The 240,881-nt window shown below is 38.7% G+C and overlaps 1 protein-coding gene and 1 long non-coding RNA gene across 10 annotated transcripts; both read right to left on the bottom strand.

The window, feature by feature from the left end:
• Positions 1 to 17,845: 17,845 nt before the first annotated feature.
• Positions 17,846 to 174,042, bottom strand: NIPBL (NIPBL cohesin loading factor). Of its 9 annotated transcripts, none has more exons than XM_057414297.1 (47): positions 173,376 to 174,041; positions 116,041 to 116,184; positions 112,937 to 113,102; positions 111,576 to 111,706; positions 106,075 to 106,174; positions 104,736 to 104,887; positions 103,584 to 103,744; positions 100,465 to 100,558; positions 90,410 to 91,042; positions 76,338 to 77,870; positions 63,716 to 63,898; positions 59,923 to 60,120; positions 59,671 to 59,742; positions 59,489 to 59,578; positions 58,261 to 58,364; positions 56,294 to 56,380; positions 53,859 to 54,090; positions 53,018 to 53,169; positions 51,802 to 51,882; positions 50,614 to 50,714; positions 48,758 to 48,896; positions 48,474 to 48,556; positions 44,722 to 44,854; positions 43,711 to 43,854; positions 42,856 to 42,945; positions 42,407 to 42,621; positions 42,205 to 42,307; positions 41,247 to 41,345; positions 41,006 to 41,152; positions 39,707 to 39,841; positions 35,649 to 35,747; positions 34,455 to 34,508; positions 33,071 to 33,179; positions 32,369 to 32,505; positions 30,594 to 30,734; positions 30,200 to 30,293; positions 29,935 to 30,089; positions 29,583 to 29,673; positions 26,013 to 26,186; positions 25,279 to 25,469; positions 24,377 to 24,484; positions 22,919 to 23,119; positions 22,388 to 22,534; positions 20,690 to 20,985; positions 20,191 to 20,365; positions 19,394 to 19,579; positions 17,846 to 18,834 (listed from the first exon to the last, which is right to left on the bottom strand). In XM_057414297.1, the coding sequence occupies exons 2-47, from the start codon at positions 116,102 to 116,104 to the stop codon at positions 18,469 to 18,471; spliced, it is 8,346 nt and encodes a 2,781-aa protein (XP_057270280.1). In that variant the 5' UTR covers positions 116,105 to 116,184; positions 173,376 to 174,041; the 3' UTR covers positions 17,846 to 18,468. The 9 variants fall into 9 exon arrangements, with proteins under 9 accessions (XP_057270280.1, XP_057270281.1, XP_057270282.1 ...); XM_057414298.1 differs by lacking the exon at positions 173,376 to 174,041 and adding an exon at positions 145,490 to 145,591; XM_057414300.1 differs by having other exon boundaries at positions 18,693 to 18,834; positions 19,353 to 19,579; positions 173,376 to 174,042.
• A 7,792-nt stretch (positions 174,043 to 181,834) lies between these two features.
• LOC130601899 (uncharacterized) lies at positions 181,835 to 185,982 on the bottom strand. Its single transcript, XR_008972761.1, has 3 exons — positions 185,411 to 185,982; positions 184,054 to 184,206; positions 181,835 to 181,959 (listed from the first exon to the last, which is right to left on the bottom strand). It is a non-coding gene; the product is annotated as an uncharacterized LOC130601899 (long non-coding RNA).
• Positions 185,983 to 240,881: the final 54,899 nt, after the last annotated feature.

Genomic DNA, 240,881 nt, shown 5'->3' with positions numbered 1-240,881 from the left:
ACCTAGTTTAAAGCCCTGTCAATGAGCCCTGCTAACTCCTGCCCCAGAAACCTTCTCCCCCTCTGGGACTGATGTATCCCACCTGCCACCAGCAAACCAGGTGTCTCATATAGCAGCCTATGATTGAAAAACCCAAACCCCTGCCTTTGGCACCAGTCCTGTAGCCATATATTGCTCTGCAGTCTCTTCCTATTTATCTCTTCACCTTTGCTTGTAACAGGTATGGAGGCAAACACCACTTGTGCTCCAGACCCTCTAACCAGCTGTCCCAGGGCCCTGAAGTCTCTCTTCACTGCCTTTGCCCTGCTTGTAATAATTTCATCACTGCCAACCTGAAAAACTAGCAGCGGATAGTAGTCAGAGGGCTGCACCAGATCAGAGAGTTTCCTTTTAACATCTCCAATCCGAGCCCCAGGTAGGCAGCAGACTTCCCTGTGGGATGGATCAGGTCGACAAATGGACCCTTCTGTTCCCCTCAGAAGGGAGTCACCCACCACAATTACTCTTCTTTGCTTCTTCGTTGAGGAAGTTCTAAGGCATGGGGGTGAGTGACAAGCCCTAGGTGACTTACTAGATGGATCAAATCCTCCATCACCATTTACCTGGCCCTGTAGTTCCAAGACCTCATACCTGTTACTCAAGGGCAACTGGGAGGAAGGAAGGGATTGCGAGGGTTTTCGCTTACCTCTCCGAGGAGGGACCTCCCTCCATACTTCCTTGTCCCTTAAGTTTACTCCTTCTGTCTGATGGTAGGAGGGAAGGGGACCTATCACTTGTTCAACCACTTCCCTCTGCCCTTACCTTAGGCTGTGGCTCCACCAATCAATTTCACTTTCACACTCTCTGATAGCTCTCAACCTTTCAACATCCTCCCTCAGTTCAACCACCTGCTTTAGCAGGTCATCTGTTTGCTGACACCTCACACAAGCGGTGTCCTTGGCTCTCTCTGATACAAGTGCCAGGCTCAGGCATTCACTGCAGCCAGAGACCTGCATGACCGCATGTCTGCAGGAAGGCTCAGTCTGGGTCCCCACGTTATTCCTAACTACAGGTTTTGATGGAGTGGTGACCATGATCTATCTGGTTGATCAGTCTGTCTATGTCTCTTTGCACAAGCAAGCAGTCCTTCCTCCTCCTGCGCTCCAGTCAAGTCCTCTTCATCAGGCGGTCACCCCACTCGCCTGCCCGAGCAAACTGCCTTGACCTGCTCTGTTCGCTGCACTCCTGGTCGCTTGCGCTCCCTGTGCAGGTTTTTAACTGCTCACAGCTGCCGCCGAGCCTCCTGGCTCCCCCCCTGGTGAGTCAGCTGCTCACGAGAGCTGAGCTGCTGGCTCCTGGGAGAGTCCTCTTGAGGACTTGAGGCTCCCTTCTCAATGGCTTTTGTCGCTCTGAGTTGAGGGTCTTGGACGCTGATCTCTCCCCGCTCCACTCCGGTGTTACAGGCGTCCTCTCTCAATCTACTCACCTCAGCAATTGACCTGTGGTCAAGGTCAAGGAAAGTGTACCATAAGCCCAGTAAACACAACTGGCAAAATGCAAACAATAAATGAGGAGAAGGCTGAGAAACTCTACAATGCTTTTTCCTCAGTCTTCACTGACAACCTCTCCTCCCACACATCTTGGGTGGATGAACTTCAAGACAGGGACAAGGGGCGCAAAGCCCCTCACACTGTAAAAGAAAATAAAGTTTGACACTCCCTGAGGAACATGAACATACATAGGTCATAGAATCATAGAATGATTAGGGTTGGAAAGGACCTTAAAATCATCTAGTTGCAACCCCCTGCCATGGGCAGGGATACCTCACACTAAACCATGTCACCCAAGGCTCTGTCCAGCGCCAATAATAAATGGTTGGAATGATGCAGAGGTATTTCAGCTGCTCTAGCCAATGAGTTGGCTTAATTTGGAGTTTGGCTCAGATGCCCATCGTTATTTTTCTTATTTTTAATTACTTATTATTCAGTAAATAAAGAACATCATAAAAACTGCAGAAGAAGTGCCAGCGGTACTGGCAATGCCGGTGGCGTCGCTATCCCCACCCGTGCTGCTTTCTCCCGCGCTTCCCGGTGCTAAGCACTTTGTTTCCTGACGTGCCCGCTGGGTCTTTCACCTCCTCCACCCAGAACCCTCTCAAAGTCGCACAGAGGCTGCAGTGCAGGATGAGCCTCGGCGGCGCCATGCTCCTGAGCTACGGGACTCAAGGGATGGGGTGCACCCACGGTGGGTCTTGTTACGTCGTGTTGCTCAGGAACATTGGCACGAGATGTGGCGAGGCTCAGTCCCATGGAGGAGCCGAATCACAAGCCTCTCGCCTTTGGTTCCCTGGCAAGGGTGGGAATGTCTTGCACCAGCATTTTCCTCAGGGTTGCTGTGCTCGAAGCAGAGCTGCTGTTCCCTGGAAACACCACACCCTGGCGTGATCCAGGGGCTTACAGCTGCCCCGGGAGCTCCGTGTGGTGCTAAGGTGTGGATTCTGTTCGCAACGCACAGGGAGCCAGCACTCTGGGTAAGGGACACAGCAGGGCAAGAAATGTGGAGTCTGCTCTTGTCCTTGGTTTCCAAAACCAACGTCTGTGGGGATAAACAAAATGCTGGGGGGCTTCTTGTGTCTGGCCATGGAAAAGCTGCCCAGTTTAGAGCTAGCAAGGAGACCCATCGGCAATCAGGAGGCGTCTAGGTCTAATGATGAGACAGTACGAGAAGGTAAGGATGGAAGACCACAGGAAAAAACGTCCTCAGCTTTATTAACACTATTAAGGGGGCTGATGGATGTTGATGCTCCCATTAGGATCTCCTTCCCATCACTGCTACGATTTGCCACCATGCACTCGGCTCTTGCTCCTTCTTTTGTTTGGGGAGACGCTGTGGGACTTTGTCCTGATGCCTCCAAGGGAGGCACGAGGCGTTATGTAATGGACCCTCTTGCCGCATGCGCCCGGGGAAGTCAGCCACAGACAGAGCAACCTCACGCTGACGCAGGATGAGGTGGCTGAGGCCTCGGTGACGGGCGTGAAGCACTGATAGCGGGCACAAACAAGAGATGGGAGGTCAGCGCACAGTGGCATTGCAGTGATGCCAGGCCCATGTGCGAATGCCCGACCAAGCGATGGACGGTGGTGTTACCGAGCCACGCCTTCTGATGTCACTGAGGGATGAAGCGTGGCATTCCAAGTGATGGGAAACGACTTTCCCGAGCAATGGATTGTGACGTCCTGTGCCTGGTGGCTTATAGGCGGGTGCCGCGTCTCACCTTTTGGCTGTGCCCGCACTCCAGCTGAGCGAGTCCGTGAGGTTGGAGTGTTGAGCTAGGCTGTTGCTGGAGCTGAGGTCGTGCTCAGGGAGTTCTTCACTGCAACTCTCAGTGCCTGACCCCAGAGCCACTGGAGGATTTTACCCGCCCTGTCTGGTTCGGGCAGCTGGGACAGCGCTCAGGAGCACTCACAGCAGCAGAGGTGAGCTGCGCTCAGAAACCTCAACCTGGGCAGCCAAGAGGGTTTCCCTCTTGAGGAGCCTGGACGTTTGTTCCAGCCCTCCCTGGAACGGCGGATGACTGACTGTGGCCTCTCTTCCAGCGTGACACCCGCTGCTGCAGCGCTAGGGAGAGGGAGCGCCTCGACACTGCCTGCTCCCCCCAGCTCACCGCAGCCCATGAAGAGCATGGCCACGGAGCTGGAGCACCGCTGTCCAATATGCCTGGACAGCTGGGAGGAGGCCAGCTACGTACTGCCATGCCTCCACCAGTTCTGCTACCCCTGCATCACGCGGTGGGCTGACACCAAGCCTGAGTGCCCCCTCTGCAAGAGGAGGGTGACGTCCATCGTGCACTCGGTGAGGGCAGACAACGACTTTGAGGAACGAGTCCTGCCACCACCTGCAGCGGCATCGCCCGGCGTCCGCCTGACAGCAGGGGCGCCGGCACACTCAGCTGCCCAAGGCCTCCATGGCCCTGCAGCACGCCAGCCACCAGCTGCGAGACGCCTACGCATGGTTGCTTTGGGCGGCTTCCACGTGTACGTTTGGGCTTTCATCTTTCGCGTCCACCCCGCTGTCCTCAATCCCCTGCTGCCCTGGCTGCAGCAGCAGCTGGGCCAGCTGGTGGGGGATGCCCAGGCAGTGCTGGCAGCGCAGAGCCTTGTCGTCTCCAGCCTGTGCTTCTTTGGGCTGGATGAGGAGTCTCTGATCCAGGTGCTGCAGCCCTCGCTGGGCAGGCGCACGAGGAGCTTCGTCCACCAGCTCATCGACACCGTCGTGCGCCGGTGCGGCGTGGAGGCCCGACACCGCGTGGGCCTTGGGAACGCCCGTGCTGCTGGGGCTCCTCCCGGCTCCTCTGCCTCCCGAGGGCGTTCTGCCCCCAGAGCAGAACTTCGTGGGGGTCCCGGCAGCTCCCCCAGTGCCCCCGTTGGCACCCACAGGGAGCAAGCAGAGCCCCAGGAGGACCCGCAGGAGCCTGTGGCCGGCTCCTCCACTCCCAGCCGCAGCAGCCAGAGCTGCCCTGGGAGGCCCCGGAGAGCCCTGAGGAGGAGGGCTGGCAGCCCCGAGCACCCCTCCCAGCCCCCCAAGAAGCCATCCTACCGTCGGTGACACTGGGAGGCTGCCTCAGTGCCCGGCCAACGCACAGCCAGGCTGCCAGCAGGGGCTCGAGCCCATCTTCAAAAGATCCGGCATCCGGCCCCGTTATTATTATCATCGTTATTTTTCTTATTTTTAATTACTTATTATTCAGTAAATAAAGAACATCATAAAAACTGCAGAAGAAGTGCCAGCGGTACTGGCAATGCCGGTGGCGTCGCTATCCCCACCCGTGCTGCTTTCTCCCGCGCTTCCCGGTGCTAAGCACTTTGTTTCCTGACGTGCCCGCTGGGTCTTTCACCTCCTCCACCCAGAACCCTCTCAAAGTCGCACAGAGGCTGCAGTGCAGGATGAGCCTCGGCGGCGCCATGCTCCTGAGCTACGGGACTCAAGGGATGGGGTGCACCCACGGTGGGTCTTGTTACGTCGTGTTGCTCAGGAACATTGGCACGAGATGTGGCGAGGCTCAGTCCCATGGAGGAGCCGAATCACAAGCCTCTCGCCTTTGGTTCCCTGGCAAGGGTGGGAATGTCTTGCACCAGCATTTTCCTCAGGGTTGCTGTGCTCGAAGCAGAGCTGCTGTTCCCTGGAAACACCACACCCTGGCGTGATCCAGGGGCTTACAGCTGCCCCGGGGAGCTCCGTGTGGTGCTAAGGTGTGGATTCTGTTCGCAACGCACAGGGAGCCAGCACTCTGGGTAAGGGACACAGCAGGGCAAGAAATGTGGAGTCTGCTCTTGTCCTTGGTTTCCAAAACCAACGTCTGTGGGGATAAACAAAATGCTGGGGGGCTTCTTGTGTCTGGCCATGGAAAAGCTGCCCAGTTTAGAGCTAGCAAGGAGACCCATCGGCAATCAGGAGGCGTCTAGGTCTAATGATGAGACAGTACGAGAAGGTAAGGATGGAAGACCACAGGAAAAAACGGTCCTCAGCTTTATTAACACTATTAAGGGGGCTGATGGATGTTGATGCTCCCATTAGGATCTCCTTCCCATCACTGCTACGATTTGCCACCATGCACTCGGCTCTTGCTCCTTCTTTTGTTTGGGGAGACGCTGTGGGACTTTGTCCTGATGCCTCCAAGGGAGGCACGAGGCGTTATGTAATGGACCCTCTTGCCGCATGCGCCCGGGGAAGTCAGCCACAGACAGAGCAACCTCACGCTGACGCAGGATGAGGTGGCTGAGGCCTCGGTGACGGGCGTGAAGCACTGATAGCGGGCACAAACAAGAGATGGGAGGTCAGCGCACAGTGGCATTGCAGTGATGCCAGGCCCATGTGCGAATGCCCGACCAAGCGATGGACGGTGGTGTTACCGAGCCACGCCTTCTGATGTCACTGAGGGATGAAGCGTGGCATTCCAAGTGATGGGAAACGACTTTCCCGAGCAATGGATTGTGACGTCCTGTGCCTGGTGGCTTATAGGCGGGTGCCGCGTCTCACCTTTTGGCTGTGCCCGCACTCCAGCTGAGCGAGTCCGTGAGGTTGGAGTGTTGAGCTAGGCTGTTGCTGGAGCTGAGGTCGTGCTCAGGGAGTTCTTCACTGCAACTCTCAGTGCCTGACCCCAGAGCCACTGGAGGATTTTACCCGCCCTGTCTGGTTCGGGCAGCTGGGACAGCGCTCAGGAGCACTCACAGCAGCAGAGGTGAGCTGCGCTCAGAAACCTCAACCTGGGCAGCCAAGAGGGTTTCCCTCTTGAGGAGCCTGGACGTTTGTTCCAGCCCTCCCTGGAACGGCGGATGACTGACTGTGGCCTCTCTTCCAGCGTGACACCCGCTGCTGCAGCGCTAGGGAGAGGGAGCGCCTCGACACTGCCTGCTCCCCCCAGCTCACCGCAGCCCATGAAGAGCATGGCCACGGAGCTGGAGCACCGCTGTCCAATATGCCTGGACAGCTGGGAGGAGGCCAGCTACGTACTGCCATGCCTCCACCAGTTCTGCTACCCCTGCATCACGCGGTGGGCTGACACCAAGCCTGAGTGCCCCCTCTGCAAGAGGAGGGTGACGTCCATCGTGCACTCGGTGAGGGCAGACAACGACTTTGAGGAACGAGTCCTGCCACCACCTGCAGCGGCATCGCCCGGCGTCCGCCTGACAGCAGGGGCGCCGGCACACTCAGCTGCCCAAGGCCTCCATGGCCCTGCAGCACGCCAGCCACCAGCTGCGAGACGCCTACGCATGGTTGCTTTGGGCGGCTTCCACGTGTACGTTTGGGCTTTCATCTTTCGCGTCCACCCCGCTGTCCTCAATCCCCTGCTGCCCTGGCTGCAGCAGCAGCTGGGCCAGCTGGTGGGGGATGCCCAGGCAGTGCTGGCAGCGCAGAGCCTTGTCGTCTCCAGCCTGTGCTTCTTTGGGCTGGATGAGGAGTCTCTGATCCAGGTGCTGCAGCCCTCGCTGGGCAGGCGCACGAGGAGCTTCGTCCACCAGCTCATCGACACCGTCGTGCGCCGGTGCGGCGTGGAGGCCCGACACCGCGTGGGCCTTGGGAACGCCCGTGCTGCTGGGGCTCCTCCCGGCTCCTCTGCCTCCCGAGGGCGTTCTGCCCCCAGAGCAGAACTTCGTGGGGGTCCCGGCAGCTCCCCCAGTGCCCCCGTTGGCACCCACAGGGAGCAAGCAGAGCCCCAGGAGGACCCGCAGGAGCCTGCGGCCGGCTCCTCCACTCCCAGCCGCAGCAGCCAGAGCTGCCCTGGGAGGCCCCGGAGAGCCCTGAGGAGGAGGGCTGGCAGCCCCGAGCACCCCTCCCAGCCCCCCAAGAAGCCATCCTACCGTCGGTGACACTGGGAGGCTGCCTCAGTGCCCGGCCAACGCACAGCCAGGCTGCCAGCAGGGGCTCGAGCCCATCTTCAAAAGATCCGGCATCCGGCCCCGTTATTATTATCATCGTTATTTTTCTTATTTTTAATTACTTATTATTCAGTAAATAAAGAACATCATAAAAACTGCAGAAGAAGTGCCAGCGGTACTGGCAATGCCGGTGGCGTCGCTATCCCCACCCGTGCTGCTTTCTCCCGCGCTTCCCGGTGCTAAGCACTTTGTTTCCTGACGTGCCCGCTGGGTCTTTCACCTCCTCCACCCAGAACCCTCTCAAAGTCGCACAGAGGCTGCAGTGCAGGATGAGCCTCGGCGGCGCCATGCTCCTGAGCTACGGGACTCAAGGGATGGGGTGCACCCACGGTGGGTCTTGTTACGTCGTGTTGCTCAGGAACATTGGCACGAGATGTGGCGAGGCTCAGTCCCATGGAGGAGCCGAATCACAAGCCTCTCGCCTTTGGTTCCCTGGCAAGGGTGGGAATGTCTTGCACCAGCATTTTCCTCAGGGTTGCTGTGCTCGAAGCAGAGCTGCTGTTCCCTGGAAACACCACACCCTGGCGTGATCCAGGGGCTTACAGCTGCCCCGGGGCGCTCCGTGTGGTGCTAAGGTGTGGATTCTGTTCGCAACGCACAGGGAGCCAGCACTCTGGGTAAGGGACACAGCAGGGCAAGAAATGTGGAGTCTGCTCTTGTCCTTGGTTTCCAAAACCAACGTCTGTGGGGATAAACAAAATGCTGGGGGGCTTCTTGTGTCTGGCCATGGAAAAGCTGCCCAGTTTAGAGCTAGCAAGGAGACCCATCGGCAATCAGGAGGCGTCTAGGTCTAATGATGAGACAGTACGAGACCACAGGAAAAAACGGTCCTCAGCTTTATTAACACTATTAAGGGGGCTGATGGATGTTGATGCTCCCATTAGGATCTCCTTCCCATTCCTTCCCATAAATTACTTTGCAGATAAACCCCAAAATTTTAATACTGTGAGACAGCAATCTCTCACAGCAGTTCTCCAGATAACCGTGTATTGGTTCATAGCACATACTTGAAAAAAAGCCACAGATGAAAGATTGTGACAGTTTTTCAGCCTCCCAAAGATGTGTTTTTAACAGTAAACTGCCAGCAAAGGAGCTGAGCCCCCCTTCAAGTGGGGGGAGAAAACTGTCCTGTATTTCACCTTTTGCAGCAAAAAGCCCTTTCATGACCAGGGTTTGATAAAAAAAAAAGTATGAATTTATCTCTTCTGCTATGAGACACATATCTCTTACAAAATATCTCAAGAGTGTAGCCTTGTTTTCGCTGTTTTGTTTTCATAGTAGTGACTTGTCATTTCCATGTTGACTGAACAACCCAGTGTTGTGCTGCTGTGAACAGAACCTCTTCTCAGCAAAATCCTGCTCACCCAATCTTCCCCAGCTATGACTTTCTACGAGTCACTGCTGAACTTTGAAAGAAGAAGGTGTCCCAGTGATAAATGGACAGAAAGGGATATGAGTCTGTTATTCCCTAACTTGACTAATAGCAGGTTTCTGCACAGTCAGAATGTTGGAAAGTGTGGAAAGCTTCTTGCCACTCACCAGGCTTTTGACAGAAGAGGATTCTTGTTTTAAAGCTACTTAGGTACTGGCTGACTTTAGCTCCTGGTATAAGAAAACTGGTATTTATTCTAACAACATTGCATTCTCAATTTCGACATTCAGTGTTTCAAGAACTGTATCAGCAGCAAATAATGGGGTGATGAAGATCATGTTTTTTAATGAGAAAAGCAAGATGTACCCACCTCAGCCATGCTCTGCTAATAGAAACATTTAGAACTGCCTTAAAATCCTTAGCTTAGGGTAGGTGGCTACATTGGTCTTCCCAATGATGTAGATAAACTCTGTCTATCATGAGGACAGATTTCAAGTCAATGTGGATACAAGTCCAAGACATCCTTCTGAGTCCATAAGGAGCAGTTTTAACAGGTACAAATAGGATGGATACTGTATTAGTTGAAGTATTCTGATGTTCTGTTGAGCATTCTCTCCTGAGAACATAACAGTTGGAAGCACTTCAGTAGATGATGCTTTCACAGGAGGCAGGTAAAAAAAAATTATCTTCAAAAAAAGATTGTAGTGTCTTAAGAGCAATCAATGTTCCTCTGCATTTAAAAAATACTTATTTGTGGAAATATTATCTTCTGAACCAGTTAAAATAATTCCTTTTTTCCCTTTTTTTTCATCTAAGTTTTCCTGATTTTTTTTTTTCTTTTGAGCAACGCTGATGTAATTGGATTTTTCTTTGGTATCCCATGAGTGAAGGGAGGTCCAGAATTACCAGAAACATAGCAGCATGCTGAGATGAATGGAACACCTCTTCCTCTTCTGACTTACAGCAGGAAAACTAGAAAGTTTTGGAACATCTCTGACTAGAGGATGAAAGCAAAATAGGAATACTTACTTCTGGCAAAGCCAGCACTAGCAACAGTCCAATCCTCAGTGAGAGCAAGTATCCCATGGCTCCTATCAGAAATATTAAAAGAGAAATTGTCCATCTGTGAAAAAAAGAGCTGAGTGAGCTGTGTTGCATGTAGCTTGCAGTTGGCTGAGACTTGGGCTGAAAGGCTAAGTCCAAATTCAGTTTTACTGCACTCCGTGAAGGTGGCATCCATCTGCTTTCTACGTGTCCACTGGAGATGCAGAGTGACGAAAAAATTAATACTAGAAGTCAGTCCTGTTTTCGTGAGAGAACTTCTGATTCCTGTCTACTTGTTAAACAAAAGGCTTGCACAGAAGCCAGGCAGAGTACGCTGTGAAACAAGTCAGCTGCAGAAAGATGGATGTAACAGTTAAAAAAAATACATAGAATCACAGAATAGTTAGGGTTGGAAAGGACCTTAAGATCATCTAGTTCCAACCCCTCTACCATGGGCAGGGACACCTCACACTAAACCATCTCACCCAAGGCCTCGTCCAACCCGGTCTTGAACACTGCCAGGGATGGAGCATTCACAGCCTCCCTGGGCAACCCATTCCAGTACCTCACCACCCCAACAGGAAAGAATTTCCTTCTTATATCCAATCTAAACTTCCTCTGTTTAAGTTTTAACCCGTTACACCTTGTCCTATCACTACAGTCCCTAGTGAAGAGTCCCTCCCCAGCATCCCTATAGGCCCCCTTCAGATACTGGAAGGCTGCTATGAGGTCTCCACGCAGCCTTCTCTTCTCCAGGCTGAACAGCCCCAACTTTCTCAGCCTGTCTTCATACAGGAGGTGCTCCAGTCCCCTGATCATCCTTGTGGCCCTTCTCTGGACTTCCTCCAACAGTTCCATGTCCTTTTTATGCTGAGGACACCAGAACTGCACACAGTACTCCAGGTGAGGTCTCACAAGAGCAGAGTAGAGGGGCAGGATCACCTCCTTCAACCTGCTGGTCACGCTCCTTTTGATGCAGCCCACGATACAGTTGGCTTTCTGGGCTGTGAGCGCACACTGAAGCGGGCTCGTGTTCATTTTCTCATCCACCAACACCCCCAAGTCCTTCTCCACAGGGCTGCTCTGAATCTCTTCTCTGCCCAACCTGTAGCTGTGTTTGGGATTGCTCCGACCCAGGTGTAGGACCTTGCACTTGTCATGGTTAAACTTCATGAGGTTGGCATCAGCCCACCTCACAAGCGTGTCGAGGTCCCTCTGGATGGCATTCCTTCCCTCCAGTGTATAAACTGAACCACACAGCTTGGTGTCATCGGCAAACTTGCTGAGGGCGCACTCAATCCCACTGTCCGTGTCAGCGACAAAGATGTTGAACAAGACCGGTCCCAACACCGATCCCTGAGGGACACCACTCGTTACTGGTCTCCAGCCTGACATTGAGCCATTGACCACAACTCTTTGCGTGCGGCCATCCAGCCAGTTCTTTATCAACCGAGTGGTCCATCCATCAAATTGATGTCTCTCCAATTTAGAGACAAGGATGTTGTGTGGGACAATGTTGAACGCTTTGCACAAGTCCAGGTAGATGACATCAACTGCTCTACCCCTGAAACACAGAGAAGGAAAATGAGATAGAATATATATATCTGATCTGACAAATACTTAATTAGAAAAATGAGAAATGGAGTATTTTAAAAAGTTGTGGGTTTGTTTTTTTTTAAGTATTTGAAGTATTTATAAGCATTTAAAAATATTGAAGTATTTTAAAATTACTTTAAAAAGAATGCCTGGATTTTTAGAACAGCTGAAGTGGGACAAGATACAGCAGTTCTAATTTTCCTAAAGCACAGTTAGCACTTCTTTGGAGTCTCACCTGAAGAAACATAAATTCCTTTATCAGTCTAGTAGTGAGACATATCCATCTGACTGAAAGATACTGAAGTTTCAAACCTTTGAGCATAATATTATTTTATTGAGTTAAATCATATATACTGTCTTAGAAACTTGAATTTAAATATCCTTTATAAATAAGGGCTGTTTGAAATGATTTTGCTCTTTTGTACTTCATTTTGACACATTTTACATCTTAATACACGGTTTTGACCTCGGTTTCTTCAGTAGACTCAATTAGAAAGCTTAAAATAACCCCAAACTTCTTCCAGAAGAAACCCAAAAACCTTCTTCCAGGAAGTTTAAAAAAAGAAAACCATGCCAGAACCAAAACCAAACCACACCCATTCCAAACAAAACCCCCAAAAAGCTACTGAAAACACCCTGCACCAACCAAGAAAACACCAAAGAAATAATTAAAATAGGAAGATGAAAAAGACCACGCTACAAAATTAAGAACATGAAATCTTGATTATTAAGGGAGTCAGAGAGTAATGAAGAAAATGGCTCTTCCCATTGGCTGCCACTAAATAGACATCTTCAGCAGAAGTCTCTGTTAGAACTCTGGCTGAGATATTTGAAGTAAGGAACAGTAAAGAGATGTCAAGTTACGTGAAAATACAGCTTAAGATACACTGGACTGGGATCTATGTTTTATGTCCAAATATACTGCCTCAGTAAAGAAAGAGAGATGGGTATATTTCATGGGCAACATATAGGGAAGTTGTATTTTGAGGTTGCCTAGCTCCTCAAAATCGCACTTACACCTGAAGTTGGAAAAGAGTGTGTCCAAGCTGTAGAACAGATACTGCAGAGATTCTACACAGGTGTTGAGAAATCGTGTGTGGCGCTGGAAAATGTATATAAGCTACATCTGCACCACAATTTGTAAAATTTTTATCAGAAACAAGGAACAAATCTTCATTAATATCTACTACCCACACAGTAAGTACAACCCTGAAACTTGCTTTTGAAATCATATTGAACAGCTTTACACAAGGCAGAACAGGTAAGACATCAAGAGACCACCATGGTCCTCAACTAGGATATTTTCAAACAAGCTAAAAATAAAGGAAGGTGTTACCTTTTTCTGATGTATAAAGACACAACAAATAGAAGGTTAATTATTTTAATGAAAAATATTGGCATGTCATGTAAGGAAGTGACCTCTTTCAGTGGGTTTCTCAGACACCATTTAAAATTAAAGGTGGGAAAAAACCCAGCAACCCTGTAGCATCCAGTACCAACCAGGGTTGCCCAGAGAGAAGTAAATGTGTAGAATGCAGTACACGGTTGGTCTGGATGACTTGAAGGCTGAACACAGACTTAGTGACAACTTCTGCCATGTGGATTTAAATAAGAAGGGAAGGAATCCTCCCTCCCTCCCTCTCAACTAGAGCAGTATCAGTACTTCTGGACAGTAATGAGGAGTGATCCAAATACGAGGGAACTTGGTATTACATGAAACTGAGCTGTGGGTTTATAATGGAGATGGAACAGGACCATTTGGAATTGCAGGATGCATCAGACAGGAGGTGTTCAAGGCTGATCTCGAATTTGAAAATCCATCTGCACACAGGACTGTTCAGAATCAAAAAAAGCCCTCTTGCACCCAAAATAAATAGATTTTCTCAAGGAATCATTATACTTTGTTTGCCAGCACTCACAGAGTGCATTTAGTCTAAGAAGGATGCACAAACCTATTGAATTTCTCCTCTATGCATGTTTTCCTGGCTTATAGGAATTTAGGCACATTGTTCTTTATTATTTTTGTACAAGCATAAACGCTAACAAGAACTAAACATGTAAAATACTAAATAAAAGGCTGCTCCCCAATGAAAGCCTAAGTCTTCAGTCTGTGCCTGTGAAGGCAAAGTGAGAGATAAGATGATGTTGTGTGGTTTCTCAAAAAGAAATAGACTGTAGTGACAGACATAGTACATTTCTGACAGTTTTGTAGCCCTCTGTTGTTGGGGTGAGAACTGCAATTAGGGGTATTTAAAACAAAATCAGAAGCTATTTTGGGAGAAGGGAAAGGAAGAAGTGCATTGAAAATGAGCTGACAAAAATGGTGTTGGGGGACTGAGGTTTACAGCCAAAGCCAACAGCTGAAGCATGCAACATGGCTTAGTGTTCGTAACTACAGCTTGGGAAAGACAGAGGCTACATGACAAACACAAGAAGAACAAGAAGAAAAACATCCTGTTGAATTATCAGTCTCCTAGAGAGGTGTGGATGGGAAGCTTCTACATAGCAGGGTTCTTGTTTTCAAAACAGAAATACACACCTTCCAACACAGCTGCACAAAGAACACTGATGAAGAAAAGCTCTTTTGAAGTCAAAACAAACTGCTTTAAATAGCTACTGGAATAATAAGAAATACTGTGCCACAACCTGTAGCTGGAATAGTCAGGTTTTTGATGACAAAGGTTTGCAGCTCCAGTGTGGCAGACGCTGTGCCTGGAGGGACAGTTGCTAAAATGCATGCCACACACTCCAACCACCACCACACCACTACCTGGAGCTGGTGCTGTTACACAGGATAAACTCTCCTCTCCCACTTCCTTGGCTACCCCAAAACCATCCCTTCAGGATAAGGTTTTGTTTTGGAGAAGACACATAACACCCTGGGAGCCTGCAAGTAGTGCATGCAATTTCATGTATGCCGGTGAAAACTATCCCTTCCTAATACAGGAAACTCTAATATTAGGTGGCAAACCACATCTGAATCATTAGAAACAATGCAGTTACATCTGAGGGGTTGAACAGAGACTGGCAAGAGTTCTCTCAGAATAATAAAAAAATGGATTCCTTAGATGCCTTACAGGATCTGAAGGCATAATTTGAGCATTGTGAGCATGACGAGAAAGGGATTAATGAACTGTACATGCATTCTAGGATAAAAACTTGCAAGTTTAACTTTGGAAAGGTTCAAACTGAACTCTCAAAACATTTATGAAATATGAAAATACTATGGATTTATTTGTATACATCAGTAACACTTTAACATTTAGTCAAAGAACCATAAAATCTAAAAACTTACAGTAAAAACTCACCCATTACAACTCAGTACTTTAATAAGAGGACAGATTATCTGAGGGACATGGAAACACTTGTATGGTTATGACATGGCTCTTCAGTGAGTGAAAGCAAACAAGGATATAGGGCTTGTGTGGTCTCTGGCTGTTTCTAGGGTGTGATACTTTAGGGGTGTTGGGCCCACAACAAAAGCAGCAGGTGTTTGTTTGAATTCAACCTCATTAGTATCTGTCTAGGGCTTGGAGTTAAAACATGTCAGCTTTACAGCAGGAATCAGCTGAACTGATCCGTTAATCACCCTGCAGCATTAGTAACACCTGCATTCCTGCAGAATGCCTGCTCTTCAATTGGCATTAGATGAGTCAGACTTGGTTACAAACTTCTTTGTCATGAGTCACAAACACATTTAAGTACTGCTATAAGTGTTGTAAAGCATTTCATATTAGAGCTAATGTTTAGCACAACCTCAATATTCTCACTAGCAACACCACGACAACAGAATAAAGGCTAAAGTAAAATGGCTACAACTCACTAAAAGACTTATGCTGAATATTACCCATGCCTGCCTTTGTATGTGTTAAACTTATTTATATAATAAAGAACCTCAAAAAAAAAAAAAAAATACAAAAGGGCATTACTGAATCATTTTAAAAAATACTTATTTCTAATTAAAATTTTGCAAAAAACTATTGTGATCTTTTATAGCTGCAAATAATGAAAATATTCAAGAATTATTCTGCAATTTGACAGTACTGAAATGGAAGATTAAAAATAATCATTTTTATTTAGATTGTGGAAGTGTCTTTGTTTTCTTAAGAAGTACAGTATGGCTAGCGTTAATTCTAAAAGCTTGACAATATCCTTTCATTAGGTAAGATACCACAAGAAGTTTCCATGTACAGAGCTTGTACTCAAAGGAAGAACTAAAATCAGTTATTATTATAATTATGTATGTAAAAATGTATAGCCATACAGTGAAAAAAATACTTCAAGGCTCTGTCAACATAAAGGAGTAAAATGTCACGGCATCGATTTCTGCACTGCAGCACTTAAAACTCAACCAAAGCAAGAAACATACAACTTTTTTTTTCTTTTTTTTGAGTACAGAAAACTCCGTATCTTGGCATGTGCTGTTGTCAGTAACATGTTCATGCTGGTAAAACTGACTGACTCAGAGGCTGCGCACTGCTCTGATTACAGCTGCAGCCTTAGGCTCTCTGCTTCAAATCATCATGCTACGCTATATATGGCCAACAGGAAGCCGTTTCCCCAAAATGAACACTACTACCTTTTTCTTTCACAGCAAGTAATTCGAATGTTTGTGACAGGCAAACTGGATATTACTCTGGGTAGCACAGAAGGGGAAAATCCAACTCTAAACTAGTTAGAATCTTTTTCAATAATCCAATAATCTGTAACTTTGGAAGTGTGTATTATCTTTATTACATCCAACAGATTCCATCAAGGAGTATGTATGCCCTTCGGCATATCACACAACATATTAACGGTCAAAACCCTCTCAACTAAGACAACTTTAGACTTCAGGTTTCTATTATTTCTTTCTGATAATTTTATTCCAGTAAATACCAAGAAAATTGAAATAAAAAAAAAAAAATTCTTTGCTATTGGGAAAGCCACATGACCAGGAAACAATTTGTTTATGAACAAGGAAATATTTGTGTTACCTATTAAAAATAAGATGCTTTAATATAAATAGCATTAGAAATGGCTAACGGACAACTTCCTTTGAGAGACTGCATCTGTGTGAAATTCTTTTTTTCATCTGGAAAGTATTGTAAAGTATTTTCAACTCTTTCTAGTAGTAACATATGACACGTCATACAACCCCTCTATTCTCCCAGATCGAATTTCCCACTATAAAAGCTGCTCCTAGCCCTGAGAAAAACAGAATATTTCATTGTTTGCTACAAAAATGCCCTGCTTCCAGAACTGCAGAGGAGTTACTATGCTTTTCCTACTTCTCCCTATTTTAACAATACCTATCCTAGCCCAAGAGATGTCTTTTTGTACAGTGAAGAAAACACCATTAACACTGAAAACAAGAAGGTGATAAAATATTTCTATTCAGAAAAACTCCAGTGGTGAAACAGCAAAAAGGCATTTCCCATAGGAACAATTACTAACTGGATTCTGAGGAGTTATTAATAATTTTTCTTTTGTACATGAGAATGCTTTGGAATACTGTTACTATTCCTTACAAATCAAATAACATCTTAGAATTCTGCAAAGAAACCCTAAAAACAGCCTCCTACCATAAATCAAATTTTTAAAAGTAACATAACATAATGAAAGATTTACTTATTGAGGAACATCTGCTTTAGATAAATACATTTGAAAACACAGCAGGATTTAATAGTCCCTTAAAAAGTTTAGCTATTTTAGATTTTTTCTGTTTCTAAATATGCTGTTTTTCCTACTTTCCAAGAAGGTAAATTGCTAATGAAAGGCTGTGTCAATGCATTTGAAGCAAATGCTTCTGGAATAGCATTTTTTCAATTTACAAAATGTGAAAATGTCTTTCGATTAGTAAAAAAAATAGTCTAATATACAAACATTTTTTCAAAAATCAATTTGTGAAGGAATGTAGCGGAATTACCCAGACTCATACCCATTCACTCCTCAGATACTAGCAACTATCTCCTCTTGACACAAACCTTTCTATATTAACCCAGAGAAATGCATACATGGCCAGTCAGTCCAAGCAGAATAGTCATTCAGCTTTCCCCATATTTAAACTATCATAAATTACCATATGGACAGCATTAGAAAGAAATTGAAGCATACAAGGAATAAACTATAGTTTCTTTTTATATCAAAATGTACTCTTGAAAATGTGTTTGGCACAGTGCTAAATCATATAGTTAATACTAAATATTGCAGGATACAATAAAACCCTGGAGTTAACTTGTGTTTACACCCTTTAAGGGATAAAAATAAAAGGATACCAATTATTCAGAAGTCAGCCTATACAAACTGTATAAACAATATTTTATGTCTTGTTTTGAAAACCAAAGCTATAGTAAATTTTACATAAAAAGACTGCAAAATAATATAAATGGATTTAAACAGATTTTTACAATAAGAAATTCAAATGGAAACAGACAAGTAACAAAGAGAAGTAAAAAAATTTATTGCAGTATTCGTTCCACCAGATTTGCTGGGGACCCCTTTTCTTGTATTATTTCAGGGTGACCTAATACATCAAAATCTACATTTACAAAAACTCCTCCTGCAGATAGGTCATAGATACTGCATGCTTTTTTTTTTTTTTTTTTTCTTCAACAGAATAAATTATATATCCAGGAGATTCTTCCATTTTACAGCCTGGAAAAACAACGCTTCCCTGGAAACTGGGCTAAGCTAAAGAAAGCCATCCGCTGCTAGGTTAAACTCCAAGAACACTTTATTAAGAACATTAACAGACTAATTTCCAACATTCACTTGTTTATTTTTTTAAACAGAAAGGTTTTTTTCAAGATATAAACAATTCTTTTTGTTAAACTATAATACAGTGGGAGTAAAAATGAACTGAGAAGTTTCTGCTGCACAACAGCGAAGAAAGCTCCCACAAAAATGTTTACCAAACATTTCCTTCTCTTTTCCCGCGTCCCAGGTTCCATTCTTACTCTTCATTCAACTGATTTTTTTTTTTTTTTTTGCCAGAAAGTTGATATTTCAAGTTTGTCTGTTATTTCAATTCCTGTAAATTTGGCTGCATGTACAAATTCATTAGCTGGAAGTTCCATCCTTGGCGGCATACAGCGATCGTAAAGTCTGCACAACTTTATTAGTCAGCTTATTAGCACTCGTTAGAGCAATTTTTTTGTAAATAATGTCTGACTCTTTAATAGTGTCTACCCAAGGCACCAGTTTGCGGCCATCACGGCGCTTAGCCTCAGTCCAGGAGCCACTGTAGGAGCCTGCCATCCACTGAACACTGAAGCCATTGCTGGTTTTCTGTACTACTCTTGCAATTTGTGGTCGGTCTTTGTACTTTGGACAGCAAATAGCGATGACATCCATGACATCAACACTTTCATTCATCTGTGCTGCCAACTCCGTAGAGTCTGAATTTCGTTTTGACCTTCTCAATGACTAAAACATTGGGGGGAAAAAAGACCAAGTGTTACACAAAAGAACTTTAGTGAAATTATTGCTTTTATTGCTTTTAATCCCTTGACGCCGGGAGTTGGGATTTCCCGGCACACATTCCATTGCCGGCAATGAGACGCACCGCGACCGCCAGCGCCAAGGGGTTAACATATCCTTGTAAAACCACATACTCTTAATTTGTACCCGTGTCTTTATCTCTTATTGATATATAAAATTATATATACACATGAATCATAAAGCTACATAAAAACTTGGCAACAATAAAAAGGATAACACACAGTACATTCCAAAGGAAAATTAATAACTTTTTATACGGGATAAATCTCATTTTCTAGTTTTTTTTTTTATTGTCTTTTCTGTTAAACTTTCTACAAAAGTCGTATAAACGGTTAAGTAGAGAATCTCTATCTACAAAATGCTTTCTTTCATGTGGATTACATTACTTGGTGTACATTTAATATAATAGACTGACATTTATAAGCACATAAAAATCATTTTACGTAATACGCTGCGAAATACGTTGACTCCTCCTCCGCCTCACCCCTGAAGTGCCTCCTCCTCTATCCTCCCCATCACTTTCATCGTCCTCTGTCTCAGCTGCATTGTTTTTAGGGCTGCCTCCTCCAAGCAGCGAGGTAATTGCTTTGTTCCGAGCATTTGTGCTAGCTGACACCTCTCCATCTTCTTCCTCTTCATCAGGATCCAGATGTTCCATAAGGAGCTTGAACTATTAAAAACCCATATTATTCCACATTGAAACATTAAAAATACATATGCATATCACATTAGATTAAACAAAGAAACAAATGGCAAGGTAAAGAAACGGGGTGAAACAAATGGCAGACGACTTTAAACAGCCTATGTTTTGTTCTACGAACTTTTTATGTAAAAATCTCTTTTTTTATGTAAAAGCTTTCCTTCTGTGTTTGCAAAATAGCAAGTTTTCTCTAACTTATATTTAAAGATAGGAGGATGGAAAGTAAGTAAATACAACAGATCTAGTTTCTATTCCTGTGATGGCAACAGTCTGGGATATAGTGAACAAGTTGTATGGGTTATACAAGATGAATACTAGAAATTAGAAAATACTCCATAAAGATGAATAACCTTTAGCTGAAATTGATTTTCACCATGTTTAAAATGACTATGTGTCTTTGAAAGATAGTCCTGCTAAACATCCTGAAAGGAAGTGGTGACTTAAATGTATCATGTGAGATTACCAGGACCTTAACATTTTGAAATGTTCATCAAATACACCATCGCCTACATTCAAATTTATACTGTGTGCTACATAATACAGTATAAATTTCAGGTTTTCTGCAAAGAAGCTTTACTTACATCTAAGTACTGTTTTACTATACTCCTCTTCACTTCTTCAGTTATCTTGGAATTAGCCATATCACTCCGCAGAAAATCCAGAGTTTGTTTTGGATGAAAATGCACTCCTGTCTTCCTGTTTATCGCTTTATCATAAACTTTTGCAGATTCAGATGGAGAGTATTTCTGAATTTTACTGTTTAAAGAAAATAAAAGCAAAGAACTTTTAAGAAAAGACCAAAGTAATTTCAAGGAAATCTTTTAAAATGTTCACTGTAAGTAGTTATGTTTTAATCATTCCATACGCAACAGACAACCTGGTAAGAAATGAAGTAATTGCTTTTTCTAGGCCAGCCTTTCACTACATTCAACTTATCACATTTATGTTTCTTCTCTTACACAAATCTATGGCTTAAACAATTAGTTACAATCAACTTCTTCTAAAAAAAAGTATTCCAAACTTGATCCTTACAAAGAACTTACTAAATAACAAGATGGCCTATGATCTAAATATTCTTACCTATCAGAGAATCCACAGAGGTTCTTTAAATGCTGTTTCAGCATCAGAAGTAATAATATGCCTTGGGAGACATTTGCAAATTCAATTAAAGGAGCTGAATTTTCTGGTAAACATTTCATCACAGCATTTATATCATTTTCTTCATCAGAATCTGAATCAGAGTCTGCTCGTTTCCGTAGCCTCCGAGGCTTAGAAGCTTCCTCTTCACTTTCGCTCTCACTACCACTGTTACTGTCACTCTCAGTCTCCTCATCTGATGAAGGTTTTCTTTCCTTTTTTTTGTCTTTCACCATAGACTGCAAATAGAGATGTTAGCACATATTCCAAAATTAGAGTTAAGTAGCATCATGTATGTTTCTAAAAAATGTTTCCTAAGTTACTACTGCCTTAAATTTGCAAGAATTCCCTGAACAATGTTATTAATTTATAACTTGATATTAAACATTAAAATTCTTTATGGCAAAGAGATGACGAATAAATGATCCAACGTTCACACGTTTTGTAAGGTGGGTACAGAGGAACTGAAGCAACAAGTACCCCACTGGCATGTTATGCTTAGAAGACTGCTCGAGTTCATAAGCAGTTACGATAAAATGCAGTAGAAAGCCAAATACAATAAATCAGGAATAAAACTCCATTTTTCTTTCACCGAGACATCATTTGTGTGTCACATAGATTTTCATATGTACTTTGGTACAATTAGTCCAAGATGCTTTTAATCCTTGTTTCTTAAAATTCTATGACAGTAATTACTCTGCTGATCAGAGAAACCTCAAGTGATCATACACATTACTAATAATCATCAGTTCTACTATTTTTCAAAGCTACAGAAATTCACACATACATTATTACTGCACCTAGTACGATTTTTCATAACACAGATCTTAACATGTCCTAAGCAGGATCTCATCCTTTCTGTGCTGAGTGCTACCCACTGGTCCCCAGTACTTCCTCTTTCTAGCAGATTAGAAATTGACTTTGGTATGGTGACAAATCAAAGCAGTGTAATTTTCAGGCATGAGCTCCGACTTGTACTTTCTAGTCAGGCTGGACATTCTAGAAATGGGTTTACTTCCTGACAGTTTGCACCTTCTGCTGTTAAAGTTTTCCAGGAAATGAAGACACTGAAGTCTTCAAGTTGCAAAGGCAATTTTTTACAGGGCTGTGTACTCCTATAGCAACTGATACTATACCATAATTCAGGTTCTTACGTGCTACTTTAAAAAAAGACAGACTGTAAGTTCTTTTCCTGTAATAAACAATTTATTTAAAGTCTCTGAGATGACACACATGCAAGTGCCATCAGCTACTTGACAACAAAATAAACAGCAAGCTGGATTTTATTATTAAAATTATACAAACAACCATAATAAACTAGTATTTCCTAATGATTCTGGGCTCATGTGCTTCCAGATGCATGCAATTAATTACTATTGAGCCATACTAGGGAATGACAGAAAAATTCATCATTATTTTTTAATAATGTAAGCAGCAATGCATGGAAAGTTTTCAACTAGTGTCTACCAGATGGAGTACAGAACAGAAAGGGTTGCTTGTTCTTTAGTTCTGGTTACAAAGTAATGCTACTGGTCAATATAATAATAATGGTACTGTATGCACTGAAAGATTAACCAAATTACAGAGCAGCTTATGTTGCCACCATAATAAATATACTAAAATATAAATAAATGCGCATACCTCTTTAAATGACTGTAGTAAGTTGCTACCAGAAACTGACAGTGTAATGTCTATATGATGCATTATAAACAGTGGCTCTTCCTGTGTTTGATAAGGGAAACAGGCTAGATTGTCTGCTATGTACAAGAGCATATTCACCTCTGTTTTCTGCAAGTTAAAAAAAAAGGTACATAAAATCAAACATACAATATTTCACATTTATACATTTATCCTTTGTTCCTAACAATCTAGAAACATGATCACAAATTTTATTCTATGTACTGTCCCAAACCCACCTCTAACCAGCATGTATATATGCAGAATTTAGTCATATCTGAAGATGTAACTGGATATGGAAAGGTACAGAATAATGCTAAAGCAACAAATGCATTCTAGATAGGCAACATCAGATAGGTAAATGCCTTAAGTTATAAAGCAAAATAAAATATATTAGGGAGATAAAGTTATGTATAACTACACCATAAAAATACATTGCAAAAGGAGAATTTAAGCTTGTATTTCTCTTTTAAGTGAAGGAAATGCAATGCTTACTGCTGTATCATCAAAGAGGTTGAGTAAAGAAATCAGAAACGCTCGTCTGTGTTGACGGTTCCCTCGGATCATGGAGTATAGGTGTGAACACAATGCACTGGATGATTCATCATGTCTAAAACCTCTTACAGGATCTTTTGGGCAGGTATTAATTGCCTGTTGTACCTGGTAAGACATCTTCATACCAGCTACTGCTTTCATCTGAAATGGCAATGTATTTATTTTTATTTAAATTGTTGCTTTCAAAGTAGTAAAACTTACTCTTTTAAAGTAGATGCCCACCTGAAATTTAATTTTCAAACATGCACTGAAGCAATACTGCCTTTTGAGTTGGCAAATAGACTAAAACTGAACTTGTGGCAGCAATCAGAATATCCTGTGAACTGCTTTTTCTGTGAATTCTGTTAGAAACATGCAGCTAATCTGTTTACCCGCTACAGCCAGGTATCCCAATTTTCAAGAACATGGAAATGTTTTCATACATGAACAGAATATTTTACCGTATGTGTATGCCTGATGTCACTTACAGTGAAACCAACAACTGATTTCATCTTAGTACAATAGGACTAAAAAACAGAAAATGAAGGACTTTTTGCTGTAATTTTCAGCAGATCCTACTTACTTCACAATTCTTGCTCTAGTTTCAGAACAAACTGAATCTCTAGTTAGGCTGCATATCCAACTCTCCTCATACCATCTATGCTGCTGTTCAGCAAATTTCTCCATCAAACATGGTCATTGCCAATATAGCAAATTTCATCTGCTAGCCTTTTGCCTAGTAGATTAGGAATCTGAATGCCATAAACAGTGAAATGCTCTAATTGCTCCGATATAAGATGTGAGAAGTCCCACAATGCAGTACACACACTGAACCTTGTCTGGGGCCTTCTGAAATAAGGACAGGGTGCTGATGCGGCTCTATTTCAGATCTTAAGAAGAATTATTTGCACTATGCCACAGCTCCACAAGCCCTCACTGTAGCTGTCAGATTTTCCTTTCAGTAAGATCCTTCAGATCTTAAAAGCTTCCTATGCTCCTGCTTAGATTACAGTTTATAAAGCCTTGATACCTTCTATCAAGGTAGGGCTTCTACTTTTACAAGGCATTCTTGTATCTAATCCATTGATACAGCAAAATCATTGCTAAACATTATGAAACAGCTGTCCTCAAATCTTATCAAATAAACACTCTTAAATACTATTCAGTGAGGAAAATATTACTGTGAATTATAAATCAAAGGAAATTTTGTACTGGAAGATACATTTCAAATTATTATATGCTTTCTATTTCTAAGAAGAAAAATCTCCAAACTGAGAAAAGAGTTGAGCTCATCTTTACAACTGCTTATGTTACTGTTTATTGTTTATACTCTTTATTCTGCACCTGAGGCATATTCAGGTGCTAAACTACTAGAGAACGTACCAGTATTTTGCAAGATGTTGAATTAGAATTACTTACATGAATAAACCCAGCATATTTTTTGTCTATTTCCACCAGCTGCTGGTCAGCTTTATTTCGCATAGAGGGCTCTGGATCTGTGCCCATAGCAATTAAGTATGGCACACACTTGGAAAAAACAAACAAAACAATTATTCAGAGTCACTGTACCTCCTCTTTCTCAGTCTTTGTTCTTCTACTACACTACTGTTCTTGTTATATTCTGACTACTGCAGAAACTAGAATAGGAAGCTCTATGCAACTTATCACCTGACTACTTTTTGCAAGCAAATAATACAAAATACAAGAGAGACCAGTGTTAAAAATTACAGAAGTTGTGAGAAGTTTCAGGTAATATTTCCCTTGCTCACAAAATCTAAAGTAAATTTTGAGTACAAAAATTGCCATTTAAAAAACCCAAACCACCACTTCTGACTGAACATACACTGAACATGGATGCAGTATAAAAAATAGTTACAAAACCACTACGTAAGTAAAGAATAATGGAGATGATGACTGAATTTCTGACATTGACTGTGGAATTTCATAGTGTCTGAACAAGAGGACTGAGGTGGAGGCACGGCGACACATATTCCAGGATAAAGAATCAAATTAAGAAAACAACCTGGCATGTATCAGAAACTCGTAACAGAAACATGCTCCAACATACATTTGTAAGTGCTCTTTAGGCACTGGCTGGGCTTTTACATCTTGATTCAAAACCAGAAAATACAGCATTTGGAATCTCACTTGTTGGCTCAACAATACAAAACACAAAAATCTGCTATCTGTAAAGCCCTCTTGCTACAATAAGAAATTACTGTAACATAGGTGGAAAAGAAAAACTGGAACTTCATGTAGCAAACGTGAAACCCTCGGAAAACTTGGATAACCAAACCTTCCATCATAAAAGCCTGCCATACCTGAACAGGATGGATGAGACCCTGGTTTAACGTCAGTGCAATGACATTTAGGGCGAAGTGACGTACGCTAGACTGAGTATGAAAGAAAGCCTCAAGGACCTGTTTGAGATATAGCTGCATGATGGAACTACTCATCCCTGAGGAAATATCACCCATTTCTTTCAGGTCTTCCTGTTTTGCTACTTTTTTCCCTGTAAAAAGGACAAAAGCATACTCACTACAGTATAATTATTTACTTTTCCATTACTTGATTCATGCTGATATTTAAGCTTTGTAATACATAGACATTTCAGCAGTCTTAAATGGCTTTCTTATCTCATGAAACACAGAACAGTCTGATGCTAAATATACATAAAAAACTAGAGAGATATGACTTTAACTAAATCTTGTTCCTTAATAAAGGTTTCTAATTTAAAAAAATTCTTTTATTTATTATTTTTTATCTGCAAATTAACCTTACAGGAAACTGATTAGAAGTATTACTATGATCATTACAGCAATTATGCACTCTGGATTGCTTTCAGGATTTATACAACTTGAAAGTAAATAATATACCTATAATATGTGCATACCTATGCACATAATGAATTTTTGAAAAGAATTTTATAAAACTTTGGGTACAAAATTACTCATCTGATAGCAATCTTAAAGTGACTCAGTTCACATATATAGTAACTGTATGAAGAAAGACAGGTTTTGTATGTCTCATAAGCACAGAAGAACTCAACACTTACAGTCTCTGTCTGCCTGTTGCATACGTGTATCCTCCTCTTGCAAGTAGGTCTGGAGGTTTTTTAACACCTGGATTTTTAAGTTTACTGAACAGTTCTTATCTGAAAGAATACTGTTGTACAGAGTCTTCACTTCCTGTTCAAACATTAAACTTGGGTGTTGTATAAATGCAAATCCTAAGGATGGGAAAAAAGAGGAAATACTCCATATTATTATCTTCTAAAAATATTATTTCTGCTTTTTCAGTCTTTCTTCAAAACAGAGGTATGGAATTCATGTCCTCCCAACAGCATAGCTTCTTCTAGATCAAACAGTACTGCTTTTCTATATGGACAACATTCATAGATTTTAAGAGTTCTGTTAGCCATGACAGTTCTATTATCCATGACTGTTTGATACAGCAGCTGCACTAAGTTATGGTCTGAAAGCATGTCCAGTGTAGTTGCTCGCATCTGAATGACCATGAGCTCTCACAAGCACATGGAAGGGACACTGCGAAAAATTACCTGTTGTTTTTCTAATACATTTGGAGAAAAACATTCTGTGGAAACTGTGAAGATTTATTCATATAGAGGCAGAACAAATGTGGAAAAATTGATAAATATCACAAGTACTTAAAGTATTGAAAGAAAAAAACACAATAGTGAACACATTAAAATTTTTTATATCTTGCTGTCAATATTCACATAACTACTATAATGGTCTTTTCTTGAAAATTATCTGAAGTGTTCGCAAGACTACATCTATTGGAAGAACTGTAGAACTATTTTTAGCTGGAGCCTTACCCTTGTCAAGGAACTGGTTTCTCTGACTCTGTATTTGATAAAACTTTTCTAAATTAATGTCAGTATATAGCATTTTAGATTCCAAAGTGCTGCTGACAAACTCTTTAAGAGTATCATGAAACAGTAATGGCAACATACCACCCCAATTTGAATTATATTTAACTACTTTCCTTTATTATTATTAAGATTGTTAAAGAAAAGCAAACACTACATGTATTTTTTATGACACAGGAAACTAAGATTCTGAATGGACACTAAGAAAACATATGAACATAAAAAAACAATGGGAGGAAAAATGAAAGCAAATCAATTATGCAAAAGCAATGGATAAAAATAGCTGAAACAAAGGGAAGACTGAGCTAAGTTTTTAAAACTGGTTCCATACACACGGAAAAGAGTGCAGGTGAAGGCCAGGGTAAGATCTCAATGTGTTTAAGATCTCAGTCTCAAAACAAGAAGCAGAAAGAAGCAGGTGAGGTGGACAGGAAAGAGGAGAAAAAGGAATGATGACTGTCTTTGAAGTATGTGGCATAACTGTGAGCTCTACACAGATGTATGTTGTTGTTTATGACTTGACCACCTCTGAGTAAGTCCAACCCATTTCTTAAGGTATATTTTAAAAATGAAAAGCATGTTTGTTAGATATTTACAGGTATAGCTAAATTTACTAAAAAATGTTATATTCTCAACCTGCTTTGCAAGTACACAGCTGCAGGAGAAGCTTAACCATAACCCTTAATTTATGTCTAAGCTTAATCCAGCAACGGCCAATGACACATCCCAAAGCAAAGGCTGAAACCATTGAATGTCCTTACTGAAATGACACACTAATAATTGCTAATAGGAAAGCACACACCCTTCACATGATGCCTTTCCTATGTATAAATGTTGAATTAGTTAGTCCTTTCCACCTTATTGCTGCACACATTGAATGGCTTTGACAACTTTGCTCAATTATCAGCCTGAAAGGTGGAACTTTGCTCTGTCTACCACATCTCCATACATGCCATAGCTGCCCTCCAGATGAAAACAGTATGTAGATGAGATCAATATATCACTGGAAACAGTTTTCCAAGGTTTAATTAAAATAAAGACTGATTATGCTTACAGGCAGAGAAAAAAAAGATCTTATGATAACTACTGACATCCACCCTCATTTTCCCCCTTTGCCCAAACTGATCGAAGTTCAGTATATAATTTGGAAACATTTTTAGTGAGTGCAACATTCTCACACCCATGAGCAAAGCAATCCTGTCATATGGTCCATCCCATGTGCAGTATTCTGCAGTGGATAATTAAATTGGACTGGACTACAGTAAGTTGTTGTGCACCTTGATGTAATGCCTAGAAAAAACTCCAACTAGTCCAGAAAATCGTAGCATTACTCCTGCAACAGAGACAACTCTAAAGACATTAATCCCACTCAACTGTCTAAAATGGTTTACCACAGAATATGAAATCAATATTCAGCCTTGGTCCTTATCCTTTGAACCCTCCTGTCTGAACTGAAGTGGCCTCCTAAACAGCAACACAAAGCAGCAAATTCTTGTCCAGTTAAACCAGAAAATCCAAACTCACATGCCTAGAGCACAACTTTCTTTGGACTAAGCCATAACCACGAACTAAACTCTTCCAGAATCCAAGGCCTATATGCCCAAACAAGATTCTCTCACATGTACAGTTTTTGTCCTTATGAGAAAATGAATATGATACAAAACACTCAATGGTCAAAGAAGGCGATTCTCCTCTACTCCACTCTTGTGAGGTCCTACCTGCAGTACTGCATCCAGCTCTTGGGCCCCCAACCCAAGAGGGATATGGACCTGTTGGAGCGAGTCTGGAGGAGGCCATGAAGATGCTCAAATGGCTGGAGCACCTCTCCTATAAAGACAGTCTGAGAGAGCTGGGGTTGTTCAGCCTGGAGAAAAGAAGACTCTGGGGAGACCTTAGAGGAGCCTTCCAGTACCTAACAGGGGCCTACAAGAAATCTGGAGAAAGACTTTTTACAAGGGCTTGTATGGACAGGACAAGGGTGGAAAAAACTGACAGAAGGTAGATTTACACTAGATATTAGGAAGAAGTTCTTCACTGTGAGGGTGGTAAGGCACTGGCACAGGCTACCCAGAGAACTTGTGGATGCCCCATCCCTGGTAGTGTTCAAGGCCAAGTCGTATGGAGCTTTGAGCAACCTGGTCTAGTGGAAGGTGTGCCCGCCTGTGGTACTGGCACTGGAACTGGATGATCTTTAAGGTCCTTTCCACCTCAAATTATTGTATGAATGGCAGTTAATGTACTACAGCGAGTCACTGAAATACTATACTAATGCCTTCAGATAAAGAATCTATTTAAAAAGTTAAATGGAGTTAAAATGCTGAAACAAACTGTAATACCTACACTATGACAACCTGTCAATGCCTCATCGAGTCTCACAGAGCACAGCCAGTTGGTATAAACTACCAGAGTTCCCTTGACTCCTGCAGGATATCTGCTCCTGCACTTAAAATATTCAGTTTTTCCAGCAAATTTTCTAAGTCTTCTCTAACCATACCTTATGGACTGAAAAAGAAGATTAAGTTACAATGTATTTGCATACGGAGAAAAAATAACTTGCAGAAGTATGCAACTGGCAACTCTTTGACAACTTTTCTATAGGTGGTTCTCAAATAAAATATGCAGCGAACTTAGACTTTAAACAAACTCCCTTGCCACTACACAAATTCATGAGTTCCTACTGATACACATGGATTTTTATTAAACCAGAATAATCAAAACTGTAATATTTCTTACCAAGGCCAATAATAGCTTTTGTCTGTACTTCTTCATCTGAATGCTTTGTAAAATACATCAGCAGTTCCAGTACTTTATCCTTAATGTTAACCTGCAGAAAATAAAACAAAAATAAGAGCTATTTGAAGATAAAACAGATTTTTTAAATCTCTTATAAAAACACGAGTATCAAAAAAAAAAGCAGAAAACACCATCTTAGTGCATGGCCTTTGCAAAACCATGTAGTTAAAAATCAAAAAGCTGTATTGTATCCATTATGAAAAATTAAAATCATTAGATATAATGTGCTTTCACATTGAAGTGGAACACTCAATATATCTAAGACATGGAAAGTAAATACAAGTTATTTTACCTTACTGTTGCCCTTAAAATCTTCATGATCAAAATCAAAATGCCGACACAGAGCACCAACGGTGAAAAGTGATCTAAGGAGTGCTGGTTTATTAGCAGTAAGTATTGTACTGTTTGGGTCTTCTTGGTGTTGACTTTTTAATTTCGAAAGTGCACCTACAGTAAGATAGAAGTTTTGATCACAGTGCTTAGTCACAGTGTATCACTATAGTAAGACTTTCAGCCAAAACTGAAAAGTGAGAATTACGTGCTGTGATTTTACTTACCATAGTATCTATTAAAACAGGCCCATACAAATTTATAGTTTTGGGTGACCTTGTTCACAACAGCCCCAAGACAGCTCACACAATGTTGAACAACCTAGAAGCAAGAAAGAATACATGAAAAGATTTTTGTGAAGTTATGTAGGAAAAAGCTATGCTGAACTAAACCCAATGATCCAATAGATGTAATGTCCATCTCCTAGACCTAGACTGCTTCAAAAACCTGCTCAAACTCATCAAAATATAGCAATGCATACAAACTCCAGTAAATCAAGTACACTAATATTTCACGGCTCAAACCTAATCTTCACAATGAAGACAGGCTTTTTAAGAATGAAAAGCACATAATTTACAACATGAAATGGAATCTATGGAATAGTAGCAATTAAAAGCTTACTGTCATGCCGTATTTGATGATGAGTTTCATAAGGTCTTCCTCAATAGTGGCAAGAAAGGTCTCACTTGGGTGCTCCATTAGCGGCACTACAAGCTCTAAGATCTTTGCAACATTGCAGATCACCATGAAATCATTCTGGGTCTGAAACAACAGTATTCATAGTGTTCAACATTTCTGGTAATTTTACCTTAAGCTAAGTATTGCTATTATGCACTGATACTTAAAAACTCCCAACTCACGTAAGATATTTAATAAAGAACTAAAACAATACTTATATAGTTTACATCTGCTATTAATTAATGCTATTGGGTGATATGGTTTAGTGTGAGGTGTCCCTGCACATGGCAGGGGGGTTGGAACTAGATGATCTTAAGGTCCTTTCCAACCCTAACTATTCTATGATTCTATGAAATTCCATATTATTATGAAAGCTAGTTCTGTTTTCTGCAGAACTTTTGGGAAAAAAAAAGTACGAACAGAACTTCATCTCTCATTAATGCTGTGACAGAACTGAAAACTTTTGGTCCTGATTCTTTTTAAGTCCTAAAATGAATCCTTTTCCTTACACATGCACATTACATAACATACAACACATGGAAGCGTGTGTCAGCAATAAAATGAAGCTGTGTTATGACTCAGTGTGCCTTAAGCAAAATAGATAATAACGCGCACAGATGTAGGAAATACAATTAAAATTACCAGTTTGCATTATCATGACTCTGTATGTATTGTAAGTGAGGAATCTATGGAAAAATATTTGCTTCTTAAAGGCACATCCTGCCAGAAACTGACATTTCTTAAAAATCTAGCCCACTGATCAGGATAGGGTGATTCCCAAATTCTACTATCAAGCTATTCAACATATTCAAGGGGACAGTGGCAATTCTACAATTGATCTCAACCTGTACAAGTACAAAACCACTGTAAACCCCTAAATGGGTGGCAGCAAGAAAATCATCAGACACCCTTTCCTACACTATTTGATCAAAATTAGCTCTAGAAGTCTGTAGTAAATATGCCTAGAGAAAGCTCCAGGGATGAATGTGGAAAATGGCAGGCAGTACCTACAATCTAAGCAGATAACAATTATTCTCGAGCCTGCCCTGGGCTGCATGATTCTGCCCTGCTCCTTCTGCTAGATGAGAGGTTCATCAGAACTTTCACTGAGCCAACTATGCTAATCAGTAAGGCAGAAACTGCTGCAGTGTTTCAGAGGCCATTTTACTGCAGGGGACAGGGTTCAACATTTTATCTCTCTATCATTTTTGTGAACTAAACTGTTTTACAGGCGAATACAAAACCATTAGAGCTAGAGAAGTGAGATAGGAAGTATGGAAGAGGACAGAGCAGGACATTTTCCTTCCGATATATTTGCTCTATGTTAGATCACTCTATCTTATGGAACTGTACCTTTAGTCTTAAGTCTTAACATTTGTATGTTAAATATTAATTATTTCTAAGACTGTGACTAGAAACCAAAACAATTTAAAGAAATTATTTCATAACAGGTGAAAATCTGGGTCTTAAGTCCTCAAGGGAAAGAGTCAGCACAGGTTTCAGTTTCACTTGGCTGTAAAATCTGGAGGTAGAGGGTGAGAAACAGCTTAGAAGCTACAGAGATAATCAAAATTACCTAGTATCTTCTGAAGCTAAGGTGCCCATAAGATAAAAACACAATTTTAATTTTTCTTTTCCTACCTTCAATTGCATGAAGTATACAAGACAGCCATGCTTAATTATCTGGGGAAAAAAAAAGACTGATTTTCTCTACTTACGCTACATTTAGTGGTCAGGTACGGCTGCATGGTCATGGCATGTTTGACCATTAGCTGGGGCCTGATTTTGCTAAATAAGAACAAAGTGGTTATGCAAGCAACCAAGCGACCAGAATTCACACCTTTGTTGTCAGAATCTGCAGAAGATTAGAAAATATAAAAAAGATATTATATTTTACCAATGGAAAATATATACCCTAAACATAATTTGAATTATCTCTTTCATTACATTTCTTTCAAGATCAATACAGAATATTTCTATTAGATTAGAGAACAAAATGTTTTAACACTTATATGAGATTGCAAAATATGTTAGGAAAAAAGCAAAAGTTCTTCAAAGACTTCACTAGTTTTTAAACCATTTACTGTGCACAGAACACTGGTCTACACAATTGTTCCTATTACAACTGTGAAATATACTAATGGAAATAAAAGTGAACATATTTTGCTTTGGTTTTAGTGATCTAATAGGTTGAAGAAGTTATTCTGTTTTTGTAGTTAGCTAGTGAAAATTAGAGAAGCTTTACTACTACATAGTGCTCAAAAGTTCATGATGAACTTTAAAGTAAAAAATCATTACCATCAGTTTTGTAACAGGAATTCTGTAACAGTAATTTTTTGTGATAGTAATTTGAGCAACCACTCTTACACTATCATATAAAATTCAAAGGATTTGAACTATTGGGTGGTAAATAATATTACCTGATAAAGATTCCTCATATTTGAGAATGTGCTCAACCAAATTGTCAACAAGTTGAGTACACGCTTTCTTCACAGGTTTGTATGAGGCATCTTCTTCTGACTTCAACAGCTGTAGAAGATGAAACAAAGTGATTTAGTTTTAAAGGTAGCATTTATTTACATTGGATACATGCTGGTTTTATATAACAATTACCACAGATACATAAGGATTTTACACTACAAAAGTATTTATTTAACTTCTCCATGAAAGTTACATGGTGATGAAAAACCTAAGGGAATTAAAAAATCAAATTAAAATGCAAGAGAACTAAAGAAAATTAATTGCAATAAAAAGCCAGAAAACTTCTATTGATTCTTGCACTGGGATGAAAGTTAACTTTTTGTTTAATGAAATAATACAGAAAACAATAATGTAGTCATACTTGCCAGCAGTAAGAAAGGCTTTTAAAAAGCTTAGATAAAAAAAAGAACAAATTAAAAAATAATGTTGTTTTTGACACCAAGCAAAAACATAAAACAAAGATAAAACAGAGTTTTATGAACATTTTAATCAGTTAGCCTTCTTCTATATGACTCTGGGTACTGAAATTGTGTCCACGGAGATCCTTTAATATCTACATAGAGATACCATACTACAGCTTTTTTTTTCAGTGTAGGCATTAGGAGGCTCTGATTTACTTGTCTACCTATTTTATGGTACTCCAGGCTAAAGTAAGATCAAAAAAGGTTTTTTAGTTTGAAAATTAACCAGTGCATACTTAAACAGGGCCTACAAGAAATCTGGAGTGGGACTTTTTACTAGGGCCTGTACAGACACGACAAGCAGCAATGGCTTTAAAGTGAAAGAGGGGAGATATAGACAAGATAATCAGTTCTTAACTGTGAAGGTGGTGACTGGCAACAGGCAGCCCAGAGAAGCTGCCCAGAGAAGTTGTGGATGGATTCCCATTCATGGAAGTGTCCCAGGCCAGGTTGGACGGGGCTTTAGTACCCCGTGGTACGGGGCCGTTGGACGGGGCTTTAGTACCCTGTGGTAGATGCCCCCGGGCAGGGCAGTGGGGTTGGAACTATATGATCTCTAAGCTTCCAACCCAACCATTCTATGATGATTCAAGTGACTTTGAAATAAAAAACAAACAAAATCCTCCCCAAACCAAGTAGTGAGTCATTTTTGATATTGAAAGACAGAAACTCATGTCAGAGAGACAAAGAGAACTGCACCAAATGAAGACTGAAAAAAAAGTCAGATGTTTAAAAGGCATGGTTTAAATTTGACTACTGTAAAGGACTGCTCTTGTAGTCTGCCTTCTAAGTATTTTAGTACCAAAATAAACATTAAAATTCTAACAATGATAATACCGTATATTCAAAATTCATTACTTACATTTTGAAGAAGCTGTTCAAACCAATCATACCCTGTATCTCTACAAGCTGCCACCTAGAAGTATTTTAGAGAATAAACTGGTTAATAAAAAAGGTATTGGAGGAAAAATTCCTTTAATACAGATGTCATCTGAGAAGACCATTAAACATGCATAGATAATATTTTCCTATGCATTCAGTATAATGATTTTCTATCTCTGGAGATCAGAAACTTCTATATTTGAAAAAGAGTCCTCACCATTTAAGTGACTCCAGAATTTATACTCCATACAACATAAAGCCTACACATTCTACTGGAGACTGCTGACTGTAATGTAAGCCAAATTTTGGTTCTGTAGAACATTTTGCACAGATTAAAGCACAAATACAATCTTGATTTATCAGAAATGAACACTTGTGTATATACATGTACATGTGTATTTTTATTTAAACAAACCAAGCCTTCATTGGTATCGTATCTCAAGAACAGCTCATAGGTACTCTAGAGTGTCTGGAAAAATGCACGCTAGACTACCATTTCTGAAAAGCACAATGAATTTTAAACCTGTAACTGCAAGTAATTAAGTGAATAATTTCATTTAGTATTTACATCTCGGTGTAATGGATATTAAAACATCTCAGCATAGTGGTTTTTACACAACACATTTTCGGTGCGAATTAAAGCATTTCATTTGAAACAGATTTTGTTATTTTGGAGATATTTAATTTGCTGCTCCTAAAAAGTAGATACAATTATGCAGATACTAGTCTATTCTGACTGAGAACATAACCCTGCTTTTATTAGAATAGCATATTAATCTTTAAAAAAAAAAAAGTTATTAGCTTCTGGAGAAAATTCTCTTTTAAGAGACAATGTCTTACTTAGGCTTAACTATATACTGCTACTAGCAATTCCTGGAAAATGTTAAATAAAGTAGAAATTTGCTGTGCTTTAACTGAACAAGTATATTATACAATCTGAATATAGTATTGTTCCAGTTATTCTTGCCAGCAGCTCAGTGAGCATTTAATGCTTCCTACAGCCTGTTCCATCAGATAAATAATTTTGGCATATATTCAATACCAGGAGATATAAAAAGAAAACCACCTGACAATCAAATTACTGTATTCTAAAAAAACTACAGACCATATATCAAATATACTAAAAGGATAACCAAATTTTGCATAGAACTTAACTAGAATTTGTTTAACATACCACATCCGTGATGTTTAGTATTTTCCTTGTCATTGCTTCTTTGTCATGGTGTGGAGTTGGAGTAAACCAGAGCTTCTGGAATGTCTCATTTACTAATTTCTGAAAGGGAAAAAAAAAAAGGGGATAAATAAATGTATCTTGGCAGACAGGTATTATTTCTACTACATTCATATAACAGACTTGATGTGTGCCATTCAGAAGGAATTATTCAACTTAAGTGAGACTGTTGTAGGAAATGTTATCTGAAACGGACACACATCTACTGTTAGAGGAGTGTCGTGGTTTAAACCCAGTCAGGTAATTCGTTCGCTCACTTCCCCCCCTTTCTTGCCTTCCCCCTGCTCTTGGAGGGACAGAGAGGAGAATCAAAAGAATGCAACTCCCACGGGTTGAGATAAGAACAGTTTAGTAACTAAGGTATAACACAAATCACTACTGCTACCACCAATGATAATAATGATAAAGGAAATAACAAGGGAATACAACACCTCACCACCAGCCGACCGATAACTTGCCCCCCCAGCCCCGACCAAGCACCGACCGATACCTCCTCCAACCCTGCAGTCTCCCAGCCCCTCCGGCTAACTCCCAGTTACATCCTGGGCATGACGTGCTGTGGTATGGAATACCTCCCCGGCTAGCCCGGGTCAGGCGCCCTGTCTCTGCCTCCTCACAGCTTCCCCTCCTCCCTGGCAGAGCATGAGCCTCACAGAGTCCTTGGTCAAGGTAAACATCACTTAGCAACAACCGAAAACATCGGCTTCACCAACGCTGCTCTCAAACTAGAAGTCAAAACACAGCACTGCACCAGTTAACACAAAGGAAAAACATGACTGCTACTGCTGAACCCAGGACATTATCCACCCCTTATTCCATACCATTCACGTCATGCTCAGATCCCACATTTTCAATATACCATCACTCTTATCTCGGTGCACTCTTATCTTAGTGCATGGACCAGTCCCTATAAAGCTGCTGCGTCCATCTGGTCCATGTCAGGCTCCATCTCTTGTAACAGTCTTCCAGAGCAGGAGAGACTGTGTGCAGTGTTCACACTCGTGAATAACCTGGGCAATAGTGTCCATTGTTAAGTCCACCCCTCGATCATGAGTCCATCTCTTTTGCATCTCTGCTCTGATGGCCTGAAGTGCCATGGGCCCACCAGGCTTAAAATAATTCACTGTCCCCTTAAGCAGTTTCTACAGCTTGTTGCTGGGGACTCCATACAGCTGCCTTCCATCTCCGACACTTCCAAAGCACTGGAGGGGCCCAGTGGACTAGATACTTGCCCATACTGTCCCACACACCCTGCCACTCATGACTCTCCAGCCTTGGGGAAAACCTCTTGGTCCCCCTATATTGTTGTCTAACCCCAGACAAGACCCAAACCTGACTCTGCTTAACTTTTGAGATCAGACAAAATGGTTGTGGGTAGAACACAGTCTGTGTGTGTGCCAACATGCTGATCCCCATCACAATCAGCAGGCAGGTCCCAAGGATACCCAAAGGCCATTCAGAGCCTTCAGAACTCTCAAACGACGCTGCTGTGCTTGTCACTGGGGCTGGTGTAGCTGCTGTGCTTGCCGGCTCTCCCACCACCGGCTTCTCTTTTCCTGAGTCCAGCTCTTCCTCCTCTGCCTTGCTGGGAAATGCTGCGTGGTCTCCTGCATCCTCCTGAGGCTCGGCGGGTGGCTGCCGGGGAATGCTCTCGGCCGTCGCGGGGCTCGGCTCGGCCGCGGGGCTCGGCTCCTCCGCGGGGCTCGGCTCCTCCGCCGCCTTCTCCCGCTGCTCGGCAGCCGCTTCCTTCCGCTCCTCGACCGCCCCGACCTCCTCCACCGGCAGCCGTCCCCTGGCGGCCTCCGGCCCCGCTCCCGCCGCCGCTTGGTCCCCGGGGCCGCTCTCCCGGGCCGCTTCAGCAGCCGCCGGCTCCCGAGGCCGCTCCCCCTCGGCTCCCCGCAGCCTCACGAAGATGGAGAGTAGGGTGAGGGCCAGGACGGTGAAGAGCAGCCGGACGGCCAGGTACAAGTCCACGGCCACGTCCGTCCCGCCCTGCTGCTGGAGCCCGCCCGTATTACAAGCCATTGCCATAAAGCACAGTGAGACAAGAACCTTAGCCCAGGCCCCACACTTGATAAACACTATCACAGCAAATACCGGCTCTACGTAAGTTACAACATTCTGAAGCTGTGAGATCAAGAAGAACAACTCTGATACCCAATAAATCAGCATTGTGCGGAATGGCTATTAATCCAGTCAAATCTGTCGTTATCTCAACCCTTCGTGCCCCACGTTGGGCGCCAAAAAAGAACTGTCGTGGTTTAAACCCAGTCAGGTAATTCGTTCGCTCACTTCCCCCCCTTTCTTGCCTTCCCCCTGCTCTTGGAGGGACAGAGAGGAGAATCAAAAGAATGCAACTCCCACGGGTTGAGATAAGAACAGTTTAGTAACTAAGGTATAACACAAATCACTACTGCTACCACCAATGATAATAATGATAAAGGAAATAACAAGGGAATACAACACCTCACCACCAGCCGACCGATAACTTGCCCCCCCAGCCCCGACCAAGCACCGACCGATACCTCCTCCAACCCTGCAGTCTCCCAGCCCCTCCGGCTAACTCCCAGTTACATCCTGGGCATGACGTGCTGTGGTATGGAATACCTCCCCGGCTAGCCCGGGTCAGGCGCCCCGTCTCTGCCTCCTCACAGCTTCCCCTCCTCCCTGGCAGAGCATGAGCCTCACAGAGTCCTTGGTCAAGGTAAACATCACTTAGCAACAACCGAAAACATCGGCTTCACCAACGCTGCTCTCAAACTAGAAGTCAAAACACAGCACTGCACCAGTTAACACAAAGGAAAAACATGACTGCTACTGCTGAACCTAGGACAAGGAGTTATACTGACCTCTAAACAAATTTCCATAAAATGATCACTGGGACTTGATGCTACAGAAAAGAGAGTTACCACCTTCCTGCATTAATCTGCATTCTGCAGGACAACACAATACCCTGAGAAGCTGATTATAATAAGAAGATTATGATTTGTACTGCATTACTAGCAGCAACAGTGGGTTACTTGGGAATTTTCGAAACAGCTGCGAAAACAGGGCAAGAGAAGTTAAGTCTTAGCCTAGCATAGGAAGTATGTTCCCTTCCAACGTTTCTGTATGGAGGAAAAAATGGAACAGAATGGGAGTGAACAAATTATTCCCTAATTACTTATGAGGCATATGGGTCTAAGAAGCTCTCCTCATTCATGAAAACATAAAAAAAATACATCAAAGACAATGCTTCATTTTTTCTAACGTTGTTAGAAAGGAAAGGGGAATGAGAAGAGAAAATAAGGTCATCTTCCTTTCCCAGAAGCAGCTTGGATCCAGCTGTTCAACAGTCTTCTTAGAAAGCCACTTGATGTTAGCATATCTCAAGTGGCAAAAAGATATGCTGTAGCTGTAAAGTTTCAGATTTAAAATCCTACTGAGAATGCGATATTGAAATTGTTTTAACTGTGTTCTTAATTACCCAATAATTTTAAACTTATTTTTCCAGATCAAACAAAATTGTCACTGTAAGGTTTACGATTTAACACAACTTAGTTTTTTGGCCTTCTGCATATACATTGCACAGAGCTACATATGATTACGTAAGTAAAATTTTAGAGGGGTAATAACTGGTCCACTTGAACATTCAGAACCAAAGCAAAATTAACAAATAAAAACCAAATCTGGCATATGTTAACATAAAGTCCTAATATAGACTTTAAGTTTATTTTGTCTGCAGAAAGAAGTTTTATATGCCAATTTTATGAAACCCTCCAGAAAATGACTTCTTAAAATCTTCTGTCAACAAGAATTGAAAAAAAAATAGAAGATAGAAAAGAAAGAAAAACAAGTCAGAGAGCACTGCAGAAAGCTAACACATCTGCTCTAAAAAATCAGAACTGAATAAAAATCAGAAATACTACAAAGGAGCAATGCAATACTTCTTTCTTTTGGTCAAAATATGGAAATGCTAAAATAATGATAATTAAAATCCTGAAGGATATGTTTTATTCTACCTTAATGCCTTCTTCGTCATTGACTCTCCGAATCATTTTCACACACATCTCTGTAATTTTGGGAAATGTCGGTTGTTCAATGCAGATATCTCTAAGTATCTTTATGACTCTTTTTCTGACACTGATACCAGTATCCTGTGAACATAAAAGCATAACACTATTGAAAACAAATCAGAAATATAAATTAACTTCTGTATTATATGAATTAATATTTGAAGATTATCCAATTTGACTTGCAAAATTTATTTAGAAAAGGAAGCTAAAAAATTCAGGGGTGCACTTATATAAAATAAATAACTTGTACCATTTTATTTGCAACAATGCAAACAAAATTGCAGTTCCCAGAGTGCTGAAATGCTACTGTTCTCCACTTATATCCTCCCATCTAAGAGCGCATGATGTTGTAAATATACAGTTACACTTCCTAATTCAAGAGTTTAAAAGCTAGATGTGATGATGTTTTACCTACTTTGTTGGAACACACAAGATTTTTTGTAGATCTGGACTGTAAGACTTCAAGTCTTTGGATAAAAGAAACAGACAAGGAGACTGACCGTATTACCTGTTGAATCTGAATGTTAGATGAATTGCTTTATGCAAGCTCATAGGCACATGAAGCTGCTTATCCCCAAAATCCTTCACTAACATGTTCTATTATGTAACTATAGACAATGAGTAGTATTTGACAAAAACCTGACATGGATGCTAAGAGTTAGTGTTATGTTACAGTTAAATTAACACTATTTCATCTCTGACACTGTATTTAATCTGAATGCCCAGACAAAAAAAAAAAACAAAAAACAACAATGAAAACCAACCAAACTTTTCATACAAAAACTCTAATAAGCAGCCTTTTAAAACACTAAAAATAGCATAGAGGGCCCAAGCATTTTTAGTTTTTTTTTTTTTTTTTTCTTTTTTGGATTACAAATGGCATCTTTAGATTACTGTGCTGTAGATCTTTCTTCATCACACTACTGAACTGCCCTCAATAACCCGTATCTCAGACTTCAGAGAAGTAGCAAAATTCCTCATTTCACCTAATTTATGTCTTAATAATGGAATCAAAAGGAATGTACTTCTGGTTCTGATGGGGTACAACTTTTTATGTATGTGTGCCTTTTGATATAACAAACCTTCAAGGGAAAAAAGTGGTACATTTTACAAGGCTGATCTTAAAAGCATGATGCGCCCCATTAAAACAGTAAGATATAATTCACTCTTGTGATCATCATTTCATCAATCAGTTAAAATCTAATTTTTCATGCCACTTATCATTAATATCACAAGTCACCATACCAATATTCTTTCGATCAGCATGTCATAATACTGCTCAGCAAGCTGAGGACGACAGAGCACAAATCTGCCAAGCAGCTCCACAGCTGCTTCTCGTACACTAGTGGAGTTATCCATTAACCGTCCATGAACACCTCGTTGCATATCCAGCTGAAAAGATCAAATGAAACACGGATTCAAAATAAGACTGATTTGAAGTATGACAGAAGAATGTATGTGTATAATGGATATTTCCTTTTTTTACCCTGGCTAGAATACTGGGGTCTACAGCAACAACCTCAGACAAACACTTCATGGCTTTTGTTCGAACAGCTATTGCATTTTCACCAAGTACACGCAGAATCTAAGAAGAGAAAAAAAAAACAAAAATTCAGCTGTGTTGCGAAGGTAGTACACAATTCAACAAGCAAAAATGCAGGCAAACAGCATGCAAACAATTTAAGTAAAATACAAGTATCTGTCTATTAAAAATCAAAAATATCTTCTCAGATAGTAAAAAGATGCATGCAAATGAAGTTACATGGCACTAATAACTGAGTGTGGATATTTATTACATTTCCTACATCTATAAGACTGGTCCAAATGGGATTTACACAGGCTCCATATGTTCACTTTACATGCTATCATTTTAAAATCTACTTCTGTCATTCACTTCTGGCTTTCACCACAGTTCTTTCAACAGAAGAGTTGGATTTAGGCAATGTAATTTTAAGAATGGCTCTTAGCGTATGTAGATCAATATAAGTAACACAACCTAAACCAGTACTGCATGTCACCATGCCAATATATTAGCGTTCTCCTTCCAGAGAAAGAAATTATACTGCTCAAACAACACCTTCCAAAGTGACAGTAACATGCATTGTAACTAACTGATAAAGCTGGCTTATATTTTCTGATCAAATTAAGCTCGGTTTCATGAGTTAGTATTACCAAACGAGCATGCCATGAAACTGTGAAAGTGCATACATTATAATTACAATTTTGCCATACACAGATGGGCAAATACAATAAAGCATGTACAATTTGACATACAAAATGCACGCAAGATAAGGAAACAAAATTACGTATGTCAGAAATACTGAACACGAAAGAATATAAATAACTGTGCTCAACAATGAACAGATATGGCACACTATCACAAAAGTGTTTTGAATCAGAAACCAACTGTGTTTCACTGTACTAAGACTTCTGGCACAGTTTACCTGTGTTAAATAAATATCGAAGCTCTGGGCAAACGGCCTCATAGAGGCCAAGTAGCGAACAATCAAACATGCATCTTCATAGTCCACAGTATCAGAATTCATCCTGCAACAAATTCCATTTGTTAATTAGGATATGTATATAAAAAATATTTACAACATCAAATGCATGGTTAATAAAGAAATAAATGGTACTGAAGCATACTTTAATGTACTGAACTGAGACGGAGCAGTTTTAATGATGCTGCGAAGAAACTTTTTGCGACTTTCTGCTCGATGCATGATCTGTCCTGTGGTCTCAACATCTTTTGCATGATGAGTTCCTTCAGATGAATCCTCATCCTTCTGAGATTTAATTGCTTTCTCTGTCTCCATAGTTGTATCACGGAACCACTGAGCTACGTAAAACTTACGAGAAAACTAGAGAGATATAGCGGGATGCATAGAAAACAGAGAAGGAAAATTAACAGATTTATAATGACATTAAGTGAATCTAATGCATCAACAATGTTTTGGAAAACATAATCAACAGTATATGTGTTAGGGTGACAATTTCATTAAAGCACTAATATGCATACTAGAAAAACACTTCATTCAGTACATGTTACTAAAAGTGTTTTCATATACATTTGACACCAGAAAGCTGAAATTTACCACTAAGGATGCATCAGTTTCTGTGTTCTCATCCAGATAATCTAGTAAAGCCTTTTGCAGCTGTTGAATTTCATCTTCTCCCCCTGAAACCTTTTGGAAGGAGAGAGAGAGATATAAAACAAAATACTGCACAGTGATAATTATAAACTGAAAATCTGCATATCCACATATAACATACACTGAAGTCAGTTGCTTTGATAATTGCAGAATGTTAACAATTTTTCAATTACTTATAAACTGCATGGAGACTGAAACAAATTAGACAGTGGCTCTAAAGTCTGGAAAAGATTAAGAGCAGAGTAAGACTGTTTTTAAAACAGACTGACTGATTTGATTTTCATTCCATGATCTTGTGTGAAGACCCTGTCACAGAGGGGAAAAGAAGGGCTGAAATCACACAGAGCAAACTAACACACGGTTTAAAATAGAGAAGTCACCTTTAGCTGACTTACCAATATTAAGTACCAAAACAGTGAACAGTTAGCAGTTCAGAAAAAAATGCATAGCGTCCATATGAAATACACAAGCCCACATTTTTAAAAGGACACACACAATCTGAGATTTTCTCATCATATTATGTACTCCACAGCACCCAAATGGATAAACTGCTTTGATAATTGTTGCCACCCTTGCAAAGTTGGAGAGCATTAGCAAAAATGCAAATATGAATACGCACTCTCTAATGAAAAAAAATACCCAAGTCCCATTAAAAAAAAAAAATAGAGTGTATTTCATTCAGAATTATGAACAATGAAGACTAATTTTCTATAATGCCTCTTTTTCAAACATCTTTAAAATTTTCAAGATTTTGAATGGATACATCTCAAGCCAGCTGCCATGGGATCTTTCACACACCTGCTTAAGGATTCTTGCTATAGATCCTTGATCCATTTTGCTAGTGACTGCATCTTTCCTCAGTCTTGCAGCTACAGTTCCAAGGTAGTCAAGTGATGCAACTCTTAATGCCATTTCTGTAGATTTGTTACTGAACTGGTGAACCTAAGAAAAACAGAATAAACTGTTAAAAACAAAGTTATGCAGCTGAGATTCTTCTCAGAAGAGATTGCTTGACCTTATTAAAATTCCACTTATCTGCTATGCTGCATACAATTATGTAATCTACTATTACATCACAAATACACCATTCATTTTACATTACTCTTTTCCTTCAAATACATCTGTTAGTACTGTATCTCTTCAAATATGCTTGTTAGTTTTGTGGGTTTTTTAATATGTATTTTCATAAATAAACTGGACAACATGCAATAGCATTGATCTTAAGCACCATAATCCAATTTCCTCATTATTCACAAAAGTATAAAGAAAGCTACATTTAATCAAGAATAGGACCATAAAATAATTTCCAAGAAACACCTCATACTGAAGAACAACTCTCAGGGAACATGCCGACAAAAACATTCACATTCTGTAATAATAAGTAAATGCTATTACTGGTAAAAACCCTAACTACTTACTTGTTTTAAGGTTCTGTGCTTAAAGGTGTAGTCCAGAGAAGACATTTAACATGAATAATTACAGCCATTAGTCTGACTTTACTCCAAACAAATATCTACACTTATTAGACTCTACAAGGAGGCAATCTGCATGTTGAAAATGTCACAGAATAGTGGAAGTGGATTTCCATGAGGAACTGTATACATATGATTTTTAACAAATTTCATATCAACGATCCCGTAACCCAAATTTTATTATTTACGTATTACATAGTAGTGATACACATAAGAAAATCCTTAAATGCTGTATGTGTGCCAACAATCAGAAAGCATTCTTGAAGTTCAGCTGAAATGAGTCTTCATTGTAGTAAGAAATAAATTCATATAACAGTATAAAACAAGAATCCCTTACCAACAGCCTTCCTAATAAGCTAAGTAGTAACTCTGCAGCTGGCCATTCTGGTTTATTGACTGTGGAAAGAAGATCTTGAATGAAGTTCTCAAACAGTGGTCTGTAATCTTCTTCCCCTTGTTTGCTGCCACACCTGTTTAAAACCGAATGCATTCTGTAAGTGAATTTAAGAGCCATTTAAGCCTTTTTTTCTGATGTAAACAAAAGTAATCCTAAGTTTAATTAGAAAAACAGCTTTCTGCAATTCTAAGAAATGTGTCTGAAATGTGTTCTATTCATTTACAGAGAAATAATTAAGTTACCACTGCAAGTTGCACTGCAAGTAATTCACGATAGTAGAATTTTGTTCCTAAGATTTTTTTATTTATTGCTTTGAGTTACATTTGAGGGACAATGTACATAAAATAGTGAAGCTCAAGCTGGCATGAGCTGTTTATATTCCTTAAGCTTGGTCTAATATATCTGACAGTGATAAGACGTCTCAGTATTTTGTTTCACTAAGGTTAAAATCAGAATGCAAAAAAAATCAAAAGATAACACACGTGATAGAGTCTCACTTACATGTGGCATTCCCAACTTTAAGGATACCAGAACTATGTAGAGAGACTACTAGATGGCTATTAAATAGCCTTTCAGCTCAAAAGTAGAAACTAACACAATAAAAACCTGAAAACTTATTCTCAGAAATCCATCAGTTACTCAGGCATATTATGTTTTCTTTTAATCACTGCTGAGCTACTACTGACATTCCCAACTTAATGAAAGTATTTTTTAGGGGTTTTTCTATCTTTGCCATTCTGACGACTGAATGAATATGGTTTCACCACTTCAATATTTACTTGGCCTTCTCTTCCAGGCATCAGATGAGTAGCAGACCCCTAATAAAGGGATCCTACATGAACTATCAAACAATATTCTTAAAAGTATGAAGAACTCTCTGAAGAATTTTCTGTCCCATAAACATTTTTGTCCAGACAGGTATCTCTCAAAGGTCAGGCCTCTGAGGGTTCTACACAGTATACTGATATATATGTAACTTTATAAGTAGGTATTTTTAACCAGAGGAATTAGAGATGTGCGCAAATCTATGGAGATATAGGTACCACAGAAACATGGTGGGATGGCTCCTGTGACTGCAGTGTTGGAATGGAAGGTTAAAGGCTCTCCAGAAAAGACAGGCCTGGCAGGCAGGGAGGGGGAGTTGCTATTTGTGTCAGTGAGAGGCTGGAGAGTATGGAACTCTGTCTGGGGACAGGCGATCAGCCAACAGAGAGCTTGTGGGTCAGGGTTAAAGGGAGAACAGCAATGAGACATTACTGTGGGGATCTGTTACAGACCGCCTGATCAAGAGGACTCTGTGGATGAAGCTCTCTGTAGACAGATAGGAGCAGCCTCATGCTTGCAGGCCCTTGTCCTCATGGGGGATTTCAACCACCCTGGTATCTGTTGGAGGGACAGTACAGCCCGGTACAAGCAATCCAGGAGGTTCCTCGATTGTGTGGAAGACAACTTCCTTCTGCAAGTAATAGAGGAGCCGACAAGGAGAGGTGCCATGCTTGACCTTGTGCTCACCAACAGGGAAGGGCTGGTTGGAAATGTGACGCTCCAGGGCAGCCTTGGATGTAGCAATTATGAGATGGTCGAGTTTGAGATCCTTAGGACAGTGAGAAGAGGGTACACCTGGACTTCAAGACAGTAGAATTTGGCCTCTTCAGAAACCTGCTTAGTAAGGTTCCATGGGATACAGACCTAGAGGGCAAGGGGACCCAAGACTGTTGGTTGATATTCAAGGATCACCTGCTACAAGCTCAGGAGTGTTGTGGCCCAACTAGAAGGAAGTGCAGCAGCAGGGCCAGGAGACCTCCTTGGATGGATAAGAAGCTGCTGAGGAAACTCAGAGGGAAAAAAGAGGCTTATAAAAGGTGGAAGCAAGGACAGGTGGCCTGGGAAGAATAGAGGGATGTTGTTCAGGAAGCCAGGGACAAGGTTAGGAAAGCTAAGGCCCACTTAGAATTAAACTTGGCTAGGGATGTGAAAGATAACAGGAGGGGGTTCTGTAAGCATGTTGCGAATAAAAGAAAGACTAGGGACAACATGGACGCTCTCTGGAAGATATCGGGATAACTGGCTACCCTGGAGTTGGAGAAGGCTGAGGTTCTTAAGGACTTCTTTGCCTCACTCTTCACTGGCAAATGCTCTGAGCACACCAAACAAGTCTTGGAAGGCAGATGAAGAGACTGTGACAGTTAAGACCTTAGGCCCACTGTAGGATGGATGACCCAGGGAACTACAGACCAGTCAGTCTCAACCTCTGTGCCTGGCGAAATCTTGGAGCAGATTCTCCTGGAAGGCATGATAAGGCACATGAAAAACAACAAGGTGCTTGGTGACAGCCAGCATGGCTTCACTGAGAGGAAATCCTGCCTGACCAATTTGGTGGCCTTATATGATGGGGCTATGGAGCTGATGGACAGAGGTAGAGCAGTTGACGTCACCTAGCTGGACTTGTGCAAAGTGTTCGACACTGTCCCACATGACATCCTTGTCTCTAAATTGAAGAGACATCAGTTTGATAGGTGGACCGCACAGTGGATAAAGAACTTGCTGGATGGCAGCACACAAAGAGTTCTGGTCAATGGCTCATTGTGCAGCTGGAGACCAGTAGCGAGTGGTATCCCTCGGGGATTACTGTTGGGACCGGTCTTGTTCAACATCTTTGTCGCTGACATGGACAGTGGGATTGAGCGCACCCTCAGCAAGTTTGCCAATGACACCAAGCTGTGTGGTTCAGTTGATAGGCTGGAGGGAAGGAATGCCATCCAGAGGGACCTTGACATGCTTGTGAGGTGGGCTGATGCCAACCTTATGAAGTTTAACCATGCCAAGTGCAAGGTCCTACACCTGGGACAGAGCAATCCCAGGCACAACTACAGGCTGTGCAGAGAAGAGATTAAGAGCAGCACTGTGGAGAAAGACTTGGGGGTATTGGTCAATGAGAAAATTAGCATGAGCCAGCATTGCGTGCTTGCAGCCCAGAAAGCCAACCGTATCCTGGGCTGCATCAAAAGGAGCGTGACCAGCAGGTTGAAGGAGGTGATCCTGCCCCTCTACTCTGCCCTCATGAGACCTCACCTGGAGTATTGTGTGCAGTTCTGGTGTCCTCAACATGAAAAAGGACATAGAACTGTTGGAGCAAGTACAGAGAAGGGCCACGAGGATGATCAGGGGACTGGAGCACCTCCCGTATGAAGACAGGCTGAGAAAATTGGCACTGCTCCTGGAGAAGAGAAGGCTGCATGGAGACCTCACAGCAGCCTTCCAAGTATCTGAAGGAGGCCTATAAGGATGCTGGGGAGTGACTCTTCATTAGGAGCTGTAGTGATAGGACAAGGGGTGACAGGTTAAAACTTAAAACAGGGGAAGTTTAGACTGGATATAAGGAAAAAATTCTTCACTGTGAGGGTAGTGAGGCACTGGAATGGGTTGCCCAGGGAAGTTGCGAATGCTCCATCCATGGCAGTGTTCAAGGCCATGTTGGACAGAGCCTTGGGTGATATGGTTTAGTGTGAGTTGTCCCTGCCCATGGCAGGGGGATTGGAACTTGATGATCTTAAGGTCCTCTCCAACCCTAACTATTCTATGATCCTATGATTCTATTTATCACTGCAAAGTAGTTAGGTTTGTGTTAACGTATGACAGATTTTACTCAGAGTTGGTTTCATCAGTACACTAGAAAATGCAACATTACTTACTTTTTAAGGAAAATAGAAAGGAAGTTTTGCGCAGTTCTCATGGCTGTTTCATATGAATTAGTAATAAGCACATCTTGATCCACCTAAGAATAGCAAGACATATTTGTCTTATTATTTTGGCATACATAGAAATATGATTCCAGATTCGCATTTCTAATACACAAAAAATTACAGTAGATATGAATTTGTAAAATTTATTACCAGAGCACCATAGTAAAGTAGTATACCTACAAGCACACTGCCATTCCTGCACAAAAAAAAAAAAAAAAATTAAAATATCTTACTTTCTTGTTTGATTCCTCCTCTGAGTTAGAATCTTTTTCTGCTGATGGTAAGTGCACCACACACTGAATAAGCTGCAGAACTAGTGCTGTTACCATCTGAATGTACATAGGTTCTCCATCAGTGTCACTGCTGTTTAACCTGTTAATAGGAAAAGCCAGCATTAACATTAAAACTAAAAAAAAAAAAACAAAAACAAACAAACAAAAAAAAAATCCCAAAACCAACCCAAAAAAACTAAAACTTTTTGCTCCTAAATACTATCTTTCTAAAATTATCACCACAGCTAGAAATCTGTGTTCTAGACATTTATCTAGTAATTTGTTTCTCTCTTATGGTTAAAACAAATCAGAAAGTTTCTTTTCAGGCAGAAGAGATGAACTGACATAGCCTCAGGATGGGCTATCAGAGTGCCCGTGAAGTTTAGCAGCAGAAAATTCTACAGGAATATTTAATAAACCAAACACCTACATGCTAAGGCACTAATAGGATTATAATGCATAAGGCCATACCGGTTTCCAACACAACACCAAAAAACCTCCCCAACTGCTCCCTTAACAAAGTATTTTTACTTTTATTTCATTAATATAAATTACATATATTATTATATATTTATTATATATTATTTAATGCATATGAAATGTGCAACAACAGAAAATAGTGACCATGAGGTGGACTGACTTCTGGGAGAGTCCACGTTTCTCCCGTGAGAAACAGTATGACATTTACTACCGTTATACACATGAACACTACCTACTGCTACCCTTAACAACATGGAAAGTTGATAATCCCTGACATATTTCTCCTCAGATTATCGAATTACCTATGGGGCACAACACAGATTGTTATTATCTTTATGAAGTTATCTTTGACTACTTTTAGATAGAAAAACTTTTCGAGCAGCTTTTGTGTAAGTTGTATCCTTCACGTCTATAGCCAGTTAGAGAATGCCCTTTAACAGACCAGAGTTAGGACTCTGCAGACGAAGAGTGCAGTCACTGTGGACCTGAAATAACGATTTCCTTCTGGTACAAATCCTAATTCAAAGAATGTATACCTACCATTTATGCTCCTATTCTTACCACCCTCTCATTTGCTAGTCTCTCTGATATCTATAACCAAAGCAATAGGAAATACTAGGAACAAGCACTTAAGTTAATGGCAGGGTCACTGAATTCAACTTCAGTGTATTTTTTTTCCCAGATATTTCTTTTTCATCCACCTGGCATTGGACAAAACATTTAATTGACTATTTGTGTCTTTGAGGGCAAATGTATGCAAGCAAGGAGCAAAATCAACACCAAATCCAAAAGTTTTAGAATAAAGTGTCTCAACCTAAATTTCAACGGAAATCTAGTTCAGGTCAGCCCATCTCTCAGACTGAACCTGAACCTATACTATTATTCTGAAGATACACTGAAATCCAGTGGAAGTGCTTAAAAGACAGTTACAGTGAGTGCAGTAGTTCCTAAATGAAATCTATTAGAAGAGATACAAGACTGATTTTCATCCTTGAAAGAGTGCTCTATAACTTCATACAAACAGAACCAAAGCACTTTTTAACAAAAGAACTCTGAATGCACACTAACATTACAGTCATTTACATCCTTAGACAAACAATAAGACATTATTTTTGTAAGCAGGCACAAACATGATGGCATAAGGAACAGTGATTATTGCAACACATCTATCAGGCAATTTCGCACTCGTTTTTTTTTTTTTAAATACCAACTTGTAATAAAATACAGCTTGTGGAATCACAGATTTTTAAAGCTGTTAATCTTGAATCTGAAAATCCTGTATCTACAAAATTGTAAATGCTGCTGCCTACAAGTTATTAACCTATGTCAGAAATTACCTGAAGTTTCTCAAACTCCTCTTGCTAGTTGGTAGTCTTGCAAGGGAAGTGAAAATTTCTTCTAGTATTAGCTGCCTATGTTTTTCATATCTGGAGAACACCTATTTAATAGTTACAGGATTGTTAGCAAATTATTACACAAAATACGTTTGTGTAATACATTAAATATAAATACATTTAAATACATTTAAAAATGTATTCTTAAATATTTCTTAAATACATTTAAAAAATATACATTTTACATGATGCTTACATGAACTGTAATTAATGCATACCTTGTTTTTAAGGCATTATTTTGGTTTTTCAAAACAAGCATTTCATTAAGTATTTTTCAAATCTAGATTGTTACAAATATTCAAATAACATTAATGTGTGACAGCTCTCTAAAATATTGTATATTTTAAGAATTTTTGTCAATGGTAAAATCCATTGTACAAGAAAGTCAAACAGTGTAATACTAAGCTTTCAGACTCTTGTCCAGAGCAAAACCCTGTGGTAACATAAATTACGTGAACACATGTAGTGCTGGAGAGCACATCTGAGAAACAAGTTTTACTTCGTATCCTAAGGTTTAATGTTTGCCTGAAGTGACATATTCTTTCAATTTACAAGGACAGGATAGTAGACTTTTCCTCTCCTTTTGTTTAGGCAGAATAATGGAGTATATCATCCATACAAATATGGAAAACTCTCATTTTAAGAAGCACATCTGTGTTGTGCTGAATTCTTCCAGAAACAGTATTTCATCTGCCCTATGAATTTTTCACATAGATGGCTATTTCCACATATGAGGAAATAAACTGATTCTATTACACAGGGGTACCCTACCAGTTCTATACTTTATTCCATTGAATAATTTAAAATCTCAACATAGGAAATAAGGAAAACCACATTGCTAAGATTCCTTAAGACAAAAACGGACAGGTAAGAGGAAAGGGCTTGTGTTTAGACTTTAAATGACACAATCAAAACTAAGAAGTTCTTTCCTATAGGGTACTCTGCAAACAGGGGCAGCTCAGGCAGACTTAATACTGTCCTAGATTGTGATATTAAACTGAAAAAAACATTCAAGAATAACATTAGTTCTAATGTCAAATTCTCTACCAGACAGAAAATACAGACCATGTAAATGGCCTAATAACTCTCAGTAGTGCAGGAACGTGAAACCGCAAATTAAAAAGTACTTACTGCTGTCACTAACTTGATGGCACATAGCTGTAGTTCACTGACATTTTCTACAAAGAAAGGTGTTATTCCCATAGATGATACCTATCAATGGAAATAAATTGCTGTAAACATATTTGACTAACAAACTTGTATTTATGCAGTTTCACAAGCAGGTTATTCATTCAGAATGTAAAGTAGTCAGCAAGATGCATTACTTTCAAGTAAAGTTATAAAAGGATATTAGAGCACAAGTCTAATGAGAAGTAGTTGATGGAACTGGGGTTGTTTAGCCTGGAGACAAGGAGGCTCAGGGATACCTCATAACTCTCTACAACTACCTGGAAGGAGGTGGTAGCAAGGGGGGGGTCAGTCTCTTCTCCCAAGAAACAAGTGACAGGACAAGAGGAAATGGTCTCAATTCATGCCAGGTGAGGTTTAGATTTGACATTAGGAAAAACAAAAAAGTATTGCCAAACGTAGGAACAGGCTGCCCAGGGAAGTGGTGGAATCACCATCCCTGGAGATATGTGAAAGACCTGTAGATGTGGCACTTAGGGACATGGTTTAGTAGTAACTCTACAGTGTTAGGTTAATGGCTGGACCTGATGATCTTAAGGGTCTTTTCCAACCTAAATGATTCTACGATTCCATCCTATGTATGACATAACTCAATTGCACACATCAAACTATTAACTAATTTAAATACCAAAAACATTACCAGTAATCAGAAGAAATGCAAAACATTAACACCATACAACCCCCTCACCAAAAATATCTAGAAAACCTGAGTTATTTTATCTTGCAGTTAACAGTGCTGAAACTATGAATCACCAAGTTAAAGCATAATGGTGATTTATATGCTTTAACTTGGTGATTTGTTATATAGATAATATAGATGCGGTGGTTTGGGATACAGTTTAGCAGGGGACTTGGCAGTGTTGGGTTAACATTGATCTTAAAGGTCTTTTCCAACCTAAATGATTCTATGATTTTACATTTTAATACAATCAGGTTAAACTTTACCTAAGTGTACAAGAAAAGGCATTAAAGATCTGACCATTAAATACTCTCTCTTGCGGATTATCTATTACAGAACAAACTAGTCACTCTGATGTCAGTAATTTGAAAGTTTATACTGAGTTCATACTTCGTGTCACTGAGACAATCATTCTTCATATTCTCTCTGGGAAAATAAAACCCAGACATTCTCAGACAGAATTTTTCTGATAAAGCTTACCTGAAGAATAGTCGTATCAGTAAGAAGCTGTATCTCTAGCAACTCTGACAAGCTGCTGACAATATCGCAAACTTTGTTATACAACATCACTATAACTCTTTGCTTGTGGGTGGAACACTTGGCACGTTTTGCTTTTGAGCTTAAAACACCACCTAGAAAACAAAAAATATCTTTATAAATTTTTTTCAACGTTTCACATGAAATACAAGAAATATGATCTTTCTAAAAAGTGCACTCAAAAAACTGGGTAACTACAGCCTTTGCAAGAGCAATCGCTCACAAAAGAAAAACTATTTAGTAGCATCAGCTGGAAAGCAAGAAGTTCACGATACTAATTTTTCGTAATTGCTCTAAATTCTGGATCCAAGGTTTTTGAAAAGGGTCTTGCAGTTGGATATCTGAATCTAAAGGTATGTATGTGACCACAAAATGTTGAATGCTAAATATGTTTCACTGAAATAAATAGTTATATACACAATGTCTACAAAATGAATCATTCCTACATATACACAGAAGTTGAACTTCACACAAACTTCTAAATACTTTAGTCTAAATACTTCGGTTACACTGACATTATTACAGTAAAACAAGATTATGTAGGAGTTAAGTTATTCACAGGACATATTTCATTCATTGTTTTTTTACTGCATACTTCATCATCCTCACACTAACACAAAGCATTAATTCACAATGCTGTATGTGATACGGAAGAACTATCAGTATAAGAGTTGCATATAAAAATCTTATTCCAGAAAGTCATATCACTCCATCATCATACAGTAGATGTGTTTTGGTATCTTTTAAAGTGGAAAGATTTAAAAAAATTTCTTAGTATACTAACCACCATGAGGATCCACTCTATAAACAGGATCATACTGAGGATAGAGTGTGTTCTGCAAATGAAATTTTGTGTATTGAATAACTCTTTCTATTACGTCCTCAATATATACAGCTTTAGGCATATTTGGTGATGTCATAATATTGATAGCAGTAAGACAAGCATCAGCAGATTTTGTCACTCTTTCCATAATAAGATCTCTCCATAATCTCTCCTCATCTTCAGTGTCATTGTTCTGCAACAAGCAAGAAAAATGGGATAATGTGAAGAAGTAAAATTTTTATACTTACCAAGTAAAAGATAATAATGTTAAATTAATATACTTACATACATGCATGTATAAAATACTTCATTTTCTTTTGGATACAAAACCAGTTTGTTTTAGAAATCAAGTAATGTTTGTATTATCAGCAGTATGTTTGTAGTATGTTTCCCTAAGCTACAAGTCTTTAAAAGCCTCACTGTATTTTTCTGCTGGAACACAAAGAAGCTTTCTGTGTATCATTTGGAACTTCCTACTATGAAGGAAGACTGCTGTACCTTAAGCAAAATCTAAACTCATGCATCCAGAGTTTTCTTCAGTGTCCTGTGCACAACTGGTGCTGCTTTGATCAGTCTAATTTTTGCCACTAGAGGGAATTCTTACACAATAAGATTGTTACAAGTTACATAAAACTCCTAAGTACACAACCTTCTCTGATTCACTGGCCAACCTATCAATGGTTTTAAAACATCTCTTACCAACTATGTCTACTTAGATATAGCACAGGGCAGAGAATCTCTGCATTACTGTTTGTCCAAGTTACAAAAACAAATATGCGTGACGCTAATTACGACCACCCAGCAGTACTTAAATATTGTAAAAAAATTATTTATAGCAAAAGTAGGTAGAATTTTTCCTAGCTTCTCTGGTGCAGATATAACCCACAGAGAAAAACAGCCTTTCTTGCCTGTCTGACACCATAGTTCAAAACCATTGGCTTTCCTTGTAAAAATAAGAGCTTGGTGAAAGCATACCAACTTTTTCCCCTTTGGGGGTAAGAGAATCTAAAACAGTATCACAGTGCATTATAAATATAATATTTGTAAAATAAACAGAAATCTGAAAACCAGGAGATCCCTGTAAATTTCTTGCATAGATTGGTTTTAAGTCATTTGTCCTTACCCAAATGTAGCTTAAAAAAAAAACCCAAAACACCAAGTAGTTTTAAATATTTTCTTTTTTTTTTTTTTTATTTCTTTCCGTCATTAATTTTGGAAACTAGAAGAATACACAAGTGCACGCCTGCCTCTGGAAAATATCTTCATATGGAGGCAGGATATCTTCACTGAAGTAAGCTTAACCCTTAGTAGAGGTTTTCTTTGCCATAATGATTTGAATCATCTTCAATACATTTTAAGAAAAATCTAAAACTTGGCTAAAAATTGTTTTTTTTTCTAATCAAAGCTTTCTCTCTGAATTGCAATAGTTGGACAATTTAATTCACTGCTTAATAATCTTGAGTATAAAAAGCTAAAAAAATTATCACTCTAAAGCCATTTGCATAAAGACTTAATGACAGTGAAACAGAGCAGGCAAGCCAGCTTTTTTTTTCTTTTCACTTATTTTTCATATTGCTAAAGACATTCAGAACCATCTAATAAAACTTTGAAAACCCTACAAACTATCTAGATGAGAGTATTTAGGTACAAGTAATGTGTCTCTGGTTTTAATTTGCAAGTTCAAATTCTTCCTTTTGAACATAAATAATTACTCTCTATTTATGCAGATAAAACACTTTTTTTTTAGAAAACTCAAAAACTCTGTTCTTGCTAGAATATTATTTTGACTAGAAAGTGTAGAAATAAATATATGACACGTGCAATATCTCATATCAATCTCATTAAAACTCTAAATCCCCATTTATCTTAGGTGAATCATGAAAAAAAATGGAAAAATCTTAGACTGCCTGATAGTTTTGTTTACATTGACAATTTTAGCTTTGCGGCATAATAACAGACCTAAATAAAGTTTCATTTCTTAATGCTCAGGAGAATACTCTCTGTGTGAAACCTCTACTACTTCTTTCATTGTGTAAGGGATGTTTTATGCACATGTAGTGAAGTAGCAAAGAAATGACCAGTGGTGCAAATTGCACCAGTTACCATGAATATTTCAGGATCAAACTATAATATTTAAAACTGAAACACCCGCCCCCCCCCCCAGTTCTCCCAATACACCTGTGAGTTATTACTACTATGATAAAACAAGTTTAGCACTGAAAAAAAATATGATCAATGAATTTTACTTCAAATCTTAAAATCTGACAATCTTAATCACATACGCATTATATCAGAAAATCCTTCACATATACATAGCATTTGAAGCTCTCACTATTTAGGCCTCAAGAAAACTCTATTCTACACAATGTTGAGAAATCATGTAACTTGAAACTCACATGGTTAAGTAACGTAGAAAGCTTTGATCCATCTTGAATATTCTTCTCCAAAATATTCAGGACTTTTACTGTTTTATCTGTTGAGAGCTATAAACAAGAAAAGAAACACATCAGAAAACTGCAGGAACATAAAGGCTTCTAAATTGCTGAAGAGCATATCCATAGATGATATAGAACTTGTTATATAATCTGAAGCAGTGATACTGTAAGCAATCTGAAATAAGGTGAATGATGATAATGGGATTAAACTAGGTGAAATATATTCTAAGATTGCAAACTGCAAATGCAAACTGCAAATGCAAACTGCAAATGCAAACTGAAAACTGCATTTTCAAACAGCAAAACCTATAAAAAAAGATTTTAAATTGCATAACTGTCATTAATGTTGTATAGGAGCGTGACCAGCTGGTTGAAGGAGGTGATCCTGCCCCTCTACTCCACTCTCGTGAGACCTCACCTGGAGTATTGTGTGCAGTTCTGGTTTCCTCAACATAAAAAAGACATGGAACTGTTGGAGCAAGTATAGAGAAGGGCCATGAGGATGATCAGGGGACTGGAAGCATCTCCCATATGAAGATGGGCTGAGAAAATTGGCACTGTTCCTGGAGAAGAGAAGGCTGCATGGAGACCTCATAGCAGCCTTCCAGTATCTGAAGGGGGCCTATAAGGATGCTGGGGAGGGACTCTTCATTAGGAACTGTAGTGATAGGACAAGGGGTAATAAGGTTAAAACTTAGAACAGGGGAAGTTTAGATTGGATATAAGGAGGAAGTTCTTTACTGTGAGGGTGGTGAGGCACTGGAATGGGCTGCCCACGGAAGTTGCGAATGCTCCATCCCTGGTGGTGTTCCAGGCCAGGCTGGACAGAGCCTTGGGTGATATGGTTTAGTGTGAGGTGTCCCTGCTCATGGCAGGGGGGTTGGAACTAGATGATCTTAAGGTCCTTTCCAACCCTAACTATTGTATGACCTGAGGAAATGTATTCTAATATGCTAAACTCAAGAGAGCCTGTTTCACTCATGCAGATGCTACTGGCACTCATCTTCAGAAGCAATAGAATTCTGATTTTATATATACAGGGATGTATTTATGTACGTATGCATGCGTGAAAAATAGAAGACAGGCTAACGGTTAGGACTATGAGGAAAAAGAAACACTCAGGTTGAAAATATGCTACAAAGCAAGGTGAGGAGACTGGAGACAAACCCAGGAAGAATTTCTAAATTTTGGATTAAGGAAAACCTATCTTCACAGACACTTCATAAATGTAAATGGTCACAAGCAGGCAGAGTTAAGAGTTGAATAAAAAACAGCTTAAAGCAAGGAGTTCCAGGAAAGTGAAAGGAAAGCAAGAACATTGTTTCTAGAGACGTAATACCAACGGTCTGCATCAAGAAAAAGTCCCTCTGAAGTTGAGAAGAATATGCAAAGAAACCACGATATGCAATCTACAGAAAATGAATCTTTTTACCACCTGCCATGTTAAATTTTCTAAGTTTGAAAGTCTTATTTGGAGAGAGGGAGGAAGCATGCAATTTACTGTAATGCTGTCTGGACAATGCACCAATGTCGTATATCAGAAAGGGTTAATTTTTTCACCTTGCCATCAGATTCTGATTTACTGTGGTTGGTCAACATCAGCCATAAGAAGCAAAGCCCATAGGCTGATGTGCGTTTGTGAAAGCAGACTAACTATTTTAGATTTTACTACTCAGGCATGGGTATTATGTATCGGTATACAGCCAGCATTGACACAGAGGAGGACCATTCAACAATGGCTCAGCTTCAGACAAAGTAACAGTTAGAAGCGGTAACATTTGAGCACTTCAGCTAATTCAGCAAAAGCACAACTGTTCACACGGTCACACACACAGCTGAAAAGGGCGGAATGTTGTAACAGGGGACGTAAGTTTTTGTGTATTTATCAATATTACATGATCAGAAAGAGTTGAAGACTGAAAATTTACCTTGTCCATAATCCCCATTGCCTTGATTTTTGCAGATTCACTACCCAACTCACTAAGCTGATGTTTTCCAAGTAGCAATTCCTGTGGAATCTCATCATCATCACCTTTAAAAAACAAAGAAACCAACCCTAGTCATATCTCTAATGAAACTTCAAGGAAAGCAGCCAATATGAGAAAAAAAACAACCAAAGAAAAAGAACTGATTTCCAAATAGCTACCATCTAATAGTTCCAAATAGTTAGCATCTAATAGTTCCATCTAGTGAAAACTGATAATGACAACTTTTGGTTGTGTTAAATGACTGCTTGTTAAACATGACTGCCTTGTTAAACATGAGGCACCTATTTTTAATACAGCAAAATCCATTTATTGCAGTTCTTGTGCCATCACCCTCATTTCAGTAAAATAAATCTTAAATTATTATTGTCCCAATTCTAAAGGTCAAATCTGCGGAAGAGCAGTAGATGAAAACCACATATGAAATTAAGTATCTTGGGATACACTGTGCCTTAATTGTATTTACCATTAGAAAAAAACCATGATGCTAAAGACAGGGAAAGTACCAACTACTTCACTTTCAAATCCAAGGTTCTATACATTACTGCTTTAAGAACTGTAGCGATTTGTTTACCATGCTCCTCCCCTTGTTCTAATACTGTGACAAAAATGACACGTAACAACCACCCCAAATGCTCTATTACCCATTTCAATAAATGAACTAGTTCTGCAGACACTTACGCTAAGCTTTCCACTGAAACGGTTAAGGAGCATATAGTGATTCAGCAGCTAAGCAATAAACACATCAAGACTCAGCTACTTGAGCTGAATAATCAAACACTGCTTGGTTAAAATCCACAACAGATGAAAAATTATGTGCCTTGGACATTATTAGCAGGAGAACTATCTTATGTCAGTCTTGTTTGAAAAGGTATGTTTGACAGAACAGTAACATTCTCATGACATCTCAAAGAGATATCCTTTCCACTCCAAGGGACTATTAGTTGTCTCACTATGATTTTTGCAGGAAGGAGGATCTTCTTGCAGCAGCAAGTGCAATTGAAAGGCCAATCCCTCAAGGCAGAAGCCACAAAAAAGCAGTATGCCCAATCATGTGTCACAAGCAATTAAATCACCAAGTAGGAAGTTTGAAAATACTGTTATACACATTTTTTAATGTTTCTTGTGTTTCTAACAGGAAAAATCATTTTGAAAATTTCTGGCATATTACCAAAAGCTGTAAAATCCATGTCTTCCAAATTTTCCAAAATATTCTCTATTGAAGCAGTAAACCTTTTGAAAGTTGAGGAATCCATCATTTCTAGTGAAAAGAAAAAAAAAAAAAGTATAAATAATTAGTTTACATACAAAACACAAAACACAAACTGTAGAATATGTATTTTCTAAAATTACCTTCAGGTGTTAGTTTAGGTTCATAAGCTTTCCTCTTCTTTTGTTTTTCTTTTTTCTTCATTTTTCTAGCCACTAATTATGAAGATAAAGAAACAAATACTTTCTCAAAAATTAAATAAAGGATTATTTACATTTCTTACACTTGTATTCATTACTGCATGTAAAGATGGGTTATTTTTAAATGTTTAGCATGGCTATTAAAAACACACTGGTATTTTGGAACAAAATTGATTTTTTAAAATGATCTGTTACCCTCACTGAGGCTAGGGGGAGAAGAATAATCATCCATATCAGAGTCATCGGGACTGCGGTTACGGTAACGGCCACTACCAGAAGTCCTCCTTCCTTCATGATAATGACCACTTCTCCTATGATCACCAGAAGATCTTCTGTCATGTTCTTCATACTCCCAAGCTTCATCTCTATCCTTTTTATGTCTTTTACGAGAAGCTAGAAATGAAATCCATTTTCATTACAAATACAAAAAAAATCAATTTTTAGCAGCTCAAAATTAAACATCTTTAAATATTTAAAGGATGTGTAGATGTGGCACTTTGGGACATGGTTTATTGGTGGGATCGGCAGTGTTGGGTTAATGGTTAGATTCAACAGTCTTAAAGGTTTTTTTCAACCTATGTGATTCTGTGATTTGCAAGTTAAACACTACTTTACAGCTGTTCTGTAAAACAAGTGAATACTTTAAAACTATTACATCAAATTCTGTTACTGCATTATTCTAACGTTTTTTTTTTAGCTACATGAAAGCTGTGCCTGACACTGTCAAAGACACTAGGAAACATTTAAAAACATAAATTTAAAGGGCATTAAGCAAAGTAAGGAAAGTGGAACAAATCAAAATAAGTTTCATCTTTTCGTAAGAGAACACTGAGCCTATTTCTTCGGTTATTCAAGTTGCAACAATTACTGGGCGTTCATATTCCAATTCAGTGATTGCTTTGCCTATTTAACATGGCAAGTTCCAATGAAACTTGGCAATCTTGTGGCTTAAAGATACTCTGCTTTGGCAAAACAGCTAAAATTTTGTCTTGATACATACTGCAGGAAATTCAGAATAAAGGAGAAAGCTGGAGTCACAATTCTGGGCCAGACACCAAGTCAGTACTGCAGAGTTATTATAACTTGTTTTCAGGCAGGACCAAAAAGGCCAGAAGAACTGAATGTTTAAGAAACTGAGATAAATGTGCCGTGCACATCAAAACAGTTACAAACATCAGATTCTAGACTAAGTAGAGTTTGTGAACCTGCAAAGATTGCCCGGACATCTGGTGTACTCCTACCAAAATCTTCTCAAGTTTAGAGAGGTATGACTGTATACGGGGTTGTTTCTGAGCTCCACGTGTTTATTCAGAACTGGAACAAAACTGACAAGTTTTTCCTACAAAGCTAATTTATTGGGAAGCACAGGAAATACCAGGATATAGTCACACCTGATAAACACACCAGGATACAGTCAATAGTCAGCTCTGGTTCAGAATTAATTAAAGAAAATCCCAAAACAAAACCAACACTGAGGTGGTACTAATGCTCTGTACTGGACCCTAGAGAGCTTTCACTTCTAAAAATGTAGTGAAAGAAGTTCTGCACAGAGTTCACGCAAGTCTTTAAAGTAATAACTCAGTTCAGGCTTTGAGTTGTACTACACTGCTTCTCAATCAGACTTGCTTGTGAATGCACTACAGTCATGTTCATGATGCCCGACGTATTATCATTGTCTAAAACGGCTGAGACTTAACTGCAATTAAAGCAATGGAGGGCCATTCTAGATACCTGGAGTGAGTGCACTGAAGAAGAAAGTTAAGTGTTTTAGAAGAAAAGTCTTCATAAATCTAAACTGATTCATTTTCCCCCATGAGACAGTAGTTTGTGCAGGCAGATGACATCTGTCTCCACAATTTACTGATCATTAGTATCAATTTAAGCTCTGCAGGATGAATTCTGACTCCAGCTACACCTCCATGAGAAAATAATTTCCAGTATTACTTTCCAGCAGAATTTTACATTGACCATTTTTTTACTGTTGTATGACAAAACAGGCTCTGCTACAGTTGTGCTAGCTCTGCAAGGCAAGTAAGACAAACATAGGAACACCTATTCACAATCAGTGCTCTACAGAATTTATCCCGAGGTATACAAAATCCACTAAAAATGTAAGTATTAGTAACATTGCAAGAGTTCCTATTGATTTTATACATAAATAAAAAGTATTCAGAATATAAATACCCAATTTCCTTCTGAATTCTGCCAAACATTTATGCAGTAACACATTCAGCACTTATTGTATGAGACTGTTTCTATCAATTTTTGATTTCTAATAATTTAATTTAATGGAATGTCCTTTCTTCATGAAATGAAATGTATTTATTGTCTTCTATAAAATTACTATTTCTTTTTTTTAAGCTCAAGTTTAGACAACCAAAAGAATTTTGAAATATGCATTTGTAACAATATAAATCTATTTGGTGTGGTTGTCACAAATATTTTATTCCCTTAATCATTTTGTCTCATTTTAATTCAATTCAATTCTATTCAGTATCCTTTGAGAAATATTGCAGTTTATTTTCAAACCATATGTCCTTACTCAGTTGTTCAGAATGACAGCCATCTCGAGTGGATATAATGAACGTAGAATCTCTCAAAGCATATAATTAATGTGAAAGTTTTCCTTAATTTGCTTTAATTCATATTTAAGAATTTCAACGGCCACTATGGCTAATTCATGCATTAAGGTGTATGAAATTCTTGACAATTCTCTCCATTCCCAACCAACTTAAATAATTCTGTATTATTTTTAAATTCACTGTTCCAGATTATTAGCGCCATAAACAGGTGATATGGTAAACATAAGCAAAATATCATTAAGCCTTTGCTATAATCAAGACTGATTACAAATTACCTCAAGATCTCATACTCACACTCAAAGCAGCGTTATTCAGTTATAATTAAATGAAAAACCAAACAAAGTAATTCTTTCCTGCTTCTTTGATAAAGATCAGAGGTATCACTATTACAATTTTTATGCGTATGCATGCATAAGCACTGCGTAACTGTTGGACAAGAACTTGAAACATATTAAAAAGCAGAATAAACAAATATTTTTCTTTTAGACATTAAGAAAGACTAAAAAGCAAAACATTAAGTTTTACAAATGTTCAGCGAAATGTTTATATAAGCAAAGGTGGAAAGAGTTTAACTGTGGAAAAAAAGCATGATAAGCAAGATTCCTGCTCAGGTCAATAGCAATAAGCACTTCTCCTCCAGCCCTGCATGGGTAACACATATAAGATGTTAACTCAGACTGAACTGATTCGTCTGTTTTAATAGTTACTTTTCAGTGTTGGCTAACCGGACAATCATAGAGACAAACTACTGATCTATTATTAGCAAGTAGGAAATCCATTTCTAACCTAGAGGCACATAATTTCTTGACACTTAGGAATGTGATCTGATTGTGCAGCAAAATTCCAACTACAATCTTCCTCTCTTCCTTTGAAAATAGTTAATTCAAGAAGAGTATCATCAGTAAATGGCATTTTGAAAACCCATCAAAAACAACTCCAGTTTTTCGAACATTATGGCAGCGAAATAATAGAAAAAGTTCTTCTAGGCAGTAAAATTCTCAATTTATCATGTCAAAAATCCTTCACTAATTAATAAAAATAAGAATAATTTGAAATCTATTTACTGGAATTTTTCTCTGCATACCTTTGTATACTAGTTTTGAGTGCTGTTTTAAAGGATATTTTCCTTAATCTGATTGGCTAAAAATGTTTCATACTACAACTGAAAAAAAAACAAAAATCTAGGCAGCAACTTCCTATAAGGTAATCAGGAAAAGAAATTGAAGATACAGCTGCTTTCATGTTGAGTGACAAAATGAAATCAAGTAATTTTTCTTTTAAAAGAAAAAAAAGATTCTTGTCTAAGTAGTTGTCAGGAAACTTGTTTTTCATAAGTTTTTGGAATAGCCAACTTAAAAAAAGAAGTATCTTTTTAGAAAGGTTAAATATTAATATGTACTACTTACATTCAAAAGCTTCTTCACTGTCATTGTCTTCATCAGAACTGATTTCAGCATATTTTGGTTTTTCATTAACTGTGCTACGTTTGCGCTTGTTCATTTTCACACGTTCACAAAGTGGCATGGTGGATTCAATTTCTGCCAGGAGCTCAGGAGGCAACTCCTTTAACACTGACTGATCTATGCTACCTATTAATGGAGAGTAAGAAGAGCAAATGTGAACCTGAAGATAAAAATAAGGGCCTAACACTACAGTCCTTATTCAGGAAGCACTTAAAGTATATCCACTAATAATATCACAGTTAGATATACCTGGATGTATTAGACAGCTCTTTTTAAAGTTGTATTTATTGTTCAAACTATAATTAGAAAGTAGCATAATAAACTGCATACACATCTGCTTCCATAAACTATTCTGTCAGGCATATAAACAAATTCAAATGGTGAAAATACTTTGTAAAAAGATACCCCTCCTCTACTTACGCAAAATTTAGCCCAATTTCAGCTCATCCTCTGAATTTAACAGGTTTTCTATCACTGTAGGTAAATTAAAAGATTCTTTGTGCCTCATTAATAGTTGTGCTTATTCTTATTCATACTATTTAGTGTACACAAGACAGTTATTTTTCCTTTTCCAGTAAGGAGGGACAATCTGTGGCAGAACCTCTGAGGTCTTATCCCTAAATACAGGCGAAATCACTGGTAACCCAACCTCTGGTTCAGGTTTTTTTGTGAAGTCCTACTTGCAGTTTTATAATGTGAACCAGATTTGTGCTTGATTTTGTCACACAGCAAAGCTGAAAGATTTTTATTTAATATAGACCAACAGCTAGCTGGACAACATCATGTTTCTTTTCCACAGAGGTAAACAGGTGGGCAATACCACACCATTCTCATCTCATTTTGAACTACGATTAGACCCATATACAGTCATAATGGAGATTTACAGTCAAAATTCTTACAACTGAACAAGGAAACCAAATTAATTCAAAATTATTTCTTGGGGTTTTGTTTATTCTACATCTTACCATTATCTATCAAAGAACCTATTGCACATATTTGAAGATTATCAGACTAAACTGTTAACCTTTTTCAACAACAGAACCAACATCTTTGCCATAAGCACCTCTCTCCTTCCCAAGACATACTATGTTATTTAGAGAGGAAATCACCTGCAAATTGCTGTACACACACACACACACACACACACACAATCCTCCAAAAATCATCTTCTGGGTGATAATTCACTTTTTAATTGCATTCATTTTATCACTAACGTAACTTTCTAAAATTTATTTGCATTCATATCCTATCTTCCAACCCAAGATTAATGTTTTTCTTTCTTTTCCCCTTTAAACATATTCAACTGGAATTAGAAAAGCCTTAATATGAGAAATCATTTCCAGCAACAAAATTTTTTTAAAGTCTCATATATTACTTGTTTCACATATGTCTACATTCATAAAAAATGCCTACAAGCAATGCAAGTGATGATCAAAGAATTATTTTTCTACGATTCTTATTATGTTCAGCAAGTCATCTCATTTAAGTGCATCTAAAAAGAAGATTTTACTTAAAATATTGGGCTTTTCTAACTGAGACAGGGAAACACCTGTAAGTTGAAACCAACAGCAAAAGTTGTACCTGCTTCCCTCATGCTGTGGTCACTCTTTAACATTTGTGTCAAGTTGCCATCCCTAGACAATCTCTACTTGCCAAGGTTACCTATATTCTCAATATGGCTTTCGAAAACGCTAGAAAACATTTCATAATGTGGGTGACCACGCTGCTGTTGCACAGTTATTCTTCGCTGCCTGGGCGCTTGATTGAAGACAGGCAGAAGTATGTCAGCATGGACAGATCACTCCTCTGTATGTACCAGCAGCTGACTGGATGACAGCCAGATCTAATCTGGATGCCACACAGCTGTGCACCTGAGCAGTGGTGTTCCCATAATAATTCTCCAATTCTTTCTGTACACCTGTACAGTGCCTGAGGAGGTCCCTTACATTCAGGCCCAGACTACAGGAAAATTCACATACATATACGTTAAGGCAATTTCCACAGGTGAATTCACTAGATGGCCTCCTATCATGGTTCTCTAATGCATATTCTCAATTTTTTGCACTGCTTGTAATTTCATTGAAATCAGCAGGACTACACAAATAACATAAAGCCTACAGCAAATCTGGCCAAAGACATTGCAAAAGTCAGTTGTACATAAAGGAACAAAAGTTGCATTAATCTCCAAAGAACAAACAAAAATCACAGGCACCCTCCTGCCTCCAAGGAGTATCTATTCTTGCTTTCCTTACTGATCTTGTTCCCAGGGTAGAACACTAATCAATCTTTAAAAACAAATCAATTGCCATAATATTAATTAGACAGCAACAAAAACAAACAGCAAATATTTGAATATTTGTAAAAATAACTTCATTTCCTTCTGAAAAAGTTATGCTTTCCAGTGCTAAATTCACCTAATGCTTTGTGCTCTTCTGTTTCAGACATTCCAGATAATAAAAGAAAAAAGGGTAAGCTTATAATGTTAAGAAATATGTAAATATTTGTTTATTCAATTGGAACAGCAGAAAAGAGAACAAATGGAATTACTGTAAAGTTCTCTACAACCATTCTTTAAAGTTTTTGTTTCTGTCACAATGTTCCCTGAAGCAAGCATGCTGCAGGGCCAGCAGTTTCCTCAGCTGCTGAAGACTGTAAATAACAACTTCTAAAATGTGTTTTACTCATGCAATACAAAGGAGTTAGGCATGACTGCGCATGTAGAAGGATGCCCCATCCTTCCTGAAGAAATACAGGAGTATTACGTACTATGGGACTCTAATCAAGAGCTTGTTAATGTTCATTTTCCTCCATCACTTATGTGGCATCAGGGCCACCCAATATTCACTAGAAACATCTTACTAAATTCCTTCTTTTATACCTTATATTTTGTAACAAAGGAACCATTTATTTGCTCAGGGTAGTAAGGAAATAGTTAAGAGAATCCAGTCACATGTCAACAACCATTAGATATAAAACCCATGCTAATGTGTTTTCAGTTTATGGAATACTTTTTAAAAACAATTAAAATAATAGCACAAACCCCTTTGAAAGTATCTACAAAAACATGTACAATCACCTTCAGTTTTTCAATTTCTTCGCTAAATTTGCTAAGACAGTTACATTCGCCTCTAGTTTGCGTGGCTTTTAAATAGCTAAATACTAAAAAGTTACTGCACAAGTTAGTAAGAATGCCCCAAAATAGCAGCTTTCTGAAGAACTGCCTTCACCAATGGAATAACCCAATTTTTTACAGTGTGTGATCAGTGTACACAACATGCCTGAAGCGGGCTGTAGGCAACAGTGTTCTGCAGACATCACACATATTTTCAAAGCTGCTTCAACAATTAAAAGAAACAAACCAGAAGTATTATTACAAAATCTTTGTCTCACTGTAAAGAACAGCATGCTAACAAATTCCACATTAATGAAACTGAAGGGCAAGTCAGAATAGCTGTAGAACAATTCATCTCAATGAACTGCATCCATGAACAGCCACTTCTTTAGTGCTTCTCTGAACACACAGGCAATGCTGTCAATGAGTTACATACTAGTTGCTTGCTGGAGGAAGAACAAGTTCTTGGGTTTGATGGCTATTATCAAAAGGTTTCTTAGAGAAGGTATTCAAGAACCTTGAGCTGCCACTTGAATATCCACTGACCATCAAGATACTTGTTTCCTCACTAAGCAATTCTTGACAAAAATTTAATACAGTTAGAGATCAGCCAGGGAAAATTAGCTAAAAATGCATCAGTCTGCAAGCTTCCTTCCACATCCTGTTTTAATGTGGGAAGCTTTTCAAAGAGTTTTGCCATGTACATAGAAAGATTTCTAGAAACATGCAGTGGCTGTAGTATTTTCCTTTGCCACATATGGCTTAGAAAAAGAATAGGCAGGCACAGATTGGATTCAAACTTCAGCATTGCTTTTTGTTCATAACTTTACGGGTACTTTCAAGCTTGTAGAACTGCCTCCAGCTAATATTTAAGCATCTCTAATCTTCAGAAGGATTCAAAATCACTTTGCCTTTAATTTGCAAGTCAAACAGATATCCCTGATCCAGGCACATGGATGCCTTCAAGAGAGGTTAAACATCAGAAAAAAAAAAAAAAAGGTAACATCATTATTAACTTTTACTGAATCCATTCAATAGGGACAGCACAATTCTTTTATTTTTTTTTTTACATAACAATCAGTGTATTCATGTTAGTTTCACCTGGCCTGATGTCTTAACTTCAAGCAAGCACCTATGGAAAAGGGAATGATGCTTGGTGATACTTAGGTCAGCACTCACACAGATAAGGTTCTATTTTAGATAAAGAACTAAAAGAAAAAGAAGGGGGGGTAAAAGAGTACTTCCCTACTTCATAAAGATGTTTGGAAAATAGTCAGGTACTGTTACATTTTAGCACTCAAGCACCACAATGCAAAGGGCCACGTGCAGTGTGTGCTTGCAGCCCAGAAAGCCAACTGCATTCTGGTCTGCATCAAAAGGAGCATGACTAGCTCGAAGGAGGTGATCCTGCCCCTCTGCTCTTGTGAGAACTCACTTGGAGTACTGTGTGCAGTTCTGCAGTTCTATGACTATCTGCTGAAAATGAACAGTTTATTGGTTAAAACTGAAAATGTTTGGTTATCCCTCAGGGTGCAAATTGTATTATATCCTTTCTACCAGGATCTCCCTTAAAATGCTCCAGCATTGGTGATAGAGTCTCTTGCCCACCAGCTGCACACTCCTCCAAATAATTCTGTTCCCTGGAGTTTCAAGAACAGAAAGGGAAAAAGGAAAATCACAATCCTTTTCTCAAATTGGAATTTAAGGCATGAGGACTGTATATCTGCTCATTAAGACTGAAGTTCCACTTTTACCTCAATTACCTCTGTTATCAGCTGAAAAACACACCATCAAATGAATACTGGTGAAAATAATCTGAGAAGTAGTGACATTTACTCTAGCAGCCCTCCTCTTTCTTGCCGCATTGAAGTTTATGGAAGGATATACAGCTACATCCTATAAACAGGATATAACTCTCTACTGAGCCCCTTATCCTCATTTTCAACTACATCCATGAATGGTAAGCTCAGCTCACACACATGCACACACCATTAAGAGGGTGAGGAGACTCGACATGCTCTCACTACCATCCAAGGGACTGCATCCACATGATTCTCTGCTGCAATGAATTTGGCAAGAGGGAGAAAAACACTGTCAGGAAGAAATGTGTCATTCCATAGTGTCTTCTTGAACACATATTTCAAAATATTTTCTCCTCATTTGCCCCAATACTGGCACAAAGGAAAAGCTCCCAGCCTTGGACTAAAGAAAAGAAGAGGTTCAGAGTCTCTGCTTATACTCTGGTGTCTGTAGCTCTGGGCTTGAAAAATGGGACCCAGCCAGGTAGGTAGGTCAGAGAAGTTTGGACACAGCAACAGAGTAATTCCATGATACAACAAAGGTCATCACTGCACAAGGCTAAATAGCACAGATTCAAAAAGAATTTTACAACAGTACAAAATACTCTTAGAAGTAAGAAACATTTTTGTGACGGAGGGAAGAGATTTCCAAAGAGCATCCTGAAAGATCCAGGAAGACAGCAGGGAATATATAAAATTGTGCTCTCCAAAGATGCCAAGAGAACTCACATTTACATTGTCATCAATTATTTTCTCAAGCTATCTGACTGCTGTGGCACTACAACCACATGTTGTTTTATTCTTCATTGCTATTCACTGGCTTTTTGTCTTTATAAAAATTGATGAAAGGAGGCTAGAGCAGTCTAGGTTTGCAAGACACTTCACAAAAAAATATAGCAGTAATCAGAGCAAAATGGAGCAAGACTGGCAATTAAATGCAGTGCTGCACAAAACCCCTGACTTTCATGAATCAGTGTCAAGGGATAATTTTTGGATTTTGCCGTCACTGCTTTTGAATATATGCACTGAAATTTAAGCCAACTCAATTTATTATATTAAAAAGTTATGGTGTTTCATACAGTTACAAAACACAGAATGTAATTTTCTGTTACTATTAATGTTCGAATCAGAAATTTATGATTGGTATGTTTTCCCAGCCATGTATTCTGATTAACTGGGGTCTCACCTAAGAAAAAAGATCTTAAATAAATTCAAATTACACCTCATAATTTTTCTTCCCATAAACTCCCACACAAGTAATACAATACAACCAAGATCTTTGCAGAGAATAAGAAAACAAAACAAATAAAACAAATACCATGTCTTACATCTGATCTGTGACTATAGGACGTCAAGAACATCTGCTTTGTCCTCACACTACCATGGAAACATTCTCAGGCTTTACCACTGAGGATAACACATGAAGCTCCTCTTTGTTTGCTTCTTCAAAATAATTACATAAGCAACAACAACAACAAAAGATTGCTGATGTCTCAGCTTTTAATATAAAATACTATGGGAAAGTTGCTCAGAAGATAATGAAATAGTACATCTGTTTAAGAAACATTTACTTGATAAAACCAACAATAATCTGAAAAACAAAAAAGTTCTCATCCTTTTCTTTTTATTGATAATGTTTCCACGAGACAAAACTAAATTCCAAATTTCAAACAGTTTAAATTTTCTTACACATAACCAGCCAAAAAGGTCAAGCAACAGAAAAGTTAATTTACCATATGCAAATGTGAGGCTTTTCCCTATTTGTATTTTGCCAAATTAACCCTTTGTTTAGAAGAAAATTCAGACCAAAAATTTTGAACATGTATCCCTGCACATAAGCTAAGAATAACATCCATATTTAGATACTTAGACACATGAATAACTTACATACTTAGACAACACCGCATATTATAACTGACATCAGACAAACTGCTGGCCCACATTTTTACATATTACAACATATTGTTGCAAAAATTACTTATGCAAAATAGCCGTAGCTATTTCCAGAAGTAAGAGGAATCCTGATCAAGCACCCACATCCATGAATCAAGGACAGGTTCAGACTTTCAGCAAATTGCTCTGACAAATTAGGTAATAAATTTCTATCACTTTCACAGGACAAAGTAATTTTTCAAAAATGAACTAGTTAAACAATGAACTCCTAAATCTGCAAACAGACAAAGCACCATACTTCAAATGAACTAAAACACAACGAAATCAGTAGTTTTGGGCAAGTTTATTGTTGTGACTAAGAACTAGATGTGCAACATCTGAAGTTCACTGTTAACTACCCAGAGTAAACTTAAGAGAAAGAATCAGAATGTTTACCTTAGTGGCAAAGACCGAAGTAGGAAATAATTAAAGCAGCCGCACTGTGCTAAAAATGTCTCATACTGTACTGATAACAGATGAACACAAGAAAGGACTCCAGTGTGCAGTGGCTGAATTCTTGCTGCCTACCAGTTTTATCCAAGATCTGCTTCTGCACAACAAGTACTAAATATAAAGGTCCCACAGAGTATGTAAAATGCCCATAAAAATCTCAGCACGCTTTCTGGGATAGGATGGACACATTATACCTTAAAAGTCCCTGCCAAGTAGGAGTGATACTTTCTAGTGCAGAGCATGCTAGAGAAATGAGATCTTCCTACACTTTAATGGGTTATATATAGTCTGGTTTTGGCTTTTGACTAAACAATGCCTGGAACATTTTTCAAACTGTTCAATCAAGAAAGGAGAACAAAATTAATCAGGGTCAAATAGACAAAGTATACATATTAAGATGGATCCTCTGCAAACCCAACACATCTTTAAATGCCAAAAAAGGACAGCCAGTTCACCTGAAAAGAAGTAGTCATTAATATCTCAGAAAGGGGGAAAACCAGGAAGACAGCAGAATTTTTATGAAAGTGATTAAAAAAAAAAACCAACAAAATTCTAGTCAAACTTAGATCTTAAGAGAAGCTTCTAACACTTCAGCTGAGAAAATCATAATATACTTCTTGCTGTAAAGCACGAAATATATCCTTTTTTCTCTCAAATGTGGCATAATTTTCTGTAGAACTTAAGAGAAATTAATGACATGCTTGATACCTGGTGGTGCATGTACATGTGAGATGCTTAGTGGGTCTGGTCTTCCCACCCCATGACAGAGATTTCAAATTTCAGATTTGTGGCATTATAGGCTTTCACAATGGTAATCTTTACAAAATCACCATCTGCTGTAAGCAAGCTGACTTGCAGCCTTTTCCTTTCTAGTTATTTCCCTGCAGCACAGCTGCTTGCCCCAATGATTTCTGTGAGTATAATAGTGTTTGCTTCAGTGTCAAGGGATTGTTATTTTGGAATTGGGTTTGGAAACAAATTTGAACTCTAAAATTTGCTTGATGTGTTAACATCCATAAGCAATTTTTTTAAAGGTTTGCCAATTTTGTCCTTTCAGAAGCCCCATACATTAAAGATTTAAAAAAATGTTTAAAACTGATACTCCGTTTCTGTCCAATTTCCAGCCTTACCAGAAAGTATTTGTGAGTAGCTCTGCTGTGCTAACCAGAAGTCTCTGAGAGACATCACAAGTTACCTCACTGGGACAACGCAACTTTTCATCCTGGAATACTCCCTTTCTTGTCACTCCTAGCTAGAAGATGAGCACCTAATTGATTACTCTGCTTCACAAGTGAGACTATTTCCAGCAGTGCTAGATCTCAAAGATGGACTGTCCTGTTACACAAAAGCCAAATTATCGTTACTATAGGCTCTGAAAAAGTCACCTGGAATCAAAAACCAGAAAAAAACACCACCGACAACAACACCTCTCCCCCCCACCCCCCGCAAAAAAACAAACAAAAAACACACAAGCAAAGGACACAGGAAAATCTAGAAACATTGTTATACCTCTATGACATGAAGATGATTAAGCAGTAAATTTTTTAGCTGATTCTGTAAGAATATATGAATACGAAAAGCACCTCTGACAAAATGGTAAATCTCCACCCACATTTCGGATCATATCATCAGAGAATGCAATATATTTAGGAAGACTTGCAGGGAGCCACAAAAACTTATATATAGAGTTCTGTGTTGTACCAATAATAAAACCATACAACAATTCACACAATTAAGGAGTAGCATTCAGATCAGACTTGTTTCTTTTCTTTAACAACAAACTCTTTTTAGGTGATACCAGAAAACTCAGTGTTTCTGCATAAACACACTCATCTGTCCTAGAACTAAAATTTACATTACATGTATGGTGCTTAATTTTGAAAGGCAATCCTTCAAACATATTATAAACCAACTCAGAAATGTCCTTACACAGACAGTTACAGTTTCTCTCATTATTCGTTTAACAAAGTAAAATGTTCTTATTCAGAATGCAGCAACTGTGAAACTGTCAACAGCTCCCATCCCAACACAGCTGATTAGTATAGCTCTAAGAAGCAGCAGAAAAGGTATTCACTGAAGCTCTGAAAAGAAAGGATAGCAAACATGACCTCCTCATTGCAGGCATGAACTTGAAAAGTTTCATAGATCCCCCAACAACATACATTTCCAATAAAACCAGGATAAAGGCATCCACAGATGTTAAACCAGAAGAAAAATGTGCTACAATTCATTCTGACCCAGACAAAACAGGCCACAAAATTTCACCCTAAGACTCCTTAACAAATACACTACTAAAAAAAACTTTCGTAACTTTTCTTGGAGCCAGAGTGAATCTTTCTAAAACCAGGAGAGAGAGAAAAAAAAGTTGATTCTTCATCATAAATACCAGAAGGGACTGTTGGGAAGATTCAATATTAACAGTTGTGTACGATGGCCATCCCTCCCATTTGTATAACACAAAATTTCAAACCTGTCTATAATTTGATTAAAATCTTACTTTGCCTTTCTGCAGTATAATGCAAGGCTTATCCACATGCATGATAAAGTACGGGCTTCAGATTTAAAATTCATATAAGCAATGTAAAAAGTTGTACAGGCTTTCACTTTGCAATGCATTCATTTTAGCTTAAAATTAGTATTAGTGCCTTAAGACAGAACGACTATTGAAACAGTGTTTTGAAGCAGCTGAACTAATCATATTCCAGACTGGATTTTAGATAAATCACAGCAACGATGTATGTGATGAAGCAGGGAGAAGACATTTTCTTGTGGGAGGGATGGATGAAAAGGCAAAAACAAAGGATAAGAAATACAAGCAAGTAAAATAAGGAAAGATAAAGTAAAATATACTAAGCTACATGGAATAAGAGGGATGTGAGAAGTAGAATAATGATGCTACAAGGTAACACTAGAAAAGATCTGCTACAATCTATTAAGAAATATAGGATGAACTAAATAAAGAATGTTTATGAAAATTACTTTTCCTAGTGTATTAAAATGTTTAGAACTAAAAATGGCACAGAGTAAGATAGAGAACAGTGTTTCTCTCTTTTGGAGTGAGGACGTTGTGGCTATGGCATGAATATTTTCTGTATCAGTCAGTTGTTGACAAATAGACTTTAACTTACAAAGAGATACTTCCATAAATTATGAACTTTTTCAAACACTGGAGTTCACCTACTTAGTGCGTACCACATATCCTACGAAGTAAGTTACCAGGATGTTGGGGGAAAATATACATAAAACTAAAAATACACATGAAAATTTGAAGTTCAAAGACACTTTTTCCAAAATCTGCCTGGCTGAACAGTCAAAACCATTTGTAAGAGAGAAACATAATTACAATGTTCTTCTTTTCACAAAACCTATTTCTAATATCATTTTAAGGACCTTGTTCTGAATATAATAGCAAAAAGACTGATATTAGACTCAAACATTTTTTTTTTTCCCCTGGAAAATATGTCCCAAGTTATTTAGAGTATATAAGAAATACATGACTTTATAAAACAAAAAATACATAAAAACACTGCAAAAATTTATAAACCTGACTTCAAAATCAATGTGTTGCTCATGTATGGCACATCTACTAGTCATGCTAATCAGACAAGAGTCATTAAAACCTTTACATGTTACTAAAACGTTCTATATGAATAACCACATACAATACAGACTATAAAAAAGTACTTCAGAAACATTTTAGAAGGCATAAACACGCTGCATATGGCTGTGAGGGCTCTAAAAATTAGTGATTTTCCACACACAGAATTGTGTGGAATTCAAACTCTATCCTTCTAAGACTAGAGCTGAGCTCCATCAGAAAGTTTTTAGCATTTCCTATCAAGAACATAAAGGTTTAATTCAAAATCTTTAGACTAAACTGACAACAAAGATGTCATAATTTTATTAGTAACTCTACATGCCTATTATTAGAAATGGAAATTTTGTCTGTTCTGAACATCAAAAAGGGATATGGAAAATGTTCATATTTCCAGGATAAAGAGCAAATATTTAACAAGGAGGCTAAAGTCTTATAAATAACTAATACATGTCCTGAATTGTTAAGTTTTTAAGAGTGAATACAAACAGGTTAGTAGATAATTGATGTAGCATGATAAATTTATTATACAGGTATCACCTCTGTTGTATACATGTACATAAACACAGTTATACATTCCCCAAGATAATTTCTACATTATTTCTTATCAGATCAACTACATAAGAAAACATTTTAATCTCAAATTCATGATCTACCTGGAACTGCATTCCACTGAAATCCTCTCCCCTGCTACCTGATTTGTCTATTTTGAGACATGACAACATATAAGCATAACTGTGTGGGAAATTTAAATGCTTTAAATGTTGAAGATTGAAAAATAAAGGAACCCTGACCAGTCAGTATCACTGATTTCACAATGTGAATTTATCTGCTTCAGTATGAAACCAAATTAGTCAAAATCAGAGCACCAGGAAGAAAAACAATCCTATATATAAAGTGTTATAACTGCAGAAGAGACTATCAACCAAAAATCAAACCTACAAACTATACTGAATTATTTCCTGTTCATATTACTAATTTGAAAATTCCAGCCAATTGTTTACCAGTTCATTTCCTCTTTCTGCACACAGTGAACCCTAAAGACAATGTCTGAACTCTCCTAAAGACAGAACTTTTTTGTAAGCTTATTGTCACACAGCCTCAAGTGTGGAGGCTCTCCAACAGAGTTGTATTTACAGCGTAAAAGAGGCAAATGGGACTTTGTAACTGTGTTCTTACTGCACCATGCTAAAACATGCCCTGGAAAAGCATAACTAATTTCCAGTTAAGCTTATAGAAGAATCTTAGGGCTTGTATACATAGTATTTCTCACTGCTCCAACTACACTGATTTAGTTACAATAGTAGCAGTCCCTTATACAAAACACACTTCAATCTGAAGTTTAAATCATGCATATAGGATTTACAGTTCACTGGATAAATTACCAGGGTAAACTAATGTAGCTCAAGTACAGCTTAAGACCATTTAAGTGTTCCCACATCAGGTACCTGCACTGGAGTAAATAAATCTTTCAGGTTCATTGTAGTAAGGCTTCTAATAATGACAGGCCCACAGATGAGCTTCACTTTGTTCCCCAAAATCACCATATAAAAAAGTTTGAAAGTAGCTATCGAACGTTCATGTTTGATTTCTAACTACAAAAGTAGCAAATTTAAAAGAACAAGAGTGTAAAAAAGATATAATCCAATTAATATTGAAAAAAAAAAGTCTTACCTTTATTAGATTTCGATGACTTGTTCTTGTTGGTTTTAAAACAAGAGCCCCTCGATTTATCTTCTCTATCCTTAATAAATTTCTGCACATCATCCAAAGAAAGCTTTTGAAGGACAACTACAGGCTTAGCTCCTTTATTCAGATCTTCAACTAGCCCAATCTTCTCTACTTTGTCTTTCTGTTCAACTCTAAATTCAGTTTTCCTTGACTCCTGAGTAACACTGCCATCTTTATCACGCTTGATTTTTGGAATGACAAAATGTTTCAATGCACCAGATCTTGCCCCCAACAAGTAACTGGGAAACTCTGCTTTACTGTCAGCATGTGCTTTATTAGCATCTACTTTACTCTTATTACCATCTGTCCTTCGTTCATCCTTGCTATTGGGTGATTTAAAACCAGGTTTATTTGATTTACTTGAATCTCCTCTACCTTCCTGTTTAATACGAGGGCTGTCAGGTCTTGATTTCTGATCCCCAGCTGAAAACCTTTCCCTCGAATCACCAGACTCATGCCTATGTTTCCTTTCAAATTTCTCAGGTTTTGAACCATCAGATTTAATACCATGCTTAGAATCATGTTCATTTTTGTTTGCGGATCTCAAATATTCAGGCCTTCTAATCTTGGATGGATCTCCTCTGTATCTCTCTGAATCCCCCCTATCCTCAGATCTTTGTTTAAGGCTATCATGATCACGCCTCAGTGCATCAGAAACTGAACGACCATCAGGCCTTTGTTTTGTTGGATCAGATCTACTTTCAGGTTTTACCCTTGAAAGGTCAGATTTTACATCTAGTTTATGTCTAGATACTTCAACTTTCTTATCTAACAATGGTTTACTGGAGTCTCTCCTATTATCATGTCTATGTTTTGGTGTTTCAGGCCTGCCTTCAGTCTTCTGTTTTGGTGTTTCAGGCCTGCCTTCACTCTTCTGTTTTGGTGTTTCAGGCCTCTGCCTTATTTCCTGTTTGCCATTATTTTGTTTTCCCTCATTCTGTTTCATCTCCATTTGCCTGCTCTCATTTTGTTTTGATTCTGTCTGTCTGTTCTCATTTTGTTTCACTTCCATTTGTCTGCTTTCATGCTTGCTTTCATGTTTAGCTTCTAACTGTTTGTTCTCATTGTGTTTACTTTCCAACCGTCTGCTCTCACTTTGCTGAAATTCCATTTGCCTGTTTTCATTTTGCTGGATATCTGTCTTTTGACCTTCAAAGTCTGTCTTTTTCCTAAAAATTTCTGGATGGTTTTCAGGTTTAAATTTAAGAACTCCAGCAGTGTCTTCTTGGGGAACACACACAAATGCGTCATTATAGTGCTTAATTTCTTCAGGTTTTTTGATGGTGTCCAAATCCTGAGTTACTGTTGCCTGAGAGTCCGCTCTTCCTGCTTGCTGCAGATCGATACTAACCATTAACGCTGGCCTTGCCCCATTTCCTGCAGAACCTGTCTCCTGAGAAGCTGCTCTATTTCCTCCAGTAGCACCTCCAGCCTCCTGTGGTTTATTTTCTTGTTTTCGCTTCTTCAAAGGCTTATCTGCAAGTTAAAGAGAAACAACACAAATTACATATATAGACTGGTAAATGGTCCATTTCCCTCCACTCCCACCAATTAATCCTCCTCAAAAAGTATGTGCACACACAACAAAATCAATTGAATTTAGAAGAATAATAAAATTTCTCTAGCTAATACTTTTTAATGTATTCAGACTACCATTCATTGTAAGTCTACAACAGCTGCCAACTACTCATCAAAAAACCCCACCCTTAAAACATGACACCAAAGTCCCTGTGTGATTATTTCCTTAGAGACACCTAATAAAACAGCTGCAACACATAAAGACAAAAAAAAAAAACAAACAACAAAAAAACAACATCCCAATCAAACCCAAAACTTTTAGAAAACCCCAAACTAATTATGCTTGAAGCAGAAGTCTGCAGCAACAAAGTTAACATGCACCTCCACAACTACTTTCTGAGGAATACTACTATAAAAGATTCTCTTCTGACACATTCAGCCTGCTTCATTATACATTAACTAAGCAAAAATCTACAGTGATTAAGACAGAGGTCCTCCCTATATGGTTCAGCTTATCAGTTGGACTTCACACATATTTTATAGCCAGGGAACACATGAACAATGAACAAAAATTATTAAACTAACTCCAACACTCCATGCTTGTCTTTGAACCAAAGCAGTATACCGAGAGCTGGAGTTTATACCATAACACATATGTGCTTGTTGGGGGGTGACTACACACTTAAAAACTTCAATATTTTCTCTTTGCAACCATAATTCTTTTCATGGGTGAAATAAAAAGTTCAGTGGCAACTTTACGTAGTTAGGCTTGACTCTGCAATAAGCCTTTCAGTTTGTACTAAAAAATCATTAACAGTAGAATACAGAAAATAAAGTGAGCCAATCACACGCCCTGTAATTTGGCAGAATTCGTAGAAATGAGCAGCACACGGAAGTATCCAAAAGATATGTTATTTTCATTTAAACTACAACCTATTTCTATAACCAACATGGTATTCTAAAGTAAAGTTCATTTCTGCCATGAAAACCAAAAGCTCTACTTGCACTAAGCCTTACATTCTCATTTCTGAACTATCATTGTGTAACTTGTCAAAAAAAAACCCAATGACTTTCTCTGTAATCAGGGAATATGACTTCAAGTCTAAGAAATCATGAAACTTGGGTTGGAAATACTGTTGTGCAGATGTATCGTCAAAATGCCTAGACCACAAATATACAAAAAATAACTTATTTCACGCCTAGATTTGTGGTGCTTTATCACCAGATGCAATGAGCCAGCTCTTATTTTGGAGAAGGAGAATGAGGTAAGGAGGATGCAATCAAGGAATAGGAAATAAACGCCAAGGGAAAAAACACCACTCTCTCAAATTCTAAACCAAAATTGTAAAGTATGTTTTTCAACTTATTCTACATTTGTAGAAGATTTTCATTTAGAAGAATCAAAACTTTGAAAGATCATCTCCAATATTAACATTAAAGAACAATATCAAATACTTATATGGTCAATGCCAGTGATAGGCACATGCCTTTTCCCCCATCATTTTAATTCCCAAGTCTATTTGTACATCTTTAATTTCCTAAAACTCCAGAATTATATATAGTGTTTGAGGGTGGAAGACAGTAAAGACAGATACAATGAACTCCATGCTGACACAGGTCAACTGCAAATAAGGAAATTTGCAAAATTCAACAAAAACCTGTAAGAACACCTGCCAACTTTATGGTAGAGATGTGAAGCAAAATAAATTTGCCAAATCAAAGGTGCAGCTTTACAGCATGGAGATTTTTTCCTTTTCTATACTACAAAACTATTGGATTGATATGAGAACTTACACAGATTAATTTCCTTACACTACTGATTAAAATGAATATTTTTTTTTTAAACCTTCATGCAGTGATGAAAAACCTTTTTCTCCTTGTGACGAAGAGGGCTTTGGCCTCATTGAGCTTCATGACAAATCTTAGGAATGGTAATGAAGTGGAAGTTTTCAGATTCATTGGTTTCAAATTGGATTTTTTTTTCGGTTAAAGAAAACATATACATTGATAGACACACATCCACACACATCACTACCTTATTTCTGAATTACAACTCTTTAAATTTTGAAAAACAAATTGAGAAAGTTGTGTTCTTAGCAAAAATCATTCAGCTTTTTCATTTTAACCTAGAAATGTCAGCCACACTTAAAAAGTCCTGTAAAGCTCTGATGATGGATCTAACAGTAGCCTTTAAGACATTACTGTTATCAGTTATCTGCCCCATTCCTTTAAATGAGGTTATCACCTGTAGCAGAAGGGAACACACATTCGTATTTCCACAAGTGTATGTCATTGTCCAATGTATCACCTTAAGGCATTAGTGAAGATCGTTTACATAAACATACCACGCTGAACGAGTCAAATAAGAGCCAAGTGAATTTTTCCCTCTGCTACCGCTGCTACAGGAACAAGGCAGATGGCCAGAAGCTGTGATGTCTTAAACAACTGTAGCTGGATCAAGCAAAACTCACCTTTCAGAACCCTCATGCTGAAGGCTCCAAGATTAAACAACCAAAACAATTCAAGTAGGATCAATTTTCTCGCTTGAACTTCTGTAACTGACCAGGCTCAAAATGCTGATGCTCTTCATCATCCAAAACATTAAATTGTTAGTTGAACACATGTAAGTAGATGATCAAATCAGAACTTGGCAAAAGTATTCCCTCTAAACACAGAGCTCTTCTGATGCGCCTTCCTCATTTCTCTTGACAAATGAATACTGATGTTTTAGTATATTATGATAACAATGTGTTAACATCTTATCTAAGAACACCTTCAAAGTTTTCTCTTCCTAAATGGCAAGATGATTGCAAACAGTTACAGATTACTCCAGATTTCTTCATATTTCCAGTGTATCTTCACGTCGATCCTCAGAACTAGATTTCATCATTAGCGTTTTGCTTCTATGAGATTTCAGGATCTAGGACAAAAAAGCTGGCCCAAGTATATGAAAATATCAGGTTGAACTGGGGCATAAAAGATATGACAAGTACATAGTACAGCCATCTTCACAGAGCATAATAAAAAAAAAAATCCACAAAAAACTTTTAAGTTGCCATGGTAGCTGCAGAAATCTGAAAGCTGACATACACCATTGGATTTCAAGGGCTTTATGAAATCGTGAACCCACTTTGAACTATATGAGAATAATCAAAGAGTCAGAGGTGTATACAGAGTAATTACCATCAGAAAACGGAGGTCTTCATATCTTTTCTTTTACAGTCATATATATGCAAGTTTGCATGCATCTACTTTGTTGTCTTTAGTCCCAAGACCGTTTAGGTTTTTGATGAACATATGAACATAGGAACTCTAACAATATCCATTCAAATATACTCTGTATCCCTCAGTATCCAAGCTTCATCCACTTCATTCCATATACAGTAGGATTTCTTTTTATTATCAGGATTTAGGACTTTGCCAAAATACCAGGCTAACGTTTTTCTTTCAAATCCTGAAGATGTAGATTCAAAGCTTGCCACAGTTCTGGACACACAGGCTTGCAAACTCTTGAGACTAATAGAATGTGATCAGCATCTTTTTTCTTCACTCTTTGTAATAGTCTTCATAATAAAAGGAATATGTTTTAAACTTTCTATGTTAGAGATGAAGTATCCAAGTTTGCTGTTTTCAGCTTCTTTTATCTTAGTAATATTATCCACTCCTCCCCCTCTTCCAACAGAATGTAGATACATCCAAAATATATCCACATTTTGTTCAATTCTCAAAAAAAAAAATTACGATGGTTTAGAGCAAGTCTGACCCTAGTTATTCTCTTTATGTATATATACATCCTTTTGGCTTGGCAAAGCTGCACAGATGTTCTCTTTCTATTGCAACATGCTCAATACGAGACAATAGCTTGGTAATCAAAGCAAGATCAGAAGCTACCTTATTCTAAAAAATAGTAGAGATGTTCTGTAAGTTAAATGGGTCACTGTGGTGCAAGAAAAAATACATTACAGGAACCACAAGTCTGAAACGGAAAAAAAAGATTAGCTGGATTTCCAAGCAGTTACCCTCACATGTTCTCTTCTGAACAGTATTCCTGGAGACCTGGATGGCCTTCATCTTTGGAATTATCTGTGTATCAAAATGATGAGTACTTTCATATTTAGAAATTAATCAACTACTGTGGAACTTTTGTGAAAAAAAAAACACTGCACTGGAATAACCACAAATACTTTCAAATATACTTCTGCTGAAGCCACGAGTCAATAATGGTTTGAAGAATATTCATCCTGAAAATGGGTATGCTTGGAAGCAGACAAAGTGTTACAGGGCTAGCAGCTGGATGAGGGGAGCTGTACTAAAAAAGTATCTCTGCTCTTCCATTTAATCTGAAATCTTTCCAGAGCAGCAGCCAGAACACCATTAGTGCCAAAGTCTTCGATGTTACTGCTTTCTTGAAAGCCTGACTGCCTAAATCCCAGACAAATGAGTATAATAGGATGGTAGCTTAAAAACTTCTAGAACTGCTTGTCCTAGTACACTGAAATGGGCCTTTTGTAACTATATGTGAAAATGCAACAAATCTAAATAATAACCACATGCATGGTTGCTAAGCTTCATTGTAGCAGAATGGTAACACTTTGCTCTACTGCTTGGCAGGCTCTAAATACAGAGATTTCTGAATAATCTTGAAGACACAACAGATCACTTATCACTTTCCCGTTTACACCTTGTAAGGGATTCAATTTATATCCAGGATGGTTAAATGTGAATGTACTCCTCTTCAGAGCTACAAAGATGATGAATTCTGGCTGAACCATTTTTGATCACTCCAGCACAAAAATAAAAAGTTTTATATTTTAAAGCTCTAACAGTCTTCAGAGATTACTGCAATGCCTCCACTATTCAAATTACCACTTAAAGTATTTAAATCAGCAGTTAATAAATTTAAACCAAATATACCAGTCCTAAGCAGTTAATTACCATTTTCAAACCTACCATTTTTTTAACATCAATGACAAGTCAGCCAGAAGCCAATGACTAGCTTATTTAAGCTAACAGCCAAGATTAGGAATTTTCAACAGGTAAACATACAACTAGGCATCTATACATCAACTTTGTATTTACTGACTGTTTTCTTTTCTTAGATATTTTTCACAGATCTCTTCGAAGCTGTCCCAGTGCCCTGCCCCCACAACCAACAGTGTTCTGTAGACCACAGAAACTGAAACATTCTGCGTACAAGGAAGGTTTAAAATTACTCCAATGGTACTGATGGGTGACCTATGAATGGAGTGAGGGCAAATATCCATTCTTACCTAATCCTTCATGACAACTGAACATTACTGACCATGAGAGTTTGCTCTCACATGACCTCCCTGCAAAGCCATATACCAACGAGGAACTGAAGAACCAATGAGAACTCTTCACATCAGCAGAAGAGACTCCTAGAGTACACCCTGCTCCCCTTGAAGGAGAGACTCAGCAAATACACGTCAAAAATCTTATTCTCACTGGTTGCTCCCATACAGAAGAAACCAAGAATGTGAACGTGTGAATCTAGTATAGGAAGCTTTATAGACAGAACATAATTCCAAAGTCTCTGAAGAAGAGACAGTAGCTTCCAGCTGCTTCAGTTCAGAGGAAGGATTTCTGAGAATGTGAACACAAAGAGCTGCTGATTTTACCAATCTGTTCAAAAGACCTTATCAAATTTTTGTACACTGCAAAAAGGAAAGCCCACCAGGAGGAATGTCCAAAACCAGTCAGGACAAAATGGAAAAAGACTACAGAAGTCCCTGACATGCCTTAGAGTGTAGCAGACTTCAGAATCTTCATTCTGGTAAAGTTCTGCTTGTTTTCTTAAATATAACAATCATGTAATCAGCATAACTGGAGAATGAAATAAGATGTTACGATTTTTTCTACTTAAGGATGCCTAGTAATACATTTCCTGTTAACTATACTAATACAAAAGATATTTAAAAGGAAATAACAAGAATTGAACTGAAGACATGTATAACCAAGTATCTACACTTGTTTAGAGACAGGAAACTGTACCTTAACCTTCTTGAACTTAATACTGCTTTTATAAATAATAGGATTTTAATTTATTTATGAGATAAATTTTTCTGACACAAATGGTTTTATCCATGTGGCTGCTTTGTGAAGAATTATAGTTTTGTAAACTCAATTGTTAAAATATCTTAGCAAAACCTGAAGCGCAATTACTTTGAAATACCTAATGCAGCACCTAATTTCACAAGAAAAAAGGAACACACTAACAGCAAACTTAATGAAAAATACCTATTTTATGTATCACAAATTAACATATCCAATTAGTTTTTAATTCATTTGTACAGATAGCAAACTTCAGAAATTAGCAATGACTTTGAAATATTTCTTCCAGGTGTGGATTTTACTCCGACATCATACTCTGCACTCAAAAATATCTTCAATTAACTAGATCCAGTAACATTTATACTGCATGAAATAAAAAAAAATTTCTACATCTTCTTAGGTTGATGTTAGAGTGAACTTGGTGCCTATATAGAAATGCTGGTCCTAAACTCTTGATAAGGTTTATTAATTATACATGCCATTTCTATTACCAAGATTTAAATCCATTATAGAGAAGTGACTGTCCCAGAACAAAATTCATTACTGGGTAACAGAAATACTCCCATCTATCTAACAAGTACAAATGAAGGCATATGCTACAGGCAAGTTATATCAAATTTTCTAATCTTAGATTACACTAAAATAAAAAAAAGACTTCTTACCAAAATGCTAACATTTAGTTATTTTTTACACCTGCTTACAAGAACAGGTTTCTGCACTACCCTATGTAAATCCCAACCTGAGATAAATGAGGGAATTTGCATGTTACACAAGAGCACTAAACTGAAGTAAATGCCATTAAAAAAAAATATAACTCTACTTTTGTTTTTTAAATGTGCTTTTCACTCAATTAGTATTTCATTCTTTATAAAAAATAAAAGAATGTAATTTTTCCTAGATAGATGGAAACACTGCAATACTGCATTGCAATTTCTCTAGAGGAATTTCTTCCCCTTACTTTTCTTGAAACATGTCTGAACACATACACAATAATCTCTCACATACAGGGACTGGCAGTTGCAAAACTGCTTTTTCTTGGGAAAGCTATATGAGGTGTCAGCTTCACCCATCATGTCACACTACAAAATGCAGACCTAATGAAATACACAAAATATATGAAACCTAATTCTCACACTGCCCTACAACAGTCACACAATCATTTGTATTTTACACTGTCTCATTTCATCTTCTGGTATTAGTCACCTTAATCTTCTGCAAGATTACTATATAAATGACAACACTTATAGCTCTATTTTTAAGGAAATAAAACCCCTATAAACTATTTTTGGAAACGAATGCTAATACACTGGTTATAATTAAACATTCTGTCATTTCATTAATTGGCTTCATAAAATAATATGTAAACAAACTGTTCACTCTTAATAGTGTTCTATTAGTTTCCTCTTTGGGAAACTTTCGGGGGTGATGGGTAATGGGAAGAAAGGGGCTGGATAAGAACTTAAAATGTAAGAGAAAAAGGTTACTTACCTATAACTGTAGTTTTGAAAGTTTTTCTCCGGCAGATTCACACTCTTGGGTTGTGTGTCTCTGCTGCTATGGGCTTGGAACGAACTAAAAATGAAGGGCCCACAGCAGGCATCCAAATGCCCCCTAACTGATCCAATTATTGGAAATAAAGTTATTACATATCCACTTCTTCTTAATTCAAAGAATCCACAGTAAGATTCCAAAGAAATGGGTAAAATGGATGCTTAGAGGTAAAATATATAGGGAAAATAACACAGATATGAGTAGGTCTGTCTCATTACAAATGCTTCTAATGCTTTTAAGTTAAAAAAAAATATTTTAGCCTCCCAATGAAACTGTTAGTGAACAATGATTTCACTACTTTTCTCACAAACTTCAGAGAATTGTGCCTTTTACAAGTAGAAGTAAAACTCCATAATCCGTTCAGACAGCTGCATTATATAAAAGTGTCTTTGAAGTAGCCTTAATCTAACGGTGAACACACAGTGCTATGTATGGAAGAGTTCAAATTAAAATTTAGCAAATCTGAATAAAATAAAATCCTACAGAAATTTAAAAAAGAGTCTTTGAAAAAAGATGGGTTTCTGTTTTTTGGTTTTGGGTTTGTTTTTTTTTTTAAGGTTACCTTCCTGTTTCCCTTCCTCAGAGTTCACTTTAATACCTGCAATATTTTTGATTCACAGTATTTGGAGTTTTTAATAAAGCATGAAAGGTCTTGAGGTACAGAACCTGAAACTTAGTTCAGTAGCAGTTCTAAATTTTGAAGAAAAAGAACTTGATGTAATTTTCTAGGAAAGGTTTATACCCAAAGTGACTGATTAGCTTTAAACTACTTGGCTATAGACAGAAATAACCCACTGGGGTTATTCGAACAGTGAACAGTGGAAAAGCACAAGTTAATGAGAAAAAATGAGGTTACTCATAAAATTTCTCACTCAATATCCTACCCAAACCCAGCCAAGAAAAAGACGATTTCCGAGAAGAACAGAAATTCCTACGACATGATTTTCTAAAACACAACAGGATTTCCTAAACTTCCTTGGAGTAGTCAACTTCAGAATGCGAACACAGCACAGCTCCAGCTAAGTGAACAAACCAGGTTCAGAATACGGACCTCCACTTTTTTCAAAAGTATTCAACAGCACCAAGTAGTACAGGAAATAGGACTACTGATGATGATTAGAAGAGAAGAAAGTGTGTAAGAAACTTCACTGCGTTTCTAAAGATATGACATCAGAAAAGCATCACAATGCACCTGAGCCAAGGATGGTTCATTTGTTATGATTGTTGTGGAAAAAGCTAATCCCTTTCTGTATCAGCCCTTCCAAATCACGTTTTTTTCCAACTAAAATAATCTGAGTCTTGATCTGAGCTGGATCTATTTGTAATTATACACATCCTTTCCAAAGAGAAGATATCTAGTATTGATTAACAACTTGTATCAGATGAGGATATAAATGCCACTGTGAGGGAAGCAATAGGAACTGAAGACCTGAGTATGTCATCTTCCATGGATTTATTTACTTGTTCTGCGGGTATTAGACAGATGCATTAGAATGTAACTTCTGGTGCCAAGTGCCTTAATCTTCATAATTTCCAACTATTCCTTTCATTAACAAATACAGACAAATTACTTGCAAAGTTAATCAATATAGAGAGACTTCCTTAATGGAAAAAGTAGGAAGAACAGATGGACTCTTATCCTTTCACACAGAGCACAAGGGTGAAACTAACTTTTTTGAACTTTGCACGTCTCTATCATGATGAAAAGACCATGTAATCCACTTAATCCAAGACCCAAATGGATCAAAACGATAGAATTATAAAAACAGAGCTCTGAAAAGTACTCAGATACTAGACAAAAGTCTGTATTATAAAATCACTCCTTATGCATATCTGATACACATTAGATCAAATCTGCCAGATTTTGCATTAGTGATTTTTGCATTAAGAATCCCTCTTTCAAAAAGCAAAAGCATGATGATCAGGTTCCAGGAAGAGATGCTGCTTTTCAAAGAAGAAGGCACTTGTGAAAAACTCTGTTTTAGTTCCGCCTCTGAAACAGAGACTGCTTCCCACTTTGAGAGACTTTGTTTGGTGGAATCGAAATATTTTAATAGCTTTGTTAGAATTAATGACTTATTACAGAAAGTACTTTAATTACCAAAGGGCTCCAATCTCCACTTCCCACGTGTACCAAACATTGTAAAAGGACCTCAGCATTAATAAAAAAGACCTTGGCACTGCCTTAGGCAAGTGTACCTCCCCCAAGAAATCTCTGCCTCTCCCCTGGAAGAAACAGTTCCACCACACTACACGTTCCAAGCCTCTGAAAGAACATGGAATATTCAACCAAAGCCTTACAGTTAGAAAGAAGGTAGCTGAAAACCTCTGAGGAAGCATAGCACTACAAATATTTCATGTGTAAAAAAAAAAATAAAAATGACAGAAGAGACCAGTAACCTATCAAAACTTGTGAGTACAATTCTACTCAAAATAAGTTATGCAAGACAAAAAAGTGTGCTTACACAGAAAGTGTAGTGTTACTGTAATATGCATTCCCATGCCTAGACTACAAAAGCAGCAAATAATTCTTTCATGCAGATTTCAGCATGCGCTAGAGTAAGTTCTCTAGAGGGAAGCTGGCTATTGTAAAACATCAGCTAGCATTATACATTCCCGTTCTAATTAGACTGAGTACTTGATACAGTCACACTATTTTCTTCACATAATGTGACCTGAAGTTAGAGTGTATGTACTAAAATGCACAAATGCCAGGCTTTTGCATAAACACCATAAGCAGCTTCACAAAAATGAATGACACATTTAGGAGTTATTAGATAGATTTCTAACAGACATATTCCCACAGGAACAATAGAGGAAGCTTCCTCCTGCAGTCACACCGAACTGAACAACTATAACTAGAACAACCCCAGCGTGTGTCAACTTGTAAACATAGTACAAACTTACAAACAACGCAAAAGCATTATTAAAAAATAAACCCCCTATTTTTCCAAGGTAACAGCTTTTCAGGAGATCTGTCACAAGACTGCTAAAAATCATTCTACTCAACACTATTCATTCATGGCTGAAATCTCAGCAGCCAAAGTGAAAGGAGCTGCTGTCTAGCAACCTACCACCAGTGAATAAATTGTGAACATTGGTCTTAATATAAGGTAGCAAATCCTGCACCTGATCAATACCAATTGCAGGAACTCAGAAACAGAGACCTGCCAGAAGATGCAGTTAGAAGGGAAGCATACGGTTGAAATCATTTTGGGAAGGTGGTTACTGAGAAGTGGTGACGGGGAGAGATCACTTTCTATAAAAATCAATCCTTTCCCCCAAAGAAACAAATCAGAGTCAGCCCATGGCTACGTAATTATGGTAAACAAACTTTACAACTAATGCTCAGCATTTCCTGAAAGCCAGGACAAAAGAGAAAGTGTGTTTTAGTCTTGCTTTAAGTGCATTTTTCCAGATGCTTCTCAGCTAAAATGTGATGAGATTCTACCTAAAGTGTGCAGATAAAAAGTAGCTTTTATAGTACGAGGAGACAAACCACAAGCTCTCGATCAATAAATCAGTAGACGAGATTTAAGCAAAGAGGCAAATTCCCCATTTCACTAAATTAAAATTAAAGGTGAACACGCTTAAGGTGAGCACACATTTTCTTCTGTATATTCACATACAATATTTCCTAAAAAGACTTAGTCACTAAACAAGAAGTATCTGAGAACTTAAACCTTTTAGTAACTGCAAAAAACACATTTTCAAACAGACACACAATTCTCTCTCTCCTCCTCTCCCACTGCCTCAGCATCTTTAAAACAGAAAAAAAAAACCAAACCCAATTGGACTAGGGAGAAAATTTGTGCGCTCTGTGCCAGTTATACAAGCTGTATCTAAATTCAGTTGCATCCACACAGGAATGTCCAAAATTGATGATCTTCACCTTACAAAACTTACAAAATCAGAATCTGCATCACTTTCCACTCTGCAAGATTTTTCTTGGGAGTGTCTAATAAATTAGAATTTTACTATACAAGATTTTTTTCTCAGAAGTTAAACACAGTGCAGAGGAAGTTTGTGAAAAAGACTTACGTTAACCTATTACTATGTAATTAAAAAAATACATGTTGTCTTTAAGATTTTCATGTGGACTTCGCATCTGATTTTGGGATTTCTGAACTCTGAGACCTTCAAACCAATTAACAACAGAGAAAACAAAACAAAACAATCCAAAGAGGATACATTCAATGAAATCAGTTAAGACAACCAGTACAGCTACTGAAGTTAAGAGAAAACATTTCAGAGGCGTATCTGGTTCTGTGCTACAGACTACATAGATACATGGTAGTTCTCTAAAGCTTGTAATGCCTACATAATAATGAATATCCAGCTGAAAAAACATTGGAGACAAGACAGTAGTGTATCTTACCAAATCATTACACTTCTTTTAAAATAATAGATGTAATTTTAATCTAATACTACCTTCACATTAGGCTCAAGTGTGTATTTTCATAAATAAGGCAACATGGGTAGTTAATTAAAAATTCAGCTACCAAAATTTACTACAAATTTTGACTTATGATACTGCTGGGATTTTATAAACTATAAACAACATCAACTGTACATCATTCAGTCTCATGATTCAAAATAAGAGTAACTTAAAAAGAAGATCTTCTTTTTTCCATACATTAGGACCCCAAATAAAAAACACTAGATATTAAAAATATGCATATATGAGAGGTTACAGATCATTGTTGGAGGGGAATGGAGATGAACGTCACAGAAGAACCTACGCTGAGTAAACAGAATTGAACTATGTGACAATGACAAGAAGTTTTTTTAAATATATATATATATATGGAGTTTATATGCATATATATATATTTATATAATATATAGTGTATACACACATACAATCCTTTTACCTTTATCTTGCACTTCTTTTGAAAATCGCTCCCTTTCAATAGCTGATTCGCGTTCTATCCGCTCAATTTCAGCCAATGCATCCAACTCTACTTCATCATATGACGTTATAGTTCCTTGTTGCGAAACCTGTTGCTGTGTCTGTACCACAGGTGTTTGAGGTTGTTTTGCAGCAACTGAAGTGTTCTGTTGTAAAACAGGCACTTGATGTGCCTGTAGGAAAGCTGTCTGTTCATGCTGCGGCAAACACTGAGCAGCGTTTAGTGGGCGGTTAACATCCTGTGGAGTAACGGGTGTTTTAGAAGTCTGTCCTGGGTACTGCACATTAAAAGGAATATCACCCTCTGACACACTGCTGTTTTCCAAACCAGAAAGCATATCATCCTGCTGGTCCATATCCGAAGATCTTACACGAGAGAGTCTTAATGTAAGCTTAGTGGAGTCCTTGGAAGGAGAACTAATGATATCATACATTGCAGCTTTTTCAGTCTGGTCTTTTTCATCCTTGCCTAACTTCATTTTCTTTTGTTTCTTTTGCTTTCTTTCTGGAGAATCTAACAATATGTCTGGGGGAACATCTCTAGGTGATGAATAAGGTGGAGGCTGAGACTGTTGGATTAAAGGTTGTCTTGATCCTAGAATAATAATTCAGAAAAACTGAACAGTTATGTTGTTTCATGTTTATATAAAAACACACTAAATATAACCTACATAATTTTAATGTGTATATCTACATATATCTGTGTTCACAAAGGTCTAAATAGGATTGGTAGGAAGCACATCATTCCTTGATCAAGACGTAACCTAGATAGTTGCAGTGTATTTCCTAGGAACTTTAGCAGTCCACTGCAGGTAGGCAAGGGATCATTTCAGAGAAGATGGAATGAAAACACCCACCACCAAAAAAGAACAAATAAAAATAGTACCTGCAGGTTCAGAATATTAAGTATTAGAAAATGGTCAATGAAAGCAAGTTGACTACAGAAAAAGGAAAGATCAAAAAGATTCATAATAAGGTCCAGTGATGAAGACTTAATGATCAGTGCATAGGCATTAGCTATTTCAGCCACACATTTTAATTCTTTTTTTTTTTCAAGAAGAACAAAACAAAACAAAAACAAACCAAAACATACACAACCTCCTTAACTTTGATTCTGACAGTTCATTTTCAACTTTTTAATTTTTATTTTAGGTAAAGTCATTCCAACCTCCCCCCCTTGTAACTATTTAGATAACACTAATTGTCTTAAGATATTTTCTCTGTCTTATCTCTCCTCCCCACTCTTTTCTTTTAATGTATGAAGTTTTCCTTCTACATGCACTTATTCCAGACTTTAAGTGTATCTAGAGAAGTTTTTAAAAGAGGACATTTTTAATTAAAAGCATTGTTCAATTAATCATATGTAAATATCTTGTTCCTCAAATTAAACTAGCTCCACATAAGTGTTAGCCCAGAAAAAAACTCTGAAAAACAGAGCAGCTTTTCAACCTGTCCTAATCATAATTTTTACCTGTAATTTTTGGCTTAAAAAGGAATACTGAATGGAGGGGAAGCCTTTTGGCTGGACCAATAGGGCCAGCCTCCTCTTGTTAAAGCAAACATTTATCAGATTTATTAATCCATTGGGAATGCTGGTCTTCAGAAAGCAGTGACTGAGATTATTATTAATCATTCAGTATTATACAAATCATTATAGGTCAGTATTTCTAACAATAATAAAAAACTAACTGTAATACAGGTCACCATGTGCTTCATTCAAGAAACACTACTAAACAAGAAAGCAGCTTTATTCTGCAGCTTAAATTTCTACTAGATATTTTAAGAAATATCAGGAATCATTAAGTAATGTACTGACCTGTACAAGAAAATAAGATGGATACCTCTAGCAAAATTTAAATTCAAATGAAAGGTGTGCCTTTACTGATGACTTCTTTGCACACACTGCTACACTTATTTCCTCTCCCTAGTACATTCTGTGAGAATACTTATGTATATAGAGAACAGGTTATGAAATGGGTTTATCTTACCCCTTCTTGACCATTGGCAACACCTTTATATTCTGGCAATAACATGCACAATGTTGGGAAGTCCTATTTTGACTAATCCCAATTCTCAAGAACTTTCCACTATTCTGCTTCCCCTCCTCAAATTAGATATGACACTCAACCACCAGTACTGAATTCCCAACTATACCCTGAAAATCTCTCACTTGTTTTTCAAGAAAAATTTCTATTTTTTTTGATGCTCCCCCTAGTACTGTCTTTTTTGGTAATTTAAAAGATTGTCTTAGCGTAATATGTAGCAGAAATCATTAGCTACTGATTTATTTATTTATTTTATGGTAATGACTACCACTCAGGACAAGCTGCATTTTCACTTCTACAAATACTACAGGCAGCTCAAAACTTTTCAAAGAGATCTTACTGACATCTTACTCTTGAATTATCTCTTACATGAATATTTCTGAAGTTGCAACAATTGAACATTTACTGGTTTTCACAGTAACACTTCAAATAGAGGACAGAGATTTGATTCTCCCTTGTCCAAAATTTTTAAGTAAACACGACAAGATTGTTCTGATTTGGCTTTAATTTGGCATTTGACACGCTGAAAAACATTACTTGCAGACACAGTATTATCTTTGGGTAGACTTGAGGAGGTCAGAAGGATTTCAGTGCATTCCATTGAACAGACATAGAATCCAGTAAATGAAGAAACAAAAGCAAAAAGTTTTCCCTCTCTAAGGCAGCACTACGAATAGACATCTGTCGTGGTTTAAACACCAGCCACCAAGAAGGAGAAAAATGACTGCTACTGCTGAACCCAGGACAACATCTCAAAGTAATCTTTCTCCTGAAGGAAATTCCTGAAAAGTTGACAGTAAGGCCTGTAAGCTGCACTGTAAGTGCACATGTTCTGGTAGTAACTTCACATATTTATGAGATGTCTAATGATGGTTAAGCCTCTGGCAACTAGGAGCAACTTAGAAGCTACAATACTTACATACTGAAGTGAAAAGGAATTGAAAAAGATGAAGTGCTCTGGAACAGTTTCACACCACTTCAGATATTAGCAGTTTTAAACAGGTATCACACATTGAATATCTACCACATTCTGTTAAGATGCTTAGACATCACACAAAACATCACCCATTCTACAGACAGAATTTTGTCTATTACAGTTGAAGTCAGTCTGCAATATGGGAGTCAGTCTTCCTATGGGAGGAGGCTTGAGCCATTGTATGTCTGAAAACAAAGCTCTTACAAGACTTCTTAATAACACAAGAAATGTTTGTGTAGAAAGAATACACAGACACACAGTTATGATCTGTTTGCTGAACCAGTTGAGATTCCAAGGTTGGTAAGTTTTGTTCTACCACATGCTGTCAGTGTAGAAGTTAATATGATGATCTTCAGAAACGATCTTTGGGAATGAATGGAATTTCAGCAGCTTTTAAGTCTAAATCTAGGGCTGTCCGGTAATTCAGGAGGGAAAAATCTGACCTTCTGTAGTTCATCTTCCATAGCATCAGTAAAGAACTTCATGCAATCACTCTTTATATGGCAGGAATACGTAAAACATGTGAGATAAAAAAAATTCTCCGCTGATTTGGGAAAGTCAGTGTATTATTACCAAATAGCAAATATTGACGGTCAACCAGATAATACCAAATGTAGCTGAGAAGCAGGTAAGATCAGTAGCAACTTAGACCTCTACAGAGAACAAATACACCCATCAACAGTACCTCCACAGTCTTTCAGTCATCCTGACCACCCATAATAATCCTGGAACTGGATCAATGTATTAATTAGTTTTCCTACTGATTTCTAGTGGTAGATGGTACTAAGTATAGAAGTAGTTTTATCAACTGTAGCAACTTTTAAAACAATTTTTTTCTGTGTCTCTGATTTCTTATCAAATCCTTTATAATGCAAGCAACTACGAAACGCATTGCGTTGGCAGTGACTTAGCCTTCTTAAAAACATAAAAGTTTCAAAACCAGTTCCTGTTTGCTTACAGAGCTTCACTCACTCATTGCACATCAGTAACTTCAGTAGCAAACAAATAAGCTGCTTTGCAGGAGACTGAAGACATCACTGACATCTCCATCTTACGTTTTCTGTCTACACACTTCCAAATCACACCACAGTAGTTGCATCTCACTTAAGCATTCATGATACTTTCTCTGACGATCTATAAGCCTATTCAGAGTAAAGGCTGCTTGCTTTTCAAAGCATCAAAGTCACAACACTGACCACTTTCTTTGTTGTGATCCACATGGTTAAAAACCAACTATTAAGGTTACCAAGAACTTAGGATTCACATATTTTACAGAATTTTAATGAATTACTAGATTTCCACTTGCACAATAACTTCCAAAATTACTCAAACTTCCAAAGGGTTGCTCAAAACCATATCTTCATATTTCTTTGATTCCCCTGCAGATAAAGGTTTCCAGATGTTGACAGAAAGTCTTTCACCCATCCTACATCCTCTTTATCCGGAAGCATCATTATCTATGCATGAAAGCTGGCAAAAACCTGCTAGTGAACAAATGAAGACTAATGTCTAATACTTAGTTCATAGCACACTGGAGAGAAACTTCAGGAACATTCAAGTGCTACACCTTTTTAAATCCATAGCAAAGTGATCCTCAAGACTCTAGGAGCATTGTTTAAGTGGGTACCAAATTGTTGTACAAACCTGGACACAGCATTTCAGACTTTTTACTGGAAAAGTCTCCGGAAAGAGAGGCTTTAAGAATTCGTATGTGCTACTTGTGGATTATTAGACTTCACATCTGAGTAATTACATTGTAAATAAGCTCCTGAAGGCAGAAGCTGGAGAAAGAAAAGAATCAGAGCATCCATTCTGCATTCATACTGATGTTTATCTGTCAGAAAGCTAAGAACCTGATGATGACAACAGAATCTGAGGAACACACTACTGCCAAAAGATTTTAAGAGAATGGAGTTACAATGTGTAAATGGAAGTGTCTCAGATTATTTTTTTTTTTTTCAATTTAATGTGATCCTATTTACCACTTTCACATAAATAAAATGCTTTCATAAAAATGGGATCAGACAAATTCATCCTGGAACTCTGGCTAAACCAATCTCAGAATTGGTAATAATCATCTGGAGAATATGTGTCTTCAGCAGACTGAAGAAGAGAAAAACTATCCCTTCAAAAGGATGTTTAACAACTGCCCAGTGTTCTACATAGTCTGTATGATTTAAGTACAAACTGGAAGAATACATTCTAGGACTAGGTACTAGGATTGAGGTAATAATAAAGAGGTAGTATTCCAACGTGAATTTGTTAAGAGTAAGTATCATCAAGTCAAAATAATATTATTCCATAAAACAATCTTGTGGATTAAAGAGAACTGAGGGCCGTATTTAGCCTTTAGCATGTCTTTCTATGTAGTTTCTCGTAACAATTTCAGTAACAGCTGAGGAAGTATGATCTAGACATAAATACGGTAAGATTGCAGTACACCCAATAGAAAACGTGTTCATCAACTATCAGTTGTTCTTGGTAAAAATGGATGGAATGTAAGTGAACAAATGCAGATTTCCAGAGTACTATCTTAAGAACTGCAGTTTAAATTATTTGTTATTTATAACTTATCATGTAACAGACTTTTTTATTAATCTAAAGATCATAACAGCTTTTGGTGTTGAGTCTACCAGGGCTTTCAAAAACAGAATCAAAAATTACAATTTTCTTGACTAATTAGAATAACTTTTTGAAACAAAAGACATTCAGTGAGAAGCACAGAAAAATTTTTATTCACCTGAAAAAGAACAATTGTAACATCGTGAGAGGAAGATAGATAAGCTCTACAGAAAGATACCAATATGTTTAAAACAACCTGCAAAATGAATATGAAGTCCTCGTATACAACGGAAGTATCATACAAACTTGTCTACAGTAGTTTCCTGACTACTCATCCTTCTAAGTCTTCAAATAGTTATAGTTACAACTTACGACAGTACAACTCAAGATAAACGCACACCACTTAAAATTCAGGCAAAAAAATCAAAAGACAAGTAGAAGCTCAGAAATGGTGGCTTATGTAAAGATGATAGAAAGAGACCATGCTGCTCTGCCTGGAGAAGATTAGATTAGTGCAAGATATGATAATGTTCTTTGATATGTAAATAACTGCTACAAAAGAAAAAAAAAAGGACATGAATGGTTCTTCCTTGCCCACTGCAAAGAAGTCAAGAAGTGTCACAGCTAACTGCAACAAAAATTATTCAGGCTAAGCATTAGGAGAAAAGCTTTCTAGCACTAAGAATTCAAATGGGTTGCATGGCAAGAATAAGGAAATTCCATTGTAACAACTGACATTTTAACAACAACATTTTTGTAATTGACATTTTAATAACAACAAAAAAAAGATGGAGGTTATTGGGAGTGATACTGGTACAGCTCATTCAACATCAGACAGGGTAAGATGATGGGAAGCACCCCAGTCCTTTCCTGTTCTATTTTCTAAAATCACTGAATCTTCCTCTAGAAATCTTACCCAAGTTTTGTACCAGATATAAAGAAATCATTGCTTATTTTGATAAATAATGCTGACATCCATTTTCAGAGAGGATAGCTTAATTTAAAATTCAAACTTAAAGGGACAGCATATGAGATAAAGAAAGAACATACACTGGAAGGTTTTTAGGCACAGACTGCATTCATTTTCCACTTACTCTGTCAATAGTTTTCAGGAAGGAGTCCCACCACTTTCTCCAGAGCTTCAAATGCCTCATGAAAAAACTCAGCTTTGGCTGTTCTAGCTTAGGACTGATGTATTCAGAAGGATGCTTGCAAGAAAATTAAGACTTGAAAAAAGAAACAAGAATGAATGTTTATTCTCGCCCTGTCAGAAAGAATCTTTTGAGTAAATTTCTTCCACCTTTCTTTTGAAGGAGAGAGGATGAGATGACACTTTCGCTTAACAAGTACTTTTGAGAGCACTGAAGTCTGTACACTGATCTGAGAAGATTCCTAATTCTTCTTGCCACCCACAATGCACTGAGATGCAAAGTGTGAAGAAAACTCTCTGAAGAAGTCCTATAAATCCCTATGAAAATAAAAGCAATCATTCCAAAATTTTCGGAAAATAATCAAATACACATTAAGAATTTCTGGAGGGAGTACAACTTATTTCTAGAGAAGACTGCAAAACCATATACTTTCGGAAGGGTTATTGCCAGTCCTAACTTAAGATATTTTCTGAGGAGTTTAGGAAACTGTATGGAAACAGGACTGTAAATTATATGAACACTTCTCTTTGGAATGCGATGGACTAAAATCATTGTGGAAAGCTTTCCTTTATACAGATCTTTAGATGCTGTCTTAAACAAATCTTTTCTGAGGTACCAAAGCTGCAGGAAACTAGAAAAAACGGCTAAAGGATTTTGATGTGTGACTGATCTTGGGTAACAGAATCCACAGAACATTTCATGAGATCAACAAAAGGAAAACAGTCCATGTTAATTCTTCATAGGTGAATAAAAATGATTTTTTTTAAGAAGGTAGATGTGGTAACATACGATAGTATGAAAGCAGAGCCAAAGGACAAATACCAGCCTAGAACTTCAAGATAAAACTTCAGCTGCTCTGGTACCTTTACTAAAATAGAAGTATAGCAAAGATTCCTGTAACAGAGAAATTTTATTCCACTCAGTAAGTGAATAAACAAAATCATACAACTTCTTCCATCTCTCAAATATCTGCCTGAGTTGCAAACTTCTTCCTCGTTCAGATTCTGCCAAACAGCCAGCCACGGTCAGTCTTAAAGTAATTCAAGACTCTGCAATCACATTCTCCAAGTCTCAAGAAGTCCTTGCTACTTTCCCATCAAAAGTACAGTCTGTACCTATACCTTTGGTAATCACCTCAAGTTTCTACGTTATATAAGGAAGCTTAGATGTAACATCCTCCCTGAGATCTCTCTTTGTACTGATGATGTTTAGTGCCATTCTTTTTGTCCTCCCAAACAAATAATGAATTATTTTGCTAATTTTCTTTATCAAAGTGTGCAACCTTTCAACCAAACTTCCAAGGCTAATGAAAATACCAATTAAAAAAAAAAAAACAAACCACCAAACACAACTTTTTTACATCACTGGAAAATGTATCAGCACAACTTTCACTCCAAATAATAGGCCAAAAACGGTCAGGGATCCCACATTTCAAATATTACTTTAATTATCTACACCTCTCCCATACATTTCTAGAATGCAAGATTAGAGAAAGTAAATGTCTGGCAAGATCCTTGCAGCATCAAGTTCTCTCAATCAAGGTTCATTAATCTCCTTAAGAAGGCAAAATGTGTGCTTTATTAATAGGAAAACTAAAGCTAACACACAGGTCAATAAATCAAAAAGCTCCTCTTGTACTTTTTCAGCCCCACTAATGCTGAAACATTATAATCTAGACTGTAAAATCAGATTGTTTTCAGAAATAATCTGAAAACTTACCCTTCAAAACTGGGTTCTGACACAGCCAAGTGAAACAGCAGCAACTTTAACCAAAAAATAACTCAAATATTCTTCTGTCTGAGCAGTAATCACGTATCTGAGTGTAAGTAGCTTAGATTCACAACGCTGTTGAACTGATCAGCGTGACAAAGACAGAAAAACAACCACATTTAGTCTTCACCATTTACACAAGTCTTGCAAGTCCTTTAGCACACAACTTCATGAAATACTGATGATTCTGGCATGCTTATACAAGTACTTCCACTTGCCACTTGAGCCACATTTCTTCTATCACTGTTTAACACAGTATACGCCTACAGAAGATGAACTACAGAGATCACTCAGCAGTCATAGGATCATAGGATAATTCAGTTAAGAAGGAATCTCAGGAGGTCTTTATTCCATCCTCATGCTCAAAGCAGGGTGAGCAAGGCCACATTATGCAGAGCTTTACTCAGCCTGAACTTGAAAACCTCTAAGGATAGGAAATGCAGATTCTCTGGACAACGTCTTCCAACACTTGACTGTCCTCATAGTGAAAAGGCTTTTCCTTAGACCTAGTTAGAACCTCCCTTTTCAATTTAAGTCCGCAGTATTTTATCCTTCCTTTACAACACTGAAAAGCCTGACCCACGTCTTCCTGATAATCTCATCATAACCACAGAAAGGCTGCTCTAAGGTCCACCCTTGCCAAAGGCATCTCTTACCCAGGCTGCACAAGGCCAGTAACTTCACCTCCTCTGGAATCTCCCGTCTCCTGTTCTTATCCCCACCTAACCTGACCATCTGGAAAGACTTAATTTTGTTTACGGCTAAAGAGGAAGAAAGCACTGTTGCATCTTTGTTATATAAATATATACATAACAATTTATATTTTATAATATATACATCTTTATTATACATAAACACTGAAAAGGAAAATTAGAAAGAATACACCCAAATCCCTACCTTACCAAGTCTCATGAACCTCAGTCATTGCTTCCTATGGATAATACTAAAAACTGCAGTATGCATTCCAGATTTTAGCATAAAAAATTATTTTGAACAGATTTTTCCTCTGTTCCCTCACCAGACTGACAGTTCACCCTATTCCTTCCCCACAGCTGATTTTTTCAGCCTTCATTTATGATATATGTATTGAGTTCACTGCACTACATTCAATTTCATGTCCTTAAGATTTCATGATTGCAAATAAGAGTTGCATGTTAAAACACTTTTGAGCTGGTTAAGCGTTCAATACTCGTAATGCTGCCTTTAAACCATTTCCTATGCACAGCAACTGAAACCATTCTTCTAAAGAACTTAATCCTCATACTGGAAAGGATTTAAAATCCTTCTGTCCTCCATGAATTTGAGCCTTGATTTGAAAGATGATTAATCAATATTTTGACTTTTAGAAATTTCTTCTGGATCAGGGCTCAAAATAATTTTGTATCGAAACATAACATACCCTCTAGTACTACCTGAATACAAAAGTCAGGATGAACAACTAAATACCTTTCTAAACATTCTGTTCTTTAAAATTGGGAAAAAAATACACTGATATATATGACTGCTAGACTACCTTTAAGGGTTCCATCACTTCCAGCTGGAGAGCACACTGACTGTGGTGATCTCAAGGAAAAAGATGCAGCATTCCTTATTGAAGGATCGCCATCCTAAAGAGAAAATGATAAAAACTAACATTAGAAATATGAACACTTGGTAAGAAAAAAGACTGAAATTAGCACATACACTGATAAAACAGATTTGACTAGAAAGCATATAAGAAATATTAGAAAAATACTTACTTACATAAACATATTTGTAATTTAGACTGCTATTAGATTATATAAGCAACATTCCAAAGAACAATCAGCCCTAAGAATAATCTATAACCAGAACATGAACATAACAATAAATCTATGTACATGTCTTCTAGCTAGATAAGCACTTTTGGTACACATTAAGATTCCATTTAGAAATTTTCTGTTGCAAGCACTCATAGTGAAGAGCTGAAAAGTGGCAGATGCATGACCTCTATACAATGTCAACTGAAAGAAATTGAGCATAAAATGAAGATTATCAAAACAAACTCATAATTTTTTTTTCACTTAAGCTACCCTTAAAGCTTAATTTCGAATGTGATCTTTAACAATTAAGCAAATTAAGACTTTGTATCATCAGGACTGAACAGAATCTCTAGCATTCTCATTGCAGCAGCTGAGATAGTCTCACGTAAAACATAACTGGAGTGACTTTAGCTTATTATTTCCTGTCTCAACAGTTAGATACAAAAAACCTCAATGGCAGTATAAAGCACCTCCCCAACATAGCAAACAAGTTCTGCTGTCTTCTTAGTTCTACACAGAACTGCTTGAATGCAATTCATAATTTCTGACATACTTCTTTATAATATAATAGTAATGACAATGTCATGATGTCTGTACTCTATCTTTAATAACATAAATGTGTCCTTCTTACCCAAACATTACCTTAAAATTAAACACGAAACCCACTACTCAGACTACCACTTAATGTTCTACCTGGGGTTTTTACTGCTTTCACGGAGCCCTCTGCTGGTCAGGAATATACTTGTTCACACAATGCCTTTACTAGATTTAAAATTTCTTCAGAACAGTATTTCCCATTTTTAGCAGTTTGTTGTTTTTTTTTTTTAATACAACAGCTATAGGAATTTTTGAAGGAAATAACAAACTAACAAACATGCATCTATGAAGATACAAGTTCTATAACTGTAAATAAACTGCAAAAAGTCAGTTCCTTTAAAGAGTAAAGTCATTCTTTACTTCCATTGACAAAGGAAGTCGTCAGAGAAATTCTAAGGTTATTTAACCTTTATCCTAATTAAATTGGTTATTTCAGTAGCTAATATTCTAACATGGTTCCTGTTGAGGTAGCTCAATACATGCAGTTCTTGCATTTATTTTTTTTTTTCTCCTGAATTATCTAATAAATACTTTTTATCCTTTCCACCAGTCTCAACCCAACTGATAGAATGTTAGAAGCCTCAATTGTAATTACGTTGACACATGTTTGCATGGGAAAAAATCAGCAGCCAGTAGTAAATTAGAAAGCTAAATTGGCATTTCAGGGGGAGAGCACCCCTCACACTCCCTGTGACAAGGGCCAAACAGCCAATTTCCACACATGCACAGCTGTAGACTAGACAGTATTAACGTTACACCTTGTGAAGGTGTAGATGACACTGCTTACAGAAAAGGAAAGAGCTTGATATTCATGGACTGAAAGTGCTTACAAGTCAAAGAACACAAATCCTTAAGAAACCAGATTTCGACAGTTGCGTCATCCACGGACACTTAGAACACAATTCTATTAGACATTTTCCACTTAGTGTTTTTTGAATTAAAGCGACCAGTGAGGGTATGCTCTATGTTTTCATAGTCTGCCCATTTTGAATGAGTTACCTTTGTAAGCTTTCATGAACTAGGATGTGGTTGCATTGCTTGCACCATAAAATTAATGATGAATATTTTTAAATACTCCATCTTTAGAATTATGAAGTTATTCTGAAGTAATTCTTAATTAATATGAAATTTTTCAAAAATCCTGTCTTACCAAACCCAAGATTATCTTGATAGTTTAATACAGTTGGATGATACATGTATATTTAATGCAAAGAACAATGAAGACATATAAAAACATAAGACTGATAAGACTAGTAACTCTCTTGGAGTTCTACTGTATTAAACCTTGCAATGGATTTGGAGAGTCTGGAGCTACTAGTACACTTGTTGAATACAACACTTTTTTGCTTCCACAAGATAGTTCAGGAAGACAACAGTCGCCCACATTTTTTTGTAAGCTCAATAAAACACAGACACAATCACACTCACCCAAAAAAAAAAAAAAAAAAAAAAAAAGGCCTGCTTGTCACCAGGTTTTGATGAGAAAACAAAACTGAAGCTCAAGTGCCATTAACAAGATTTTGCGTCAAACTTGAAGAATCCCAACAAGCTTCACCCACATGGTGAGATGCTCATTAGGGAGAAAATTAATCAGTAGTTCGAAAAAATGTGGGAGAAAGTTGTGGGATTTTTCCCATCAGATTCAAGACTTCAGAAAGAATTTTTCCCTTGTGAAATAAAAGTCACTAAAGGAACACATCTTACAAAGAAACCAGGCCATAAAAGCATGTAAAAGATCAGTAAGAAGAGATGTCCATAGAATTCTTGCCTCAGACAACACTACTCTATTACCCAATAGGTTATTCAAATACATCAAGTCTAATGGACAGTTGCAGGGATCTTCGGAGAGACAAGTTAACTATGCAACTATTTACAAGCTAGTATTGTTTTCACCAACACATTGCTACAGTAACTGTAGAGACACTCTACCATTTCTTTAAAATAAGCTCACATGAGTTTATGTGAAGATTTCTTACTTTTCTTTATTTCTTCAGAATGAATGCTACAAACAGTTCCAAAGGAAAGAGAGATCTAGCAAAAATTAAATCTCACACAGTCAAGTCACACGGTTGAGTGTCATCAGAAATCAAAATATATTTTCAGTGGCTTTACTTTGTGTGATTTTTACTTTGTGTGATTTTTTTACTTTACTGATTAACAACATAATAAAGGATCTGACTTCTGAGGCAGCTAAACACATACTTCCTTTATCATAATAAATATTTATCATAATAAACTGATTTAGTTAACATACATCACTACTTAATCTGTGCACCATCTGTAGGTAGTCTTCATTTGAGCCATGTCTAGAATTATCAGCATGATGATTAGCTGAATTTCCAGACAATTGACTTGAAACTTTATTTTCATGGAGATTCCTCATCCCAGCTGTCACAATGGGACTGGATACTGAAGCTGAAATACAGAAAGTATAAGTAACTATATTAATATATTCACACACTCATCAACTCTTAAAAAGTTTTTGAGAAAACACCATAATAGTGGATATTTATGTGTTGTACATGTAAGCTCTTGAATCTGAACAAGAATCTTTTGCCACAAAAAACTTAAATAAAATTCGGTATCTAAGATTTTAATTTTCAAGAGAATTTAAAACCTAAATTCCATGTACAGATTATCCATGTTACTATCCACATTTATTTTAATTACAGTCAGTATCATAGTCTTACTGGTTATAGAAAACTTTGCTTTCCTCCATATAACTGATTTTCACTGCCTTTAGTCATTATCAAGGTATTCATGAGGCATACAACATTATACAAAGAACCATCTGTATCTATCCTAAGCACAATGCTAAACTTCAAGAACAAATCATTTAAAAGAATCCAGTGAGAATTCTACTTACCAACAGAAAAATGCCCTAGATACTTTAAGTGTTTGTGTTTTGCAAGATTGTTTTAGAAAAGGGAAGTACAAAGACATCCATTCATCCCGAAGGTTATCTTTACCAGTTACTGCATACTTTGAGCATATTTCTAGCCAACTTAATTTGGTCAACACTACAAAGATTTGGTAAGGCTAAATAAGCTGGCAGCGAAACTTACGATATCTTGGCAAATCCAAGGTTTTAGCTAGTACAGAAAAATGGCCATAGCTAACAAGCAGAAGTTTTTGGTTTGTTTTGATTTGTTGATTGCTATGTATACATGCCAACTATGCAAAATGGGCAGTTTGCATGTGGGTATACCTACAATATACTTTTTTTTTAATAAAGTGTATACTGGCACTCTGTAGAATCAGGTAAGCAAAGCTTAAACATACCTGCCAACTCAAAGATTTCCATTAAGCATGTGACTCTTTCAAAGAAATCAAAAAGCTGTAAAACGTGCACATGAAGGTAAAGCTGACATGAGCTAGAAGAATAAAACAAACATCACAGACTTACCTTGTTGCATCTGCGGATGTGGTGTATAACTTGGAGGGTGTGAATACGGCATGTATCCTGCAGGGCTTTGAGGAGCATATGGACTAGGCACTGGGCTGTTCTGTTGTGCCAAAAATCTGTTACCAGAGCTTGTCTGTGGTGGCACAAACCGACTAAAAATAAAAGGAAATTTTTAGAAGTTGGAAAAGCAAATTTAGACAAAATTATTGATATAAATTTCAACATAATCAATAATCTCCCCCCAAAAGCAGTATTTAGGCTATCAATACCTTCCTAAGTACAGTTATTAATTAGGCATCACAGCCTAGGTACTACATTAATAACAGTGAAGACCAGAGCAAAAAGCATTCATAAGGCCTCCACTTAAAGAAAGGATCTGCAGTTTCCATAAGTTGGTCCTAGAAGTTCTAATGAAAGTGACAGCTAAGTTTTAATTAACCACTAGGTCAAGTAGGATTAACAAGGAACCATCTGCTCTAAATATGATTTCTCTTGGAAGATTTCAAAGATACAGGAATGTGGCAGGCAGTTAGGTAGGACCTGACACAAAGTCCACTGAATACAATTTACTCTTTCCTTGGCTTTATCTTACACTGATCCTACAGACAGAAAGCCATAAAAATAACATAGGCTTGTGGCAATAATAAATGCACATTATAACCCAGTAACTGGGTCAAAACTACATGCAGAATTCTTTCCTCTAGTCCAGTGTACTTTATTATATGAATAAAGGCCTGGATTATAGTACATACTACTTGCAAACACTCAGAAGTTTAAAAAAAAGAACCAGAATAGCTGACAAGGATGTTGCCGGAAGACTTGCCAATCTACTATGCCTACCCTCTTCTGAGTGGCCTTTAGTATAAGTGTTAACATGTTAACAAGTACTCCATGCTTTTACAAGCTTTCTTTTCCACCCTCCTGCCACACTGGTACTGGAACGCATTAGCCTCTTCTCTATTAACGCATACATACTGGAACGCATTAGCCTCTTCTCTATTAACCTCTTGCCACCAGCCTCAGCCTCTGCCACAGGTAAAAAAGATGGGGAGGGATGGCAGGAGATGCGAAGGGACTTGTTAAGCAGGAAAAAAAGTTTGTCAGAATTATGGAAGGGAGTGAGAGAGGAGAATCATGACTAATCCTCAGAATACAAGGATTAAATCAGCGACAAAAAGGTTTCTTTGATAGCTGAAGGAACCCACCCTGCTGTCAAATGCAAAATTTGTCTTGACACTTAGCACCTTCCACTCACATACTTGCAACAATAACTGACTTTCAGTGTAGGAAGAATTTCCAGTTGGCTGCCCTTCCCACCCCATTTAAAAGAAAGCATTACCTGGAAGGACTATGTGATATAGTGGTTTGTTGATAATTGGAAGATGCAGGACTACCACGCATGGAATTCTGAGACATATTAAACTGTGACATCATCATCCCTATTAAAAAGAAATAGCAGCATTACTTTACACACATTTCCTTTTTAATCAACAAAATCTCTCTTCAGAAAGTATTATATACAAAGAGATTATAAACTTTATAGCCATTAACATCATCTACCCATTTCTAGTGTTAGAAAACACTAGAAATGATCACTAGAAGTGATCAATTCTGTTTAAGATATTCATTTTACATCATGACATATAGAAGTGTTCTTAAGGCAGCGTTAATTCAGTTTTATATATTAACTGTGGTTCTTTCCTCTGTTCTTTACTGCTTCCCAATCCAAAACCTACCAGTAAATAGAAACATTTTGTAACAGGACATATATTCCAAACCCCAGGCTGGTGTGTACAGTTATTCGTTGTGCCAGTAAGTAAAAGATTTTGAAACTTTGCAAGTCAGAAGAACACAGAAAATTTATCTCCCATTTTTCAAGCAAGCACAGCAAACAATCATCTTGGGCTGTGCTTCAAGTCCTCACCACTACCATAATCCTTAGTGGTTCCTTCCTACCCAGGGCCAAAAGCTTTCTACTCCAACTCCACTACCATTTGTAAGTAATGTTATCAAAGAAGGTGCTGAAATACTTCAGTTGCATAGCAGAACCAATATTGCAACTGTAAGCTCCCACAGCCTGTAGATTCTCACAGTCATGCTTTGGAAATTCTGGAGTTGTACTAGCTGGCAAGCCACAAGTACCAAAGTGCTTGAAACTAACTGAAGGAGCATTTGGACAAGGCCCTTAATAATTTGCTGTAACGTTTTTTTCATGCCTGAAGCAGCTGGGCAGTTGGACTAGATAATCATTGCAGGTCCCTTCCAACCAAAATAGTCCAGTCCAGTCCAGTCCATTCCATTCCGTTCTAGTCTATTCTGACTTGCCTATTAAGGAGAATTTAAAGGAATCATTTACTTTTCCTCTCTTTGATACAGGAATAAAGAACTCCCTAATAACAGCATTACACTGGAAATTGAAGTGATGCAGAAACAAAAAAAACTTAAATTACTTTTAAGTTATTTTAATGACAGAACTTAAAAGTACAGCAGCTAAATGCAGTGTCAGAATCCATGTGCACACTGAAGTTCTGGAAGCCACAGCAAGTAGTACAAATATTTTAAAACAAAAGTTAGACAAAAGGCTGACAGGAGTCCCCAGTGCGGAGTGTTTGAGAGTTGTCAACCCTTCAATTGCTATCACAGATTTCAATTACTGCAGTATTCACATATGCAAAACTAGTTTCAGAAATCCTCTCTGAGGTCTGTCACCCTCTTTTCCCCCTCTCCTCAGCAGAGAAGAGACGTGATAATCCTGCAGGAATGCAGCCCTTACTACCTCCAGGTAGGTGTGAAGTGCTACACTCCAAGTACATTAGCACACGAAAACTGGCCCAAGAGCAGAAGTCCCCTGTTCTGCTGAAAAATACCTGGAGACCTCCCTATGGAGGACACTTCACTGTCCCATATGGACACTGGTTGCCTCAAATAGAGGCAAGTGAGGAGGAGACTCCAGGGATGGTTTGCTGCAGCATGCCCATTTCTCACTCACCTCTCACTGCCACTCTCAACACCAGCTAGGTAGGGTATTTTAGTCAAACTACCAACCCTTACCATTCACGTACAGGAAACTGACAGAATGTGCCTGAATGAGCACAAAATATACACAGAAAGTTTCATTTTATGTTTAAAGCAAAAAATGTGCTTTCAATATACTTTAAAAATTTTCTCTGTGTTCTCTCCTCCCTAACTTCAAGACACACTTTAAACCACAGACGCAGTAGGCTTTGGTTTAAAAGAATCACAGGAAATATAGAAATGAATCAAATTTTAATACCATTAAAAACCCAACCAACCAACCAACCAAACCAACCAACAAAACACCTAAAAATTATTCTGTGACAGACAGCTCTCACCTCTCTCTCTCTGTTGAGGCAGGGAGTGGGTATACAGGAGGCAAAACCTCCATAATGTAAAGAAAAAAAAAGAAAAACTAGAAAACAAAATTAAAAAAAAAACCCCAACAACACAAGAAATAAACAACTAACACCAGCCAAACAACAACAAAAAAGTCCCACTGTCTTCAAAGTTCTGAGACAGATAACAACCATACCTGATAACAATTAAATAAGAAATAAGTAAATGCCTCAAATATTTAGTCTAAAAAGGAGTTGAACTTAAGTTTGCTGCCATTAGCACCAAAATATCTTCTTGTATATTTTTTACATTGTTGCCATATCACTAAGCAGCAGATCTATGGCTTCACTGTGCATTTCCGTACCTTAATATTTAAGAATTTCTTCTAAATGTGACCTTAAATATTAACTTATTTTATATATATATAAAACTTAACCTAATAGACATAACTTATTTTATATATATATATATATATATATATAAAAAAAAACTTAACCTAAATTATGAACTTGAATATCAGAAATGCTCAGGTTTGAGAAAACATCATCCTAGTAGTAACGCTACTACAATGAGTTTCCTTATAATATACTTCCAGTCTTGCCTACGTTTTGCTTTCTCTTTTTTTTTCTTGGAAAAAAGGTGACATTCATAAATACATTTTAGCATTCCTACTAAATTGCTAAATGCCAAAGAATGCACTACATAAAACTGCAGCTCAAGGTGACAGAAGTCTTGTACGATTGAACTGTATTACAACATCAGCATGTTTAAGCTAGGACTGCTCACCAACAGGTGACGTTTCAGTTAAATATACACTCTTATTTCAAAGTTTTTCCCTTTTACAGGCACACACACTTGAATTTTTGTACAAGCAAAAAAATTTATCCAGGTAATTTATGTTTACAGAAATATGCATATGATTATAAACCCCAAAATTCACAAGTTCTGATAAAAAGCTTGAATGGAATGTTAAGCCCCTCTTGAACCCTAAGTAACGCTGTGAATACTAACCTACTGAAATATCCTATTTTAGCTTATCTTCCAACACGTATCTGCTGAAAAACAAAGCCAAAGTGTTGATAAAGAAAAGAGAAAAAAATATTATGAAAACTGAAAGCAATCTAAATAAATCCTAAAAAATTATTCTAAAGAAATCCACTCCACTCATACACCATAAGATGCAGGAAAGGTGTAGTTGCAAGATGACATTCAAAACTGCGTCATCTGATGAAAAGTTCTAACATAAAATTATCATTGTGCACTTGTACACAGTTAGGCCTGACACCACATGGTGGTGTGAATCAGTCTGTTCAGACAACCTGGTAATAGAAAACAGTCTGAAAAAAACTAACTAAAAATCTAATCTAGAAAACCTAGCATGATTGAAGACTGTCTTGACAGCAGGACTATTATCTAAAGACAGGGTATAACAGTTTGAGCACTGGTGCTATGTTACCTCAAATTAAATATACCAGCAGTGGAGGGTGAGGGGAAGTAGAGGGTGCCCAAACAGGATACAAGTAAAGTGTCCAGATCATATACCCTTCTTGCACTATTTGTTCATTATAACTAAAAATGATTCTTGCTCTAAAAATCAGTTTTGAACTAAATACAGATCAGTATGAACTTGGGAAAAAAACACCAGCATAGAATTCTGCTTGTGCTTTACCTTATATTCACAAGAATTCCTAACACAGTATTTAGCTTTCTGAAGACGCCTTTATTTCCTGAGAAACTGTATTGAACCAAGAACTTTATTCCATGTTTAATGTAATTCTTTAGCTAGGTGATCTTCCTTTTCTTGCATCAGAAATGAAAGCTAGGAGAAATTAATTTGAATTCACTTTGTCCATACTAGTGCTGAAACTGACACACTGAAGGGATGGTGGCGCACAGATCCATCCCAGGCTGAGTCCTCAGGGAGTCCCACTGCCTTTGTTGCTTCTCAATTGTGGATATTACAAATACTGGGTTACAGTACACACTTCTGACTTCAATGCATGCTGGACTCAACAGAAAGTGGAAAGACAATATTCAGAAGACAGGGAAGCAAAAAAGGTGAATCTAAAATATTAGTAAAGAGTCTAAATTTTAGTCTAGCTGGCAAAATGCAAGATCTCTACTAAACCCACAATTGTTCTACAACTCACAACCCTACAATGATTAAAATACCTGTTCAGAAAGCAGGAGAAAATCAAAACTTTGCTTTTCAACACATCAGTACGTCCACCTTTGGCCTTAGAGATCTGAATGGGAAATGGCATAGCTAATAAGGCTATCACAATCTGCCAGCATCTAACTTAAAGATCCGCGTATTTCCTGGTAAGACTGTAGCCTTTTTCCATTGAAAATAAAGTCACATTTCACCTAGCTTTTCCAGGCATTCATTCCAGGGCCTTCTTCCTCTCAAAACACTTTGCCTATAGCTGTGATTTTCCTCTCTTCCCCCTTTCTTTCCAGTTTTCAGATTGCACACTTATATTTCAATTCTTGCACTCATACAAGTAACCAGAATTATATAAAATAAAATAAAATTAAATATTCAAGGGAGTTTAAAAGTCTGATCTCTTCTGGTTCTCTGAGAAACTTTCTTACTAAAATAACACCAACCTTTTTGAATTTCACGCTTAATTATTTTTATTCTGTACCAGTATCTTCTTTCAAGGAGGGCCAAAACACATCTACCAAAGATATAAGGGCTTTTACTTCATTGGGATTATCCTTAACCTACTTAATCAAGCTGCAAAACTGTTTCCCCCTGTGAAGCACATGTAAATGCATCAAAGAACTTAACAGTATCTAGCCCTGCATTTCACATTTTCATTCCTGGTAGTTTCGGCTTTCTTTCAATTAACATCATGTGTTCTGCCCTTACCAAGTTATTTTCAAATATTTATTGGCTTTTTACTCACTGGCACAGATAAACAAAACTAATAATCTCTTTTTGCTATTTCTCCTGTCCAAAACCACCTTACACTTCCTATGCTCTGTGGACTCCAGTAACACTTCTATCTGTATCTCTGCAGTACAAGCAAACCTTTACCCTCACACTAAGTAAACTCTGGAAATTCTCCTACCTATTTCATAGTTCACTACTGCTGCAATAATACACTATAATCATACAGATTTTCAGTAAGATTAAGGCATATTTTTCCAACCTCAGTTATTTACTAAGACAAATATACACATGTAGCCATAAAAAATGAAAATGAACTATTTTAAAACAAAATCTAATCACCCTACAGATTAAAGTTTGTAGTGAAATTAAATTTATTTTTACAAAAATACGGTAGTATATTTCCATGCTTATTCTACTATAATCAATCACTTGCAGAAGATGTCATGGTACACAGGTTTATATCACTATCAAACACAAGGTAAGGCATAAATACCACAGTTGGACTCCATATAAATTTGTGGTTAGCATCAGGCCCCTAAACTTCAGAACAACATAAAATGCAATAATAAATAATAAAAAATCCTTACCGCTTTGTACCCCGTATCTGTTTTGCATGCTTTTCTCCCTGAAAACATTAGGATTCCTTGCCAGGATAGCCTGCAGCAAGACTGGTATATCTCCCTCTGGGTCATCACTGCCAAGGTTATCTTTCAACTCTCTGGAATTGTGGAAGTAAGCAAATAAAGAGGCAAATGCATTTTCAAATTATAAGAAACTATGAGTCAAGTAACAAAACAAAACAAAAAAACAAAAACAAAACCAAAAAGAACAAAAAAACAAAACCAAAATGAAAGAAAACAATTTACTGTTAAAATAGACAAAACCAAGCCTGCAAAGCACCACTCCCTGCCTGTATGGATTTTTTTTTTCTCTTTTGTTTAAGAAGTGGAAGAAGTGGTATTCTTACTAGTCTTTAGAATTATTTTCTGCTACAAAGCACTTCTGTTTACATGCCTGTCAGTTTTAGACTATTATAAAAAGTTTCTTATGCCCTCTTTTATGTTGTGACCTTCCTCACAAAAACACGCTTTGGCATAACTTGAATAAAGTATTATTGTAGGAGTAAAATTAATACAAGCATGAACGTATAACATTCAGGTTACAACCCATTGCTTTGAGAATCACCTGTTTTAAAAAGGGAAATTGGCATATCTTTGACACCACAGGATTCCCTCTTAAATATATATAAAAAAAAGTAATGTATTTTCTATAACTGTATCCATGCTTTCAGCTATGGTTTGCTTTAAGAACTTTTAAAAGCTACTTTCACTTGATCTATACAACTGATTGGAACACGCAGGAAAAAGTGTTGCCAATGTAAGACAATTCAAAGGACAACAAGGGGAAAAAAAACAACAAATAACAAAAGAAAGAAAAAAAGGGAAAGAAAAGAAAAAGGGAAAAATTAACAAAAAGAGAACACATTACCATACTTGCTGGTCGAATTCTTAAAATACGTAAGTTCAATACCTAACCAGAATGGACACGGGTCTTACATGGGTGTCTCAAAAAACTTTCTTTCTGTATAATACTGGGTATACAGTATGTGTATTATACAATATGTGCATTAACAACCAAAGTGGAACACTAATGAGTATTGCAACATCAAAACCACAAAGTCTGCACTCCTAACTACCAAGAATAGGATAAGCAGTAGATCTATAAAATATCTCCCACAGTTATGCATAAAGGCTGCAGGACAATTATTAACGTTCAGACTGATTAAAATATTTGACTCTTGTATAGCAGCCATCTGCTAAGCAAGCCTAGTAAAAACTCTGCATGTTCTAATTTTCAGATTCTCACAAACATCCTTCTCCATCCTCATCCAGTTAATTTTGATTTCAAAGAACACAGATATGATGCAGCGGAAGTTCAAAATACATACATGTGATCTGTTGACACCTGATTGAGACTGTGGATGAGCTGTGAAACCAGATTTTCATCCCTGCAAGCCAGAAGGCAGTTCACCTCTTCAGCTATACGTCCATTGAAAAGCAGGCTTTTTGTTGTTGTAGCAGGTAATGGTGATGGAAGAGGCAGCTGGTTCAAAACTGTTATCAGATAACAGAAAAGAGATCAGAGTCATTTCATGGAACACAGTAATAGAAATATGCACACTTTCTTACTCCCTCACGTGATTAAGAAAACTTGATTTAAAATAGGCATTTAAATATAGGGAAGATTACTCGATTTTTTTTTTTTTTTTTTTGATTAAACACACACAAAAATGCTGGACACTATTTCAAATAAAGTAATGCAGTCAAGTCTAAAAGTTATATTACTACATTACTGTAAATATTTAACTGTGCTAAGGCAAGTATTATGAATAAAAGCATACTTTTAAACATTCCAGAATATTAAGCCACTTATATATATCAGCTTTCTCTTTGAGCCAAAAGCATTAATAAAAAAATGAAATGCAAAATCCCTGCAGTTGCATGCAGTACTGTAAGTGCACTAAGAATATACTTTAAGTTTTCTACTCTGTTCTTAATTTTTAATTAATGTTCCTACTTTGTATGGTCAGGGTAGATGAAAACCAAACAAACAGAAACATAAATCCACCCCCAAAACAATCCACAAAAAAAAAAACAAACAACAACCAATTTAAGCCACTAATTAATTTCTCTGGTTTTTCTTGTCTTGTATTTGTTCATATGTAAGTCATCTTCTCAAGAAGAGGCTAATATCATTGGTTGGTATGACTACTAAAATGTCACCTCAGTCAATATACCTATTCATAAATCTTGGTAAAAAAGATTTAATTAAAACACCCATCACAATATTTCTGTGCGCTTATAAACCAGCACACGGTAATTTCTGAGGTCATTCTCAGGCCTGCAGACATAACAAGAAGTGTACCTTATAAGCCCTGACTGGATGATTTGCAGAGCTACACAGACAAGAGGAGAGTAAGCCAGAAGAGTCCAAAAAGCCAGCTACAGAGAAAAATCAATTTCTTGGGTCCACAAAAAAAAGCTGGCACTAACTTCAAGTTCCCAGGCTGGTTAAAGCTCTCAGATAAAAAAAACAAACAAACAACAAACAAAACCAAAAAGCCTCAAGCAAAATACACTCTTTTATGTTTTGAAATGCTTTAATAAAAAAAAAAAAAAAAGGGGTGTGTGTGGAATTCCCATATTTTTCCCCCTACATAATGTATACCATTACTGTATTTAGAAATACACTGCAATTCAAACAGAAGTGTATAATATATTAAAACAGCTAGCTTTCAGATTACATTGAATGTGTCAGAAACCTGGAAAAAATTAGCAAGATCAGTAAACCATATTTATTAAAACAGTATAAATTTATCTGGTCAACTAGCTACTCTACTACCTCTGGTCATCATGTCCCCTGTGTTTTTAGGGCAACAGGTCTTGCCTGTTGCACTTCCTTATTTTCAGACAGAGAAAAATAAACCAAAGCAGTTACAAAACTATCTCTTTCAGCTGCTCTGCTGTTTCTAAAAAACAGATAAACATGACAGATAAAGAAGCAAATGAACCTAACACAAGGGCTAATCCTACCAAACACAGTGGAAGTGTTCCAAGAAACTCTTGTACCAGGGGCCTGGCCAGTGACTTCTACCAGTTAAGTATTTTGATTTTCTTCAGAACCTTACCTGCAAATATTTAATGCTGGAAAACTTCCATATCCTGGAAACTTACTCTTTGCATACTGATGATTCATTATTAGATATACATGAAGATATATAAAAACACCCATAAACACATAAGCAGCATCTTCCAATTTGGTATTTCAGAATATCAGAATGACATGAAGATGTTTTTTTCTTCCAATACATCCTCTTTTTTTACCGTAGGCAGTTAAATTCAATTGCTGGGTACGTACGTACATATTCCAAGTGTCCCTTGGAAAGTTTCCACATTTCAGTAGTAGTATAATAAAAACAAGAGCTTAGATGTACCCATGTCAGAGTCCAATTATCCTCAGACAACTGAGCTATGAATCCTTTCCTACACTTTATAAACAACAAGCATCTTTGTTCAAACTACTCTTATTACAATGGTTATTCTAGGACCTCATTACAGTATAATAGATTTCCTCTTAGTTTTCTCTAAAAATATATATTTGGTCACATTATAAACCATTTGGGTTTGTGCCAGTATCAGGTTTTGATGTAAATAGTCCTTGCATCTTGTCTTCCTGATACATTTAAAGACAGTACACGCACCTTATCTACCCGTTTTGTTAGGCTGAACAGCTATGAAAGAAGACTCACAGTTTCAGCTGCTGATTTCCATTGTAGCAGCCAATCTTCGCACCTATTAATTAGGGCAACTTTTTTGTACCTTGTCCAAAATTAAGGAACTAGGTTTCAAGTATATTCAGCATATTCCACAACTCTAGCTGGTTAGTTGAGCATCAGTCTAATCCTCCCTCTCCCTCTCCCTCCCTCTCTCTTTCTGTTTCTCCCTCTCCATCACTCTGTCGTGTTGATCATGATGATATGTGTTTTAGACAAGCATTTTATAATTTATCTGGTTCTCTTCATTTGGGGGGGTACCCAGATATACTAATGAATGATATTCCGAACAAACACACCCTATCCCTAGCACTGTTCACGGCCAGGCTGGATGGGGCTTGGAGCAGCCCAGCCTAGCAGAAGGTGTCCCCGCCCATGTCAGGGGCTTGGAACTGGAAGGTATTTAAGGCCCTTTCCAACACAAACCATTCTGCGATTCCATGAAACAATGAGTTCCTGTATTTTGTTTCAAGTTTCCTTAAGGATTTTTTCTTTAACATGCATTTCACTTCATGTTTAAATTAGTATGTTTCATTTGAATAGATTTTCAAAATTAAAGCAGTGAGAAAATTAACATTTTTAATGTCAAATCTGATTTTGAATAATTCTACCTCTATGAAATTTTAAAATAAAACTATTTTTAGTATTTTGAAAATGCAGATATTTACCAAAGAGGTACAAAACAGCATAGCAAAGTCAAGAAAAAGAAGAATACTTACGGTCTGTAAGACTAGCAATCCCTGCAAGAGTAGTGATAGGAACATGAGGCATATCCCCATTCATCCTGAAGTTCTGGGATAGTAGTGCCTACACAGATATTTTAATTCAGGTGCCAGCTATCATTACTTCCCATCTCCCAAGCACTAAAAAAAAAAAAAAAAAAAAAAAAAAAAAGGGGGGGGAGGGGAGAAAAAGAAAAAAAAGACATGAAAAGAAGCAAATGAAAATTCTCAGTTTACTTTTTCAGAATTTTAAATTCAGTAACATAAATGAAACACAGACCATACCCTCAGTTGTATACTATGTAAATTTTGTCGAGACTGAGTAGAGCAATGTAGATTTTAAATATTCAATGATATTAAGCAATCAGAAGGCAAGCTTCTGGTCTCAGAAGGAGAGTCCTTCACCAAAAAAGATGCAAGATAAGGCAATTAGAAGACAATCTGCTCAGGTAACACAGAACCAACTCGAAACTGTTATCAAAACTTCTATTAGCTCATACACATACCCAGTGTGATTAATTACAGCTGCCATATTCACTTTCCAGTTTTGTAGGAGGAGATATTTTTCATATAAGAGTAACACAACCAAAAGGAGTAAATTACAGATGCAAAAAGCAAGGAGTAAACTATGTGACAAATACAAAACCTCGGTATAATTTAAAAGTAGTTGCTATTTCAAAATTCATCTGAAAATATCTAATATTAACTACCGTCTGGTCAAACTACTACCAGAAACCGTATCACCCCCCTTCACAACGGGAGTTTAGCCCTTGTGAAGGGGGTTTAGCCACCTTCAGAAAAGGTAGCTGAAGAAAAGGTTTAGCTGCCACAGAACTAGCTCATTTATTTCCTGTAAAACAGCATAGTTTATATTCAACTACTGAAAAGCGAATCTGTTCACTCAGTTTACACTAACCATAAAGATCCCAACTTAAAAAAAAAATAAAAAAAATCATCACAATAATTTCGACTGCAGTTCCAAAACAACAAAACTTTGCGAAGATCACACATTACAATCCACTATTATACTAGAAAAATGGAAAAATAAAAAATTGCATATAGTGTTTTTGAAGGCAAAAAAATTAAAAGAATTCAACATGAATACGGCTACTTACTATAGACAGGCACCTGCGTTAACAGTTTTGGTAATAGCAAAGAGACTCCGGTAAGCATTTACATTATATACTAAGGAGACAGAAGTCATGATTTGCTGACTTTACAAGACAATATTTTTAAGAATTAAATTATACAGTTATTTAATGGGAAAAATTCCTCCAAAACCAGATACTTAGAAATTAGACAATTAGAAACCTTCTCCACAGATATATAAGAAACCTGAAATGGCAAGACCTTAGAGTGAAGCAAGTGCAGTAAGCTGGTATGGTCAGGAAAGAGCAAACTTTCTTTTGTAGAGGAGAGTAAAAGGGGTTGGTTTGTTTAGCTAAGAAAACAAAGGTCAAGAGGGGATGTGACTGCTCTCTCTAAAGCAGTCAAAGAAGGTTACAAAGGAAGAATGCTACAGCACAACGCTAGCACAACAATAAATGGGGCATGAGTGCAAGCAAGAAGAAAATGAGAAGAGAGCTTTTCACCATCTGAGCTGCCAACATTTGGAAGAGCTTCCATTAAGAATAGTATAGATAAGCATGGATCATAGAGTTGTTACAGAAGGGACAGGATGTAGTTACCTGCATCAGCTGGGAACTACACATAGCAATTCAAGAATTCTGCCTCTTACTTAAGTTTTTGTAAGTATGAGAATGTGAGTAAACAGGTGAGAGAAAACAAAAGACCAAGAGAGATGGGATTAAATAATGAGATTAGGTTATACAACAGGCACAATACAAAGAAACCACAAAGGAGTATCTGGGTCCAAATACTGAGCCTGTTGTGTTGAGAGCAAAACTGTTATACAACTGGCAAACAAAGTGGGATACAACTCCAGAACTAGAGACTAAAATCCAGTCATATTTGATGTCACCAAGAACATCAGTAAACTCACTCAGTTAAGGAATTTAAAATATCGAGCAGCTGGGGGGGGGGGGGGGGGGGAATTGACGCTTCCACATCAGATAGGTTCTTTCACGCAAAAATATCAGGAGAGGAAGCAACAACAGCCTGATTGACAGACAAGTTTTGTTGTAGGGTTTCTTTATTTTCCATTCCCCAAGTGTAGTAAGAGTTAGAAGTACTACATTGTAGCCGCTCACAATTAGTTGAGAAGAATCAACATTTTACAATATCCAGAAAAGAAACAAAACCCAATGGTACTTTTCCAGCTGCTGCAGCATCTGACTGTCAATGAAACGACAAGAGGCCTCTGACCACTTGTTACTATATGAAGGTTCAAGCCCTGCATTTATGAAACGTTCCTCCTCAAAAAAAAAAAAAAAAAAAATCAGTTCTTCCCAGCTCAGCTATGTGCACGCATGATAACAGTGGAAAACAGAATAAAGGGAAAAATCTGTTTTTGTGCAGTAATAAACACGTTGAACAGTAATGCAAAGATAAGGAACCAACTTCTTTCAGAAATTTCCTATATACACTTAAATGTTTCATTTGCCATTCCCAGGGTATTCTTTCATTTATTATGACTATTTTAAAAATAACTTGTATATAACTGACTTAATATATTTCTGAGAAGAATATGAGAGACAAAATTAGATGGATTAAAACTGCATTTTAAAGAATGACTATGTTATTAGATCTCTATGTTTCTATTTTTCAAAGCATTTTGTTAAATAGAATACTTTAAATACACTTACATTTTATTTAGTTTACCTTATTAAATCTCAATTTAGAATTAAATACTTTTAAATGTGGTTTTCATTTCTTACATGCTGAGTAGCATCATATTGATGCAACTGCAGCACCATGATCAAAGTTGACTTCTGTAGCTGCACACTGAAAGTAAACCAGTACAACTCAGGTATTGGCTGTTTGATAATTTTGGTGAGCAGTGGACTTTTTCCTTTCTTTTAGATAAGGAAACATGCTACTAGAAATTTAAGAATCCTCGCCTCATAGCTAGTTTTAAACTTTCACACTTGGCAATAAACTACCTTTCTTTCTAGTCACTAAATGAAGCTCTGCTATTTATCAATCCTTAATAAAAAAAATTAAAAAAAAATAAAGTCACTTAAAGAATGAGGGAGAGGCAGAAAGAGACTGAACGCTCTCTAATTCTCACTGAAACAAGATACTGAGTGAGGTACATCACAAGATTTACCCACAAGAGGACGCATTTCTGGTTTCCATGCCAGAGTTACAGTACACTAATTTTCCAGAACTAAATGCTATCAAAACGACTTCAAAAAATACTAAGGAAGGAGATACAGCTGTCAAAACACAGCCTAATATGTAAGTACCTGAGGGGCATGGGGGAGAGGAGAAACACACATTCATGATATAAAGCATTTCAACACTTCGACAACACTAAGTCAATCTTACAAAAAGTCAGAACTGCAACTGCACATTAATTAATCACTGATCAAGCTGTCTAAAGTTAAAATAATACTGCAAGAAACTAAGAAGCTACCTGATATTAACCTAACTTCAACACCCAATGAGGAGCAGTGCTTGTAGCATATGGAAGGAAGTAAAGAGAAAGGGAGCGATAGGAGGGTGGTGGTGTCAGAAATGAAGACTCATTATTAACAATAAAAGCCCAAGAAAACTCACTAGCACTTATGAAATCAGGAAGTTCACAGCACACACAGAACAGTTTCACCTTCTACAATACTAGGTACAAAAAATTGTTTGAAAATACAAATACAGAAATCTCAGAAGCACAAAACCAGATGAAAATCAGTGTACTAGTGAAATCTTGTGTTGGATTAAGTGATCAGCCAGCACAACCAGTGATGCTGCCAAAGCAAACGAAAAATTAAATAGTTTGAGATAAAAATTACCTAGACCAATTTTTAAACCAGTATTAGCATGTGTTTACTACAACTATTCCCATAACAGGTGCTTGAATAACTAAAACCACTGTAAGAAAAGAAACCTTAGTGAAAATGACTGTAGTGTGCCAATTGTAAGCTGCTTCTGAATATAAAGAAAGCTTAGAAAAAAAATTTTGAGAAACCAGCTTCTTTGTCTGTGGCTACTACCACATTCCTTTGTGCTCCACTGTTCTAGTCCATAACAATGACATTAATGTCTCTGCTGCCCATGGAATACTAGTGGCAGTGGCACCATAGTAAATGGCAAGAGAAACCCCCAGTAAAGGTGGTGGAAGCATACACAGTATGAGAGGTCTGTGGATTCAAGAAAAGATGCCCCTAAAGCAGATGCACACAAATTTCCACCAGGGTAAAATAATAAAGGATTGAATCTGTAATAACTCTTCCTCTGGAACGAGAGGAGGTGAAATGACACAACTGAACCATCACAAATTTCAAAAGTTAAAAAAAAAGGGGGGGAAGAAAAAAAATAATCAGACTAAGCCATGTGCAGAGAGCAGAGACCAATGGGTAGTACACAGCTTCCCTGATACACATGATGCAGAAGTGGTCAGGCTAGTTTGACAAAGACCAAGCTGCATGTTGCGGTCGACATGCTGGAGTAAAGGTATACCAACCGGCAGAACACTGACACATTTGAGAAGTGTGCCAATGCCAACCTCATTGAGTTCAATAAGGCCAAGTGCAAGGTCTTGCACCTCTATCAGGGCAATCCCAAGCATCAAAATAAGCATGAGCAGGAGGTCATGGGAGATGATTCTTCCCTACTAAACTGCTCTTGTGAAACCCCAAATGCAGTCCTGCATTCAACTCCTGGGCCCTGAACACAAGAAACACATGGACCTGTTAGAGCAAGTCCAGAGGAGGCACACAGATGATCAGAGGGCTGGAGCACTTCTCCTCTGAAAACAGGCTGAGTTAGTTGGGCTTGTTCATCCTGAAGAAGGCTCAGGGAGACCTTCAAGCAGCCTTCCAGTACCCAAAGGAGGGGTACAAGAAAGGTGGATAAGGACTTTTACAAGAGCAAGTAGTGACAGGACAAGGAAGAATGGAGGATTATGTATTAGGAAAAAAAATTCACTGTTAGGGTGGTGAGGCATTGGCTCAGGTTGCCCAGAGAAGCTGTGGCTGCCCCATCTCTGGCAGTGTTCAAGGCTAGGCTGGATGGGGCTTGGAGCAACCTGGTGTAGCGGAAGGTGTCCCTGCCTGTGGCAGGGGGGTTGGAACTGGATGAGCTTTAAGGCCCCTTCCAACACAAACCCTTCTATGAGTCTATGATTCTTTGTGAATGTCTAGGAGCAAATACTGACTTTTACTGAAATTTCAATTACAAAGGGTGAAAATACATTAAAACACAGTTTCCTGAAAAGAAGGAGCAGGTCTCTTGCAGCATTAGAACCTTTTCTTGCTAAAGCTGTATCCTTCTTCAAAGCACAGGAAACTTTAATTTTTATTCATTATATGTGATACAAAAATTAAAAAGTACTTACAAGCAGTGTTCCTCACTAAAAATAACATCTCATATATTTAATTTGGATGCCTTAGCATGAAGAACTCTTTAAAATGAGTCTATATCAAGTCCTTCATATACAAATAAAACATTTAACCAACAAGTAAAAGCCTATTCTTTCACAAAACATAATCTGACCCAAAAATTTTCAGAAAAATCAGATTATATTTAAAAAGTGTTGTGATGATCAACAAGTGTAGCTTATTTTGGCAAAAGAGAAAAAAAGTAAATCTCAGAATTACTGAATTTTATGGAAAACACCCTATATGTCAATGAGGCTATGTAAATAAGCATACAGCTTTACAGGAAAATGTATTTCTTGCTATTTTATTACAGAACTAATGCAAAACAGAATCTGCTTAAAAGCCTTACTGTAAGGCAGCTCAGCTGTCTCCTTAAAACACGGCGATTAAATTTAAGTGAATGGAACATAAATCTTGTACCTGGTTCCAAAGTAAGATACTAATGGCTCCTTCTCATTAGAAAAGTGATACAAGATTGAATCATACTGATAAGATAGCAAAAACTAAGTCAAAGAACTCATATGTTTTAAAAATTTAGCTTGCATAAAATTCACATTATTTTTGCAGGCACAAGTGCATTGATAGCTATGACTCATGCAATACCTTACAAGTGTAATTATATTTTCCAGGTCTGCAAAATAAAGTAGGTAAAACTTCTGTCAGGGGGAATCCAGCAATTCAGGGAGTTTATTTCCACTCCTTTTCCATCTTTTTAAGCAATAAATACCCTCTTTATGATATTCATTCATGTCAAAGTTCCTAACACTACTGAGAGCTACTGAATTCTTTTGTCCTGCAGAAGCAAATGTATGATTAAACTGTAAAAACCTAACTTTGCTAGGCAGCAGTCATGATATTAGGTGTAGTGAGAAATTCAAACATAAAAGGAAAACCCCAAGCAGTAGTTCATGCATGTATTTCCTATCTGCACTACATAATCCACACACAACTTTTATTCCAACAAAGTAGTACATCTGTAATTGCACTTTTTTGGTGAGCATAACCCTTTTGCTTGCTCAGGCACACACAGAGCAGCAGACAATAGATACAGTTCACTTTATTGAAAGAAAATGACTAGAAGATGAAGAAGAGCACAAAAAATTAAAAGGGTTCTGTAGGTCAGATATGTCAAATGGAGAACACTTTAGGTTGCAACACACATCTTTGTTAACAAAGTAGCTCTGACAGGCATGAGAGGAAGTAGCAGCTTGGTTTTTTTTTTTATGTTAGCTGGTAGTAGTGCTGACCTTTTCTAAAAACAGTTGTATATTGACATTTACTTCTATTTTAAAGACTTTTTTTCTTTAATCAGGTTGGATCTTAACCAGGCTAAAAACCTACTGACTAAACACTGAACCAAAACCTATTTAAGTCAGCAGTCTTCCAATTTTTAATCTTGCATTTCTGTCTTTGAACTCTCTCAGATGATTCATAACCTTTATGATACAAAACTGAGAAGAAATAAACCTGTTGAGGCAGCAGCTGATTTTGCACAAGTTACGTATTTTTTGCCTCATTTTTGACGCTGAAAAACAATTAAAATCTTTCCAAGCTTCTTTAATACACTCTAAGAACAGTTACATATTTTTTGCCTCATTTTTGACTCTGAAAAACAATTAAAATCTTTCCAAGCTTCTTTAGTACACTCCAAGAAAACAGACACAGAAGTTTTTCTTTAGATATCCACAAAAAATGGCAACATAAAATTTTACATAAACAGATTTAGTGTGTTGCATTTCAAAAGCGCCTCACTTCTTTTTTGTATTGGAATTAATATTGACCTATAATACCTTATTCCCTTTGCCCTAATACTCATCTCTTTGCCTGTTTATCAACTTCAGCTCTGTGCATGTTTAAGACTGATGCTGTATAGAGCTGCAGGTGGCTGTTTTTTTTCCGGAGTGCTGTATTATTTCTCCTCAACCCCTTACCACAGCAATGCGATTCCTCTTTCCAAAGGATCTATGATAGCTCTCCCAACACAGACAGTTTCCTCCCCTCACATCAAATCCACTCCCACACCTCAGCTGCTAGATGGAAGACAGAGTATGTGCTGTGGCCTCTTCCTTAATGGGGACATGAGTATCTCTCCTCTATTCTCAACCAACTTTCACAAATCAAACTGTCTTGAGACTTTCACCCTCTGTAAAATATAACTGAAATTAGCTTATGCTTTCCAAAATTATCAGACTGAGGACTTACAGATAAACAGTGCCATGATCATTAAGGAGAAAATTATTAAATAAATCAGTGTTTCTACTGACTATATACAGAAACACATAAAGATCATGGCTTCTACTGTCCTACTGTACACATCTGCACAATTACTAGTAAGGGAATTATTTTTGTAATTTTACAGTATTCGCTACCCAATTTTTTTCCCATTTGGCTCATTTTACAAAAGGTAGCTTATATTGCTCATGCAACATACAGATAAGATACGTTCTCTCTAGAGTATGCTAACTTCAAAAAGACAAAACCTCCAAAATAATACAATTTAACATTTAAAGTAACATTACTAACATCTTGCTAAACCACTCTGATTGGAAAGACTGAACATGAGAGAAAAAGTAACTTTTTAAAAAAATAAATGCAGTGTTAGTGTCTAATAAATACAATAATTGTGCAAGAGACTTCAAACATATAAAAATTTTCATCACTTGGTTACCGATTTTATATAGTGTTTAAATTCTAAAATTGAGGATTACATATATATTTTTGCATACAACATCCAACCTAGCAATCCTAAAAAAAAGTAAAGCTCCATGATTTTTTTAACTACAAAAGTATTTTTTTTAACTACAAAAGAGTCAGGAGTCTCTGGTTCTTTCCTTTATGTTTTTGGTGTTTTTTTTTTAAATTATCTTCCTATCCTATTCAATTATCATTTCTATTAACATTACAAACAAAAATATTATAAACGAGCATGTAAAACAGTATCACTAGTCAGCCAAGATATTCCTTTTCCCAACTGCACACACTAAAAGCTTTTTCTCATATGAGCACTGCAGTCAGCTAAACTTCTGGAGTACAATGAACTCAAAGACATAGCATAGGAAACAAACAAACTACACCTGGAAAAAACCATACATGTTCACAAAGTTATCAATAAGCCCTTAAGTATATAACACAACATCTAGAGTTACAGTGTTGGAATTACTGTTAACCAACTAAACTCAAACAATGACCAGCTCGCTATGAGCAACCAGGGCTAAATGGTAACAAACAGGTATGTCTCAATATCTAGGAAAAATACTATATTAGGGTAAGATCTCTGTACGTTTGGGGATGGATTCATACAGCTAACCAGGAAAGACTCCTGTGACATCCTGAACTTCTGCTGCTGATTCTCCTATGGCTGCAGCACAGACACAACAGAAGTTTCTTTTGCTCCCAAACTGTGCTAAAAGGAGGGATGCAGTTCCAAGAAAAGCATTTATTTAAAGCGGTGTTTCTTTCATCTTACTGATCATCTTCTATATCCTACCCTTGACAGTCTGCATATTACAAATCTAAACCAAAGCTACCTATTTTGCAACAGGTTAAAGCAATTGGTTTGCAAAGCTGCTTACAGGCTTCAATCAAGCTTAACTTCCCAACTTTCAAATTTTTCAAAATTACCAATATCACAGCATAAACAAACATTCCATCAATAACAATAAGGTAGAATCTCAAAATTATGATGGTCACGCACAAAAAACTTCTCTTTTCACCTGTCCATGTTGAGCATTCCCAGCCCACCTCCACAGGGTACTACAGCAACACAAAGAAACACAGAAGAGCTGACAACATCTGAAAGCATACTTGTCAAAGTAATAGTCTGGAGCAAACTAAAAGGTAGAGTAGTTCTACAGATAGGATTACCACAACAAGTTAGTATAAAACAAGTACAATGAAGAACACTACCTTAAGGAAAACCTCCTTATGCATAGAAACTCCCTAAAACATGCATCTGTGTTTTGGTTAGGTTTTTTTCTTTAACAGACTTAACTATCTCAAACCGGTATGAAATCTTCTTCATACGTAAGTAGAGTTCACTCAATGAAAATTTTACAGTAAATAAAACCAACTGAATTCAAGCTACTAATTCTGAAAGACAATATAAACTTAAATGTTCAGTGTAGCTCAACTAAATCACCTGAAAGCATTTCTTCCTGTTAATTTACATTAAAAGCCTTAAGTGTTGTTACGTAGACATAGTTTGAGTAGTCCTTTTAATTTCTATTTATTTGGACAAAGTCAGTCACACATCTTGAAAACAGTTCAGGTGAACACAAATAATACACCTGTGATTTAGCTGTGAACTAGCTCCAGTTTTGTTTCTCCAAGAAACAGGTTAAATTCCAGGTTTCACATTGTACATTTCTATGGTACACTTCTGGTACAAACTTATCAATCAGAACAAAAGTGGATAGAACAAATAAAAGAAAACAGAAAGTCTACTATGACATTTCAAGACTGAATCATTGCTAATCTAGAGGGAGAACAATGCCAAAACCAAGGTAGATACACTGGAGACCACGTAAAAACACTGCAGGTCATGTAAAGAAATTAGACTGTGGGAGATCAATAGGAGATTTTATTTTCACTTTCAAGAGCAAAGCAGGATCATAATCCATGACACAAAAAGCTGAGAAACTTTCCCACTGAGAAACTATGCTAAAAACCTCACTTCATTTGAAGACTATTTTGGAAAACACAAAATACAGCCCTTCCATAACGGCTATATCCTCCTTCCATGGCAATTCCAGAAGGCACAAGGCTAGAGGAGCTGAAGACCAAAGAGCTCATGGAACAGTCTATGAAACCAATGTGATTTCCAGCCAAACAAGTTAGCCTTTGCTGCCATTTTTCCCACATCATGATGTCAGTCACAGATCTTGACATCATGATTCATTTATTAATCCCTTTCCTCCATAAAACACGGTCTGCCCATGCAGGTATTTCTGCAGAGCTCTCCTTTTCATTATGCAGAAAACAAGTCACTTCAAATGTGAAAGGACTAAAGATTACCATCAAGCTAACACTGGAACTGAAGAACGCTTTTTAGTAAAAATGAGGTAGATAGTCCATGATAACAAATACCAAGGGCAGTGCATATATTCAATTTCCTTTCCCTCTTCCTGTCCTACACTTCCAGGGTGAAGGAAGTAATAGAGGACTACTACTCTGCTCATGCATCCATGATTTTGCATACCCCACTATTTTTCTCCCAATTAAAAAAAAAATAAATAAAAATTTATGTATTCAAAGAGACTATCTCATTTTTTTTTTTAGCAGTACTATTTATTATACCTGGCACATAGCTGCCAGACTTACTCTACAATAAAATAAAGACAATTCAACCCTTTAGACAACATATTTTATTACACTGAGGAAGAAAACATTTCCTGAAACCTGAGGCTCCCTGTTCCAAAAAGAATAATTTAAACAACCCACTGAACAACTCCATATTAACAAAATTAGTATTTGCAGAACTCCTTCTCTAAAAGCATGCATTTAGGCATTTTCTCCATTTTCATTTAAAAAAAGAGTAGTAATACTTTCAGATTACACAGTTGCATATAACATATCTAATCTTGACATTGACATTAATAGCAAAAACTTATCCTGAAGTTCTCATTAACCTCTTTAGACTAACTTACAAAGAACACACAAGCACACAAGAGCATATGCAGCTAAAAAAAGTCACCACAAGGTAAAAGAGCAACAGGAGTCCAGAAATTGTGCTAAAATCTGCAAAGAATTAAGCCTACACTTAAGTAGGCTTGTCTTCCAAAACCATCCATGCTAAAGTTTTCAGTTTTAGCTTTTAATCCTACATGTGTACTACTTTTATAAGAGGCAGAGATTAAGCAAATTGCTTGAAAAGTTAACATTTTTAAAATTTTAAAACTAGATGGTTACCATGTACACTGAATAGTCAAATTTAAAAAAAAAAAAAAACATTTTTAATGGGTTTTAATTTAATCCTATGTGTGTACTACTTTTATAAGAGGCAGAGACTAAGTTACTTGCTTGAAAACAGTTGACATGCACACTGAATAGTCATATTTAAAAAAGAATGTCAATAAGGAAAATAACAAATAGAAAACCAAACCCAACACAAACCACCAGAAGCTTTTTAAAATACAAATAGAATCGGGTATCTTAACATCTCCAACTGGAATCGTCTTTTTAAACAAAATTAGAAATATCCAAAACAACAGAGGCACTTTTTCCCGCATGATCGCTGGATGCAACAAATTCCTCATCAGTTGAATCATAGATTCATGGAACTGCAAAGGATTTAGCTTCCAGCTTTAGAGTGCCAGTACTAGATATAAGCCATAGGCTTTCTATTCTTGCTTTGACAAATACAAACATCTTGGGTTAAATAAACTCTCTACAGCCATATGAAATGGATGAACTGGAAACACTTGATACAAGGATCTAACTTTTCTACTTCTCCAATCAGACTTCCAACTATAGTTCTGTACTATCACTACAGTTATTCAATTAGGATGACCAATAAATGTGTAAGATGTATGAAAAATACATCTCCATTCAGTAAAGCCATGCCCTTTCTAACTGGAGGGGGAAAAAGTAGTAAAATAATTGTGTATTACTCTAAGTTGCCAGTCTGCATTACAACAATTTAGGTATAAACTTTCTATTCTGTTTTATTGAACTTTCATTTAATACACCTGTAGAGCAGATGATAAACTACCCTGAAGAGTACACAATGCACTATAAAGCTGAGCTTTAACCATAACATTATACTACCATTACAAGATGTTATTGTTGTGGTTTAAGCTCAGCCGGTAACTCAGAACCACACAGCCGCTCATTCACTCCCCCCTTTCTTCCTCCCCCCTTTCCCAGAGGGATGGGGTGGAGAATCAAAAGAATGTAACGTCCATAGGTTGAGATAAGAACAGTCCAGTAACTAAGGTATAACAAAAAAAAAAACCCTACTGCTACCACCAATAATAATAATGATAAGTGAAATAACAAGGGAAGAGAATACAACTGCTCACCACCCGCCAATGGATGCCCAGCCCGACCTGAGCAAAGATCTGGGTCTTCCAGGTGACTCCCCATAGTTTATATAGTGGGCATGACATGCCTCTTTGGCTAGTTTGGGTCAGGTGTCTTGTCTCTGCTTCCTCCCAGCTTCCCCTCCTCCCTGGCAGAGCACGAGACTCAGAAAGTGTTTGGTCAGAGCAAACATTACTTAGCAACAACTAAAAACATCGGTGTTATCAGAGTTGTTTCCAGGCTGAAATTCAAAAACACAGCACTGCACCAGCTACTAAGGAGAAAAATGACTGCTACTGCTGAACCTAGAATAGCTATCAATCAGTATCTAAGCAAACCTAACTACTTCATCCCCTACCGTCATAGTACTTGCCTCTCCTTTCTCTTTTTCTGGAGTATATGTGGTACAGTTTGCAAATAAAAAATTATAATTAAAAGGGTAAAATCGTAACAACAATGCCCACAACTTTGCTATGATCAGTAACAAATTAAGAGCTCAAATACGATTAAATAATTTCCATTAAGGTGCTCTGTTGGATAAAGAAAACATCTACCTGTTTCTAAGATTTCTTCTTTTTTCAGTAACACTTCTCCTAGATCACTAACACAATGCCTTTAATCTGCTGAAGTAAGCATCATTAACACTCAGCATACAGATTCCCAAACTAAAAGTTTGTTTCCCAAGCCTGGAAGGAACAAAACATTCTGCCCAACTGCCCAATTCTTTCAAAGTAACTTTTACTCATGTGATACACCTGAAACGTTTTAATTGGTTTCAAAGTAACCATCACTGCCTTTGCAACTGTTGGCAGAAACATAGGGCTGGTGGTAATTACTGTCAGACTTCCCTCAGTTCAATTCAGTCTTCCGGCAGGACTTTGCAAGTGAGTACCTTTTCCCAAGGCAAATTATTGTTATCTGTCACAGTTGACAGCACATTATCCAAAGCTTGAATGACGTCTCAGTTCCTTCTGGAAAAGCCCTTCAGCATCACTCCTCAGCACAAATTTTAAAACTAGATAGAAAAGGGACTGGAACTGCCATGGCTCTTGAGCTGATTCCAAGTTCTCAGTTCAGAAGGCAATTCTGGTATCTAGCCTCCACAAACCATGCAAACCCCCTAATAAAAATGCTGCTTCAATGACCAGGATATTATGTGAGACAAGCAATCTTGGAAAGCTGTAAGCAGTCAATCACTCCCATAAAATTTCCATTATGTCTACCTCTTTTGGAGTACATTTAGTAAAATAAAATCTCACAGCCTATTAACACATAATGAAGAAAAAGGGCTTCTAATATTAAAGGAAAGTTGAATTCCACTGCATATAACAGAAGAATAAATACTAGCTGAAACTGAATTTGAGATAATAATTTGAGGAAACTGGAAATGTTCACACTACCAGTCTCTAAAATGACAATTCCCTCTGTAGTCATTTAGGGCACAGCTCTACTTTGGAAAGCATTTAGGAGACCTAGCTTATCTTTTTCTTTCCCCAAATCAAGAATGACTATGATTACCATTTAATTAAGAACAAAAATTAGAGAGTTTAGCCAGTTATAAAACAGAAATTTTTACCAAATGTTAAGCTCCAATGAAATATAACAAAACCCAAGATAAGTTTCAACAGTTCAACAGCAATGTTTTTTCAGCACTGCTCATGACAAACTCTTTGCAACTTCCCTTGGTTTTAATGAGTTACCAGTACTGTCTTTTACAACTATGTGGTTTTCTTTCAGAATTAATAAATCTGGTACAGTGAAAAGAAGCATAAATCTAAATGCAGTTATCACATTTATCCCTTAGAATGAGGTATCAGCGCAGAGTGCATAGGTAAGAACTGCAGGATGAGGCCTTTAATCTCAAACCACTGGTTTTCTCTGTAGCAGAAAGCTGTCATCTCAATTTCCACCAACACACTGAAGTACTCTGAGGCTGCCTCCAGTAACTTATTGAATACTTACTGGCCTTCCAAGCAAATATAAGAGGACCGAAAAAGATACTTTTAATTAGTAAAATTAGCATACAGGAGAGGACATCTTTTTTAAAAATCACCACATCCCATAAAGCTTCCTATTATGCTAACACAAGAGGCTTAACAGTAAAAAGGTGATAAAGTATCTAGGCAATAAATGGCCATTTATGAAACATACATGCAACAAGAAGCAAATTCTTCATATATATGTAAAATATATTATGAAAGGTAAGTTACTGAAGTCAGGGAGCAATGCTATAAAATAATTTTGTAATAGATAGCTGGCATTTAACAGCTGTGATGGTCTGCACAATGCAAGTACATTTTTCTGCCTCAAGAGAATTTGTATGAAAAAAATAAAAATAGACTCCTATAATGTTTAAAGTTGGAAGAGACCTCTGGAGGCCATCTAGCCAAGTGCCCCTGCCCAGTGCAGGCTCAGCTACAGCAGGTTAGCTCAGGGCTGTCCTGTCAGGTTTTGGGTAACTGAATGATAGAGAATCCACAACCTTCCATATTCAATGAGGGTTGATGGCCCTCAGGCTACACCATTACATGGGGTTATTCACTCCCAAGTGCAGGACATAACACCTCTTTTTGTTGAGCTGATTGATGGTTTTGCTGGCCCAGTTCTCCAGCATGTTCAGTTCCCTCTGAACAGCAGGATGCGGATTTGATGCCTCAAACACTCCTCCCCAGTCTGTCTGCAAACTGGCTGAGCGTACTGTCCCCCACCATCCAAGTCACTAATGAAGATGTTAAACAGTACTAGCCAGAGTGTCAGCTCCTGGAGTACATCACTGGTGACTGGCTTCCAGCTGCACTTCATGTCATTGTTTACAATGCTCTGCCTAGCAGTTCAGTCAGTTTTTGATTCACCTCACTGTCTGCTCATTTACTCTGTACTTCATTGATCAGCCTGACAAGGATGATATGGGACAGTGTTGAAAGCCTTACTAAAGTAAAAAATTAAGACTTTCATCCACACTGCTAGTTTATCAAGCAAGATAAGTTTACCAAGCAAGATCTCCACTCCATAAACCCATGCTGCTTACTCCTGATAGGAAGTAATTTACAGGATTAGTTGCTGCATCACCCTCCCAGTGATCAGGGTAAGGTTGACTGGCCTTTTATTTTTTTGGATTTCTCTCTCTTGCTTTCCATGAAGATACAGGTGACATTCACTTTCCTTCGGCCCTCTGGTGCTTTCCCTGATCACTATGAACGTTAAAAACTATTGAGTGGTCTCACAATGACACTGGCTAGCTCCTGCAGCACTTAATGGATGCATCTCACCAGGTCCCATGGACTTCTGCATATCCAGTTTGTTTAAATGTTCCCTAGCATGACACTCCTCTACCAAGGGTAAGTCCTCATTGTTTCAACCTTTCTGCTGGCCTCAGTGCCTGGGCAGGTCAGTCTTAACCAGTTAAGAATAAGGTGAAGAAAGCATTAAGTACTTCACCCTTTTTCACATCCCTTGTCACTAGGTCCCTATTCCCATTCAGCAGTGGGCCCTCTTTTCCCTAGTCTTCCTTTTGCTCCTGATGTACCTGTAGAAACGCCTTTTGTGGTCTGTCACATTTTCACAGCACACAGCTCCAGACGAGGTGTGGCTCCTCTAACTCCATCCCTGCATGCTTAGACAGCCCTACATGATCCTGGGTCACCTGATCCTGTTAACACTTCCACATTTCCTTTTTATATTTGAGTTTTATTAGGAGCGTCTTGGTCCTCCATACAGACCTCCTGCTACCTTGGCTTGACTTCTTGCATGTCAGGATGAACCATTTTTGAGCTGGGAGAAGCTGATCTTTGAAAAATTAACCAGCTTTCCACAATCCCTATTCTTTCCAGACCTGTAAACTAACTCTTCAAAGCATATCCCTGAACAGGCAAAAGCCTGCTCTTCTGCAGCCCACTGATATAATACTGCTATTTACCTTGCTCCCTCCTCTCAGGATCCTGAACTCCACCATCACATATTGCTGCAGCCAAGGCTGTCTTAGCCTGTATCCCCAGTCAGTTCTTCCTCATTTGTAAGGATGAGGTCTAGGACCACATCTCCCCTGTCAGCCAGTAAGTCACCTGGTGTCATGGAATCATTGACAATAAACTCTAGAAACCTTCTGAATTACTTCTTTCCTACTATGGTGTCCCTCCATTCTATAGATAATATGAAATACACTTAGCCTTTAGATAACAGCACTGCTAAGTCCTATGCAGAAATCTTAGGAAACCAAAAACACGTTCAGATACAGAAGAACCAACTATCAGATGAGAAAAAAATGTGAATTTCACACCATCATTAGAGTCTTGACAAGAACTGTTAAGTCAGTTTCCCACTTCTTACCACCTTTTATTGTCATTTACAGGAGTCCATCTAAAATACAGCAGATCAATGACACTCAATGATTAACGACAAGGATTTGGTAGCATTCACCAGACAGTTTTGAAAGAACTGAAGATCAAAGAACAAACTGAAAAATGCAAATCATCAAGAACTGTCTCAAGGGATGCACAGTGGTCAAAACTGCACAGCTCTTTCAACAGGCACTGAATGACCTTGTGAGTTTTATACCATCAAGTACTACTTTCAGCGTCTGAAAAAGTAATTTAAATGCCCATTAAAACATAAAATAATGAATATGCAACTATGGTACTCAGAGACCAAATTCTACAACAACTCATGGAGATTTCAAGTTATGATATTTTAATCTGCAAGGTATTTTAAACTGCAAGAATAATGTAGGTGTGAGAAGTACAACTATGTATGTTTTTTGTGAATATCTAAATTACATACAACTGATTTCAAATGGTTTCTAAAACAATTTTTGAGATACTCTGTAACAAAACTCTTGACCAAGAACAGGGAGGCAAATAAACTGAAAGCTGATTAAGGCACAAAACCCCTGAAGAAACAGGAGTATATGATCAGCGGTTAGCATGGATACTTACCAGCAGCTCAGCAATACTTTTAAAGGCATTATTAATATCTGCCACAGATCATTTCCTCATCTTGTATCAACCACACCATTCAATATTACACATCTTTCCAAAACTAGGAAACTAGCAAAATGAGCACTGGAAATCAACACAAAATAATAATAAAAATATAAATATAAATAAAAATGAAAATATAAAAATATAAATAAAAATGAGAAGGATTCCAAGTTATTTTTATGAACTAATGATTAGGCGATTAAAGTAAGAGATAAATGGCCTATCCTTCATTCATAAAATCTGGTGAAGTTTCCCATTTTCACAGTCCACTGCTGAAAAGTACAGAACTTCATAGAATTATAGACTGGCTAGGGTTGGAAGGGACCTTAAGATCATCTAGTTCCAACCCCCCTGCCATGGGCAGGGACACCTCACACTAAATTATATCACCCAAGGCCTCGTCCAACCTGGTCTTGAACACTGCCAAGGATGGAGCATTCACAACCTCCCTGGGCAACCCATTCCAGTGCCTCACCACCCTAACAGGAAAGAATTTCCTCCTTATATCCAACCTAAACTTCCCCTGTTTAAGTTTTAACCCGTTACACCTTGTCCTATCACTACAGTCTCTAATGAAGAGTCCCTCCCCAGCATCCCTATAGGCCCCCTTCAGATACTGGAAGGCTGCTATGAGGTTTCCATGCAGCCTTCTCTTCTCCAGGCTGAACAGCCCCAACTTCCTCAGCCTATCTTCACAGTCTATCTTTAACTAGTACAAATAAATACAAACTAGAGAGGAGAGATACATTATAAAGTGTTCAGAAAAGAAGAGCTGGCAGTCAGAAAGAAATCAGTTTTCTTCTGATTATTTCTCCAGTCTGCATTTAAACTTTTAGCTATTAAAAAGCACAATTCCCCAGTTCAACATCTTCTGTTGAGAGCCTATTTTTATGTATTCTGTATTAATTCACTGACAGAAATTACCCATCAGCAAAAGCTGCACCTTTACTGGACCACCAAAGAAACATCACAAACATATACATCCATACCAATATGTCTGCTAAAGTTCCTAGTGTGCAGTTCATCCTAGTAAACTATATGACAAATTAGTATTGTCTCCTTATCTGAAATACTGATTTCCATCAGAAAATTTAATCTTACAAAAAAAAAAAAAAAAAGAAAAAGGCCAAAATAATGAAGTTATAACCACAAGGAGAAATTTAGCATATACAAAAAGGGTGTCTGCAGATAAGCCTTTGCAATATGCTTATTCCTTAACAAGTGTGATAAATTAAAAAGCTTAAAAGCTAATAGTGCTGCTTAAATTCATTATTGACATAGAAAAGCAAAAATTACACATTACTGTAGGAGCTAAGAATGAAAAGGTCATAGAGTTGCATTGAAATCTGCAATTTTGTAGTGTTCCATTACATACTTTAAGAATTATCAGCTCATAAATTGATGATTAAATGACCGTTAGGGTACAAAAATGTACTAGAATAGATTTTTAAAACACGAAGCACAAATACATATTGAAATGTTCTGCCCCAAAACAGAAAGTTACTCGCATGCACTGAACAATCGCAGCTCTTGAACAATCAGCTTCATTAGGAACTTCCTATTTTTTTGCTTTCAGCTGACCAATGGCACATGCATAAATCACAAAATGTCAGTATAAGCTTACTGGACCAACTTCAGTTTCAGTATATAACAGGTTCAGTATAGCTACCAGAACTAACTACCAAACACAGGACCTTTCACAGCTAACACAATTCAGCACCAAAGATGCGGCAAGTACAATGCTCCTTCAGAGAAGAGCTGTAAAACAAGTTAAAGACCTAGTGATCCATGTGGGTGGTAGTGATATAGATAGCAGTAGCCTGGAGAACGTAACGAAGGACCTCAGAGCCCTCGGAGAGGTGGTTAGGGGCTGTGGATCTCAAGACAGTCTTTTCATCAATTCTCCAGGATAAAGGGGAGGACCTTAAAAAAGCTAGGACTGGCCAGGTTAATAAATGGTTAGAATGGTAATGTCACAGTCAGGGGTTTGGGTGCCTTGAAGACGGGACCCAATTTTGTAGAAGGCTTGCCAGACTGGTCAAGGACGCTTTAAACTAGATGTGTTGGGGGAGGGGGGCATCACTCCATCCCAACACAGTCAGTTGCCAGCACCAGTAATAAACGCTCGGAGCAATATAGAGATGGTCCAGCCACTCCAGCCAATGAGCCGGCTTCATTTGGACCTCGGCTCAGATGCCTCTATACAAATGCTCGTAGCATGGGGAACAAACAAGAGGAATTAGAGATATGTGCATGGCTACGGGGGTACGATATAACAGGCATTGCAGAAACATGGTGGGATGGCTCCTATGACTGGAGTGTTGGGAAGGAAGGTGTTGTGGTTTAAACCCAGTCAGGTAACTCGTTCACTCAACCCCCCCCCCCCTTCTTTCCCTCCCCCTACTCCCGGAGGGACGGAGAGGAGAATCGAAAAGAATGCAACTCCCACGGGTTGAGATAAGAACAGCCCAGTAACTAAGGTATAACACAGATCACTACTGCTACCACCAATGATAATAATGATAAAGGAAATAACAAGGGAAGAGACTACAACACCTCAGCACCAGCTGACCGATAACTCGCCCCCCAAGCCCGACCAAGCTCCGACCGATACCTCCTCCAACCCTGCAGTCTCCCAGCCCTTCCGGCTAACTCCCAGTTACATCCTGGGCATGACGTGCTGTGGTATGGAATACATCTTTGGTCAGTTTGGGTCAGGTGTCCTGTCTGCTTCCTCCCGGCTTCCCCTCCTCCCTGGCAGACCATGAGGCTCACAAAGTCCTTGGCCAAACCAAAACATTGCTATCAGTTCTGTTCCCAGGCCGAAAGTCAAAACACTGCACTCCACCAGCTACCAAGAAGGAGAAACATGACTGCTACTGCTGAACCCAGGACAGAAGGTCACAGGCTCTTTAGAAAAGACAGGCCTGGCAGGCGGGGAGGGGGAGTTGCTATTTATGTTAGGGATACGCTGAAGAGTATGGAACTCTGTCTGGGGACAGGTGAGCAGTCCACAGACAGTTTGTGGGTCAGGGTTAAAGGAAGAACAACTACGGGAGACATTACTGTGCAGATCTGTTACAGACCGCCTGATCAACAGGACTCTGTGGATGAAACTCTCTACAGACAGATAGGAGCAGCCTCACACTTGCAGGCCCTTGTTCTCTTGGGGGACTTCAACCACCCTGACATCTGTTGGAGGGACAGTACAGCCCGGTACAAGCAATCCAGCAGGTTCCTCGATTGTGTGGAAGACAACTTCCTTCTGCAAGTGAGGAGCTGATAAGGAGAGGTGCCATGCTTGACCTCGTGCTCACCAACAGGGAAGGGCTCACTGGAAATGTGACACTCCAGGGCAGCCTTGGTTGTAGCAATCATGAGATGGTCGAGTTCGAGATCCTCAGGACAGTGAGAAGAGCGTGCAGCAAGCTCACTGCCCTGCTTCAAGAGAGCAGACTTTGGCCTCTTCAGGAACCTGCTGAGTAAGATTCCATGGGATATAGCCCTAGAGGGTAGGGGGAGCCAAGACTCTTGCTTGATAATTCAAGGACCACCTGCTACAAGTTCAGGAGTGTTGCATCCCAACTAGAAGGAAGTGCAGCAGCAGGGGCCAGGAGACCTCCATGGATGGATAAGGAGATGCTGAGGAAACTTCAAAGGAAAAAAAAAGAGGTTTATGGAGGGTGGAACCAGGACAGGTGGCATGGGAAGAACACAGGGATGTTGTCCGGGCAGCCAGGGAGCAGGTCAGGAAAGCTAAGGCCCAGTTAGAATTAAACATGGCTAGGAATGTTAAGGATAACAGGAAAGGATTCTATAGGTATGTAGCAAATAAAAGACAGACTAGGGACAAAGCAAGCCCCCTCCGGAAGCTATCAGGAGAACTGGCTACCCTGGATTTGGAAAAGGCTGAGGTTCTTAATGACTTTTTTGCCTCGGTCTTCACCGGCAAAGGCACTGACCACATCACCCAAGTCTTGGAAGGCAGAACAGGGACTGTGACAATGATGACGCCTAGGCCCACTGGAGGAGAGCATCTGGTTCGAGATCCTCTTAAGAACCTGAACATGCACAAGTCATTGGGACCTGATGAAATCCATCCGTGGGTCCTGAAGGAGCTGGCAAATGAAGTTGCTAAGCCATTGGTCATCATATTTGAAAAATCATTCCAGTTAGGTAAAGTTCCCAACAACTGGAAAAAGGGAAATATAACCTCATTTTCAAGAAGGGGAAAATGGATGACCTGGGGAACTACAGACCAGTCAGTCTCACCTCTGTGCCTGGCAAAATCTTGGAGAAGATTCTCCCAGAAGGCATGTTAAAGCACATGAAATACAACAAAGTGGTTGCTGACAGCCAGCATGGCTTCACTAAAGGGAAATCCTGCCTGACCAATTTGGTGGTCTTCTATGAGGGGGCTACAGAACTCGTAAGACAGGGGTAGAGCAGTTGATGTCATCTAGCGGGACTTGTGCAAAGTGTTCGACACTGTCCCACATGACATCCTTGTCGCTAAATTGGAGAGACATCAGTTTGATGGATGGACCACTGGGTGGATAAAGAACTTGCTGGATGGCCGCATGCAAAAAGTTGTGGTCAATGGCTCAATGTCAGGCTGGAAACCAGTAACAAGTGGTGTCCCTCAGGGATCGGTGTTGGGACCGCTGTTGTTCAACATCTTTGTTGCTGACATGGACAGTGGGAATGAGCGCGCCCTCAGCAAGTTTGCCGATGACACCAAGCTGTGTGGTTCGGTTGATACGCTGGAGGGAAGGAATGCCATCCAGAGGGACCTAGACACGCTTGTTGAGGTGGGCTGATGCCAACCTCATGAAGTTTAACCATGACAAGTACAAGGTCCTACACCTGGGTCGGAGCAATCCCAGGCACAGCTACAGGTTGGGCAGAGAAGAGATTCAGAGCAGCCCTGCGGAGAAGGACTTAGGGATGTTGGTCGATGAGAAAATGAACATGAGTCGGCAGTGTGCACTCGCAGCCCAGAAAGAACACTGTATTCTGGGCTGCAACAAAAGGAGCGTGACCAGCAGGTCGAAGGAAGTAATCCTGCCCCTCTACTCTGCTCTTGTGAGACCTCACCTGGAGTATTGTGTGCAGTTCTGGTGTCCTCAACATAAAAAGGACATGGAACTGTTGGAACAAGTCCAGAGGATGATCAGGGGACTGGAGCACCTCCCATATGAAGGCAGGCTGAGAAAGTTGGGGCTGTTCAGCCTGGAGAAGAGAAGGCTGCGTGGAGACCTCATAGCAGCCTTCCAGTATCTGAAGGGGGGCTATAGGGATGCTGGGGATGGACTATTCATAAAAGACTGTAGTAACAGGACAAGGGTTAATGGGTTAAAACTTAAAACAGGTGATTAGATTGGATACAAGGAAGAAATTCTTTCCTGTTAGGGTGGTGAGGCACTGGAATGGGTTGCCCAGGGAGGCTGTGAATGCTCCATCCCTGGCAGTGTTCAAGGCCAGGCTGGACAAAGCCTTGGGTGGCATGGTTTAGTGTGATGTGTCCCTGCCCATGGCAGGGGGGTTGGAACTAGATGGTCTTAAGGTCCTTTCCAACCCTAACTATTCTATGATTCTATGACCTGCAACTTCCCCGACGAACAACCTTCCATCCATCACCTCTTTTTCCACTGTTTCATACTTACATCCCAATTGTTTAAACATGACATTCTACTAATCATTCTCTGGTTTGAAACTGAAATGTCTAAGTTTGACAGAAAGTGAGAAATTTTTCCTTTAGAAGTTAACGTACTAAGCAAGTTCTGGTTTTGGTTGTCATAGAGTTAATTTTCCCAGTAGCTAGCATAGGGCTACGTTTTGGATTTGTGCTGAAAAATGTTGATAACACAGGGGTGTTCTCGCTACTGCTGAGCACTGCTTACACAGAGTCAAGTTCTCTTCTGCTCCTCACACTAGCTGGGGAGAGCTGACCCCAACTGACTCAAGGGATATCCCACACCACATGGCAGCATGGTTGTCATAAAAAACTGGGAGAAGAAGAAAGGGGAAGATGCTCTGAGTGACAGCATTTGTCTTCCCAAGTAATTGTTAGGTGTGATGCAGCCTGTCTGTCCTGAACACCTGCCGAACACCTGCCTGGCCATGGGAATTACAGAATCAACTAGGTTGGAAAAGACCTTTAAGATCATCAAGTCCAACAATTACCCCAGGACTGCCAAGATCACCACTAAATCATGTCACTAAGGGCCTCATCTACACGGCTTTTAAACACTTCCAGGGAATCCTGTTCCAATGCCTGGTTACCTTCTCTGTGAAGAAATTTTTCCCGATATGCAATCTAAACCTCCCCTGGCACAGCTTGAGGCCACTTCCTCCTGTCCTATCACTTGTCATCTGGGAGAACAGATCGACCCCCACATTACTGCAACCTCCTTTCAGGTAGTTATAGAGAGTGGTAAGATCACCCCTGAGCCTTTTCTTCTCCAGGCTAAACACCTCAGCTCCCTCAGCCGTTCCTCATCAGACTTGTGCTCCAGACCCTTCACCAGCTTTGTTGGCCTTTTTTGGACCCACTCTGGCACCTCAGTTTCTTGTAGTGAGGGGCCAGAACTGAACAGAGGATTTGAGGTGCAGCCTCACCAGCGCCAAGTACAAGGGGATAAATACAAGTGGTGAATTAATTCCTTGTTTTGCTTTACCTTTAGATATAAGGAAGAAATTCTTTACTGCAAGGGTGGTGAGGCACTGGAATGGCTTGCCCAAGGAAGTTGTGAATGCTCCATCCCTGGCAATGCTTAAGAGCTTGTTGGATGGAGTCCTGGGTGACATGGTTTAGTGTCTGGTGTCCCTACCCATGGCAGCAGGGTTGGAACTAGATGACCTTAAGGTCCTTTCCAACCCTAAATATTCTATGATTCTATCAACTGTCTTTATCTCAACCCAGAGTTTTCTCACTTTTACACTTCCGATGCAATCCCCCATCCCACTGGGGGAGAGTGAGTGAGCAGCCAGGTGGTGTTTAGCTGCCAGCTGGGATTAAATCACGACAGTCCTTTTTGCTGCCCAGCATGGGGCTCAAAAGGTTTGAGATAACAATAGCTTTGATAAGAATGTGCTAGATCAAATTTTTAGCTGTTACTGCTGTTTAGCTATTAATCAGCAGGCTCCTGTACTTGCCATGAGGCTTGCTTGCCTTACTGTATCTTAGAGTCTAGTGCTCCTTAGTAGCTGCTTTTTGCTTTCATCACGGGCTGTACTGCTTATCATCTTACTCTGCTGTGCTGGAACATTCTGATAACAGCCATGAGCTAGCAGATAGCCAGGGCACTGCTTTCGTTTCTGTGCTGCTCTACTGGACAAGCTGGAACTCCAGTGTGAACTCTAGTTGAAGGGACTGTGACCTGTGGATAAGTCCATGTGGAAGCAGGACACCCTGAAGCATATGTGGCTGTGGAAAAGTCCACATCAGAGCAAAGTGCCCATGGCTGTGGTTATTTCTGTGTACAACAGGTATTATCTCTGAAGGGATTGTGGCCCAAGGCCAAGTCCATGGTGGAGAAAGCATCTGTGGCTGTGGGTAAGTCCATGCTGCAGCACAGAAGCACAGACCTTGAAGCATCTATGGCTGCGCATGAGGTCATGCTGGAGCACCTCAAAGCATGCGGCCATGGATAAGCCCACAATAGAGCATATATAACCCTGAAGGGATTGTGAGGGCAAGGCCATGTTGGAGCAGGCTTATTTCTGAAGGGAACAGGGATGTGGATAAGTCTATACCACAGCAGGTATAGCCCTGAAGTGACTGTGGCTCATAGATAAGGCTGCACTGGGAGCACGTACAACCCTTAGGGACTGCAGTCTGTGGATAAGGTTAAGCCAGAGCACAGGCAAAAGGAGGAGCTCACTGCAATGCTAATACTGGGTTTCTCATTGTCCCTCTTACTCCCCGCAGTGGCTGCAGCAACTTCTGAAATTCTGTCCTTCACCCTAATCTGTGTGGACTATGACTTCCATTTCCGTATAGAATCTCCCTCAAGATATAAATCAGTTGATCACTGAACTGATCATTCTCAGTTGAGAATGTCTGGATTAGTTTTCACACAGTTCTCTAATTTTAAAACCTTAGTTAACTTCAAACGATTTTTAAGTAAACCAAAATATAATATTTAAACATAGCAGTAACATAACATTTGAAACCAGCACTCATGTAGCATTTAAAAACAATACTTCAAGTAAAGTAGATGTAATCTTCTTAACATGGAATGACTGAACAATTTGGGTTTGACAGGACCTTAAGATCATCTATTCCAAACCACCTGCCATGGGCAGGGACACCTCACCCTAGGATCATGTCACCCAAGGTTCTGTCCAGCCTGGCCTTGAACACTGCCAGGGATGGAGCATTTATGACTTCTCTGGGTAACCAAAGAACCTGTTCTAGAACAAAACAACCTACCGCAGTGCCTCACCACCCTCACAGTAAAGAGCTTCTTCCTTATACCTAACCTTATCTTCCCCTGTTCTAGTTTTAACCCATTCTTGTCCTGTCACTACAGTCCCTGATGAAAGTCACTCTCCAAGATCCTTGTAGGTCCCCCTTTAGATACTGGAAGGCTGCTCTGAGGTCTTCACGCAGCCTTCTCTTCTCCAGGCTGAACAACATCAACTTTCTCAGCCTCTCTTCATATGAGAGGTGCTTCAGCCACCTTATCATTCCCGTGGCCCTCCTCCGGACTTTCTCCAGCAGCTCCATGCCCTTCTTATGTTTAGGACACTAGAACTGCACACAGTACTCGAAGTGGGGAACCACAAGAGCAGAGTAGAGGGGCAGGATCACATCTTTCAACCTGCTCATCATGCTTCTTGATGCAGCCCAGGGCACAGTTGGTTTCTGGGCTGCGAACACACAGTGAACTTAACTCATATTAACTTTCTCATCAACCAACACCCCCAGGTTCTTCTCCACAGCACTGCTCTGGATCACTTCTCCACCCAACCTGTAGCTGTGCCTGGGATTGCTCCGACTCAGGTGAAGGTCCTTGCACTTTGTTTTGTTGAACAGGAAGTTGGCACTGGCCCACCTTTCAAGTGTGTCAAGATCCCTCTGGATGGCATTCCTTCCCTCCAGCATATCAACCGAGAACCACGCAGCTTGGTGTCATCAGCAAACTTGCTGAGGGCACACTCAATCCCACTGTCCATGTCGCCGACAAAGATGTTGTACAGGATTGGTCCCAACACTGACGCCTGAGGCACAGCACTCATTACTGGTCTGCAACTGGACACTGACCCATTGACTGCAACTCTTGGCTGTGTGGCTATCCAGCCAGTTCTCTATCCACCGGGTGGTCCGTTCATTAAATTAATGTCTCTCAAGTTTAGAGACAAGGATGCCATGCAGGGACAGTGTAAAACACCCTGCACAAGTCCAGGTAGATGACATCAACTGCTTTGCCCCTGTCCATCAGTTCTGTAGCCTCATCACAGAAGGACACCAAATTGGTCAAGCACGATTTGTCCGTAGTGAAGCCATGCTGGCGATGCTGGCAGTTTACACTTACACATCCTACACACAACAGGTAATCAATCATGGATGAGGACAGCCTGTATTTTTCATTTTGATCATTTTAGAAATAAAAGTTCAGGTTTGCTTGCTTACTATTTTATAGGCATAACGCATAAGCTACATATTCTACACATCATGAAGTTTATACTAATGCTAACTCACACAATACTACCTACCTGATGACAGGTCAAAGCTCTGGATTTTAGAAGCTGGGTGAAATTTATCGTGGAAAAAATAAAGACTAATCTTGCATATTTTGACCATAAAACTGAAATTCATTAGCAATAAAAATCCACAGTATTTGGAGAAAGCTGAGGTTCTGAATGACTTCTTTGCCTCGGTCTTCACCGGCAAAGGCACTGACCACATCACCCAAGTCTTGGAAGGCAGACGCAGGGACTGTGAGGATGAAGACCTTGGGACCACCGTAGGAGAAGATCTGGATTCAGACCATCTTAAAAACCTGAACGTGCACAAGTCATTGGGACCTGATGAAATCCATCCGTGGGTCCTGAAGGAGCTGGCAAATGAAGTTGCTAAGCCATTGGTCATCGTATTTGAAAAATCATGGCAGTCAGGTGAAGTTCCCAACAACTGGAAAAAGGGAAATATAACCCCATTTTCAAGAAGGGGAAAATGGATGACCCAGGGAATTACAGACCAGTCGCACCTCTGTGCCTGGCAAAAGCTTGGAGCAGATTCTCCTGGAAGGCATGCTAAGGCACATGAAAAACAACAAAGTGGTTGCTGACAGCCAGCATGGCTTCACTAAGGGGAAATCCTGCCTGACCAATTTGGTGGTCTTCTATGAGGGGGCTACAGAACTCGTAAGACAGGGGTAGAGCAATTGATGTCATCTAGCGGGACTTGTGCAAAGCATTCGACACTGTCACACATGACATCCTTGTCTCTAAATTGAAGAGACATCAATTTGATGGATGGACCACTGGGTGGATAAAGAACTTGCTGGATGGTCGCACGCAAAGAGTTGTGGTCAATGGCTCAATGTCAGGCTGGAGACCAGTAACGAGTGGTGTCCCTCAGGGATCGGTGTTGGGACCGCTGTTGTTCAACATCTTTGTTGCTGACATGGACAGTGGGATTGAGTGCGCCCTCAGTAAGTTTGCCGATGACACCAAGCTGTGTGGTTCGGTTGATACACTGGAGGGAAGGAATGCCATCCAGAGGGACCTTGACACGCTTATGAGGTGGGCTGATGCCAACCTCATGAAGTTTAACCATGACAAGTACAAGGTCCTACACCTGGGTCGGAGCAATCCCAGGCACAGCTACAGGTTGGGCAGAGAAGAGATTCAGAGCAGCCCTGCAGAGAAGGACTTGGGGGTGTTGGTGGATGAGAAAATGAACATGAGCCGGTAGTGTGCACTCGCAGTCAAGAAAGACAACCGTATTCTGGGCTGCATCAAAAGAAGCGTGACCAGCAGGTCGAAGGAGGTGATCCTGCCCCTCTACTCTGCTCTTGTGAGACCTCACCTGGAGTATCGTGTACAGTTCCGGTGTCCTCAACATAAAAAGGACATGGAACTGTTGGAACAAGTCCAGAGGAGGGCCACGAGGACGATCAGGGGACTGGAGCACCTCCCATATGAAGACAGGCTGAGAAAGTTGGGGCTGTTCAGCCTGGAGAAGAGAAGGCTGCGTGGAGACCTCATAGCAGCCTTCCAGTATCTGAAGGGGGGCTATAGGGATGCTGGGGATGGACTATTCATAAAAGACTGTAGTAACAGGACAAGGGTTAATGGGTTAAAACTTAAAACAGGTGATTAGATTGGATACAAGGAAGAAATTCTTTCCTGTTAGGGTGGTGAGGCACTGGAATGGGTTTCCCAGGGAGGTTGTGAATGCTCCAACCCTGGCGGTGTCCAAGGCCAGGTTAGACAAAGCCTTGGGTGGCATGGTTTAGTGTGAGGTGTCCCTGCCCATGGCAGGGGGGTTGGAACTAGATGATCTTAAGGTCCTTTCCAACCCTAACTATTCTATGATTCTATTCCCGATGTGAAGCTTGCAGTAACAAACTGTCTTAAGGCTTCAGACTTGCAGCCCTTTTCCAGATAAAGCTGATACTGGCAAAAAAGTCTCACAGCCTGGCCTTATGTATGTTTTTGTGAATCTCATGGCACAACGTCATTCTTGTATCTTGAACAAATAGCTCCTATAGCACTATGATTACAAATCAACACCACCACTTACTGTATTCATTTCAAAGAAAAAGCAACAAAGCAAATAGTTTGCTTTCTCAAGTGTCTACCTACAACCACAGCATCAAACCAGGTTCTTCCTCACAAACACACCACTTTTTTAGGTTCTGCATTATACTTGTACAAATCCTTAAATGAAAACAGTTCAACACTACAAATGTTTGTTTCATTTCCACCTTAAGATACCTGGAAATCTTAATCCTATTAGCCCAACTGGATATGCATACAAATAGTAAGTTCCAGCTGAGCAAAGCGAGAGGGACAAATTCATCTGCCTTCTAGCAGTAGCAATCACTTTATATTGGCAACAGAAAGGAAAAAAAGGAAAAAAAAATAAAACCCACATAAAATTAAGTAGCAATGTAAAAATATCACTTTCAGAGTACAATTCATAGAGCTAAGTTAGAAATTAATTTCCATTTTAAAAATAGGTACAGTCTAAAACTACCAGGAGCTGAAGGTGTCACAGTAATTCCGTAACACTGAATATGGCACATTATAGTAATGTAATTTTGGGGTTCTTGTAATTTCCGTTTTTTACAGATTTTTCACATTAAATACATCAGAAGTTATTAAACAACTTCTAATGCTGCTTGCCTAAGAAGTAACAATTACCCTGATCTTGAGGTCCAGACCCTTATTATTTACACCACATAATGTATTTCAAGCATTCAGTAATTTAATCAACTTTTCTTCCTTAACTCGTTAAAACATTTCAGCTTCATCATTATTTAGGAACATAATTCCAGTATCGCATTGTTTGGCGTTTTAGAGCTTTATATCCATTTCCAGACTGGAATTATTCAGACTCAGTCCCTGTTTCTTGCATCAGTCCCTGTTTCTTGCATCATCTTTGCCAGCAGCTCCTCTCCTTTCCAGTTGTGAATGCCTTCAGTATATTGAGAGAGCTCATTTATACCATCCCTCAGCAATCCCCCTAAAGATGGAGCTACAGAACACAACCAGTTTACAGACTTTACAAATCTAACAGCTGGACCATCACTTCCAAAAAAAATTTAAAAAATCAAAAAAATCCAAAAAATTCCAAAAAAAAGAGCATGGTCGCAACGTTCTGGAATGGAACAAGACAGAATAAAACCTCGGAAACTGTTGCATGAACAGGTGAACACCACTCAGTGAACACTCTGAGCTACTCAGACAGAAAGCCAGCTGTAGCCCAGAAGCCATGTAAACAGATTAATTCAAACTGCTGTATTATAAATTATGCTGAGAATCTTCTCTTTACAAAGTAAGTTTTAACATATATAAATTTCCCAGTCTTATTAACTTTTACATTTGATAGTATCTGATTAGTTTTTTCCTGAGCACAAAGGAACCATGCACCAATGCATATACTCTGATTCTTCAATATCTCTGCACAGACATACCTCTCCAAATAGATTCTACATGCATCAACATTTGGCACTTAAATTTCATCCTTCTATTTCTGCAGCCCTCAAGGTCATCAATTTTTTTCATAACAGGTATTCCCAAAGTTCTTTCTAATGACAATAGCTAGCAACTCTACATTTGTTTTTTTATTAACAGCTTTTTAATGAATCCATTGTTTCAAACAGCTTGTACATCCATCCACCTTCAGAACCTGTATTTACTATTAACAATGTTTTAAACAAGCTTTACAATAAAAGTGCATTCCTTCTTGCACTTACCTGCAAAATGAGATTCTGTACCACTATTTTAACTTTTCAGTAACTAAAAGAATAAATACGTTCTGTAGAAAAGACCGAATTCACTACTGTGAAAGAAACCGAGTTAAAGCTATAAAACAGCCTCTATCTGCAAAAAGTCCATCCATAGCAACAGTAGACAAAGAATGAAATTATGAGGAAGAAACCAAACAAGTAATTATGATTGATGAGTTACATCATGTAGAAAAAACCTCTATGGAAGATACTTTAGTACAACTAATTATTCCCACTCCTCCTTTCATCATTTAAACATAGAATTTCAAAAAATGGATATGAAATGCAGTCAACTGGATATAGAAATTTGAAGATATGTTTTAAAAGCTACCTTTTAGATAAGCATCTTAATCTAACTGAAATATTTAATTTCCTCAAGTCCATGAGAGGTAAAACATAAGTCATCTTAGCCAGGAGTATAACTTCCAAGTATTGCGCTTAAACAAAACTTTTCATTAACTCTTGGATTATACTAAATACATAATCCAAGTAAGATTTAACTGGTCCAGTATTTTAACAATGCTTTCCTCCAGCAGCTCCTCTTGGTACAAGTATAGATAATGATTTTAAACAGAAGTTGCCATAAAATCATAGATCTATTTAGGCTTAGACGGACTGCTGGACTCTGCTCAAAGTAGGACCAGGTTCAAAGTTATGTCATGGTACTAAGAGCCTTGCCAGTCAAATTCTGAATACTTCCAAGGATAAAGATTCACTGTGAATTTTCCCCTGCTGAATCCAACCAGTATTTCCCTTTTCGCAATAGTAGCTGTTGCTTCTTCTGCTGTCCATCTCAGATGAGCTTGTCTTCTACACAAATGTTGATTAGCCAGTTAAAGACAGTATTTAAATCTCTCTTAGCTTTCTCTTCACCAGGGTAAAGAAACCCAGCTGCCTTAGATTCTCTTACATTTCATGTTTCACCCTCTGTCTTAGCAGCCCTCTGTCACAGTCACTCCATTTTGTCAGCATCTTTTTTTTCTTTTTAACTGACCGTGTTGTTTACATTGTGCTTTCAGACTGATTTTGTCTTCATGACCCACAGCATAATTCATTGTTACAACTGTCATAAGGGTATTTTGAGTCCATCTTTTCACCTTGTATCCTCAACCAGCTTTCATCTCTACCCCACAATGTTACAGCTGCAAAACTTTGCATAATTTTTTTCCACTTGATGTTACATATCACAGACTTGGTCTCACATCACACTTCCTTCCACCTCCTCCACAGTCAGTAAGGACAGCTCCTACTACCATTTGCCCCTTTCATACTGATATAAATGCTTTGTTTTGTCTTCCATACACAAAGTGCATTCATTTCCTAGATTCACCACAGGTCTTTTACATTCTCTATCCCAAAATCTTTTTTAACAATTCATAGAACACTTGCTGATTGTCATACACAAGGTACAACTTGTATTCCATATTTAAATAAACTTGTAAACATAACTGTATTTACTTACTTAATGTACCCATAAATTATTCTTTCTTTTATAAGACTGAAAGGTTACTGCAGCTTTTGGTTTAGAAGACAGTTGCACTGCTGAGGTAATGAACTAACTAGTCCTTCAGTACCTTTGAAAACTGCTATTTAGAATCACAGAATAGCTGGAAAGGATCTTAAGATGGCCTAGTTCCAACCCCCCTGCCATGGGCAGGGAGACTACATTTCAGGAATGGATTTTATTATCTTCCTGACGAATCTCTGAATGAGTTTTAATATATTTCAGTACAAGAACTGTAATCATCAATACTTCATCTATCCATGTATTGTCAATATTCTGGCTTAGAGCTCTCCAAGCTATATATCTCAGTATATATACTGCTGTATATCAGCTGAGCTATGGCAACTGACTGTAACTTCCTGAAGCTTTGCACCTGATACACAGTGAAAGTGTAAATACGCCTCTGTCAATATACAAAAACATTATGCTATCATACTTTGGCAATGAAAGTTTAGCCTTAGAAACATATGCTTCTTAGACCAGGAAGTTTTCAGTTTCATTTACTTTTGTGTTAGCATGGTAATTTTAACAAAGTATGAGTTTCATATTGCAAGTCTGGATTAAAGACAGAAGCAGGAGTCTGAATCACTCCATTGTTATCATCTATTTTTAATTTAGATCATTCACAATATACATGAATTTAAATGGCTTACTGTATTGTGTGCATAAACAGGAAAACTGGAGCAAGAAGTAGCATGATCAATTAAGAAAAGTTAGTCCCATGACTTTCTCTAACACATCTATTTACAGGAACAGTAAATAGAACTTAGCATACAAGACAATAAATGCAGGACAACCTGAGAATCAGAGATGCTGAGTGAGAGTAATAGCAGTAAAGGTGCTGACATACAGTGCAGGATAAAGTTCCATGTAACAGCTGACCTGTTTCAGCTGCTTACTGTCACTTGCTGTCTCCAATTCATTATTCATTTCAACGAGAAAGGACAATATAGTAAACAAACAGGAGGGCAAGAATAAGATGACCTAATCTGATACTGAAAGGGAGTACTCAATAAGAAATTTGTATTTTAAATTTCTGATGCAACTAAAAGCTGGATTGAGAAACAGGAGAAAGGCACTTATCATTTCTTTATCTCCCTTTGCCTCTGCCTGTATATTTTCAGCCACTAAAGCAAAACCAAGTATGCCTCCTTTCCTACTACTGTTGCTACCAGCAACTCTTCAAAAATACTATTTTGCAGAAATCTTTCTTCAAATTCAATTATTATAGGTCTTATTGCTTTCTTTTTCTCTCAGTCCTATTCATTAGGCAGGTTTCCTTCCATGCTGTCCTTACTGCTTCTAGTGAAGATCAAGAGAAACTACTCCTACAGAAATGCAAAATAAAACTAGGATTAATCCTGCCCCATTTGCTTCCTCAGGAGAGGAGACCAACACTGTAGTGTATCAATATAAGCAGTAGTAGAAACAATGGTGAGAAAGTGACATAATCTTTGAAAGCACAAATTTTCTGGACTTTTTTAGCCCAGTATACCAATATTTCTAAATTCTTAAATTCTATACAGATATTTCTGGCTAAAAAGCTATAAAGAAAAAAAAAACAACAAAGAAACCCAAAACAAAACAAACAAACAAAAAACCCCCAAAAAACCACAACAAACTAACCAACACAAACAAAGAAAACAAACCAGAGAAAGGCTAAGGGAACTTGACTATCAATGATGCAAATGACTCTCCAATGAAAGGCTTCTCATCTCCAAGTATCACAAAAACTATCTGGTGCTCTAAACCAGGTAATTTTTTGTTTCACCTGTCTCTACCTTCTTATCAAGAGCTGGTCTGTATGAGGAAACTGGACACTTCAATCACCCATAATCCAGTGTTCAGTTCACTGTCAAACAGCCTACTTGGTCCCACACACCTGACAAAATCCTTCAGCTATTCTAGTAAAATCCTTGCATTATCTGTACCTCTGGCAGGATAATTCTATAATAAGCATCACTATGTCAAAATTCATGTGCAAGAACCATGTAAAATAAGATGGATTTAAAATACCACCATATACTCAACTGTACTGGTTTTGGCTGGGACAGTTATTTTAATTCCTAGTAGTTGATGCCACGCTGTGTTTCGGCTGTAAGTCTGGAAATGATGTTGGTAACACACCGATGTTTTAGTTGTTGCTAAGTAGCACTTACCCTGGTCAAGAACTTTCCAGTCTCTCATGCCCTGCCAGTGAGGAGGAGTGCAAGAAGCTGGGAGGGAGCACAGCCAGCTGTCCTGAACTATCCAAAGAGATGGTCCATACCACAGAATGTCGTGCTCAGTATATAAACTCCAGGTGTTGGCCAGAAGGGGCCGATTGCTCCTTGGGGATGGGCCAGACATCAGTCAGCAGGTGGGGAGCAACTGTACTTGCTTATTCCTCCCTATTCACTTGCTTATTCCTCCCTCTATTTCCTATTATTATTATATTATATGAATTATTGTAAATTATTATAAATATAAATTATTATATTACATAAATTATAAATATATTTAATATATAAACTGTTCTTATCTCAACCCATGGGTTTTTACACTTTCCTGCTCCCCATCTCATGGGGGTAGTGGGTAATGAGCGAACAGCTACATGGTATTTAGTTAAACCACAAAATCTATCCACATCAAAATAAAGACAATCACTGTAGCACTCACTATTCAGACAGATGTAGGTCACTGAAGAATTTCTATCAGGTTTTTCTACAGAATCCATGAACATTTACCTTACAGTTCTGAAGCACAGCAACACTGGCAAGCTCTGGCCATTTCCACTGGTACTTCTATAGCAAAAAAACAGTAGGACCAAGATACTACTACTGCAGACTGGGAAGTCAGCAAAATTATCACAATTTCTATTTTTACACTTTACAAGAATTATCCTTGATGGTCTCTGGAGAACCAAATTCAAACTCCACCTGATGTTACACTGCCAACAACCCCCTACCAGTTCATTAGAAGAAGTTTTGGTCTACCGAATAGACCCACTGAGAACAATTCAGTGCTGAGGTCTGAAACTTCTATTTACATGTAGATAGTTAGCCCCTTATGTGACATTGTGAGGATGGCACTTGTGAATATATAGTGTACTTCAAATTTGTCTGCATTCAGTGGACTTACTCTCCACCAAAACCGATTCATTTTGTACATGCTCCTATTTCAGATATCAAGGACAAGCCCTTCTCTGACTTGAGTTCTATTTAGTGGACAGCCTGACTCCAAGCTGTATACATGCCTTCAAAGCAGTAACAGCTTCTGTGTGAAACTACATGAATATTTGGCAATGCCTTCAACACTGTCAGGTAGCCCTCTTCAAAAAGCTTAATCATAGAATAGTTTGAGTCAGAAGGAATCTTAAAGATCTAGTTCCAACCCCAATGCCATGGGCAGACACACTTTCCACTAGACCAGTTTGCTCAGATCCCCACCAGTGCCTGTGAATACTTCCAAGGATAGGACATTCACATCTCTGCGCAAACAGTTCTAGTGCCTCACCACACTCCCATGGTAAAAACCAACTGCTTTAGGTCTAACCTAAACCTCTCTCAGTTTAAACCCACCTACGCCCCAACCCTGTCCTACCACTACATGCTCTGCAAAGTCTCTCCAGCTTTTTTGCAGGACCCCTTTACATACTGGAAGGCTGCTTGAAGGTCTCCCCTTCTCTTCCCCAGGCTGAACAACCCCCAACTCTCTCAGCCTGTCTCCATAGCAGAGGTGCTCCAGCCCTCTGATCATCTTCGTGGCATCCTCTGGACTCACTCCAATAGGTCCACATCCTTCTTCTGCTGAGGAGCCAAGATAATTTACAATTCATAAATAACACCACCAGTTATTTTTCTAGTATTTATAATACTAGAAAACAATCAGCACTTTTATGAAGAGGCAAGTAAAGCCTGCACTCAAGTAGCAATATTTCTTAGGAAAATCTATGGGTCCTACAGACTTGTTCACTAGCCTGTCAAGGAGAAAAAAGCTGCCTGAGTTTTAGAAGTTGGTACGCAAAGATGCATGATTAATGTAAGACATGGTGGGAGAGACACTTGCCCATTAAACTGCAAGTAGTTACTTCTAGCCTTTAGCAAAAAAGTCTTATGCCTGAATTCTGTGAACAAGGAATAAGGCTTGTACAACGACATTTTTGGAAATTAACGTCACAAAATTAAACACACGATCAAACGGAGAACAAGCACTTTCAAAGTCTGTAACTTCTGATATAGTTTGGGGTTTTTTGCTTTTCTTCCCCTTGATTACAAAGCGATAATTTTGATACAACGTGCAATCTGAAAGGACAAAAAAAATCTGGAGTTGGAGGTGAAGCTGAATAGAGTGGAGAGGAAAGCTAAAGGAAACAGTTGGCCCCACTTTGATGCAGGTACTAATCTTTTTGCTAATACAGGCATTCATGGCATTTCTGTTGTACTGTTAAGAAGACACAACACAGGGAAAAGAGAAGTCATATAAAAAAAAAAAAGTGACCACCTGTGTACCACTGGTATTTCATCACTTTCAGCCTTCTGTATGGGATGGAAGCTGCTGAGGCATTACTGATCTGTAGAAACTTGCTTAGGTCACTGGAAGTTTTTCAATACCCGTGCAAAAGAATGGTTTCTGCAATTCCTTGGTCACATGAAGATCTTTGCAGGAGTAAACTTGATACGGATTTAAGAAAAAAAGACTGTAGAAATCGGAGAAGCAGGAAATATGGCTTGGGAGAACACTGTTTTAAAAACTGCTTCTAGTACTTTGCAGTTACTGAATACACTTCGAAGTTTTAACACTATGACATTTTCAGCTGCAGTATTAGTCTCTGAGTTTTCTTTCCTGAACAGTAAGAATCATAGGCCATGTCAGTTTTTATACTATTCACAATCAGATATAGCTCCACTAGAAACAGAGTTCAGTTAAGAATAGATCCCATGTTAGGTAATGCCCAAAGGAAACACCCTCCTTACTCAAAAGCTTTTCACTGATTATCTTCTCCCCAGTTTAAATTTACAAAACTTGTCTGTGGTTTTAAGCCCTCTGATAAGCAATTTCATTCCTGAAGTCAGCTAAGAAAGATTTCTCTCACTTTTACCAGTTTTGGACTGCAGGTTCTCGCACCTGGTGCGTCTGAGAAATTACAAGCAAGTGTTGCAAATTAGTCAAAATGAGAGAATCTTTGAGACTTCCTCAGTCAAGCATCACAAACTGTTTTGGAAATCAAGGTATAATTTGTCTAAAGTATAACCTTACACAGGATTTTGTTAAGATCTACTAAGTGAATAGCAAGTCCAAAGTCAAATTCAATATATGGTTAAGGCAAAGATTAACCAAAAGACTGCAAGAATGCATTGTTTAAAAATGTACATTCGTATGTTATTTCTCCAGAACAATGTATTGCAATTCAAATGGTTAACTTTAAAAAAAAACCTTGCTACCTAATTGTCACGATTTCTGCCACAATGCAACCAAGACCTCTCAAGCAGTGGGTGGAAAAAGCATTTCTGAACAATTTAATACCAATCATCCAATTTCAAGAGCCATAAGTCACAACCTGTCTATGATACCTGACTAGACAAAGGGTGCAGAAATTATCTCTGCTGATAAGGTGCTAGAAACTTTAAAAGTTGCAAAGCTTTGGATTTTTTCCTTTTATAATAATACCACCTACACAATCTTACCACATTTTACCCACTTGCTCTTAAAGCTAAGTAAAGAAATTATACTACACAGGTACGCTGAAGTACAGAGAAGAGTAATGTGGTTACTGTTAATATTAAGGTCTGATCTTGTGCTACCTATCTCAGTAGTTTAGTGTTTTCAAGTGGACAAACCAGTTCTTATGAGGCGGACGGGTAGGAGGAGGGAGGATGCACAGCGAAGGTCATTTCCAACACAGGGAGATAGATCTTCCATAGTTTCAGAAAAGAGACCGAAAGGCAACTGACATCACACTGAAATAATCAAATATTCTGAAAGGCTATTTTTTAGGAACCAGAAGGACTCCTTTCATTAGGAGTCACAGTTTACTGCTTGTATTCTTGGCTGGGTTTGTTGTGTTTTTGTTTTTTTCTACCTGTCACTCAAATTGTCTTTCAAATTATACGTCAGTTTTCTTTGTATTATATATAGACACACATTCAGACAATATAACACAAGCAGAATAAATGCTATCAATAAAAATTTCTGGCCACTAACACCTGCCCAGTAACAGTACGTAAATTACCAACTATTTTAGTTTAGGACAATTAAAGCTGTAGTTACAGGTGTGGCTGGACTTTAATAAACTAGTTTAATCTTATTAAGTTTCAAAACTCTTGCTCTATCTATTGTGGGGAAAGTATTATTTTTCAGGTAAGCAAACTGACTAAACAGAGTAACAATTCAATAATTTAGCATAGGGTGTGCTAAGCATGGTCATTCCTAATAAACTCCCATACTCAGAAAAGATTAATTTTACATTATCCGCAAAAGCTAGTATTAATAGACTTTATGCAGCCTAAGTACTACACTATCAAACTTTTATAACTAAACTTACAGTTTTATAGTACAAGAAATTAGAAAATTTGGCTATAAACTTATACTTCACTGACTACCATAATTTCCCCAGCTGGCCTACTGCGTATACAGTACTTTTTTAAGCTTAAGGAAACTTAGATGTAGTAATCTTGAACATGAGAAGCTGTACAACCATGTAACAACTGTCCTGTAACATGAACCTTACAAAAAAAACCACAGTAGACAGGGCTATGGACAACAGGTGACAACCTATAGACACCTTAACCCTCTGTGTCTTACTATTTTCTAAATTCACATCTGGTAAACAGAAATTGTTTGCTAAAGGAACATTAAAGAAAAAAAAATCTTTATTAGCACCAAACAACTGAACCACCTTTAAAAGCCCTAGCCATCTTCAGTATTCAGTAGCCTCTTGGTAAATCTGCCTGTTTAGAGAAATTTAAAATAATCCATGAGATAAAAACTGTCCAAAGCTCTCTGAAGTGGCTTGTGATCTAGAAATAACAAGAAAAGCAAGAAGCACATGCAAGAACTGGAAAAGATCTTACAGCTACTATCTTATGCATGTACAGAAAGAGAAGTTATTTGATAGCCAGAAGAACATTATTCAGATTTCATGGAAGTACATAATAGCCCCATAAAGAACAGGGGAGAGACACTGGTGAAAATCCCACTCCCATCACGACTGATGGCTAGGGAGAAAGCATTTATGCAGATCCTCTCTCCCAGTCAGCTGTCCACTAAACTGAGAATGTTTCAGTTTAAACTGTTGCACTCAACACCATCATTTGTCAAAGTGGGCATACTTTAGAAAATGCTTCCATTTAAATACCTTAGTTCTGTTATTTTTAAATAAAGTGTATTTCAGCTTCACACCATCACAATATTTCTAAAATAAAACACTTCAGTTACATTCTAATTGCAGGTCTAGTACACTTTGATTTTATTTTTTTTTCCCCCGCTACAAATACCACTATGTTGTTTCCAACATATTTACTGACATTTTTCCAGAATTTGATCAGAGATGCCATACATTGTATTCATTTCACTTTGGAGTACAGTGTCATCGAAAACTGTACAACATGACACAGAAGAAGTTCACTCGACTTCCCATTATCGCTAAAACTAAATACAAATAAGCAAATAAGGCAACTTCATATATGCTAACCTGTATCTCCCCAAAAGCCAAGGAAGTAAGTGTACTGAGAGGGGAAAAAAAATAAAATCTATGCAGAGTTATCTGTTCTATTATACTGAAATCTGTAAGTTGTTAGCATCTTCCAACCAACCAAAACATTTTTCAGGATCTATTTTAGCAACATACTTTGAAAACCAGAATTCCTAAATAATTTATAAAATTACAGCTAATCAAGCACTGCAATACTGTAAAACAAATGATGAAATTATTGCAAATCAACAAACATGCCCTCTCAGAACACACTCAGAAATCAAGTTTTCTCCCACAGACCTACTCAACTCACCCAAGCCAAGATCATTCTGTTCATATTTTGCAAGGTGAGAAAGGGACAAAAGCCTTTCCCTCCGGTTCATATCACACGCTTGCCAAGCTCTCATTTGCTAATCTGTCATAACACACAAACTGGAGAAAGACTTACAGCTTCATTCATGCTCTACCCGACCAATCCCTTCTGTTAATGCTCTGAAATAAAACAGGATGAGAAATACTTTTATTTCCCCCCCAACCTCCAGAGAAGTCTTTCATTATATGGCTTCTTCAATGACTTATGAGAGTAAACAGCAAATTTCAAAACTGGGGGACAGGTGGGAAGAGGGAAGAGATGAGCTAGCCTTTAGTAACAAAAAAGGATTACACTTTTAAAGGAACATCAAAGAAATGCAAAAATCTAAGTCTCAGTGTACAAGTACCTTGGTTTGTTTTAGTTAAGCTGTTTCCAACTTCACTTTCTGAAGCAGTTACATGGTCTTTCCAGAAAGTATACTCTGTCAGATATACAAGCTCTCATTTACAAAAGCAAGAAGATAATGAGGTTGACAAAAAAACGTGGCCAAAAAAACCTACATAGTAAAATAAAAAAGTGCTCTTAAAATTACTTCTTCAAACAAGTGACTGGTATAGTCTCAGAGAGGATAAATGCACTCCTATTGCTTCTCTATTTATTAATGTAAGACAAGCCTTTTTTCATTATTTATATATATAAGCCACAGCTTCCAATATGAGAAAGCTGGTCATCACCTAATGACTAAACCAGCAAATACTGTATTTTCCCATTTGTGAACTGCATTTCTGTAAGTTGCAGATAGCACTTTAGAGATTAAAGAAAAATCCACATGCGTCTTATAAATACATCTCTAAACTCTAAATTGATACATTAAAATATGAGAGAAGCATGTCTTAGGCCTGGGACTCAGTTCTATTACTGACTGAACTGCCATATTGACTGTGTTATGAGCATATGGAGAAAGCCCAAGAATCACCTCACGAAGGTAAAATTAGTCCCCATAGGAGCATGCCAACAGAATCCACACTGAATCCTTCCATCCCTGCCTGTATCCAATCCACAGATGTTCTGCTTATCTTCTGTGTACTTTATTCTCCAGGCACTTCACTTCAAATGATGACCATCTTTTTCTTAAGGATCTAAAACTCACTACTGTGGCCAATTATACCCCTAAATTTCTCTGAGGCTTTAATAAAAAGCTTTCTATTACTGAATTCAGATAGCACCCAGGTGTAGCTCAGCAAAGGAGAACCGTGGCCCGTATACTACAGGAACATGAACACAATTGACCATGCAGATAAATGAAATTAATAACTGAACTGAAAGCTAGATTACTCAGTCATGCTCAATTTTTTTATAGAATTCATACAGTTGCACGATGACCACTTTATTTTCATAAGCTGTTGAACTGCAACAATTTGCAACAAAACATTCCTTTTTCCTAGCAAGGGAATGATTTTAAAATGCAGGCAAGTTACACTTGAGGTTATCACAAACAGTTCTATCAATGTTCAAAAAAAAACATAAAACCCCCAATGAAACTGAATTATCATCACTGCATCTTTAAATTACTTAAAAACTAAACAACAAATAAACCAAACTAAGTGTACTATTTATTTCAGGTTACTCTGTTCGAAGAAAAATACAGTTACAGCTGTTTGTCTACCGTAATTCATGATGAATGAAAATGAGTATGTACAAAGTAAGATGTAAACCACAGCATTGCTATAAATATATATTTGTATGGCAGTACCTTTGAGGAAAAACTGCAACTGGTCTTTGCAGTCTTCCCTGAGATGCAACTCACTTTTTAGAGAGGTAGCTCAATCCTTCTATTGTGAAACATTATTTCACAAGGCACACACTCATTCTGGAGAATATCCCGATTTCTCTGCAGCTCTGCTTTCGCAGAATAAATAATTTGTTTTTTCCCCAAAACTGGAAATTACTTTAGCAAAAGAGACATCTTTATGGGAATACTCTGTCAATACAAAATCATTAAAATGATTAGCACTCTAGTTCCATTCACAAGACATTTGAACAGAAACAGAAGCAGCTGAAATGGATCAGACCTTAACTACCTTAAAGGTGCATCAATATATGCTACAGTAGCAATAAGGAGTAGCTAGGTCTCAGTCTTTCCTTTTTACATTGGATACTCAGGTACTTACACAGGTAGGGACAGCGCCCTTTGCTAGCTATTCATCCAGGCTGTCAAGCTACTGAGTTTGTCCTGTTTTCCAGTAGTGTAATTTCTAACTTACCACCATCCACCAACCTCCGTGATAAAACACAGAACTAAAAGGACAGCAGCTAAGCAGCAATAAAAACTGTTCCTGTGTCAACTGGCTGTTTACCTCAAAAGAAACCCCAAACAAACTCTTCACATTCAATTTACGGGATATGATCCAGGAACACATCTCAATTCATAATCCTTTTTTCTCTATAAGAGTTGCCATGGGAGACTATAAATTAGAGCTAGCAGAACCACAAGTGCCCTTCCAAGACCACGTTTGACATTATTATCTGCATGCTTTTGTACATGATAATATTTACATTGGAGACAAAAATGTACACTGACAATAGTATTCTGTACTAAAATGCTGTCTCCCATAATCCAATATTCAGTCACATTTGTGTCTTCTAGATTCCTGTTACAAGGAACTCCCCCCACTGCTAATTATCCCTAATGTTTACTCACGCCAAACATCCTTTCCTAGGTCTTCTAGGACACTGCCTGTCAAGTAAATATTTCTTATTGCCAAAAAATGTTAAGGAAAATTTTCACACATGACTCTGTGCTTTTCAGTGGACACGAATCTGATTTACTACCCGATTATATATAAGCCTTTTACACAGGTAATTATAAAAAAATCTTTCAAGTTCTGAACCTAATTAACATGTACATTAACACACCACTGATGAATATGTTAGTAAACTACACGAATGTTGAATTTATTGCATTATGTTCAGAGTTCAGAAAGTTATGGCAAAGAAATCACAGCAAGTGGGAGCTTACCACCACATCTTAGCAAGTAGCACTCCAGGCCACAGGCTACCCATCTGCCTTCCATCCCCCCAGATACAAACATATTTAATTTACGAAGACTTATAAAGTGCTTAACAATGATTCTCAAAATAAGAAGGACATGGAGCTCTTGGAGAAACTCCAGAGGAGGGCCACAAGGATGATAAGGGGACTGGAGCGCCTCCCGTTTGAAGACAGGCTGAGAAAGTTGGGGCTGTTCAGCCTAGAGAAGAGAAGCTGCTTGGAAACCTCATAGCAGCCTTCCAGTGTCTGAAGGGGGCCTAAAAGAATGAGGGAGAGGGTCTTTCGTTAGGGACTGTAGCGCTAGGACAAGGAGGAACAGATTTAAACTAAAAACAGGTAAAGTTCAGGTTAGATATAAGGAAGAAATTCTTTAATGTGAAGGTGCTGAGGCACTGGAACAGGCTGCCCAAGGAAGTTGTGAATGCTCCGTACTTGGCAGGGGTCAAGGCCAGGCTGGACAGGGCCTTGGACAACATGGTCTAGAGGAATCCCTGCTCATGGCAGGGGAGTTGGAACTAGATGATCTTGAGGTCCTTTTCAACCCTAACCACTCTATGATTACGACAAAACCCAAATTAACCACAGAACTATACAAAGTAACTACAACAGAACCATTAAAGCTACTGTTAATCTCAAAGGGGTAAATCTAATATACAAAATTATTCTATATTAAAGAAAAAAACAAAAATACTTGTTTAAAATAGTCTTGTGTGCACCAAGGCTGTTTACTACTATAATAACTGAGTTCACTGAATATATATTTTACTGTATTTGCATACCCTAATATTTAGGGACTAAGATATTTAAAGTCCACTTGAAATTCTAACTTATTTCAGGAAGCAAGTATGTTGATATCTAACAATTTCAAGCAATTATACCTGTGCAAACCCACTGAAGTCTATCCATTCATAGAAGTATAACTTTAATTATTTGACACACAACCCAATTAACGAACTTGTACGTAACTTGATTTACAGAATATTTGTTCATCATAATCATGCACAAGAAACTAAATTATTTCTGTCAAAGAAAATGTTATTTTACTAATAAAAACTCTAAGTTCTGTACAGCAAATTTAATGTGTTTGGTAACTACTGCTGTTTCTATAGGGTCACCTTTGAATCTAAGGTACATTTATCTTCTAATTTTGCTTGGTTTTCATTACAAAACTGCATAAGCATGTAAGTTTTTCTGTTCTTTTTGAAACTTTTTTATCTGCTGTCCCGGGTTCAGCAGTAGCAGTCATGTTTTTTCCTTTGTGTTAACTGGTGCAGTGCTGTGTTTTGACTTCTAGTTTGAGAACAGTGTTGGTGAAGCCGATGTTTTTGGTTGTTGCTAAGTGATGTTTACCCTGACCAAGGACTCTGTGAGGCTCATGCTCTGCCAGGGAGGAGGGGAGGCTGTGAGGAAGCAGAGACGGGGCGCCTGACCCGGGCTAGCCGGGGAGGTATTCCATACCACAGCACGTCATGCCCGGGGTGGGGGGTAACTGGGAGTTACCCGGAAGGACAGGGGCTTCCGGGTGGAACTCGCTTTCTTGGCCGGTGGTATCGTATTCTCTTCTCTTGTTATTTTCCCTTATCATTGTTTTAGCTGATAGTAGCGGTGGTGATTTGTTGCTGGACTGTTCTTGTCTCAACCCGTAGGAGTTGCACTCTCTCGATCCTCCTCCCCGTTCCCCCGGGAGCGGGGAAGGGGAGAGCCCCGGTGCAGGGGGGGGGGGGGAGACGGACACGGACCTTGATTGTTGTCAGCTCGGCACCACTCACTGGGAGTGAGTGAACAAGTTACCTGACTGGGTTTAAACCACGACAGTTCTTTTTGGCGCCCAACGTGTTATCTCTATAACAACCTTTCTGGAATCTTCTGACAGGATTCCAAAGTAAGTCTATTTTACAATGAGATATTTCACCCATTTTTACAATCCTTCACAAAACACTTGTGCAAATTCACACCTATAGGTGCAGCTGGGAGTCCTTCAACAGCTTTGTTTCAGACAAACGCTGTCCTCCCCAAAGTTCACACAGGGTTACATGGAGTGTCAGCCACATTAAGGCAAGTTCATTAGCCCAGTCTCTCAAGTTACTGTACATCAGCTGACTTTCAATAATTATGCGTACACACTTAGCCCATGAAAAATGCAAACTAATTCAACCTTCCTTAGCCAGCAATGAAACAGGGTTAAATTAAATCAAGTTACATGTAATTGCCACAGGCTACATATACACAACTGAACATTCACTGTAGCTGAGCATTCGATAACATCAAATTATCACGACCTAACAAGTTACGTTGAATCCTCACAAGTCCATCTACAGAGCTGAACTCCACTGGCTAATTATCAACATGTGATTAAGAACTTGTTCAATCCCATGACATTATGTCTTCTTTCAGACTAGAAAAAGATTTGTTAGGAATAAACAAAAACATCTGCAGAAAAAAAGAGAGAATTCCTATTCTGAAGTCTACTAATTGAATATAATCATTTAACATGGCACTAAGTAAACAGCTTTCATTATTCTTTTTCCAGGTTGCAGGCTAAGATTACAGTGTGATGTGAAAACTGAGTATGTTTACCTTCCGGTATTATGATGGCTTATTCATGTAATGATATTTAGAGAACTGCAGACAAAACAGGTTTTAAAGCATACCATTTTTATTGCAATTCCTCAAACATTTTAATATTTTCCACAGTAAAAATAAATGATCTATTTCTGTAAATAACATGATTAAACTTTACATTGTACTAGAACAGAACCAGAGGGAATTACTCCAGTGAGTAAATATGCAAAGTCGTAACTGTAATCTTTTATAATAGTGACCCTAGAGTGCACACTACATTCCTACATCTCTCTAAGCCATTGGTCACCTAAATTATCACCAGGCAAGTTCACCTACAGCTTTTCTTCAGTGTATACCAGAACTGCCACTATTTTTGCAGAACCAACCAGCTCAACATCCTTTTCACATCTAAGCCTGGGAAAGACATCAAGAGTAGGAAAGTCCAACCATACACGTTTTGAACATGCATAACACGCAAACGGATTACTTCACACTGCGTAACAGCCACTGCTTCCAACCCTTGACTCAAAATCTCTGAAGGACAGAGGAAGAGTGCTTTGGTCAGGGCATCAGAAACACATATTCTAAACTCTTCTTCAGTAGCAGGAGATTCACACATACGTTTGTCACTACCTATCAGCATCTTCAATTGGCTCTAAGATTTTATGGGGCAGCAAGAATTCACTTCACCTCTTGTAGAAATAATACATCACAGTGCAAAGAAATTTAACTAGAGCAGGAGAAAGCCTGGAAGAGAGAATGTGACTATAAACCAAACTTATTTAAACTCTTTTTCAGGAGGTAAAAATCTGTCCAATGTTTCCTACTGACTAGCACTATGGATCCCTTTTGCATGTGTGTAGCTCCGTTTTGCATGCTCATACATCTCATAGAATCATAGAATAGTTAGGGTTGGAAAGGCCCTTAAGATCATCTAGTTCCAACCGCCCTGCCATGGGCAGGGACACCTCACACTAAACCATGTCACCCAAGGCTCTGTCCAACCCAGTCTTGAACACCGCCAGGGAAGGAGCATTCAACAACTTCCAAATTCACACTTACCTGGGCAATGAATGGCAAATCTCAAACTTTTGATTGACAATCAAGAGCTGAAGTGTTAACAGAAGTATGACACAACAAAGTCCCTTTTTCATCCCACTCCAATTCCTTTTTATAATATAGAAATCAAGATGAAAATTTTAATTACTGCACTGTGACACCTGGTTTACAAGGAAATGTATAAGCATGTTAAATAATATTAAGCATATTAAATAGTAAAGATATTATACTAAATGCATTTGCATATGGTAAAATTTGTACCACCAAAAATGTTGAAGATCTGACTTGAAAAAACCCTTCAAGTACACTCAACACAGAAAAGCTGACATCAAATATGCAAAGGTTACTTTTTCTGTATACCAAGTCAAAGCTTTCTAGACTTCCACCAGGAAATCCCACACCCCCAGACTGAAAGATCACATTTGCAAAGTCAATCCAAAGTTAATAAATGCCCCATGCCCTCAGGAATTGTCACACAGTCCTTGGATTACATAATTCCCTTCCCACCTCCCCAGCCCAATCTTCATTCAGCTCACAGGAGGAATCTGCTCTGGAAATGAATCAGAGGCTAATCATAAGGCTGTGAGGTCTGTTGCATACGTGACTCTTCAAATAAAAAAGGAAAAGAAGTATGAAGAGGAGGAGGCTGCAGATCAGTTAGCAGGAAACTCAAAAACGTCGCTCTTCGGAATCTCATTGTATTTCTATTACTGACAGTAATATTTGTGTTCCTTTTTTCCTGAATGCTCTGAATCCCTTATTAGTTATATCTGCAACCAAAATTAGCAAATCTGTAGCAGCCTTTCAGTAACTGAAGGGGTTTTAATAAGGATGCTGGGGAGGGACTCTTCATTAGGAACTGTAGTGATAGGACAAGGGGTAATGGGTTAAAACTTAAAACAGAGGAAGTTTGGATTGGATATAAGGAAGAAATTCTTTAGTGTAAGGGTGGTGAGGCACTGGAATGGGCTGCCCAGGGAAGCTGTGAATGCTCCATCCCTGGCACTGCTCAAGGCCAGGTTGGACAGAGCCTTCGGTGACATGGTTTAGTGGGAGGTGTTCCTGCCCATGGCAGGGGGTTGGAACTAGATGATCTTAAGGTCCTTTCCAACCCAAACTATCCTATGATTCTATGATTCTAATATTATCACACATACTATGATGCAAAAAAATCACTTAAAACTCAGGTCCTACAGTTGCTTCAGCCAGATTTCCAGCATTATAAAGACCAACTTCTGCATCTCAGTTCCCAACTTCCACTACATACTCTCCTCAAAAACATTTAAAAAGTAAGTATTTTTTAAGCATTCCAATATTATAATATATGTCACAGAAAAGCCCGTGACAAAATGAAGAATTCTGTCTCTGGAGTAGGGCTTAATGATGTGAAGCGATTAAGGCAAAGGAGTATACAGTGAACGTCAAAGAGAAATCAAAATACTTAATCATAAAAGACAGGACTGGAAGCAATCTCAAAGAGTCTACCCCTTTCCCAAAGGTAGAACCAACAGAATCTAAGGCCAATCCTAGGAGACTTTAATGTAACCAGTTGTGTTTTTTCAAAACAAAGCAAATCAAAAACCAGCTCCATTCATTCCACGAAGTCAAAGAAATAGGCATCCTGCTTTAAGAAAAAAAAAAGCCATGACAGACTTAAAGACCACCACTACACATTCATGAAGATGCCAAACACAGATCACACAGGTAACCTGAATTACAGAATTCTCCATCATTTGCTCTTGCAAGAAGTACTCCACATTTCTGAGCCTTTTTTTTGTTTTACTATGTGATTTCCTCAGTTAAAATAATTAAGTAAATAAATGAAACAATTAATTCCTGTGTTCAAAATAATGTTTCTTCACCCAGGTTATCCTTGGTTTGTACTTCTGGCTTTTCAGCCAGTTTGTTCTTCTTCCCTTCTCTAGTCTCTCTCAGTACATATTTCTCACCCATTCCCATCCACGAACTGCTCCCCTTGACACCCAATTCCAAACTGCCTTTCTGCCTCTGCTTCTCGCTAAGGCTGTTTCACAGCTGTTCTGCTATCTTGACTAAGGACAGTTTTATCTGCCCCACTAGCTCTTTCATTCAGTCCTCACAGTTCAGTCATTATTCCCCTAGAAACTCCAAGCTCCTATCCTCCTCCCAATACCTGTCCTTCAAACTTTCATTCCTTCCCCATCCTGTATAAGTCTGGCACCAGCCCTGGCACTACCTCCTCCATGTGTACACCCTTCCAGACACCTGAAACCTCAGTTCTTGTCTTCTCCACACTCAAACAAATCAGCACTGTGGATAATCAGGGAATGAACACCAGGAAACTAGGAGTCTGTATCACATCTCACTGCTTACAAGTGTGCTTATTAGGAAAGTCCTCTTGCGCATGCCAAATTTTTCAAAATTAATGCCTACAACCAGAGAAGTCACCTAATGTTTCAGACATCAAAAACTTGTCCAATTTTTTAACAGGTTTTCGAATGACAACAAAATGCACATCCCTAATGCAAAAATTCACCTCACTCTAAATTTAAATTATTTTCCCAAAGAATGGGGGTGCTCCAATCACTTGAGAAAAGGGTCAGAAATCATTTTTAAACATTTTTCTTTTTCTCTAGCATGAGCCTGAGGAACCAGTGAATTATTTTGGCTTCAAACTTTATTAAAAAAATCAGTGATGCAGCATGAATGATTTTGGCCTAAATGACTGAAGTTTAGCAAAGTCAGAAGTAATTATCACTGCCTTTAAATAGTTATGTTGTCAGGAAACTGAGAGGAGCCACTATTGGTCCCATCTACAAAAAGCAAGCAACATGCCTTCTCGAAGTTGACTACTAACTGTTAAGAAGTTTCAAATACTTGCAACTGCCAATTTTTTTTAGGATACACTGAAGTTTTTCTATGTTACAGGTTATGCCTCAGCATGAGTTTTTAGAGACACTTTCAGGAAGATTGAATGATCACTGAGCATACTGGTAGAAGAAAATACATTTCCCATTACTTAAACAAACAAAACAAAAAAAGTGAAAAAGGAAAACCTAGCAACCATGTAGTAAAATGCAATCCTATTTCCTTAGTTTTAACTAAATATTTAATAAACACATTATCAGGCAGATTTTTATTTTTCCCTTCAGGGGAAAAAAAAATATAGTCAGACTGATTTTAGATCTCCACACAGCATTCCCCATGAGTTCTCACTACAGCCTTACCAGAATCTTATCAAAATTTCCCAGGTTTTTGACTACAGAAAGCAGGTTCCAGACTATTTTTTCTACAGACACTAAGGTAGCTATTGTCTGTAGCATCTGATGAGGGCCCTCTAAATTTTGCCCCCATCCTCAATATCCAGCAAGCATACAGATTTCATGCTTAGGTCACTGGGAGCCACTTTGCTCCTCCTTCATGGAGTATCATGGGTGAACACAGCCACTCACCCCACTCCATTGCCAATTCCACACCTTTTGGCACTCTGGGCACACGTAATTCTGACAAAAAAAAAAAAAAAGGGCAAAACATCTGAATGGAAAATAACAGGCAAGAAAGGGGGGCAGCCTCTACTAAAACCTAAAATTGAAAACAAGATTTCAGAGACAAGTTATTCTCCTGAGTACCTGGTCAACCCAGAGGAGAGATTGCTAGCTCAAACATCAGAGACAGTGGTTGCACTACCACAGGCACATGGTCACATTAAAGAAGTTTGCTTAATTACATTTTATTTAAAAAAACAAGTTTTAGTACTATTAAACCAAGCACTAAAGTGTTAAGAAATATCAGAATTCTGGTTGCTTACGCCTATCATTTAGTGCCTTGTGCAATATGAAAGTAATTAATAAAATGATCATATACTGTTTCCTGTTATTCACAGGATCTCTGCCTCATATATGGCACACGACATACATGTCACAAAACAAATCATTGTTACCACAAAAGGAGGTACCTTCCATCAGACATTACAATTTCTTACTAAGGAATTTTAATAAAACAGAGTTAATAAATTTGCTTGATTAAAACCAGTTTCCTATCTAAGATCTTTTGCTGGGAACTGCCATTTATAAAAATCAACTCTTAAAAAAATAAAATAAAAAAAATCCTTATTTTCACACAAAACTTTCACAAGTAAAGATAAAAAGAAGAAAAAAGGGGAAAAAAAAAACAGGAAAAAGAAAAAAAAAGACTGAGCACTACTTAACTGGGAGGGTGGTGAGGCACTGGAACAGGTTGCTCAAGTAAGTGATAAATGCTCCATCCCTGACAGTGTTCAAAATCCAGGTTGGACACAGCCTTGGACGACATGGTCTCATGTGAGGCATCCCTGCCCATGGCATGGGCAGTTGAAACTAGATCATGTTAACAACCTTTCCAACCCTAACCATTCTATGATTTTATGATAGCATACTCACAGCCTCTGGGCCATGCCTAGATCATATGACATAAAAAGCCACATGGGAAGAACAAAAAACACTTTTCTGCCCAACACAGATTAGACGTTTGGACCTAGACTTTTCTATACCACAAAAGCAATGGTCTAGCTAGGAACACCTCAGAACAGTCTTGCCTTGCTAACACAGGCCTACAGCAGCTGGACAACAGGCTACCATCACAATGAAACGGTCTGACCACTAGGTGCAAAAGTTCTCCCTCAACTAGTTTACATAACTGCTGCAACTATCAGTGTAAGAGGAGGAGTTTTATCCGTAACAGCCAATAAACAATGTCCCAGAAAGAACTAGCAACCCTGGAGGTTTACAGAGTAACATTTTGAATCTCTGTCTCCAATACTGTAGGCAAGCCATTTAATTACTTGCGGGATTTGGGTTATTAACAGCTGTCTCTGTTCTTTGCAATAAACTTTAAAGAGATTTTGGCTTCTTCACAATATGGAGGGTGATTTTAAGTTTTCCGGATAGGAAACCCATTCTTTTCCAACTGCTGGTATGAAGAAGACAGTTGAAACTTAACAGATGTTTAAGGCCATCAATAAAACCATTCTATACCTTTTAGGGATCCAGCATGAGAAACAACGAGCCCGATATGTTGAAATGAAGTGCATTCACAACCACAAATAAAGTCAAAGAAAACAACGTTATGAACTGAGTGCTGTAAAGTAACTTTAAAAATCAGATGAAAAAGGCATGTCAAATTACTTAAGATTTTAAGCTCTTTTAAAACTATTTTGATTTAGTTTCTGTCTTCCATCTGTAAAAATGGAAATAATAATTTACAGATGTGCAAAAAAACTTCTCTGATGTCTGTAAAGCACAGATAGTTACTTTAAGATCATTCCTACATATTAAGAGAAGAAAAAACTTCACCTTTCATGAAAGACTTGCATGTAATAAGGCAGCAGGCTACACACTGAATGACAAAGGAAAACAAAGACATGAACTAGGTTATGTATTTGTTTGGTATGCTGTATAACAGTGTACCAGCCAGCTGGCATTTCCCATGCACTGTATGAGACATTAAACTGAGGCTCTGAAGGTAAGGTGGAATACAATAATGTAGTTAAAAGGCGCAGCATATGGAGAAGGAAACTGGATTATGTTTGGTTCTGTAATCTTAGTCTGCTGTTTCCTTATTTTATTCTCTTACTTTGCAGCCTAGTGGTTTTTGACACTGTTCCTGTAAAGTGCATTGCGTACCTACACATACACACTGCTACAAAAAGCAAAATGCTTCAACTCAAACCACAGCAATAATTTCAAATCAAACCACAGCAATAATCTGAAAAGTTAGAATATCTACCCATATGAAGTATTTTGAGATTTCTGATTGGAAAACCACTTAAAACTGATACAAATACTAAAGGCAATAAAATTAACCTTTCTAGAATTTTTTCTGACCTTAACATAAAATATACTCTTCGATGTCTGTATTTTTTTTAAGTTACTTGTGCAAACCACATAATCACCTTCAAGTACAGTATCGACAACCACATCCAATTTAACTGGAATTCCTTTTAGTTTCTGCATACAGATGGGCCAAAATCCTTTCTCCCCTCCCTTTTGCTAGCAAGATTTTTCATAGTGAACAGGAGGGAAAAGGAAGTGAGACACAAACCATGGATCCTACACCATCCCCTCAAACACAATTTCCTCACTCCTGAGGTGCAGCAGATGTCAATATAAAGCACTTCTCTTGCATATACTTTGGGGGTCGAGATCAATTACTAAGAAGTATGTTTGTAATACTAAGAAAATAAAAACAAATATAGATTAATCTAATAAAGTTTTTTTAGAATACATGCCCTTAACAACTGTCATTTCAAGAGGACTTCCTTTTTTGATTATTAAAAAGGATCATTATTGTACAGGGTTATTAGCATAATACACAACTATTTGAAGCACTTCTTTGTAGATATCTCTATGCAACTGAGTGTTCATTACTGACAACTCAAAATCAGATGCTAACTTAAACTGTGCTACTTCTAATAAAGACATATAAAAAGCAAGATTGAAAATAACCTGGATCACATTGAAATGGCCATTTTTTTCTCAGATATTAGCCATTCCTAGTAATATATTCTGTGACAATAAATAGCTACCCCAACACTGTGGATGAGCCACATCATACCTACCAAACACCAAATTCTAAAGCTGTCACTACTCGTTTTTCCAATGAAGTATACGTCCATCATGAATTTACATACATTCATTCATGACTATTACACACTTTTCTAGAATGTATTTTCTGAATTTGAAGACTTTATTTCTTTCCTAGATCTTGATATTCAGAATAGGCATTTTTTTCTATTTCTAATTGTACAGCAATTACCCACTAACTTTACATTTCCTGTGCAGTATTTATAAAATGTTAATATAAATTCAATATGACTAACACTTTGCAATATAGTACACACATAAAAGTAGCACACTTGCCACTGAACACATTTTGCGGTAAGAAGTTTGTTATACGAATCTCTGGATGAAATCCATTCACACTTTGACTATTTTTCATCTAGTAGCCTCCAAAATATAGTTTATTTACATTACAGAGGAACAAATACATGAGACATTTAGGATTAAAGCTGCATTACCTTAATCATTACACAAACAGCAAAAAAACCCATGGTTCTATCCTAATGAAATTACTATTTATTGCCTTGATTCCGCAAGAACAGTCATGTGAAAATTAACGTACATTGAGTCTCAAACATACAATAAGGTTGCACAGGGCTACCTGTACTAATACAGAATAGGGATCTGCAAAGGGGTTTAGTGACATGATTTTGCTTCTCTATTCCTATTTCACCTAAATCAAAATACAAACACTTCAAATGTAAAAAATAAATTATTTTACCAGTATGCCTGTTCCTACGTCTTTATTTTTTAAAAAAGGATAAAAACAGCTTTAAAAGACAGTGAAAGGCTTCAGGAGAAAAAAAATAAAAATTATTGGAATAACTTCAGGTAAAAGTTTAAGAAGTTAAAAGCAAAAAAAAAAGATATATAACCTATACTCAGGAAATTCAGAATGTGCAAAGTGTTCAAAATACAAAATAAAAGATACAAAGAAGAAAGTATTTTCTTCTTTCAGTTAAAATAATTGCTACAACTAATAGTTATTATCTTGTGTAATAATGAATTTTGTGTTTCTGTAACATGAATAAAAACTGCAGCAGCTAACTGATGTGGTAAAGAGTGGACCAGTATAAACTCCTAAAGTTAGAGAAAAAGTAGTATATAAGTGACACAGTCCTGCTTCACGAACACTCACTCACACATTCTCAAGCATGCTAAAAAATACAATCTAAATAAAAAATAAATTCCTTTATAAACATTTCCACATTAAATATTTTTGAATGCTAAATATATTTTTCTGAGATAAAGAAATTTACAACTACATAAACCATGACAAAGCAACTAATTTAGGATTAATCACATATGGCTTAGCAGAGCATAAAAAAAAAACTCATTACAAATCACAAATAGGCAGATTCTTAAATTTCGCTCTATAAATAAGCCTACTTTTCATACCAGAAAAGTACATGTTTTCTGGTTAAAAAAAAAAAAAAAAAAAAAAAAAAAGCTGTAAACACAACCCTGGCAAGATAAACTTGACAGGAACTACATAACTACAGTAGCTCATTTCCTGCTCGTATCTGCTGTATTTAAAGCAAACCTCTAGAAATGAAAAATAAGCCACTACTGTTAGCTTAACAAACCCATTTTTGTTACAACGAGAGCTGTTACACGCCGAAAGAAACGCTGGAGCTAATGTCGCTTCCTGATGATGAAAACTACCCAACAACTACAACTATTTCTGCACAGTCCTTTCTTTCCTATAAAGCAGTTACACTCGGTCTGTACGCATGCACGGACAGAAAGAAAATAGCAATTCTGCTGCTACACACTGAGAGAAGGACAGTTAGAGACGACTAGTGGCTCCCTGTGCAATTCACGAAGTTTAAAAATAAAAGGCTGCCTTTTCAAAGTGTTAATGGTTCCTCTCCACGCACGTAGGCCCGAGGCCCTGTTGCAAACAGTGTCTAACAGGACCAGGCAGCACAAAGACAGGAATGGGAGATTAGTGGGAGGGAGGGAGGCCGGGATTGGGGCTCAGCAGGATCTTCAAGCTTTTTAAAATTCAAACTGCTCCCTGACCAATACAAATCACGGACACGCTACTGACTACTACACGGATTTACAGCATTAAAAACACGCCTTCTACGTGACAGCTATATTAACTTCACCCTTTAAACATGTATCAGGGCACTCGGGGACATGATAGCACAGCTTTATTATGCGATTCGACACACAAGACACCAGAAAGTTACTCTATTATATACCTTAACCACTTATTGTAACAGATCAACCTGAACCACTAAAAAAAACTGCTGAAAAAAAAAACAGAAATTATGTAATGTTGATACTTGTTTGCCATTTACAGATTTCTTTGCTACATGAAAGATGAAAAAATGTATCTTGAAATTTCCCTCTATTATGTAATTCCTGTAGGAGTATTTTTATTAGTGCACAGGGTGTCTGTTTTAAATCCACCTCAATTTTTAGTAACACTCTCAAACTCTACCACACATAAGTACAAGATTTACTTTACTGTAGATTAGCTGCCATTTACTTATAAAGACCTGACACTCAATCAACAGTCACTTACAAAACATATTTGACCTGTTAAAATGACAACTAATTACATATTCAAACATCGTGGACACAAACAGCCAATAACAACCTCAGCATCTCAAAGTGATATGGCCTGACAAGAAAGGATGACACTTTTTAAGCATTCCTCACTTTTTACTAAATTAAATTAAACGTTTGATTCTCAAATACTTTCGGCAAGATTTCATCTTCACCTTGGTCCCTCAAACGTCATAAAACTAGCACTTTACATACCATCCCTCTCCCATTTTCTGTTTGCCAGAAGCATAAAATGGTATTTCCTCTGAATCTAGCACATATTCCTGTAACATATACAGCACATAGACACTGAGATTGTGTGGAGTGCCTGATACATTATGCTTGCCTATCTCTATTTCCTGGGTTTGCAAGCGTCCGTGTTGTGTCAATCACCCCACGAGCACTAGTTTTATGCTATAAATACACTAAGCGATTAACACACTAATCAATCTCTGTATTATTTAGAAATTAAACCTCTGCACATTATAAATCCATATGCATTCGAACTTCTGAATGTTCAGAACGCAGGTCTGATAGGAAGAGAAGGTATTAGAGAAGAGAGATGGTATTTTTGTTCCTGGGTATTTACATTGTCTCTCTTCCCCTATTTCTCCACTTACTCCTTCCCCACTTCAGAGGGCGGTCTGCGCTGGGACCTTCCTTCCTGGCGCTAGGTGAAGTTGTAAATATGGCAAAGGATAAGTGCACATTTGCGGCTAATTGTATTGTTTCCTCCTCCTCCTGCCCCTCTCCGGGTTGAGGCCTGTCACTGAGAAGCCGCTTCGCCTTTCTAATCCCCGAGCTGGAGTAAAGGCGCTGGCCGGCGGGCCTGCGCTCTCCACCGGGCCTGGTCCTCCCGTCAGCCCTGGAAGAACCAATCTCCTCCGCCAAACCCGAACAAGCAGGAAAGAGGGCTGAGAAAAAAACACCTCCGGTTGCCACTTACTCCCCTCTACCCCGGATAACAGCTAATCCCCTCTGCTCCCGGCAGTGCTGGGCCGCCTGGGCTAGGAGGCCCGGCCCGCTGTTGAAGAGGGCAGGGAGGGGAAGGGGAAACAAGGAGGGGGGGTTACCTGAGCAAATCGGCGTCTGAATCCAACGAGAATCTAAGAGAGGGGGAAAGAAATCCACCCCCCTCCCTCCTCAGAGGAGCCGCCGCCGCCGCTGGGCCACCGCCGCCGCCGCGGAGCAGGAGGAGGAGGGGAGATAATATAACAACAATAATCCGGGCCGGGAGGGGGGCTGGCTCCTCTTCCGTCTCCTCCTCAGTGCAGCGAACATGTAGAGCCGAGGGGTGAGCGGCCAAGACAAATCCCTTCCCCCTGCGCCTGCTTCACAACATCAACAACGCCCGGGCCAGGCCGGGCCGCGTCGAACCGGTTCCGAGACACTCTCCGAGCCGCGGGGGAGCAGGGGGGGTGGCCGGAGGGCGCAGCGCTGCCAAGGGGCCGCCGCCGCCGCCACTCCCTCTGTGTGAGCGGGTGCAGGACGGCGGGGGACGGGTCAGCCTGGGCACGGTGAGCCGGTACCGGGCGGGGGGGGTAGGGGGAAGAGGAGGAGGGGGAAGGATCCTGTGTGTGTCTCTCTCGCTCCCTCTCAGAACAAAATGCCGACCGGAAGTGCAGCTGCAGGAATGACTCCCTCCACCGGCGCCAAACACCAACAGCCTCCCCCTTCCCTCCGCTGCCTCCTCCTCGCCCGCTCGCTCCCTTGCTAGCTCAACCAACGCCGCTTCCGCTGCCGCCGCCACGGCGCTACTCGGCGCCTCTGCAGTTGGAGTTGCTCCCTCCGCCTCGCCTGACGGCGGGCACAGCAAGCCTCCACGGTGGAGAAGCCGCTGCGCTTCCTCACCCCTGAGCCTCCCTCACCAGTTTCTGTTTCTCTTTTTTTTTACCCTCCTGGTGCGCGGAACGAGACCAGAGTTGACGCTCGGGCCTGCGCGGCGACGGAGGCAGCCAGCGATTTGTGAAGAAGTGGCCGTTAAAAAAAAACAACATACTTTTGGGGTTTTATCTTCCGCAAGGATGGGGGGGGGGGGGGGGGGGGCTGCAAAATGCCGCCTCGCGTCAAGGCTTAAAATGAACGCACAGAGGCGGTAGTGCCCCTCTCCCGGAGGGTGAGGTGTGTCAGACCTGCGAGGCTTGCTGAAGTTACCGCTCACGTCCGGCGCTGCGGGTGTGAAGGGGCCGTGCCGCAGAGACTGGAACACGCCACGCTGACAGCCTTGCCGGGGCGAGGGATTTCCATCTGGACATGCGGAACTGGAGTGACTTTGAAAAACAACTTTTTTTGGACGAGCACAGGGGACAGTGCTGATGTTCTGGTGAAGGGTCCTTCACTGGAGGCTGATGGTCCCCACTGCCACCAGATTTACTGGAAATATTTTAATTGTGGGTTGTGAGTGTTTGGAAAATGTCCTAGTCTGAAAGTTTTTCTAATATTCCTCTGTAGAGGTAAAACTGTGATAAATCACAGCACAAGATAATAGTGAAGAAGCATTTATATCTGATGAATTAACTATACTTTGTACTCACTTATGTTGTTTTGCTCCTTGGCACTTGGACAAAAATCCCTTCATTTCTAGAAGAAGCCTTGTTTGTCTGCCTGCTTCAGGATTCAGCCATACAGTTGGTACATACCCTGTGACATACAAAAACACCCTCTCAGCTCTGGATGGATATCATTTGCACAAAGAGATAGCATCTTACACCAATGCACCTGAATTCCTCCAAGGTTTAGGATTTCCCAAATAATGCTCTGTCTTTAACACAGATTTAAAATGCTTCTCCCAAGCTTAAACAACTAGTAAATTCGTGATGTTGGATAAAGCAAAGTTTGTTTTATAAGTGTATGTGTTTTTGAAAGCAAAGAAACAAAGATGGCACTGGAGAATATGGTAATTCAGTACTGGAAATACTCATATCTGATGGGTATGTGCTCATGTAAACTTAATGGAGACAGAGAAAACCAGGCTCTGAAAAAAAAAAAGGAAAATGTATTGCATACATTTGTTCCAAGCTAATACAAAAGGTTCCAATCCTGTAATCGTTTATGCATTTACAACTTCAAGTTATCCATCTGAAATAAAGGGAAATAACTGTTGTAGCAAATGAAGTGTATTCCTAAATCTTTGTGCTTAATCTAATACAGTGTAACGCTGTAACTCAAGGTGGGAAATATTTATCTTCTTTTGCTAATAAACTAAAGTTTAATGAACTACCTGTCTGGAGTTCACATATCCGTATGTATGTGGACATACACACCCATGAATTCACAGGAAAATGTGATTCTAAACTGACAAAAGTTGACCTGAAAACACTACTTCAATCTGCTTGTAACAGAATGTTACCAATTCATGTTGATGGAGACTTTCTGTGATTTTAGTAATTTATTTATATAATGACTACATTTTCTTAAGTAGTGACATAGTATGTAAATACAGTGTAAATAATTACATTTTCAAATGCCAAAGGGTTTAGGCAGCACAAACATCATGGTAAGACACAACACCTATTTGACTACTGTTTCAGTCAGAATTTTCCAGTGAGAATGTCATGGAGCCATTTCACACTTTTAAAATCCCATTCAACTAAAAGAATTTATAGAAATTACTATTTTGCCTGAGTACTATGATGTTATTATCTGCCCAAGAAAACAACTAATTTATTAGTTCTTTTAGGTGGTGTAACAGATAAGCAAATCAGGATTTTTTTCTAAAAGTAAATTAAGTAATTTTTATTCCATTAGGTATTACTGTAACCCACTTTTTTAAAAGGAAAGATCAAATTCTTCAATTGCATTTAGACAAGTGGTTCTTTACAGTCCTTTTGTCTTCAAAGGTCTACCCATAGCAATTTATTTCAGAATGGAGGCTCATTATGTTCCTAAGAGATATTTTAGTATGCATGAGGTTCATATCATTATGTCTGAAATGGCCAGGAAAAGGGATAAATCAAGTATTTCAGACATTAACTGTACACATATCAAGATACTTTCAACCTTATTTCTGTTCCAGGCCTTAGTCATGGGGTGGAGCTAGTCCTCATCTGTGTGGGCGGAGCTTTGCAGCCACACAAACAGGACTGTGGCACGCTACCGACCATACACGGCACTGAACACAGCTGGTGGCAGTGCGGAGAGGCGCAAAGACCTCTGAATTCCACTGACAAATCCACACCTCTGCAGTCCTGAAAATGAACTGCAAGTTTCAGAGTAAAGCTTTAGAACCTAATCCTGTCCCCTTGGATGTCAAGGGAGAATGTGTCTTTTGCTCCATAAATCTAAGCTAGTTGCACAGCCAGTTACTCTGAGGCTCGTTCCTTGTTCTTCTTCAAAGAGTATTTTAATGTGGCTTTATAAGGCAGGAATTAAAGATCTTCATGCAGACAGTTTTAAAAATGTATTTATCAAGCAATTTTCACAAAATATATGGTAAATTGTAGGCACCTCTTATGCTGCTGTTTACAACTGTGCACTAAGGTAAGTTTTCTAAATGCAAAGACAGGTGTGTTTATGTACCCTGTTGAAAATAGTGAAGAGACCTCTTTACCCTCTTCATTCAGATGTTAACTTCCCTGACAGCTACATGTTGGTATTCAGCTTTATAAATTATGGACAGCACGTAATATTACAGTAAGAATACACCTGGCACCAATGTTTTCTTAGAGGTTGCTTGCTGTCATCTGATTATATTTTTCCTATAGAATCAATGAAAACATGCATTGTGCTTTTCCATTTCTGTCTCTTCGGAGGGCTGGTACAGTATACAGGTAGGTACCTCTTATTTTAAATTGTTAATGGGATGCACAAACATTCCATTAAAATACGTTTACCTTTTATTAATTTATCTGTAGTATGAATGGGCAGATTCTTTTAAATAAATGACAGTGAAATAATAACAAAAAACGTATTTTTTCCATCATTGAAAATAACTTTCTTATAGAATTTTGAGAGCTCATTCTCTGAATGTGATACAGTAATGCAATCATTACCTATCATCCTAAATTTAAGTATTCAAATTATTTAGAATCTGGTGTTAAGACTGGACTACAACAGTGAGTAGGAAGAATGTAATAATGAATGACGTATGACATAAACTTATGTTCTTTGCATTGACTTAGTTCACAGCAGCAAAAATAGCACCACATAATCAATTCACTGAGGAATTTTTGTTGTGAGAAGCAACGTAAATATCCGATGAGGTTTTCAATAGTAGAGGTAAAACAGAAAGCCAATGTAGTCTGCAGACTGAGGAGTACAACGTTTGTATAGTTACTTGCTCTAAGCTTACAACTTGATGGTGACTACTGATATTTTTTTTCTGGTAAGCCACAAGGAGGTAATATTTCTTCCTTCTTGTAATTATTTAGCAAAATTTACCAACAAGAACCTAATATGAAATGAAATAATACTTTTAAATTTCTTCTATGTGGCAAACTTGCACTATTTCTATCATGTTAAGAATGTGCTTCTGTTTGTATGAAGACATGACACGGGTACTATGGCAGACACATTTTTTTAACTGGATAATTGTAAAAAACAGTTCCATGAAGGAAAAATGAATGAAGACAAAGCTTTGGTACTGTCATTTGAATGCTATGAAATGCATTCATATGAAAGACATTAGGGATCCTGAATAATGTTAAATTACAGAATTCAGACTATAAAACATATATAATAAAACATGTAAGAGAAAAAGAGGTCAGTGAGCGATCACTGGAGAAGTAGACTGTCCCAGTATTGTTACATTAGGACCGTAAGAACAGACATAACAACACTGGATTTTGTATGGAAGATAAATGATCACAAAAGTTGCACATTGTCATTGAAACACATCTGAAATTTAGCTCTTTTCTGTGGATTCAGCATCATAGAATCATAGAATAGTTAGGGTTGGAAAGGACCTTAAGATCATCACGTTCCAACCCCCCTGCCATGGGCAAGGATGCCTCACACTAAACCATGTCACCCTAGGCTTTGTACTACCTAGACTTGAACAATGCCAGGGATGCATATTCATCAGGAGCATTCCCAACTTCCTTGGACAACCCATTCCAGTGCCTCACCAACCTTATAGTAAAGAACTTCCTTCTTATATTCGATCTAAACTTCCCCTGTTCAAGTTTTAACCCATTACCCCTTGTCCTATCACTACAGTCCCTAATGAAGTGTCCCTCCCCAGAATCCTTTGACCTGCTGATCATGCTCCTTTTCATGCAGCCCAGGATACAGTTGGCTTTCTGGGCTACGAGCACACACTGCCGGCTCATGTTTTCTCATTGACCAGTCTTTCTCCACAGGGCTGCTCTGAATCTCTTCTCTGCCCAACCTGTAGCTGTTGCCCTGGGATTGCTCCGATCCAGGTGTAGGACCTTGCACTTGGCATGATTAAACCTCATGAGGTTGGCATCAGCTCACCTCAAAAGCATGTCAAGGTCCCTCTGGATGGCATTCCTTCCCTCCAGCGTATCAACTGAACCACACGGCTTGGTGTCATCGGCAAACTTACTGAGGGCGCACTCAATCCCACTGTTCATGTCAGCGACAAAGATGTTGAATAAGAGCGGTCCCAACACCAATCCTTGAGGGACACCACTCATTACTGGTCTCCAGCTGGACATTAACCCATTGACCACAGCTCTTCGCATGCGGCCATACAGCCAGCTCTTATCTACCTCCTGAGCGGTCCACCTATCAAATTGATGTCTCGCCATTTTAGAGACAAGGATGTCATGTGGGACAGTGCTGCACGCTTTGCACAAGTCCCGCTAGATGACATCAACTGCTCTACCCCTGTCCATCAGTTCCATAGCCCCATCACAGAAGGCCACCACATTGGTTAGGCAGGACTTCCACTTAGTGAAGCCATGCTGGCTGTCACCAACCACTTTGTTGTTTTCATGTGCCTTAGCATGCCTTCCAGGAGAATCTGCTCCAAGATTTCACCAGGCACAGAGGTGAGACTGACTGGTCTGTAGTTCCCTGGGTCATCCATTTTCCCCTTCTTGAAAACAGGGGTTATATTTCCCTTTTTTCAGCTGTTGGGAATTTTACCTGACTGCCGTGATTTTTCAAATATGATGGACCGCAGCTTAGCAACTTCATTTGCCAGCTCCTTCTGGACCCAATGATGGATTTCATCAGGTCCCATGGACTTGTGTACGTTCAGGTTTTTAAGAGGGTCTCAAACCAGATGCTCTCCTCCAGTGGGCCTAGGCGTCATCATTCTCACAGTCCCTGCGTCTGCCTTCCAAGATTTGGGTGGTGTGGTCAGAGCATTTGCCAGTGAAGAATAAGGCAAGGAAGTCCTCAAGAACCTCAGCCTTCTCCAACTCCAGGATAGCCAGTTCTACTGCTAGCTCCCAGAGAGGGCCCACGTTGTCCCTAGTCTGTCTTTTATTCACAATGTACCTATAGAATCCCTTCCTGTTATCCTTAACATCCCTAGCCAAGTTTAATTCTAACTGGGCCTTAGCTTTCCTAACCTTGTTCCTAGCTTTCTGGACAACATCCCTGTATTCTTCCCAGGCCACCTGTTCTTGCTTTCATCTTTTATATGCCTCTTTTATCCCTCTAAGTTTCCTCAGCAGCTCCTTATCCATCCAAGAAGGTCTCCTGGCCCTCCTGCTGCACTTCCTTCTAGTCGGGATGCAGCACTCCTGAGCTTGTAGCTGGTGATCCTTGAATATCAACCAACAGTTTTGGGTCCCCCCTGCCCTCTAGGGCTATATCCCATGGAACCTCACTAAGCAGGTTCCTGAAGAGGCCAAAGTCTGCTCTCTTGAAGTCCAGGGCAGTGAGCTTGCTGCACATTCTTCTCACTGTCCTGAGGATCCTGAACTCAATCATCTCGTGATCGCTGCAACCAAGGCTGCCTGGGAGCACCGCATTTCCAAAAAGCCCTCCCCTTTTGGTGAGCACAAGGTCAAGCATGGCATCTCTCCTTGTCAGCTCCTCTGTTACTTGCAGAAGAAAGTTGTCTTCCGCACAATCGGGGAACCTCCTGGATTGCTTGAGCCCGAACTTAAGAAAGGAAGCAGGTACCATTCCTGCTGTAATTTCCTTAACTTCCCACAAATTCTTTTTCTTTTTTTTTTCCTTTGTTTTTAATTTGAGCCTTACATAACTCTATTCTCTCAATGTCTTGTTTTGGGTAGGCACTGGGAAAACAACTTACTGTCATTTTTTTATAAGCCAGATACATATATATGTCAGTTATATAAAAAATCCTGTGCAAGTTCATACAGTAACTGTTGAGGGCCATTACAGATTATTTTGAGAGACAAAGATAAAAACATTTGGGCAAATTTATTTTATTTTTACTTTTTAGGGTGTAAGGGTGAATCAATACAGCTTCATGGGCCAGCAAGTAAATACAGGCATTCATCTTCTGGCAAAGGACAGAAGTTAAAAATTGCCCTTTAGAAATATAAAGTCCATTCTATTGAGTTCATCTACAAGCCCTACACATATGGATTAAAGAACGTAAGAACATCATATCATGCTTAAAATGCCTTACTACTCCGTTTTAATGAACTTGCCAGTGAAAAGAAGGTTTAAGAGAGAGAGATGTTAATCTAAATCATTTATGTTAAAAAATCTTCTTGGGCTTAGGCCTTTAAAAACTGCTTCTTTGAAAGAAAGCAGAACTTTTCCATTCCTCAGATACTGAAGTGGCAACCATCTCAGCCAGAATATTCAATGGCTACATGTAAACTAACAGGTTAAACATGCCTGGGACTGTTCGGTGGCATTGAGGGTGGTAGCCGCATAAAGTTTCATGCCTGTATTACTAAACTCTTTTATTCTTCAAAACAGAATAGTCACATGCATCTATTGCCCATTGGGAATGGTTCCTGACTCACACTAACTCCCAGACTGTGCCCAGAATTGTTTGGGAAAGTGCTACCTGGCATGCTTTTAGCCTGTGCCAAGGCCTGTTTGAACACCTGTATACACGATTTTTAGACAACTGATTTCCAGTGTCCATGAATGTTTTGTGGTGTTTCATTGACACTGCACTTTAGGGACACACAGTGACTAACCAAAAGGAAGGTAAGAGGGAACTGTGGTTGCTCACCTAGATATAAATCATGTTCGTATTTCCAGTTAATTCTTTACTGAAGCAATTCATTACCTATTTTTTTCTTAACCAGAAAGCTGACAAAAGTTGATTGACATATGGCTATCAAGTTAGTTAATTGTTCATGTGGAGATATTTTAAAAAGTCTTATTTCACGGCTAAAATAGCCTTTTACTTTGCAGCAGATGTCTCTCTTTCATTTAGACATCCTGTGGCCCTTTATGTAAGGATGTTACAGTGAGAACAGGAACAGAAAACACACATTGTGCAATAAAATGAAACAAGCACAAGTAACTTTTGCACTTCTTTAAACTACGGTTGTCAACATCCATTGGTAGTGAAAATAACTTCTAAAGTGTAATCTATTGATTTTAAGATAAGAATGGAAAGAGTCAGGATAAATAAACATCACTGGGTATTTTATGAATGCTATGTATTCCACTTCTACCAAAAAAAAAAAAAAATATTATTCCATTTTGTAACTGGACACTTGCTGGCAATTTGCTTCTCGGTGTGGCCATAGGGACAAACAGCAGTCCACCTGCTTTGTCAGCATTTTGGAAGATGTGTGAATGCTGCATTAGTGAGCAGAAAGCAGTATTAACTTGTCACAGATTTAATTTCTTACAGACTTGCAATGCCATGCATACTGAAACGCAAAGCCTTTTTTATTTTTTTTCTTAACATTTGAAGGGGTCAATAAGTAGTCCAGAAAATTGAACTGTTGACCTGGATAAGCTGTTTAGACTTTTACAGTGCAACTAAATACAAACTAATGTCTCTGTTTAGGTGGTGCAACAGGAAAAAGAAAAAAGACTAAAAGAGTAATATACCTTTTAGGAATGGTTAGTATGGAATTCTCAACTAGTCATTACTAAAAAAAATCAAGTAAAAATGATCTATTTATGAAAAATGTTCTTTTCTGAATCATGATGTATTTAAATTCCGGGTTTTGATATTTAAATTTCTGTATTTGTCCACGCACTATTTCAAAATACCTACAAGACTTCCCTCAGGTTACTTAAACTCAATCTTTGATGAGAAGAACAGCGTAGAAAATCTTGGCCTAAGAGGTATATAGTTGGAGAAATAATAGGGTAAGCATAAGCAGTTTTCTTGAAGTTTGTAGTTACAAATGTTGATTACAATGAAAGAAAACTAGTGTGCATAGCATTGTTAATTTGTGTTCATTTACAGTTTTGAGTTACTATTGATCATTTTGTAGGTTTGCCAACTTTTTCTACTGTATTCCCAGTGAAGATTGCATTCCAGTGCAAGTACTCATATGAAGGATAATGCAGTGACTCTCCCGAAGACCCTACAATCTGCATACTTCTGCTTTTGCTAGTATGATTTCTGTGCATGGTTCAGTTCATTAAGGTGGCCTGTCATGCATGATATTTCTGTTATATAAAACATATTACAGTTGTCATAGACAATGCTTTTTTAAATTACTGTAAGAAGTAGTTAAACTTTCTGGAAAAAGAACAGCCTCCACGAAAACATGGGTACACGTCACCACCCAAAACAAAGACAGATGCAGATGGCACATGTTTTCTTGGATACCTTAGGATAGGCATGTGTGAGTAAAAGCATGTAAAATGCTACAGAAACAGATGCAGAGAAGACACAGAAGCCCATACACAGACTCAAGCAATCATTGGGAATGTAGCTCAAAGAGAAAATGGAGCAAAAGAGATTTAAGGTAACTACCAACTGAAAAGGACTCGAGACTGAGTAGAAGTTACCTGTGGTTTCAGAGGAAAAGAACATACACCCAATCTTTATACACAGACTGCATCAAAACATCCAATGCCATTATACATTTTTTCTGTCAGAGACAATGCACTAGTTATTCAACTCAAAGAAGGTAAGAATACGTTTTCAAGTTTAAAGACAGTTGCCTTCTAATAGATCCATTAAACTAAAATAACCTGGCAGTATTCAAAATATGAACTTTCCTGTCAGGAAAACATACATACATGCATCATAAAGTATTTTTTATAGCGCAGTCAAATAGACTAGTCAAATGCTTATAGAGGCAAAAGAGAATGTACTGTGTCTTTGAGTAGATGGTAGAAATGTATAAGCTATGTATTTTGACGTTACCCTCATCTGAGCTTTCCTTTTGGTCACCTAATTTGATCATCTAATCAAGTACTAAGAGAAGTCTGAGGTGTTTGTTTTATTTTTTAAAAACTAGATTCATAAAAGTAAATGCAGCTTTTTCTAGTTCATTTTAATTTTGAATGGGAAGCATCAGCTTTTCTTTTACAATTAGTCATGATATTCTTAAGGTCCCCTTTTTGCTACATCATCTCATTAACACCAGCTAGAACTTCAAAAGTGAGAAAAATGCTCAGCATTCCTATACTGTTGATGATTAACTCAAAAATATAATGTGGCCTATGGGGAAAGAAGCATCACATACATATTTTATAGCCTGTCTGCAGGGCTTTGTTTCATCATTATGAATATTGTGTTACACAGCATTCTGATGGCCTTCCTAGTGTTATGAAGTTGGTATAAAACTTGGTAACTGTTGAACATTCATGATCAAACTGATTATTCTTAGTAGTCACTTACACCTTTTTTCTCCTTCTCATTCCTTTAACAATCTTCCCTACCAACCATAAAAATGTGCATATTTTAATGAAGATTTTTCTTACCAGGCCTCTACCAGCTTTGCCCTCTTCTAAAAGCAGTTCAGAGATGCCTATATGAGACTTCTTTATTGCAGGTGTTCTTCACATGTAAATAGACATAATTTGTCCAGTTCCCCAAAATTTCATTCAAAATGCTATCAACTGATGCCCAAATGCCTGAAATAGAAAATTTCGTATGTAATTTTGGGGAAGTTATAAAGCTGCAATATTCTTAACTATAAGAATACAACCACATATTTAGGTACCTATAGAAGAATAGCTATTTAATGCACTTAGGAATATGTTTTCTTCTACAGAAATGTAAAGAACAAGTTCTTAGAACTGTGTATGTGTCAAACAAAAAAGTTACAGTACTGTTAATCTGATAGGTTTCCTCCAGCATACATGCTTTTGTTTGATTGCAAAAACATGCTGCAACTTTTTCTAATTAAATGCTATTTTTGGTCATGTGTTAATGCAGAGCTCAAGAAAGGTTCTGGATTGCTAGCTTAGCACACTGAAGTCCTTTTTTAGTCACAAAACCAAACGTCACAGGAACAATGATTAAAGCAGACTTCCTGGTGCTACTTCAGTGGTGCACCGCAGAGGGACCCAGAAGGCTGTAATGTAGTTCAACCACTCACATCTTTCTCCTTAGTAGGTGGACTCTTCCTATATACCATGTTACTGCAGTTCTACTGTTTATACTGTTCAGCTGGTACTTAGGACTAATTAGGCAGATTTAAGAGTAACTGGACAGGCAAGAAACGTTCTTATTAATCATAAAGAAAATACCAGGTTAAAAATGTCAATTTGGCTTCCCAAAGATGATAACTCTCCCATTCACCTAATTTTATGCTCCTAATTTGTTTATTCTGTGTGTTTTTTGGCTTGCTTTTAAGTTTCTCAGTTAGTGAGCTTGGCATTTTAGTTGCCTAGGAAGTACTGCACATGCTTATGATCCTACAGAAATACTCTTAGTGTGATGGAAGGCTCTGTTAAGCTGCTCTTACACCAATAGCTGCTCTAATACCAGCTACTTCAGGAACCTTTTAAGTGCCCCTGGTTTCCTTCTGTCTAGGTGCAGATCAAGGAACCCAGTTCCTCACTTTCTCGATAAATTCTCCTATGGGCCTGTAAATCAAAGATGTGGAGTGTAATTTCCCAGTAGCACAAATTTGCGGCTTTTTTACTATACGGAAGTTTTAAGCCGATCCTAAAAAACCACAATCGAAGACAACCCAAAGTGTAATAAGACGTCTGAAGAAGCCCCCAGTGCCCCAGACCTGCCTGTTGGGGGGTCTCAGCCACTCAGCCCCGGCTATCCAACACTGTATGAAATCTGGTCGGATTACTTGCGTTTCTGCTCAGAACTCCGAACCCGTCTGTTACACCTCTTCTACAGAGCAGCTTTTGGTTCAGAACTTCAGATTATATTATTATTCGCACTAAAGAAAGCCACTGGCCTCCGGACCGAGCGGCACCGCCGGCTACCCGCGCTTCCCGCGCCTTTGTCACTCCAAACCGCTTGCTTCCACCACCACCGCTCCCATTCCCTCCCTTTTTTCTCTCCTCACAGCCCTGTTCAGGTAAACGAGGCCTGCTATGAGCAGCCACTGCCCAGTGAGGAGGAAAGCTCCGGTGAAGAAGGAGAAACCGAAGCGGATCTAAACCCTCCTAGCACGCCCTGCTAGCCCAAAACACACTACCGGGATGCCGCATCTCCTCCTCCCTCAGACCAGCGTGAGTGGAACTTGCCCACGCCGAGAAAGGAGAAAGGTGCCCTCAGGATTTTACCTCAGATTTACCTTTCTTAATTCATAGGTATGTTCCTTCTACTTTTTAATGACAGCTTATAGCTCTCCTTTTGAAATTCTGTCATTATTTTTACAGTGAGTAATTAACAATTTGTAAGTAGATTCCCCCCTCACAGGAAATGGAACAGTCACCACCAAAGCTCAACTTTTAACCCGTTTCTGCCAAGGCCCAACCTCCCTCTGAACAAGGATAGTTCCTGCTGTGGAATTTGGATACTGCTAAACAGCTCTGCCACGCTTAAAACACCATGGGCTGGTCCGGGTTGTGAGAACCGTTCAAAATAGACATGGGGGAAACGACTGTCAAGTCTCAAGATGGACTTAGTCATCCAATGTTTTCTTCTTACGCTGTGGAACTATGTGACAGTGCTTAAATACTGATTGGGTAAAGTGATTTTTTTTTCTTCCTTTCTTTTTGAAGTTTTCCAGTGGAGAACATAGTAGATCCTGCTGCCCCAGTAACAGTCTCCTTATCGCGAGGTTGTGTTGCCCTTGGTCTGTGGAGGGCAGTAGCTCCTCCACTGAACTAAGTCAGCTGTCAGAAACAACAACTTTTTTTTCTCTTGAGCAATAACGAGACATGGAGGTGACCTGATCTGAGACCTGAGTTCCTAACCTGCTTTTCTCAATTTAAGCATTTGAGTGTCTATGGTAAGACAGTATGGGTTTTCATATACACTCTTTCCCAATTGCAATTGCTGGGGAACTGAAGAAAATTGTTATAAATGTACTTACTTTTTTAAAACAGTGTAATATGAAGCATCACTTAGATCACATTTCTGTGTCTTCAGCTATTCCTGCATTTCTCTATTTCTGCTTCTCAATTTCAAGTGGTGATTCAATCCCTCAAAGAATTTCAGTTTTCCTAAATAAAAACATGTAAAAAACCTATTGACTTATTATTTCTTAGTCTCTTCAGTCTATTGGCTGTAGTAAATACCAGAAAACCTGTTTCCCCTCCTCAGATTGCCTCCCATGTTAGCAGCAGCATATCTCTTTGGAGTTTTCCCTGACCTCCAATGTTTTTCTTTCTTAAATGTTTTTCAGTCAATATTTTCCATCTTTGCAACTTGTCCTAATCAGGATTCATTCTTTAGACTACTCTTTTTCTTTCCATTCTCTTTTATCTCTAATTCCAACAGGATAATATTCTGGACCATACTGAACTTCACAGTAAGAGCCATTTACTTTTTTTAAGGAAGGGAGGCATATGGCTTAAAGTAAATGTGAAATAGAATTGTTACTTTTATTCCAAGTCATTAGGGTTATTAAGCATGTGTTTGTAGCAAGAACTGCATGGAAGAGTACTGGCAGAAGAACTCCTGTGAGTTGTGCTAGTGCAGGAGAGCTTTTTCCAGTCGCCTCCTAAGTTATATGATGTTAAGAACTGCACTCCTAGAAGGCTTAAGGCCAAGCAAGGTAACTTGTGCTGGTGTCTGACCATGAATATTGGTACCCTATTTTCTTTAACAAACTAGACATTAGAATACTTAAATTTACTACAACTGTATATCTTCTTGTCTGAAACATGTTTTGCACATTTGGCTTATATTTCAGTGTTAGGCCTAGTTTTCCAATCTAGAAAGCATATGTGCAACCACAACACTTTAAGTAGAGAAGAAAACCATTTTGCAAAATAATAATACATTGCAAGTTTTTGTTTAATACAGTGCATATAAGAAAAGTCTGCTGTTGCTTACAGAAGTTGGGCATGTTTTTAAAATAAACTCACTCAGTGAATTTTATTGTTTGCTTCTCTTCAGTCTAATGTAGAGCTTTCCTTTTCATGTCAGGAAGTGTTGGGAGCACTGGAAACTTTTGGAGTGGTGGCTGATTCTGTTGGCTCCCTGATTCTCCCTGCAGTTTGGCTCCAGAAAGCACTTTTACTGTCACACTACACTCACAAACTGCGGCTATGATTCTTTGGGGTTTGGTTGGTTGGTTTGTTGGTTTGCTTGGGTTTTTCTTTCGTGTTTGTTTTGGGGTTTGGTTTGTTTGGTTTTTTTTTGTTCGGGGGGTTTTTGTTAAAAACCACAGCCTGTTTTTCTTCCTTCAGAAATAAATAAGGAGATAATATGAAACCTTTCTTTCTGCTCTGGGTTCACCTTGCAGAACAGCCATAATCCTTTCCTTGTAGAAGGCAACTTCACTGCCTTTAGTTGCTATTCAAAGTTGTCCATATCACTGATTTTCTGCTGTACTTTAAACTGAATGCCCCTTGTGGCATCTGTCAGCCTCTGTCTACTTCTCATGTCAAGAAATTTATTAGGATTATATTTACAAGAAATGGAGTTCCACTAGGTATGTAATTCCATACCTAGGTTAAAAAAAGTACTCTAAGCTCTGTATTGATATGTGATAAATGGCACCCTTTAACAGTTGAAATCTAGTTTGGAAGTAGGTACACTAAAATACTCCATGGCCAGTAAACTTTTCTGAATAATTACCTGCCCTTCTAACGTCCCTGAAAATATCAACATAGATTTTAGCCTTATTAGATGTAAAATTTGTCCTGGAACCCAGTTTTTCCTCTACCCTTTTGTTAAGAGTTATAGCTTTAACGCTGCAAAAAGGAAAAGAAGTATTACAAGTCTTCCTCTATTCTTTGATTTTTTACCTTAAAGACATATTTTTCCATTAGTGTTGTCTTCTTGTCCTTGTTTCAGTGATTGAGCAAATTATATCCAGTTATATCCCTAAAATAATCACACCAGTTTTGTGGCTTGTTAATTTACAATGAACTATTTGTACTGAATGTTTACTCTGAATAACAGTTAGGGAACAGTTTATCATTTTTAACTTCCAACCATGGAATTTATGGCATTCAAAACTACACTAATTATCTTGGTCTAAAATGGTAAAAGGTTAGAAAAGGCTGAGCTGTTGGTCTGTTTTTCTGAACATCTCTGGTGTAATGCTGTCTCCTGCCCTGCAGTTAATTGTTCTCAGGACATTAAGTATTCAAATAAAGGAGATAATGTAAAATACATCAGAGCATTCAGCCTAGAACCTGCTTTCCTACCCGTGAAGGTCAGCGACGTCGCGTGCCTGCCTGTGGAAGATGAAAGCAAGTGAGGCAGTTGACGGCAGTAGCAGGGTCACTAGGGAGCACCTCTGGAACCTCCGCTATTCGCTTCTTTCCCACTAGATGGTGCTAAAGGAACAGATCCGGTTCCCCTTCGGATTCATAGCAGGTTGACCGCCCGTGGGATAAAAAAACCTAATACAATCTGACTCATGCATAGCCTATGAGATATAAGCTGACAATTAAAAGTACTTTCAAGCAAGCTTCTTTCCGGGTTGTAGAAAGTGCAGTCCATTATATGCTTATAGAATCATAGAATCACAGAATAATTACGGTTGGAAAGGACCTTAAGATCATCTAGTTCCAACCCCCTGCCGTGGGCAGGGACACCTTACGCTAAATCATATCACCCAAGGCCTCGTCCAACCTGGCCTTGAACACTGCCAGGGATGGAGCATTCACAGCCTCCCTGGGCAACCCATTCCAGTGCCTCACCACCCTAACAGGAAAGGATTTCCTTCTTATATCCAATCTAAACTTCCCCTGTTTAAGTTTTAACCCATTACCCCTTGTCCTATAAGCAGGATGAACTTTATCAAGAGAGAGGAGGTATTTGAGTCTAAGTAATTGATGTGTAGATATGTGTGGTGATAATACTAATGCACAAAACTGATTTTAGGACACTTTGGAGGAAGATGCATTTTAGAAATTTGGCATTCTAAATGGCGTCAATGGTAATCTTTCATCTAATTAAAACAGAATGGCTTAATTCAGCACATAGCAGTCTATCAATCCATACGGCCCTATGGAAGGCCCTAATTATAACAAAGACAGCAGCGTGTCAAACTGCTTTTCATACAGGGATGTAGGTAAGTACAGGCAGCAGCCAAAGTTAGAGTTATATTTAGAAAGACTTGTGTGAAAAAACCCGTGATACATATAGACAAGGCAATTGGATGTTCCAGAGCTGTGGGAAAGTAGTGGCACATATGGAAAGTAACTGCTAACAATTCAAAGATTCATTCTTTTTTTCTCACATGTAGAAATAAACAGGCAAAAATTCTGTTTGCTTGAGCAGTTTTGTAAGTGTGGGCTGCTCACAAAAGATTTACTGCACAGCTTTCACTTCTCAGTCATTTTTCTGCTTCTTCCTCTGATCTTCCACATGTTCTATAAAGTGCTTATTTTGAAGGGCTGGTACTTCTAAAAGGGTGCGGGTTATCTAAGATGCAGTCTACACCCACAAAAATACAACATAGAAGCATTGAAATATAACATAGGAGCAGTGAATAATTAAACTTAATTTGGAAAGCTTGGGTTTGAGGCCAGAAAAACAATCTTGCATCTAAGTAAATCAACTAAGTAGAGGAGAAATCTCTAAATACAGGCTGAAATTGAGAACTTATTGCAAAGTGCACTGCCACCATTGCTGTCGCTGAGGCAAGGATTTCATTCAGAATATTTTCTTAAAAAATTAATCTAAGAAATTTCACAAACCACTGGAAAGGGCATTTGAAATTCTATGCTGCTGTGGTTCAGTGTCCCTAAAATAGGAACTTGGGTTTTATTCCTCCTTTGACTTTCTCTGACTGAAAAAGAAGTCAGAATCCTGTCAGCCAAATGATGGGGACAATAGTTTCCCTTCTTATCTCATAAGGCCTCATGAATAGCTAATATTTATGCTTCTACATCTGTTTTTATGTAATATTTATATTTATAACACTGTTTGTGACAAGTATATACTACATTTGTAAGCTAGTTTAAGCCTAAACTGAATATTTTAATAATTAAACAATAGCTAACTCTGAATTCATGCTGTAAAAAAAAAAAGGAGAGAAATAGAATTTAATATATGCTTAAAGTTGGGGGTTTTTGTTTGTTTGGTTTTTTTTCTATTATAATCACCTAAGGTAAGGTTTTCTGGAAGACTTTTTCTTAGTTAAAAGAATAGACTTTGTAATATCTTAGATTTCATTATCTTAGATTTATTTATCTTGCCTACAAAAAGGTTAAAAACATCTGAAAAGGTTTCACAGAAAATTTTACACTTTGTACTGCTATCTGAAAATCAATGAATTTATCATTCCAGACTTATGTACCCACAGAAAATTACTGCTATTTTAATTAATGTTTTCTATAATTTTATCTGTCACTCTAAGCCAGATTTTAAATGGCTCATTAACCATTATTAAGAAGTATAGATTGTTTTGTTATCAGTATGATTATTAACATCAGATGCCCACGCATCTTGTTAGAACCTTACCAGTTAGACCTTTATTTTGAATTTCTTGAGACGAATCTTGATGTTATCCTTCATTCCATCCTACTGTATCTCTTGTGATTGTTCAAAAGTTTTCTTCACAACATTGTAAGTTATTATCTCATCTTTACAGGCAGCAAAATATCTTGTAGAGAAATCCATAGGCATTTTTCTCTACTAGTATTGCCCTGAGTATAACCAGATGACATGGTGATAACATCTCCATTTTGCCTATGCTGTAGCTGCCACTGTTAGAAACATCATTAGAGTTGCATTTGGGGATGGAAAACAAGCAAACATTCTACAGTCTCATCACTGAAGTAAATGATTTTTGTAATCACAGTTTTAGGCATCAAATTTCCAAATTTGAAGCAGACAGGTTTAATCTAGAAAAAGAATACTGGAAAACTAAAGCATGCCAGAGGTAAGTTAACAAAATGTTAAAACAACAACATTAAAAAAGTAGTCAGTGCTGAGCAAAGAAGTGATTTTTCCATGTTTTAATTACGTGTGTTACCTGCTGCCAAATTTGGGTATATGCAAATGAGTTAGCTGACATTTGAAAGTTTATTTAGTATGATGTAAGAAAGGTTATACGAGCATTCTGTGTACTAAGAGTAAGGGATAGTTGGATCCAGGAAGTTCATGTGTAATAGAAAAATTAAGAGCTGAAGTATATGTACAATGGTCCAGAAGATTTGTGAAACATGATTTACCTCTAAAAAGCCAACTTCACACTTTCTTCACCACCAGTATTTATCCATGTGTCCATAGTTTATAAATTTTAGTATTGTTTCTACCATTTTCCCTGCAGCAGAACATCAGACTTTCTAGGCTTTAGTTCCAGGTATAATGTTCAAATTGTTAATAATTTTATTTGATGATGATTATGTTGTGATGTGGGAAGTATGGGAGTTTTACAAGGTGAAAAAAAAAAGAAAAACATAATTTTATCTTTATATAACAGGTAAAATAATTTCAATTAAAGTGATGAAAAAAAATGGCTTTACACAAGATTTTACAGAAATGCAGAGAACCAAGTCTTAGTCAATGGCATTTAGTGGCAAGCTTACTAATGACATGATATTCAAAATTGTTGTTGTCGTAACAGATGGGGACGCTGGCTGGAGACTAAAAATTAGCTTATGCTTTTCTGCATTTTGATTTAAGTCCTGATTTTTAAGACTGGCAAATGTGAATTTTACTTTCTTAATGTTTTCTTACACATTCCATAAATACAACTATGAATTAATTATTCTCATATTGTGTCCATTCTGTTTTACATCCATCTATTCACATTAATTAATACCCTCCCTGTCATTTTTCTCTCAAATAGACTCAGTACATTCCACATAATAATTTTTAAAGCAATTAAAACAATCTGATAATCTATTGATTATACAGTGTCTCCATGGTTGGATACAAACACATATTCTTTATTTCTATTTTGAAAGAAAGGACTAATTTACTTTTGAGTAACCTTCCCATACTAAAATTTTCCATCAAAACCCAAGAAATGGATTACTCTTCAGATAAAGGTGTCCATAAAATAAGTGTGTAGCCTCTGTGATATTCCTGAACTGGCCATCAGAGAAAGGACATCCCTTGTTTCAGACCCAGTCACTGTTGTCTGTTATACAGTGTTACTGTAAAACTTGAATTTTCTTCCCAGCAGCATTTTGACTTGGACAATTTCAATTATCTGTGAGCTATATAGTATTGAATTTCTAGTTAGAAACATTCAGCTTTGTGGATGAGAGCCATATTTATGCTGCAGTGATTCACTTGTGTCTCACTTTCAACTCTTCATGTGCCTTCCAGTCCTTCAACATGAGCTTCCCCTCTGTCTTTTCAATGCTTCTTGCTGCTGTTGGCACTGTCAACTTCTCTTAACTCTTGAGATCTATCTCATTTGTACATTTAATCTCAGATAATTTCCACTTTTCTAGGCTGAAGTATAGAATCTGTTTTCTAATCCTCATTCTTGATTGTTAAAAATCTAGTGAGTTTGTATGAAAGACAATATACATGTTGTTTTTTATAATAGTTGCTTGTTAGTACAGAATGCAGGCAATCTTTAGTGACAAATATGAGTCAGAAGACAACCCCCTCACCCAAAATAGTTTTCAGTTTAGATAAACAGCCATGCAAAGAAGGACTGAATGGGAAAGTAGAACAACTGAGCAGGGTTGTTGTTGTTTTGTTTTGTTTGTTTTTTGCTGTCCCCCCTCTTTTTCTCTTAGAAGTTTAAAAATGCAGAATATTTAGATTTCTCTTACTAGTTTGTGAGTATATCTGACACTTGTAGTCCTTTAAGGCCCATAAAAGGATATTAAAAAGGACAAAAAAGTCTCTTTTATTATTAGAGAATTTTAAAAGGTTTTTGTAGCAAAATAAAAGCAAATGTATTTAGCAAGTTATTATCTTACCCCAGACAAAACTTATTTCTGCAGATTATTACAGTATTCAAACTTGAGAAACTTGAGAGTGCAGCAACGGTTACTTTAGCATTCACAATGAGATTTCTTTTTTTTTTTTTTTTTTTTTTTCAGATATATTCTCTTTCAAAGAAATGTTTTCTGCATTCGTGTATACTCCTAAACTGCGTCTGTTTCTGGTAATACAATTTAGAGTAGATATATTCTGATAATAAAAAGTGTTACAGGAAAGGGTAAAACAATTTACAGTTGTCTTAAAACATCATTTAGAGTCATGTTATGCCCCAAATGGCTAAGACTGTAGGAACTAGGTCCACAGCCAGGATGTGTCCAAAAGTGTTTCTATTTAGGATGGTTTCCATATCAAGAGTCTCACATAATCACATCAAAATGATGAAGAAAGCTTCCCCCCAATAAAATCTTAGGCAAGGTTAAAGAAGAAAATGCTGCCTGCTCTGCTTTAAAAATGAATCATGCAGAGGGCATGATAGACCCTCAGCTGAAGCAGAAGAGTTTAATTTGCATACTGCATGTCTGCAGTGATGAACAGCCCTAAGAACTTGTAAGAACAACGTGGTGTGTTTTTCACCTAGGAAAAAGAGTATTGGAAAATTGTGTTGCTATATTTCAGTAGCTACTATGGAGAGTGTCTTTTCTCTCTAGTTTGATCAACAGGAGGCTTGTTAAATGATAACATACTGCTTCTGCTTCATACATAAAAGATACACTGTGCTATTATTAACAAATCCTATTATTTACCCCCTAGAATGTTAATAAATGATTCATTGATAAAGACATAAAAGTAAACATATTAAAATGAACAATACATTAACGTGACATTCAAATTAAAGTGTACTTTCCAGAAAAGATACATTCTAAGTCGTATTGGTTAAATATCTTACTAAAACAGTAATTAAAGGAATCCTCAGAAAGAAACAATAGGCTTTAAAGGTTTTTTGTTGGGCTGTAAATGATCTTGAGGGAAATTAAATTTAAGTAGACTTTCAAAACTGTATCAGACAGTCCATTCACTATTGATGATATATTTCAGAATTACACATCTATAAAACAATTTATTTTTCCCCCTAAATTAACAGCATCATAATAATATAAGTGCATTTTGACTCTGGGATACGTATTTGGTGATAGGCTAATAACGACATTACCATAGCTTGACATCTTTCCGGCACTGAGCTGTTGAAAAGATTTGCATCTAAAATTTACATCAGTTTATCATTTTCAAAAAGTGCTCTAATGCTTGGGTTTTTTTCTTTTTTTCATTTGTTCAGTGAGAACAAATAGATGAAGCAGATAAAAACTAACTGTCCAAGATTAATTAAATTAAATTTAATATAAATAAGACTGAGTTTATATTTTATTTAAAAACCACCACATTTTTATTTCTTCTAGTATCAAATACTACCCAAAAGTGTCAGAACAAAGATCTGGAAATCTTCTTACCTTATGAAGATTATGCTCTGTTTTGCCTAGCAGTAACTTCATAGGATAAACCTCATAATTAAAATACGAATATAGATTGTTAAACTGTATTAGGAAAGACAGACAGAAAAAGAGGTATTAGATTCTACTTGGTATATTGAGGTATACATGCTTGCTCTGAGAGGCGTAATCTGCCAGGACATAAACCTGTTTAAAGTCCGTAGTGGCGATAAGAGAAAAATAACAAAGGTGCTTTCATGGTTAGTCCAATATAAAGCATCAATCCAAGAGGCAGATTAAATCATTTCAGACTATACCAAACTTTGGTAGAAGTACAGCATGCAGCAGGATGCAAAGTATGAACAAGTTCTTCGAACATGTTGGCCAGATTTTTCATTCTGATAAGAAGAAGGAAAGTAGTGAAGTGCATCTGACATTCAAATCATTGGTATAGAATTGTGTGAGAATTCGAAGGTGAAAAGCAATATTGATGACTGTAGTAAGAAAATAGTAGAATTCATGGTTCCTAGGAAGAGTAAAAAAAAACATCATTAGTGAAAAAAAATCCATTAGGAAAGGATTCTAATGGAAAAAAAAGTTCTCAGGAATGCTGGCAGATACTTTGGAAAAAAAACCAACAAAGGTTATAAATGAGAAAAATTTCAAAGTGAAGAAGGCTGGAATAATAACATGCAAAATGCAGGACAGAGAACGACAGATTTGTAAAGAAAGTTCAGGAAGTGCAATAGCTATCCTGAATATCTATTAAAACTTGTGGTACTGTTTAATAATCAAGCTCAATATTTAGATGCTTAAATAAGAATATTCTCAGTAAGACAGATGGAGTAATATGTCAACTATATTTGAAACTGATAAAGCCTAAACTGGAGTATTTTATTCAGCTTTGATCACTGTATTTCAAGAAGTCCTTGGACAACTGGAGAATAACCTGCTGAAAAACTTAACCCGTTTCGCAACTTTGAATGAATTCAAGCTGTTCAGCCAAACGAAAGATGGCTTGAGGAAGCTCTCAGAACTCTGTTCAAATATGCAAGGTGTATCTAAAAATGGCAAGGGGATCATCAATGTTTGTTCAGGACGGGAAAAGAAATAACAGCTCAGTTTGCTGGAAGGAGGATTTCCATTAAGCATTAGAGAAAAAGACCTGCAATATTTTCATATTGTGGTAGTTAAATACTGAAGTAGATGGCCTGGACTTATTCTACAATCTTTGTTGCTGAAGGTTTAAGGGCAGGTGCTGTAAATAGTTCAGATCTTGGCTCTGTACAAGAGAATGGATTATGTTAATTTCCTTCTGATTCTTTATGATTCTTAGATTTTATATCTAATTCACAGAATGAAGTCAGCTATGAGAATAAATTCAAGAGTTTTGGCAAGCTAAATAAATACAGTTTTTATCTGAATGCCTGTCCTCTATTAATGTATGTAGAAATTTCCATTGTGATTTTAAAAGCAGAAGGCCTGCATTTTTAGGTTCCAGTTGGAATGTAAGTTTGCAACAAAGCAAACTTATATTCACAACTTCCTGGGTTGCCCAAGAAAGTTGTGAATGCTCCATCCCTGGCGGTTTTCAAGACTGAGTTGGACAGAGCCTTAGGTGACATGGTTTAGTGTGAGGTATCCCTGCCCATGGCAGGGGGTTTGGAACTTGATGATGTTAAGGTCTTTTCCAACCCTAAGTATTCTATGATACTATGAAAGCATATACTCATGTCATCTACCTGGACTTGTACAGGACACTTTTCTACATGACATCCTTGTCTCTAAATTATGGAGGCATAGATTTGATGCATGGACCACTCACTATATAACAAATCATCTGGATGATTGCAGTCAGAAAGCTATAGTTAACAGCTCAGTGTCCAAGTGGACATCAGTGATGAGTGACGTTCTTCAGGGGTCAATACTGGGACCAGTGCTGTTTAACATCTTTGTTGGTGACATGGACAGTGGGATTGATGCACCCTCAACAAGTTTGCTGATGACACCAAACTGTGTGGTGTCTTCAACATGCTGGAGGGAAGGGATGACATCCAGAGGGACTTGGACAGGCTTGAGAGGTGGGCCAGTGCAAACTTTATGAAGCTCAACAAGGCCAGTGCAAGGTCCTGGGCCAATTCTACCAATACGTATTAAACCAAAGGACAACCATTTTAAATATTTTATTTTAATGCAAGAATCAGATTCCTCATTTAGATGATTCTATTTTTTTTACAGTGCTTTGAAGTGATTTTGGCGTGAAAGGTAATATGGAAATGAAGATGGCATGTTTTGCTTCTGTTCCTGTGGCATTATCTGGGTACATCTGCACTGACATCACTGGAATTGTGCCATGGGAAACAAAATCCCTTGAAGATAAATGCTGGAATGAATCTGGTTATGAAAAGTAATTATTCTGTGTGCTCAATAATAGTTTTTCAAATGTATAAATACTATGACTTTTTTTTACATAGTGAAATGGCTCCATCTATTAGCTGCTTGAAAATGTTACTTCTTAGATACAAGTTCAAAGCAGAAGATTATTTTTAACTCGGTAGGAAGAAGTAGAAAACCATACACTGCTTATAGAAAACAAAAAAAAAAAGAAATACTCCCTCTTTAGCAATAGCATATTATTCACAAAGCCCCAGGCTATTTTAGAATGTTGGAATATGACATAGTGGGCTTTAAAATAGAAAGTCAACCCAGCCTTAAGTGCAGAAGCATTCTATGCAACATAACAGTAATTTGGTCTGTGACTCTCTTTCCTTTAAATCTGTCAGTCTGTGGCACTCAAGAGGTGCATTTACAATAATATATAACTTTTATTTAGCACCTCTAAATCAAAAAGTTGTTTTCTTGTATGAATATACAAGAATAAATTCAGTGGTCACCTTTGAGGCAAAATGTTAAAATGCAATCAAGTGAAGTATCCTTAGGTATCTTTAAGGATACCTAATCCTTAGGTATCTTTAGGATAAGAATAAAGATGATTGTAGAATGCATCAAAACCTGCAGGATTTTGGTAGAAGTGATTTTGCTTCTCAGGACTCAACTTGAAGAAATCACAAAGAGAAGGTGTCACTCTGTTCTTAATGATAGGGTTTGCTTAAAGTGCAAATGAAGCAGGGATGTCAAAGAAAATATAGTATTATCTGCAGGAGATAAACTCCTGACTCTTCTCAATTCAGAGCCTGACCTAATGTAGCTTCTCATGTAATCTTGTGATAAAGGTAAGAGAGTGAAAATGTATCTTTTTCATTCCAACTGATTTATAAAAAATATGTACATTTTTGCTTGCAGTGATGTGTAATTCACTTGATACCTCCATATTTCATCAGAGAGATCTAAATATGTTCATTTTGTACGTATCATTCTAGTTAAGTACAGCCTATCATTGCTTAATCCCTATTGCTTTTCCTGGTTGCTATATTATGACACATTTTGCTAATAAATACTTAAGAAATTAAGGTTCTGATCTCTCGTATCCCTACTCTTGCTCATCTGTGACTATATATTAATAATACTTTTGAAACATCAAGTCCTCAGAAATTAATTGCCTTCCTTCCTTCCTTCCTTCCTTCCTGCCTTCCTGCCTTCCTGCCTGCCTTCCTTCCTGCCTTCCTTCCTGCCTGCCTTCCTGCCTGCATTCCTGCCTTCCTTCCTGCCTTCCTGCCTTCCTCCCTCCCTTTCAGCATGCCCATTGTGTCCATTTTAATTTATCCTCCAGACTACAAATTAAATCTGTGGATTCATATTGACCCCACTTCTACTGCAGTCATTCTGTGACTCTTCCTTACTGTCAATCTTGCAGTTCTTCCTTTAAACTAATCCTTTACAAAAATTCTAAATTTTTCTAAATTTTAGGAAACAAACCACTTAGCTATGTAGGGACACTGACCATATTAGTTTTTTTAAGCCTCTTGTGTTTTTGTAGTATGCTTTTTTTTTTTTTTTAACCTGTGTAACAATCCCCCCAGTCCCAGTATGGATATTTGTATCCATCTCTTATTTTCACTCATTCAGCTGCGGTCATCTTGTCCTCTTTGCACTTCTAAGAAAGGAGATGTCACCTAGTGACAGTGTTTTTGTTACCCAGGAAACTAAATCTTTGCATCTCACTTTAAAGACTTCTGTTTGTCTTCGGCCATTCCGTATTGCTTCATAATATTATACATAGTATGAATATTACAAAACAGCTGGGAGTAGATGAAGATTGTATTGTATTACAAAGAGAAACTCAGTGATTGGACACATAGAAAGATTACATTATTTATTAAAAAAATCAGATATTTTGTTTATTGGATATCTGCTACTAGCATTGATATAATATCTGATGCAAATGTCTTGTCTAATGGAGCTCTAATATTTCCTTTGTCTCTTTGTTGTTTTTTTTTAATAAGGAGTGTAATTTTACTGTAGTCATTTTATTATGTTTTTAAGAAGATTACGATAAAGAAATTTTGAAGTTTTTCTCTTTGAAAGGATTAATTTTTTTCCACCATCTCTTTCTGAGAAATGGATTTATTCAGGTCCACCTTCTGAAGACAGAGATGGCATTTTTATTTTTAAAGACAACAAAATTTTATTCAAGGAAGTGTAATTTTTCAAAAATAAGGTAAGATCAGGGTCCCTTACTTCTGTTAATCACTTATCTGGGGAAACACCCAGAAGTAAGGGAGAAGTAACGCCACTTGCAACACATCACCCCTATGTAACAATTTCTTGTAGAGTCCTTGCTTGCTGGTTTTGTTGCAGATCAGTCCCCTTCCTTCGTACCCTCCCATACTGGCAGGTGATGTACACAATCGGAACAAAACAATAGTCTTCATTCTTACAGCAGTTAACTAGGGAGGTAGTTAAGAATAATGCATGTGAGAAGCACCTTTAGTTAGGGGCTGGGAAAAGCAAAAAATTGTTCCTGAATAAGAAATATAATAATCGTGTTTATATTCATAGAAATTTAGGTTTGCCTGTCTGAACTTAGTAAATCAGTTTTCAATCTGGAAGTTTAGGTGTATTCCCTGGTTACCCAACTTTCCCACTGGTAATATATTTGTGTCAAAAATATCAAAGGATCTAATGAACTTCAGGTAAGTATGCATACTTTTTGCTGCAGGGGCAGAGACACCAGTTGATTTAATCTGAGCAGCTGTACAAGTTAGTAGGCAATCTGTATGAGAAAACTCAAACATATGCTTTATGACTGGTTGCTGAAGAATTACATGTTTACCTTACTAGCATTTGTACTTAACAAGTAGCTTGATTTACCCTATAGCACCAGATACAACATAAAATCTGGGAAATGACGTGTTTTGAAATGAAGCAGTGAAAAGATAGGGGACTTCTGGGTTTGTTTACAACACAAATCTTATAGTTAAGATATGCAGTCAAATGAAAGGAGACCCCAAATTAATCAGATACACATTTCTGTTACCAATATCCAACATGCTTTTTTTATTCAAGCATATTAGCAAAATTAGTATAATTTACGATTAAATTTCTTTTGATTTATTCTGGCCTATACTATCAGTACTGATAATTTGATAATACCCTATCAGTATTCTTCCCTTCATTATAATGGCATGATTACTGTGCCAAACTAAATCCTACTAGTATGAACAATGGCAGACTGTTTTTCTAACCAGTCTTCTGTGCATGCAGAACACCTATTTTCCATTCCATTCCTCCTCAGATACTGTCTCAGTAATTTCTATTTCATCTTCATTCATAAAAAAGCAAATATTGGATATTTCATAAACAGCAGAAAACCTACACCAGCAGTGAGGAATAGATTGCAAAAGTTGCAAAAAAAAGATGCACATTATGCTAATCTCTTTCTTCCAGGTTCTAAAAAAAAGTCCATCTGGATCTTAACAGCATAATTTTGGTGGTCTACAGTTGGATTGATTACCAGCTTCCGTGATAACAAACTTCTGTGCTTTACTTGCTTAGATTAATTTGCATATTTTTTCCATAGGATCTGCTGTGGTATGTGAAAGGTTATACTTAGGGTGAGACCATCTGACACATTTCAGAGAGGCAGACTGTTAAAGCTTGAGAGCCTTTGGGAGGTTTAACTTGATTATTTTATTCATGTTAGGCTAACTAAATTGTGATTTTTATATGGATTAAGGTTAGTTATTTGCACCACATAAAGGAATGTCAGTTTACATTTGTGTTTGAGGTCTATATATGATAAGGAGACGTTAATTACTAGGATTATAGCAATAAACTGTGAGAATAAGATTGCCTTTGTCCACCTCAGAGTTACCTCGAATACCTGACTTGCACATGTTGAGATGACTTATAGCTGTCATAGTGAATCATCTTTTAATGCAGGAGAAAGAAAATGAAAATGGAAAGTAAGTAACAGTCACTTCCTTTTTTTTAAAACATTTATGTTTTTATTTTCTGTTTGCCACATACAGCACTTTGGAGCAGCAGTTGTCACACAGAATCAATACATGCCTTTTATTTCATAGCTACCGAGAAGTTCCAAGCTAACTTTTTTCCTCTAAACATCAAAACAAAATGTTTCAGTGGACCACAAACTAACCTCTCTGCATGTGGAATATTTTGAAACGATCATTTTGGTTTTCTGTCTGCAATTCTTCTTATCCCCAGTTCTTACATGGTGTTATATGACCTTTTTCTTTCCTCTGCCCTGTTTTTCCGCTCCCCTGCAATTACTACTGTAGACAGTGTTTGCATGCATCATTCATTGGTGTATGACATGTTATTATGTCCCAGCTGAGCAGGGTTGAGAACGTGAGCATACTGTCCCAGAGAGGAATCAGAAACCGGTTTATATACACTGGCTTATATGCAAGCTAGTGTATATAATTGTGTTTTCAGAACAGCTTATCAGAGCCTGAAAATGCGATAGATCTATACCGGTATGATGAAATAGGGTTACATATGAGAACAGTGCCCGTAAAGCTTCTAGACCCTGGACCTTCACCATTTACTTTGAAGATTCAAGATACATTTCTCTCATAAATTGTTATCCATTGCTATTCAATTATATGTATGCATAGAGCATTCAATGCATGGATTCACATAGATTCAGTCTCATGAGAGCTAATGCTGAGGTTTTGCCAGATCTCTTCTTACATCCGCAAAATGTCTTGGGTGACATATTTAAGCCAGTTTATAAAAAAATGGCTGACCTGCACGAGGAGGAATGAATCTTCTGTAGGAGCCTCTTACAGTCTTTTTTGTTGTGATTGAAAAAAGAGAGATAAAAAAAATTCTATATTCAAATTTTCAAGATATGGTTGTAAATATTAACCTCCAAAAATTGTATTTAACAATATCTGTAGAACATGCTTAATTCCAAAGATCAAAGAAAATTGCATCTAAATGCACTTGGTGATATTTAGGATGATGTGGGACATCCTTGACTGACTTGAAAAGCAGAGGGCCTGTGCAATTAAGTCTCTGTAGGCTTTTAAGTAGAGAATCTAAATTGAAAGTGTTTATAGATTCTTCAGCTACTAATTTCTAAATCAGTTCTCTCTCAGATTTCTCACAGAACTTAATTAATTCTTCTAAAGATGTGTTCAGGAAAAAATACCTGATATGTAACATAAAAGCAAGAAACCTGTAATAAGCTCTAACTATTATAATGTTGATGTTTAGGTGACAGAATTTTGAGGAAGATCCATCTGCCTGTGTTGCCTTCGCAAGGCGTGGCGACCTGGGTCAGGAACGGCACGGCGACCAACCCCAGGCCACTCGGGCCATCAGCTCACAGACACCAGTGTGGTGGACAGCAAATGGCGTTTATTAGTTCACAACACAGCGTTATATACTCTGGGTTTACAGCGTCACTTCCGTCTGCTTACATCACAAGCTACATACTATTGGCTATTAAACAGGGGGCCTATCTATCTTTCCGTACAGCACGATATCTTCCGGCCGCCAGGCCCTAACTACCTACATTTCCCCCCTCCCTATGCTTAATAAAACTAGCTGGGTATAACAACAGTATATGGTTTATGCTTTCACACAACATTGAAAACAGTTTCTGCAAACGCAATATATGCTTGAAATAGGGATGCAGAGCGCATCGGGCAAGGCACGTGAAACAAGTGATAGCAGAGAATGACAGGGTATAACTGGGGATAGACCAAAAATTCTGAGCAAGAGCATTCCTAAAGCAACTGTTGGCGTTCTATTAACATGATGCTAACCTTTCCCAAACAGCTTTTGACAAATGACATCAGCTTATTCAATATACAGGGTCCAAAAATCAATGCTATCAGGATTGTTATAACCGGCCCTATCAGGGTAGATATTAAGGGGGTAAGCCACGGTGAATTGGTGAACCAGGATGTGAACCAATTCTGTTCCGCCTCCCGTTCCCTTTTTCGTTTTTCTAGTCTCTCCCGTAGTTTGGCCATAGTATCTCTCACTATGCCAGTGTGATCGGCATACAGACAACATTCTTCCTTCAGAGCTGCGCATACTCCCCCTTTATGTTTTATATATGGTTTGGGTGACCCTACTTGAGCAGGGGATCTGGGCTAGATTATATCCCCAACATATGCCAACTAGAGGCTGCCTGGGCCTGCCCCTTTTTTTCTGCTGTATGGCTCTCTGATAACAGGCTGTATAGCTCTCTGATCCTTCACATCAAGGTCTGGCATGGCATGTGTCCCCACGCTCCACACCTGCTGGGTTGCAGCCAACAGCGGAGCTAAAGGTTCTTCTTGGTGGCAAACACAGAAGCCAACCCAGTCTTGCCCTTGATTGTGGTAGCAGGCATTTGGTCAGCCTCAGTCCTTGCACCTTGTTGTCAATGCACAGTTTCACCTGCTTCATCCAGTAACAAGTCGCTACTACAGCAAGGCACACACAAATTTACATTAGCAGAGTAACTATTACAGGGTGCAGCAGCATGTTGAAGATGCTGATGGCAGTGAAGGACTAGCCAAAGAAATTTCTTACCAGTGGAATTCTCCCCCCCTCTTAAATTTGTTCCATCACCTGCTTTATAACACTACCATTGTATTAAAATCTTTCTAGCTTTTGCTTTAGCATTTTCTAGCAGCTACTGCAAATTTCCATACTCTAACATCTCTTTTACAAGTGACAAATCTATACAATACAAGGTGCAGTTTCTTATTAACAACTAGCTAGTAAATACAGGTGGTTTTATACACAAAATCACAACCTCTAATAATAGCTACTTTACAAGCACACATATTCAGGATGTTACTTTTCAGTTGCCCCCAAGTGATGTTTTGCAGTTATTTGTTCTTTCTCTTCCTCTATCTCATTCTGCTTGGGGTAATCACGGTCAGCTCCTGTAGCTGAGGCATCAGGTTTATCCATTCGTCTGTCCAGCTCATGGCAAGGCTTGACAAACTTTGCAGGCAGTCACCATGGACCTGTAGGCAGGAGGACACAAATATACCCCCTCCCCCAGGTTATCAGTTCTTGAGAAGCAGACAGGTTAAACTGCACATTGTTAACCGGCGAGGAGTTTGCTGCGTCATTGCTCTTCCCCCCCCTTTTGTGTTTTTTTTTTTTGTTGTTTTTGTTTTTTGTTTTTTGTTTTTTTATCCCTGCAAAAGCCGGCCTGCTCGGCAGCAGCTACAGCTGCCTGCCCGCTTCAGCAGCAACCATAAATACCTGCCGGCAGCCACACTTTTACATTAACTCTTTCATGCCCAAAATGTTAAACAGCTACCCCTTAAAAACTTTTACAATAAACCCAACAATACACAAAACACCGATTGCCCTCAACACGCACACACACACGTGTGGGATCCCACAAGCACACTCCACACAAGTTCAATATTTGAAACACAAAAAGACAATTATTACTCCCACTACACAGTCCCACGTACAGAATGTGGCACAAGGACCCTGTGGAGACTAACAGCAAACCAGCTCCGAGAAGCATCATTGCAGTGCGAGGTGGCAGGCTCAACCTTAGCGGGCATCCCCGCAGAGGCTCTGCCTCCCCCACATCGTATGAGGCTTGGGCTTTTATACTGACCAAAATGCACACTCATTCCGACACAGGTGGCCAGCCTGTGCTGGAAGAAGTGGCCAGCAGTATCTACAGAGGTCTCCAAGGGTTGATAGAAACCTGGACATACTTATATTTACCAACTTCTAGTACATGAGTATCACAGAGAAACTGTATGGGCTCCCCCTGTCAATTGCAAGAAAAAATCATAACATATACAACTTGAGTATAAGAGGATTTTAACACATACGTGGTCACCGTCTGTCAGGCCTCCTTAACTATTTTGAGATCAAGAGCTTCCCACTCTTTAGCCCCCTGCTGTGTAGTAAACACAGGATATGCAAAGATGCCCATTGCAGAAAATTCCCCAATAATGATCACATATTTGGTTACCCATTGTTACAACTGAGCGTCTCCAGGGCCAGTAAGTCTGAGCAGACCGACCCGGGAGATGACGAGTCAGAGTCTGGAAGCAGAGGATATACATTTGGATCGGATTCAGGGGATTCGGGGGCTGATCCTGCGCCGAACTCGGGGTCTCCGTTGCTCGCAGCTGTGTCTTTCTTATCAGATGTCTCTCGTTCGGTATGTAGCCATCTGCAGACCTGGCTCCTCCGTGACTGAGTTAAAAATCTTTTCACTCTAGGGCAGAGTGGGTTGGAGAGGCTCGCGGTTCCTTTAAATCTCCCGCTCACGCATGATCCCTATTTTCTACTGCGTGCTTCAAAATGGCGCCGCAATCGATCCGGCGCCGAGGCACTGCCCTCTTTCTTTCGGATTCCTCGACATTTATCATGCGTATACCTTCTAATATACTTTCTCTGTCCTTTTCAAAGTCCCTACTTTCGGAACTGGGGTGGTGGGGGAGCAGGGGGTTACACCTCCTCCATGGCACCTTCTGATGAAGGAGGGGGAGAAAAGGAAGGGGGGGGGGGGTAGGAAACCCTGTGCTCCCGCGAGTTGGGGGAAATGAGTTGTAATCTTCCCCCGGTTTCAACCGACCGGGGACGTCTGTTCCTAGTTTCTCCATTGCTACCGCGGCAGTTTTCTTTTCTGCCTTGTATCTTTTTATACAGTTCATTACTTCCCTCTGTGGTTTACCGAGTTTCTTTGCCGTTTTATCATCATCAAGCATCGAGTCAAATAACTCATCACCAAACTTTCGCCACTCACTCTCCTCAAATATTGTATTAGGATCTGCAAAAAATCCCTTAGCCTCCCCTAGAGCCACTAGACCCACTAGCTGCTTTAGAGTTTCAGGCTCAATTCCCCGCTTTTATAAAAAGCACTGTAATAAGTTCAGGGCTCAGCAGAATCATCGACGTCTGGGAAGTGCAAAGTCTGTGTGGCTGCCCCGACTCCCAATCTGGGGGTGGCCAATAAACAGTTATTTGCCACCTTCCAGGTCTCCTGCGCTTGTATTGCCTTCTGCAGGGCCCGTTCGACTTTTCCCCATGACTTAAGGTTTTTCCCACAACCTGAGGACTTCGTCTCCTCAGCTAGCGCTTTAGTACATTTATCCCACACTTCAGGGTGGAGTATATCCACTGGCTGGTCAATGACCCCAATTTGCAAGAGTCTCGCAACAGCGAGAGAAAAATCTTTAGACTTGCAATCAATACCCCACTGTTTATGTAATTGTGATACGACCTTCACAAGGGCTTCCATCCTCCTTGTTGGTCCGGGAGCGTCCTCCCCTCCGGGCTGGTCCTGCCGCTGCGGCCGCCGTTCACCCGTCCAGGTGAGTTTCCCGGGTTTCGGCATCACTTGTTCCCTTCGCAAGGCGTGGCGACCTGGGTCAGGAACGGCACGGCGACCAACCCCAGGCCGCTCGGGCCATCAGCTCACAGACACCAGTGTGGTGGACAGCAAATGGCGTTTATTAGTTCACAACACAGCGTTATATACTCTGGGTTTCCAGCGTCACTTCCGTCTGCTTACATCACAAGCTACATACTATTGGCTATTAAACAGAGGGCTCTATCTTGGGGGCTCTATCTTTCCGTACAGTGCGATATCTTCCGGCCGCCAGGCCCTAACTACCTACATGCCTGTATCCTGGAAAGAGCTTTGCAATCATTAGGAGTACTTTATCTTTCACCATTCTAAAAAGGTGACTAATATTTCTTCCTTATGTTTCTGATTGTGGCATTTTTAAATGCAGTCAGTCTGATGTAATTCTGTAGTGCTGATGCACTTTCCTGTTTATTGCTCTGTAGTACTCCCATATTTCAGACTTATGGAACTTGTTCAACATCACTTCTGTTCTTATAAATGCTGTTGATGATCTTTGTAGGTTTCTTGTCACTGGACAAGAAGACAGATCATCAGAGGCAGCAAATACTTGAAGCTCCATAGATAATGTACATGTTCTTAAGATATTTAAAAAGTTATAAGAAATATTTCCAGAATTAATTGCCTAGGCAAAGGCACTTCTTTTTCCAAGGAAGATGGATGAATAAAATGGGATAACTTTAGTAACTGTAGATGCCTTGCTGAAGTAAGGAGAAGTGAAGAACTTTTCATTTCTTTTGTACATTACTTATTTTTCTTTTTCAAAATCCCAGATCAATTAACTTGAGGCTTTCTGAAAAGCTCATCTTCAGCATATCTTGCTGCTCAGGAATGAGAATACATCATCAGTGACTTTGGAATGCAATATAAAGCTAACACTAAAATAATTACATTACCGTCATGGCATTTGGGGACTAAAAAATATTGCTTTGGGGAAAATAAATAATTAAAGGGTAACATTCTTAAATCATCAGTGTTCTTGATTTTTTTTGTTTTCTTTGATTGTTCTTGTTTAGCTTTTCCATTTGTGACAGTGTTACAAAGAGTGCTGACAGAAGAACTTGCTTACAAAGTTTGACAACAAAAATGACTGGCAAACAATTTAAGATTCACTGCTTTGGAATAATAAAAGAGAGGGATTTAAAAGTTGTTTATAAGGTGACTATATATTACATCCATGAAAAAGACAATAGTTAGCCTGCCACGCATGATATAAAGTATTGTCTGCAGCAATAGCAAATAATTCTTATACAAATAAACAGCATTTATGAGCTGTAACCTAGGCCACTCTAAGCAAAACTGGCCTTCCATATTCAAGTAAAATGAACTAAATAGGAGCAAATTCAGAGGTTACTAACCCTTAAGGAAATAAAGTTTCATGCCAGCTTTCTAATACCAGAAATGGTAGTGAGCAAACTGTCTCTTTTGAAAGGGAGCTCAGTAAATGTATTAATAAAATCATAAAATCACATGAGAAAATATATACTAAAATTGAATTTTAAATAATACTTTTAAAAGGGCTTTTGTCTCTGTGAAGTTGTCATTTCTCTATAGATGTGCCCAAGCTGTACTCAGCCATTTTCAGTGCTGAAGCTTTATTCTTCTTAAGCAGTTATTGGTGTAAATTGGTAGAACTGAACAGGAGCCCATGCACTGATAGATCTCTGAGATTTGTACAAGTACAAAAGAAATCTCTTCCGAAGAGCACATCTGAACTAGGGACAGCAGCAGTTTCAAAGTTGTTGTATGACAAATTTAAATAACTAACCAAATTATCTTTGACTATCCCTCTAACAACTTTGAAAGACTCTTTGTCATGCATTCCAATAGGTGAAACATTCCACAAGTCCTATGTAATCCATTAGTCTGTCAAAGTGGCACTATCCTATTTTGTTGCTAATTACTCTTTTTTGTTACACAGTAATGGGCTGCATCAAAAGGAGCATGACCAGCAGGTCGAAGGAGGTGATCTTGCTTCTCTGCTCTTGTGAGAACCCACTTGGAGTGTTGTGTGCAGTTCTGGTGTCCTCAACATAAAAAGGACATGGAACTGTTGGAACAAGTCTGGAGAAGGGCCACGAGGATGATCAGGGGACTGGAGCACCTCCCGTATGAAGATAGGCTGAGGAAGTTGGGGCTCTTCAGCCTGGAGAAGAGAAGGCTGCATGGAGACCTCATAGCAGCCTTCCAGTATCTGAAGGGGACCTATAGGAATGCTGGAGAGGGACTCTTCGTTATGGACTGTAGTGATAGGACAAGGGGTAATGGGTTAAAACTTAAACAGGGGAAGTTTAGATTGGGTATAAGGAGGAAATTCTTTCCTGTTAGGATGGTGAGGCACTGGAATAGGTTGCCCAGGTAGGTTGTGAATGCTCCATCCCTGGTGGTGTTCAAGGCCGGGTTGGACGAGGCCTTGGGTGAGATGGTTTAGTGTGAGGTGTCCCTGCCCATGGTAGAGGGGTTGGAACTTGATGATCTTAAGGTCCTTTCCAACCCTAACCATTCTATGAAGACATTTTGCATGTGGTTTTAAAATTATTTACTCTTCCTTGTAATTTGATGGTGTGATTAAAATATACTTTATATTACATTGTTTCTTTTAAAGAATGTCATTTATGTTGGGGGAGAAGAAGCTCGTAAAATAATGACAGCCTGTTCTGATAGAATCATCTCTTTAGTGAATTTTTACAGTCTCAGAAGGCCAATAATCTTTCTTTGTTCAGAAGTCACACTGTAAAAAAGCAATCTACAGTCATATAGTATACTGTAAGTTTTTTGAGAGCTTATAAAAATGCTTACAAAATACCGACTTAGTATCAATCTTTTAGAAAATAGCTTACTAAGGGAACAGAGGACACTTCTTTGCATTCTCTGCTGGTTTACATGAATAGCTGTTTTCCCATGAATGACTCATTTTTTCTGTATTTGGAACTAGTTCACCAGTATTACAGATGAATGAAGGTATCTGTCAGGTAATCACACTCTTTCTCATTTATTGTCACATTTATACATTTTTCATCATTCTCTGTGTGCTATATACAACATTTCATTTCTCCCTCACTTTCCCCTCCTGTAGTAAGGCACTATGCTTAATTTCAGACAAGATATTACTAAAAAAAATTATTTTATCATGCTCCTACAGAAATCCTATTAAAGTTACATGGAGTTAGGTTTTAGACTAAGATTTTCAGACATTGATAATCTTTTATTCAGTAACACTCTAGTGCCGACAATTGTGGTTTAATCCCAGCCAGTAACTCAGAGCCACGCACCCATTCACTCACCCACCACCCTCTTATCCCCTCCTTCAAGGCTGGATGCAGAGGAGAATCAGAGAAATGTAAACCCCACAGACTGGGATAAAAACAATCCAATAATTGAAGTATAATATAAAACTCCTACTACTACTACTAAAAATGATAATAATGATAAGGGAAATAATATGAAAATACATAAAACTAAAAAAAGAAGGGCTGGAAAACAGTAAACCCAAGTGATGCGCAATACAATTGCTCACCACCCACCGACTGATACCTAGCCTGACCTGAGCAGCGATCTGGACCTTTCAGGTGACTCCCCCAGTTTATACACTGGGCACGACATGGTGTGGTATGGAATACCCTTTTGGCTAGTTTGGGTCATGTGTCCTGTCTCTCCTTCCTCCCAGCTTTCCGTGCCCCTCTTCACTGGTAGAGCCTGAGAGACTGAAAAGTCCTTGATCATGGTAAGCATTACTTAGCAACAACTAAAACGTTTGCATGTTATCAGCGTTGTTGTCATACTAAAGCCAAAACAGAGCACTGCACCAGCTACTAGGAAGGAGCAAAATAACTGTTACAACTGAACCCAAGACAACAGTCTACAGAGTTTTAGTTGATATGGCATTTGTTGACACTTGTGGTGTCACAGTAGGAGCTGGCAGTTCAGTGGAAGGAGGTAAGTAATTTTGCTACTTAAGCTGGCCACAAAGAAAGCGTGAGTGAGTATCTAAGGAAAGAACTAATCCTAGTTTGGAATACTGTTCTCAAGAAGAAACTCGAGTTTCTTATTATGGTCCTAAGTACACTCTACTGAGGGGAATTAGATGGGCTGGAGAAAGCTAGATGAGGAGAAGAGGCCAGTACATACTTGTTTTCTGTAGCTTTGCTCATGATACATAAGACTGCTTGTTTGGCAGCATTTCTGACTTACTTGTCTCAAAACATACAGAAAGTTACAACTAGCATTTCTAGACAGGCACCCAACCACAAAAAATAAGCAGAGATGAGAAGATTACAGTCGCCCAGGTTGAAAAGTATTGTTTTATACACTAACACAAAGACACCTGCACCTCAGAGGGGTTTGACATGACTTCAAAGGAGAAATCTTATGCTTTTGAAAGGAAGAGCTGGGACAGTAAGTTGAAGCATACAATATTATCCCATTGCTATCCAACAGACCTAGAGCTTGCCTAGGATTTTACCAAATCCTTGTATAGGAAGCAAAAAATAAGCTTTAAGAACTGTATGACTTTAATAAACTAGGAAACATTACAGATGGTATCTTCTGTTGACAAGGATTCCAGCAGGATATAAAAAGAATTATGCATTACATGACTTTTACATAGCATCAAGAAATTAATTACATGATTTTCATGTGGCAGCAAGAAATGAAAACACCTTTGTGTTTGCCAGGATTGTGAGATTGCTATGAAAGAAATATGCTGCTGGAAGTTACTGGACAGCCATTATGATAAAACCAGATAAGCTAAGAATTATTATAGGCCAGAGCAAGGTCCTTAAATATGAGCATTACATCATGAATATTGCTCAGGGTGAGATTTTCAGCTATGCATGCAAGCAAAATGTTTTGGCAGTGTCAGTTCTACAAAAAAAACACAGAAAGACTGCACTTCTCTTTGCTGTTTCTATTTATCTGACTTTCATTCAGTATTGCCTGAGTAGCAAGGCACACTGACCTGGGTCTTTCAGGGTGAAAATAAATATCAATGAGTTCTTGATATATGATGAACTTGATCACAGTGGTGGGCTGTGTAATGCTCTGCTAAGTATGAAATAAAAAACTTGTCAGTGAAGAAGAGTAAATGCTAGACAGGACCGAATTAGATTTATTTCAGACATGCTCTGTAACAAAGGCACAGGAGAAAGGTGAGGTGTATTGTACACATGCAAAATGAGAGATTATAAAATCTTCACAGTGCCTATTAACTTACTCCAGTTAGGTTAACCTTTATTTGCTGAAAGTAAATGTTTCTCTCAAAAACCCTTGGATTGTCTTTACAGAGTGAGGTGAATTAGGTGAAGAAGAGAAACACTGCTTTAAAAATTGACAACAGCAGTGTATATTAAATCTATTTCAAAATAAATCCTCTAATCTTAATCAGTGTAAGCTTATGCAAAATGGAAGTTCTTGTTGTAACATTGTCTAATTGTGTTTACAGAGCACTGAGCAAAACGTAAAAAGGATGGCCGAAACAGGAAAACTGACAGTTGTTAGGTTTTCAAGTGGTTTCTTGGATCTGTGCTCATTAGGAGTCCCATCACTTTTCTGTAAGGCGCCATCTGCATTTCAGAAAATGATAATGCCATTACGTAATTGATTGTTAAGTGTGAAAAGCAAGCAAAGATAGGAATTTCTGAGGCATATTTTCAGCTAACTACAAACAGTGAAAGTAAGAAACTGCTTGAACAGGGTTCTGAAGGGAATATAACTGAAGATGTCCAAGTATGTAGAGGAAAATTTGAAAATCTTGAAGGCAAAACATAATGATCCAGTCTGAAGATCTTAAGGAAAAAGGAATTATTTCCAAACGTATGAAAGCAGAGAAATGTACTGGGTTATTGAGATAGAATTGCTCCCCACAGAAGCATTCTGTACAAAGCAGTATTCATATTTCATAGTTCCAGAAAACTGTTATAAGGCTATGTTACACCCACAGAAAACTTTATTTCTGACAGATTTTGATAGATATGAATGTCCTGGAATGGCGAATGCTGTGGATTTATTGATCTAGTTTCTCTAATGGATTCTTATCCCTTTTCACAGTAAGACTTGGAAAACCACTGTATCACTGGAAAAGAAGATCCTCTGTTTTCAAGGTGTGTTGCTAATTATTGGTTATAATTTATGTTTGCAGTCTTCTGAACAGACAGACCCAATCTCTTGTGAAAGATTCAGGTAATCATGCTGACTTATGAGTTTCTGTGTTAGAATTACCACTAGAATACATTTACAGCAGTGAGCCTTTCCTCACAGGAAGGTTACTTTCATGATCAGAATCTTTGTCAGAGGATTTTATGAACACCAAAGTCAACCTTTTAGTGTCCAATTTTGCCTTTGTTTTGAGTGTTTTATCTACAGATATATCTGACCCTACTGAGATACGTGGTAGCCAGAAAGATCTGTTGTTGTTAGTAACGCCTCTTGTTTGTCTTTTTCCTTTTTAAAGATCCAGAAACTGTTTTATTTAAATGGAATCTACACTTTAATAAAGAAAATTCACTGAAAGAACACAGAGGTTTTATTCTGTGCTAATAGGTACTCACTGCAAATATACTCGCTTTTTCTTGCAACAGTAGTTTGAATATGGCATCCTTCCCTTTTGTCCTGTTTGTACTTCAGAACAACTTCAGTTGGCTTCAGTTGACTTCAGTCAACCTAAGTTTCCTCCTTTTTTTTAAACTGTTTATTAGAAAATGCTAATATTCTTGAAGAAGGTTATTCTTTGCCTAATGCCATGACACTGTGACAGAAGGATGGGGAAGCATGTCTGTATTTCAGATGTATCAAGTGCATTCTGCAGATTTTCATGGTTAAGATGTTAAGCAAAACAGCACAGTTCACAAGAAGCAGACACAGAAATAGCTCCTGGTTTCTACAGATGGGGCATCAACTGCTGCTTTTTATTTTACACCGCCATGATGTGTCACAGTACCCATTTATGCATACCACACACTGTCTGTAATTTTGGAAATTAAATGTTAATATATTTAAAACCTTTAAGTATGTTAACATTCATTTAAATAAGTGGCCTATCACATCTACATCAGCCCTTCACACAGGCAACATTTTAATATGCTATTCTCTGGAGAGTTTGCAATGAAATTTCTGCTTCCAGACACTGCTGCCACATGCACACAATGAAATGACTTACTGTTGATCACCACTGACCAGCCCTTATGTTTACAGGTCATTTGTGATAGGAGAGGAAGGCAGTTTCATCACCAGAGTGAATAATAAAAGAGATAAAATGTAATCTTGATAGATAATCCTGTTAAGAGGGAAACTGAACATCCTACTTGATACTCATAGGCTATTCTATAGGATTAGATTTAAGATTAATGCTCAGTATTCATAGACAAAGCTTCCTCTGTACAAGTGCAAGCTTCTCTGGAGTCTTAGGCGACTTGGATTTTTGCAGTTGATATCTGTTTGGTTATTTTTGTTTGGGTTGTTTTTGTTTTTTTTTTCCCTGATTATCAAAGAAAAATCACATATGCATTTAGTAAAATAATAGGATTTTTTTAAAGAAATGTCACCTTCTTCTATTTGTTATTTTATTTCAAATACAAATTTGATTTTCTTTTAAAATTTTACCTATTTAATAATTTTCTTTAGAGTCAAGACACTGGAAGTTGTTTCTTTCTACCAGTCGTAATGAAGGCAAAGTGCCTTTCTTAGTGAACCAAAGCTAGGTTCTGTTTTACACATGAGCAGAGGGAAAAATGGCTCAGGAGTCCTCCCTGCCTTGGGTGCCTCATGAGAATGCCAAGTAGAATTGCAGCCTTTATGTAGATCAGGCTGGAAAGGGCTACTTTTCATTCCTGCTTTTTCCAGAGGAATGATACAGATCTTCACCACACTGAAAACTATGTTTAACAGATTAACTCTCAGTCTTATTTTTAGACTATCTCAATATTTGATCTATGCTAACAAAGAACTGACATTGGATTTAAGTACAATTCTTCATTCCTTACTGGCATAATAAAGATTTCATGATTCATGATGTCTGAACTGGAGAATATGGACTTCAGGTGGTTGAATGCGCGTGTCAGAAATGTAATTAGACTATATAGTTAAAATACTTTGGTAGCAATAGGAAAAATATGTTACTTGTTTCAATCTGCTAGTTTTTATGAGTCCTAATAATGAAAGTAATTTTCATATTTTAACTCATTTCTTCTAAATATCTCAGTGCAAAATTGAGAACTAGAGATTTAGGAGAATAAGAAGACCTGCAGAATGACACTATTAGTAGTATGTACCACGTTTTTTTACAGAAATCTGATAAATTGAACTTTGAAATGTACGGTTGAGATTAGGGTCTGATTTTCAGAACAACACCCATTTAATTTGCACATTTGAATTTTTGGAGAAGAATACAAATATCTGTGCAATAATTTCTTGATTATTGACACAATACTGCAGGGTCTGATTCAGTGGAAACCAGTGTACATATTCAACTTCATATACTTTAATTTATTTATGATAGACTGTATTTATTTTTACTTTGCTATGTTAAGGCCTGTGTTACAAACTGAGCAGTCGGAAGGGAGAGTCCTTGGAGAGTCAGGCTGTTAGACAGGAGAGAAAGAGACTCCTGCAGCAAGAATGTGATGAGTTAAGTGAGAGGTCTGGAAGAAGAGGGAGGTTACTTTCAGTTTAGAGCAGGTATGACTGATGTCATGTCAATATTCAGCTTGCATAGCTATAAGCATTATGAGTGGAAAATATTAAGATACTGAAAATCATAAAAAGCCTGGAAGAAGATACCACAACATTAAGTGGATCTACTTTATATAAAAAAAGACTGTATAGACGACAAGTTAATGAAAGAGTAATTTAGATGTTACAGCTCTTGTCTTTTATTCAGAAGTGAAGCATTTTCTCCTCCTTTTCTTCTACTCTGTGCTTGTCATGGTTTAAACCCAGTCAGTCACACATTCTCTACTCCCCCCCGCCCCTTTCTTTCCTTCCCCTACCCCCCACCCCCAAAGGGATGGGGATGAGAATCGAAAGAATGTAACTCCCATGGGTTGAGATAAGAACAGTCCAGTAACTAAGGTATAACACAAATCACTACTGCTACCACCAATAATAATAACGATAAAGGAAATAACAAGGGAAGAGAATACGATACCACCCACTGAAACGAGCCCGACCAAGAAGAGAGTGCCCTTCCAGGTAGCTCCCAGTTACCTCCCTGGGCATGATGTGCTGTGGTATGGAATCCTTCTTTGGCTAGTTTGGGTCAGGTGTTCTGTCTCTGCTTCCTCCCGGGCTCCCCTCCTCCCTGGCAGAGCATGAGACTCACAAAGTCCTTGGTCAGAGAAACATCAGTGTTATCAGCTCTGTTCCCAGGCTAAAAGTCAAAACACAGCGCTGGACCAGCTACTAAGAAGTAGAAGAATTGACTGCTACTGCTAAATCCAGGACAGTGCTCCTTCCTGCATTGCTGCTTCTTTTTCTTCTTAATGAATATAAAAATTATTTTCTAATCTGTGATTGCTGTGATTTTATGATATAATGTGCTCTGCATACCATCTTGTTAATATATTTACTGAACCTTCATGTGCATTTTTATTGTAAAGAGAAGGACGAATAAATATGGATTGACATATGTATAGGCATACTGGAAATAAATGTGACATTCAGAAAGTAATAAGCTCTGAAGGTTCCAGATGGAAAAAATGCTGTCAGCTTGCCTGAGGGAAACCAGCTGTGGGACCTGAAACTAAAGAACCACTATAGCCTTCCACTTTGAACCAGGAGATGCAATACAGAGTCCTTTCATGAAATTAAGTATTAAGTTTCCTTCAGACTTGAAACAAAGAGGTATACCTGGGAGAAGAGAGGAACAATAACTGAAGCTACAGGGCTTTGAAGAGCACCACAGTCTCCATGATTGCAGCTACCCTGCACTTTCACAGGCTGTGTAGAGACAGTCTTATACATTCCTGAGAAACTTATAGGGCAGCAAAGAAATGTTTTCACCAATTCTAGTATCTTACCATGACTCATTTCAACTGCAAGGTGTGAAAATAAGAACAATACAGCTCTTCTGAGGAGCTGGGTTTGTGTGGAAACAGCAGTCTCTTCTCTCCTAAAAGATAGTAGCCTTTTGCAAGCCAGAATAGAAGGGGCTCTTTTCCTATCATGCTGGGGGAAACAGAGGTAAGATTTAAGCCATATTTTGAAAAAGAAGGGGAAAATCCCTCCACATGGGAAGTGAGATTTTTCCCAAGCACTTGAGGAATAGGAGAGCAGCTTCTAAATTTCAAAGGAGAGAAAAAAAAGCTCTGAAAAGCAGAGTGAGCAAACCTTCAGTAATACGGAAAACTAAATACAAATGCTGCCTTGACCTGTAGTACAAAATAAATTGATTCAGCTGCATCTGCCATGTCTTACTAATTTCTGAGTTGAGATCTAAAGAGATTTGATTTTTCTCACTTCTATAGCATAGAGCTGTGAGGATCAAAACAAAGCAGCAGGTATAGCATAAATAAAACCAATATGGTTAACGACATATGTCAACATTTCATTGCATTGTGAAATGATTAATTCCCAACACTTGACTTAGTATGACAAGCTCATCAGCAATGAATACAGAAGCTGCTATGCCTGCTATCTTTACAAGCTTGTTTCAGTACTAGGAGGGGAGATGTTTGGTGCATTAGAGACCTGACACCCCTAAGGAAAATGAGCACAGATGGAAAGGACAGAAGTGAACTTAGGTACTGATGATTATTTACTGAAAACAGCACTCTGAATCATTTGTGCTGATGATCTTGTACTAAATGAAGACAATTCTGTGATCTGGAAGTCCCACCAGATGTTCACAGGTGGGAATACAGACCATATGAGCAATTTCTAATAATACATACCCTTGGCATGCTGAGCTTCAGAGCAAACTAAATACTATCAAACTTGACTGGAGACAACAGTTTACTGTAATTTTTTTCTGTTAGTGTTGTCTCTTTCATCATAGCTAGAGTGAGGTTATTTTATGAAAATGAAAGGGTGTTTGACAAGGCAATTACAAAAACAGTGTAGAAAGAAATATATTACTTTCTTCCATAATGATGAGGGGAAATAATCTGGAGCTGGCTAGTGAAAACTTTTCATTTTGGTCTGACTGGCCATATCAGACCAAACCCTCAGTTAGTGTAAATTGGCTTAGCTCCACTGAAATCAATGACACTGCAGAAGCCTTGGCTATCATATATAGATAATGACAAAGAATCTGGCAATGTTCTTGGTTGTTTGAAGTTGTTTGCTTTAGGTGACTGATCTACAGCATTCCCCTGCAATCCCCCCTGGTGCTAAACAGTGAGTCTGCATATCCCATCCAGCTCCTGAAGGCAGAGGCAGTGAGAGATCAGGACTGGGAGCCAGGACCTGATCAAGTGATTGTTTAAATCATTTACAAAGCGTTCCACAGTGTTTATTGCTTGAGCTGCTCTTTGGAATTTCTCAGATCTTTCATCAGTCTCAACTTCAGATAATTAAGCTCTGAGGAGTAGTTCAAGTTTACCACCTTTTATTTATATATTTCAATAGCTTTTTTGTTTGTTGGTTTGTTTTGTAAACTACATTAATATTTATATAATCTGTAAGTGTTCATTGATGTACTTAATAGGATTATTTTTTAAATGTCATTGTATCCTATCTGAGTTTGCTAAATCATTCTGTAACTTGAGTAGATATAAAACTCTAATTTTAAATAACACAAAGAAAATTTCGCACCTTTGATAGAGTACTAAGACATCCTCAGAAAAGATTACAAGCTGATACTGATGCTTTAAATCTTGCTAAAATTTAAGTAAGTTTGCTTATTACCTCTGAAGTACCTCTGCCTCTATACATAAACACCTGTAGCATGGGGAACAAACAAGAGTAATTAGAGATGTGTGCATGTCTATGGGGGTATGATATAACAGGTATCACAGAAACATGGTGGGATGGCTCCTGTGACTGCAGTGTTGGAATGGAAGATTACAGGCTCTCCAGAAAAGACAGGCCTGGCAGGCAGGGAGGGGGAGTTGTTATTTATATTAGGGATAGGCTGAAGAGTATGGAACTCTGTCTGGGGACAGGTGAGCAGTTAACAGAGAGTTTGTGGATCAGGGTTAAAGGGAGAACAGCAATGAGACATTACTGTGGGGATCTGTTACAGACCACCTGATCAAGAGGACTCTGTGGATGAAGCGCTCTATAGACAGATAGGAGCAGCCTCACACTTGCAGGCCCTTGTCCTCGTGGGGGACTTCAACCACCCTGATATCTGTTGGAGGGACAGTACTGCCCAGCACAAGCAACCCAGGAGGTTCTTTGATTGTGCAGAAGACAACTTCCTTCTGCAAGTAACAGAGGAGCTGACAAGGAGAGGTGCCGTGGTTGACATTCTGCTCACCAACAGGGAAGGACTCGTTGGAAATGTGACACTCAGGGGCAGCCTTGGATGCAGCAATCCTGAGATGGTCAAATTCGAGATCCTCAGGACAGTGAGAAGAGTGTGCTGCAAGCTCACTGCCCTGGACGACAAGAGAGCAGACTTTGGCCTCTTGAGGAGCCTGCTTAAGGTTCCATGGGATATAGCTGTAGAGGGCAGGGGGGACCCAAAACTGTTGGTTGATATTCAAGGATCACCAGCTACAAGCTCAGGAGTGTTGCATCCCAACTAGAAAGAAGTGCAGCAGGAGGGCCAGAAGACCTCCTTTGATGGATAAGGAGCTGCTAAGGAAACTTCAAAGGAAAAAAGAGGTTTATAAAAGGTGGAAGCAAGGACAGGTGGCATGGGAAGAATACAGGGATGTTGTCTGGAAAGCTAGGGACCAGGTTAGGAAAGCTAAGGCCTAGTTAGAATTAAACTTGGCTAGGGATGTTAAGGATAACAAGAAGGGATTCTATAGGTACGTTGTGAATAAAAGACAGACTAGGGACAACGTGGGCCCTCTCTGGAAGCCATCAGTAGAACTGGCTATCCTGGAGTTGGAGAAAGCTGAGGTTCTCAGTGGCTTCTTTGCCTCTGTCTGCACTGGCAAATACTCTGACCACACCACCCAAGTCTTGGAAGGCAGATGCAGGGACTGTGAGAATGAAGACCTTAGGCCCACTGTAGGAGAGGATCTGGTTCAAGATCCTCTTAAGAACCTGAACGTGCACAAGTCCATGGGACCTGATGAAATCCATCATTGGGTTCTGAAGGAGCTGGCAAATAAAGTTGCTAAGCCACAGTCCATCATATTTAAAAAATCATGGCAGCCAGGAGAAGTTCCCAACAGCTGGAAAAAGGGAAATATAACCCCCATTTTCAAGAAGGGGAAAATAGATAACCCAGGGAACTACAGACCAGTCAGTCTCACCTCTGTGCCTGGCAAAATCTTGGAGCAGATTCTCCTGGAAGGCATGCTAAGGCACATGAAAAACAACAAGGTGCTTGGTGACAGCCAGCATGGCTTCACTAAGGGGAAATCCTGCCTGACCAATTTGGTGGTCTTCTATGGTGGGGCTGCAGAACTGATGGACAGGGGTAGAGCAGCTGACATCATCTGGCTGGACTTGTGCAAAGTGTTCGACACTGTCCCACACGACATCCTTGTCTCTAAATTGGAGAGACATCAATTTGATGGATGGACCACTCAGTAGGTAAAGAACACGCAAAAAGTTGTGGTCAAGGGTTCAATGTCCGGCTGGAGACCAGTAACGAGTGGTGTCCCTCAGGGATTGGTGTTGGGACCGCTCTTTTTCAACACCTTTGTCGCTGACATGGACAGTGGGATTGAGTGCGCCCTCAGCAAGTTTGCTGATGACACCAAGCTGTGTGGTTCGGTTGACATGCTGGAGGGAAGGAATGCCATGCAGAGGGACCTTGACACGCTTGTGAGGTGGGCTGATGCCAACCTCATGAAGTTTTACCATGCCAAGTGCAAGGTCCTACACCTGGGTCGGAGCAATCCCAGGCACAGCTACAGGTTGGGCAGAGAAGAGATTCAGAGCAGCCCTGCAGAGAAGGACTTGGGGGTGTTGGTCGATGAGAAAATGAATGTGAGCCGGCTTCAGTGCGTGCTTGCAGCCCAGAAAGCCAACCGTATCCTGGGCTGCATCAAAAGGAGCGTGACCAGCAGGTCGAAGGAGGTGATCCTGCCCCTTTACTCTGCTCTTGTGAGACCTCACCTGGAGTATTGCGTGCAGTTCTGGTGTCCTCAACATGAAAAAGGACATAGAACTGTTGGAACAAGTCCAGAGGAGGCCACGAGGCTGATCAGGGGACTGGAGCACCTCCTGTATGAAGACAGGTTGAGAAAGTTGGGGCTGTTCAGCCTGGAGAAGAGAAGGTTGCCGGGAGACCTCATAGCAGCCTTCCAGTATCTGAAGGGGACCTATGGGGATGCTGGGGATGGACTCTTCATTAGTAACTGCACTGATAGGAGGAGGGGGAATGGGTTAAAACTTAAACAGAGGAAGTTTAGATTGGATATAAGGAGGAAGTTCTTTACTGTGAGCATGGTGAGGCAGTGGAATGGGTTGCCCAAGGAAGCTGGGAATGCTCCATCCCTGGTGGTGTTCCAGGCCAGGTTGGACAGCGCCTTGGGTGATGTGGCTTAATGGTGAAGCATGGCTGCCTGTGGCAGAGGGGTGGGAACTAGATGACAAGGTCCTTTCCAACCCTAACTATTCTATGATTCTAAGTATAAAAAACAGGGAGATACAAGATATGCATATCTTGAGATTCAATATTTTATTTTACTTTTCCCTTTTCTGCTATCTCTCCACCACTAAACCGTGTTACTAAGGGCCTCATCTTAATGGTTTTTCAACAATTCCAGGGACGGTGATTCCAGAAGTTCCTGGGAAACTTGTTCTAATGCCTAATTTACATGTGTAAATGGTTGTAAGAGCATCAAGGGCAATTTGAGATGAGAACAGAAGTGAACAGTATGTTTATAAAAATACTAAAGATACTGATTTCCTTCTAAGACCAGTCAAAAAAGAAAAAAAAGGTGTTCTAAGCTGTAAGGTTCCGAGAGTTCTTTTGTACCAAAAGGAAATTCAGGGCACTTGTGTTTTTTCATGAGGTTTATTTTTTAATAAAATCCTGTGGAAGGTTTTGCTTTTACAATGCTTCAATGTTGCTAAATAACTTGATAATCAGCTTAATATACCAGTCCAGTGCCCTGGGTTCAGCAGTAAGGAGTCATTTTTCTCCATCTTAGTAGCTGGTGCAGTGCTGTGTTTTTGACTTTTGGCCTGGGAACAGGGCTGGTAACACCAATGTTTTTAGTTGGTGCTCAGTAATGTTTACTCTGACCAAGGACTTTCTGAGTCTTATGCTCTGCCAGAGAGGAAGGGATTCTGGGACGTCAGACAAATTACTTCCATACTTTCTCCCTGTCTCTCACTCATACACAGTCTATATCCTTTTATGCTACAGAAGATTCTTTTCTATTTTATAGAAGTTTTTTTCTAGTTAAAGCTGCATATTTCCTTTATGCTATGAAGAGGAAAGCTCTTGCAACTACAAAAAAAATGCTGTCATGTTACATAGTTACATGTCTCCCTTCAGTGTTCCTGCAACACTTTACCATAGTGACAGGAGATGTTGCTAGGAGGTTTTTCCAGTGATTCTTAGGATGTTGACCTGAATGTTTAAACCTTAAAGGGGTCACTACAGTGTGAATTTTCAATGATAAGTACAAGAAATTAAATAGTTCTTTGATGCTAACAGATTGTGCTATAATGCTCAGCGGTGAAAGCAGTTTTGTAATAAGAACCCAGCAGTTCTCCAAGATGGCGTTCAGGCAGCCTAGAACTCAGATATTCAGTTGTCAAATCACAAATCTTTGCTGTGGCAGCAAGGAAGATTTTCTGTTACCTGTGTTTATGTCTGTGTCACAGCCTGAGGCCCATATTTGAGATGAGTTTGTCTAAGGACTAATTAAGGGCTAAGCTGAGAAAACACCAATACAACAGAAGAAGAACAAAGCAAGAATGTTAAATAGAAGCCCCACATTTCTTGTCCACCTCTGCATGTTTTGGATATAGAATAGCTTTTCAGAAACTATGAACTTAAAAAAAAAATATATCTGCAGGGATTGTTTGACATCTTTAACACACCATTACTCCATTTGGAAAAAAAAAATCAAACAAAACCTTGAAACAGTCTCCAAGATTTTGTGATATTAAATTTGGTAAACCCCATGAATCTGGGTTTACATTTAGCTCAGCAATTTCTCTTTAAAAATCTTGAATAATGAAATGTTTGCAAAACTGATTTGTGGAGGAGAATCTGATTATTTGCACTTTAATTCCACAATGTCAATGAGCTAGAAACATAAGAAAACCTCCCAAGCTTGCAGGCATGTAGAGAGCAAAACTACATGATATAACAAGTGGTGAGGCTTGCTGCTGTTGTATGATAACTAAAAGTAACAGATATGCTATTACACTGCAGAGTTCAGAGCTACTATGTCGCAGGTCTTGCTAGAAATCATGCAGATTTAGAAGGAACAGTGAGCTGGATCATTTTGCTATTCCTCCACACTTTTCTTTATGTAAAGGTCTGAACAGAGAGATCTGTAGAGTAAGCTATGTGACAAATTCCACAGAAAGAAGTCTTTGTCTAGAAGTCATTATCATCTCTTCCCGGTTCTCTCTTCAGTCAAATTATTCATAATTACAACACCACTCTGCATCATGAAGTTCTAAGGCTAGGACTGGGAAAGAGAATTGAGAAGAAGGAGTAGGTACAGTCAGGTTGTCCAGGTTTAATTTAGCTAAATTGACAGCATGGGAGAGCCTTAAAAGTGCAGTTCTTAAACTCTTACTCAAGTAGCCTTTAGGGTGAGCCCTCTATGAGACGCAGCAGTTCTACCAAGATCACAAGAGGAGATTGGGAAGGTAAGCATTACTAAGGAACACCAACTGGTACTTCAAGCAAAGGAGTTAAAATCTGAGTTAACTCATCCTTGGGGCTACAGCTAGAATATATCTGTAGTTTTAAAATACTGGTTTTGAAGAGAAGAAGCTAAGAAGAGCTTCATTTATTATAAAAAGAGGATTTCAAAATAATCCTTTTAAAGAATTAAGTTCCTAAGCGAAAAAGTAGGAGAGGTCTTGTGTATTCCTGGTCCTGTTATTTGTACTTCTGGTTCATTTATTGTCATTTTTCTGAAGTGTTCTCAGGTTTGAAGTATAGTCTGGAGGGGTACATAAACTCAAGCTTTAGCTACCTGAGCAGCTGTGCTAACTGCTGTGGGACATACTGACGTGCTTACCTCATGTCAAGTCAGCAGCTTTTAGATGACAGTTGATTCAATGCCTGGGAAATTTCTAAACTTGGAGCCATAAATAAACAATGTTTGTATGTGGCTCCAAGTGTTGGCTAATTTTCCTTCCTGCTGTCCCCACAATCTTTGTTATTAACGTGTAATCTGTCTGGGTGGCAGTCTCCTCTATTCATGCTGGCAATGTGACTCAAACCCTAACAACTGCAAGGCTGACTTTTGTAAAGAACTATTCGTACATGTGTCAGAATCATGTCTATATTTATAAGTAGTAAATCCTGTACCTTTCTGATTAAGTTTTCCATTCAGGGACTGTTTATATAGAAAGGTTCAACAATGATATAAGGCCCAGACCCCTTTTATGAATTAATTGCCTGCATGTGTATCTTTACTTAGCCCTGGGTGTTCAGGCTATAGGAAACCTAACACATACGTCAGGAAAATTGAGTGTTTCAAGTTAAGAAGCTGTAAATATTATTACAGTTTTCTTCTCCAAGTAGACTTAAAAAATAATAAGAAACAGCTCCTGTCAAACTTAACTAATGCAAAATCAGCAATGCTTGGAAGAGGCAGGTCTTCTGCTCTGTTGTGTAGTAAGAGGATTCCAATGTACTTTAACTGTCCAATACTGCACCCCAGAGGTAACAGAGCATTACCAACTTTCTAACATGAAAGAAAGCAAAAAATAATGCTTCAGTGTCCTTTTGGCCATCAGTGCTCATTTTAAGCACCATCTAAGACAATTCTTAGGGGGCCTACAAGGATGCTGGAGAAGGACTCTTCACTAGGGACTGTAGTGACGGGACAAGGAGTAATGGGTTAGAACTTAACCAGAGGAAGTTTAGATTGGATATAAGGAAGAAGTTCTTTACTGTGAGGGTGGTGAGGCACTGGAATGCCTCAAGGAAGTTGTGAATGCTCCATCCCTGGCAGTGTTCAAGGCCAGGTTGGACGAAGCCTTGGGTAACATGGTTTAGTGGGAGGTGTCCCTGCCCATGGAAGGGGGGCTGGAACTAGATGATCTTAAGGTCCTTTCCAACCCTAACTATTCTATGATTCTATGATTCTAATTCTGACCACTCTGTATATTGCCATTAAAGGTCTTCGGTTCGCATTTGAGAATTACTGCAAGGAGTGCTCTTTGTCCAGGATAAAGGACTTAGTTCCTGCAAATGCCACTGCAGTGCCAGTGAAGACGTCACTAGCCGGTACATAATGAGTAAAAGAAAGAAAGTAGTTGCATGTGCCAGCAGTTTCTCATTGCAGTGCCTGTAGTTTCTCATTGCAATACCCCAAAGATGCATCTTGCCTCTATTTTGACCCTGTCCTGAGTACTCAAACACCAAATGGTGGTGGAATTCCACATTTCTAAATTACTTTCCTCTTTTCTCCCCTTCTCACTACATACTCTTTCATGGTCATTCAGTTCTGCTAACTGAACTGAAATCTGAAAGGAGCCCTGGAGCCCAGAATATAAGTCAGACTCACCTTTGAGCTGAAGCAAGTTTTGCTTGCTGTGCTCAGGTTCAGTGACAAATACATTCTCCAGATGTGGCATTGTGGATCACTTGCAAGCCTTGCTTGAACACAGTATTGGTGTGTGCAAATCTGCTGAAGCCTAGGCAGATTCTGAGTGTCAGATGACCCCTCTAGAAGCTGAATGCACCTGGGCACAAATGACTGGAATATACAGTGTGCACATATTAAAACTAATGGTTAAGTAGAAACTCCTCATGCATGTGAATTTATCTTGTGCAAAAGGCAGTTTCAGATCACCAAGTGCAACACACTAAATGTAACATAACAGCAAGCAAAACACCTCTCAGTGTAACTGAGGTCCCAGCAGGCTCTGGTTTGAATGGAATTAGCCTCTCAGTGACAGGAAAATAAGAATGTTATGTGAAAACAGTGCTTTTAACAAGAAAAGAAGTAAATGTCTGAGGATGAAACCAGATGGTTGCAGATATGGATTTCTGTTCCGAAATCTTTGATTCATGGTATGGCCTTGGCTAAATCAGATCCCACGTCTTCATTTTCTTACATGTTTTGTCACCTTTTAGAAAGTCCTTTCCTTAGATGAAAGATAGCATCTAAAAGCAAAGCATCAGCTCTACTGCAATTCTGTTGCCTTTTGAGCTATTGCTCTTCTGATTCTCTCTGATGAGCACAAACCGTACAGTTATTTTCATTATCTGTTCCTCTTTACTTTGATTGACAAGCCATTTTCTAGAAGGTCTTGTCTGTCTTTACAAAATAAGCACTTTCTGTACCTAATGTTTATAAAATGTGGTGATTTTACCAGGTTTTAGGAGCCCTGCAAAGCTGTGAATGGAAGTTGTCTTCCATGCTTATTGATAACAAAACTTTCCTGTATCTTATATTGCTAATTTTATATTGTGTACCCTCAAGTTATGGCTTCTCAAGTTTCAATGACAGATCCCAGACAGTTGTTTGTGCTTTCTTACTTATATTAGTATAAAAGTTACCACACTGAAACCAGGGAGAGTGTCATTTCTATAACAGTTCTCATACATTGGAAAGGAGTCAGTTCCTTTCAAGCTAAACAGACTCAAACTTTGAAGATCTCTCAGTGAGGTTTATGTTCATAAGCTGGTACACATGTGGTTTCAATGTAAGAAGCCTAGAATTTTCTACTGTCATGAGTGTTTCCTTATTTGACTTGGATGATATTAAATGGATGTCAAGAATGTCTAGACACTGTTTCTGCATAAAGTTCGATTTTCTGGATTATGTAATTCTGTCTTTCATAGAAACATCCTCTTACAAGCATGCCTCCAAATGACATTTCTTTGTAACTCAAGTCTGAGTTTTATTTAAAACCTGAAGTGGAAATCCAATTACTCTTCAGGCAAATGACATGAAATGAAGAGCACAGTCTCGGTTTTGTAAGAATAAACACAATTTCTGAAACTGTCTGCTGTTTTTTAGCTATCAATTTCCATGTAGTGTCCATTGTCCCCCTCTTCCCCCCCCCCCCCCCCCCATTTTGATCAGTAATTTAATCAGTTATATATCAGCTTCCTGAGGTTTAACTTAACAGTCAGCTCTACAATAAACAGAGTCTCGAGTTTCTTCTGCAAGGCAATATTTGCACGTACATGATTGGAAGAGATTCTGTGTATGAATTTATTGCCAGCAGTAGTAAAGGCATTATGTGCTGTTATACCTGATTGTTACACATCAACAGATGCTCAAATTTAACTGGCTTGCCCCTAGTTACATCTAGTTAAACACCTTTCTCTGCTTGAAAATGAACTGAAATGTCATATTTCTTTCTTTTTCTTGATCCTCAGCATCCCGCACCACTTCGTAGTACAAATTCAGTGAGTCAGAACAACAGGACTTGTTCCTGATGCTCTGCTCTCTTTTTGTCACTTTCTCCAGAATGCCTTGTATTCTGGTTGCTCCTAGGTATTTTGCTATATGGATGTGCAATACATTTTCTCATTTTCTATGAAATTTAGAATTATGAAAGTGTTGAATAAAAGAAATAAAGTATTTTAAGTTTTGTAAAAGGGTTTTCAATGTACAAGAGAGCTTCATTTAGAGCCCAAAGTTTCTTCCTAATGTAAGTTGTAAAATTATCCTTATTACATTGCCCTCTGGTGGTATGAATTGGTAGTTTAAAATACTTTTTGTATCGTGAGGAAAACATTGCCTTGAGGAGCTAGAGAAAATTCAGTTAGTGCAGCAATGATATTACAGTCAATATCAGTGTTAAATTAATCCGCATTTGCTGCTCTATTTGAATACACCAGCATTCAACTGATAGCAACTAGTTTGGTTTGAACAGTTTTAAAAGTAAGTTTGAAATGAGCTGTAGTCATTTTACTATCCTAAAAACTTCCAATATGCTAACTTATCCTAAAAGTTTTCTGATATGAGTTTAATTTTAAAGACCAAGATAACAAGAATACTCATTGTTTCTGATAACACAAACAACATACTTGCAATACTTGCAAGTAAAACATTAATACTTGCAATAAAACATCAATAGATACAATGAGGAGTTTTGTGCTGTTTATAAAAAGGGCTAGAAACTGCAGTAGTCTATCTGTTGCAGATACATTTCAGTTCTCATGCAGAACTCACTATGGATTATGACTGCAAAGTCAGTATTTTAAGATCATTTATTTTACTGAGAACCATTTTTTGACCTCATGTACCTTTCTAGAATGCATAAACAGAAATGAATAATGAACAACCAACAATAAAGTGCCACATTCCTCACCAAATTGCATTTTCTTATCATGTGGAGTTCCCCAAAACACACTAGGTTCTGCACAAATGTCTAGGAACATGCATCCCTGCCTTAATCAGATTACCTACATTACTTTTTGTAAGAAAACAAAGCAGAATTTTATGATAATTATTCAATTTGTAAAATTTTATCTTGTGCTCAAATTACTTGGCATGAGTTTCCTCTTACTGTTACTGGTTCTGTTTTTGCATCAGTGCACTGCTTTCAGTTAGTTGACCACTTTATTAAAAAATAAGAGAAAAAAAAAATTCATGCCGTTTTCTTCTCTGGCATAGCATGACCACAATCTAGAGCTGAAATGAAAACCTCTGCTTCTATCTTTTTCACTCTGTGTGCTTCCCTCACCCCAAAGAAGAGATTTTGTGGCATACAAACAAAGCATCCTGTGCAGGCCATGGTTTCTCATCATGTTTACATTCCTTGTAATTGCTTCAGTCTTGCAGATATTTCTCCCAGAAATATCTGGCAACTTCTTGGCTATTTCCATTATGGTTATCCATTTCTGCCTGTTTCTGTTAGACTTACAGTTCCAGAGTATATCTGAGGAAGCCAGCAAAGTTGCATCAGATGTAACTGGAAAAGAAAGTTATCTTACTATTTGCCATAAAGCTAAGGTTTTTGGAAGACTGTCTTAAGATAGTTTGATATATTTGAAGCAAGCCTGAAGATCTGTCTTTGACCCTCCAGCGCCTAAAAAGCAGGAAGCATTTGAACTTTATTGGAAAGAGCCCGGCAACTGAGTTACATCATTATACAAAAAGCTCAAGTAAAGGTAATTTCTTTGAAATAATAAATGGAACAAGTAGGCCAAAACAAACAATTCTCTCAGAGGCAATCATTCCTTTTGCTTAACTTTTGTCTCCTGCTACCTCTGTCCCCTGTTTCCTCTCCTGAACACTAGGACCATGGCTGCTGTTGGGCTTAGAGCCAGAAGGCAATTTCCACTGTACCACCAATTGGCTGTGTTCTTCTCACTTGCCCTCTCATCTCTCTGCTCCCCTTCCCTCACTTTTCCTTTTTTTTAATGAGCTTTGCTGGGCCTGCTGAATGCTCAGAGCTTCACTATCTGCAGAGCAGTGGAGCCTGACACAGCACTAGCCTGAGACAGCAGTTCCTAAAGAGTTGCTAATGCCAGCTGACCTCCTTCTTACCCCTGTAGCATGAACATATTACCCTGTGTCTTTTTTCAGCTCAGGTGTTGGAGGATTTACCACAGCATGAGATTAATTTTGCCTGTGTGCAGAAAGGCTGTAGTTACTCTGACCTGTGGTAAGTGGCAGGACACCTTGGTCAGAAAGACCAGTGAAACAAATAGATGTAAATTGCCCATTTTCTTATACTGTTGTGGGTTTTGTGTGGTGTTTGCACTGATGTGGGTACGGAAAACTTAATTGACTGATATTCGGTCTAACTACCACATTTTGGCACCAAGTTAGTGTATTTCTTTCCTTCATCAGATGCACAAGTAAAGAACCATGTGGGCATTTCCAGAAAGGACACCATGGGTTCAGTGAGTTGTGCAAACTGGGAGTGATGCTTGCCCATTTCTCCTCCTTATGCTGCCTGAGCCATACATGCTGCTTGCCCTAAGCTTCTTTCCTGAAGTAAAGAGGACAAAACCACAGTGGACAATATCCTACATAATATAAACAGCCTTTGCTCTGTAGGGCTAAAGTTCCCAAATCTGAGTTAGAACAGATTGACATACAGCAAAAGGAATGAGGCATGACACATACATATCCTTTCATTTGACCTAAAACACGCATGCAGGCTCGGTCTGGTCAGGTAGTACCAATGGTTGTAGGCAATAACCTGGCTTTGTCATTATGCTGTAACTCACACTCAGAGGTTTATTTTCTCTGGGTATGTTGCGTGGCTGTTATTTGTTCCAAGTGGAAAAGCAAAAACTCACAAATCTGGAAGTCAGTGTGTTGGACAACATTGTGCTTGAGCATTTCACAGGTATCTGTTCAACTGGAGACATTTGTAAACCATCATCTCTGCAACATTCCTCTTATTTCCACACACATGTCTTTGGGTGTTTTTTTTCCTGGAAAAGATATGAGGAGTTGGAAAGATCTAGAGAAAGAGCATGTTGTGCACCAAAGGGATTTGATGCACCTTTTTCAAACTACCAAGCAGCAGTGCTTTTATGGTGTCTGTGGTTGCGGAATCAGTGATGTAGGATAGGATAGGATAGGATAGGATAGGATGGGATGGGATGGGATGGGATGGGATGGGATGGGATAGAACGGGACAGGACGGGATGGGATGGGACGGGACGGGATGGGATGGGATGGGATGGGATGGGATGGGATAGGACAGGACAGGACAGGACAGGATAGGATAGGATGGGATGGGATGGCATGGCATGAGATGGGATGGGATGGGATGGGATGGGATGGGATGGGATAGGGCAGGATGGGATAGTATAGGATGGCATTGGATGGGATGGCATGGGATGGCATGTGATGGATGGGATGGCACGGTGTGGCATGGGATAGGATAGGATAGGATAGGATAGGATAGGATAGGATAGGATAGGATAGGATAGGATAGGATAGGATAGGATAGGATGAGATGGTGGGATAGGATGGGATGGGATGGGATAGGATAGGGTAGGACAGGATTGCATAGGATAGGATAAAATGGGATGGGATGGAATGAGGTGGGATGGGGTGGAATGAAGTGGGATGGGATGGAATGAGGTGGGATGGGATAGGGTGGGATGGGATGGGATGCAGTGGGGATGTGATGGGATGCAATGTGATGGAATGAGGTGGGATGGGGTAGAATAAGATGGGACAGGATGGGGATGGGATAGGATGGGATGGGAAAGTATAAGGATAGGATGGGTTAGAATGGCATAGGAGAGGATGGGATGTGATATGATAGGATAGTATAGGATTGGATGGGAGAAGAAGGGAAGGGAAGGGAAGGGAAGGGAAGGGAAGGGAAGGGAAGGGAAGGGAAGGGAAGGGAAGGGAAGGGAAGGGAAGGGAAGGGAAGGGAAGGGAAGGGAAGGGAAGGGAAGGGAAGGGAAGGGAAGGGAAGGGAAGGGAAGAGAAGGGAAGGGAAGGGAAGAGGAAGAGGAAGAGGAAGGGGAAGAGGAAGGGGAAGGGGAAGAGGAAGAGGAAGAGGAGAAGAGGAACACCAAAAGTTAAAGCCCATTAGTAAAATGCTTGTTAAACATGAAACCTGTTTACTTTTGCCCCTGGGAATGAAGTTACTGTAATGTTGATCTGGACACAAAGTATGAGTTCTGTTTTCCTGCAGGAAGACTGATCCAAGGATCTTTCTGGGAGATGTGACTGAAAAGACAGGCATAGAACTGCAAAACGTACATGTTCATGCTGAGTCCAGCATGTATTGTAGTTTTGTTGCTCGTGTTTCCTAATAAGAAAGCCAGACCCCAAGATGATTGCCTGTGTAGTCTGCATGTGAAGGATCAATCCTGTATAGAGGTTGATGAGCAGGGGCAGAATAATACTTAAATCATTATTTGAATAAAATGGCTGATTAAACATCTCTCAGAGCAGAATATATACTGTAATCACAAGGCTAGAAACGAGAGAGAATCTAGATGAACTCAGGGCATTATGTTTGCAACATTCTAATGCCTTAATTAACAAGATATTCTTAGTTCCACCACTTCACTTTTTAGTGATCTCAGCTGATGGTATGTCTTCAGATTCTGTCTTTGTATTGCTAGATCACAAGCCAACCTGAATTCTTCTGATCCACCCTTCTTTCATCCACTCATTTACCTCCTTGCTCTCTTATGAAATTAATTGTTCACACACTTTCATCCAAGCCTCTTTATCTTTGTTCCCAAACCATTGCTCCTCCCCACATTTCCAGACTTTAGCATCACCACTTTGCTGCTGTTTAACCTTCCGTTGAGCTACATAAGTGGGGGCTGTTTTTACTGTGCTTCCAGTTCTTTCTGGGCCTGAATAAGGGACAGCTCTACCCAGCTGATAATGATCCTACCGAATAGTTTGAGTGTCACCAGCCGATAACAACACTTCTGTCCTGTGGCCATCCCTGCCCTTTGCTATAGCAGCTACTCTGTTGACTCCAAGTAGACGTGATTGTGTCAGCACACGATTATATTATATTTCCACTTGACCTAAAAAAATTCTTTTGCTCTGCACGTTGGTGAATTTTAGAGGCACCAGCAGAGTTTTATCAGCCTTTTTTTGCACAATTTAAACTATAGGAGATTTATACGATGTCCCAGCTAGAGATCTGTGGGATGCAGATGAGTTGAATGTTTGAGGTGAGGCTGATTCCCATGGATTCATCATTTATAGTTTCTTAGCATTTAATTAGGAAGCCAGACAGGCTTACTGTCTCCCTTCTGTGAGAGCAAGTGCTGCTGGAACCACAGACCTCCCCAGGGTTACAGGAAAGCATGCCAAAATCATGTGCCTGCTCCCTTTGCTCATAAGATCTCCACATATCCTTTTGGCCCTGAATGTGCTGAGGTAATCCTGGAGGCACTTTCTGTGGTGATGAGGAGAGTTACACTGCAGTCATTCCCTGTCTACCTCATGCTTTGGTTTTGTTGCCTTATTTGCATTTGGTTTGCTCATTTTCAGAGTGGAAAGAGACAGAATGGCCGTAATTAATATATACTGTTCAGAAAGCATTCCAAAGATGCCAGCACATGGCTGCTATTGTCATTGTAAAAATGCACCTTCCACCTCTGTCATGCATGACACAATCAGTGCCTGCCTGCTCTGATGGCGGTCCCACCAGCGCTCAGCTCTCCAAGGTGACAGTGCAGAGCTGTTGCCCTGATGAGCCTGCTTACTGAACCATCCCTTTTTGCATCTGACTCATGCATTTTTATGCTGACTGAATAATTACTCTCTGAAATTAAAATGGTTCCAACCTATGTATGACAGAGATTTCTTATTTCAAATTAACATTAAGTGTTGCATGCATGAATCCTGTATAGACTGGAAAGGGAGGGGTGAGGTTGCTTTGTGGCATGCAGTTCCCACATCCGATGATATGAAACTAATAAACAGCTTGGTGCTAGGAACTGGATTTTCACATGCTGGCTTCAGGTGCAGTGGAAGACCTTCACTGCGGGGAAACTGGGGGTGCAAACATGGCTTGGGCACAATAACCTGTGGAGACAGTGAGGTATTTATTCGAGTGAGCTCAAAAGGCTCAGATTGAGGCAGATTTGCTACTTCTGGCAGAAAGAGATTCCCCAGAAGAATCTAGTAATTTCAAGACATCTGCTTGCCAACTCAGACAGGGAATATTAGCTTTGAGGACTCTTCTCCACCTGATCTCTCTTGTTATAAATGCCACTTACTTTAAGCAGGAAAACAGAACAACCTCAAAATGAGCAAAAAACCTGTTCAAATTGCTGGTTACTTACTGCTCAAGAGGACAATAAATACTTCATTGAAAATCTTCTGATTCATGTAGGAAATCGAGTTCATTGTGCTAGCTTAAGAAAGGATGTTGGTACATCTGCCACAGGGGCTGTGTCTGGTTTGCTGCTTAGGTAAAAGCCTGATGGTGAGAAGGTGAGTGGTTCCTGTGGCCTTTGGAGACTTACAGCTGAACCATGCAGGGGCACAATAAAATCCTGCCTAGGTCACAGCACAATATGTTCTTATCCATTCAGCGTTGTGCAGGAGTTACTCAGTTACTGAGTCAAGGTGATTTATTTCCCTTATAAAGTTACTCATATGTGAACTGAGAAGATCCTTGATCTTGTGAGGGGAATTCAACATTGTCCACCGCTGGCATTGGCTCTCTGACAGAATATAAACATAATTTCATACCTTGTTCTTTTCCATGCTAAAAGTGTCTCGCAAAATATTATTGCATTCCATTTCTTCCTTTCCCAGCCCCTGTCCCTTTGCTTCATCTCCCTCTCCCTGTTACTAAACACAGCTTTAATGAAGATCCTGCTGTCAGTAAAATGGTGGCTGTATTTGTTTAATGAGCCTGTTCCAATGTGTCTTTTAATTGCTCCATTATTTCCTTTGTCAGCCGCTGGATAACAAAGTTATCAGTATTTCACTAATTTTTCACGCTTGAATTAAATTATATCAGTAAATACCATGTCAGCTGCAAAGAGGAATTACTGGCAAACTATGGGGATTTAGGGACTTGTTTTTTTGTTGTGGGTTTTGGTTGGGGTTTTTTTGTTTGTTGTTTTTTTTTTTTTTCTTCTCCTCTCTCCCTTAGCAGTAATTACTGAGGTAAATGAAAGTTCTGGGAACTGTTATTTCAAACTGAATTTTAACTGGTTGCTTCCTGGAAGGGAAGGCATTAAGTGTACTGCTTGAGTGAAGCATAAACAAGAATAAATGGTGAAGGACTTGCAGGGAAGGCAGATACGGGGTTGTTTATGCTGAATGTTCTGCCCTTCATATTTAGGTAACAAAAAATGAAGTGACTCGAGCAGCCACTACCAACCTCACGAACTTCAACAAGGTGCAAGGTCCTACACCTGGGTCGGGGCAATCCCAAGCACAGCTACAGGTTGGGCAAAGAAGAGATTCAGAGCAGCCCTGTGGAGAAGGATTTGGGGGTGTTGGTCAATGAGAAAATGAACATGGGCTGGCTTCAGTGTGAGCTTGCAGCCCAGAAAGCCAACCGTATCGTGGGCTGCATCAAAAGGAGCGTGACCAGCAGGTCGAAGGAGGTGATCCTGCCCCTCTACTCTGCTCTTGTGAGACCTCGCCTGGAGTATTGTGTGCAGTTCTGGTGTCCTCAACATAAAAAGGACATGGAACTGTTGGAACATGTCCAGAGGAGGGCCATGAGGCTGATCAGGGGACTGGAGCACCTCCCGTATGAAGACAGGCTGAGAAAGTTGGGGCTGTTCAGCCTGGAGAAGAGAAGGCTGCGTGGAGACCTCATAGCAGCCTTCCAGTGTCTGAAGGGGGCCTGTAGGGATGCTGGAGTGGAGCTCTTTGTTAGGGACTATAGCAACAGGACAAGGGCGATGGGTCTAAACTTAAACAGGGGAAGTTCAGGTTGGATATAAGGAAGAAACTCTTTAATGTGAGGGTGGTGAGGCACTGGAACAAATTGCCCAAGGAAGTTGTGAATGCTTCATCCCTGGAAGTGTTCAAGGCCAGGCTGGACTGAGCCTTGCACAACATGATCTAGTGTGAGGCATCTCTGCCCATGGCAGGGGTTGGAGCTAGATGACCTTAAGGTCTTTTCTAACCAAAATCATTCACAAGGCTCCCAGAGGAAAATATGCTGCAGTCTGTATAGTCAGTGCTGTAAAAGAGAGAGACCTGTCTCCTGAGTACAACTTCTTCCCTTCAAGACACCTTTCTGACCTGCATCTGACCACATCTTCTGGGGGAAGGGAAGAGAAGGAATTGGAAGGGAAGTTTGATTAAATTCCACACCGAGATTTTCATTACATCTGAAATGAGAGGTTATGTAAATAAGTGCAGAGTGTGACCCATAGTGATTTCAAACCCAGCAATTGTACTCAGAAAATGGATAAGAGAAGCTGAAAGCTTTGTTGACTTTTTGCAAGAAGATGCTTTCAAGTAGGACTGATTCTTAAATCATCTTAAATAACAGTTTCCTTAGCCTTTTAAGCTGCAGAAGATGTTTTTCTTCCGTGTTTCCCAGGTTTCTATAACCCCTTGAGACACTGTCACTGATTAGAATAGAGCATCATGAAGTGGAAAACTTGGAAAGCTTCCTGGGACTGGAACACACCTTCATTATAAAACCTGTGCTGCAGGACAACATCCTTTCTAGCTCATTTCATTTAAGCATACGGCAGCAGAATGTGAGATGAGAGCAACTCACCGAGAGTCTTACTGCCAAAATAAGCATAATGAGCAGCAGAGCAGCAAAGAACACTAGATTGCAGCATTCCCTAAAGCAGATAAACAGAGGGGTTCATGTTAAGATGTGGTTAATAAGGTATAGCTGCCACTTTGGGACTGCGCTCTTGCATCAGATATTCAGGGACTTTCATCATGGTTGTTCTGACAACATAACTGGAATTGAAGCCTGTAAACTGATGCAACAGTGCTTACAGAGCTGACAGGAGGGGATTAGTTACCTCTGTGATGGAAAGGAATGAAGGAAAGACTCCTAAACATACAGTTTAGGCTATGAGTTAGAATACAAATGAGGACCTCCAAAATTAACTACTGTTGCAGAAAAAATGTGTGAGATAGATGAAATTGTATCTGCTATCAAAATGATAAATAGATCTTTAAAAAAAGGATTAAATCTAGAAAATGCTAGCATTTTCCTAAGGCTTCTACGCAGGGAAAGGCTCCATGGGAATAGCCTTAGGAGTCCCTTGTAGCACAGGATGGGAAATCCTGGAGAGTGGCAAGGCTCAGTTTTCCAAGATAAGACTCCAAGTTTTGCGGTGATTTGTATGTCTGCATTTATACATTGTATCTATTGAACATCTCTTCATTTTCACATATGGAATCATGGGATCAAAATACCTACCTTCTTTTAAATTGAATTCCTTTAAATGGAGTTTAAAAGAATGGAATTTGATGAACTTACGGGCAGGCAATCTTACATGGTTGTTCATTTACTTGGGAAAGACAACATATTTCAGTTTCTATTTCAAGCTGTGTTTATGACTTTGTATTAATTGACCATTTAATATAAATATTTAAGTGTGCATTGGAGTAGAAGCCAGAGCACAGCTGTGTATCCAAATCACCAGACAACAGAATGATAGTATTTCTATCTCAGCATTTTAAATTCTTTTTCATGTAGGGGTACAACTTTAAGCAAAGAAAAAGACCTTCCTGTCCCTATCTGCCCTGAGAGCATTTTACATGGCTAGTTCTTCTCTCTGGGGCGGGTGCACTCTCCACAATTGTGTAATGAAAGGTACTTTCCTTCTACTTTATCCCGGAGTCAGTCAAAGGGAGGGCAGCGCCCTTTTGCTGGCTACATAAGCGTGGCAGAGCAGCAGCCATCTGTGAAGATATGTCAGTTCCAGAAAGAGCAGGGTACTCTGCGTCCAGCCCGGCAGTCACTGCTGGACCTGCGATGAGTTCATGAAGGAAGACTGGAAGTGGAAGCTTATGTATTTACTGAAACTTCATCTGAACATTCTTCAAATAGTTTTGAATACTGTAGAAATTGGTATGCATTTTGTGCTGTTCATATATGTAATGAGTCTATCAGCTGTTGGGTACTATTTACAAAATGTAGATTTGTATGTGTTAATTGTAATTCTTTTGAACAAGTAACCAAAACCACCACCCATGAACTCTGGAGAGTGATTGAAGTGACAAAAGTTTTAATTCTGTAGGGTCAGAGCTTTAGATATGTAAAGCAGAGAAAATAATAAAATACTTCAAATGGGCAGCAGTGATCTATTTGTCTGATACACAGTGGAGCATTTGCTTCACTGGTTATCAGTCTCTGGCAGATCTTGTGTACAAGCATATGTGTCCCTGTGTACATGTTGCACAACAAATACTCACTGTACTGGTTACCAAGTTTCATTCATACTTGAAACAGGAATTACAGGATTGCAGGGAAATTGTACTGTAAATTACAGTGAATGGTTTAGAATGTATAATAATTTAAATATTAATAAAAAAACTGGAGAAAGTCCCAGAAAGCATGAAGAAATGTGAAAGTTTTGCAAAACATGTTATTAAGAGAGGCTTAGAGAACAGGGTCTGTTTAAACTGCAAGAAAGAAGGCTGCAGAACAGCCACAGTCTGCCCATATAGCAAGACTATTATAAAAAGCTGATCAATAATTTTCTGAAAAAACCTGTCATCTTTTGTTGCAGAGTGGACTTGAAGTGAACTTTAGGAGATAGATACTCCTAATTGGAGTGAAACACTGGATGTGGTTAATTAGATATTTTCACAGCCATGTTAGTTTTGAAAGCAAATTGGGCAAACATCTGTCAAAGGTAATGTTACTTGACCCCATCTTGCCTCTGCACAGGCCCTTAGACTGTACAGAGGTCTCTGGAGCCTCCGCTGCTGTGTTACCAGACTAGCCTGAGCTTTGGAATGTAAAGACTCTAGCAAAAATCAGAAGGAATTGAGATGTAGGAACTAAATGAAACAGAATAAAATACTGCATGGATTCACAAGACATAGATCGAGCCACACTTGACGTATCATTTTTTTTCTAAATATAACTGATTTTCTTGACGAAAACAATTTACTGGATCACATTTATTCGGTATTCAACATCGCCTTTAGTATTATGATGTCTTGAAGAAAATCATTAACTGAATTCAAGCATATTGGTTTGTATAGAACTGCTCAGGAGTTTGAGACTGGTTAAAAAAGAAAAAGAGCAGCATTGAAAAGGGTGATTCTATTAAGGACTGTGATATTAAAAGAAGCCAAATACTTATTTAATGCAGTGAAATTAATTTGTGCAAAGTGAAAAGTCATTGCACTTAGGTACTAATAACAAGAATTTTTGCTATAAAGTGGGAAATAATTAGTTGAAAATGTTTAAAGGATGACTTCATGTAAACAGAATGAGATGGTAACAAAACAGTAAATGAGATCTTGGGATATGTCAGTGAGGTATTTGGCAGCTATTGGGAAGAATTAATAGTTTTGTACATCCCTAACTTTGCCTGAAATACCATTAGCAATTCTGATTGGTTATTTGCAGGAGGGTAAAGGACTCCGGTACAGAAGAGGATTGCTGGCACAAGCAGGATAGCAGAGATACGGTGGGAGTAGGCTTGAAAAAATTTACTCTTGGTAAAGCCAAAAGAAGACTGGGAGGGAATACTGTAACTCAACATGGGGAGTGAGAAGAGCCACTTACATGGTATAGAGTATCTGGAATAAGAACAAATGGGTATAAAATAGTGCTATAAAATTGGAAATTAAAAGGAAATTCCTAACTATTGGGTAAGTTAATAAAATGAAAAGCTTCCCATTTATAATGATAGACGTAAAGATCCAAATCCTAATTGCTTTTAAAATCCAGCTTGGTAAATTAATGACAGGAGATTTGGTATCAATGATAAGAGGGCATGTGCCTCACAAGGTATTGCTTTCTTGCTTTCCCATCCTCCAGTAATAAGCATACGTATCTTCTGCTTTCACAAGCTGCTGTGATAACTGGGGACATGAGAACTGCCATCCTGGATCAGACCTCCAGTTCACTTCATTTAGTAGTTTGATTTTGGCAACAGCATCAAGCCAAAGCTTCAGAAGAAGTGCAAAACTGCGAAAGAAGGCAGAGATTTTACTCCTGCTCGGCACAAAGAGACTGGTGGGTCTCCTGAGATACAAGAATTTCTGTCCCTTTTAAAAGTCTGTATATGAATTTATCTGATGTGAGTATGGATTTTCTAACTGATTTTATAAACAGGCAAACTCTTCCAGATTCTGCTGAAATCTTCACCCCATTATAACTTGAAGTAATTAACTGTAATATGTGAATTTTCAGCTTTTCATTTCATGGACTGCCACTTTGCTTCTTCATTAGGAGAGAGCATAAGTGGCATGCCTTCTTTCCACTTATTGGAGATCTTGGCTGCTCAATGGCTTCGTTAGCAGCACTCCAAATAGTTCTACTCTTTCTATGCTCCTTTCAGCTGGAAGGTTTTCCATTCTTCCAATACAATTTTTATTGCCTTTCTTGGAATGCCTTTTTGTTACTGCATAGTTTTTGAAATGGTGTGACCAAAAACGAACAGTGAAGAGTTGTTATTCAGCCCACTGGAAAAAAAACCACAACTGTTTTCTGCTTTTATCTACCCTTTCTGGGTATGTTTTTTTTTTTTTTTGTCACTGTATTTTGTACCAGTAGTTCTGGGCTGTGTTCTTGAAAATTGTAGTTGAAAGAGATGTTAAATTCTTAAACCAGAATAATGAAAAATGACAGGTAAGGTACATAGATCCAAGATAAACTCCCACATCATTTATACTGACTGCCATGGTAATATGGTTATTCTGGAAAATCTGTATTTTGACTATTTTTAAAAATCAGGATGATAGCATAGCATAGTATATTTATTTTACTGGTCATGTAACAGAGCTGCTCTTCTACAATAACGTTTGTGCATATGGGAAAAATCTATGGCAAACGATTCTCTTGAGTAGTGATTGACACCTCTATGCTTTTATTTAAGTTTTTCCCTTCACTTGAAAGGTAAGAAGACTCCAGATCAAAATGCTGATTTAAATAATTTTAATGGAAAAACATTACAAACCTCCCATCTGAAAGAGTAAAGTTTCACATGATGTTCAGCCTGTGTACTATTCAAATAAGAAACTAAAAAAAAGTCGAGTGTTTCTGTTTAGAACCACTAGATGTCAGGCAGAGCAAAGAATTCACCCTGTCTGATTTGTGGTGAATCTCATCCTGATGTAAGGGATTACTGCAAAGCCTCTAAGTCTCCTTGAGGAAGAGAAGAGGGAACAAGCGCACAGCCCTTGGACTGCCTTTCTCTGCAGGACTGTCTGTCACATCTATTGCTCAGTCATTCTCTGCACTTCCCTGTATGGTGAGCTCTGCCCTTGCTAGTGTAAATGCA

This window comes from Pezoporus wallicus, unplaced genomic scaffold (assembly GCF_028554395.1).
Source record: "Pezoporus wallicus isolate ANWC-B61680 ecotype Strahan unplaced genomic scaffold, APGP_CSIRO_Pwel_v1 scaffold_8004, whole genome shotgun sequence".
Taxonomy (NCBI): domain Eukaryota; kingdom Metazoa; phylum Chordata; class Aves; order Psittaciformes; family Psittacidae; genus Pezoporus; species Pezoporus wallicus.
This window is presented reverse-complemented; position numbering and strand designations above follow the sequence as displayed.

Coding starts and splice junctions, on each gene's coding strand:
- NIPBL (XM_057414297.1), bottom strand. CDS start 116,104: ATGAATGGGGATATGCCTCATGTTCCTATCACTACTCTTGCAGGGATT. Junction 42,946..43,710: donor TAGCAAGAATCCTTAAGCAG/GTGTGTGAAAGA, acceptor TCCTTCCAAAAG/GTTTCAGGGGGAGAAGATGA. Junction 41,346..42,204: donor TCGATATTTATTTAACACAG/GTAAACTGTGCC, acceptor TTCTCTTCTTAG/ATTCTGCGTGTACTTGGTGA.